The 275935-nt window shown below is 42.2% G+C and overlaps 10 protein-coding genes and 1 long non-coding RNA gene across 19 annotated transcripts; 6 read left to right on the forward strand and 5 right to left on the reverse strand.

Moving 5' to 3' along the window:
• Positions 1-25021: 25021 nt before the first annotated feature.
• On the reverse strand, positions 25022-55611 carry fa2h (fatty acid 2-hydroxylase). Its single transcript, XM_064930167.1, has 7 exons — positions 55169-55611; positions 31420-31509; positions 28837-28979; positions 28515-28615; positions 28188-28360; positions 27669-27921; positions 25022-27279 (listed from the first exon to the last, which is right to left on the reverse strand). The coding sequence occupies exons 1-7, from the start codon at positions 55448-55450 to the stop codon at positions 27212-27214; spliced, it is 1110 nt and encodes a 369-aa protein (XP_064786239.1). The 5' UTR covers positions 55451-55611; the 3' UTR covers positions 25022-27211.
• Positions 55612-70633: 15022 nt separating this feature from the next.
• On the forward strand, positions 70634-72424 carry LOC135508728 (uncharacterized). The gene is made up of 3 exons (XR_010450848.1): positions 70634-70746; positions 71356-71568; positions 71864-72424. It is a non-coding gene; the product is annotated as an uncharacterized LOC135508728 (long non-coding RNA).
• Positions 72425-75293: 2869 nt separating this feature from the next.
• Positions 75294-87753, reverse strand: csnk2a2b (casein kinase 2, alpha prime polypeptide b). 4 transcript variants are annotated; one of them, XM_064930170.1, is made up of 12 exons: positions 86822-87753; positions 84461-84566; positions 83254-83355; positions 80681-80731; positions 80311-80370; positions 80091-80174; positions 79604-79714; positions 79367-79468; positions 78721-78821; positions 76384-76532; positions 76185-76267; positions 75294-75775 (listed from the first exon to the last, which is right to left on the reverse strand). In XM_064930170.1, the coding sequence occupies exons 1-11, from the start codon at positions 86923-86925 to the stop codon at positions 76191-76193; spliced, it is 1047 nt and encodes a 348-aa protein (XP_064786242.1). In that variant the 5' UTR covers positions 86926-87753; the 3' UTR covers positions 75294-75775; positions 76185-76190. The 4 variants fall into 4 exon arrangements, with proteins under 4 accessions (XP_064786242.1, XP_064786240.1, XP_064786243.1 ...); XM_064930168.1 differs by having other exon boundaries at positions 80681-80773; XM_064930171.1 differs by lacking the exon at positions 80681-80731.
• Positions 87754-98070: 10317 nt separating this feature from the next.
• Positions 98071-106959, reverse strand: LOC135509477 (zinc finger protein 319-like). 2 transcript variants are annotated; one of them, XM_064930175.1, is made up of 3 exons: positions 106594-106959; positions 102173-103796; positions 98071-102007 (listed from the first exon to the last, which is right to left on the reverse strand). In XM_064930175.1, the coding sequence occupies exons 2-3, from the start codon at positions 103506-103508 to the stop codon at positions 101688-101690; spliced, it is 1656 nt and encodes a 551-aa protein (XP_064786247.1). In that variant the 5' UTR covers positions 103509-103796; positions 106594-106959; the 3' UTR covers positions 98071-101687. The 2 variants fall into 2 exon arrangements, with proteins under 2 accessions (XP_064786247.1, XP_064786245.1); XM_064930173.1 differs by having other exon boundaries at positions 98071-103796; positions 106594-106958.
• Positions 106960-107179: 220 nt separating this feature from the next.
• Positions 107180-116084, forward strand: usb1 (U6 snRNA biogenesis 1). Of its 2 annotated transcripts, none has more exons than XM_064930177.1 (7): positions 107180-107659; positions 107799-107980; positions 108095-108278; positions 108466-108519; positions 108644-108749; positions 108995-109078; positions 113784-116084. In XM_064930177.1, the coding sequence occupies exons 1-7, from the start codon at positions 107511-107513 to the stop codon at positions 113886-113888; spliced, it is 864 nt and encodes a 287-aa protein (XP_064786249.1). In that variant the 5' UTR covers positions 107180-107510; the 3' UTR covers positions 113889-116084. The 2 variants fall into 2 exon arrangements, with proteins under 2 accessions (XP_064786249.1, XP_064786250.1); XM_064930178.1 differs by having other exon boundaries at positions 107814-107980.
• On the reverse strand, positions 114708-121756 carry LOC135509478 (phospholipase A2 group XV-like). The gene is made up of 6 exons (XM_064930176.1): positions 121380-121756; positions 120006-120162; positions 119032-119150; positions 118809-118907; positions 115714-115938; positions 114708-115563 (listed from the first exon to the last, which is right to left on the reverse strand). The coding sequence occupies exons 1-6, from the start codon at positions 121528-121530 to the stop codon at positions 115052-115054; spliced, it is 1263 nt and encodes a 420-aa protein (XP_064786248.1). The 5' UTR covers positions 121531-121756; the 3' UTR covers positions 114708-115051.
• Positions 121757-131852: 10096 nt separating this feature from the next.
• Positions 131853-153049, reverse strand: lcat (lecithin-cholesterol acyltransferase). 2 transcript variants are annotated; one of them, XM_064930181.1, is made up of 8 exons: positions 152962-153049; positions 148175-148275; positions 147666-147886; positions 134086-134242; positions 133720-133835; positions 133536-133631; positions 133183-133407; positions 131853-132907 (listed from the first exon to the last, which is right to left on the reverse strand). In XM_064930181.1, the coding sequence occupies exons 3-8, from the start codon at positions 147814-147816 to the stop codon at positions 132285-132287; spliced, it is 1368 nt and encodes a 455-aa protein (XP_064786253.1). In that variant the 5' UTR covers positions 147817-147886; positions 148175-148275; positions 152962-153049; the 3' UTR covers positions 131853-132284. The 2 variants fall into 2 exon arrangements, with proteins under 2 accessions (XP_064786253.1, XP_064786252.1); XM_064930180.1 differs by lacking the exons at positions 148175-148275; positions 152962-153049 and having other exon boundaries at positions 147666-148070.
• Positions 153050-153143: 94 nt separating this feature from the next.
• Positions 153144-159707, forward strand: ccdc135 (coiled-coil domain containing 135). The gene is made up of 18 exons (XM_064930179.1): positions 153144-153287; positions 154027-154172; positions 154408-154582; positions 154742-154867; positions 154984-155178; positions 155355-155513; positions 155625-155843; positions 155974-156096; positions 156284-156356; positions 156883-157011; positions 157248-157376; positions 157600-157829; positions 158003-158218; positions 158377-158487; positions 158622-158732; positions 158817-159011; positions 159218-159357; positions 159496-159707. Exons 2-18 carry the CDS (start codon positions 154027-154029, stop codon positions 159578-159580), a joined length of 2562 nt encoding a protein of 853 aa, XP_064786251.1. The 5' UTR covers positions 153144-153287; the 3' UTR covers positions 159581-159707.
• A 4428-nt stretch (positions 159708-164135) lies between these two features.
• On the forward strand, positions 164136-176290 carry LOC135509483 (SUMO-activating enzyme subunit 2-like). The gene is made up of 17 exons (XM_064930182.1): positions 164136-164354; positions 166281-166364; positions 166869-166939; positions 167066-167130; positions 167915-168015; positions 168183-168304; positions 168483-168550; positions 168683-168804; positions 168960-169059; positions 169245-169393; positions 169568-169661; positions 169827-169939; positions 172076-172231; positions 172972-173068; positions 175356-175461; positions 175541-175677; positions 175890-176290. Exons 1-17 carry the CDS (start codon positions 164208-164210, stop codon positions 176087-176089), a joined length of 1932 nt encoding a protein of 643 aa, XP_064786254.1. The 5' UTR covers positions 164136-164207; the 3' UTR covers positions 176090-176290.
• Positions 176291-187550: 11260 nt separating this feature from the next.
• On the forward strand, positions 187551-212593 carry LOC135509484 (carbonic anhydrase 5B, mitochondrial-like). Of its 3 annotated transcripts, none has more exons than XM_064930184.1 (7): positions 187551-188378; positions 204840-205037; positions 205466-205584; positions 206558-206653; positions 206859-206921; positions 207413-207571; positions 207707-212593. In XM_064930184.1, exons 1-7 carry the CDS (start codon positions 188237-188239, stop codon positions 207875-207877), a joined length of 948 nt encoding a protein of 315 aa, XP_064786256.1. In that variant the 5' UTR covers positions 187551-188236; the 3' UTR covers positions 207878-212593. The 3 variants fall into 3 exon arrangements, with proteins under 3 accessions (XP_064786256.1, XP_064786257.1, XP_064786258.1); XM_064930185.1 differs by lacking the exon at positions 187551-188378 and adding an exon at positions 204521-204599; XM_064930186.1 differs by lacking the exon at positions 187551-188378 and adding an exon at positions 204524-204688.
• A 20504-nt stretch (positions 212594-233097) lies between these two features.
• Positions 233098-263186, forward strand: slc7a5 (solute carrier family 7 member 5). Its single transcript, XM_064930187.1, has 10 exons — positions 233098-234012; positions 245525-245650; positions 256550-256655; positions 257727-257771; positions 258008-258131; positions 258301-258404; positions 258518-258614; positions 258829-258978; positions 260003-260180; positions 260295-263186. The coding sequence occupies exons 1-10, from the start codon at positions 233433-233435 to the stop codon at positions 260348-260350; spliced, it is 1566 nt and encodes a 521-aa protein (XP_064786259.1). The 5' UTR covers positions 233098-233432; the 3' UTR covers positions 260351-263186.
• Positions 263187-275935: the final 12749 nt, after the last annotated feature.

Here is a 275935-nt window from a genome sequence, read left to right on the forward strand (position 1 = left end):
TACTTTAGCTTAGCTTCAACCTCTGTGTTAATCAGGGTTAATTGGGGAGGCAGCGAATCTTCACTATGGGGATAACATCTGCTTGTAAACAAGTGTTTACTTGTAACCAGGAAGCAGGAGTATGGAGTCATGATCTGATTTGACCAATGGCGGACGAGGGAGGGTATTGTATGCTTACTTATGGGTAGAGTAACAGTAGTCTAGGACTCTATCCCCCTAGTGGCGATGGGACGTGTTGATGGAAGATGTGTCTTAATGATGCAGAATCAAAATCGGCAGCGACAAGGAAGACAGCTTCAGGTGTAGGTTTTCCTGCTTGTTTATGGCTTCCTACAGTTCGTTAAGTGCCAGCTTGTTAAATTCCTTACCTGGGGTGGAATGTATACAACAGTCACAATAACAGCTGAACGCTTCCTTGGGAGGTAGAATGGTCGGCATTGGACCACTAGGTATTCCAAGACGAGCAAACAATGGGTCGAGGCTATGACTGAGATCGAGTCAGACCATCGTTTGTTGTTGATGAAGAGGCACACCCCTCCCCCTCTCAATTTCCCTGACTCTACTGTCCTGTCCTCTGTGAATGGAGAATGCCTCGAGTTGGATAGCCATAGGGGGTATTTTGTCCTAAAGCTATGTTTCACCAAAAGTGGTGTTCCATTCACCTTCATTTGCTAGGATTCCCCCGCTCTTTCCTCTATAACAGCGGGGTTTTCTCTTGGGTACTCCAAAAATTGGGTCGGAATTAGGGTAAGTAACTGTTGATCTGATGTTCAGAAGTTGTTGGTTATAATAAATGATAGCAGATACATTTTGTGAAATGAAAGTAAAAATAAAAGCCAAAATAATCACAAAATAGCAAAGCTGGGTCAGAACTCACAAAACAGCTTTGGGTCAGAGCTTGCAGTACCACGCCATCTTAGTCTGAGGAAAATGAAAGATGGATAAAGAAGGAGGAAGGGATTATATGCTGAGGTTTAGGTCAATAGGCGTACGTGGGTGTCTGGCCCACACCCCCTCCGATGGGACGTTTTAACACACACACTAACATACATACACTGTGGTCCTGAGATCAAGGTGGGGCCTGGTCAGGTGTCCTGAACACAGACCTAAACACACACAACAAATATGTCCTTGCAAAAGGGTGAGAATTATTTGCAGGACAGGAATGCAGTGAAACTTCTACCTCCCTGCAGGGTGTGGAGCTCTGTCTGTTTTATTTTTCCTCCCTGACAAGCGCCTCCCAGCTCCGCCTGCTGTTCAGTAACTTACTACTTTGCTCATCATTGACTCTGCTAGTAGCAGAAGCGCCGCAGGCGAATAGGCGGTGCTTGGATTGTATTGCCAGCTATTTGCTATGAGGGAGAACTGCCACAGCATACATTTTAAGAGCACAAAGTAAATAAGCTGTCCTCGGGCGCTTAAATGTGCGCTCAGTCAGAACTTACGCCAGATGGTCTACTTCCGCACATGAGACTAGATCTGCTCTATCAAGTAAAGATGGTGCTAAAGCAAAAATCACATTGTAATTAACTAAATACATATCATAACAGTCATGGAAGCTTGGTACCTGATAAACCAGACATCTACATCCAACAAGAGTTGAAGGACAGAGGGATATACTAGCTAGAGGGATAAACTAGCTAGAACCTTCTTATCGTGGATCTGGTAGGACAAAAAAGCATGACTATGGCTGGGCAATCGTATTGTTTCCTGCGGTGTTCATAATGTTGTACTGTAGGTGACAGGGCAACATGCTATGGGGACTAATACAGTATAACACCTGGTGTATCACAAAGCATGATCAAATGAATTTGCCAAGTACAGTAATTTTGAGAAACATTGAGAAATTGTTAGGTCATTTTGTTTGTCAAATGAATGTCTTAATCGAAATTACGGATTGCTCTTATCCGCATGTCGTCCCCTTATGCTATAATTTGTACATCTCATTTGTCAGTAGAAACCACATTGTTTAAACAAGTCAGCCATATCAGAAATGTTTTTTTAAAGGCAGATAATTCAGCAATGAGGTTGAATGAACTGTTCCGCGGCCAGACAAGTCTCCACTGATAGCCAGGTGTAGTGGTGGTAAGGAGTCACTCCATGGTGCTGAAAATAAAGCTCTGCTGTTGAGACAGATGTATGTAGGCCCTAACAGTTTGTGGGCACCGTTTGTCACCTTTATAGTGCAATTAATGTATTGTTTAGTGTTGTGCTGTGTTGTGTAGTAGTGGCTTTGCTGGCATGCATCTAAAGAATATATGTTGAGTTTTCCCCACCAAGATTGACATGCTAAAATCACCACTGTTTGGCTGTGTTTATGAAGGTTTTAGGTAGGCCTACAATTAGAATACGAAATAAAATGTTATTTTGTTTATGTTATTGTAGGCTATATGTAAAAACTAAAAAACACAAAACACCACAATTCAAGTGTTATATACCTTCACAAATAAATACATTATTATTTTGAAAAGGCAGGTCTTTAGAAACATTTAAAACATATGTACATTTTATTTAAAAGAAACAGAATATCATACTTTAACTTTATTATGTTAGACTACTAGTCTGAGTTTAAACCTCTTGGAACTCCCCATCCCGGATCCGGGATCGTGACTAAAGCCTCAGGCTCATTAGCATAACGCAACGTTAACGATTTCTGAAAATCGCAAATAAAATGAAAATAATGCATCTGCTCTCAAGCTTAGCCTTTTCTTAACAACACTGTCATCTCAGATTTTCAAAATATGCTTTTGAACCATAGAAATTGACTAATTTGTGTAAGAGTATGCAAAGCTAGCATAGCATTTTGAGTAGCATTTAGCACGCAACATTTTCACAAAAACCAGATAACCAAATAAATAAAATCATTTACCTTTGAAGAGCTTCGGATGTTTTCAATGAGGAGACTCTCAGTTACATACCAAATGCGCAGTTTTTCCTGAAAGCGTCTGTGTGTAGGAGAAATCGTTCCGTTTTCTACATTGCATCTGGCTACCGAAACGAACCGAAAATTCAGTCACCTACAACGTCAAACTTTTTCCGAATTAACTACATAATATCGACTGAAACATGGCAAACGTTGTTTGGAATCAATCCTCAAGGTGTTTTTTCACATATCTCTTCATTGATATATCGTTCGTGGAAGCTTGCTTTCCTCTCTGAATCCCATGGAAAAATACTGGCAGCTGACTTTTGCGCACCAATTTCGGCGCAGGACACCGGGCGGACACCTGGTAAATGTGGTCTCTTATGGTCAATCTTCCAATGATCTGCCTACAAATACGTCACAATGCTGCAGACACCTTGGGGAAACGACAGAAAGGGTTGACTCACTCCTCTCGCATTCACAGCCATATAAGGAGACAATGGAAAACAGAGCCTCAAAAATCCTGCTCATTTCCTGGATGCCGTCTCATCTTGGTTTTGCCTGAAGCTCACGTTCTAGGGCACGCACAGAAAATATCTTGGTAGTTCTGGACACGTCAGAGTGTTTTCTTTCGAAAGCTTTCAATTATATGCATAGTCGAGCATCTTTTTGTGACAAAATATCTTGTTTAAAACGGGAACGTTTTTCATCCAAAAATGAAATAGCGCCCCCATAGCATCAAGAGGTTAACGGTCTATGTCTATGCTGCCGCAAGTGTATAACATGTAGAACGCATTGAATAGAGGCTGTAATATTCCTAGGGTGGTAGTGGTTGGAGTTGTCAACAAAGCAGCATGACAGAAATATGATTCCAAGTTTTCGAAATACCAGTAGTTACTTGGAGAAGATACAGTGCCTTGCGAAAGTATTCGGCCCCCTTGAACTTTGCAACCTTTTGCCACATTTCAGGCTTCAAACATAAAGATATAAAACTGTATTTTTTTGTGAAGAATCAACAACAAGTGGGACACAATCATGAAGTGGAACGACATTTATTGGATATTTCAAACTTTTTTAACAAATCAAAAACTGAAAAATTGGGCGTGCTAAATTATTCAGCCCCCTTAAGTTAATACTTTGTAGCGCCACCTTTTGCTGCGATTACAGCTGTAAGTCGCTTGGGGTATGTCTCTATCAGTTTTGCACATCGAGAGACTGAATTTTTTTCCCATTCCTCCTTGCAAAACAGCTCGAGCTCAGTGAGGTTGGATGGAGAGCATTTGTGAACAGCAGTTTTCAGTTCTTTCCACAGATTCTCGATTGGATTCAGGTCTGGACTTTGACTTGGCCATTCTAACACCTGGATATGTTTATTTTTGAACCATTCCATTGTAGATTTTGCTTTATGTTTTGGATCATTGTCTTGTTGGAAGACAAATCTCCGTCCCAGTATCAGGTCTTTTGCAGACTCCATCAGGTTTTCTTCCAGAATGGTCCTGTATTTGGCTCCATCCATCTTCCCATCAATTTTAACCATCTTCCCTGTCCCTGCTGAAGAAAAGCAGGCCCAAACCATGATGCTGCCACCACCATGTTTGAAGGTGGGGATGGTGTGTTCAGGGTTATGAGCTGTGTTGCTTTTATGCCAAACATAACGTTTTGCATTGTTGCCAAAAAGTTCAATTTTGGTTTCATCTGACCAGAGCACCTTCTTCCACATGTTTGGTGTGTCTCCCAGGTGGCTTGTGGCAAACTTTAAACAACACTTTTTATGGATATCTTTAAGAAATGTCTTTCTTCTTGCCACTCTTCCATAAAGGCCAGATTTGTGCAATATACGACTGATTGTTGTCCTATGGACAGAGTCTCCCACCTCAGCTGTAGAACTCTGCAGTTCATCCAGAGTGATCATGGGCCTCTTGGCTGCATCTCTGATCAGTCTTCTCCTTCTTTGAGCTGAAAGTTTAGAGGGACGGCCAGGTCTTGGTAGATTTGCAGTGGTCTGATACTCCTTCCATTTCAATATTATCGCTTGCACAGTGCTCCTTGGAATGTTTAAAGCTTGGGAAATCTTTTTGTATCAAAATCTGGCTTTAGATCTTCTTCACAACAGTATCTCGGACCTGCCTGGTGTGTTCCTTGTTCTTCATGATGCTCTCTGCGCTTTTAACGGACCTCTGAGACTATCACAGTGCAGGTGCATTTATACGGAGATTTGATTACACACAGGTGGATTGTATTTATCATCATTAGTCATTTAGGTCAACATTGGATCATTCAGAGATCCTCACTGAACTTCTGGAGAGAGTTTGCTGCACTGAAAGTAAAAGGGGCTGAATAATTTTGCACGCCCAATTTTTCAATTTTTGATTTGTTAAAAAAGTTTGAAATATCCAGTAAATGTCGTTCCACTTCATGATTGTGTCCCACTTGTTGTTGATTCTTCACAAAAAATACAGTTTCATATTTTTATGTTTGAAGCCTGAAATGTGGCAAAAGGTCGCAAAGTTCAAGGGGGCCGAATACTTTCGCAAGGCACTGTATATAAAGTGATCTGTGCATTTGAACAAGAGCATAAATACACCTATTTCACTTTTGCATTTAAACCCAGAATGATCACTGCTGCACATTCTGCCACTGTTTTGAACAGATTAGATGATACTATTTAGAAGGAGCAGACAGCTCACAGACGAGTGCACCAAGGGGAACGCAACAACCATGCAGAGGCAATGAGTAAAAATACATTCTCTAAGTAGGGATAGCTAACACATAATGTCACAAAGCATGATGCGCTAGCCAGTTAAACAAATATTCCAGTTAATGTTCAACTGGTTAATGAGCGAGCTAAGACGGACATAGTCAATATAACTATTTGTTATCGACAGAATTCAGAACATGGGTCGTTCTTACAGTATTCTCCCTGTACAGCAAGTCAGAACCGTATGATAAATAAAGGTGGCATATAAGCAGACAATGAAAGCTCTTACAATATTCGATGATGACATTTCTCTAAAACAGGCTATAGGCTACATGTGCACCACTAAATCAGAACAGTAGGCTAAATTATGAGGGGGAAAGGGACCAACTTATTAGGGTGAGGCACAGCTTACTATACAACTTACACTTAGTATTACTTTCTTAGCTACAATATACACATCTCCCCGGCATAATACATAATTTATGGACTCACCTTGTTGTGCTGTGCTCTCTTGAACAGGAAGGTGGTGAGGCAGTCCTTCTTGTGGGCAAATTATGTCATTAAACTTTGTCATCAAAGGCTGGCATTCTCATGATTTATGCTGTTTTCAAGGCAACTGGGAACTAGGGAAAAGAAACAGGGTTCATGATGTCAGTGATCTTCAGCTCAGAGCTCTAGAAAGAGGCCAGAGTTCCCGACATGGAATTCCGAGTTGGATGACCGTTCAAAATGTATTTTCCCAGTCGGAGCTCTTTTTTCAGTTCCCAGTGGTCTTGAACTCACTGAAGTCTGAGATTTCCCAGTTCCAAGTTTCGAGTTGTTCTGAATGCGGCAGAAGTCATGCTGGATTGACAGCATGGACAATTTATTCAAACATTTCTAGCCCATGGAATGTTTATCCTTTTAAACTTGGAAAAGAGACCCTTAAACCCAGACTTGGACCACACACCATCTCCACTGAAGAGCAGGCTAGTGATTGCTTTGCAACTCTTGCAGTTAGCCACTGATTCATTAGAAAAATAACTCATTGTTGAATTTACGATTTCCAACTTGTTGTGTAATGTTTACAGTGCATTCAGAAAGTATTCAGACCCCTTGACTTTTTTCACATTTTGTTGTTACAGCCTTATTCTAAAATTGATTAAATAAAAAATTGTCCTCATCAATCTACACACAATACCCCATATTGGCAAAGTGAAAACAGGTTTAAAGAAATGTTTGCAAATGTATAAAAAAAAGCTGAAATACCTTATTTACATACGTATTCAGACACTTTGCTATGAGACTCGAAATTGAGCTCACGTGTGTCTTGTTTCAATTGATTATCCTTGAGATGTTTCTACCACTTGATTGGAGTCCACCTGTGGTAAACTCTATTGATTGGACATGATTTGGAAAGGCACACACCTGTCTATATAAAGCCCCACAGTTGACAGTGCATGTCAGAGCAAAAACCAAGCTATAAGGTCGACGGAATTGTCCGTAGAGCTCAGAGACAGGATTGTGTCGAGGCACAGGGAAGGGTAACAAAAAAAAGACTCTTCCTAGAGCTGGCAACCCCGCCAAACTGAGCAATCGGGGGAGAAGGGCCTTAGCCAGGGAGGTGACCAAGAACCCGATAAAGACACATGACAGCCTACTTGGAGTTTACCAAATGGCACCTAAAGAACTCTCTTGACCATGAGAAACAAGATTCTCTGGTCTGATAAAACCAAGATTGAACTCTTTGGCCTGAATACCAAGTGTCACATCTGGAGGAAACCTGGCACCATCCCTACGGTGAAGCATGCTGGTGGCAGCATCATGCTGTGGGGATGTTTTTCAGCTGCAGTGACTGGGAGACAAGTCAGGACCGAGGGAAAGAATAACGGAGCAAAGTAGAGAGAGATCCTTGATTAAAACCCCCTCCGGGGCGCTCAGGACCTCAGACATGGGGTGAAGGTTCACCTTCTAACAGGATAACGGCCCTAGACAACCAAGACAATGCAGGAGTGACTTCGGGACAAGTCTCTGAATGTCCCTGAGTGGCCCAGCCAGAGCCTGGACTTGAACACAAATGGAAATAACAGGAGCTGAGTCCACACATTCAATGCACAACAGCACACCATACAATACAAGTAAAATGATACAGAACATAATTCGGACAAAATAAAAGACATCAGCCCGCCAGGATGCTCTCGATTGTGCATCTGTAGAAGTTTGTGAGTGCTTTTGGTGACAAGCCACATTTCTTCAGCCTCCTGAGGTTGAAGAGGCGCTGCTGCGCCTTCTTCACGATGCTGTCTGTGTGAGTGGACCAATTCAGTTTGTCTGTGATGTGTATGCCGAGGAACTTAAAACTTACTACCCTCTCCACTACTGTTCCATCGATGTGGATAGGGGGGTGTTTCCTCTGCTGTTTCCTGAAGTCCACAATCATCTCCTTAGTTTTGTTGATGTTGAGTGTGAGGTTATTTTCCTGACACCACACTCCGAGGGCCCTCACCTCCTCCCTGTAGGCCGTCTCGTCGTTGTTGGTAATCAAGCCTACCACTGTTGTGTCGTCCGCAAACTTGATGATTGAGTTGGAGGCGTGCATGGCCACGCAGTCGTGGGTGAACAGGGAGTACAGGAGAGGGCTCAGAACGCACCCTTGTGGGGCCCCAGTGTTGAGGATCAGCGGGGTGGAGATGTTGTTGCCTACCCTCACCACCTGGGGGCGGCCCGTCAGGAAGTCCAGTACCCAGTTGCACAGGGCGGAGTCGAGACCCAGGGTCTCGAGCTTGATGACGAGCTTGGAGGGTACTATGGTGTTAAATGCCGAGCTGTAGTCGATGAACAGCATTCTCACATAGGTATTCCTCTTGTCCAGATGGGTTAGGGCAGTGTGGTTGAGATTGCATCATCTGTGGACCTATTTGGGCGGTAAGCAAATTGGAGTGGGTCTAGGGTGTCAGGTAGGGAGGGTGGAGGTGATATGGTCCTTTACTAGTCTCTCAAAGCACTTCATGAGGACGGAAGTGAGTGCTATGGGGCGGTAGTCGTTTAGCTCAGTTACCTTAGCTTTCTTGGGAACAGGAACAATGGTGGCCCTCTTGAAGCATGTGGGAACAGTAGACTGAGATAGGGATTGATTGAATATGTCCGTAAACACACCAGCCAGCTGGTCTGCGCATGCTCTGAGGGCGTGGCTGGGGATGCCGTCTGGGCCTGCAGCCTTGCGAGGGTTAACACGTTTAAATGTTTTACTCATCTCGGCTGCAGTGAAGGAGAGTCCGCATGTTTTCGTTGCAGGCCGTGTCAGTGGCACTGTATTGTCCTCAAAGCGGGCAAAAAAAGTTATTTAGTCTGCCTGGGAGCAAGACATCCTGGTCCGTGACTGGGCTGGTTTTCTTTTTGTAATCCGTGATTGACTGTAGACCCTGCCTCATACCTCTTGTGTCTGAGCCATTGAATTGAGATTCTACTTTGTCTCTATACTGACGCTTAGCTTGTTTGATTGCCTTGCGGAGGGAATAGCTGCACTGTTTGTATTTGGTCATGTTTCCGGTCACCTTGCCCTGATTAAAAGCAGTGGTTCGCGCTTTCAGTTTCACGCGAATGCTGCCATCAATCCACGGTTTCTCGTTTGGGAATGTTTTAATCGTTGCTATGGGAACGACATCTTCAACACACAGAATCAGCGTAATTGTCAATGTAGTTGTCTTACGCAATACGAAACATATCCCAGTCCACGTGATGGAAGCAGTCTTGGAGTGTGGAATCAGATTGGTTGGACCAGCGTTGGACAGACCTCAGTGTGGGAGCTTCTTGTTTTAGTTTCTGTCTGTAGGCAGGGATCAACAAAATGGAGTCGTGGTCAGCTTTTCCGAAAGGAGGGCGGGGTAGGGCCTTATATGCGTCGCGGAAGTTAGAATAGCAATGATCCAAGGTTTTGCCAGCCCTGGTTGCGCAATCGATATGCTGATACAATTTAGGAAGTCTTGTTTTCCGATTAGCCTTGTTAAAATCCCCAGCTACAATTAATGCAGCCTCAGGATGTATGGATTCCAGTTTGCAAAGAGTCAAATAAAGTTTGTTCAGAGCCATCGATGTGTCTGCTTGGGGGGGAATATATACGGCTGTGATTATAATCGAAGAGAATTCTCTTGGTAGATAATGCGGTCGACATTTGATTGTGAGGAATTCTAAATCAGGTGAACAGAAGGATTTAAATTCCTTTATGTTTTTGTGATCACACTACGTCTCGTTAGCCATAAGGCATACGCCACCGCCCCTCTTCTTACCAGAAAGATGTTTGTTTCTGTCGGCGCGATGCGTGGAGAAACCAGCTGGCTGCACCGACTCCGATAGCATCTCTCCAGTGAGCCATGTTTCCGTGAAGCAAAGAACGTTACAGTCTCTGATGTCCCTCTAGAATGCTACCCTTGCTCGGATTTCATCAACCTTGTTGTCAAGAGACTGGACATTTGCGAGAAGAATGCTAGGGAGTGGTGCACGATCTGCCCGTCTCCGGAGTCTGACCAGAAGACCGCCTCGTCTCCCTCTTTTTTTGGGTCGCCGGCTGGGATCCATTCCGTTGTCCTGGGTGAAAGGCAGAACACAGGATCCGCTTCGCGAAAGTCATATTCTTGGTCGTACTGATGGTGAGTTGACGCTGCTCTTATATTCAGTAGTTCTTCTCGACTGTATGTAATGAAACCTAAGATGACCTGGAGTACTAATGTAAGAAATAACACGTAAAAAAAAAACTGCATAGTTTCCTAGGAACGCGAAGCGAGGCGGCCATCTCTGTCGACGCCGGAAGGTCAAACTGGTTCTTTGCATTCCTCAGGGGGTTTCTATGTGAGTCTTATCTTATCCATTGGGGAGCAACTGTTTCACCCTAAAAATATATCTCTATTAATTTCTGCAATGGTAGATTCTATGTCCCCTTACACTAACAATTGTGGTCTGTCAGACTGTATGCCTACCTGATGCAACATCAGAGAAGACATACCATGGCTGCAGACACTACCACACACATCCCCCAAGGCCAAAGGAGGGCGTCACTGGCGCACAGACATTGTGGAGACAAGTAATTGGTTCCCCATTAATCACGCCATCCCTTCACATGGTTTAAGAATGGGTAAAGACACATTCACATATGAATACTATGTTCCCCCCTGTCCTCTTCCCTATCTGATATTCTGCATAGCAACAGGGACATGTGAAAGACAAGCCTGACCTCTCCCCTCTCTGAGCCCCAGTTGACTGAGCCCCAGCTGAGGGAAGATGTGCAACTGCCAACAACAGAGTCCCGAAGGGATACATTCTAATAACAAGTGTATCACATAAGCATATTATGCAGATAAAACATCTTAACTATCTATGTTACCCAACTAATTCTGATTCATCCGCCACACTAGTTAAACTTTACAGGGAATACAATTCTCTCAAAATGAAAGGTTTACATCACATTACATCCTTTCACAAATAGTTTCATCTCTACTCATTCATTTCATACAAGAATTAGATGCAAACACCATAATTAAGAAATGTACACATTCAGAGATATAGTTATGTGTGTTTCCTGTCCTTCATGAGGTACCCAAATGAAACACACTCAACACAACTGTCATTTAAGTGTCCACGAACCATTCCCACATTCTCACAAGTGGACAGATTGTTTCATTTTGGGGATTTAGGAGTTCGGCCATGTGAAATCCTTTGTTCACTCTGCGGTCTCTCTCTCTGCATGAAAAGACAGAGAGTCTCCACCAGGAATTTACAACCTGAGATAACAGAACCTGGGTGTAGGAGAGAGTGAGAGAGGGGGAAGCCACGATCTACACCCAGAATGGGCCATGTCATGACAGTAGATATAACGTGATGTGACATAATATTATCTGTGGCCAATTACCTTGAGCCTTCTTGGATGGGCAATTCTAATGTACATCTATAGAAGCACCCAAGGGACTTGAATTGTCAATCTCTCCCTGTAGATTTTGTGGTGATGTAGTGTTTCCATGAATGACAGAACACTGAGCCAATCACGGCGCAACTAAAGAACATTACCTACCCCTACGCTCTGTATTTTCTGCTGGCTGCCCCACCACCACCAAATGCACTGAGCTAGGCTGAAACGCCTGCATTTGGATCTTCCTTACTTAAGAAAACAAAAACAATGGCTAAACAGGCAGGTGGGGCTCAAAACAGGTGTTGCTCTGCCCTGAATGACGGGTCGCCACTTCAACCTAATGATATTATTTGCAATAGTATTTATTAGACAGTTAGAATGCTCAGAATGGGTTCGCCTCATTCACATTACCCATAAGCACTCCGTTATGATGTCATTAATTTGAATGGGGACCATCCACAACAGAGTGGAAATGCAACGCCCCCTTGCGATTGAAAGCTCTGTTGCAAGACGGACACTGCATACTTTACATTTTTCCTGAAAATTGAGACCTGCCATATCATTCCTTCCGCAACCATGGAGCTAGTGTTATAGCTTTGTTCCACCATCTGATCTATAGGCTATTCATCAAAGTAGCCTATTTTGTATTAATAACCAAATATAATCTCAGCAACTGTTCAAACAGTAAACCAAACAACAAGAATACACCCAAAAATATATTCTGATTAGAAGTTATGATTACTAGTGATTCCAGGCTATTGTGAAATGGTAGAAATTGCTGTAGGCAACTAATGTAGCTAGCCATGTGCTTTCATCTCTGTGAACAAAACATGATGATGATTTTATTTTTAGCTGATATGGGAATGAATACACAAGCAGCATATGAAACTGGGAAAATAATTTAGCTTTGTGATTTACATGTTATACTTGTGCTTTTCTAATAACTAATTTCTGTGTTCTATTCATGTGCTGTTCTAATAACCAATTACTGTGTTCATGCAAGTGACAAGTGAACAAATCCTCACTTATCAGTATGTGCAATTTGGCAGTATGCCCAGACCTTGTTTTAAGAACGAAAGATATCTTAGTTTCAAGGTCTCAGCTTAGAGAGAAGAAGCCTCATGAGGTATTGGTCTGTTACATGAATGAAGCAAACGTTATTTAATTATGAATGATGAATAAGCTAAATCATGCAAATATGATTTGTCTGCAGTACATAAGGAAACTAACGGGACTGCCCCGTTAGTGCTCCTAACACACGTTCAGTATGGTGCATTGAGTTTGTTGCAAACTCTCCAGCGCGCTGACAATAAACAATGATTCATTTAAGATAGACTTTGAGTGTCCCTAGTGGTAATTTCCATGACATGGTGTAGAATGTCCACGACAGCTTACCCCGGCAAATATACAAAAACTGGGGGGGATTAACAACTCACGTCCTGTTGTAAATCAAGGAAGAAGATCCAGGCTCTCCCTCTCCAAATTCACCAAAGGAATGTGCTTTCTCAACAGACTTTTCCCACTGAAACTCTTACACGTTCAAAAGTGAATACTGGAACAATATTTCTAACATAGAATGTGGGGAATGGTCAGAGGCGATATATAGAACACTAATGTAATTTTGATTGTTATTTTGTGATGTCATTAAAAATGTTATAAAGGAAATATTCTAACTTGGAAAGTATACCCACCACATGTATAAAGTTTCCATACTATGCTTTGTGCATGTAACATGAAAAAGTGATTTGAAAAGCTATAAGAGATAATTGTTTTTTATAACTTTGCACAGTGAGTAATCACCGCCCCTGAGTGAGGTCAGGGAGCGTGTCAGCCTGACGGAACCGCCCCTTTCCTGCAAACTGTATGAATGATGACGAGCAGAGTCCCTGACAATCACTGTCCCTGACAATCACTGGTGCGGTTGATTAGCTTGCCTAAGTAAAGTATCTGCGAAAGCGAATTTAAGTAGGATCATTCTGTTACTCTGCTCAAACTATCGATACGGCTGGCTAGCCTATCTTCAAAGAAGCCTCTTCAAGAGAAAATTGAAGGAAAGTCAACTCTCTAGTTCTGTTCAGGACGACACAACAAGTCACCGGATACTGACCAACTACAGAGAAGAACAACAGTAGAATACTTGTTGGAACCATTTTGGACAATCAGAGCCTTACAAGCGTGCCGCGAAAAGGCCCAACTCCCTTTGCAAGGCGTCCCTGTCCACCAAGAGATCGAGCAAACCCAGGCATTTCATGGTTTCTTACTCAACACGGGTGGCGGTTTGTGTATAAAGTATTTGGTTACTGTAGGTGAGATTAGTTTCTGAATGTACCAATGTTCAGTGTCTCTGTCCCTCTCTCTCTCCCTCTCCATCTCTTCTTTAGTAAGCAGCCATGTTGTTGTCATTCCGCTAGGGACCTGTTTTCAGCGTATTAAGTCTCCAGTCAATAACTTGTGCAAAGTGTGTACGTTTATCCTGTGTGTTCCCTTTTAATTAGCTAGTAAATAAATAATTACGCCAATTTGTGTAGTACTGAATCATAAGTAAGGCTCTGGTTTTTGCAGATGCAAGGAGGTTACAACTGTTCAGAATGATTATATAATACGAGGTTATGATTAATAGGTTGACTGTTTATAGATGTGACAGGTAAAGACCTTTTAGAGTTTAATTTGGGAGATGATAACTCTTTAAAGAACCGCTCTCGTGGAGCCCCAGATCCTAATGAGTTAATTGTTACATGATGAATTGAATCGGGTAACAATTAAACATAGTTAGTTAATTAGATAAATAACAGTCTTAAGATTAATGTTAAAGTCCAGTCACAATGTAAGGAACATTTACAGGATGTAATTTCAGGCTGTATATACCAATTAATTGTGACTCCTTTCAGGAAACTAAGCTTATTTCTCATGTCACTATTTCACAGAAGCGGCAACAATTTTTTTTTAGCAGAAATTCCTTCTGGAACATGTGAACTTTCATGTTTCTTAATAACATAAATATGAATGAAAGTGTTAATTTCGGGCCTAGTTGGTTTAGTCACAGAAACAGAAGCTATGATTGGCTGAGATATCGAATGGGTTGGACCTACTGGGAGATGAGTTAGGATTGGTCTCCCATGTAGCACAAATTTGTTTATAACGTGAGCTGCTCAGTATGTGTTGCTAGGATGTTTTTGAAAGATATAATGTTAGCCATCGAGAACTACAAAACTTTTGCTACTTTTCTCAACAACATTGATGCCCTGAATTTAGCAGACACTATCAAAAGATCAGTTGGAAAAAGTGATGGGCTACTTTCTGCACATGCCACTGTCAGTGTGAACCGGAGTGACTTGACACAGCGCTGACCAACAATATGTACCGTTAGCTACAAACAAAACAGAGTTAAATGGTTCCAGTCCTCCGTGAAGCGTTCATCCATGTATATCAGTAAGAGTCAAGCTACATTTTCAGACGTTTCTTATTTTGTCAGAAAGTCTTTTTTATTGCAAGTTAAAGCGTAATGTTACTTAGCTAGCAAACGTTAGCTAATATAATTTGAATCATAAATCTGTTTTCAAAGCTAGTTATAGCCTAATGTTTGCTAGCTAACATTGGACCTAGTTTGTTAGCTTTAGCTACCTGCAGATTCATACTAAAGCTATGACAATGTTTGTATTGGTAGTAGTATGAGTTTAGATTATTCCGGTTCATTGTTTAGCAAACTAGCTATGTCTAAACAAAAGACTCTTCTTCGGCCGGATTAGTACATGACCCATCAAATTAGCCAGGTGGGTCTGGGGGTGATTACGGCCATCTATTCACATCAAATCAAATATATTCATTAAGCCCTTCTTACATCAACTGATATCTCAAAGTGCTGTACAGAAACCCAGCCTAAAACCCGAAACAGCAAGCAATGCAGGTGTATAAGCACATAACACCCTAGAAAGGCCAGAACCTAGGAAGAAACCTAGAGAGGAACCAGGCTGTGAGGGGTGTGCCAGGTGGAGATTATAACAGAACATGGCCAAGATGTTCAAATGTTCATAGATGACCAGCAGGGTCAAATAATAATAATCACAGTGGTTGTCGAGGGTGCAACAGGTCAGCACCTCAGGAGTAAATGTCAGTTGGCTTTTCATAGCCGATCATTCAGAGTATCTCTACTACTCCTGCTGTCTCTAGAGAGTTGAAAACAGCAGGTCTGGGACAGGTAGCACATCCGGTGAACAGGTCAGGGTTCCATAGCCGCAGGCAGAACAGTTGAAACTGGGGCAGCAGCACGGCCAGGTGGACTGGGGACAGCAATGAGTCATCATGCCAGGTAGGTATGGTCCTAGGGCTCAGGTCCTCCGAGAGAGAGAGAGAGAGAGAGAGAGAGAGAGAGAAAGAAAGAAAGAAAGGAGAGTATACTTAAATTCACACAGGACACCGGATAAGACAGGAGAAATACTCCAGATATAGCAGACTGATCCTAGCCCCCCGGCACATAAACTTCTGCAGCATAAATACTGGAGGCTGAGACAGGAGGGGTCGGGAGCCACTGCAGCCCCATCCGACGATACTCCCGGACAGGGCCAAACAGGTAGGATATAACCCCACCCACTTTGCCAAAGCACAGCCCCCTCACCACTAGAGGGATATCTTCAACCACCAACTTACCATCCTGAGACAAGGCCGAGTATAGCCCACAAAGATCTCCGCCACAGCACAACCTAAGGGGGGGGGGGACCAACCCAGACATGGAGATCACGTCAGTGACTCAACCCACTCAAGTGACGCAGCCCTCCTAGGGACGGCATGGAAGAGCACCAGTAAGCCAGTGACTCGGCCCCTGTAATAGGGGTAGAGGCAGAGAATCCCAGTGGAGAGAGGGGAACTATTGTATCTATTGTATTTCATGAACATGTGTACATGTCTAGACGTTAGTGACCCATCCACTAAGTAGATTAATTAAAATTACATTTAGACTGAAAAGAATGGCTTTTAGCACATTTCTTATAGAGGGTATCAGTTTTGCATCAAATAGTGAATTCCACTGTATGCAGAATGCTGCATGCATGTCTGCACAGTGTTATATTTTCATAGCTCACTGTCAGTAAATATTGTACAGTAAATATTTAACTACAAGAGAGTTGCAAGCCTGCAAGGTAGAGTTATTTAAAGCTTTGAATGGGTCGATTGGGTTCTGGAGGTGTGTGGTTACAGCAATTGGGCAGGGTTGGTGTGGCCTGTGGTGATGGGGCCCAATCTGATACAGTTGAAGTTGGAAGTTTACATACACTTAGGTTGGAATCATTAAAACCCGTTTTTTCAACCAAGCCACAAATTTCTTGTTATCAAACTATAGCTTTGTCAAGTCGGTTAGGACATCTACTTTGTGCATGACACAAGTAATTTTTCCAACAATTATTTACTGACAGATGATTTCACTTATAATTCACTGTATCCCAATTCAAGTGGGTCAGAAATGTACATATACTAAGGTGACTGTGCCTTTAAACAGCTTGGAATATTCCAGAAAATTATGTCATGGCTTTAGGAGCTTTTGATTGACATACTTTTAGTCAATTGGAGGTGTACCTGTGGATGTATTTCAAGGCCTACCTTCAAATTCAGTGCCTCTTTGCTTAACATCATGGGAAAATCAAAATAAATCAGCCAAGACCTCAGCAAAACCTCCACAAGTCTGGTTCATCCTTGGAAGCAATTTCCAAATGCCTGAAGGTTCCACGTTCATCTGTACAAACAATAGCACGCAAGTGTAAACACCATGGGACCACGCAGCCGTCATACCGCTCAGGAAGGAGACGCGTTCTGTCTCCTAGAGATGAACGTACTTTGGTGCAAAAAGTGCTGATCAATCCCAGAACAACAGCAAAGGACCTTGTGAAGATGCTGGAGGAAACAGGTACAAAAGTATCTATATCCACCATAAAAGTTATATATTGACATAGCCTGAAAGGCCACTCAGCCAGGAAGAAGCCACTGCTCCAAAACTCCCATGAAAAAGCCAGACTATGGTTTGCAACTGCACATGGGGACAAAGATCATACTTTTTAGAGAAATGTCCTCTGGTCTGATGAAACAAAAATAGCACTGTTTGGCCATAATGACAATCATTGTGTTTGGAGGAAAAAGGGGGATGCTTGCAAGCCGAAGAACATCATCCCAACCGTGAAGCACGGGGGTGGCAGCATCATGTTGTGGGGATGCTTTGCTGCAGGAGGGACAGGTGCACTTCACAAAATAGATGGCTTCATGAGCAAGGAAAATTATGTGGATATATTGAAGCAACATCTCAAGGCATCAGTCAGGAAGTTAAAGCTTGGTCGCAAATGGGTCTTCCAAATGGACAATAACCCCAAGCATACTTCCAAAGTTGTGGCAAAATGGCTTAAGAGCAGCAAAGTCAAGGTATTGGAGTGGCCATCACAAAGCCCTGACCTCAATCCTATAGAAAATTAGTGGGCAGACCTGAAAAAGCTTGTGCGAGCAAGGAGGCCTACAAACCTGACTCAGTTACACCAGCTCTGTCAGGGGGAATGGGCATAAATTCACCCAAGTTATTGTATGAAGCTTGTGGGAGGCTACCCAAAACATTTGACCCAAATTCAACATTTTAAAGGCAATGCTACCAAATACTAATTGAGTGTATGTAAACTTCTGACCCACTGGGAATGTGATGAAAGAAATTAAACCTGAAATAAATCACGCTCTACTTTTATTCTAACATTTCACATTCTTAAAGTAAAATGGTAATCCTACCTGACCTAAGACAGGAAATTGTTACTGGGATTAAATGTCAGGAATTGTGAAAAAAATGAGTTTAAATGTATTTGGCTAAGGTGTATGTAAACTTCCGACTTCAACTGTATCTTTTCATGGGGCCCAAACTCTCTGGCGGTGCCCCTGAGTAGGATACTGAACTTGAAGCAGTGAATGATGATAGTATGTGAATAATGCAACAAAGATAGGCTAAGGCATACAAAACAGAAAGACGATCGTTTCAAAAGATTTTTCTGACCGCCTGCACCTGAACGCAGCATGAAAATGTGACACAATCATTTCTGTCGGGCTGCGGTTTACGTGATTATCTTGCAGGAATGCAGTCCTCTACTCTGTGGGACAGTTGAAGGACCCGGGGCTGCAGACAGACTGAGGCAAGCAGCTAGGAGGTGCCTGTTAGAGAGTAAAAATAAACACACAAAGCTCCACACCCTGAAGGGAAGAAGTTTCACTGCATTCCTGTCCTACAGCTCCGACTCACCCATCTGCAAGGACATATCCGTAGCGTGTGTGTGTGTGTGTGTGTGTGTGTGTATCTGAAAAGTAATAAATAAATACATCGAATTCTCTTCTTTTTTTTTTACATTGTTCCCTTAATGGAAACTGAGTTTAACATAAGACTGAAAATAAAAATATTTAAAATGAAATTATAAAATTATAGTAAAATTAAATCAGACTTTTTCCCAATTTGAGATATTTCGGTCATGAGAAGGGCAAGCGGGGTAAAAGGGGTGTTTGAGAAAAAGAGCCTCATTCTGAAGGCATATCAGAAAACATGACTTAACTTCTACTACTCTTCTAGATGATGCATCACTGGTGAATAAAACTTAGTTAAAAACTGATTGGAGATTTTGCACTAACTCGAATAATTGCTAAGGTAATGAGACACATGTTCACAGGCACTGTGTTTGTATGAAAGAAATATGATAGTTTAATGTAAACTTCAACTAGTATAGTATTTGTATGAGTTATGGAAAATCTACAGCAACATATTTTGTGTTTTATTGAAATACCGTACAGTCCCTCATTCCCTCTTCTTTTTTCCCCTTTCCCCCACTCCTTTCCTCCTTACCTATCCAGCTTTAATTTTCCTCTGCCTTGATGTGACATGTTGTATCTCTGTATACTGTACAGAGGCAAAGCCTCACAATTGTGACCGACCTCCTCGATTCGGTCTTGTGTAGCAAAAGTCTGAAATGGTGTTTTTTACATTAGATAAAAGTAGACTCGGAGCTAGAAAATTGTATATCATCAGTTGACGAACAATGAGAAAGTAATTCTGCTTTGAAAGTTGATAAACCTGTAATCCCACTTTTGAGAAATTGGCATTTTAATATTTTGGTACACCTACTGGAGAGCTCTTTGTCTACAGCCATTCATCATCGTTCACACCCTCTTAATCATTAGCCCCACGTGAGGCCATGTGGTAAACACACGCTAAAATCTAGCAATGGAGGCAATGCCCATGATTTTGGAATGAGATGTTTGTGCAAATTAATTACTTAAAAATCATACAATGTCATTTTCTGGATTTTTTAAAAGTGAACCTATGATAAAAATGACAGACCTCTACATGCTTTGTGAGTAGGAAAACCTGCAAAATCGGCAGTGTATCAAATACTTGTTCTCCGCACTGTATTTGTGAAAACTGGAGAGCTCTCACAAATAAATCGGGATCTGATCAATTGTGAGCTGGGAATTCTGTCTGTTTTATTGAAGACCAGAACTTTACAACCTCTGGGTTTCAGACAGATAAAGATAATTGGAATTGATGAACATTGATTACAAAATTACTTAACAGGACTACAAAGGGAAGCACTGCCACAAGCTGCCCAGTGACTCCAACCTACCAGATGAGCTAAACAACTTCTATGCTCGCTTTGAGGCAAGCAACACTGAAGCATGCATGAGAGCATCAGCTGTTCCAGACAATTTTGTGATCACGCTCTCCGTAGCCGATGTAAGACCTTTAGACAGGTCAACATTCACAAGGCCAGACGGATTACCAGGACGTGTACCCCGAGCATGCGCTGACCAACTGGCAAGTGTCTTCACTGACATTTTCAACCTGTCTCTGACTGAGTCTGTAATACCAACACGTTTCAAGCAGACCACCACAGTCCCTGTGCCCAAGAACACCAAGGTAACCTGCCTAAATGACTACCGACCTGTAGCACTCACGTCTGTAGCCATGAAGTTCTTTGACAGGCTGGTCATGGCTCACATCAACACCATTATCCCTGAAACCTTAGACCCACTCCAATTTGCGTACCACCACAACAGTTTGCTACTGTTATTTTATTGTTGCTACTTAATTATTTGTTATTTTTGTATTTTTCTTCTTTATTTTATTTATTTTTTAATTCAGTTTATTTTATTAAATACTTTCTTAACACTTGTTTTTCTTAAAACTGCATTGTTGGGTAAGGGCTTGTAAGTAAGTATTTCAGTCTGAGGTCTACATCTGTTGTACTTGCGTGACAAATAGCATTTGATTTGATTTAATCCCTGTTAGTGAGCATTTCTCCATTGCTAAAATAACCGATCCAGCTGACAGTTGTGGCATATCAAGAAGCTGATTAAACAGGATGATCACAGGATTAAACAGGATGGTGCACCTTGTGCTGGAGACAATAAGGGCCACTCTAAAATGTGCAGTTCTCTCACACAATATAGTTCTCTCACACAATCTCAAGTTTTGAGGGAGCATGCAATTGACATGCTGACTGCAGGAATGTCCACCAGAGCCGTTCTGAGAGAATGTAATGTTTATTTCTCTACCATAAGCCACCTCCAACATCATTTTAGAGAATTTGGCAGTATGTCCAACCGGCCTCACGACCGCAGACCATGTGTAACAAAGCCAGCCCAGGACCCCCACACCCGGCTTCTTCACCTGTGGGATTGTCTGAGACCAGCCACCCGGACAGCTGAAGAGTATTTATGTCTGTAATAAATCCCACTGTTTCTGATTGGCTGGGCCTGGCTCCCCAGCGGGTGGGCCTATGGCCTCCCAGGCATGTGAACTCCATAGATTAGGGCGTAATGAATTTATTTAAATGGACTGATTTCCTTATATGAAATGTACCTCAGTGAAATTGTTGCATGTTGCATTTATATTTTTGTTCAGCATACATTGCCTTCGGAAAATATTCAGACCCTTTGATTTTTTTCCACATTGTTAGGTTAGTCTTATTATGAAATTGACAAAATAGTTTTTTCCCTCATTCTGCATACAATACCCCATAATGACAAAGCAAAAACAGGCTTTTCTTTTCAGATGACATTTACATAAGTATTCAGACCCTTTACTCAGTACTTTGTTGAAGCACCTTTGGCAGCAATTACAGCCTCGAGTTTTCTTGGGTATGAGCTACAAGATTGGCACACCTGTATTTGCGGAGTTTCTCCCATTCTTCTCTGCAGATCCTCTCAAGCTCTGTCAGGTTGGATGGGGAGTGTCGCTGCACAGCTATTTTCAGGTCTTGGCATTCAGGCCAAAGAGTTGAATCTTGATTTCATCAGATCAGAGAATCTTGCTTCTAATGGTCTGAAAGTTTTTAGGTGCCTTATGGCAAACTGCAAGCGGGTTGTCATGTGCTTTTTACTGAAGAGTGGCTTCCGTCTGGACTCTCTACCATAAAGGCCTGATTGGTGTAGTGCTGCAGAGATGGTTGTCCTTCTGGCAGGTACTCCCATCTCTACAGAGGAACTCTAGATCTCTGTCAGAGTGACCATTGGGCTCTTGGTCACCTCCCTGACCAAGGCTCTTCTCCCCCGATTGCTCAGCTCGAGGAAGAGTCTTGGTGGTTCCAAACTTCTTCCATTTAAGAATGATGGAGGCCACTGTGTTCTTGGGGACCCTCAATGCTGCAGAAATGTTTTGGTACCCTTCCCTCGATCTGTGCCTCGACACAATCCTGTCTCAGAGCTCTATGGACAATTCCTTCGACCTCATGGCTTGGTTTTTGCTCTAACATGCACTGTCAACTGTGGGACCTTATATAGACAGGTGTGTGCCTTTTCAAATAATGTCCAATTATTTTAATTTAACACAGGTGGACTCCAATCAAGTTGTAGAAACATCTCAAAGATGATCAATGGAAAAATGATGCACCTGAGCTCAATTTCGAGTGTCATAAAAAAGGATCTGAATACTTATGTCAATAAGATATCTGTATTTTATTTGTAATACATTTGCAAACATTTCTAAAAACCTGTTTTCACTTTGTCATTATGGGATATTGTGTGTAGATTGCAGCTGAATTTTTTACTTTATTTAATCCATTTTAGAAGGCTGTAACGTAACAAAAATGTGTAAAAGTCAAGGGGTCTGAATACTTTCCGAAAGCACCGTTCAGCAAACACATGGTTTCCAGGGGTTTGATGCCATTCCATTAGCTCTTTTCTGGCCTCCTGTGTTTTAAAACTATGTTTAGCTGATAGGTATAACCCTGCCATGTGAGAGTCTCTGTTAATTTAACTTACGTTATTTTAGCAAATTCTTATATTGCCTATATGGCCCAAAATTGCGTGGACCATGGCTGCCAAGCGAGCTGCATCACATAGCCTACGCCTAAAACAACATTTGTACGACTGCGGTCGGGTTCGGAACCAGTTCTTGTGGTAGCAGGTGAGAGTGGGACTAAAAAAACTTTGGGAGTGAGCGGGTGCGATGGGAAAAGCTGCAGGAGCTGGTGGGAGTGGAATGGAGATATCAGTCCCGTGCAGAACCTTACCACAGAGCTCGCACAGACTCACAGACCACAGCTGCCACACTAATGAACTAATCAGCAGGCGGCATACATACTGCACAGCTATATATTTTTAATGACTATAAAGATATATATTTTACATTACATTGGTGGTAAATTGAGCTTTTAAAAGAGAACTCAACATAGGCTTAAAGAAATTATTCAATATAAATGCAAAAATGTTCTGGAGTTAGTGGAGTTTGTGACAAAGCTCCTTCTGAATTATACAAAATAAATATACTCCTTGATGGATTATACCACTACTAGCTTGCTCTCTTGCTTATGGCGCGGCAATGTGCCAGATGATGGCATACCTTAGTTCTCTGTTGTTTATGACTGAAGGGTCCTCTTTTCTGAGACCAGTGTCTCAGCAGATCCTAGAGGGTATGTACAGTATGCTGTATGACATCAATCCTTCATTACCAGCCATTACTAAAGGCAAAGTATATACACTGCTCAAAAAAATAAAGGGAACACTAAAATAACACATCCTAGATCTGAATGAATGAAATATTCTTATTAAATACTTTTTTATTTTCATAGTTGAATGTGCTCATAACAAAATCACACACAAATTATCAATGGAAATCAAATGTATCAACCCATGGAGGTCTGGTTTTGGAGTCACACTCAAAATTAAAGTGGAGAACCACACTACAGGCTGATCCAACTTTGATGTAATGTCCTTAAAACAAGTCCAAATGAGGCTCAGTAGTGTGTGTGGCCTCCACGTGCCTGTATGACCTCCCTACAACGCCTGGGCATGCTCCTGATGAGGTAGCGGATGGTCTCCTGAGGGATCTCCTCTAAGACCTGGACCAAAGCATCCGCCAACTCCTGGACAGTCTGTGGTGCAACGTGGCGTTGGTGGATGGAGCGAGACATGATGTCCCAGATGTGCTCAATTGGATTCAGGTGTGGGGAACGGGCGGGCCAGTCCATAGCATCAATGCCTTCCTCTTGCAGGAACTGCTGACACACATGAGGTCTAGCATTGTCTTGCATTAGGAGGAACCCAGAGCCAACTGCACCAGCATATGGTCTCACAAGGGGTCTGAGGATCTCATCTCGGTACCTAATGGCAGTCAGGCTACCACTGGCGAGCACATGGAGGGCTGTGCGGCCCCCCAAAGAAATGCCACCCCACACCATGACTGACCCACCGCCAAACCGGTCATGCTGGAGGATGTTGCAGGCAGCAGAATGTTCTCCATGGCGTCTCCAGACTGTCACGTCTGTCATATGTGCTCAGTGTGAACCTGCTTTGATCTGTGAAGAGCACAGGGCGCCAGTGGCGAATTTGCCAATCTTGGTGTTCTCTAGGAAATGCCAAACGTCCTGCACGGTGTTGGGCTGTAAGCACAACCCCCACCTGTGGACGTCGGGCCCTCATACCACCCTCATGGAGTCTGTTTCTGACCGTTTGAGCAGACACATGCACATTTGTGGCCTGCTGGAGGTAATTTTTCAGGGATCTGGCAGTGCTCCTCCTGCTCCTCCTTGCACAAAGGCGGAGGTAGCGGTCCTGCTGCTGGGTTGTTGCCCTCCTATGTTTTCCTCCACATCTCCTGATGTACTGGCCTGTCTCCTGGTAGCGCCTCCAAGCTCTGGACACTACGCTGACAGACACAGCAAACCTTCATGCCACAGCTCGCATTGATGTCCCATCCTGGATGAGCTGCACTACCTGATCCACTTGTGTGGGTTGTAGACTCCGTCTCATACTACCACTAGACTGAAAGCACCGCCAGCATTCAAAAGTGACCAAAACATCAGCCAGGAAACATAGGAACTGAGAAGTGGTCTGTGGTCACCACCTGCAGAACCACTCCTTTATTGAGGGTGTCTTGCTAATTGCCTATAATTTCCACCTGTTGTCTATTCTATTTGCACAACAGCATGTGAAGTTTATTGTCAATCAGTGTTGCTTCCTAAGAGGACAGAAGTGTGATTGACTTGGATTTACATTGGGTTGTTTAAGTGTTCCCTTTATTTTTTTGAGCAGTGTAATATAATAGTAGGTTTAGAAGACAAAAATGGGCTGGCTCAAAAACAAGTGGTCATCAGAAATATACAGGCATTTATTTACAGATATATCTGCATTTGCATAGACAAAGTTAAAATATGTATTGTGGTAAACATATTTGGAAAATTATTTAAATGCATAATTTAGCAGAGATATTTCCACTTGACAGTATTAAAGTTTACAAGTTGTTTATAAATATATATATGTATTATTACTTTAACCCAACCAGAATCTTGAGGGGAGGGCAGGGAAGAGGGGGCATCAACATCATCATTATTATCATTATCAACATCATCCTTATTTTCAGCACTATTATCATTATCAACATTACAACAATTGTTGGTTCTTTATCAAGTCATGTAAAAAGTTTATCATACAAGTCATCATAAGCATGAGCACAAATATTGGTTTGAACATGCATCATCTCAGTACTGTAATGTGAGACCTTGATGCTAATCTGAATATCTTACTGATGCTCTGCTGACCGCTCTCTGTCTGAATACAGTGTGAACACAACCCAACCCCGACCCCTGACCCTGACCTGAGTTCCAAACAGACCACTCCCACCCCCACTGCAATTTTTATACAGTTAAGTACATGCTGGATTTACACACAATATTTTTGCAATGAAGAAGGAGGTGATAGGAGACTGTGGCCCCCAGAAGCCTTCCTTACTGTAGCAATATACTATCACTAACATGACCTAACTAATGGTTCAAATCACTGTCTGAGACCACATGGGCTTCGTCAGGCCCCAGTCCCCTGTCTGTTTCCATGGTCTCCTGAGGAACAGTAGGAGTATTTGGGCTCATCTGTAGTGGCTTCACCTAAGGGTTAATTAAAACTGTAAAGAAAATCAAGAAGGGAATGAACAAAAACACATGGAATGCAGAAGATAGAAACATTAGGATTGAGAACAATTCGTCAGAACAGCTGAGGATCAACCTGTAACTGAACCAAGGGTCTCCTACACTTTAGTCTGACACTAGATCATCACCCTACATGCAGGGAGGAGAACGGGCACCTATAGTGAGGTCCTAATATAAATCGGGCCCCATCCTTTACCTTATCACATTAGCCACGTGCTGCTCCCTACAGCAGGAGACCTGATAGACCGGTCTCATGCCCTCAGCGTTCTGTCTCTGTATCCATAACACCACGTATCCAGCCATCTTTCAATACATCCACCCACACTAAAATCAGCATGTATACATCTGACTCCATCTCTCTCCACCTAGTTCAACATCAACTCATTCTGAAGCTTCATTTGACATGTCAACAACAAACCAGTGTATATGAGAGAGATGGAATGGGATAGATACAGTATCTCTTTGTCTGCACACATATTTCTATATATTTAGTCATACCAGTAATTAATACAAATAGACATTATGTTTAAATATACATTAATATGAACATAGTGAACGAGTAAATCAGCGCCCTTCATACCTTCCCACAGATTTTTTTTATGGAAATGTCCCAGTGAAGGCAAGACACTACAGATGAACCATCTTTGGATTCGGTGAGCACATGCTGTCAAAAGCATTTTTCTGTGGGAAGAGCATTAGTAACGCTTGACCTTTAGAATAGAGGAGGGCATTTTGCAGCATTAACACTCCAGGGATAGAGAAGGGACTTTCCTGAGTTTTCTTAAAGGTATATGTAAATGTATAAACTTGGACAGCTTATATAAGGACAAGTGTAATCTCTTTCACTTTTCACCCTCCTAAACAGCACTCATTCTCCTCTCTTTCCACATGCACACTCCTTCTCTCACTTTCAAATCACTCTCTCTCTACTGTCTCTGGTGGGATGTTGACCGTTAGAACCTGGGACTGCATGTAAGTTCATCCTTACTGCATCATAGTCATATGCAATCTTAATTGTATCCTTTTGTCCATTATAAGCTAAATGAATAAACAATAAAGAAATATAAATATGTTCCCCATCCCGGACCCTGCACCCCCTCCAGTTCTGAAAAGATACCTTCCTGCTTTTACTAGCAGGTGGAACATTATGGAGAAGTGTGTTTTGTTTTGTTCGGAGACGAGAGTAGCACTGTAGCAGTGAATCAGTGAGCCAGACAAACAGACTGGTTTGTAGTAGTTTAGAGGGACATGCTGGAGTCACAGGGTGGGGGTTATTGAAGGGTTAAGTTATCAGGTGTAAGAGGGATGGGGGAAAGTCGCCCCTCTCTGGAGAGTAGATTCAGTTGGGTCTTCTAAAAGGTTTGTTCGGGGATCACCGTGTTGAACGGATGGTCCCACAATGTGGTGCTGATTCCAAACCCTGCAGAAGGAAACCAATGCATGTCATCAGTGAGCGGACCGAGTCATAAGGTATAATAGATATAAGAACCATATGCTGAACTGCAGAGAATTACAGAGAGGTATTTTTATTTTTTTACCTTTATTTTACTAGGCAAGTCAGTTAAGAACAAATTCTTATTTTCAATGACAGCCTAGGAACAGTGGGTTAACTTGTCAGCTCAGGGATTTGAACTTGCAACCTTTTGGTTACTAGTCCAATGCTCTAACCACTAGGCCACCCTGCCGCCCCGATAAATGTGAAGTCTGAGGTCATATACTTCACATTCTATGTCCCTCATTCTCTTCATTAAAAGTTACTATGCCAACAGAAGTATGGTGATGCAAAGAGACTATTCTGGTCCTCCTTACCTGCTCTTTGGTGCTCAAAGTGGTGCTTGACGTGGTATGCCTTGAGGCTGTACAGGTAGGTGTTTCTCTGAGGGGAGCCGTAGTGAAGGTAGTAGTGGGTCATGTCGTACACCACGTACCCAAACAGCCCCCCCACAAACAGGGACACCCCCAGGGTCTCGGGGAAGGCCTTGGTTAGCAGCAGGTAGAAGCTGCCTACTACCACTGAGGCCAGGCCAGGAGGAAAGACCAGGCGGGAGCCATCGTAGGGTGACTGAAGGGAGGAAACAGCAGGATTAAACATGGTGTTAGTTCAGGAGCAGATAGACATTGACTTGTTACTGAAAAAGTTGGTTTTATCAGTTATGCATATGGCTTGGCCTAGATTTGGAGCAAAAATTATATCCTCCTGCAGTTTCCAAATTAATCATAAACCAAAGAGGCATTAAACACATGTAGGTACTTATCCGTTTAAAAAAAAATACATTAACAATTAGTTCCAGAGTATCATTCACTCTTCTGTGTATGTCCGTATCTCACCTTATGATGCTGTCCGTGCAGCAGGAAGTGAATGGTGATGAGGTAATAGTTGTGGGCGGGCGGGCGCATGTGGAAGACGAAGCGATGGATGCAATATTCGATGAAGGTCCACATGACCATGCCCATTATGAATATGAGTGGAAAGCTGTACTTGTGCACCAAGACGGAGTAGTCTGGAGAGGGAGGTGGTGGGACATATACAGGATATAGATATCTACTAGACTGTACATGGGCTGGCTGACACACAGAGAGAGACAGAGAGACAGAGAGACAGAGAGACAGAGAGACAGAGACAGAGAGAGAGAGAGAGATGATTAGGTATGTTACCTGTGCTGGCGAACAGTCTGGTTGTCTCCAGTGCCAAGGTGGTGTAGCAGTACCAGCTGAGATAGAACACCAGTGGCATCCACACAGCAGGGACCATGTACCTACACGCAGACAATCAAATGACTTATTTAAACCCAAGCTTATCTTTCTGGGATAAGTGCATTTCTACACTGAATGGGCCGATTTCTCGGACAGAGATTAAGCCAAGTCTGGGACTAAAAGTATGTTTAAAAGAGACTCCATTGAAATAGCCTCTTAGTTCAGGACTAGGCTTAATCTGTGTCTGGAAAACCGTCCCGAAGTGTATGTTCTTCTCTCTTACCAGGACGTTTTAGTGCTGGCCTCTAGAAACTCGTTCCCGAACAGGCGAATGGGCCGGTCCACAGGCTGGTGCACCCAGGTGTCATATTTCTCTCCAAGGTGGCCCACCTGCCAAGCCAGGGGCTTCCGCCAGTCCACCAGGTCCTGCAGGAATAGCAGGGGAGCCACAGCTCAACTTACAACACAGTACAGTAGCTTAAGGCTTACAGCACACAACACAACAGTACAATACATACATGCAGCATCATACAATACAAGGTGATTAGAACCCCATTAGCACCACTTCTGCCTAAAAGCTTGAATTGTCAAACTACATCTTTTTCATGGAGAATCGAAATCCAATGGAAATTGGACTCAATAACTTATTTCAGTCATAACTTTATGTGACAGTGAGATCACTTTGGCTTGGCCCTGCTGGCTGATGGTGTTCTGTCCAGCAGGTGGCGGTGGAGAGACTGAGACAGATGTCCACGGGAAAGTCTCCACCACACCACACTTCAGACCCAGGAAGTAGAGGTGTTGTGCAACTCCCTGATAAACGCGTGAAGGATCTGCAGATCATATATCTGTCCATACCCTTTACTAAACGTCTCCTTTAACTGTTAACGTGACCTTGGATAGAGACCAGGCAGACTGAGATGGGCTTGTTCTTAGAGTCATGGTCTCCTCTGCACTGTAATAAATTATAGGGTGGGTCAGGTTTATATAGACTGCATAAAATATATATTTACTATACTGCCCTACCAAGCAAAAAGGCAGTAACTGCTCATAGCATGGAACTGAGAAAAATTACTTCATGCAGTTACTGCTAACATGAACCCCACTTTCTCCAAAACACAATACGAGGCAGGATACTTGTCCACCTGATTAAGTATTTAATGTTTCAAAAATGACCAGTTACAAATGAGCAGTTACTTCCTTTTTGCTTGGTAGGGCAGTATAATTGACAAGTTTGGATGAATTTAGAGAAACAGAAATGTAAACAAACCATTCATTGAGGACATCGATTGCCTTGGGGTAGGAGGTTAAAAGTGAGGAATGCACAAGCATCATGCCATCGCACAACGCATCACAATGACAAACACACACAGCTGGCCTTGGCCGCCCCTGTTGCAAAGTAAAGGTGAATCGCTGCTATTCACTAGCTAATCAAAAACATTCCTAAGGCATGAGAAATACCTGTTCTGTTAGTGAGTACAAAGAAATCTCTCCCTGCATACCGTACCCTGTCTATCTATACTGAACACAGATAAACCTTCCACATATCTTCATATCTACTACAAACGGTCATAAGCTATGATTATGAATGCCCCGAAGCAGCTCCCCCACGGTCTTCAATAATTCGCTGTGAAAACGGGTGGGCACACAATGTTTAGCAAAGCCGGGTGAATGACTGTGCGTGGTCACGTCTCCATCTTTCCCAACTCTCTCTCTCTATGTGTGCATTCGTAAATTCACTCTGGAGTGCCAGAGTGTGCTCTGGGCATTCGTAAATTTAGAGCGTTTCGCTCTCGTGGGGTTCAGAGCCCACACTGGACTCTCTGGCCAAGGAGTAGGGTTGATCCAAGTGTTCTGACCTCATAACGGCAGTCAAGCACCAAGCTAACTGGCTAAAGTTATCTTGCTAGCTACTTCCAGACATACATGAGAGAACACCTCACTCTGACCATTTTTCTCACCCTAGCAGAGCTGGTTAGGCTGTTTTCATGTTATCCAGAGCATTTTGTGACTATTACTTTGCTGCTGGCAACAATTTAATTAATCTTTTTAGCCCGATGTTTAACTGACACCAGACATATTCACTGGGTGTTGAGCATTCGGAAATTCATCAGTTATTCAGATGAGTGCTCTGAAATCAGAGTAGATAGCCAGAGTGAATTTACGATGTGTCAATGCAGCAGTGTACTGTAGCTTACAGGCCACAGTCAGAGCAGCAAGAGCATTGAACTCAAGGGCCTTGGACCAGACACATTGCTGTTGCACAACCCTGGCTGCCTGCTACACTGCCTATGTAACCGGTGTGAAATGGCTAGTTATCTGGGTGCGCGCTAATAGCGTTTCAATCGGTGACGTCACTCGCTCTGAGACCTTGAAGTAGTTGTTCCCCTTACTCTGCAAGGGCCGCGGCTTTTGTGGAGCGATGGGTAACGATGCTTCGAGGGTGGAGACATAGCTTCACAGTGTTGGGCCAATGACGACCCAGTATGGCTCTGGAATCTGAGCTCAACTCTGACTGTAGTTGAACCCCATAACCAACCCCTGATATGATCACCTGTCACTTCCTGGCTGAAAGCCTGCAGTGGTTGGGTTTTGATGTTCAGCCTGATCAAAGAGGGAAGTCCAGAGGACCCTGCGGGCATCCTCTAGATCAGTGGTTATTAACCAGGGGTACTTGAGAGGACTCATGAGACCATATGCCTACTGGTAAAATGCACGAGGGGGTACTTCAGGGGTACTCTGGCCAGAGCTAAATTCAATTGGTGGTACAGTAACCCAAAAAGGAAACACTGCTCTAGATCTTTCTTATTCTTTTCTTCTCCCAGTTTTCTTTCTGATTCTCTCTCTCCCTTTATTTTTCTCTCACCGTGTCTAGGTCAACTTGACTGCATTTGCTGAGGGGTGAAGGCTCCTCGTCCACAGTGTGCTCCTGGGTCTTCCTCCTCTCCCTCACTGTCTGTGGAACAATGGGAGACAAAGGTTGTGAGCTGCAATTCAAAATGCGAACATGGCAGGATGTCCATTAAGGCACTCACGCACACTGACACTCCCAACACACACGCACAAACACTCACTTCATCATTTGCTCACACACATAATACGCACATACATTTATACAGACTCTATATACACCACGTACACTCACTCACATATAAGGCCAACAGACGGTTAAATAGCTATCACTAGCACCTTATAGGCTGCTTCCCTATATACATAGACTTGAAATCCCTGGCCACTTCAATAATTGGAATAATAGTCACTTTAATAATGTTTACATATTTTGCATTACTCATCTCATATGTACATACTGTATTCTATTCTAGTCTGTGCCTCGCTGACATTGCTCGTCCAAATATTTATATATTCTTAATTCCATTCCTTTATTTTAAATGTGTGTGTATTGTTGTGAAATTGTTAGATATTACTTGTTAGATATTACTGCACTGTTGGAACTAGAAACACAAGCATTTCGCTACACCCGCAATTATATCTGCTAAACATGTGTATGTGACCATTAAAATTTGATTGGATTTGACTTGATCACATACTCTGCTGCTACTCTGTTTATCATATATCCTAATACCTTACCCCAATACATAGCTCTATCACTCGAGTATCCCTGCACATTGTAAATATGGTACTGGAACATACTGACTATATATATATATATATATATATATATATATATACACATACACAGTAGTGCGCTTACTTACTTTCTCGTGTTGTTTTTAATTGCTTTAGTGTTTTTGTTCTACCTTGTGTTATTTTTAGTATTACATTGATTACTGCATTGTTCGGTTTAGAGCTTTCAAGAAAGGCTTTTTACTTTACTTGTACATGTGAAATTAAACCTTGAAACTAAAGCATATGATGCACAATATAATGTTACTATGGGGACATACAATTTGGTTTATTGACTGTATGAGTCAGAGGCATAGAGCATATACGTCTGACTTTGCAATTTTCCCTGAAGAATGGAAAGGACGTAACGTGGACACAGCCCTGATTATATCTTAAAAGCGCATTTCTTTCAGTTCATATTGTTTGGTAAGGCATCCTTTTATGTATGTCTCAGGGCACATTACATCCCTGTCTGGGTGTATGCTCAGGACCAGGTATTCTCAAAGGGTAGCTCTATCAGCTGATCATCAAGATTCAGCCATATCATAGGTTGTCATAAATCTAAGTGGGTGAAAATTATAGGGAGGGGGAGGATAACTAGATCCTTGGATAGCCATGCTGTCAAGCTTGGTGAAATGTAACGTGAGGAGTTTGTACAATTAAAACAAATAGGCAGAGAGGCATGCCTCAGTTTGTAACCCAATGCCCTGCATTGGGTGTTGACTATGGGTGTTGACTATTTACACAAAGCGACAAAGTAACTATTTAACAACGGAACACACCTCCATCCTTAACTTTTCAACAATAACTTTAGATTCCATCATTCATTCTTATAAAAGGGCAGGCGAATATTCCGATATGAATCCCATGCTCATTTCTGAAGGTGAATTTCATAGCTCAAGTTACGAGTGGGGGTAAGAGATGGTTTTATTGACCCTAGTCTAAACCCTCCTGTCACAGAGTTGATCTGTGGTTTCTTGAGCAACAAATTTGACCTAAACTACCTGGTGAAGGTTCGCCTCCCTGTGATCTAGGGTTAGAGTCTGTCATTCAGTGTCATCCCTCCCACCATGTCTGTCCTGTGATAGTCTTCCCATTCCCCTCCTTTCCCAGGGACATCTCCTTTTCTCTCCTGGGCATCCCCTCTCAGCTCTCCCTGGTCGAGTCATTGCCTGGCAACTCCTCTCAGAGTCAGACAGGTGCACTATTAATCAGGTGTAAAGGGGCAGCTCTCTCCATCTCAACTCTCCAGCTACACAAATGATTAACCACAACCCTCCTCTACTCCCGCCCTCTTACTCACGCATCTCCACGGCTACGCAACACCTCATTTGTTCTCTCTAAATCCTAACTACATCTCACTCTCTGCCTCCTCCAACCTTTTCCACCATCTCTCTCGCTCTCTCAATTTGATATAAGGGCTTTATTGGCATGGGAAACATATGTTTACATTGCCAAAGCAAGTGAAATAGATAATGAACAAAAGTGAAACAAACAATTTAAAAAATGAACAGTAAACATTACACTCACAAAAAATTCCAAAATGTTATTATTTCTCTCCCTCTCTGTGTGGCAAATAAATTAACTTTATGTCCTGAATAAAAAGCATTATGTTTGGGGCAAATCCAACACAACGTCACTGAGTACCACCCTTCATAATTTCAAGCATGGTGGTGGCTGCATCATGTTATAGGTATGCTTGTCATTGGGGAAAACTAGGGAGTTATTTAGGATAAAAATAAACATAATAGAGCTAAGCACAAACAACTCCCAGACTGAACCAGGACAACCTGGTTCAGTCTGCTTTCCAACAGACACTGGGAGGCAAATTCACCTTTCCGCAGGACAATAATCAAAAACACAAGGCCAAATATACACTGGAATTGCTTACCAAGAGGACAGTGAATGTTCCGGAGTGGCCTAGTTACAGTTTTGGCTTAAAACGTCTTGAAAATCTATGGCAAGACTTAAATGGCTGTCTAGCAATGATCAATAACCAACTTCACAGAGCTTGAAGAATTGTACAAAGCTCTTAGAGAATTATCCAGAAAGACTTAACTTTGGCAGCGATTACAGGTGTGATTCTGACATGTATTGACTCAGTGGTGTGAATACTTATGTAAATGAGATATTTCTGAATTTCATTTTCAATACATTTCAATAAGATACTTTCTCAAGGCACTATAAATGTGTTCCATGAGCTTTTACTTAAACTATGTTGAATGCAAATACAACACACAAGCAAAAAAAACACATCAACTCACATGATGGAAACTCAATTACAGTTATAAACAGATGCACAAAAAAATACAAAGTTAATGATCACCTCGGCAGGACTTTTATGGCACCAGAGTCAGACACACCGTTCATACGTGAGCTTCAGCATGTTTTAATCTTTGGTTTATGACACACTGATATTTCAATGTATTAGTGCAACTGAACTGATTAGCTGTTTTAACACCCAGTTAATTGTATAGCAAACAATTCACAATTGCCCTTTGAATGTACTACGCTACATTACATTGCAATGTTTCCACATAATACACTTCAATAAAATAGAAAATCAAATTTCCATAATTTCTATCCCATGTGTGATCATTGAAGACATCTTTCACATTCATAGATGCACAAATCCTGTCTTGAGCATTTGGTCATAGGTTCTCATTGACATCGCAGTAAAGCACTTAATGTCCTCATTGTTCATGCACCTTGGAAAAACCTTTTGCCATGGCAATTCCAAGCCTGACATTGGTCTGTATTGATGTAATTGCATGCTCCTGCATAGCAAGTGATTACTGAGCAGCTAGGTAGCCTAGTGGTTAGAGCGTTGGGCCAGTAACTGAAAGGTTGCTAGATCGAATCCACCAAGCTGACAAGGTTGACATCTGACATCTGTCATTCTGCCCCTGAACAAGGCAGTTAACCCACTGTTCCTAGGCTGTCATTGTAAATAAGAATTTGTTCTTAACTGACTCTGAACTGGTCCCAACTGTATATAGCCTTGCTATTGTTATTTTACTGCTGCTCTTGAATAATTTGTTAGTTTTATTTAACACTTATTTTTTCTTAAAAGCCCTCAACCAACAATGCAGTTTTAAGTAAGCATTTAACTGCAAGGTGTATTTGTTGTATTTGTTGTATCTGACAAATAAAATTTGATTTGATTCATCCATTGCCTGAAGGAGGGTGGTACAGCTCATGGCGATGGCAATTTCTTTTAAACAAAAAAATACAAATAATGTTTTATTGTCACATACACTGGATAGGAACCGTGAAATGTGCTGTTTGACAGGGTCAGCCATAGTGGTACGCACTGGAGCAAATTAGGGTTAAGTGCCTTGCTCAAGGGCACATTGACCGATTTTTCACCTTGTCAGTTTGGATAGTCAAAACAGCGACCTTTCGGTTACTGACCCAGCGCTCTGGTAGTCTGTCTGTCGCCCAATCATACACCTTCCACCTGTATTTTAATCATGTATCATGATGTGTAGCGAACATCAAACACTGATTAAGTTTGGAGAAGAATTTACTATGAATTTGTCTGTTGTACCGAGTCAATTGAAAAAGTTTTGAAACCACTACCTTTTTGATGATCTGCTTTGAGTTATGTACTAAGGGTTGTGAAAATGTACCACATACTGTACTTGTGAAAACTGCACCAAAGCAATTGAAGAAAAAAAAGTATTACAACACTAAAAATGCTATTGAATATTACAGCTGGCGTGTTAGCATTTCTGAAGAGGAACAGAACATATTATTTCCCAGAGAAGACTTAAGAGAGTATTGTCATACGACCACTGAGAAAGTGAAGAAGTGTAGAGGCACCTGACCTGATTCTATGTTGTAACCGGAGTTGAGTTCACTGACTTATTGGAAGGCTTGGTTGGAATCAGCAGCAAATTGGAGTCTGGCAATGATTGTTCAGGGCCTAGTTTTTATCACCCTGGGCAATGGCTTTGATTTGAAACCAGCATGTGAGGAAATATGGCCACTCTTAACATGGACCTGAACTTTAGGGTAAGTTATTGTGAACCGAACACAGGCGTCAGAACCAACAAGTGTGGAAATCAACTAGCTTACTGATACTTATAGCAAGTCATAATATCATTTAATTAAAAAATAAAAAGTTATCCATTGAAGTTCTAGACTGTAAGCTGCTCCAGCAGAGCAGTGTCTCGGTGTGTACTGTGTGTGTGTTAGGGCTTAGACTATTCCATGTGAAATGGGAGAGGGCCTGAGGAGAGGAGAGAGCGGAAGGCTTTAATTTGCTCAGCCAGGGTGGGTACGTGAGGGATGGATACTAAAAACCATCTAGATATTATCCTACATTTCATTTTAGAATAACATTTCATTTTCAACAGCAGAGATTTGGATAAACCTTGCTGTCTGTCTCTCTGACATTTGCAACATTGTTTCAATATTCAAATTCGATCTCCAGCTGTCCCATAGTAATGAACGTGTCGGGACGAGACAGACAGGCAGGCAGCGTTTCTCAACCAGTCAAAATCATGAATCAGCTGACATCCTTTTTATGGATATATACAAATAAATGTAAATTCAAAAAAAGTCAAACGAAACAAAGTGCATCTAGTTTGCAGTCTTCCCAGCTTCAGTTTGAAGTGATTGTGTTGTAGTGACTGTGTTGTTGGCCAGTTCCTCTGAACAACAGTGTCTTGACGAGTGAGCACATTCTTCTATGCCAGGCGAAATAGCGCCTCATTGGCTTATTGTTATGGATGTATCCAAATAAATGTCACTAGAAAACAGCTTAAACAAATGTAAATGCAGGTACTTTTCTGTTAATCTGGCTGCAAGCAAAGGATAAGAATGTTGCCAGCCAGGACGGCAATGGAACATTTACAACCAACGACTGGGTCGCGTCCATAGATACAGAACGAAAAGACTGAACGACTGGGTGGCGTCTCTAGCAACCGAACCGATAGAATGAATGGCCAGCTGGCTTGGGTAGAAACCTTCTTGTGGAAGGATGAAATAGTATGAATAAATTCAGAAAAATAACGTTTTTAAAAATATGTCAATCATTATTTGAATATGTTGTTAACAACCCCCCCCGTTGTATAAAAGTGATAATGCCCTCGAAGCTGGCGTTTGGAGGATATATTGGCACGGTTTGCTGGCCCTCAACTTCATCTCTGGCCTAACAACACCCGTGCCAATATATCCTCCAAACACTGGCTTCTCGGGCATTATCGCTAAAATAAACTGGTTACAAACATAGTTATAACAGTAAAAATAAATGTTTAGTCATACATAGGGTCGGATATTCCACGGCTTTCAGCTAATCAGCATTCAGGGCTGGAACCACCTGATTTAGAATTCCTTTTATAAACTGGGTGGTTCGAGCCCAGAATGATGATTGGCTGAAAGCCGTGGTATATGAGACTGTATACCATGTGTGTGGCAAAACATTTATTTTTACTGTTCTAATTACATTTGTAACCAGTTTATAATAGCAAATCAGGCACCTCAGGGGTTTGTGGTATATGGCCAATAGCTGTGGTATATTTGCCATATACCACACCCACTCGTGCCTTATAGCTTTAATATACCACACCTTCCTGTATTCATAGTAGGGAACCAAGTATGGGCATTGACAGTAATGGAAAAATTAGGCCGAGTTTCGCATTGCCAGACATCAAACTATATTCTCATTCAAAAATAAGATGTGACCTTTTCTTGTGACTAAACCTAGAAGATGAATTATAAGAGATATCCTGTACTGCATGTTTCTATACTACTACAGTACTACCCCTATTGCTACTTCTACAGTACGGGTCTGAGTGTTTCAAGGGAATGGGGGTAATTGTCTCTGGTTGCAGCTGGTGTGGAGGCATGCAGGCTGGGAGAACTGAGCAGTTACATTTTAGTCATTTAGTCAGACAATAGAGCTTCTTCATTCCCGGTCCTCTCAGCCCTACACTGAGAGGAGAGGTGGGGGAGCGAACGGTAATAAGGCACTCTGTGTGTCCTCCATCTAATAGGCTGGGAAGGAGAATTAAGGAAAGAATGAGTGACAAAAAACAAAGGGGATGGACAGAGGAGACCCTAGTCCAGGCTGGTACCATCAGAACAGGGGCCATAGTGTGTTGGTGGGGCACTGGGCGGATGGGTGTGGCAGAGGAAGGCGCGGGCCCGTGGTTTGGGAGGGGAATGCTTGGTTTAGGATGGGGAATTGTGAGGTCACAGACAGGCAATATGAATAACTGCCCGCCCAGCTGGCCAGAGCCACAGCACAATCCTGCCTTGTTATTTTATTCTTTGTCAAGACAAAACCAGCAACCACTGGCGCTCACATTACTGGACTGGAAGTAGGCCTACACATAACAGGCTAGTGTTGCTCCTATCCAGAGAGCAGCTCTGATAATGAGTGGGGTGAGTCAATGGCTGAGAAGAGGGAACAGGACACAATCTCAATACATGTTACGTCAAGGCTTTTGTTAGAGATTATGGATGGATAGCTTGTTGTATAAAGGAGTAGTAAGAGAAAGCAGGGAGTTTCTTTTTAACAGTATGAAGCAGATTATTCAAGTGTTTGCCAACAGTTGCTGGGTTGGGCTGTATGGTCATTTCCAATGTGGATACAGGTTCAAAGTTCACAGTCACACTCTTGGAGTCCTTGAGCCCACACTGGAGGCCGAAATGGTGTAGCCAGAGTAGTTGGGTAACAAGAGGAGACACGACAGAAACACAATCAGTATTATTCAAGTAACAGTATCACCGGTCAATATGTCACAGCAGGAGGGTGGTGGATTTTGTGAACATCAGTTAAAAAAGGTGTATCCCAGATGTCATCAATAGTTCCATCCCTGGTCACAGTGAAGAGGTCTTGTGACTCATCCCGGTTAATGGTTAACCATCACTATCATATCTGTGCCGGGGTACACAGTCGGACAGGCTACAGAGTTTAGAGAGATAAGTGTACTTCCCCTTTGCCACACACATGTACATAAGAACCATTTACTGAGTGTCATTGTCAGAACAGTCTCAATCACACATCAGTTGAAATGGCTCTGTTAGAATATGTAAGAGCTCTCTCTCTCTCTCTCTCTCTCTCTCTCTCTCTCTCTCTCTCTCAGCAAGAGGGTAATGAAGTAATTAAAGTTGACTTAAATAAGGCCACTTACAGAACCCAAATTCCATTAAGTCACAACAAAGTGTAAAAACGGTCCCATAAAGGATGTTTTAAATTGTAGAAATATGTCTGCTATATAACGGAACTGCATGATAGATTCCGTTCAGGGAATGTTTTCACAAAACATTTGACTTTTCATTGTGGAAGACATTGTGGAGAGAAACAGTGACAGGGTGTGGAGGTGGGTGACTACCTCACCTCTTCCTCTCCTTACACACACACACACACACTAGCAGGATCACTCAGCTTCTCTTAGTAACAAAGCCAGTCAAACCTGACTGGCAAGAAATGAAGATTACTCTCATTCACACACACGCAATCGTGGATGAGGATGGTACTAAAATCAGAGACAAACTGTAGCTGGAGACGTGTTGGCCCGAGTGTCCTGTTACTACATACACAAAGTATGACAAGAGACTGCCATTATATTACCACAATAAACCAGGAGAACCATGATAGACTTCAAACACGATATGGGCATGATGACCAGTGAGTTTTGACCTAGATTCAGTCTGAGCAGCAGACAACCACAGACAATCTCTTGACATGGAAACTGGGGAGATTCTTCAATACACAGATTCATAACTAGTGGCAGGTAGAAGTTCATAGCTCACAGATTGGGAAAGCCAGGTGCAAAGGTCTATCTACATGTTCATGTGTGCTAACATGCATATCATAAATTACCAGAACAACGCTGATATTAGCATAGGAATAGAAAGATCATTTTATATGTTCTACGTGCTCTTAGCTCAGCATGAGAGAGATTTATCTTCCACTTAATCACTGATATTATTGGTTTACAGGGTGTGTGGATGTGTTTGGGAGGAGAAGTAAGTAATGGAATGATAGACTCCTCTTCATGCTGCCCCAGATGGATGTTCTACTTTGTTAAAGGGAGAGGTAATAACCTCCCACCCAAGATTACAGCTACTCAGCAATTGCTAAACTACTGATCACCATAGCTTGTCAGGATACGCCTAACATGAGCCAAATGCTGGGCCAGGGTGTGCCTTCAGTCATTCACTCCAAACTTGCTCACCGGCCCCCTTTAACGGTTTGTTTTATAAAAACACATTTTTGTTATAGAGCTACTACCATTTAGCCATAGGCAGTTTATAAATACACATGACAGATAATTGGTATTGGGTGGTGCTTGAACAATGAACTTGACTTGGCATTGAGAGTTAGGTCCTTCCTATATAAATAACAACAGACAGGCTCTAGTATAGTGGTCCTCAAGGCCCTGGAGGCTGAGAGAGCCCTGTGTTAGAAATAAACAGAGCTATGGGAGAAATGATCATGAGACCTCTTTTTGTCCTCCTTGCTATACAATCTGACCTGTGCAGTGTCCTATTAACTAAGCATGTTAGCAAAAACCTATTAGCTAAACAGCTACAGTATCATTTGACAGGGTCCACGCGATACGATATTATCATGATACTTAGGTGCCGATATGATACGTATTGTGATTCTCACAATTTCTATATGTTTTGAGATTTGATAGTGCGATTTTATTGTGATTCGATGTTCCAAACATGTTGCTGCTCATGTCTGCTGCAGAGGGACGAGAGAGAGCCGTGAAAAAGTGAGTTTTGATCAGTCATGAAAATACGTGCTAAAAACATGTTGGCTCACTATTTAAAAAGTGGCACAGATACAGCCGACCAGTGCAAAAATTATATAACCATATTGTCAAAAATAATATTGCAATATATTGTCAAAAATAATATAACTGGATTGATGTTTTCCCCCATCACTAATGAGTTGGTCTGCAATCATACAAAATGATGTCTGTGAGCGAGAAAGTGACTATCCCTGGCTCTCCTGATGGGGAGGGGTAAGGAGAATCAGGAGGCTGCAGAGACAAATAAAGCAACAGTGTAGCATGGCATCCCTCACCCCTCAGCACTGCCACAGGCAGCTGTGTCTCTGCCAGCCTTCAGGGCTCCTCATGTGTGGGACTACCCTGCCACACTAGCCAATGAGATCCCGCTGGATCTCTCTATATCCTGGTGACGACAGTCTCACCTCTTCAACTCTGCCCCTGCTGCCTCTCCCAGGGGCCCACGCCACATCTTATTGCAATTACTGTGGCAGAGCAGGCCAGCCATCCTCATACAGGACAGGTGAAACATGCCGGCTGTGTTTGTGCTGCGTCTTAATCAATCGGACCTCACAACCTGTTCTCTCTCGGCCCTCTCCTCCCTGCTTACATCCCCCTATTCCCTCACCACCCTTTGGCTCGAACCAGCAGTTATAGAGCATTACCTGAGGGACCTACATATGAAGATGTGTGCCAATTGAAGGCTTGTGACAACTGTCTCCATTGAAGCAGAAGCTAAACAACACTAGCATTCACAATGATAAACTTAGGCCAACTGCAGCAGATAAAATATACTTTATGAATGAATTCTGCCGTCAAATTACAAAAGGAGATGAGATGGCGGCTACAAACTGAACGTTTGAGGCGCTCTAGTTTCCACCCCCTCAGTAGCCTGCTGCATAATGCTTGGTCATGTCCCTGGGGATGAGTGATGAAATACAATAAGGCCTTTGAGAGAAAAAATGTGATTCCGATCCATAAAGAGGAAACATTCCTTCGGGGCTGAGGCACCACCGACTGCCCTCACAAATTCCTCCCAAAATGTTATCATCAGCCCACTGATAGAGCTTTTTTCTCTGAGGGCCACTCTGTCCTAAAGAGTTGTGGAGGGCCACATCAGGCTAGATGGCCAACATTCACCATTCACAAAAGCCTATGCATACACACACACATAAAAATACAATGCCTTCAGAAAGTATTCACACTACTTGACTTTTTACACATTTTGTTATGTTACAAAGTGGGATTAAAATTGATTTAACTGATGTTTGTTGGTCAACAATCCACACACAATAGTCTATAACAGGGCTGCCCAACCCTCTTCTAGGAGATCTACCATCCTGTGGGTTTAACACACCTGATTCTATTAATTAGCTGCTTAACAAGACCTTAACTAGCTGAATCAGATATGCTAAATTAGGGTTGGACTGAAAACATACAGGACAGTAGATCTCCAGGAAGAGGGTTGGACTGAAAACATACAGGACAGTAGATCTCCAGGAAGAGGGTTGGACTGAAAACATACAGGACAGTAGATCTCCAGGAAGAGGGTTGGACTGAAAACATACAGGACAGTAGATCTCCAGAAAGAGGGTTGGACTGAAAACATACAGGATAGTAGATCTCCAGGAAGAGGGTTGGGCAGCCCTGCTCTATAATGTCAATGTGTTTGAAAAATGCAACTATTTGAAAAAAAATATACAAAAAATAAAACACATATATCTTGATTAGATAAGTATTCAACCCCGAGTCATTACATGTTACATTACATGTTTTTGGGTAAGTCTCTGAAGCCGTGTTCACATTGGCAGTTTGAAGTGACTCAAAAAGTGACTGTTTATTTGCATATCCGATTCAAATCTGTTCTTTTTCCTGCAGTCTGAACAGCCAAAAAGCACATAGAATCGGATATTTCAAGCCACATTTCAAACCATCTTTATAGATGGTCTGAAATCCGATATAAATCTGATAGCTGACCATGTGACATGTCTGAATGGTCAAATCTGATTTATTTTGCCCTCAAGTGTTTTTTAGACTGCTATTTGGAATATCTTGTTGCTTGCTAGCTGCTCTGTTGACAGTTTGACAAGAACATGTGGTAGCTAACTAGCTTGTTAATTGTTTACAAACAAATGAGTGAACGTGCTAGAAAGCTAAACAGCTACCTAGCTAGCTAGTTGACTGCTGTGGCTAGCCAAAAAAGGACTCGTTTTGAAAGTTGGATCATCTTATCCTTTGAGGCTTTAAAAATGTTCTTACCCTAATGATTTTGTAAATGCAAAGCAACTGGTGTACGTCCATGGCCGGCATTGTTGTTACCTTAGCAAACACTAGCACCACCACCAATCAGCCTACACCACTGAACACAAACCCATCATTACTATGACATCTAGTGTAGCCTTGTCCTAAAATAACTGCTGTCTGAACTAGGGTTGCAAAGGGTCGGAAACCTTCTGGTAAATTTCCAGCATTTTTCCATGAGAAGTTAAGCCTGGGAATTTGGGTAATTTTTCTTAAATTCATCAAAAAAGTTAGCTTATCACAGTGAATTTTTTTGTGGGATACACAGAAGGCAATTTTAGGTCTTGTGGCATATTTTGGTTAAACTATCCCCAATTCAATGGAATTTTAACCCTCTACATGCACAATGCACTCTTCCATCACATGTACAGCTGATTCTCAAGATCTTGCACACTAATGAGATGCAATTGAGCCCACACTACTACACTGTCCGGGCCAAGGACTACAAGCTTTCTGGTAAGTTTTAATTACAATACTGGGTGGGGTGAATATATTTTATATGACATCATTTATGTTTTGTTAACTAGTAAATAGTAGCATACAGCAAAATGTGTTTAAATTATTTCTAACTTGTTAACAATTTCTGCTAGTTAGTTTTTGCTACCATGTGGGTTTTAGCTTGCTTGAGCCTGCTAACTGAGGAGTGTTAAATCACCTGTTTCCACACATGTTTCATTTTAAATCATTTATCCTACAAAGGAGTTGTTTAATCTAACTGCTTAACTATTTATCTGTACATGTGTAATGAACACTATGGGAGACAGAGAGATGGTTTCAAGCGCAGGGCGCAGCAGGTGTTGATTTATAAAGGACCACCGGAGGAGGCAGGTAGCTGGGTCCAGGGGCAGGCAGAAGGTCATACACCGGGGGTCCAAAAAGTAAAAAACTATCATACACGGGCAGATTAAATTACAGGGAAAAACAGAGTTCTGAATTGAAGTGTGTCACAAAACAAACAATACCTCACAATGATGAGGTGCAAAGAACTGAACTAAATACTGTGTGATAATGACATACAGGTGTGTGAACCGGTGATCAGAATTCAGGTGATTGCGTTCAGGGGATCTATGTGTTTGAGAGTGTGAGTTTGAAGCAGACGATACAACATGGAATTGTATTTGGGGTTTTTTAAACTTATTTTTACCCTCATCTTTACAGGAAAATGCCATGGGCACTATCTGATGTGTGAAGACATTTCACTGCAGCTAATGTAGAAGGAAAAGCTGTGTGCATTTGCAAATACTGTGCCAAATCATATGTGAAGAATGCAACAAAGATACAGAATCATCTGGCCAAGTCCATAAAGTTCCCTCAGCGCTCACAACAAGCAACCCCTGACAAAAGTCCCTCTACTTCTATTCGAGGTGAAAATGAAAAATCAGACACCTTATCGATAGCAACAGCTTATGGTCTTCCTGGATTCTTCTAGTGGTGTGGGGGCTGTGCTTTGGCAAAGTGGGTGGGGTTATATCCTTCCTGGTTGGCCCTGTCCGGGGGTGTCCTCGGATGGGGCCACAGTGTCTCCTGACCCCTGCTGTCTCAGCCTCCAGTATTTATGCTGCAGTAGTTTATGTGTCGGGGGGCAAGGGTCAGTTTGTTATATCTGGAGTACTTCTCCTGTCCTATTCGGTGTCCTGTGTGAATTTAAGTGTGATTTCTCTAATTTTCTCTTTCTTTCTCTCTCTCGGAGGACCTGAGCCCTAGGACCATGCCCCAGGACTACCTGACATGATGACTCCTTGCTGCTGCTCCAGTTTCAACTGTTCTGCCTTATTATTATTCGACCATGCTGGTCATTTATGAACATTTGAACATCTTGGCCATGTTCTGTTATAATCTCCACCCGGCACAGCCAGAAGAGGACTGGCCACTCCACATAGCCTGGTTCCTCTCTAGATTTCTTCCTAGGTTTTGGCCTTTCTAGGGAGTTTTTGTTCTTAACTGACTTGCCTAGTAAAATAAAGGTAAAATTTAAAAAATTAAATTAAATTAAAAATCAGCTGATATCTCAGGGTGCTGTACAGAAACCCAGCCTAAAACCCCAAACAGCAAGCAATGCAGGTGTAGAAGCCACTGTGCTACACCTTAATTTAATCTTTATTTTACTAGGCAAGTCAGTTAAGAACAAATTCTTATTTTCAATGACGGCCTAGGAACAATGGGTTAACTGCCTGTTCAGGGGCAGAATGACAGATTTGTACCTTGTCAGCTCGGGGTTTCGAACTTGCAACCTTTTGGTTACTAGTCCAACACTCTAACCACTAGGCTACCCTGCCGCCCCTGATGTATGAAGGGCTATATAAATACATTTGATTTGATACATTCTGATGAATGTCTTGCTCGAACTGTGTATGCAACTGGTTCACCTCTGATGCTCACAGGCAATGTGATTTCTGAGTGTTCTTTGCCCAGCATACACCCCTCCAACAAGACCTGCTTTATCTACTCATTTGCTAGATACAGAGTTCAATCGAGTTCAAGTGAAGGTCAAGCAAATCATAGAGAAAGCAGAATGTATTGCAATCATCTCTGGTAGGTGGTCAAATGTTCATGGGGAAGGAATAATTAACTACATCCTGTCCACCACTCAACCGGTATTCTACAAGAGCACAGACACAAGGGACAACAGACACACCGGTCTCTACATTGCAGATTAAATGAAGGCAGTCATCAATGACCTTGGACCATAGAAGGTTGACAGACAATACTGCGAACATGAAGGCTACTTGGTCTACCCTCACATCACATCCATTGGCTATGCTGCTCATGCATTGAATCTGCTCCTCAAGGACATCATGGCACTGAAAACAATGGGTACACTCAACAAGAGAGCCAAGGAAATGGATAGGTATGTGAAGGGTCATCCAATTACAGCAGCAATCTACCTCACCAAGCAAAGTGAGAAGAATAAGAGCACCACATTGAAGCTGCCCAGCAACACCCATTGGGCTGGTGTTGTCATCATGTTTGACAGTCTCCTGGAGGGGAAGGAGTCTTTCCAAGAAATGACCATATCACAGTCTGCCGATATGGACAGCCCCGTCAAGAGGATCCTCCTGGATGATGCATTTGGGAGAGAGTGGTAAGAAGCCTGAAACTCCTGAAACCTATAGCAGTAGCCATTGCACGGATTGAGGGAGACAATGACATCCTGTCTGATGTTCAGACTCTGCTTGCAGATGTAAGAGAAGAAATCCGTACTGCCCTGCCCACTTCAGTGTTGCTCCAACTGTAACAGTTTAACTTTAGTCCGTCCCCTCGCCCATACCGGGCTCCCTCTGCACACAGACAACAGTCACCCACGAAGCATCGTTACCCATCGCTCCACACTACTTCAAGGTCTTGGAGCGAGTGATGTCACCGATTGAAACGCTATTAGCGGGCACCACCGCTAACTAGCTAGCCATTTCACATCGGTTTCACTCACCCCCCTTTTGACCTCCTCCTTTTCTGCAGCAACCAGTGATCCGGGTCAACAGCATCAATGTAACAGTATAACTTTAGTCCGTCCCCTTGCCCATACCCGGGCTAGAACCAGGGACCCTCTGCACACATCAACAACTGACACCCACGAAGCCTCGTTACCCATCGCTCCACAAAGCCGCAGCCCTTGCAGAGCAAGGGGAACAACTACTTCAAGGTCTCAGAGCGAGTGTTGTCACTGATTGAAACGTTATTAGCGCGCACCACCGCTAACTAGCTAGCCATTTCACATCGGTTATACAAGCAGAGGAAACTGCAGTTCTGAAATACATCAAAAAGCATGAAGACTTTGGCCTGAAGCCCAATACACGCCGCAGCATACATGTTGGACCCCAATTATGCTGGCAAGAGCATCCTGTCTGGTGCAGAGATCAACAAGGCCTATGGCGTCATCACTACCGTGTCTCGCCACCTTGGCCTGGATGGGGGAAAGGTTCTTCGCAGTCTGGTGAAGTACACTTCCAAGCGAGGGCTTTGGGATGGTGATGCAATATGGCAGTCGTGCCAACATATCTCTTCAGCCACCTGGTGGAAGGGACCTTGTGGATCCGAGGCTCTTTCCCCTGTTGCCTCCATCATCCTCCAAATCCCACCAACATCAGCCTCCTCAGAGCGCAACTGGTCCTTCCTTAAATGGTATTAATATTAATTTGCATATTTCCGATAATTCCCACGGAAAGTTTCCACCGCTGAATATTCCCCAAAAATGTGCAACCCAGGCCTGAATACACACAAATTAAATTTGGTCACTTGTAGCTTGCTGTTTGGACAGTCAGTAGTCCTAAACAGATTTGAAAACCGAACCTGATTTCAGCATTTAGTTGAAGAAATAGAGTTAAGGAAATATTTACTAAATAAACTAAAGTAAAAAATAAAAGGCTATATACAGGGGGTACTGGTACCAAGTCAATGTGCATGGGGTACAGGTTAGTCGAGGTAATTAGTAAAGTGACTATGCACAGATATTAAACAGTGAGTAGAAGCAGTGTCAAATGAAAGGGGGGGAATCAATGTAAATATTCTGGGTGGCCCATCTTTTTCCTAGAGTACACGATCAACTCTTTTGTCTTGCTCACATTGAGGGAGAGGTTGTTGTCCTGGTACCACACTGCCAGGTCTCTAACCTCCTCCCTATACATTGTCTCATCGTTGTCGGTGATCAGGCCTAGCATTTTTGTGTTGTCAGCAAATTTAAGGATGGTGTTGAAGTCATGCTTGGCCATGCAATCGTTGGTGAACAGGTTGTACAGGAGGGGACTAAACACGCACCCCTGATGGGCCCCAGTGTTGAGGATCAGTGTGGGAGATGTGTTGTTGCCTACCCTTATCACCTGGGGGCGGCCCATCAGGAAGTCCAGGATCCAGTTGCAGTGGGAGGTGTTTAGTCCAAGGGTACTTAGCTTAGTGATGAGCTTTGTGGGCACTAAGGTGTTGACTACGCTGAGCTGTAGTCAATGAACAGCATTCTCACATAGGTGTTCCTTTTGTCCATGTGGGAAAGGAAAGGGAAGTGTCAAATGTGATTGAGATTGCGTCATCTGTGGATCTGTTGAGGCGGTATGCAAATTGGAGTGGGTCTAGGATTTCCGGCATGATGGTGTTGATGTGAGCCATGACCAGCTTTTCAAAGCACATTATGGCTACAGACGTGAGTGCTATGGGCGGTAATCATTCAGGCAGGTTACCTTCGATTTCTTGGACACAGGGACTATAGTGGTCAGTTTGAAACATGTAGGTATTAGACTCGGTCAGGGAGATGTTGAAAATGTCAGTGATGACACTTACCGGTTGCTTCGCGCATGCTTTGAGTACACATCCTGGTTATCTGTCTGGCCCTGCGGCTTTGTGAATGTTGACCTGTTTAAAGGTCCTGCTCACATCAGCTATGGTGAGCGTGATCACACAGTTGTCTGGAACAGCTGGTGCTCTCATGCATGCTTCAGTGTTGCTTGCCTCGAAGCGAGCATAAAAGGCATTTAGCTCGTATGGTAGGCTCGCGTCACTGGGCAACTCATTGCTGGGTTTCCCTTTGTAGTGCGTAATAGTTTTCAAGCCCTGCCACAAGTGTCAGAGCCAGTGTAGTAGGATTCTTTGCCTGTTTGATGGTTCGTCTGAGGGAATAGCAGGATTTCTTTAAGCATCCGGATTAGTGTCCCACTCCTTGAAAGCGGCAGCTCTAGCCTTTATCTCGGTGCAGATGTTGCCTGTAATCCATTGCTTCTGGTTGCGGTATGTACGTACGATCACTGTGGGGACGACGTCTCTAGATGCACTTATTGATGAAGCAGGTGACTGAGGTGGTATACTCCTCAATGCCATTGGAGGAATCCCGGAACATTTTCCAGTCTGTGCTAGCAAAATAGTCCTGTAGCGTAGTATCCGCGTCATCTGACACACTTCAGTATTGAGTGAGTCACTGGTACTTCCTGCTATAGTTTTTGCTTGTAAGCAGGAATCAGTAGGATGGAATTATGGTCAGATTTGCCAAATGGGGGGTGAGGGAGAGCTTTGTATGCGTCTCTGTGTGTGGAGTAGAGGTGGTCTAGAGTTTTTTTGGCTCTGGTTGCACATGTGACATGCTGGTAGAAATTAGGTAAAATGGATTTAAGTTTGTCTGCATTGAAGTCCTCGGCCACTAGGAGCGCCGCTTCTGGATGAGCATTTTCTTGTTTGCTTATGTCCTTATACAGCTCGTACAGTGCAGCCTTAATGCCAGCATTGGTTTGTGGTGGTTAATAGACGGCTACGAATAATATAGATGACAACTCTCTTTATCGATATTGTGCTCTACAGCTTTATTATGAGGTATTCTACCTCAGGCGAGAAATACCTTGAGGCTTCTTTAATATTAGACATTGCACACCAGCAGTTATTGACAAATAGACACACACTCCCGCCCCTCATCTTACTAGACGAAGCTGCTCTGCCCTGCCAATGCACGGAAGCCAGCCAGAAGCCAGATTAGTGTCTTTTCTCATACACACAATATAGGCTACAAAATACTGGAGAGCACAATGCCACTCTGAGTAGCCAAACCCAGAGCAACAAAACAGGGTTGGGGTCAATTCCATCTAAATTCCAGTCAAGTCAGAGAGTAAAACAAATTCCAATTTCTATTCCAAATTTCCCCCATTTATGCCATCCAATTAAGAATTGACATGGATCACCCAATCATCCATTAATGTCTCTCCTATGACACGGCAGCATTACGTTACTCTACCAGTACCTCCATCCTCTGCTACCTCGAAGAGAGACAGAAGATGGGCTAATGGGCGGGTGGGAGGATGTGAAGAGAATTGTCCTCTGGGTTGGACCCTAATGTTTACATAAAGGGACCACTGAATAAGCAAGAGGCGCATCGCCAAAACTCTTGTCTATATTACCAGCACTATAATCAATGCAAATCCCTGACAGCACTGTAAACACAAGCCTGTCAATTGAAACGGAACCCAATGTTTGAATTGACATGTGATAAAATAAGACTTTGACAGAGAGGAGAATGCCATACTTAGGCATAAAGACTTGCATGAGGGAGCAGTAAAGTGTTTAACTGTGGTTAACAGGATCAACACAGTGACCGTGTTTAACTGTAGTAAACAGGATCAAGGCAGTGACAACCACATGCATCCCTTGCCTCCTCTCTGCAACACTCATACTTTATGATGCGGTTGTAGAGGTAGCAACAGTTTCCAAAAGTCAGAGTTGACCAATGAATCTTAGTGTTATAAGTAGTGATGCACCGATATTAAATTTTTGGCCGATACCGGTATCCAATATTTTCCTTGCCAAAAAAGCATGTTCAGCATTCTAGTACAGTTAAATAGTTAACACACACACGGACGCAGAGGTCTAAGGCACTGCATCTCAATGCAAGATGCGTCACTACAGTCCCTGCTTTGAATCCAGGCTGTATCACATCCGGCTGTGATTGGGAGTCCTATAGGGCGGCGCACAATTGGCCCAGCATCGTCCGGGTTTGGCCGGTGTCGGCAGTCATTGAAAATAAGAATTTGTTCTTAACTGACTTGCCTCATTAAATAAAGTTTACACACACACCACACTGACCAAAATGTTATTTTGTTTGCATTTACATATGTAACCATTACCAGTAAAACATCATCAAAACCTATTTCTTTCACTTACTTGCTGTGCTGTTTCATTGTTCATTTGTTCAGTCGTTTCATTCTCAACCAAGATTTCATCATACATGACAAACAGTGAAGTTTCAGCTGTCTGTTTGTCCGTGGCATCTCTTCCTTGGTGCGCACTGTCAATGTGTCTGTTTCCATCTTGTCCAGCTGTGTCTGTAACATTTCACGTAAAACCTGTGTTTTGTCTGCATCAAAGTAGCGGACAGTAATGAGAGAATGCCACCGAATCACTTGTTCACAGCCTGTCTGCAGTATTGTTGAGCAGGCGTTTCAATGCCATGACAGAGGGTATCACGTCTGCTGCAGGCACAGTTGATGAACTTATTTCTCGAGTCAGTTGTTCTAATAGAGCTAGCTAGTGTGTTAATGTTTCAAGTTTCAAACATGTTCTCAAATGACATTGAAATGGCAGCAGGGGTATGACAACCAGCACATTCATGAGCATGAAATATGACTTTCCTCAGTACGAAATCCTCGACGACCCACTGTGCTGTCAGACTCAGCATGCTCATGGGGCTGATATCGCTGGTCCAATTGTCAGTTGTGAAGCCAATAGCAGAAACACTATTACTGTGTAACTCCGGTAGGTCAACATCTGCGCACTTGACCTGCAATTCAACGGCTCAGACATGAGACGCATGTGGCAGGGTCTACAGGCAATCACGGACTACAAAAGGATAACCAGCCACGTCTTGCTCCCAGGCAAACTAAACAACTTATTTTCCCGCTTAATGCACAGCCCACTACCAAGGTCTGTGGGCTCTCCTTCTTTGTGGCCTACGTGAGTAAGACATTTAAACGTGTTAACCCTTGCAAGGCTGCCGGCCCAGACGGCATCCCTAGCAGCATCCTCAGAACATGTGCAGACCAGCTGGCTGGTGTATTTACGGACATATTCAATCTCTCCCAATCCTAGTCTGTTGTCCCCACATGCTTCAAGATGGCCACCATTACATTCTTGGGTACAGGAACAAAGGTAACTGAACTAAATGACTATCGCCCTGTAGCACTGAATTCTTTCATCAAGAAGTGCTTTGAGAGACTGGGATCATATCACCTCCACCTTACCTGTCACCCTAAACCCACTTCAATTTGCTTACCACCCCAATAGGTTCACAGACGATGCATTCGCCATCACACTGCCCTATCCCATCTGGATAAGAGGAATTTCTATGTAAGAATGCTGTTCATTGACTACAGGTCAGAATTCAACAACATAGTACCCTCCAAGCTCATTATTAAGCTTGATGCCCTGGGTCTCAACCCCGCCCAGTGCAATTGGGTCCTGGACATCCTGACGGGGCATCCCCAAGTGGTGAAGGTAGGAAACAACATCTCCACTTCGTTGATCCTCAACACTGGGGCCCCACAAGGGTGCGTGCTCAGCCCCCTATTGTACTTCCTGTTCACCAATGACTGCGTGGCCATGCACGCCTCCAACTCAATCATCAAGTTTGCAGACGACACAACAGTAGTAGGCTTGATTACCAACAACGACGAGAAAGCCTACAGGGAAGAGGTGAGGGATCTGAGTGTGGTGTCAGGAAAATAACCTCACACTCAACGTCAACAAAACAAAGGAGATGATCGTGGATTTCAGGAAACAGCAGAGGGAGCACCCCCATCCAAATCTATGGGACAGCATTGGAGAAGGTGGACAGTTTTAAGTTCCTTGGCGTACACATCACGGACAAACTGAAATGGTCCACCCACACAGACAGCGTGGTGAAGAAGGCACAATAGTGTCTCTTCAACCTGAAGAGGCTGAAGAAATTTGGCTTGTCACCTAAAACCCTCAAACTTTTACAGATGCACAATTGAGAGCATCCTGTCGGGCTGTATCACCACCTGGTACGGCAACTGCACCGCCTACAACCGCAGGGATCTCCAGAGGGTGATCATCAAGGACAACAACCACCCGAGCGACTGTCTGTTCACCCCGCTACCATCCAGAAGGCAAGGTCAGTACAGGTGCATCAAAGCTAGGACCGAGAGACTGAAAAACAGCTTCTATCTCAAGGCCATCAGACTCTTAAACAGCCATCACTAGCACAGAGAGGCTGCTGCCTACACACAGACTTGAAATCATTGGCCACTTTAATAAATGGACCACTAGTCACTTTAATAATGCCACTTTAATAATGTTTACATATCTTGCATTACTCACCTCATATGTATATACTCTATTCTATACTATCTATTGCATGTTAGCCTATGCAGCTCCTTCACTAATCATCCACATACTTATATATTCTTATTCCATTCCTTTAGATTCCATTCCTTTAGATTTGTGTGTATTAGGTATCTGTTGTGGAATTGTTAGATATTACTTGTTAGATACTGCTGCACTGTCGGAAGTAGAAGTACAAGCATTTCGCTACACTCGCAATAACATCTGCTAACCATGTGTTTGTGACCAATAAAATTTGATTTGATTTCAATACAACACCTAGGGGGCTCATGGTTGTCATCCGCTTCCATTCACTTACACAGTAATTATGACAACATCCAGAGGATGTACTCCAACCTATCAGAGCTCTTGCAGCATGAACTGACATGTCCATCCCATCAAAGGATCAGAGAATGAATCTAATACTGAAATGATAAGCTACAGCTAGCTAGCACTGCAGTGCATAAAATGTGGTGATAGATGACTCAGAGAAAGAAAATAGCTTTACAGTTAACAAATTAATTTCTTCAAAAACGATAGAGAAGCAAGAGAGGGAGAGAAGTATATTTTTTCTTGTTTTTCACTTTCACTTCCTTTGCCAGCAAATGCAGCTAGCTAGCTAGTTTAACCTACTCAAACACCCAGATCAATCAAAGGGATGCTATATTAGCTTGCTGGCTATGACTATCCAACACAACACTGGAACTCTTCCAAGTCAAGGTAAGCTTTTGGTCTTACTAATTTATTGCCATCGGGCCCACCGATGTAAGTGCTAAACTGCTTAATGTAATGTACACTAACGTTACTGCATAATTTTAGGGGGTTTATTAACTCTAGTTCTATTATCTATGTTGACTATGACGTTACTTTAGCTAATATGGGGACAATGAGGTAGGCTGTGTAGCGGTTATGATATGGTTTGGCTTGGAAAGGTTTTTTAGCCTGGTCGCATACAGCTGATGTGTTGTGCATTGAAGTCCACAAGCGAAGGGAAAAGGTTTGAGGAGGAGAGTGGGTAGATGCGAGAAGGAATACAACGTGGCTGCTATAAAAGTGAACTGGGTTTATGTCCGATCAGGGGTGCATTCATTTAGCCGATTCTGTTGAAAAGCGTTTCTTAAACAGAAGCAAACGGAATGAAATGGAAATAAACATTTCTGAATTTGTCCAATAGAAACTCTTATTTGCAACTGTTGAACTATAATCAAGTATGCAAGGTGGTATTGAATGTGTCACTGTCTGTCACCTCAAATCTTTCTCTTGACCTGTGTACACCTACGTTGTAAACTTTAATTCATAGGCTAGGTTGTAGCAACCTCATGATGGGGATAGGGAAAATTAGAGTATCATGTAGTAGCCTAAACCTATCAATGTTACATTGAACTGGATGAATGTAATATGAATGACAGTCATCCAATATGCTGTAATAGAAAAGGCCATGCTCATTAAAAAAGAAAATTGCCTGCATTCAACTTAAACAGCACCGACTGCGACTGACTTGCATGTAGCCTACAACCATTAGAGTAATGGAAAGTTTCTCCCAAATCCACTGACTGTGTTAATAGGCATATTGTTGTGCCATCATCATCTCCTATTTGTAAACCACAAGCATGTGGTTTACAAATAGGGGAAATGTGAGATTGTTGTTTGATGCAAATAGTCAATGTGTCTCAAAACCGCCATGTACATCGTCTTAACTTACTGTAGTCTACTTTCCAGCTATAAGACTGCTGAACAACTAATCAAATGGACACCCGGACTATTCCCATTGACACCCTTTGTTTTTACATTGCTGCTACTCGCTGTTTATCATCTATGCAGTCACTATACAAATAACCTCGACTAACCTATACACACATTGACTCGGTCCAGGTACCCCTGTATATAATTAACTCGTCATTGTTATGTACATTTATTGTTTATTTTTGATTGTTTCGATTTTTTTTCACTTTAGTTTATTTAGTAAATATTATATTAACTCTATTGTTTGAACTGCATTGTTGGTTAAAGGGCTTGTAAATACGCATTTGTTGTATGTTGCATGTGACAAATACAATTTGATTTGATTCGATAAGAAACTATGCTTGGGTTACATTTTAGAGTAGGCTATCAGAGCATTATAGCCTGTACCTGAGTTTCATCAGCGTTACTGTCTGTGTCCAGCTCTCCAATGTAGTACTGTTCCATCCACCGCCGTGCGTTCTCGGAATGGCGGTGCGGGGGTCCCTCCATCTCCAGGCTGACATCATTCCCTGACCTGTGTAATATCAGAGCCTCTCCACCCGGATGCATTCGAAGGAATCCCGTCACATCATAAACCTTCGTCCCCAATAATACCCAACATGAGTATTTTGTGCAATGACGGGCTACCTCCATCTCAGAGAAAACCCGAGGGGACACCAATGGAGACATTGCGATGTTGAAGTGTCCACAAAAAAAGCATAAACTAAAGGAGCGCGTAAAGACCCCCTGGCCGACTGACCGCGTACTAACTTCTACTTCATTTCTCAGCCCTGACTGGGCTTACTCGACCAGCTCATTAGCATATCATTAATTATTCATCACTCAAGACTGCTCAAAGCTCAGTCTTTCATCTATCTGCGTTTTGCTCGCTCTGCAACTTCACAGCGCTCTAGCTTATTTTTACCCACAATGTTTACAGCTATGAGATCATTATTGCATTGTTAATTCATGTGTAGATGTGGTTGAGATCAAATAAAAACTCACTTTTAAACTAGTCTAATAGAGAACCTGTTAAACATGCGTGTTATTTCCTCATGGGCGTAGTTCTGTTTGACGTGTGGGCGCCTGTCAATACCAATAACCTATATTAGGGGTCACCAACCGGTCGATCGCGATCGACCATCTAGGTATTCCCTGTCGAACACCAAACATTTCTGTAGAAAAGCCGACGATAAATGCTTGCGGTCCTTTATTACTATTTTTTTTTAAATTCGACTTTGCGATTTTGCCTTTACGTGCACTTGATTCAGAAACCCTGTGCGCCGAAAAGGCAGTGTTCACATTTTGAACTATTTCATTTGTCTGAACTGAAGGGACAAACTCCGCCTACCCGGCCGACCAGGAGAGCTGTGCGTAAATCAAGTGCGCCTACTGCTCTGGACAAATCACCGTGCCGAGTACTCCACAGCAAAGTTTGATACCTGCCTACTTGAGATTTAGTAACTTTTAAAACCATGACCATAGAGAAACCATCAAAGATTACAGCAAAGAGTTGTATTATTAAGTCTTTATTCAGCACTGCAAACACTGTTTTAATAAAACATACTCCTGATTCTCGCGCTGCAGCAGCACTGAATTAGTAGCCACGTGTATCGGAATACCTGCATTTTTATTATTAGCAGTTCGTCATGTCTATTTTAATTTCGATAAATATTTCACTTTCTCTGGTCAAATGAGAAACATGAATGAGCAGCACTCATGCTTATTGTAATTTATTAGGTCTTTCTTAAAAGGGTATTGGGGTTGGTCGAGCATCGTTGAGTGACAAGGGACAGTGTGACGTTAACTTGTATTGTACGTGCGTCTTGCTACTACCGAGGAGAGAAAGTTGGAGGGACCAGCTCTCAAACTATCAAGGAAGATATCGTTACCCTCTTCCGTAGTATGGTACAAATGCACACGACAAGTTGCACAGGATGTAAACGTTTCTCATTTTCAGGGGCCACTTTCTTTCATTTGAGAAGCTAAGAAATTCGTCAAACTGACACACGTGGATCTGACAAACAAATGATGTTTATTGATATGCACACAGTACATTGCCCACCATCATTGGCACTTTGTGTATGTTCTGTTCCAAATCTGTGAGTACTCCCCTTTTCATATTTATACTGCCATTTAAACTTTAAAGTAAATTTTGTGCATTTTCCATGAGCTTTCTCAATCGTCTTGTTTAAAGAGATCAGGGAAAATGTTTCCAGCTTAATCCATATTGGTTTAAATGGGTTTCTGTTTTTTTGCTTCCTTCTGGAAAATCAGCTGTTAATTTAAATACTGAAATGCATTATTTATTTTGCCATTTGTTAGTGTACTTTTACCTTACTTTTATTACTGTATTATGTTGTATAATCACCTTCCGGTGTAAAAACCATGGATATTAAAAACAAAAAACTAAGTGAGAAGTAGGAATTGGTCTGAAGCTGAAAAAGAAAGGAAATTCACCAGCACCACAAGGTGTACCCATTCTCTACCAATGTTTTCCAGCACACAGCTTTATCCTACTACAGTGGTTATGTTGGTCTATTGTACTTCCAACAATAAGTAGGCAGGTTGCTTAGGATTTAAACAGCCTAATTCTGTCACACCCTGATTTGTTTCACCTGTCTTTGTACATGTCTCCACACCCCTTCCAGGTGTCGCTCATCTTCCCCATTATCCCCAGTGTATTTATACCTGTGTTCTCTGTTGCCAGTTTGTTTTGTTTCATCAAGCCTACCAGTGTTTTTCCTGTGCTCCTGTCTTTCTCTAGTCCCTGTTTTCTGGGTTTTTACCATTCGGCCTGCCTGCCGTTCTGTACCTTTCTGACTCTGCTCTGGATTTCTGACCTCTGCCTGCCCTTGACCTGTCGTTTGCGGCCACCCTGTTTTTGATATAAACTTTTACTTCAAAACTGTCTGCATCTGGGTCTTCTCCTGAGCCTTGACAAATTCATACTCTTCAGAGGGATAATGGACTTTACAGTGACCTGCTATTAAAATAATGCATGAATTTAAAATGAATTACATTCAGATTTTGTCACTGATCTACACATCATAGCACAATGTCAAAGTAGAATTTAGTTTGTAGATTTGTTTTTTATTAATAAAAAATTAAAAGCTGGAACATCTTGAGTCAATAATTATTCAACCCCTTTGTTATGGTAAAAAAAGAATAAAAAAATAAGCTTAACAAATCACATTAAGTTGCATGGATTCATTCTGTTCAATATTGGTGGGAAACATGATTTTTGAATAACTACCCCTTCTCTGTTCTCCACACATACAATCTGTAAAGTCCCTCAATCAACCAGTGAATTTCAAGCACAGATTCAACCACAAAGACATGCATCTATTGGTAGATAAAATTGAAAAGCAGACACTAAATATCGATTTGACCATGGTGAAGTTATTAATTAGGCTTTGGGTTGTGTGTCAATACACCCAGTCACTACAAAGATACAAGCGTCCTTCCTAACTGAATTGCCAGAGAGGAAGGAACCTGTTCAGGGATTTCACCATGAGGACAATGGTTATTTTAAAATAGTTAAGAGTTTAATGGTTGTGATATGAGAAAACTGAGGCTGGATCAACAACATTGTAGTTCATCCAAAAATACCAACCTAAATGGCAGAGTGAAAATAAGTAAATCTTTACCATATAAAAGTATTCCAAAGCATGCATCCTGTTAGCAACAAGGCACTTTAGTAATGTGGCAAAAAAATGAACTGTCCTGAATACAAAGCGCTATGTTTGGGGCAAATCCAACACAACATATCACTGAGTACCACTCTTAATATCTTTCAAGCATGGTGGTGGCTGCATCATATTATGGGTATGCTTGTCATTGGCAAGGACTAGAGAGTTTTTTTTTTAGATACAAAGAACGGTACACAGCTTTAAGCACAGGCAAAATCCTAGAGAAAAACCTGGTTTAGTCTGCTTTCCAACTGACACTGGGAGATGAATTCACCTTTCAACAAGACAATAACCTAAAACACAAGGCCAAATCTACACTGGAGTTTTTATTTTTTATTTCACCTTTATTTAACCAGGTAGGCTAGTTGAGAACAAGTTCTCATTTGCAACTGCGACCTGGCCAAGATAAAGCTTAGCAGTGTGAACAGACAACACAGAGTTACACATGGAGTAAACAATTAACAAGTCAATAACACAGTACAAAAAAGGCGAGTCTATATACATTGTGTTGAGTTGCTTACCAAGACAACATTGAATGTTCCTGCGTGGCTTGGCAAAAGTTTTGACTTAAATCGGCTTGAAAATACATGGCAAGACTTGAAATGGTTGTCTAGCACTGATAAACAATCAATCAATAATTTTTAAATGAATAATGAGCAAATGTTCTACAATCCAGATATGCAACGCTCTTAGAGACACCCAAAATGACTCACACCTGTAATCGCCAACAAAAGTGCTTCTACAAAGTATTGACTCAAGGGTGTGAATACTTATGTAAATTTGATATTTCTGTAGTTCAATTTCCAAACATGTGCTAACTTTTCAATATTGTGTGTAGATGTGTGAGATATAAGTCAAGGTGTATGAATACTTTCTGAAGGCACTGTATATACAGTACCAGTCAAAGGTTTGGACACACCTACTCATTCAAGGGTTTTTGTTATTATTTTTACTATTTTCTACATTGTAGAATAATAGTGAAGACATCAACACTATGAAATAACACATGTAGTAACCAAAAAAGTGTTAAACAAATCAGAATATATTTTACATTTGAGATTCTTCAAAGTAGCCATCATTTGCCTTGATGACAGCTTAGCACGCTCTTGGCATTCTCTCAACCAGTTTCACCGGAAATGCTTTCCCAACTGTCTTGAAGGATTTCACACATATGCTCAGCACTTGTTGGCTCCTTTTTCTTCACTCTGCGGTAAAACTCATCCCAAACCATCTCAATTGGGTTGAGGTCATGTGATTGTGGAGGCCAGGTCATCTGATGCAGCACTGCATCACTCTCCTTCTTGGTCAAATAGCCCTTACTAATGTAGTGAATTTTAAGGATGGCCCCAACAGGGACTCAAGCCTGGTTCCAGTGACTGTCAAGCCGTTACACCAAGAGTTACAATCCACTTGACAAGGTCGCTAGGTGTTGGGCTAAGGTCGCTACAGGTTTATTAAGGTATTAAGGTGTATTAAGGTCTGTCGGAGTCCAAAGCGGCCCTAAATAATCCGTCGAACAGTAATCAGACCAGATATTTTGAGTGCCCTTGCTGTCGGACTTGTGGATGTAGCAATTAAGGTTAAGTATAGTTTAAAAGCTGTGGATGTAGCAAGCAATGATGGTTTAGTATGGTTTAAAAGCTGTGGATGTAGCAAGCAATGATGGTTTAGTATGGTTTAAAAGCTGTGGATGTAGCAATTAAGGTTTAGTATAGTTTAAAAGCTGTGGATGTAGCAAGCAATGATGGTTTAGTATGGTTTAAAAGCTGTGGATGTAGCAAGCAATGATGGTTTAGTATGGTTTAAAAGCTGTGGATGTAGCAATGGTGGTTTAGTATGGTTTAAAAGCTGTGGATGTAGCAATGGTGGTTTAGTATGGTTTAAAAGCTGTGGATGTAGCAATGGTGGTTTAGTATGGTTTAAAAGCTGTGGATGTAGCAATGGTGGTTTAGTATGGTTTAAAAGCTGCGGATATAGTCTAGAACCAAAGCAGTCTACAAAGTTAGAATAGGCCTATTTATTCCATACATTAGAGTATACTGAACCCACGGACAGACTGGTCATCATAGGACAATTCTGGCAAATGCCAGATGGACTGGACCGCCTGGTGCATGTTTGTGTACTGAGAAAGATGTAACTTAGTCCTAGAAGAAAGCCACTTTCAATTCCCTTATGTTGGGGGCTTTAAACAAGGTACAGTAATGTTGCCTGGTGTAATGTGACTTCCATGACTGCATTTTAGGTTGTGGTCAGGTCCAATATTGGCTATGCACCCAAGAGGGAAAGAGGTTGGGACATCCTAGAAATGTATGACATTACAAGGTTATAGATGCTTTGTGAAGCCTCAATTTGAATTTTGAATTAGAATTTTTAAAGCCTTTATTAAGCCGTGGTTATGCCACCCTTTAAAAAGCACAGGTTTTTGTCATATTTGACATTGATGTTTATATCACACAGTTAGGCCCCATTTATGAACCCTTTATAGAGCACGACATACAGTTAGAGATGATTTGTGACAAATGTATGTAGCGCTTATGAAGCCTTCATAAGTTGCACTTCATTTAAAGCTGGACCACTTGCACAATCAATGTTTTCCAGGAAGCACAAGTGATCACACGGGTCAGTTTTGCATAGGATTCAAACTTTCTCAAGCAACCATGGAGGCCCAGTCTACTGGAGATCGTGATAGCTGACTACTAATGTTTATTATGCCTTGTGTTTGAACCATGATAATGCAAATAATAGCCCAATGTATTCAACATCTTGATGTTCATCCCTCATTAGCCTAATTACTATAACACACCCTTCACAGTGTTCATTGGTTACCCTAATTGCAATCTTTGTCTACGTAACCTGGTTTAAGCATTCATTATGAACCCTGAGGAAGGAACTGCATTGCCGAAACATTGGTTATTAGGTTTACCCATAATATTTTGGGGAGCAAACAGTGCATTCAGAAAGTATTCAGACCCCTTTACTTTTTCCACATTTTGTTACACTACAGCCTTATTCTAAAATAGATTACATTGTTTTTTCCCTCATCAATCAACACACAATACCCCATAATGACAAAGCAAAAACAGGTTTTTAGACATTTTTGCAAATGTATTAAAAATAAAAAATAAACTGAAATATCACATTTACAAAAATATATTAAGACCCTTTACTCAGTACTTTGTTGAAGCACCTTTGGCAGGGATTACAACCTCGAGTCTTCTTGGGTATGACGCTACAAGCTTGACACACCTGTATGTGTGTTTCTCCCATTCTTCTCTGCAGATCCTCTCAAGCTCTGTCAGGTTGGATGGGGAGCGATGCTGCACAGCTGTTTTCAGGTCTCTTCAGAGATGTTAGATCGGGTTCAAGTATGGGCACTGGTTGAGCCACCCAATGACATTCAGAGACTTGTCCCAAAGCCACTCCTACGTTGTCTTGGCTGTGTGCTTAGGGTTGTTGTCCTATTGAAAGTTGAACCTTTGCCCCAGTCTGAAGTCCTAAGAGGACTGGAACAGGTTTTCATCAAGGATCTATCTATATTTTGCTCCGTTAATCTTTCTCTCGATCCTGACTAGTCTCCAAGTCCTTGCCACTGAAAAACATCCCCACAGCATGATGCTGCCACCACCATGCTTCACCGTAGGGATGGTGCCAGGTTCCAGACGCAATGCTTGGCACTCAGGCTAAAGAGTTCAATCTTGGTTTCATCAGACCAGAAGAATAATTTTGTTTCTCATGGTCTAAGAGTCCTTTAGGTGCCTTTTGGTAAACTCCAAATGGGCTGTCATGTGCCTTTTACTGAGGAGTGGCTTCCGTCTGGCCTCTCTACCATAAAGGCCTGATTGGTGGTCCTGCAGAGATGGTTGTCCTTCTGGAAGGGGAAGCTTCTCCCATCTCCGCAGAGGAATTGTGGAGCTCTGTCAGAATAACCTTCAAGTTCTTGGTCACCTCCCTGACCAAGGCCCTTCTCCCCCGCTTGCTCAGTTGGGCCGGGCAGCCAGCTCTAGGAAGAGTCTTGGTGGTTCAAAACTTCTTCCATTTCAGAATGATGGAGGCCACTGTATTCTTGGGACCTTCAATTATGCAGAACTTTTTAAGTGCCCTTCCCCAGATCTGTGCCACGACACAATTCTGTCTTGGAGCTAAATCTCGAGTCTCATAGCGAAGGGTCTGAATACTTGTAAATGTAAATAAGGTCTTTTTTTATTTATACATTTGCAAAAATGTCTAAAAACCTGTTTTCCCTTTATCATTATGGGGTATTCTATGATTTAATCCATTTTTGAATAAGGCTGTAACAAAATGTGGGAAAAAGGGAAGGGGTCTGAATACTTTCCGAACTGTATATAGAGTGTGACTTTCTTTCTTTTTATGCAAATGCAGACTACCTGTTCTTTAGATATATACGTGAATGAGACCAAGTTTACCATGGCCAAGTTTTCAGGTCCATTTCTGGCGAGGTGTTATTGGCGATCCACCTGGAGCGTGCACTCTTTGTTGGAGAAAGCTGGAGTCAGTGCAGTTCCAGGTAGCCTAGATATTAAAGATATTCTCCAGTACTATATTCCCCAGTACTCTATACTCTTTAGCCAGGAGTTCTGAAAGTAGCGCTCACGAGACAAAAGTGGTCCCTGTAAATTGTATACCATGTCACATATGTGTCGATATGTGCACCACATCATTACTTTCTCTCTGCACTGAACCCTTTGGCCCACCCTGCAATCTCATTGGATAACGTGGGACAGGCCTCTTGCTAGCTTTCACTCAAATGGCAAGATGCTGAACCTCATTGGCTAAACCTCGAATTGCTAGGGGGCCCACATGGTCAAAGCTTGCAGTACTCAAAATGGCATGCACAGCTTCCATAAAACAGTTACTTTCACACATCATTATGCTTGGTGGAACAGTAAGACACATAGTCCAGCTCTACAACACAACACAAAAGACATGTCATGACTATTCAATTATCACAATGATTTTCTTTTTAATTCTAAGAGAAGCTGTGATGATAAACTACAAACATGAACGTTCCATAGCGTTCTAAAAACACTCATCCGTGCTGTAAGTTTTATAACAATTCAAGAGTCTCCCCATAGGTGGCAGAAGAACAGAGGAGAGTATTTTCCTCACCCATAAAGTAACATGCATTAGGATGGAAAAAAAATTCTAGGAGGATTTTTACATTAAATGAGCTTCATATTATAAGACTGGAATCAAATTGGATTCAACTCAGTCATTCAACACCACCTCTGATGGCAAAATGTTCTTACTTTACTTAAACCCTCGGCTCCTACGACAGGAGCATAGGCAATTGACGAATGTCCTCCATCTTACTCGGTTATGGGCATACCAGTTGAGACCGCTCTCAGTCATTTCTGCCTGGACGTCGCCCCTGTTTCTTTTCCCCTGGCAAAATTGTGGCAAAATAAAGTTATTATTAACTGGCCTATATATAATCATGATGAACTGTAAAGAGCAGGGTTTTTTTTTAACCTAAAATGAGGTGTCAAGTCCGTCCGTCCGTCCGTCTGTGTGTGTGTGCGCGCGCTCTGATATATGAATAGTGCTGTGAATGGGATGTAACATACATAATGTAGCTTCTACTGGCAATGATGTGAAGCATAGCATAGATAAGGCATACTTTCATACAGCAGCTCACCTTTATGCTCAATGGAAGTGCTCCTCTGGGTACAGAGTAGTCCTCTCAAGTGGTCTAAGTCAAGCATGAGCACCAGGGGCGCAATTCAAACAATGAAATGATGACACAATGCCAAGCATGTCATCCTATTATTTTCCCTATTCATTCCCAGAACTACACTTATGTTCCCACTAGGGGTTGGAACCGGATCAGTGAACAGATAATGCTGTTCATTGACTACAGCTCAGTGTTCAACACCATAGTGCCCACGAAGCTCATCACTAAGCTAAGGACCCTGGGACTAAACGCCTCCCTCTGCAACTGGATCCTGGAATTCCTGACGGGTCACCCCCAGGTGGTAAGGGTAGGTAACAACACATCTGCCAAGCTGATCCTCAACACTGGGGCCCATTAGGGGTGTGTACTTAGTCCCCTACTGTACTCCCTGTTCACCCACGACTGCGTGGACAAACATGACTCCAACACCATCATTCAGTTTGCTGATGACAACAGTGGTAGGCCTGATCACCGACAACGATGAGACAGCCTATAGGGAGGTGGTCAGAGAACTGGTAGTGCGGTGCCAGGACAACAACCTCTCCCTCAGTGTGAGCGAGACAAAGGAGCTGATCGTGGACTACAGGAAAGGCGGGCCAAATAGGCCCCCATTAACATCGATGGGGCTGTAGTGGAGTGGGTCAAGAGTTTCAAATTCCTTGGTGTTCACATCACCAACGAACTATCATGGTCCAAATATCCCAAGACAGTCGTGAAGTGGGGACTGAAAAGATTTGGCATGGGTCCCCAGATCCTCAAAAAGTGGCCAGTTGTATCTTCCTGGCCAGTTTTATCACCGCCTGGTATGGCAACTGCTCAGCATCTGACCGTAAGGCGCTACAAATCAAATCAAATGTATTTATATAGCCCTTCTTACATTAGCTGATATCTCAAAGTGCTGTGCAGAAACCCAACCTTAAACCCCAGACAGCAAGCAATGCAGGTGTAGAAGCACGGTGGCTGGAAAAAACTCCTGAGAAAGGCCAAAACCTAGGAAGAAACCTAGAGAGGAACCAGGCTATGAAGGGTGGCCAGTCCTCTTCTGGCTGTGCCGGGTGGAGATTATAGCAGAACATGGCCAAGATGTTCAAATGTTCATAAATGACCAGCATGGTCAAATAATAATAATCACAGCAACAAGTCAGCACCTCAGGAGTAAATGTCAGTTGGCTTTTCATAGCCGATCATTAAGAGTATCTCTACTGCTCCTGCTGTCTCTAGAGAGTTGAAAACAGCAGGTCTGGGACAGGTAGCATGTCCAGTGAACAGGTCATGGTTCCATAGCTGCAGACAGAACAGTTGAAACTGGAGCAGCAGCACGGCCAGGTGGACTGGGGACAGCAAGGAGTCATCATGCCAGGTAGTCCTGAGGCATGGTCCTAGGACTCATGTCCTCCGAGAGAGAGAAAGAAAGAAAGAGAGAAAGAGAGAGAGTAGTGCGTACGGCCCAGTACATTACTGGGGCCAAGCTTCCTGCCATCCAGGACCTATGTAATAGGCGGTGTCAGAGGAAAGCCCATAAAATAGTCAGAGACTCCAGTCACCCAAGTAATAGAATGTTTTCTCTGTTACCGGAGCACCAAGTGGTACCGGAGCAGCAAGTCTAGGACCAAAAGGCTCCTTTACAGCTTCTACCTCCAAGCCATAAGACTGCTGAACAATTAATCAAATAGTGACTGGACTATTTATATTACCCCCCACCACACCTCCATTTGTTTTGTACACTGCTAACTACATGTACAAATTACCTCAACTAACCTGTACCCCCGCACACTGACTCGGTACCGGTACCCCTGTGTATAACCTCATTATTGTTATGTTACTGTGTTTCTTTATATTTTTTGCTTAAGTTTATTTGGTAAATATTTTCTTAACTCTTCTTGAACTGCACTGTGGGTTAAGGGCTTGTAAGTAAGCTTTCATGGTAAGGTCTACACTTGTTGTATTCGGGGCATGTGATAAATAAAGTTTGATTTGATTTTAAAAGGGAATGAAAGTGATCTATACTGTTGGGAACCGATTAATAAGATTATTTTACGTACCGGGCATTTTTTTCTGCAGTCTCACAAGAAAACACAACAAAGCGCCTATACAAACCCTCCCTCTGTCAATCAGGAACTTCTTCCAGTGTCTACTGACATTACAAGCATGATTCAGAAGATAGGGAGAGAGATTTTTTATTAGAGAAGAATGAATTTACTTTTTCTATGTTAGTTAGGGATGCAATATTTATCACTTTTAATTCATGTTTTTAATTCTGGTGCCACTCTGCACACACAAGCTTGTTGGCTCGCTTCTCTAGTCCAACGTTAAGCCGATTCTGGCGTGACGTTTTGATAACCGTGTAAATCTCTATCGGACAAAGTACTTACCCCCCCCAAAATGATATGCTAATTATCTGCATACAGAACTACAAATTCCTGTCTCAAGCTTCACGTCCCTCACCAGGGCCATGATGATCTGAAGGATCAACTTGCTTAAATTGAGAATTCTGTGAACTGTCTCGGGCAAGTTAAAAAACACGGACGAAACCTGTTGTCTAGCCATTTAAATGCATGGGAAATTCATGGATTTTTATAAACCAACAGTCTAGCTTGTTAGTTAACTAGCTAGCTAACTTAGATGGTGAAGCTAGGTGTTCTTGATAATGTTTGTTTGTGTCTGTGTGTGAGGGGTAGGTGGGTAGTCTATTTCAAGTAACTACTTGACTTGTAGCTACCCAAGCTAGCTGTATTATTTTGGTCTGGATTGTTGAGAGGTTTCATAGATGGACTGATTAGCATCCTTTCTTGAGTCAACAGTGTGCTTACTGTACTGCAAGAAGACATGAATCAGTTCGTTGTTACCCTCTGAACAGCATATCATTAGTATAGCTAGTAAGCAAGGTTACATAACCTTATTTAGTCCTACCTGCTATGGTGGGTTTTACACATTAATTGGTAATCACACATTTGTTTTTAAGATAGAATGACTGTCATGTTATTGATGCTGTATTTACATACACCTTGTCTATTCCAGAACCAGTGTGTGAGTCTTATCAGATATTCATTTCAATGGTATTGATTCCACGGGTACCTGTTGAAGGAATTCTAAATTCCTCTGTTTTATTTCCCAATCAAAATTAAACACTCTGTCAATGCATTTAAGGGTTTGTAAGACCCTTAATTTATAAGAATGGACAGAGCCCCAGTCTTAAAGGTCAGGTAACAGCGTTTAATTCAAGAGAGTACTGCCTTCATACACATTTTACCACAGGTTATAAACTGAAAATGACGTCAGAACATTTAGAAAATGCTGTCTCTTCTTGACACTGGTAGAGAGGTCCTATAGTTCTCTAGCCTTCCCTCCTCGCCTAAAGCCAAGGTCAGTCCGTGTAGATAAGCATTCTAGACAGTCCGTCCCTGCCATATGGAGATAGTTCATTCATTTGTATCAAGGCATTGTTCTAAACTCCTGACTACATTATATACAATTGGGAAGGGGAGCAAGAGAGACAATTCATACATGTACAGTACATAATAGCATTTGGACTAGTCAGACCTACTCATTCAAACATGAACATCCCACACCTACTCATTCAAGAGTTGTAGTAACCAAAAAAAGTGTTAAAAGGGAAGAAGAGAGGAAGAACAGCTGTGAAAACAACAGCTGGGAAATGAGTCGGAATCACAGTAGCATTTGGATGCATTTTAATAATGTAGACAATGTTAGAGCACAGTGTAGAATTTGCCAAAACAAAATCTCATATAAAGCCGGTTCTACATACAACCTACACCGGCATATGCGAACTGTGCACCCAACTGTGAAGCTAGCTGTAGCAGAGCTTCGAGAAACTAGCGGTGATAGTGATAGTGGTGGAGCCAGCACCTCCACACATGGTCAACTTAGTCAAGTAGGCCTACTCCACGACCCACAGCAACGCAGTCTTCTATGGACCAGTTTATGCCAAAGTCTATGCCTGTAGCAAAACAAGGCCAAATTGATATTGCATTGGCTTAAATGATTGCCACCGATTTCCAGCCATTTTCAATCGTGGAGGACAGAGGTTTTAGAAATTATAGCATTAGTCTAATCCAATGTACACAATTCCAAGCAGGAAAACCCTTTCAAAATCACATATTCCACAACTGTATGAGAGCACACAGGCTTCAGCGCGGGAAATAGTCCGAAAAGCTCCTGCAGTTTGCCTTACCACTGACTGCTGGACATCAAGGGTAACCACTTCTTACATGTCGGTTACATGTCACTTCATAGATTTTTCGAGGTCTTGCTGTCTTCTGGACTGCTTTGAGTTCAGCAACAGACACACCTCAGAGAACTTGGCAGAGGAACTGTTGAGAGTGGCCAGAGAATGGCAAGGAGATGGAAAAGTGGTCAGTTGTAACATAACCAAAGCCATGAAAATGTTTAAATGGACCCATCATCCATGTCTTGCCCACACAATCAACCTGATTGTAAGAGATGCTCTGAAGGTGATGAAGCCCACTGTGGACAAAGTGAAAACAGCTGTGGAATACTTCCACAGGAGCACAGTAGGTTCTGAAAAATGAAAGTCTACACAATGCCAGATGGGGATGCCTGAGCTGAGGCCTAAACAAGACTGCACTACAAGGTGGAATTCAACATGTAATATGTTGAAGCGGTTTCTTGAGTCAAAGGATGCCATCATCTCTCCCCTGGCCATTGTCCATGCACCTGTTGATGCTCTGACCCAAGAGGAATGGGAGGTGGTGGAGGAGGTGTGCAGAGTCCTGGAACCCTTTGAGCAGGTCACTGTGGAGAGAAGTACAGTAAGCAGTTATTACTACATCATTATTTAATCCAGTATTATATATGTAGATGAGCAGTAGATGATAATGTAGTATCAGTAGACAAAACATGAACCTGAACTAATAAGTTACTGTTCTCTCTTTTCAGCTATGTGACAGCCTCAAAAATGATACTCCTGTGTAAGGGTCTGCAGCGAATCACAGCCAGCCGCCAGAGAGAAGCAAATGTAAGCACAGGACACCCTATGTTCATCAATGGACAGAAAGTTCCACAGAATGGAATATAATCATGTGATGCCAGAGTGATTGATGAGGCTCTCCAAAGAATAACCTCAGCAGCAGGAAGGGACAGCCCCAGTAGTCAGTTGGCTCAGGTACCAGGGCAACAGGAAGAAGAGGGAGGGACAGCCCCAGCAGTCAGTTGGCTCAGGTACCAGGGCAACAGGAAGAAGAGGGATCAGATGGAGCAGAAGCACCAGCAGTAGTGCCACAAACTTCTGCTGTTTGGATGCTGTTTGACGAGAGAGCAACTGGGGATGCAGCACGAAGGAATCCCTCAGCAGATGCTATAATGGAGGTCCGATCCTATTTGGAGGAGCCCCACCCTGGAGAGCAGCTCTCCTTTGATCCCCTACCTAGGAAAATCACCTGTTGTTTGGGTATTGTTATGTATATATGCCCTCCTATTGTTGAATTGTTTAAAAAATAAAAAAGATTGTTTCAAACACCCCTGCAGAGACACACACACACACACCTGCAGAGACACACACGCACTTGCAGAGACACACACGCACGCACACACGCACAATACCCCCCGGACATTCCTGCTTCATAGACAGCCCTAAGGTCAATAAAATAGGGGGTGTGGGGCCATCCTCTTTGAAATGTTCAAACACATACCCCTCAGTTCAACGAGGTCCCTACACATCAATCATCATGACAACTTCAAAGGAATAGATGCACTATATGCATAAATTAACACACACTCTAACACATGACAACAGGATGTCCTGACAGGATGCCCCAATATTGGCATAACCACATGATAACTTCCTGCCAGGATGTCCTGACCGGATGCCCATATTAGGGCATGCACACGTCATCCGGACCTAGGGTCATAAATCAAACGTTTGACGTGCGCCGTCTACTTTATTCTCTCTTCTGTGTTTGACCCCTATGTTTTATGGGTATTATGATATGTCCATGGTGGGGCTATATAGTTTGCCCGCTCCATAACAAGCTCCCTAGCAAGCTCTCTATCCTCAGTGCATGATAGGTGAAGTAATTTAATGTTGAGCTAAATGTAAAAAAAATATGATTACAGAGGTTTAAAAAGGAACAGAAAGGAACGATATAAACCAGTACTTTTGGGGTTCGACCTGGTTCAGAACTTTATTTTGCTGGTCGGAACGTATAAAAAAATGGTTCTATTCAGAAAGAAATTATTTGAAAATAATTTTGGTTCCAACCACTGGTTCTCACCCCTCTGCTTCTAAATTTACACATAGGGACAAAAGCCTTCTTAATAATTAAGAGCTTGTTTGTTGTTTTCTGAAACGTGAGACCTCCTCTTTGCTGTTTTCCGTGTGTGTAGTGGAGGTTCATAGGGAGCAGTGAGCTCAGTCGGTGATGTCAGAAGTGGGCAGGTCTGTTTTGTATTGGCTGTAATGTAATTGTCCGTACCCTATTCAGCTTCACTGTCTCAGAAGCTATACGAAGGTGGCATGTCTGCACAGTGGATCAAAGTTACCCTCCCACCTGAACCACAGCACTTTGAACAGATAGAGCGATGAAGAGACTGCTCTATCTCAGTCCATGGCAACTGTAGTGCCTGTGAGTATTTCTGTGTTTGGGTAATAAGAATGGTTTTGGGAAAATGTGGGGAATTGATGGATGTTCCTCAACAGAACTGGATCAGCAGAAGAGTTTTGATGAAATTATGGTTATTAGTTAATGGAGAAATGTGATTACAAGGTGGAGGTAGATGGCGGTAGATGGATGGATCCAGTGATAGATGGAGCCTGTGAGTGTGTGCTGGGCTTGGGTTTCTGATGGAGAGGGTGATTAAGAGGCCAGCGACGGCTCGTATGCAAATTAATTGGGTGTGATCTGATAGTGTTAATGTTCTGTATTTATATCTCTGGTTCACGTGGCCTGTTGTTTCTGAAGTGTTTACTGAAATTCTGGGTAGAGACATAACATTTAGCACTGTGCGAGTACGATGAAATTGTTAAAGCAATGTTCATTGTTAGAAACTAAAATGAACAAAACTTAATAAATAATGCAGTTTTTTTTATTTTTGAAAACAGTAGTTTTCATTGACAAGGGTCCTAATTTGTTATTTTTTGGCACTAAATCAGACATATAGACTTGACATTCTGTGTTGTTTCAGAATACTAGACTACTAAAGACTTTATCGTTCTCTCTAAATGTATCCTCCAGTTTGCGTCCTGTTATGGAAACAGCACTCTCCATCAGCCTCTCCAACTCTTTGGGAAGGGCCATAAGTGTGGCTACATGTTCCTCATCGCCTACCGTAGCCCTCGTAATGTCCCCCGCCCGCATTTGGCATGCAATGCCCCTATATTGACTCTGTCAGATCTGCAGAATGCTGCGTGTGATGCGTTTTGAGGCTGCTGCTGCAGCCAACAACAGGTGAGGCCAAATCCCCATGCTGCACTGCCCTGCAAGATCACTCTAGATGCATTGTGTCATGTCTCTAGATGGATTGTTGTCAGTCTTATTTCTCTTCAAGCCCTGTGTGTGTAGGTAGAATATATATAATCTAGCACTGTCAAAATGTGTTATATTGGGGAAAAGGGATATGGTCTGAAATTGTCAATTAAATACATTTTAAAAATCCCGTTCTGAATATTTTAGAGAATGTAAATTAATACTTCAATATACTGTATATAATCACTGAATGATAGTCAATCTCTTTGGGTTTCAGGAAGCAAGCATCTTCTCCTCCACCACCTAGCTCTCCGGCCAAGTCAAACATGAGATGTCTGCCTTAATGCTTTCGCCACAGACGTAATACTAGTAACATAAAGAGTTTTTCGATGATAATGGATCCCAAGAGCCCACCCCTACCCTTCCAACAATCCTTACCCAGCCGATGGGAGTGAGTTCCCTTCACGTTTCCACACAAACCCTTACAGAGAAGCACAGACTCCATGTCCCCATGCTTCGTTTGTTGGGGGTAGGGAGGGCACTCCTGAGACAAAGAAAACATGTATTTTGTGTACCAGTGACTGACAGACTCAGCTTCAACCACACCGATTTATTTTGTCTTGTGCGTAATTTCAAAAGGTGAGACTCTGCTCACTGCAAAGGTCAGTCAGTAATTAAACCTGTGGAATGTTTCCAGGGGTCAGGAAAGGAGACCAAACTGTTTTGGGGGTTTGGGTGTTGGGTTGTTTTCTTTTTTAGGTGTTTAATTCTGGGTGTACATTGCTAAACGGAAAGTGTAATTGACTGACATTGGCACTGTGAAAACCTGTATTGGATTTCTACTGTGGTTTCTTTATGAAAGTTTTGACTATTTCAATCAACTTAACTCCTCGTCTGTCATATTGGGCTGATGTAATATTACGTGTTTGTTTGTTGTGTAAATGTAATCAAATAGATTACTGTCCATTGAAGTGTAGACTGAGTTACATTGTGGTAACAAAGACAGACCCAGTAGTTACAATGGAACACACATAGTACTTAGCACTTGCATACCTGTTTGTGGCAGACATAATTTCAAGCATTTGCCAGTTAATTCCAAATGGAGATACGTAATCAAAACATTACAGTAATTACTGGCTTGGAGCAAGTTCTACTTACTTAGTTCTTGTCTGTCTCCTTCCACCCCATGCCACATCTTTTGGTATCTGCTGCTAGCTCCCGTCTCCGGGTATTTCGTGGATGCCCTGTTTTCCATTTTCCTTAAGGGTTCCAGCATAGAGCAGGAGGGAAGGAACAAACATAATGATGGAAAAAAACATGATGAATTGTTATGCAGTTGAGGTTCCATTGTTTAATTGAGTAAATGATTCCAAAAGACTCATATGAATGATCCTCTTTCATATAGAGTCAGACAAATTAAAGGCAGAGAGACACAAAGAAAGGGGAAGAATAGGTAACAAAAAAAAACACTGGACACTAAAAACAACACTGGACACAAGAGACCTAAAATAAGCCCTCCCATCAATTCCAAAAGATTCATATGGTTGTTAAATGACATGGAAAATCTCATTCACACCCCTGTAAACACCGACTCCTGTTCTCCTGCTTGCCTAAAGCCATGCAGACCTGACCACAGCTGACCGGACATGGGCGCCTGCTGATCTGTCAAGGCCCCTGTTAAAACTTTGATTGGGAGAGATGTTTTCTGAACATGAGGAGCAGAGGAGTCTGGTTGTAGGACAGGAAGCTCGCTCTCAGGTTTCCTCTTAATAAGGAGAAAGTTGATATTTCAGCCACGCTACCCTGAATTACTCACACGCATTTACAAAAACAAGATGTGATGCAGCTGCACACTCAAAATAAAAAATAAAAGGCCTGATGGTGGCCTCAATAGTGTCTGTTTGGCTCCTGGGCTTCAGCACCATTTACAGTACTTATTTACAATTGGCCGGTTCCTTGGGTGGAGACATACTAATGGCCAATGGATCCCCTATATGGTACATGTCAATGTAGTTCATTACATAAACAAGCCTACCTGGGGGTGAGAGAGACAACTCACTGGAAAAGGTTCCAGGTTGATTTATGTACCCTGAACGTGATATCAGATCGTACTGTACTGGACACAACACACCTTTTCCGTCTCACCAAATGTTTACTCCTGTATTCTGATATCAAGGTCAAACAGTTAAGGAGCCAATTCGTGTGTACAGGTACAATTTCAACACAAGGTGTACTGGTGGTGTCTATAACTCTTACCAAGATTACACGACGATACCATTAGCCCACATGCATAAAGTTTGCCTTATCACTGCAGACGTGCGAAAGAATCAGGGACTCTGATAACTTCCACAAGTGATGTTTAATCAGGTCAATCAGGTGAATTATATATACCGGTCAAATTTTATTTTTTGAAAAAGTATTTTGTTAGATGGGTACCACTTTACAGTCAGTTACTACTTATAAAGGGTATAAAATGGGTTTGTTAAGGAGTTAACTCATAGGTTCAAATTGTGTACTGGTTGTTTTGGTGCTTGTGATACATCTGCCTTGTGCAAATATGTGATAAACCAATGTGTGCCATTGCTGAGCGCCAATAGGTGGACATTTTAGCAGAAGGGAGTGGAGAAGCTGTGTCAGTTCCTGAGGTGATCAGAGAGCAACACCTTACCAGAGATACTGTATATAATGATGAGAGGGTCTTGTCTCTGCACAAACAACGGGAATCGTTGTCCCAAAGGTGGGTGGTCTTCTTATAGCTCTATTCCCGCGTGGAGATTTTGACAGGAGTGAACCCTCTCACTTCACCTTTTCCTCTGACTGTACGACACTATGTCACCTGACATCCCAGTAATTCCATCCACAAGGAATGAATTGTTGCTCCTGTGCAACAGGCTGTACTCAGCTACTCACGGGAACCAGAACGCAGTAAGGCACAGGGGTCAGGCGACACACCACTGGCCGACACCACTGGCCTACACCACTGGCCTACACCACTGGCCGACACCACTGGCCGACACCACTGGCCGACACCACTGGCCGACACCACTGGCCGACACCACTGGCCGACACCACTGGCCTACTTACAGTAAATGTCACAGCATGAATGCCTGTCAATGTGGGTAAAAACACAGTGAGATGGATAAATATACCCAACAACACAACAATCAGAGATTGAAGTCTGTCCAAATATAACCAAGGGAAAAGGATCAAAACACAGATGAATAATAGGTCTTCATGCTGCGATGTGACACCCTCAGAGTGCCCTTCCTAGTAGTCACACTACTGTCCTGAGTGTGGTAGCAAGGTGTGAACCAGACACTCATTTGTCGGAGGTTTTCAGGTATCTCCTCTGGTTTCCTGAAGGCCGTCGTTCAACAGATAAGTGCACAAAGCCGAACAGATTACACTGGTTAGCACTGATGGTTCACAATGGATGGTCTGTCAAAACATTTTGGCCATTTCTAGGTTGTGCACATCTTGATGCCAAGCCCATTAACGGTTGTGGTGGCAACTTCCTCAGCTATTGTCACATTTGTCACCTTCCTCAGCTATCAATGGCATTGATGACAACTGTTCTTTGACCACCAGATACAGGTAGTATTTGTAGTTCTGTATGATGAATTACCCCTTTCAAATATACTGAAAGACAGTATGAATAACAATATGCTATGGCGAAATATGACCAATTCATGACACAAACACATTAATATAAAAAAAGTATTATTTTTATTCATATTATCATTCTACCTAAAGCAGAGAAAAGGTCCACCATAACACTTTGGTACTACAGTGTGTGGAGTCTGAGCATAGGCCTGCCAAGTGGCTGAACACTGAACAGACAGACTGACCAAGGAGGGGGCAGGCTCACGTTCCTTTTCATACTCCATGTTTAGTTAAACGAGGGAGGGGGGCCAAAGGGGGAGGGGGTAATGACAGGGAAGGATACTTTTTTTCTTGTCTTTGAACATTTTCTGTTTACCTCCTGATAGGAGGAGGGGGCAGAGAAGAACAGGGGCAGCAGTGAGACACCAAGCTCATTGGTCTGGCTGCTTGACATGTAACTGGGGCAAGTTAACCTCATACTGACAAAGAGAAGGTGTGTGTCTGGTGTCGCTCTGATCCATTGTCACTGTACACTTGAAGAAGTTTCTGCCACAAAGGGCTAAAAAGTCGAGTAACAAATGTTCTTCTGAAAGATAAAAAGGGAAGAGAAATTATACTGTTTATGCGCATTCATTTTATAGAATATTAAAGTCATTTTATTTTAAAAGTTTTAAATAGAAACTTTAACACAGAGCATTAGGCCCGACAAATGTGATTTACAGTACAACTGATTTGTTTTTGATTCTCATGATTCAATTCACAGTGATTGAACCGAATCCCAAACACTACAATGGTGAAGTGACTCATACGATTTGTCATAAGGAATCGTTGAAATAAATATATTAATGAGAATCAAATTAATTCGCTGTAATTATTATTATTTATTTTTGGAGAAATTGGGCATCTGTTATACAGTAAATCAAATTCGTACGGCCTTAGAACAATTTAAAACAATGGAACAATTTAGAACAAGTGTTTGTGATTCTTTCACTCACCTGCTTTCATCGAGCCGTAGTGGATCCACTGGACACCATATTGCCATCCGCATTAGAGAGAGACTGTTCCTTCAGCACAGGATCTGTGTAGAGGAGTCAACATGTTAAAGATCATGTCACCTTTCATCAATGCACAATAACTGACACTCCACTAACAGCAGAGGTAGTCAGCAGACGTGGTTCAGGTTGAGCTACTCACAGAAGTAGGGGTGCTCCATGGCCTCTGTGGCCGTCAGTCTCTGCTGATGGTCGTAGCGCAGCAGCTTATCCAGCAGGTCCAGAGCCTCAGGGCTAACCAGGTGCTGGTTCTCGGTCTGGACAAATTGCTCCCAGCGTTTCCGCGTCTGTCTGGGGGGGGGGGCGACACAGAGAGCCAGCTTTAATACCTCCAGTCACATACAGGGCCTTCAGAAGATATTCTCACCCCTTTTCTTTTTCCACATTTGTTGTGTTACAGCCCCAATTTAAAATGGATTGAATGGAGATTTTGTGTTACTGATCTACAATACTCCATATTGTCAAAGTGGAATTTGGTTTGTATAACATTTTAGAAATTAATAGAAAATGAAAAGCTGAAATGTCTTGAGTCAATAAGTATTCAACCCCTTAGTTATGGCAAGGAGCCTAAATAAGTGTAGGAGTAAAGAAAGTGCTTAACAAATAGCATTATAAGTTGCATGGACTCATTCCGTGTTCAATAATAGTGGTTAACATGATTTATGAATGATTACCCCATCTCTGTACCCCACACATTAAATTATCTGTAAGGTCCCTCAATCGAGTAATACATTTCAAGCACAAATTTAACCACAAATACCAGGGAGGTTTTTCAATGCCTCAAAGGGCACCGATTGGTAGAAGTGTTAAAAAAAAACAGGGATCTCAACATGAAGCCAATGGTGATTTTAAAACAGTTACAGATTTGAAAACTGAGGATGGATCAACAACATTGTAGTTATTCCACAATACTAACCTAAAGAGTGAAAAGAAGGAAGCCTGTGCATAATACAAATAAAATAATAAAATAACAATGAGGCTTTATACAGGGGGAACCGGTACCGAGTCAATGTGCAGGTGTACAGGTTAGTCTAGGTAATTTGTACATGTAGGTAGGCTATGCATAAATAATAAAAAATAACGAATATTAACATTTGATTTTCTATTTAACTAGGCAAGTCAGTTAAGAACAAATTCTTATTTACAATGGCCAAATCTGGACGACGTGGGCCAATTGTGCGCCGCCCTATGGGACTCCCAATCACAGCCGGTTGTGATACAGCCTGGAATGAAACAAGGGTGTCTGTAGTGACGCCTCACGCACTGAGATGCAGTGACTTAGACCGCTGCGCCACTCGGGAGCCCCTAAACAAACAGTGAGTAGCGGTACTGCGTCAATGAAAATCCTCAATGCATCCTGTTTGTCATGCATCCTGTTTGTCATGCATCCTGTTTGCAACAACTTAATTAATACTGCAAAAAATGTGCCGAAGACATTAACTTTTTGTCCTGAATACAAAGTGATATGTTTGGGGCAAATCCAACACAACTTATTCCACTCTTCATATTTTCAACCATGGTGGTGGCTGCATCGTGTTATGGGTATGCTTGTTATCAGCAAGGACAAGGTTGTTTTTTTAGGATAAAAATAAACGGAATACAGCTTTAAGCACAGGCAAAATCCTAGAGGAAAACATGGTTCAGACGCTGGGATACCAATTCACCTTTCAGCAGGACAATAACCTAACACACAAAGCCAAATCTACACTGAAATTGCTTACCAAGACGACATTGAATGTTCCTGAGTGGTCTAGTTACAGTTTTGCCTTAAATCGGCATGAAGATCTATGGCAAGACTTGGAAATGGCTGTCCAGCAATGATCAACAATCAACTTGACAGAGTTTAAATATTTTTTTTAAGCAAAGGGCAAATATTGTACAATTTAGGTGTGCAAAGCTCTTAAGAGACTTACCCAGAAAGACTCACAGCTGTAATCACCGCCAAAGCTGCTTCTACAAAGTATTGACTCAGGGGTGTAAATACTTATGTAAGAGAGATATGTGTTTCATTTTCAATACATTTGCAAACATTTCAAGAAACATGTTTTCACTCTGTCATTATGGGGTATTGTGTGTAGATGGGTGAGATTTTTATTTTATTCTATCCATTTTGAATTCAGGCTGTAACACAACAAAATGTGGAATAAGTCAAGGGGTATGAACACTTTCTGAAGGCACTGTACAATATTATCGTCACCTGGGAAATTATGTTTCCTTTTCTGGAACTAGTGGGCCACTGTCTAGCAGCTATTAAAGATTGTGTCATGCATAAGAACAGCCCTTAGCTGTGGTATATTGGCCATATACCACGCCACCTTGTGCCTTATTGCTTAAATATATCACTAATAGAATCAATCTTGTAGTGGGGCATGTTGAAATAATTTATATCCTACAACTAATTCAAATGCTTCCTCATTACCAGGTAAATACCAGTAACCCTTATTTCCATGTCTCAACAGCACTCCCTTTTGGTACTCACTGGCCAAGAAGGTCCTTGAAGCGTGGGTCCAGTTCAATGTGGTATTTGCGCAGGTACCCAAAAAGTTCATCTGTCCCCAGGACTTTGGCAATTCGGACTAGCTGAAATGATAACAGTGACAATTTCACACAAGTGTTTGGGTTTGTCTTAGGGAATATTTTTCCATGCACAAGCTAATTTGGTTAGTACATGTTATCATCAGGTAGTGAATGTGTTATCTACTCTAATAGATTGTAGCAGTCAGTTTTTCCCCTAGGATTCTTTTACGGAGCAGTGTCAAAGTTAGTTTCCTGCAATTCTACACGTTGTCGTGGGGATGAGAGAAAATGTATCAATGGGGACCCAATGCCTGTCTAGTTGTTATATCTGGTTTTAAGTTTACACAGAAACGGTTTACCATCCCGAAAAGTCTTTTCTAAAAATGAGAAATAAAATAAAAAATTGGAGTGGCGGCAACGATTTAACAGTAGTGGCCCGCCGTTGCTCAATAAATATAGGGGAAACACTGAGTCAGTGTTGGTTGAGGTTGAGATTACACAAGTTAGTAGTAACATTGGGTTGAATAAGTTCGGTTGTAGTGAGACTAAAGTTTGGTGGTGACAATAGAAGGGGAACATCTGTTGAGTGGTTATAGTTAGTGGGATACCTGGTCATAATTGTCCTGGCCATGGAAGAAGGGCTCTTTCTGAAAGATCATACTGGCAAGCATGCAGCCAAGACTCCACATGTCCAAACTGTAGTCGTACATCTGACAGGAAATCACAGAATGCATCAATACACATACAGTTACCAATAACAATGAAAATCGGTACACAATAACATGGCAAATGTATAGAAATACCAATTGTGTCTGTGTGTTTGCTTGCATGTGCTGGGGATTTACCTGGTAATCCACCAGTAACTCAGGTCCCTTAAAGTAGCGAGATGCTACTCTGACGTTGTATTCCTGTGCAGGATGGTAGAACTCTGCAAGGCCCCAGTCTATTAGACGTAGCTGCAGCACAAATACAAACCGTGGCGCGTCACAATGTAAACCGCGGCGCGTCACAATGTAAACCGTGGCGCGTCACAATGTAAACCGTGGCGCGTCACAATGTAAACCGTGGCGCGTCACAATGTAAACCGTGCGAGGGAAATTGCTAATGGAATTTATGCAATCTTATGCAATCTGATGCCATAAGAATATTGTATTTGATGAAGACTAAAAGAGTTCAAACACCCATTATAATGGTGGAGAAATAGTCACTTTAGACAAATATCTGACACATTTCTGTAAGCGTTGTAGACTTTTCAAACAGAGAATAACATCCAACTCCTAGAGCTTTCTGAGGACCCAACATCTCATAAGAAAGGTGAAGAGCTCCCCCTACCTTCCTCATCTGGTGGTCAATCATGACATTGTGGGGCTTGACATCACGGTGCATTATCCCCATACTGTGGCAGTAGTCCAGAGCCTGAGAACACAAATACCCACATCATGTCAGAGACAGAGACACATTGGCTTGACACCACAAACTAACCCCACAGTTAGGAAGGTGTGAAGGTGGGACTAGGATGTGAAAACACACAGGGTCAAACTGTAAGGCTCACCTTAAGTAGTTCATACATGTAAAAACGGATATCAAAATCTGTTAACTTCTGGTAGAGCTCCTGGGCAGAGAAGAAAATCAAGTTTTAAATTTAATTTGCAGAAAGAAAGTATGTGATGCATGCATCCATGATGAAGAAAACACAATTTACCTAAACACTTTCAACCAACCAAAAAAAAAGAGACAGACAGGACAGACATATTGAGTGGAAAATTCTCTGCACAATGCAATAAGTCATTGCTACCAACATGGTATCTGAAACGGTATAGCCTAATAGGCTATTAAAAAAGCATTATGGGTGAAATGATCAAGATTCCCACTCACTACACCATCCCATACCAGTGAAACCCCATGCCTAGAGATGATTCTACCTTAAAATCTGTGTTATTGATGCATTCAAAGACAAGCGCAGGCGTTCGGGACTGTAGAGAGGTTTGAGAGAGAGGACAAATAGAGGAAAAAATCTGAGAAAGGTGGAAATATTCAAATCACATTAATTGATAAAGCAAACATCAAAAATTACATTATGCTACGAGCCATACAGAGTTGAAGTCGGAAGTTTACATACACCTTAGCCAAATACATTTAAACTTAGGATTGAATGTCAGTAATTGTGAAAAACTAGTAAAAATTCCCTGTCTTAGGACAGTTAGTATCACCACTTTATTTTAAGAATGTGAAATGTCAGAATAAAAGTAGACTGATTTATTTTTATTTATTTCATCACATTCAGAGTGGGTCAGAAGTTAACATACACTCAACTAGTATTTGGTAGCATTGTATTTCAATTGTTTAACTTGGGTCAAACGTTTCAGGTGGCCTTCCACAAGCTTCCCACAATAAGTTGGGTGAATTTTGGCCCATTCCTCCTGACAGAGCTGGTGTAACTGAGTCAGGTTTGTAGGCCTCCTTGCTCACACACACTTTTTCAGTTCTGCCCACTAATTTTCTATAGGATTGAGGTCAGGGCTTTGTGAAGGCCTCTCCAATAGCTCAACTTTGTTGTCCTTAAGCCATTTTGCCACAACTTTGGAAGTATGCTTGGGGTCATTTTCCATTTGGAAGACCCATTTGCGACCAAGCTTTAACATCCTGACTGATGTCTTGAGATGTTGCTTCAATATATCCATATAATTTTCCTTGCTCATGAAGCCATCTATTTTGTGAAGTGCACCAGTCCATCTTGCAACAAATCACCCACACAACAACATGGTGTTCTTCGGCTTGCAAGCATCCCCCTTTTTCCTCCAAACACAACGATGGTCATTATGGCCAAACAGTTATATTTGTTTCATCAGACCAGAGGACATTTCACAAAAAAGTACAATCTTTGTCCCCATGTGCAGTTGCAAACCGTAGTCTGTAATTTTTATGGTGGCTTTGGAGCAGTGGCCTCTTCCTTGCTGAGTGGCCTTTCAGGTTATGTCGATATAGGACTTGTTTTACTGTGGATATAGATACTTTTGTACCTGTTTCCTCCAGCATCTTCACAAGGTCCTTTGCGGTTGTTCTGGGATTGATTTGCACTTTTCGCACCAAAGTATGCTCCTCTCTAGGAGACAGAACACTCCTCCTTCCTGAGCGGTATGACAGCTGCGTGGTCCCATGATGTTTATACTTGCGTACTATTGTTTGTACAGATGAATGTGGTACCTTCAGGTGTTTGGAAATTGCTCCCAAGGATGAACCAGACTTGTGGAGGTCTACAATATTTTCTGAGGTCTTGGTTGATTTCTGTTGATTTTCCCATGATGTCAAGCAAAAAGGCACTGAGTTTGAAGGTAGACCTCGAAATACATCCACAGCTACACCTCCAATTGGCTATAATTATGTAAATTAGCCTATCAGAAGCTTCTAATGCCATGATATCATTTTCTGGAATTTTCAAAGCTGTTTAATAAAGGCACAGTCAACTTAGTGTATATAAACTTCTGACCCACTTGAATTGTGATACAGTGAATTATAAGTGAAATAATCTGTCAGTAAACAATTGTTGCAAAAATTGTGTGTCATGCACAATGTAGATGTCCTAACCGACTTGCCAACACTATAGTTTGTTAACAAGAAATATGTGGAGTGGTTGAAAAATGAGATTTAATGACTCCAGCCTAAGTGTGTGTAAACTTCCGACTTAAAATGTATACTGCGAGGGAAAGGTAGAGCAACAAGTGGCTTAAGACCCACCACACAGCAGAAGCACATCAACATAGATAAAACATAAAAGAATATAATAGCAATCACATCCCAATTTGGTCCCGGTTGCAATTGCAATCATTTTGTAATTAAAGATAAGCCATGTCAATGTTAGCCTCAGTAATTCCCATTATCATAATTCCCATCTCTGTTATTGTAGGCAGCAGCATAGGGAATAGGTGATGAAGAATTGCATGTAAGCAATTATTTGAGGAGGTAATGTTATCGGTTGGGCATCTTCCTTGCATCCATAAACATTATTCTCAAAATAACCCTGACAAAATGTAAAAAAGACTGCGTCCCGTATCCCCACGAACAGTTAATATCAAGGCTGCCATGCAAGAACCAGAGCATCTACCTGCTTTCAAATCGTCTGTCAGTTAATTAGCTTAAGACTTGAGTAAGATGACTAGTTTGCAGAACTTTCAAACAGTTTAAAGTGAACCTCACTGAAAGAATATCAAACGCATTCACAATAAGTATAATGTGCTGATATTAGAAAGGACGTCAACTGTAACTGTAAAAATGTTGATAAGGTGTGGTCTTTCCCCTTCATTAGCCAAACCTTCATTTTGTGAGGATAACATTTGCTATCTTTGCAAGCATAAAAGGTATACTGACAACACCGAAGCTTCAATTCAACAGCCATTATATGTATAGGAACACTGACAAAATTGGTTTACAATGTAAACAAATCTGATCTCAGGTGACTAAGAACTAGAAGCTAGAAGAAAGTAGAGCTGTAACATACCACAGGGTCTTTCACTGTGTCCACCAATCGGATGATGTTGGCTCCACCTCGCAAATTCTCCAGGATCTTGATTTCACGCTTGATTTTCTTCTTCTTGACAGGCTAATTAGGGTGATGATAACAGAGACATCCAATTAAACCAGGATGTAGCCTAAACATTTGATTGTGCAGGATGTGATCTCATTAACAACAGTGGTAATAGTGAAAGCATCAGCAAGAGGTCCACTTTTCCTCCCATGTCACCATATTTCAATCTGTTATCCTGTCTGAATATTAATTGGACAATGTGATGTGGTACAGTGGGGTCCATAATTATTGGCAATCTTGATAAAGATGAGCAAAAAAAGACTATAAAATAAATTAGACAAATACTGAGCTATATTGTATGCTCGAAAAAATCTGAAATTATATTATTTATACTATTGCAATTGCTCAGAGAAATAGATGTTTTTTTTTATTACTTGTTTAACAACATCTAAAGATAGGAGTCAAAATGATTGGCAATCTGATAAAACATTTTAGAAAAAGGCTTAGGGTCTTTATCCTCTCAAGAGGAGAATGCTACATGTATTGAAAACAGGGGTGCTAATAACTGAGCCCTATCTTTCTTTAGAATTTTTTTGTATTACTTGTTAAACAAACTGTCTTTCTCTGAGCAACTGTATTTTTAATATTTTTAAGCACCGCACTTTACTTCCCTCTGCCAAGCTTCCGCACCAAGTGGTAGACTTTCTTCCTGGTTACTAGAGGGAAGCTATTTTGTATGCTAAAATAAAAAGGGAAATTATATACTTTTATACTAATACAGAGAAAGGCATTTTAACAAGTAATATAAAAAAAAAAACTTTAAAAACGATAGGACTCAAAATTATTGGCACCAGTTTTTAATACTGTCGCACTCTCTTTTTGTGAGGATAATGACACAGCCTTTTTCTAAAATGTTTTATGGGATTGCCAATCATTTTGACCTCTATCTTATTTAGATGTTTTTTATTACTTGTTAAACTAAATTATATATATATCTTAATTTTTTGAGCATACAATAACGCTCAGTATTTGTATTATTTATTTTATACAGTATTTTTTGATTATCTTTATCAGGGGTGCAAATCCTTTGGACTCCACTGTACATGTTTAAATAAAACAGACCACTCTTTCATCACTTCTGGAGCATTCAGAAGTGCAAAGCAGGCCTTCAGCAACTTACCTTGAGGATCTTGACAACCACCTTCTCATTGTTGTTGATGGCCTCAAAGACCTCACTGTACTTCCCTCTGCCGAGCTTCCGCACCAACTGGTAGTCTTCCTGGTTACTAGAGGGAAGACGGAGAAGAGATTAGTCAGCACATATCAAAGCTGCAGGCTAAGATTAAATCTAGACTTGGTTTCCTCTATCGTAATCGCTCCTCTTTCACCCCAGCTGCCAAACTAACCCTCATTCAGATGACCATCCTACCCATGCTAGATTATGGAGACTTCATTCATAGATCGGCAGGTAAGGGTGCTCTCGAGTGGCTAGATGTTCTTTACCATTTGGCAGTCAGATTTGCCACCAATGCTCCTTATAGAACACATTACTGCAGTCTATACTCTGCATACCCATCGCAAGACCGACTGGTTGATGCTTATTTCTAAAACTCTCATAAGCCTCACTCCCCCCTATCTGAGATACTTACTGCAGCCCTCATCCTCCACATACAACACCCATTCTGCCAGTCACATTCTGTTAAAGGTCCCCAATGCACACAGATCCCTGGGTCGCTCCTCTTTTCAGTTTGCTGCAGCTAGCAACTGGAACGAACTGCAAAAACAGTCCAGTTTGAGGGTCTATCTCCATCTCTTCATTCAAAAGACTCAATCATGGACACTCTAGGTCCAAATCTAGGTCCAAAAGACTTCTCAACAGCTTCTACCCCCAAGCCATAACACTACTGAACAGCTAATCAAATGGCTACCCAGGTGATTTGCATTGCTCCCCCCCCCCCCCTCTTTTACACTGCTGCTACTCTCTGTTATTATCTATGCATTGTCACTTTAAGTCTACCTACATGTGTATATTATATATTACCTCAAGTAACCGTTGCCCCCGCACATAGACTCACTGTGCCGGTACTCCCTGTATATAGCCTCACTACTGTTACTTTACTGCTGCTCTAATTATTTGTTACTTTTATTCTTATTTTTCACTAAACACTTATTTTTCTCAAAACTGCATTGTTGGTTAAGGGCTTGTAAGTAGGCATTTCACTGTAAGGTCTACTACAACTGTTGTTGTCATGTGTTGCTGCCATGCTGTTGTTGTTATCTTAGGTCTCTCTTTATGTAGTGTTGTGGTGTCTATCTTGCCGTGATATATTTTTATTTATTTTTTAATCCCAGCCCCCATCCCCGCAAGAGGCCTTTACCTTCCGGTAGGCCATCGTTGTAAATAAACATTTGTTCTTAACTGACTTTCCTAGTTAAATAACGGTGAAATAAAAATACATTTTAAAAAATGTAAATGAGAAAACAGATTAGTCAACATTTTATTCCACATCCTTCCTTCCCATCACAACACTCAAGGTATAGAATAGGCCTCGATGGAAAGAGGTTGAATCTTTTAGAAACAAGACTCATTTTCCCAGTCAATGAAAGCCAGAGTGACATTTCAACCACAGAGAGGGGTCATTCCGAGTATCCATCTTTTTGAGGGCCCTTGATTATACTAATGAATAAGACCAGTGGTGCTGTGACAACCCTATTTTGTGCATCGAACTGAATATATTAAACTAGTGGTCTAATGGAAACAGATTCAATTCAAGGTCTAGTCAATCTTCAATAAAGTGCTGCAACTGTACAGACATGTAATTAAGTAATTCAAAGGTTGTGTCTCATTAACAGCTTCTGTAAATGTAACCAAATTGTAACCGAATTAGCTAGAAAAATCTATATATGCCATGTAAAGTATATATGTATATATGCCATGGCTATGTAAAGTTTTATGAAATGTGGGAAACTATGTATCTACTGTTGTATGATTCACAAGCATCATTTGGTGCTGCCTCAGCGTCAGCTGCCAGCAAGGCCTCCTCGATCTCACAGATTGATGATTTTCCCATCCCACGCCAATCTGAATGTGCTTGGCGCAGACTCACTTACTCAAGCCATGAACGTTCCCAACAAAACCTTGTTAATTAACCAAGCTTAATCTCCAAAATACATTATTTTCCAAATATAGTCTTCAAAGTACGTTCGTATTATGCATTAATTATGATAGCTAGCTATCTAGTCTGATATTGCACCCGCCCACACAGAACCAATGCAATGGGACAATATATGGCCACAGATTCGACCATAATGATAATCCATGGTGGTAGTAGAATATTCTGTTTTGGTAGCTACCTGTACATCGTGTTGAGTGGATAGAAAATATGAATAGCCTGCAGCAATAAACTATGAAGGACATAAAACAAAAACAGAAAACATATATGGAGATCATATATTTGATAAAGCATTTGGCAATAAAATACTAAATAATGCATTATGACGTTTAGAAATTCCAGCCAGACAAAAAAATAAAACACTTTACCTCCAGTTAGGCACGTGGGTTTCGTAGTCCCAATATTCCCTGCTCTTCAACGTGTTGACATCGGCATACACCCGAGATTTACTGCCGGCCGCCGGGCCGGGCATGGCGAGCACCGGAGCCCGGTCTGTTTTGAGGATTCGATTGCCACAGAGCTCGTTTGGTACTTGGAAAGGGAACACAGATCACCGTTCTCTTGTCGGAGCCTCTCTTTGTCCGAGTAAGGTGGTTCCTATTATCTTATATTTCCCCCCGCGAGAGATGACCACAGTGCGCTGCGCACCGAGGTTGATGATGGATAAGGGGAGACGAGGGCCGTTAGATACTGCTAGTGTTAAAAGACGTCTGGGAGGAGAATGAAAATGGAGTGTTGAGGTAGAAAGCCAAATTCAAGAACTGCCACTATTTACATAAAATAAAAGGCAAACATTTTTATTAAAAGTGACCAAAACACTGACCGATATGCCAGGCATGGCGGTTTTACGGATCAAATGATTGTGGTTTAAACCCCCAACCCCCTTGTGGGCCTTAAAATCCCGAATCCGAAACTGGGTTCCTACCAGAGTACACTCTTCTTGTTATGGCCCTCCCAATGCAACAATCTTCCAGCGGGGAGGAATTGAACGGAGAAGTTGGGTTTTACAGCTCACCCCTAACTATGGGGTATTGACGAGTCGCTACAGCCGGTTGGAGATGGGTGGAGTATAAATACATTTTGTTGGCTACTATGCTAACTCAGTCAGAATCGCGCCACCGTTGAGCGCGGTGCAATGCACCCACGTGGGCCCGTGGCATATGCAATCGGAGTGAAGACCACCTACAAATTCGCTTGAAAAACCTGTTGGAGTTCGGGTTTTGGGGCTTTCTTTTAGACCCCCCGCCCCCGCCCCCGGTCCTTATTCCGAACCGCAAGAAACCGGATTGCGATAGAAAGTGCACCCGGAAACGAATATCATCTGGATAAACCAAATATAATTTTGAAGAGATGGGAAACTCCATTGGAATCGTATTACCGGCCATTGTGTACGTCGCCAATCACCCGGTGTATTATGGGTTATTCTGGAACAAGGAGAGTTCTCCTTCAACGAATGAATGGGAGTCAATTGGGCGCTAGTGAACAATACGTGTAATATATTGTTGTTTTAGGTCTCTCTTTAAGTAATGTTGTCTCTCGTCGTGATGTGTGTTTTGTCCTATATTTATATAGGAGGCCTTTTGGTAGGCCATCATTGTAAATAAGACATTTTTATTCACTGATTTGCCTAGTTAAATAAAGGTTCAAATAAAACATTACAAATATTTTCCGAGATGTGAGATAATTAATTTGTTCTCTGTAATATCGTGTGGTTGTGGAATCGTGACGTTACATGCTTTCGAGGGAAATAGGCAGGTTTCTCAATTTATGCCGCGTCCACATCGGCTAGTCAGCACTAAAAAACTATATTACTCGGACATGCGAACGCTTGGTAGTTATACTCGTGCCTCGTTCAAGGAATAAGCAAGTAGAAAATGTTCGATTTTCCTAATTCCGACTCGGAGTGCGTTCGTAAATTCAATCTGGTTATCTACTACGATTTCAATGCGCACTCGTCTGGGTGTGCCAGAGCGCAGAATAACTGATTCATTTACGAATGCACAACACCAGTTAAATATGACCAGTGTCATTAAATGGCAACACGTAATTAAATTGTTGCCAACAGCACTTTAACAGTCACCAACTCCATAGATAACATGAAAACATCCTAACCAGCTTTGCTTGGGCAAGTAAAATGGTCAGTGATTTGTGTATGGAAGTTGCTAGCCAACTTTAGCCAGTTATTTTTTATATTTTTTTATATTTGTAATTTATTTTTTATTAACATCAAATCAATACATAAAGCACATGAGTGAACACAAGCATACATAGATTACAAACAATGGACAATCGAGCTAGGGGGTAACTTTAGCCAGTTATCTTGGATGCTTGACTGCCGTTGTGAGGTCAGAATGCTAAAATCAATCCTACTCATTGGCCAGAGCGTCCGGTGTGCGCTCGCAGAGCGAAACGGACAATCTGATCATGCTCTGACCATGCTCCCCCCCCCCCCCCCCCCGTGACGCAGCATGACAACGTGAATCCGATTTGACAACAGTCTGTGGGTGGGGCGTTATACGTTCCTCCATTCTTTTCGCAATGGGATTTCTATCTCCTCTTTTCTCTAATATCTCTGGATAAATTTGTGGAACGGCCACGTGGCTCCAGGTTTAGAAAAGGCTGCAGTGCCGTCTAGTGTGTCAATGCATTGTAAATAATTACTCCCATCATTGATCATTGACAATTTCATGATATCAAACCATTAACATTTGTCTAGAGACTAGGAAGATATACTTATTCATAAATAATGGGAAATGTAATTTAGTTGCGAGAAATATTGCCTTGTTTTTAAAGAAAAATACTATAAAAAAGTGACTATGTTTGTGCTGGAACATGATCATAATGATTATCAAGATTTTAAGTGCTAACAATTTTGTCCTTGTATTTAGACCTATCAAACACATTATCTAGCTGTATATGTATGACAGTCCAATACATATATTTCTTAGAGCTCTATGTATGCCACGCCACAATGGGCAGTGCTAGGAATATTGCACTGGGACCTTAGTGTACTTCAGTGACTGGGACAGGTTTTACATGGAGAATAGCCTCTCATTTTATTATGCGTCCACCTGGGTTCTGTGTAGCTTAGTTATGCTAATATATTTGACCCCAGTGTATTGCAGTTAATTTCGAATTTGACTTAATTAGTCAAATATCTTTGAGTAGTATACAAGAAAAAAAAACATAGAGCCCCAAACAGTTCGCAATAGAACATATCAGAGGTGGGCATCGTTTACTACCTAATTATCGGGATCATCTGGTTACCACCGGTGTTTGGAATACATTGAGCTCGTTAAAAAAACACCATGGGACGACTATTCACACAGGGGGGTGTATTTGTGAAAGGTCCGCCGTGGACCTGTGTAAACTATGTGATCATATTGGAGACAGGTTTATAGCAGTGAATGTCATCTATTAATTTACTGTTTTAGCATTTCTAATTATAAACCATATAACAGCCAGGGAAACAAATTGTCCCCATTTTATTATGAACATTCCGATTTTTTTGCTAATTTGTTAAGATTTTCTTGTGATCTAAACAAAACAACTTATTTTACTCAAATAGAGGTTGAAATAAATGGTGTTTCTTTGAAAAGATGGGCCTGGCTGACATGAAAAATACATTAAGGGGAAAGTATCCCAATTTGTAAGTCGCTCTGGATAAGAGCGTCTGCTAAATGACTTAAATGTAAATGTAATGTATCCACAGACTCAGAGGCTGTATAATTATTGTGCAATTTATATCTAACGGCTTCATGTCATTTTTTTCATTCATTATTTTGGCATTAGTGCATAAACCTGAACTTTAGGGCCTAACCAATAGCCTACATGCAAATTGCCAAATGCTTTTGGGGACAGGCAGAAAAAGATAACGTTGATCCACAGAGGGAAAAAGGAAAATGTCAGAGTTTAATTCAATAAGAGAAAATCTGTTAGATGAAGAGTTGCAAATGAAGGGAGGGCCAGAAAAGTAATGTTTGGCAAAGATTTGGTGAAGTGGTTAAAGTAGACCCAGTGGCATGCATGCCAAGGGAAGCCAGTGGATGTTCTACAGTGCTACAGTGCTACAGTGCTACTTGCAAAATATTCTGTGGACAGATTAATCTAAATTTCAGTTGTTTGGAAGGAACACACAACACTATGTGTGGAGAAAAAAGGCACAGCACACCAACATCAAAACCTCATCCAACTGTAAAGTATAGTGGAGGGAGCATCATGGTTTGGGTCTGCTTTGCTGCCTCAGGGCCTGCACAGCTTGCTATCTTCGACAGAAAAATGAATTCCCAAGTTTATCAATACATTTTGCAGGAGAATGTAAGGCGATCAGGCGGCCAATTGAAGCTCAAAAGAAGCTGGGTGATGCAACAGGGCAACGACCCAAAACACAGAAGTAAATCAACAACAAAATGGCTTCAAGAGAAGGAAATATGACTTCTGGAGACGCCCAGTCAGAGTTCGGACCTCAACCCGATTTGAGAGCGGTTCACACCAGACATCCCAAAAATATTGCTGAACTGAAACAGTTTTGTAAAGCGGAATGGTCCAAAATTCCTCCTGACCGTTGTTCAGGTCTGATCGGCAACTACAGAAAATGTTTGGTTATTGCTTCCAAAGGAGGGTCAACCAGTTACAAAACCCAAGGGTTTACATACTTTCCCACCCTGATCTGTGAATGTTGACATAGTGTGTTAAATAAAGACATTAAAATGTATAATTGTTTGTGTGTTGTTAATTTATGCAGCCTGTGTTTGTCTACTGTTGTGGTGGTGTAGGATAAAATTCAATTTATGCAGAAATCCAGGTAATAGGCACATCAAGGGAACGTTAGCCTACTGTTCAGATGGGTTACAGTGGCTTGTGAAAGTATTCACCCCCTTAGGCATTTTTCCCATTTTGTTGCCTTACAACCTGGAATTAAAATTGATTTATTGGGGGTTTGTATCATTTGATTTACACAACATGCCTACCACTTTAAAGATGCTAAATAATTTTTATTGTGAAACAAACAAGATATAAGACAACAACAAAAAAACAGAAAACTTGAGTGTTTCATAACTATTCACCCCCTCCCCTGAGTCAATACTTTGTTACAGCTGCAAGTCACTTGCGGTGTCTCTATAAGCTTGGCACGTCTAGCCACTGGGACTTTTGCCCATTCTTCAAGACAAAACTGCTGGATTGGATGGGTTCCACTGTCCATTCCACTGGTGTACAACAATCTTTAAGTCATACCACAGATTCTCAATTGGATTGAAATCTGGGCTTTGACTAGACCATTCCAAGACATTTAAATTGTTCCCCTTAAACCACTCGAGTGTTGCTTTAGCAGTATGCTTAGGGTCATTGTCCTGCTGGAAGGTGAACATCCGTCCCAGTCTCAAATCTTTGGAAGATTGAAGCAGGATTCCCTCAAGAATTTCTCTGTATTTAGCGTCATCTATCATTCCTTAAATCCTGACCAGTTTCCCAGTCCCTGCCAATGACAAACATCCCCACAGCATGATGCCACCACCACCATGCTTCACTGTGGGGATGGTGTTTTGGTGTGATGAGGGTGTTGGGTTTGCTCCAGACTTAGCGTTTTCCTTGATGGCCAAAAAGCTTAATTTTAGTCTCATCTGACCAGAGTACCTTCTTCCATATGTTTGGGGAGTCTCCCAGATGCCTTTTGGCGAACACCAAACGGGTTTGCTTATTTTTTTATTTAAGCAATGGCTTTTTTTGTGGCTACTCTTCCGTAAAGCTCAGCTCTGTGGAGTGTACGGCTTAAAGTGGTCCTATGTACAGATACTCCAATCTCCGCTGTGGAGCTTTGCAGCTCCTTTAGGGTTATCTTTGGTCTCTTTGTGGCCTCTCTGATTAATTCCCTCCTTGCCTGGTCTGTAAGTTTTGGTGGGTGGCCCTCTCATAGCAGGTTTGTTGTGGTGCCATATTCTTTCCATTTTTTTAATAATGGATTTAATGGTGCTCCGTGGGATGATCAAAGTTTCTGATATTTTTTTAGAACCCAACCCTGATCTGTACTTCTCCACAACTTTGTCCCTGACCTGTTTGGAGAGCTCCTTGGTCTTCATGGTGACCCTTGCTTGGTGGTGCCCCTTGCTTAGTGGTGTTGCAGACTCTGGGGCCTTTCAGAACAGGTGTATATATACTGAGATCATGTGACAGATCATGTAACACTGAGATTGCACACAGGTGGACTTTATTTAACTAATTATGTGACTGCTGAAGGTAGTTGGTTGCACCAGATCTTATTTAGAAGCTCCAAAGCAAAGGGGATGAATACATATGCACGCACCACTTTTCCGTTTTTAAAAATACATTTCAACAAGTCATTTTTTAAATGTCACTTTACCAATTTGGACTATTTTGTGTATGTCTACATACAATTTAAATAAAAATCCATTTAAATTACAGGTTGTAATGCAACAAAATAGGAAAAACACCAAGGGGGATGAATACTTTTGCAAGGCACTGTTACATCCGTCGTCGGAATGAGATCAAAGCGCAGCGTGGAAAGTGTTCATCGTACCTTATTAGAATGAAGGGAAAAAAGTTCTGCAGGGCTATACAGCTACAGTGCCTTGCGAAAGTATTCGGCCCCCTTGAACTTTGAGACCTTTTGCCACATTTCAGGCTTAAACATAAAGATATAAAACTGTATTTTTTGTGAAGAATCAACAACAAGTTGGACACAATCATGAAGTGGAACGACATTTATTGGATATTTCAAACTTTTTTAACAAATCAAAAACTGAAATATTGGGCGTGCAAAATTATTCAGCCCCTTTACTTTCAGTGCAGCAAACTCTCTCCAGAAGTTCAGTGAGGATCTCTGAATGATCCAATGTTGACCTAAATGACTAATGATGATAAATACAATCCACCTGTGTGTAATCAAGTCTCCGTATAAATGCACCTGCACTGTGATAGTCTCAGAGGTCCGTTAAAAGCGCAGAGAGCATCATGAAGAACAAGGAACACACCAGGCAGGTCCGAGATATTGTTGTGAAGAAGTTTAAAGCCGGATTTGGATACAAAAAGATTTCCCAAGCTTTAAACATCCCAAGGAGCACTGTGCAAGCGATAATATTGAAATGGAAGGAGTATCAGACCACTGCAAATCTACCAAGACCTGGCCGTCCCTCTAAACTTTCAGCTCATACAAGGAGAAGACTGATCAGAGATGCAGCCAAGAGGCCCATGATCACTCTGGATGAACTGCAGAGATCTACAGCTGAGGTGGGAGACTCTGTCCATAGGACAACAATCAGTCATATATTGCACAAATCTGGCCTTTATGGAAGAGTGGCAAGAAGAAAGCCATTTCTTAAAGATATCCATAAAAAGTGTCATTTAAAGTTTGCCACAAGCCACCTGGGAGACACACCAAACATGTGGAAGAAGGTGCTCTGGTCAGATGAAACCAAAATTGAACTTTTTGGCAGCAATCCAAAACGTTATGTTTGGCCTAAAAGCAACACAGCTCATCACCCTGAACACACCATACCTACTGTCAAACATGGTGGTGGCAGCATCATGGTTTGGGCCTGCTTTTCTTCAGCAGGGACAAGAAAGATGGTTAAAATTGATGGGAAGATGGATGGAGCCAAATACAGGACCATTCTGGAAGAAAACCTGATGGAGTCTGCAAAAGACCTGAGACTGGGACGGAGATTTGCCTTCCAACAAGACAATGATCCAAAACATAAAGCAAAATCTACAATGGAATGGTTCAAAAATAAACATATCCAGGTGTTAGAATGGCCAAGTCAAAGTCCAGACCTGAATCCAATCGAGAATCTGTGGAAAGAACTGAAAACTGCTGTTCACAAATGCTCTCTATCCAACCTCACTGAGCTCGAGCTGCTTTGCAAGGAGGAATGGGAAAAAATTTCAGTCTCTCGATGTGCAAAACTGATAGAGACATACCCCAAGCGACTTACAGCTGTAATCGCAGCAAAAGGTGGCGCTACAAAGTATTAACTTAAGGGGGCTGAATAATTTTGCACGCCCAATTTTTCAGTTTTTGATTTGTTAAAAAAGTTTGAAATATCCAATAAATGTCGTTCCACTTCATGATTGTGTCCCACTTGTTGTCGATTCTTCACAAAAAAATACAGTTTTATATCTTTATGTTTGAAACCTGAAATGTGGCAAAAGGTCGCAAAGTTCAAGGGGGCCGAATACTTTCGCAAGGCACTGTACTGTGCAAAAACAACATCCCACAAACTAGGGTGGAAAACAGGCTGCCTAAGTATGATTCCCAATCAGAGGTAACGATAGACAGCTGCCTCTGATTGGGAACCATACCCGGCCAACAAAGAAATAGAAAACTAGAATGCCCACCCAAATCACACCCTGACCTAACCAAATAGAGAAATAAAAAGGCTCCGATACGATTTATCTGTAATTTCTCTTCATTATTTATCTTCATATGACAAGGATTAAAAAGGATTTGCCAGTAGATTCTCGACTTGAGTCATGATGATGACTGCTAGCTAAGATTTTGAAAGTATGATGTTGACATGCTCAGTCCAATCAAAGTTACTGTAGATAATGATATAATGTGATTTGACTTAATTGTATCTATGGCCAATGACCTTGCTTGGGCACTTGTGATGTAACTCTATGGCAGAACCCAAGGGGCTTGAATTTTCGAGATCTACCCTTAAACACGGCAGTGACATACTGTGCCCACGAGTGACAGAACACTGAGCTAATCATGGCGCAACTAGAGAACATTACCAACACCTACCCTCTGTATTTTCCACTGGCTGCCCCACCACCACAGAAATCACTGAGCTCGGCTCAAACACCTGCATTACTCAAGAATGCAAACAAGAGACCATGTTTGTATGTGGGTTTATTAAGTCATTCACATTTTTTACTTTTTTTTTACATTGTTTACACATATTAATGCCAAAATAACATGCAAAACAGGTAAGCCTAAAATATATATATATATATAAAAAATAAAAAAATAAAAAGCTAAAAATGTGGGTCTCAAAACCCTGATTGACGGGTCGCCACTGCGTGTGCTATAACTACTGGTACGTTGGTTATCACATGGAAAAAGCTATTTTAACAGTGTTAACCACTGTTTATGCTAATCTGGTGATGCAGTTTTTATGGACAGTGAGTGACTTTAAAATAGGCAAAAGCAAAGGAAATATATTAGCTACAAAACAATGCAGCATGTCAGTAGTTTCCTCAACATCAGATAGAGAACGGTCTAGAATTGACCAATGTGAACTCTTTCTAGACAAAGCCGTTCAATCAAGAGCGTCCCATTGGCAGAGCGCTTTGACACACCCCCTTCTTTTGACACACCCACTACTCCCGAGACCAGTCCGGGACACAGCTACCTATACCTGTATTCCTTGGGCAGGAGCGAGAAAAGGCAGAGAGCACAAGTGGCCCGTCTGCAATTTCAATTTGATTGGTTGATGGGAAAGAATGGGCGGAGACACAAGGCACCTTTACAGAGAGGAAGAGGGCACACGAGAGAAATAACTCCGGCAGAAATCTGTTTTCGTATGGAGGTCAATGTGAGGGTCGAATTTGGTCAACAAAAAATGTAATGGTTTACCTGCTACGTGAGGTGTATTTGAATAGAAGTTTTGTAATGCTTAAGTTGTTACGAGTGTACTGACATAAGTAGGACACGTGATATCCCGACAACTTTGAGAAAAAAACACTATATCGTTGTTGTCTCGAGATACCTATGCATATTCATGACATGACATGGGGCTCGTAGCATAGCATATATCTCCATTGACGTCAACACCCCTCATCGAATATTCAAAAAAGATTAATGAGATGTATCCACCAATCCAAAGAGAGGAATAGGCAGGAGTTTAACAGCCCACCATTCCGCTGTGTACAACCAATCCAGTTGTTACATGCTGACTAGACCGGGCACGTGCATGCGTCCATCCACACCAGACGCAATCAGGACATGCAGGTTGAAACATCAAAACGAACACTGAACCAACTATATTAATTTGGGGACAGGTCAAAACACATGAAACATTCAAAGACATTTAACTAGCTTGCGGTTGCTAGCTAATTTTTCCTGGGATATACACATTGGCTTGTTATTTTACCTGAAATGTACAAGGTCCTTTTATGTGGATATTTGTAGACTTTTTACCCATTTTGAGACACAAAATCATGTGTTCTCTTCTCCGACAATTAATATACAGATAAAAGGGGAAACCTAGTTCGTTTCCAGTAATCGCACCTCCTTCAGTCTTCTTCTGTGGACTTTTTATGGCAGTTGGCAACCAACTTTAAGATGCATTACCACCACCAACTGGACGGGAGTGTGGACCTCAGTTTATCTTTCAATCCCACACAAGTGGGTATATGCTCCTAAAAACTAATAAGGAGATCTAGTTCTATTTTAGCGCCTGGCCATGCAGATGCTCGTTGATGCCCACGAGCAGTTTGGATAAAAATGATTGAATAACATGCCAATTTATTTTTGCAACACTAGTGCACGCAACGAGTATGGTGTAGTCAGCATGTTAGGGTGGAGACATGAGTATCTCGTCATTATATCCAAATCTCTGACCTTTACCATTTGTGCAGACAGAACCCTAAACAGGAAACTGTGAGGCCAGCTGAAAGACTTCCATGCCTCAGGACTACCTGGCCTGATGACTCCTTGCTGTCCCCAGTCCACCTGGTTGTGCTGCTGCTCCAGTTTCAACTGTTCTGCCTGTGGCTATGGAACCCTGACCAAATCACTGGACGTGCTACCTGTCCCAGACCTGCTGTTTTTAACTCTCTAGAGACAGCAAGAGCAGTAGAGATACTCTGAATGATCGGCTATGAAAAGCCAACTGACATTTATTCCTGTTGCACCCTCTACAACTACTGTGATTATTATTATTTGACCCTGCTGGTCATCTATGAGCATCTGAACATCTTGGCCATGTTCTGTTATGATCTCCACCCGGCACAGCCAGAAGAGGACTGGCCACCCCTCATAGCCTGTATCCTCTAGGTTTCTTCCTAGGTTCTGGCCTTTCTAGGGAGTTTTTCCCAGCCACCCTGCTTCTACACCTGCATTGCTTGCTGTTTGGGGTTTTAGGCTGGGTTTCTGTACAGCACTTTGTGACATCAGCTGATGTAAGAAGGGCTTTATAAATGAATTTGATTGATCATTGAAGAGCGGGACCAGTTTATGCCCGGTGAACCCTCACATGCTTCCTAATACTTTATTCAATAATCCAAAGCAGCCCAAAACCAGCCATAAATATATCACTCTTTTGTAAACTGAGATAAAACCGCATATAAATATAGCTGTTTTTTTGTTTAACTTGCAGTATATGGAACATGTTTATAAAATGGTTGAACAATCATGCATCAAGTCACTATTAACCAGAAAATGTGTTATATTTCTGTCCTACATTATCAAATGGTAAGTGCCGTCTTTCTACCATGTGGCATAAAGGACAGGTCATAACCTGCATTTAAACAAGCATTATAGACCTTATTACAAATGAGAACATTTTGTGATTTTAGTGAATGTACCTAATCTACATACTTCAAAAAGAATTACCGGTCAGTTCCCTCTGCAATTAAACACACATGACACACCCCCTTTATAAATGAAAAAAGTTTATTTGTTAGTGCTGTGTGTATTGAATGCTACATACAGATATCTTAGCATGAATGTACACATACTGTACGTTGTCACGTAATTTTTTTTTTTTTTACGTCATTCACATACTACAATTTGAAAAAAGCGATAAGAGGAATAAGTACTATCTGAAGCACTAATACCCGGGACAGATTACAGGAACTAACACAGCAAGCATGCACAGAACAGAGAAAACAGGGTCAACAGGCAGGGGCTAACTGTTTTGCACTACACTAGATCAAAATTCATGTCAATCACATTCCTAATGACCCTTCCATCAATCAAACAAACACCCCCCCTACATCCCAAAGGCCCTGTTAACTCCTTCCAAGAATATAGATATATATATAGATTTTAAACAATGTTTATATAAATTTGGTATTAATAAACTGAAGAGAAAGACAAAAACGTATACAGTACTTTTACAAAAATAATAAATTCCTAACTGCTCTTTTATGTTGTCTTAATGCCGGATGAAAGACGAACACATTTAAGAAAAGACAGACAAAAGACAAATGACACCAAATGTTAGCCTACATCAGATGCCAATGGAGAAAACAAAACAGAGTAAAAGGAACAGATCAACAACATGGAGGCAGTCAGATCTGGAGTAGAATGGGTTTCTAATTAACCCCGACCCCAGATTAAGGCCAAACAGTCTGAACTGAATCTGATTATAAAAAGAACCTTCCTCAAAATGATCATTACCTTCTCCCATCATAAAACACTGTCAATACTGCACTCAAACCACAAATCCACCACCAAATGGGACAAAACATGACCACTTGAAATGCTTCACTTGCAAAAAATGTTTTAAAAAACACCTGCACACATCAAAAACCCAAATTGAGGTCAATTTGAGCCATTCTGAATTTAACTTAAAAGTCTACTACTTAGACGAGAGGGTAAATCCATAATTGTTGCAATTAAGCTGTAGCAGCCCATTTTGGTAAGGATGCTAGCTTTTATTTATGTTTTTTAAAGGCTATAAAAACCAGAAGTTAGCATGACCTGCACAAATATACTGCAGATAAGTTTCTCTGACATAAATTGGGTTAACTAAAACTACAGACCTGCCTAATTCTACCCCAAATGTATGTATTATACAATCCACTTCACAGCCAGGATTCCATTTTCACAGACATGATTCAACAATCATTCATCATAAAATTTCAAAAGGAGCACGAAGGGGTCAGAATCCTTGTAGGTCTTACAAACAATGTTCTCCTTGGAAACTTGACATACAATCTATCATAACTATGACTTTAATGAAGAAAAAAAACATTTCAGTCCCCATATGATAAAAAAATAGTAACATACAAAACAGCTAATGCCGTTTTAGAAACAGACAGTGGAGCTGGTAAACATACATACTGTACTATATACACACACGTAGTAAGAGGAAGCTCGATCAGGTTTTTACACGTTTTCAGCAGAGTCTACACTGATCTCGGTAGGAATATCAACTGTATATTAGTGTGAAATATAGATTTCTATACAATTTCTATATAGCAGTGAGATGAAACTTCAGCTGGTTAATCTCCACACCTTTGGGATTCTGGTGCAGTACAATGGTGTTTTGATACAAACATATACTTCCAAATACACTCACAAGCATATGTAATATTTCACAATAGCACAATAAACCCTCATGTTTAAAAAAAAAAAACAAACACACTAATAGTTGTGGAGTTGATACTAATACATAAAAAGCTTAAAAATACTAAAGCACAAAGGGTAAAGAGGTGTCTGATTTTAGTGTATATACATACACTGCTACTACAGTGATATGCGGTTGTGGAAAAGTAACCAATACACAATATTCTCGACCCACTACCCACCCAACAAAAACATTTTATATCAGCGTTGATACAGCGTAATTGATTCCTAAATAAAAATCAAAAAAGCAAGAGGCCATCAGCAGACTGTAGCAACTGCTGAAACTTAGCAATAATTCAAGTCTATCCTGGGTAAGAGTATGGAAAATTACTGCATGCAGCAACTCTGTAGATGGGTTCTAGAGTGACAACCACTTTTGGCAAGAGAAGAGTTCTGGGTCATGGTGCAACCCTTAACACTTACAGACCTGTCGAGCAGGTTGAGGGGAACTGGTCCACCTTCCCTTTCCTATACAAGTCTACAAGGTAACTTATGTACAAATACAAAGCTTTTCATAGACAGAAATGTAGGCTAATGTGGTGATGTACATTTCTTTCCTTTTTTCCTTCTTGGGCAGTTGATTCAAGGATAGAGGAGAAGGTAATTGACCTGGGCCCAGTTTCCCCGAAAGCAGTGGAACTTAGGCTTCTGAGTGTTTTAACGATTCATCTTTCCTACAATGGCCGAAGACATAACATGTGTTACGCAAAACACCACAGAGAGAACAGTCGCTAAGTGCATCGTTGGAGCATGTGTCGATACTGATAGGATCGAAACAGAAGTATTTCACAATACTGACTAAGGATGAGTTCCTAGAGAGATATTATTACCTACCGCTGCAAATATTGAGGCGGCTTATTCTAATGCCAATAAAAATGCCCCCTCTCCCCAAAAATATCACTGATTTGGCACATCACTGCACACGTTAGGCTACACATCATGAAATACAGTATACTGAGAGTTGTGTACAGCTAGCAAAATATTTCAATATGGTTGAAATAGGACTATAGCCTACTGTATGTATATTTGAGTGCAGTAATCTCAGTTTTCATTTGAAGCATCTTTTTATACGTTGCTTGTTTGTATCAATTGCAAAGATATTGGCAACTGTGCATTTGTAGTCAACTTTGTTCACAGAGAGGGATAAACCATGTGTTTCTAAGTTTAGTGGAGATCTTGTGTATATAAAGTGACGCAGGAAGACGAAAAAAAGCATTTAACGACGCACTTCGCTGTTCTACGAGTGGTCTGAGGCAGGAGTTAGATTACGAGCGTTTTCAAGTGCACTGCCAATAACGATGGCTTTGGGAAACAGCTCAGAGATTGAACGATGCTCCTACAAAAGGTTCTAACGATTAAATTAGCCTTAAGATGCTTTTCAGAAACTGGGCCCTGGACTAGAACATCCACCCTAGAGTTTGAAGTGAAAGACATATCCTTGATGGTTTCTTCTCCTCTGTCCTTCAGATGGTAGCCCTAAAGCAGTGACACTTGACAGTACAATGACAAGCTGTGACTTCCATTTTATGAGACAATGATAATTTGTATGGGATTTTGGGGGTAGGGGGGACTGATAACAGTTTCAGATGGGAAGTGAGGTTAGGGATTCTATATGCTGGGGGCAAATTAGGGCTAGCCAGGGACATTTGCTATGAACTGGAAAATAAGGGAGGGGCATGACTATATGCAAGTTGGCACAGAGTAACCTACCATCGGGTAACCCCCTCCTTCAGATGTGTGCTGGACTGTGTGCTCCTGCAAGGCTCCCAGGTCTCCAAAGCATTTGAACTGGGCATCTCTGGAAAGCACCAGAGTGTGCACTCCAGAGATGCCCAGTTCAAGTGTGTTAAGCTGGGTGCTGCAAATTAATGGTAGACAGGGACGTTTGCTATGAACTTGTACAGAATGGAGGGGCATAACTATATGCAAGGTGGCACAGGGTAACCCCCTCCTTCAGCTGTGTGCTGGACTGTGTGCTCCTGCAAAGCTCCCAGGTCTCCAAAGCGCTCTCCACACCAAACACACTTGAACTGGGCATCTCTGGAATGCACACTCTGATGCTTGGCCAGGTGCTCCCGTTGCTTGAAGCCTTTGTCACAGCTAGCACACTTGTAGGGCTTCTCCCCAGTGTGGACGCGCCTGTGCCGATTCAGGTCAGACGAGTACTTGAAGCGCTTCTCGCAGTCGGGGCACTTGAGGGGCTTCTCTCGGGACGGGTCGCAGCGGTGCTGCACGAACTCTGAGGATGACAGGAAGCGGCGGTCACATAGGGAGCACTTTAGGGGCTTCTCTTGGCAGTGAGAGTTCTGATGTCGCTGCAGTGTCGAACTCTTTTTGTATCCCTTGCCGCACACGTCACATTTGTAGGGCTTGTCTGTGTCCCTAGATGAAGAGGACGACTCACCGCACTTGTGGCGCAGCAGCTCTCCTGACTGACTGAATTCCTTCTGGCAGGACGCGCACTTGAACAGGTTCTCCATGCCGTGGACGTGCTGGTGGTACAGCAGATGGGATGGCTGCAGGAAGCCTTTGTCGCAAAGGTTGCATTTGAAAGGGCGGTCAGAAGGGTTTTTGTGTGTGCGCCTGTGGCGCACCAGGGCATACTGCTGTTTGAAACTCATCTGGCACTCCTCACAGTGGAAGGGACGCTCCTCAGAGTGAGTGCGCTCATGCTGCCGCAGGTCTGATGGACGCTTGAAGCCCTTTCCACAGGTGGCACAGCGGAAGGGGCGTGCCCCTTGTGGGTGGCATGGATGATGCAGCAGTTCAGAAGACTCCTTGAAGTGCAGTTCACACAGGTTGCACTTGAACAGGTGCTCTCCGGAATGGGCGTACATGTGGCGCACCAGGTGGGAGCGGTGCTTGAAGCTCTTGTCACACACAGCACACTTGTATGGGCGCTCAGAGCTGTGGGTGCGCTGGTGATGGGCCAGGTGAGAGGACTGGCTGAAGCTCTTGTCACACGTGTCACACTTGAAGGGCTTCTCTCCGGTGTGCACACGCTCGTGGCGGGCCAGCTCTGACAGGTGCCTGAAGCCCTTCTGGCAGACAGAGCACTTGTAGGGCCTGTCACGGGCCGATGGAAATGTAATTGAGGAAGAAGATCCCACTGTTGCACTCCCACTGGAAGAGGCTCCATCAGCAGACGGCTGCTGAGGGTTGGTGGCAGAGGAGCTGGGCGTGGTGTTTCCAGAGGAGCCCGGTCGGTAGGTCTTCTCACAAATGGAGCATTTCATGGGGTTGGTGCTGTTGTGTGAGGTGTGGTGCTGTGCCAGCGAGGTGAGGAGGGAGAAGCCCATCTTACACACACCACACACAAAGGGCTTCTGTTCTACCTGCACACACTGGTGCTCCAGCAGATCAGTGGCCTGGTGGAAGATCTTCATGCACTGGGTGCATTGGAAGGAGCGGTCCTGGCTCACCATACACTGGTGTTCATGTGGGTTGGCCAGGTGGGAGATGTCGTGGCCACATGCCCCACACTTGTGGCCGCCCTCGCCCCCTACCTGCAGAGAAGGCTGCTGTACCTGGGCAGGGTGCTGCTGCTGCTGCTGCTGCTGCCCATGCTGCTGGCTGTGCTGCTGGCCATGCTGGTGCTGCTGCTGTGACTGCTGCAGAGCAGGGTCAGGCTGCAGGACAATACCGTAGACAGCACAGCCCAACGCGTTCTCCGCCCCTGGTGGTATGGTGTGCACCACCGGAGGAGGAGCAACAGCGTGCTGCTGCCACGCCTCGGACATCCTGGCTCTCGTGTAGGGATTCAGTTTTATATTGTACTGGGTCTTTTTATGAAGAAAAATCAAAGGTACATTGATCGGTGGACGGGGTGGAAAATCTCAGTAACTTAGACTGTCATGTCAGTGACGAACATAAGCACGTAGAAAATATGACAAAGGGCTTGTTTCTAGGATGCAATAGATTGTGTCTGAAAATAATGTGCAGAGGAATAACACCTGCTGCAAAGACATTTAAATTTAGAAAAAAGAAAATACACCGTCTCCACCCGTCTTCAAGTCCTCTTCTGATAACTGCAGAAAAAGGAAACAATTATTATTCAACTATTCATTACTACAGTGTGTGTTATGGCTTCCTAGAAGATGTGCAAAATCTCAGTTTCACAGAGACTTCCCCTTAGACAACAGAATAATTATCAGAGCCCAAAAGTATGGACTTCAGAGGAAGCAGGTCAGAAGACAACAATGCTACGACTACATGGGCAATTCCACGTAACAGAGAGGCTGGCACTCACTTTTTCACTTTAAAATGTATGCCAAGCTAAAAAAAACTGTATTGCAAAGTTGAACAAACAGACTCCCGAGTGATGGTCTAAGAAAGTGCATCGCAGTGCTAGAGACGTCACTACAGACCCGGGTTCGATCCTGGGCTGTATCATAACCGACCGTGATCATGAGTCCCATAGGGCGGTGCACAATTGGCCCAGCATCGTCCAAGTTAGGGGAGAGTTTGGCAGTAAATGTAAATAAGAATTTGTTCTTAACTGACTTGCTTCGTTAAATATGTAGTCTACTTTTAACAATTGCCACTGAAAATGTTACTAAAACACATTTATTTGAGGAACAGTGCACAAAATACCCCATAATGACAAAGTGAAAACATTTTTTTTGCAAAAAAACAAAAATACCTTATTTAAGTATTTAAGTATTCAGACATTTTGCTAATAAAATAAAATATTGAGCTCTGATGCATCTTGTTTCCATTGATCATCCTTGAGATGTTTCTACAACTTGATTGGTGTCCATCTGAGGTAAATTCAATTGATTGGACTTGTCTATAGAAGGTCCCAGGGTTGACGGTGCATGTCAGAGCAAAAACCAAGCCATGAGGTTGAAGGAATTGTCTGTACAGCTACGAGACAGGATTGTGTCGAAGAACAGATCTGGGGAAAGGTACCAAAAAAAAGTGTAGCATTGAAAGTCCAAGAACACACTGGCTTCAATCATTCTAAAATGGAACAAATATGGAACCACCAAGACTCTTCCTAGATCTGGCCACCACTTGCCAAACTGAGCAATCTGGGGAGAAGGGCCTTGGTCAAGGAGGTGACCAAGAACCCGATGGTCACTTTGAAAGAGCTCTAGAGTTCCTCTGTGGAGATGGGAGAACCTTCCAGAAGGGCAACCATCTCTGCAGCACTCCACCAATCAGGCCTGTATGGAGTGGCCAGACAGAAGCCACTCCTCAGTAAAAGGCACATGAACAGAGCAAAGCACAGAGAGATCTTTGATGAAAGCCTGCTCCAGAGTGCTCAGGACCTTAGAATGGTGTGAAGGTTCACCTGCCAACAGGACAAAGACTCTAAGCACACAGTCAAGACAATGTAGGTGTGCCTTTCGGGAACAAGTCTCTGAATGTCTTTGAGTGGCCCAGCCAGAGCCCACACTTGAACCCTCTGGAGAGACCTGAAAATAGCTGTGCAGCGACGCTCCCCATCCAACCTGACAGAATTTGAGAGGATCTGCAGAGAAGAATGGGGGAAAGGCCACAAATACAGTTGTGCCAAGCTAGTACCCAAGAAGACTTGAGGCTGTAATTGCTGTCAAAGGTGTTTCAACATAGTACTGAGTAAAGGGTCTGAATACTTATGTAAATGTGATTTCCCGTTTCAACTTGTAATACATTTGCAAAAATGTCTAAAAAACAGTTTTCGCTTTGTCATTATGGGGTATTGTGTGTAGATTGTTACTTTCCAAATCAATTTTAGAATAAGGCTGTAACGGAAACCAAAATGTGGAAAAAGTCAAGGGGTCTGAATACTATCCGAATGCAACTGTATGTAGGTTTTTGGTAACAGAATGAATAGACACTAGGCAATATTTAAGGTAAATAATTTGTGTCAAACTAAATATTAATTGGCAGTAGCCTTTACTTTAACATTCATGTGTTGTGATGCATTTCTAACCCTTTTTAAGACTTTTTCCTAGTAGATGTTTTTTAAGACCCCTTTTCTATCTGTGTGACCAAAGCTTTTGCTTATTCCTAAATACATTTTTAGGATGGAAAATGGTTGAAAAACGTATCTATGCCTCCATTTCCTCAAAACATACTCGTAGCTTTCGTTTAACACCAAATTTGATATGCACCTATAAACTTCACATGTTGGTGCTCATGTTTTTTTTCACGGAAATGACCCTATCCATCCATCAGATTAAAAGCTTTAGAGGGATAGGCTACATCAGTTCCGTTTACCTGCCTAATGATCCATCACTACAAACACACTAAAATATACCCAAACACATGCCCTCATTTCAGACGTATTATAAGGAGGCAGACAATATCTAAACTGGTGCGTCCGAGTACCAGTCTATTTTTTCAACATTCTATCTGGTCAGCAGAACGCCACTACCCTTTCCATAATGGGTCAATCATATTGGTTTGGTGTGATCAACGAGCTGTCTGTGTTGGCAGGCTTTCGGTGACGACTATTTGACCCATCCGTTTCTCTGCCATCCCATTTGAAGAAATCCTTCACCCCCATCCCCCCATGATTACAGTATTGGTTGTATGCAAATCATCCACAGCGTGAACACAATCAATACGCATCCATTGGGGGTGTTCATGCAGTAACGCAAACTTAGCTAACTACGCCATTTGCCATAAAAGGGAGAAAAGTACACGGCCCATCATTTTTTACAGTGGCGGGCGACAGTCTGTCTCAGATTGCAGCAGCATAAATCTGTATGGTAGCTAGTTAGCATTTGCTAATGCTGGGCTCGGAAAATATTTGGTTATTGACATCGTTAGCTAACTGATCTACAGAAGTAGGATACTTGTGACATATTGAGGACAGTATTACTGGTAACATACCTTTAACGTTTCACTGAAAGTTCTTTGTAGCGTCTGACAATTTTTCCAGAAATGGAAAATTATTCGTAGGCCGTAGAATCTGTTCCTTCATCTCCGCAGCCTCGGCCTGTCGAAGCTGTGGCGCGGCGGGTTTCCACAAGAGCCACTCCGGGTCCGACGAATTCAGAGCTTTTGTGTCGTTCCAAATGACCGCACTACATTTCTAATATTCTATTCAGCCCAGAGGGGTAACTTCCTTAACACCCTGTCAATGTATGATGGCTAGGCCAGGGCCATTCTCCTCCCGTTTAAAAAGGCGAGAGTATTTGGAATAACACGTTAGCTAGCTAACTGGCTAGCCTCAGAGATCCTGCCCAGGCACGGGAACATGAATGATCCAAGTTTTAATTGGCATGCTCACAACATATACCCGGAACCTACAACGAATAGCGTTTATATTTCTTCAATTAGTATAACTATGCATTACAGTAATACACTTGTGAATTTTCACAAATAATGTTATTTGATTTTAAGTAAGGGTGTGTGGCTGCCTTGCTATGCTATCTAGAAGATCATGCTGCTATAAAGGGAGGATGTTTCAAATAATCACTTCTGACAAGACAATCATATTGAATTTGAAATACTCCATATAAGTAGCTAGTTAAATGATACTAACATTAAGTAAATTATGATTAAATATAGGCTACTGTCAAAATTAATTCTGTACGATATGTCACTGAATATGGAACCTTTTTGAACGTTCTTGTTTCAGGGGGACATAAATTACCCACAACAACTGTGTTTTTCTCGGAAGAATATCGCAAGCCATTCGTTAGTCAACGTTTCTGAACTTCACTGCAAATTTAAAAAAAAAATGATTTTAGACACGAATCAAGAAACTTGATATAAGGATTGATGTATGAGCTTTACTTAGAAGAATGTTAGTCAGTTATAGTAGCAGCTCTGAAGAGGAGACAGAACATTTACGATTAGGAGGGAATGTAACAAAAAGGAAGCAAAGTTGGCACAAAGATGACAACTCATTGAGGAAGAAGCACAAATCAGAAGAGCACACCCTCAATACAAGGTGACTTCCTTTCCCAAATATTGTTTCAACTGTTCTCTATCGTCAGCTAGATAGCCTATGACATCTACCAAACGAGTATGTCTCATTGTTCTAAGTTGATTTGTTCCTTGATTGATATCTTTAATCACATCTCAGTAAGTGTATCTGTGAATAGGGAGGAAGATGACTCCAAGTCGAGACTGCCTGTTCCTGGCAGTGTGCTGGACATGTTCACGGAGGAAGATGAGGACCCACTGACTGACGACAGCATGCAACATGGTGGACGGATTCGCTCCTTCAAACACGAGAGGGGAAACTGGGCCACTTACGTGTACTTTCCATGTAAATGCCTTATCTTCAGAGCTGCATACACTCACATACACAATGTTTTTGTCTTGAAGGATTGCTTGCTGTCGGTTTTAACATCCTGCCACTTCTTCTTATTTCCTTCCTTAGACATCCCAGAGGAAGGGTTCTTGGAGCTGCTTGATGAGATGACTGAAGTAGCAGCATCCCACAGCTTCTCCCTCACTCATACAGATGAGTTTCACCTCAGTTTATCTAAGACAGTGGTTCTGAGGCATCACTGGATCCAGCCTTTCATACAGTCCCTCAGAACAGGCTTGACACACAGCAGGAGGTCTGCTATTCTTCTCAGTACACCCAGCTATTATGTTTAGTCCCTTTGTTTATGTGGAAGTGGAGTTACTATTCTCTGCTGTTATATGTTGGTTAGAGGATGCATGTCACCAGAAGTATGCAGGCAGCAAACAAATACTATGCTAAATAGTCTGGATGAGGTAAAATTATTATGATCTTGTTTATAGGTTCATTTGTTTGGCTGAGAAGCTGAAGGTCTACTCTAATGATGAGAGAACCAGGTACAGTAGGATCTCGTATCACGATCATTGACAGCATGAATGAAGAAGTACATTCTAAAGTGCTTAGACATATGGTTTATTTTGCAGCTAGTCTTATGGTCTAGTCTTCTGCTCTCCCCGACAGGATGTTCCTGGCTATGGAAGTCTCCACAGGACAGGCTCAGCTACGAGAGCTTGTGAAAGCAGTGGACAGCACTATGGAGGAGTTCAACCTTGACACTTTTTACAAGGTCTGAACACAAAACAATTTAGCGTATTAAAAATACACTATCGATTTCCAACCCATCACTGTTCTATCTCTCTCACAATTCTTCTGACATCTCTCAAATATCTGTTAGGTGCATTGACATAGGATTTGGTCACTGCAGGAGCATGTTTCAGACACTAGTGGCACTGTTGAGCAAGGAATTGATAAACAAATAAACAGTATTGCATAAGATGAAGAGTGAATACTGAACTTTCACTTTTCTTCTAGAATCCTTCCTTCCATATAAGTCTGGCCTGGTGTGTTGGTGACTGCACTGAACACATTCGCAAAAAGTGTCTGCAGGAGTTGCAGGTATGACCTCTTCCTATATGTTTATTCCGTCCATGTATCTGTTTAATTTGGTAATCTCATCAATTAATAACATCTATGGCTGTTTCCTCCACCTGTGGCTTTGAGAGGACTTGATAGATGCAAACCATAGGCTAACTTTGTCTAGTTTCTGCCATGTTGATCTCATCAGCTATCTAATCCTATCAGGGGAATGAAACAGCCCCAGTGTCTCACTCAGAGCCGAAAGCCTTGCCTGCGTTCAGTATAAAAAAATGTAATGCAACATTAAATTAAACTGTGCTGTTCTGAATGACAATTTGAGAAACATAGAGAAGTTGGGTTGTGGGTTCAAAATACACCGCTGCCCTATAAATACAGCTCCAATCCAGATGTGTTGGTCATTACTGAGACGTGATTAAGAAAGAGTGTTTTGAACACTGTTAACCTTTCTGGTTATAAATTTTTTTGGCAAGACTGATCTTGCAAAGGTGGTGGTGTGGCAATTTTCTACCAAGGATCACCTTCAGTGCTCGGTTGTCTCCACCAAGTCTGTCTCCAAACAATTGTGATTTGCTGGTTTTAAGCATTTAACTTTCAAATAGCTCTTTGTTGACTGTTGCTGGGTGTTATCGTCCACCATCAGCACCTGATCAGTAGTCTGAATTTGTTGTGCTAGGTGACCTAAACTGGGACATGCTTAAACCACCTGACCAAGTCCTAAGGCAATGGGACTGCGTAAATCTTTCTCAGATTATTACCAATCCCACAAGGTATGACTCCAAACACCCAGACAATTCTACTCTCCTTGATGTTATCCTCACAAATAATCCTGATAGGAATCAGTCTGGTGTTCTCTGTAATGACCTTAGTGATCACTGTTTTCCAGCCTGTGTTCTTAATGACTGCTCAGTGAAACGACCTGTTCTGATTTGCTAAAAAACTTGAATGAGCAAGGCTTCCTTCATGACCTGGCCTCTAAATTGGTATAGAATCAGCTTGATCCACTCTGTGGAAGACACTTGGACTTTATTTTTTGATAGTTTCAGTGGTATTGTTAACAAACATGCCTCCGTAAAGAAAATGAGAATTAAAAACAGGTTCAGTCCCTCGTTCGACAGTGATCTGGCAGAGTTACTCCACCTCAAGAATTCCATTTGGTGAAAGGCTCGGCACACGCATGCTCAGGCTGACTGGCTCTTGATCAGGCAAATAAGAAATAAGTGCTCTCAGGCTATCCGGAAGGCCAAAGTTAGTTACTTTAAGGAGCAGTTCTCCCTCTATGGGTCTAACCCCAAGATGTTCTGGAAAACGGCCATGCCTCCTTGCCCGTCCAACATTTCCTCATCTCCCAACCCTTCTAATGCGACTAGGCCGATGCTCCTCCCTCTTTTTTCCCCTCTACAAAGTTTCTCCTTGCAGGTGGTCACTGAGTCCAAGGTGCTTAAGGAGCTCCTTAAACTTGACCCCCCCAAAAACATCTGGTTCAGATAGTTTAGACCCTTTCTTCTTCAAGGTTGCTGCCCCTATCATCGCCAAACCTATCTCTGACCTTTCTAACCTGCCTCTCCTCTCTGGGGAGGTTCCTATTGCTTGGAAGGCAGCCACAGTGTGTCCTTTATTTAAAGGGGTAGTTCAAGCTGATCCTAACTGTTATAAGCCAATTTCTATTTAGCCCTGTTTATCAAAAGTGTCAGGAAAAACTTGTCAATAATCAACTGACTGGCTTTATTGATGTCTATAGTATTCACTCTGGTATGTAATCTGGTTTCTACTTAGGTTATGGATGTGTCACTGCAACCTTACAGGTCCTAAATTATGTCACCCTTGATTCTAAGCAATGTTGTGCTGCTATTTTTATTGACTTGGCCAAAGCTTTTGATAAGGTAAACCATTCCATTCTTGTGAGCCAACTAAGGAGTATTGGTGTCTGAGGGGCCTTTGGCCTGGTTTGCTAACTACCTCTCTCAAAGCATGCAGCGTATAAAGACCGAACATCTGCTGTCTCGGCCACTGCCTGTCACCAAGGGAGTACGCCAAGGCTCGATCCTAGGCCCCATGCTCTTCTCAATTTACAACAACAACTGCTCAGGCAGTAGGAAGGTCTCCCATCCATGTACAGTGCCTTGCAAAAGTATTCATCCTCCTTGGCATTTTTCCTATTTTGTTGCATTACAACCTGTAATTTAAATAGATTTTTATTTGGATTTCATATAATGGACATACACAAAATAGTCCAAATTGGAAGTGAAAAAAATTCTGGAGAAAAAAAAATGGAAAAGTGATGCGTACATATGTATTCACCCCCTTTGCTATGAAGCCCCTAAACAAGATATGGTGCAACCAGTTACCTTCAGAAGTCACATAATTAGTTAAAGTCCACCTGTGTGCAGTCTGTGTCACATGATCTCAGTATATATATATATATATATATATATATATATACCTGTTCTGAAAGGCCCCAGAATCTGCAACACCATTAAGCAAGGGGCACCACCAAGCAAGCGGCACCATGAAAAACAAGGGTCACCATGAAGACCAAGGAGCTCTCCAAACAGGTCAGGGACAAAGTTGTGGAGAAGAACAGATCAGGGTTGGGTTATAAAAAAATATCAGAAACTTTGAACATCCCATGGAGCACCATTAAATCCATTATTAAAAAAATGGAATTAATATGGCACCACAACAAACCTGCCAAGATTGGGCCGCCCACCAAATCTCACGGACCAGGCAAGGAGGGCATTAATCAGAGAGGCAAAAAAGAGACCAAAGATAACCCTGAAGGAGCTGCAAAGCTCCACAGCAGAGATTGGAGTATCTGTCCATAGGACCACTTTAAGCCGTACACTCCACAGAGCTGAGCTTTACGGAAAAGTGACTAGAAAAAAGCCATTGCATAAAGAAAAAAACAAGCAAACATGTTTGGTGTTCGCCAGAAGGCGTGTGGGTGACTCCCCAAACATATGGAAGAAGGTACTCTGGTCAGATGAGATGACAATTTTGCTTTTTGGCCATCAAGGAAAATGCTACGTCTGACGCAAACCCAACACCTCTCATCACCCCGATAACAACATCCCCACAGTGAAGCATGGTGGTGGCAGCATCATGCTGTGGGGATGTTTTTCATCCGCAGGGACTGGGAAACTGGTCCAAATTGAAGGAATGATGGATGGCGCTAAATACAGGGAAATTCTTGAGGGAATCCTGTTTGTCTTCCAGCGATTTGACACTGGGACGGATGTTCACTTTCCAGCAGGACAATGACCCTAAGCATACTGCTAAAGCAACACCCAAGTGGTTTAAGGGAAAACATTTAAATGTGTTGGAATGGCCTAGTCAAAGCTCAGACCTCAATCCAATTGAGAATCTGTGGTATGACTTACAGATTGTTGTACACCAGCGGAACCCATCCGACTTGAAGGAGCCAGAGCAGTTTTGCCTAGAAGAATGGGCATAAATCCCAGTGGCTAGATGTGCCAAGCTTATAGAGACACACCAATATATTTGCAGCTGTAATTGCTGCAAAATGTGTCTCTACAAAGTATTGACTTGGAGGGGGTGAATAGTTATGCACGCTCAAGTTTTTTGTTGTTGTCTTGTGAAACAAACAAGAAAAAAGATTTTGCTTCTTCAAAGTGGTAGGCATGTTGTGTAACTCAAATAAAACAAACCCCCAAAACATCTATTTTAATTCCAGGTTGTAATGCAACAAAATAGGAAAAATGCCTAAGGGGGTGAATACTTTTGCAAGCCACTGTATATGCAGATGATAGTCTTATACTCAGCTGGCCCCTCTCCAGATTTTGTGTTAAACGCTCTACAACAAATCTTTCTCAGTGTCCAACAAGCTTTCTCTGTCCATATCCTTGTTCTGAACACCTCTAAAATAAAGGTCATGTGGTTTGGTAAGAAGAATTCCCCTCTCCCCACTGGTGTGATTACTAGATCGGCATGTAAGGGTGCTCTAGAACGGCTAAATGTTCTTTACCATTCGGCCATCAGATTTACCACCAATGCTCCTTTATAGGACACATCACGGCACTATATACCGCTCTGTAAACTGGATCTGTATATCCGTCGCAAGACCCACTTGTTGATGCTTATTTATAAAGCCCTCACTCCCCCCTATCTGAGATATCTACTGCAGCCCTCTTCTTCCACATACAAAACCCGTTCTGCCAGTCACATTCTGTTAAAGGTCCCCAAAGCACACATATACCTGGGTCGCTCCACTTTTCAGTTCGCTACAGCTAGCGACTGGAACAAGCTGCAAAAGACTCAATCATGGACACTTACTGAAAGTTGTTGCTGCTTCGTGTGATGTATTGTTTTTGTGCTGTTGTCTTTGCCCAATGTTTGTACCATCTTTTGTGTTGCTAACATGTGCTGCTGCCATGTGTTACCATGTGTTGCTGCCGTGCTGTTGTCATCTAAGGTCTCTTTATGTAGTGTTGTGGTGTCTCTTGTCGTGATGTTTTGTCCTATTTTAAATCCAAGCCCCCGTAGGCCGTCGTTGTAAGAATTTGTTCTTAACTGACTTGCCTAGTTAAATAATAAATATTAAATACATCACTCATTGCTTCAAGCCACACCCACCAAACGGAGCAAACGTACCTCAGTGTCTGTTTAAGAATGAACGTTTTGGGGAAATGTGTCATTCAGTACAAGCTGTTATACCACGTAAACGCTCAATTTAACTGGATGCACCCCTTGTTCTCTCGCTCATCAGGGTCTGGTCGACTCCCATGAGGATGGACCCTTTCTCTTGAGGCTGGATTGTCAAGAGCTGCGTTGTAAGGCTGGGAACAAGACCTTTTCCATTCCACTACACTGACAAAACCAGTTGTCATTGTCTGTAATGTTGGATACCTCAACAGTAAAATGTGAAAAAAGTATATATTTTTAAATGAGGTTATTTGATTAAATCTAGAAAACGGCAGTGATGCGATATTGATCAAGCAACTTCCTTTGAAGGTTGCGCACATCTTTGTACGTGAGGCTTGTTTTGCTAAAACATGTGTTCAAGCATTTCTGCTACAGTTCCTGTATGACAAGACACTGACCATAGACCTGAGATTATTTCAAATTCTTATTGACCTATGACACGGTTGTCAGCGAAAGCTTTAATCTGTTCCATTAATCTTCACAGCCCTTAATCCATTCTTTAAAAAGAGCTTGACTTGATGTGAACTAGTAGGATAGACCCGTTAAGCTTTTATTTAAGAGATGGAATAATCCAAAAATTATAATCCAGACGATAAAATGCAATGACTAGAATTGATGAATACAGAAACCCTGATTAAGTGTTGCATGTTGATATGATAGATGTGTTAAGACCAAGGGAAAGAGGTAGTTTGTTTTTGCCAGACTCTAGGCGCTCTGCAGGCACTCTCCACAGCAGATGTGAGAAGGGACCAGGGAAGAGGAACCTCGGATGAGGCTAATATTGAGTGTCACCCCTTCTTACTTTAATAACAAAAAGCTCACAGAAGGCTGGCTTAATGCAATGTTTAACATTATATTTTACTTAATCGTCACAACACAGATCATGATAGTTCCAGCAATATATTGTTCAAGTCCAACCATAGCGCAATGGCATAGTTACAATCCAGGTGATCAGACCACGTCTTCCTGTCCTGTAAGCAATCCAGCCTTCACAACAAGACCCTGATTTTATTAATTCATCACAGTTTACTGCTGCTAATTCACCTAGTAATCTGTTACAACCTGGTAATCTGAGTTAAATTGGGAAAGACCTTTACAAATATTATCAATTAACATAGTACAAATTTGGAAAAACAGCAAATGTCTGCTGAGGGGATAATTAAAAATAAAATAGGATAAAACATTCAGTGCCGTCATCAATTCCTCCTCAGGCTCTGAGACCGTCATGTGTCCAAATGCCTATCAGTTCTCTCTTTGTACTATCCCCGTTCTTTATCTTTGAATTTGTCACTTAAGACAGCAAGACGAGGGGAAGTAGTTGGTTAAGGTTGCTCAAGGGCCAAAGAGCACAGTCTTGATGTAGGTTACTGTGGTAAAGTTGCGCAACATGGCCACATGCTCATTCCCCTCCAGTTCAAACATATGGACAGGCTGTGTCTGGTGGCCTATCCAACGCTTGCACTGGGTGGCACTCAGCAGGTTGACCGTCCCATCCCCATCTCCGAGAGTCAGTGTGGGGTCTGTATCAGGAAAGATAGTGTAGAGAAAACCCTCTGCTGTAGGCACTCCGCTGCCATAAAGACAGTGTATGGCCACCCCAGGGGGCTCCAGTGCACTGACCAGTGGCGCAGTGTCTTGACGCATCTCCCAGCCATCTTCAAAGTCGATATCCTTGAAGAAGCGTTGGTAGTCCTTCACTGTGTAGTTGGTGGTGGGTGTTTGGATTAGCACCTTGTCAGCAGGCCAGGAATGTGCGTATGGGAACAGCCATGTGGTTGAGACCGCAGTGCGCTGCTGTGAGCGGATCTCTAGTGAACTGATGACTGGGATACGGTTATTATCACCTGCAAGGAAAGAGACATAATCCAATGCAATAGTGTAGATATAAAATACATGGTTGCTAAACATTAAATAGTATGCAGCTCACAGTAACTTTACTATTGTGGTTCTGACACCTATGTAATTCATGCAGAAAAGCATATGCAAACGCTTACCAGAAGCCACAACTCTCAGGGTTTTAGCCACACCAGCCCAAGGTGCACCCAGGGACACAAAGGCCTTGATGTAGCGATCCTTCCAGGCCTGGGGCTGATGGTTCAGGAAATACAGGGTGTACATGTTCCCCATGCTGTGGGCTATCAGGACAACCGGACCCCTAGCCTTCACGGCCATCTCCTCAATCATATGTTGCAGTCTCAAAAAGTAGGCTTTGTTCTCATCTGTTAAAAATGGGGGAGAACATGCATGAGACTGATCATTCCAAACTACTGCAATTAAATAGTTATTAGAACTAAATATAAAACGCAACGTGTAATGTGTTGGTTCCATGTTTCATGAGCTGAAATAAAATATCACAGAAATGTTGCATATGCACAAGCTTATTTCTCTCATTTGTGCACAAATTTGTTTACATCCCTGTTAGTGAGCATTTATCATTTGCCAAGATAATCCATCCACCTGACAGGTGTGGTATAACAAGAAACTGATTAAACAGCATGATCATTACACAGGTGCACCTTCTGCTGGGGACAATAAAAGGCCACTCAAATGTTGAGGGAGTGTGCAATTGGCATGATGACTGCAGGATTGTCCACCAGAGCTGGTGCCAGAGAATTTCATGTTAATTTCTCTACCATAAGTTGCCTCCAACGTTATTTTAGAGAATTTTGCAATATGTCCAACCGGCCACAGAACCGCAGACCACGAATAACCAAGCCAGCCCAGGACCTCCACATCTGGCTTCTTTACCTGTGGGATCATCTGAGACTAGCCACCTGGACAGCTGATGAAACTGAAGACTGTCTGTCTGTAATAAAGCCCTTTTGTAGGGAAAAATTGGCTGGGCCTGGCTGCCCAGTGGGTAGGCCTTGCTCCGAAAGGGGTGAGCCTATGGCCTCCCAGGCCCGCCCATGGCTGTGCCCCTGCCCAGTCATGTGAAATCCATAGATTAGGGCCTAATTAATTGATTTCAATTGACTAATTTCCTTATATGAACTGTAACTCAGTAAAGTCATGGGAAAATTGTTGCATTTATATGTTTGTTCAGTATATATTCAATACACTAAAAAGGTCTTAACACCAATCTTTCCCTTTCCTTTTAAATGTCGCTCATAATGACTGGACCGAAGTCAGGTAATAAATCTTACAATAGAAGGCTACAAACAACCTGACAACGAAGACTATCAACCTATAGTCGATGTCCGCGCCCCCGCAAAAATCGAAAAATGTCTGTTTTAAGCTACAGATGTCAGCCTCACGCATCTGCAATGGAAGAGCTACAGTGGTGTTTGTCAGACCAGATCCCGCAAAATATCTGTAGTGTCCGAACAGGTTTTGGGTACAAACTAATATGACCACTCTTATGGCAAGATGACTCACGAACATGTACTCTTTTTTGCTCTACAACCCTTACAAGTGCTGTAATGTACCGGGCCAAACCATTTTTATGGAAGTGAATAAGGCATTTCCACATTCCCAAAAATATATACAGTACCAGTGAAAAGTTTGGACACCTACTCATTCAAGGGTTTCTTTATTTGTACAACTTTCTACATTGTAGAATTGTGAAAACTGAAATAACACATATGGAATCATGTAGTAAACCCCCCCACTCCCCCAAAAAGTGTTAAACAAATCTAAATATAATTTATATTCTTCAAAGTAGCCACCCTTTGGCCTTCGACAGCTTTGCACACTATTGGTATTCTCTCAACCAGCTTCATGAGGTAGTCACCTGGAATGCATTTCAATTAACAGGTATGCCTTGTTAAAAAGTTAATTTGTGGAATTTCTTAAAACCTTTAGTGATTCCCCATCCCGCGTGCGGGAGCGTAATCATCGACTGACACTTCACTGCGATAGGTTTGATAAATTCACCTCTGAAGGTGAAATGTGTACTTACATTCTGAAATCTTGCTCTGATTTTTCATCCAAATGGTCCCAGAGATAGCATGAAGTGTCGTTTTGTCAGAAAATAATTTTTCATATCCTTAAAAGGTCCATATAGCATGCACGATCGATTTCGCATTTCCACTTGTTCAATTTGCAAAGAACGGAATCTGTGAAAATCTAACCCTAAACATTGTTTCAACCAGTCAAATCATGTTCGTATTTATTCCTCAGAGATCCTAGAACATAAACCAGACTTCACTATATCATTAGGGGTGTAGTATATCCTATAGGACACCAAATTTGGTCAGAGAGCGACACCTTCATGGCACGCCGATGACTCGAGCGGTCTTCATTTGATCGACTGTAACTTTGTTAAATTAGCACCAATCGGGGTCAAACAAAGCTAACTAGATAGACAATGAGCTTGGCTTTACGGGAGTATCTGGAAACCCTGTGTCTGTGGCATGATGTAGCTGCTAACCTTGTGCGACAGCAAGCCTTTCCTTTTGGACAAAAATTAAGAATATGGAGATTTGTGAAAACTGGGTGTTTTGCAATTGTTGAACTTATAATATGGCTACTAATACTGGAAAAGCACATACACTGCTGCCATCTTATGGACACCATCGGAATTACAACCAGAGAGTGATGGCTAGAACTGTGACCTTTCTGTTGCATTTCAAAGATGGTGGTAGAAAAAAAATGTTTTTTTTCCCTTTGTATTTCCTTCTACCAGATCTGTTGTTATATTATCCTACATTTCCATAAACTTCAAAGTGTTTCCTTTCAAATGGTACCAAGAATATGCATATCCTTGCTTCAGGGCCTGAGCTACAGGCAGTTAGATTTGGGTATGTCATTTTAGGCCAAAATTGAAAAAAGGGGGGCTATCCCCATAACCTACAAGATCCAGAGCCTGCTGATTCTCTGTTCTACCTGATAATTTCACCCACCTGTTGTCCCAGGTCTAAATGAGTCCCTGATTCGAGGGGACCAATGAAAAAAAAGAAGTGGGACTGGCTTCGAGGTCAAGAGTTGAGTTTGAGAGTTCTAGGGGGTGTCAATAACATTGCTAGCTCCTTGCAAGGACATACAATCCATCCAAAGACCAAGCTCTGTTCATCAGAACACAAATGTTTCTTTGACAGACATGCATCTACATTAAAATGTGTGTAAGAGAATGAAGAGACTGATTTACTTGGAGCTTTACGCCAGTCATACGGAGCTCCTCGAACATCGTCATCTCTGGTGTATCCCCACTCCACAAGTGCCTGCACTATGTTGAAGAAATACACACCTGCAACAAAAACAATAGTAGCTCACTTAAACCCACACACAAGCAAAGACTGACATACTCGCACACTATTAGGGAGACTGTTGAATAGATACTTTAGGCACGCTAGGGTGATGGGTCCACTCACCAACATCGCCCTTGCTAGGGTCAAGGTATTCCAGAGGGAAGGTCTGTCCAAAGCCAGGCACTCTGACATCTACCCCTGGAGGTGCTTCTGTCTGCCTTGTTGTACGGTTATAAATCAGTCTAATGCAGACAGACATCCAAGAATATTAGAAAAGTTCAAGATGGACTCGGCGATATGATGTGGATGCAGGAAAAACAGCATAGTGGGTCAATTTCCAAAACTACTAAGAGCGTTGACGCGCAAGGCTGAACTTCTCTTCCGTTTTTAGTCCCGTGGCTAGCGTGCTGTAATAGCATGAAGCAAACCCTTGCACAGGCACAGATACTGTGAGAGTAAAGGGTTGCATCTCACTCAATATCTGCGGTGTTGCTCATGGCAGTCATTTAGCTAAGTCTACCTTTAATTACAATGACATTACAGTTTACAATATAAGTATTGTGAAGATATGGGATAGAATTGGAAACTTTCACTTCTTCCCTTAATTCACGAGCTGTTCCTGGAATAAAGCCACAGCACAATGACATGTAGTTACTTGGTTAGCAACCCATCTGGAAGCACCTGTTTGAATGATTTTTCAGTAGAATTTCTGCATTTCAAGAGGAACTAGTCCTAATCGGGGAGAAAAGAAAGACCTGACTGGTTGTGAATTATGGCTTCACTATTAAATTAACTATACGCTCTGAGACCGACTAATTGTTGAAAACATATTGATTACAAAGGGGATTCAAAGGTCAGAAGATAACCTATTCAACCTAGGCTACAGAAAAACAGATCTCTAGAAAAACAGATCCCTCCCTCTCATGCCTACCCAGCCAGCTACATAATAGTATTACAATTATTCTATTATTAATGTCAAGTTGCCAGTAGAGATGCTGACAGTAGCTTTATACAGAGCTCATACTAAATCAGATACCCCCAACCCCTCCTGGCACCAATCACCCTATTTTCCACCTCACACAACACTAAGCACTGACCTTATGTTGTCAATCCAGCAGTCAATGGCCACCGGCACCATCAGTTCCAGGTTGAGCCATAATGTGAAGTAGGTGTCAGTCTTTTTGTAGCAGATGTAGTGAACCACGCTGGGCTTGTCCAGCTTGGCCTCCAGCTGGTTCCCCAGGTCCCCAGGAACTGTGGGACAAGACAATATGATGAGGATGGCCAATCAAAGACATTATCAATTTAGAGTGTGATAAAGGTGATCAGTTGCCATTTATTAGCCTAGAAAAACCACTGAGTGTACCTCCCATCTTTTCCTACCAGCCCCCCACCCCCCATTAAACCCCATTTCTTGAACTATTTGAAACAAACTCATGGTGGGGGGGGTAAATGTAGAGATTAGTGGTCAATCACTAAAAACCTGCCAGATTAAAATTTCAACATGTGAGTCTGTGATTACATACAACCCTTTGTGACCCTGAGTCAACCACAAGTTAAAAGCTTAAACCAGAAAGGAAACCCTAGGGCAGCATTTCCCAAACTCAGTCCTTGGGACCCCAAGAGGTGCACGTTTTGGTTTATGCCCCATTACAACACAGCCGATTAAAACAATCAAAGCTTGATGATTTGTATCAGCTGTGCAGTGCTAGGGCAAAAACCCGAAACGTGAACAGATTTTGAGAAACACTGACCTAGGGACAACTTTACTGACTGCTATCACATGCATGTAGACTTACAAATTCTGCTAGGGTACCGTTAAATGTTGTAACTTACCAAACTCTAGATATGGCAGTGAGACAACCTTGGTTGAAACATACAAATCATACTACTAATTTCTAGGCTGCTAAAATTATTTTCATGATTAACTGTATAACTGAGTATAATTAAAAAGGTGATAAGACTGATCATTTTCTGTTCTCAATGACAGAAAACAGAATTACTACAATGTGGTTACATTTCTGTTACATAGTAACAGCAGCTAGATAGACCGGTCGCTAGAGACATTGTAGCGCATGGGAAACAAAATGTCCAAGTCAAATTAAGTTCCATGTCAAACAATTGGAGACAGATGCTACATTGTAATGTTGGAGACAACAATGTAGCCTTATTAATCATGCATCGACCAACAACAGTTTAGTTGATTTGTATATTAGCTCTTTTTTAACCCCCTTTATGTAGTGAAATAATACAGGGTTCAACTCGGGATCATCATATATATATATATATATATATATATATATGAGAGAGAGAGAAACATGATGCATGAGTTTCTTTTTTTTGGACGCACGTGTTTATCCTAACTAGCCTTGTTCGCTGTCTGACCATCTGTTTCAAAATAATGAACAGCTGAAAATAGAAGAGCAAGCTAGCTAACGTTATACATCAAGGATAAAACAATGACCACTTACTTAGAACTACTGGAGGCTTTTCCGATCGACATGCATTGCCCGGGAGACATTTCTCAAATGTTCTGCCTGTGATGTATGGTACCAAAATCAACAACAAACACAGCTGGAAGAGCGCTGGGTTAATCAACCCACAGGATACCATTTCTGCCATTCACTCCCCAACCTGGAAAAGTTGGCTTGAGATTCGCTATTCGCCAGACATTCGGACCTCCAAACTTCAATAGCTGGCGAACAATTTGAGCTACACACCTCAGATTGGTCTCTTTTGTGAAGGACAAAGGGTTTACATTGCACAAGTTTTATTTTCCCGATTCTGACCCGAGTTAAGTAATCACATGGCAATTGTGGAGACAGCCTGGCACCCCGTCAATGCAACTAGTTAGGGATCTTCAACAAAGTGCATGATCACAATATTCACATTTCAATAGCTCTTACACCAAGTGACTTAGCAACCTAATATCTTCTTCTTCTATGATATATTACTGTTTGCAACAATTGAACGTGCATTATTATTTTACATTTTTTTTAATTTCACCTTTATTTAACCAGGTAGGCTAGTTGGTGAACAAGTTCTCATTTGCAACTGCGACCTGGCCAAGATAAAGCATAGCAGTGTGAACAGACAACACAGAGTTACACATGGAGTAAACAATTAACAATTCAATAACACAGTAGAAAAAAAGAGAGTCTATATACATTGTGTGCAAAAGGCATGAGGAGGTAGGCGAATAATTAAAATTTTGCAGATTAACACTGGAGTGATAAATGATCAGATGGTCATGTACATGTAGAGATATTGGTGTGCAAAAGAGCAGAAAAGTAAATAAATATAAACAGTATGGGGATGAGGTAGGTAAAATTGGGTGGGCTATTTACCGATAGACTATGTACAGCTGCAGCGATCAGTTAGCTGCTCAGATAGCAGATGTTTGTAGTTGGTGAGGGAGATAAAAGTCTCCAACTTCAGCGATTTTTGCAATTCGTTCCAGTCACACGCAACAGAGAAATGGAACGAAAGGCGGCCAAATGAGGAGTTCGCTTTAGGGATGATCAGTGAGATACACCTGCTGGAGCGCGTGCTACGGGTGGGTGTTGCCATCGTGACCAGTGAACTGAGATAAGGTGGAGCTTTACCTAGCATGGACTTGTAGATGACCTGGAGCCAGTGGGTCTGGCGACGAATATGTAGCGAGGGCCAGCCGACTAGAGCATACAGGTCGCAGTGGTGGGTGGTATAAGGTGCTTTAGTAACAAAACAGATGGCACTGTGATAAACTGCATCCAGTTTGCTGAGTAGAGTATTGGAAGCTATTTTGTAAATGACATCGCCGAAGTCGAGGATCAGTAAGATAGTCAGTTTTACTAGGGTAAGTTTGGCGGCGTGAGTGAAGGGGGCTTTGTTGCGGAATAGAAAGCCGATTCTAGATTTGATTTTAGATTGGAGATGTTTGATATGAGTCTGGAAGGAGAGTTTACAGGCTAGCCAGACACCTAGGTACTTATAGATGTCCACATATTCTAGGTCGGAACCATCCAGGGTGGTGATGCTAGTCGGGCGTGCGGGTGCAGGCAGCGAACGGTTAAAAAGCATGCGTTTGAGTCTTATGGATTATGCCACCTACTGTGCTAGTGGATAATAAGGATCCCAAAAAGGAAATAATGTGGATGCATTTTTTTGAAAATATCATACAAACTATTAAACTATTTTTTTACTAAACAAAATCAACCTGCTTTTCTCTAACAAAAAAATATATATATAATCAGGTCCCTGCACAGGCTCAGAAGACTCCTGTGAGGGCAGGACATTTCCAAGCAACAATTGTCCTTGCAGTGCTTCTGCCATGAAGTCTTGGAGCCCCCAAAACTTCTTGGCTGCAGATATAATGATGTCCAGCGTCTTGGACACTGCTGTACAATTAATCACTGTGGCCAGAAATGCATCCACCTCCATATCTTCTTCAACACTGTGGCCTCTAGCCCCTTCGACTCTCTTCATCTCCTCCACATAGGAGATCTGCTGAACAGCCCTGATCCTTGACACCTCAACCGCTTTCACCCTAACAGGGCAACTCAAGGAACTCTGGAGTAAGATCCCCACTGCAGTTGCAACATTTTCCATTCAAATATTCTTCAATACCATATTTCTCCCATCTCCAAACATTTGACACATGACCATATATTTTACAATTCCCACACTGTAGTGGTTTGGACACAAATACTCTCACAGCATACCTCACATAGCCAAGCTTCACATGTTCACATGTAGAATCTCCCTAAACAACAATAGTAGCGATAGGCTTTTCTCCTTTCTTCCATTTACCATACGGGTCAAGTGACGTGTACTGAACACTTTCTGAAGAAGGTACTCGTCATCTACAGTATATCTAACGAGACTCCAGCTATAACTCCTTTGGCAGGCGCCCTGCTCCGGAGATCAACACAGGTTACTTCTGATGTGGGAATTTAGCCAGATCCAGTGCACGCTTCTTCTATTCTTCATTTATTTTTTATTTCACCTTTATCTAACCAGGTAGGCAAGTTGAGAACAAGTTTTGAGAACAAAATTTACAATTGCGACCTGGCCAAGATAAAGCAAAGAGTTCCACATGGAGTAAAACAAACATACAGTCAATAATACAGTAGAAATATATACGATGTGAGCAAATGTGGTGAGATAAGGGAGGTAAAGGCAAAAAAAGTCCATGGTGGCAAAGTAAATACAATATAACAAGTAAAACACTGGAATGGTAGATTTGCAGTGGAAGAATGTGCAAAGTATAAATAAAAATAATGGGGTGCAAAGGAGCAAAATAAATAAATAAAACTAAATAAATACAGTAAGGAAAGAGGTAGTTGTTTGGGCTAAATTATAGGTTGTGCTACGTACAGGTGCAGTAATCTGTGAGCTGCTCTGACAGCTGGTGCTTTAAGCTAGTGAGGGAGATAAGTGTTTCCTGTTATAGAGATTTTCATTTTCACTGCTCTCTTCACAGCCCTTGATAGTCAAAATGGATTTCCCAATATACCTCCTTGTCCAAAAAAACGCAGTCCAATAACAAATGCATTATTGGACCAGTCCGTCATAGGTACCTCTCCTCCACCTCCTGGAAACCCATTTTCTCTGTCCACCAACCTCATTTCAGCTGTCCACTATCCCTCATACAGAGAGGCATGTTGCATACCCTTTAGTTTTCTCATAAAGTTATTCCTACACCCTCTTTGGTTTTCTGATTTTAATTTATATTTTCCTTTACCTTAATTTATGAATTACATGTTTTACTTAGAATTTCAATAGCTACTTCTTCACATGACCTAGGCACCTTAAACCAACTTTCTATTATTCACAGGCTCCGGAAACACATTGTACACCTTTGGTTGTCCTATAAAGCGCTTACAAGATTTAATAGAAATATAAACAAATTGAGAATTCCATAGCTTTTCAACCATGTGATTTACCAATCTAATTTCAACTGTCCATTTTTCCTTATATAGAGAGGCATGTTGCCCACCCTTTAATTTTCTCATAAAATGATCCCTACATGTTTTAAATATATGTATGTTTACACAAAAAAATACTTCAAATTCAATAGCTCCTTGATCACATGACCTAGACACCTTAAACCAACTTTGGCATGTTCAGAGGGTAGGGACACACTTTGCACACCCTTTGGTTTTTTTGAAGAAAAAAAGTTTTTCCCCTTACCTTCATTTATAAGTAAAATTCTTGATTTAGAATTTCAATAGCTACTAGATCACCTGATCTAGGCACCTTAAACCAACATTGTATTGTTCACAGGGTAGGGATACACATTACACACCATTTGATTTTCCCATAAAGCTCTTACACAATTTTATGTCAATATTTGAAAATGTTCAAATGTAATAGCTCTTCAACCACGTGACAAAGCAATCTCATTTCAACTGTCCATTATTCCTTATATAGAGAGGCAGGTTGCACACCTTTTACTTTTCTCATAAAATGATTCCTATTCTTTTTTTAATGTTTTTTATTTATCAACCACTTTTTGCCAATCCGCTCTGACTTCAAAATATCCAGAGTCGCTCCCCTCCTCAAGAAACCAACACTTGAACCCTCTGACATCAAAAAACTACTGTCCGGTATCCCTTCTTTCTTTTCTTTCCAAAACACTTGAGCGTGCTGTCTGGTCAACTCTCTCGCTATCTCTCTCAGAACGATCTTCTTGACCCTAACCAGTCAAGACGGGTTACTCAACCGAGACTGTTTTCCTTTGTGTCACAGAGACTCTCCGCACTGCCATAGCTGACTCTTTCTCCTCTGTTCTCATTATCCTAGATCTGTCCGCTGCCTTTGACACTGTGAACCATCAGATCCTCCTCTCCACCCTCTTAGGGCTGGGCACCTCAGGCTCTGGGCACTCTTGAATTGCATCCTACCCTGCAGGGCACTCCTACCAGGTGACGTGGAGAGGATCTGTCTGCACCAACTACTCTCACTACTGGTGTCCCCCAGGGCTCTGTTCGAGGCCCTATCCTCTTCTCTCACAGCTCTGTCATATCCACACATGGTCTCTCCTAACATTGCTATGTGGATGACTCTCAACTACTTTTCTCCTTCCCCCCTACTGACATCCAGGTTGGCGACACACATCTCTGCATGCCTGGCTGATATCTCAGCTTGGATGTCGGCCCAACACCTCAAGCTCAACCTCAACAAAACGGAGCTGCTGTTCCTCCTGGGTAAGGCCTGCCAGCTCTCCATCACAGTTGACAAATCCACAGTGTCCCCCTGCCAGAGTGCAAAGAACCTTGGTGTGACCGTGGACAACACAATTTGTAAGTCGCTCTGGATAAGAGCGTCTGCTAAATGACTTAAATGTAATGTAAATGTAATGTTGTAGAGCATGAACTTGCAGGAGCGAGTCACTGCTTTGATGTTTGCATAGAACGACAGGGTGTTACATTTACATTTACATTTAAGTCATTTAGCAGACGCTCTTATCCAGAGCGACTTACAAATTGGTGAATTCACCTTCTGACATCCAGTGGAAACATCCGTAGAGTACGACCCTACCTCATACAGAAAGCAGGGCAGGTCCTAATCCAAGCACTTGTCATCTCCCGTCTGGACTACTGCAACTCGCTGATGGCTGGGCTCCCTGCTTGTGGCATCAAACCCCAGCAACTTATCCAGAAGGCCGCAGCCTGCCTGGTATTCAGTCTTACCAAATTCTCCCATGTCAACCCACTCCCCAATGGTGGTACCAGCGTTCCCCTTAATCTAGGACAGCAGAGACCCTGCCCATCTATTGAAAAAACATCTGAAACCCAACCTCTTCAAAAATTATCTTAAATAATCCCCCCTCCCCGCACCCCCTCCTTTTGTGATCTAGCACACGCAATTGACCCCCCCCCCCTTCGTAACACACACACTTTATCAAAACAGTTATCCATCAATAACTGTTTTGAGAAATCAGGATGTTCATTGGCATAAAAAAATGGGTCTATTCCCGCCAGTTAAATCATGGGACACATTTATCATGACATTAGAAACTTTGAAAAGAAAGAGAAATGTACCACTAGAAACTGGATTTAAATATTCAATTTCATTTAACAAAACATTTGACAAGCTATGACAAATTAAATAATTCAAGCAACAAACACTGAACTCATTACAACACAAGAACTGAATGACAAATGAGTGAATTATTGTTGTACAGTCTTAGGAAAACATGTACTAAGTAGAACATATAGTCTACTTCTGCATGTCCCTACAGGAGAACCACATTTGGGGCTAGGTATAAACCTTTGCAGACAGTTCTACCATGAACGAGAAATGTACAACAATATATAACAATAAAATCACACAGAGAGTGAGAGAGAGAGAGAGAGACACACACACACACACACACACACACACACACACACACACACACACACACACACACACACACACACACACACACACACACACACACACACACACACACACACACACACACACAGGGACATTGAGAGATAGAGGAAGATCAGAGGGAGCATGCCTAAGATCACACAGTATACCAGATAGGACAGACTGATCATATCCCCCAACACATAAGCTATTGCAACATAATCAATGGGGACAGAAACAGGGGGATTGGGCAACACTGTGGCCCCTTCCAAAATTACTCCCGGACAGTGCAAATCAGGCATGATAAGCAACACCCATCTTTGCCAAAGCGCAGCCCCACACCACTCAAGGGAAATCAACAGATCACTAACTAACTACCATGAGACAAGGTTGAGTATAAGCGAGGAAGATCTCCCACACCCCACTACCCCTAGGGGACGCAAAACAGGACAGGAAGATTACGTCAGTGACTCAACCCACCCAAGGTAGTCGAATATAGTTAACAAAGCCTAGCATGATCTGATGCGCCCTCATAGGAATGGCATGGGAGAGCGACAGCAGGCCAGTGACTCAGCCTCCATAATAGGATCAGAGGCAGAGAATCCCAGGAGGGAGCGGGGAGACGGCCAGGCAGAGACAGAAAGGGTGGTTCCTCTTGCAAGTGCCATGTCATTCACCTTCACACCCCTGAGCCACTCAATCATAGGACCTACTGAAGAGATACATCTTCAGTAAAGACTTAAAGGTTGAGACCGAGTCTGCTTCTCTCACATGGATCGGCACACCATTCCATAAAATAGGAGCTCTATAGGAGAAAGCCCTGCCTCCAGCTGTTTCCTTTGCAACTATAGGCACAAAAAGGATGCCTGCGTCTTGTGATCATAGCGTACGTGTAGGTACATTATGTACCATAGGACCAAATCAAAGAGATAAGAAGGTGAAAGTCCATGTACTGCTTTGTAGGTAAACAGTAAAACCTTGAAATCAGCCCTAGCCTTAACAGAAGGCCAGTGTAGTGAGGCTAGCACTGGAGTAATATGCTCAAAAACCTCTAACAAGAAGTGTGAGACTGGGGTCTGAGTGGATGGTAACACACAGTGCCTTCAGAAAGTACCCCTTGACTTAATCCACATTGTTGCATTACAGCCTGAATTCAAAATGGATTCAATATTTTTTGTTCTCACCCATCTACACATAATACCCCATAATGACAAACTGAAAAAATGTTTTTAGAAACGTTTGCAAATGTATTGAAAACAGAAATATGTAATTTACATACAGTACCAGTCAAAATGTTGGGTTTTTCTTTATTTGTACTATTTTCCACATTGTAGAATAATAGTGAAGACATCAAACTATGAAATAACACATATGGAATCATGTGTAACCAAAAAAGTTTAAAACAAATCAAAATATATTTTTGATTCCTCAAAGTAGCCACCATTTGCCTTGATGACAGCTTTACACACTCTTGGTATTCTCTCAACCAGCTTCATGACCTTGTCACCTGGATTGCATTTCAATTAATTATTAAAAGTTCATGCGTTTGAGCCAATTAGTTGTGTTGTGACAAGGTTCGCGAGTTATTGAAGTTTGAAGGTCCAGATGTCTGGCGAATATCGAATCTCAAACCAACTTTATCATGGTCTGTGATATGTTACCCCTGATGAGAAAATTGAGACATTTATCTACACAAAGAAATCCCTTTGCTGGCACGTTTCACAGCATGAAAACATAACTGGTCAAAACAACACTCCGCAGGGATGCAACAGATAATAATCATCAAACCAAAAGAATATCCCCCAGATCAAATTTAGAGTAGCGACGTGTGAAGTGTCGAAACTCGATGGGAGTGGCCGACAAACAGCTGTCGTCTGAAATAACTTTAATTCAGAAAACATTTAATCTCAAAACATACAAGATGAAGCTGCCCAGCCAGAGCTACCTGCAGCAGAAAGATCAGATTTCTCCATTCATTTCTGTAGCTACTGTAGCTTAGCTAGATCTTTTGTCAGCTGATGGTGTTTATTGACTGAGTAATAATGAACATCAGTTACACTAAATGGTTACCTACCTGGCTCTTTGAATAGCTGACTTAGCTAGTACTTACACATACAACAATATTCAATTGAGCTATTCTGTGTGTGTGTGTGCCTGTGAGTTTTGAATGTTCCCACAGGAGAAAAGCACAGCATGGCATCTTAGCTGATCATCATGAACTCCATGTAGTTACATCAGTCAATACAGTAACTTAAAATGAGCATTTTTATTGGTATGGGTATACTTCACCAACATCATTTCTTGCTTACTGAAAGGCAGACGTAGGCTATACTCTTCAGTTGTGAACACCACTATTGCTGTGACAATTGACCTACTTCTCTGAATATTCAAGGTATAAAAAGGCATCTAAAGTTTTGTAATTTTATTACAATCTACACAATAATTCATATTTCCTGTTGCAGCAGGATTATTTTCCTGCTGTGAGAAAGTAATCTTCCTTTCCTCTCATCTCATCTCTCTCTCTCACACACACACACACACACACACACACACACACACACACACACACACACACACACACACACACACACACACACACACACACACACACACACACACACACACACACACACACACACACACACCTCAGATCTCCTCATCTGCATAGTGCATAGAGTCTAGGGTGATCCTGACCAACATTTAACATTAAAAAGCTGTTTTCGTAGAGGGCCACTAGACTAATTGATCAATGTAAAAACGTTAGCTGACATGGGCTAATTAAGTGTGTCAGTGACTGACATAACGAGAGAAAGTGCTGATGCGCAACCAGCTTGTGAAATTGCACCTTGTCTATTCTACTGTTCGACCTCTCAACAGTAAATTGTGACCCTGACTGAATACAAATAAAATGTATTTTATTCCAATGAGCCAGTGCTTGAGTATTTAACATATATCTGTGGTGTCTTTATTTTATAGCAGAGAGAACTAATGGGAATATTTGTCAGATGTAAGAATATTGGAGACCTTATTGTACATCTAGTACCAACACATACATAAGCATGATAATACAGCCTGTCACATTTTTGACATTTCATCCAAAGTGCTTGACCTTAAAATTAAACAGAGCTAAAACAGAAAATGCTATCTGAAGTGGATGGGGACTGCATTTGGCAAGTAGGGAATCGATGTGTAAAGACAATGCAATATGAAATCTCATTTTGTCTTCAATTTTATTAGATTTTGGTTCACAGGTAAAATGCAGCAATTACGTTTACTTTTATTACTCATCAAGAGAAGGAGGGGATGTAAGGGGAGAGGGAGTTTCTTAAAAATGAACATGTATCCACTCTCTCCCGCCACCCACACTCCTCCATACAAGTGCCATCTGTCAACTTTTAGTAAAAAAACACACTTGAAGCAAATTTAAACATTGAAATAAACCGATATAATCAAAAGGCAGTTTAATAAGAGTGGGCAAAGTTTAGTATTCGGGGATAAAGTAGTTGATCTGGCATCATGGGATTGGTGTCTACAGCAAAACAACTTGAGAATTAACAAAAAAAGCAAACTATAATGCTATTTGGCCTTAACAGAGAGGACACAGTGGCAGAATACCTGACCGCTGTGACTGACCTAAACTTAAGGAAAGCTTTGACTATGTACAGACTCAGTGAGCATAGCCTTGCTATTGAGAAAGGCCACCGTAGTCTGACCTGGCACTCAAGATCAGACAGACTATGTGCACACTGCCCACAAAATGAGGTGGAAACTGAGCTGCACTTCCTAACCTCCTGCCAAATGCATGACCATATTAGAGACACATATTTCCCTCAGATTACACACATCCAATTTTGATAAACTCCCATATCTACTGGGTGAAGTACAACAGTGTGCCATCACAGCAGCAAGATTTGTGACCTGTAGCCACAAGAAAAGGGCAATCCGTGAAGAACAAACACCATTGTAAATACAACCCATATTTATGTTTATTTTCCCTTTAGAACTTTAACTATTTGCCCATTTAGCAATAGCTATGCAACGTGCCAGATAAGGTATCCATTTACAGTAACTGCTGTTCATCATCACTTAGTGTTTGACTATTAGCCAACAGAAGAGCTAGCTAAGTATTGGAGGAGTCTGACATTTCTGCAGCAGTTAGAGCTAACTGGGCAGCTTCATCTTGTTGCAAGTGAAGGGACCAACTTACTTCCACGAGCTACTACTATCTAGCATGACTATATCCAGTAACCAGGTAGGGCTAGTGCTAGCTAGCCAGCTAATCCAAGCCAACTTTGTTCAGTTGTTATTAAGTTGCTAACATTATTTTATCTTTTTCAGTCTAATCCTTTCTTTTAGCTGCCAACATAGGCTGTTAAACCCCACCCCCTCCCCAACCCTGTGAATACTCTATGAGGGGGTGTGTACTTGTGTATGAAAAAAATACAATTTGTTGTTATTTGTCTGCCATTATTCCATGTCCAATTTTGACACAATAGATGGGAAAACAAGTCGATTTATGATTATTTATTTTTTAATTAAAATGTTTTTAGCCATTTGTTTTTCCACTGTTTTGACTCAAATCAAAATAAGGAAACGTACACTGACCAAATACATATTTATTTTTTGATTTCCTATCATGCTAAGAGGAAAAAATAAGCATAATGAAACAAGAGGCATATGCATACTATATCACATCTCATTAGTAATACTAGTTAGGATGTGTGTACATATACACTGAGTATACCAAACATTAGGAACACCTAATATTGAGTTGCACACATACACAATCCATGTCTCAAGGCTTAAATCCTTTAATAAACCCTCACCTTCATCTACACTGATTGAAGTGGATTTAATAAGTGACATCAATAAGGGATCATAGCTTTCACCTGGATTCCCCTGTTCAGTCTACGTCATGAAAAGAGCAGCCGTTCTTAATGTTTTGTACACTCAGTGTGTAAGTCCAACTCAGTAGCTACTACATCAGTAATCGTATGTACATTGGGAGAGTGAATTATTTTCTCCCCAAAAGCTTACAGTGTAGATTTGGGAGCCTTGTCCGGCTGGACTTGATCTTGCATGACTGCAGAGTCAATGGGACGTTCATCAGTCTCATGGAATGTAGAATCCTCTTCTCCATATCTTCCTTCCAGGATACTCTGGACCACGTTGAGCACCTTGCTATTGAAAACTATTTCCAAGTGGGGCATGGCCCTGAACTCCTTGATATAGACAGGCTGTGCTTGCTTTCCTATCCAACGCTTACATAAACTCATGCTAAGACTGTCCACTGTATCATCCCCATCAGCATACACATAGTCTATAGGGTCTACATTTGGGAACTGGTCATCATAAATATAGGTAACCGGTGTGGGCAGCCCCACACCATAGAAGCAGTATACCTCAACACCAGGAGGGGGCAGACCTGCTGTCAGGTTTCTGGTGTCTTCCCACATGAACCAGCCATCCTCAAAGTCGATGTCTTTGAAGAAGCGCTGGTAGTCCTGGTGGGTATAGTTGAATGAGGGTGTGGAGATGAAGGTGTGGTCTGCAGGCCATGCCTCTTCAAATGGAAGCATCCAGGGGTTTGTTGTGGTCATGCGTTGCTCCTCCCGGATCTTGATGTTGGATACCATTGGGATGCCATCATTTTCACCTGCAGAAACAATTGTTATCATAAATGATTTTCTCTTGGCAATCTTTCATCAATGTGTGACTCGCCAAAGTAATCCAGACAAACCAGTCCTACCACCCTTTCAGGAAAATGAAGATGTGGGCATCATCACTAGTAAAATTATTTTGCAATATGTACCGATTACTGTCAATGTGATTTACAGGACAGTAAAAACTACTTCCACACGGTTATCAGGTTATGTTTCCACTATAGGTAAGGTTGTTTCAATCTGTCCACCAGACTTTGACATATAGTACCTGATGCTAGCACTCGAATAGGCTTGACTGCCCCACCCCAGGGTGCTCCAAGTGAAATAAAGCCTTTGATGTATTGGTCTTTCCAAGTCTGGGTCTGCTGATATAAGAAGTAGAGGACATAATTGCTTCCCATGCTGTGTCCCAAGAGGTAAAGTGGTTGTTGATACTGCTCGTACATATCCTCAATCAGCTTCTTCAGTCGTGCAAAGTATTCCTCCTGCTCGTCTGACAAGGAGAGACAAATAGGCCACATGATGAGAAAGCATGTATGTAAACAATGAATGAGTTGTACTTTGGTTTTACAGGAATGTTATTGTCAGTTGGATGGTGTGTGTGTCCATGATGTCACTTACTTGGAGCTACCCTCCAGTCGTATGGTGCTGCTCGGACAGTCTCATTACGGACATATCCCATGTTGACCAAATGTGTAACCATAGTGTGAAAATATCCTGGAAAAGGACAGGTTTCATTTAATGAAATCATAATCAAAAAGAAAACAATTATAAGAACAGATGTCCTCATTATGGTTGTTCTCACCTGACAACTTGTTTGTGTCCAAGAACTCAACAGAATAGGTCTGTCCAAAACCAGGCACTCTCACCGTCACCCCTGCAGAATTGGATGTCTTGCGAGTTGTCCTATTGTATACAATTCTGTAGCAGGAAGTATTCAGTATGTACAGGATGTTATTGCATAAGGAAATGATCCCAACCACTAAAATGCCTCGCACTCAAAATCAAACTTGTGAAGATAGAGTTGCAGTTGTATGCTTCTCTCTTCTATTACAGTACATTATTTATTAATACAGCAAAGAACAATTAGCAAATTTGCTAATTGAAATGATTGAATTTACAAGATAAACAGAATTATTTTGACATAGATCAGATTCATTCACCCCCTCACCTTATATTATCGATCCAACAGTCAAGCCCAATTGGCATGAACATATTCAGATCAATCCAAAGTGTGAAAAAGTCATCTGTCTTTTTGTAGCACATCCAATGCACAAGGCTTGGCTTGTCAATCTTGGCCTCAAGCTGGTTTCCTAGGTTCCCAGGTACTGGTCAAAAGTGGAAAAATGTTAGAACTTAGAAGCCAGATGAGCAAGGAGGCAAGTTTAGAACAATGTAGAGACAATCATCACAGGTTACAATAAAGTAGTTTAAAAAGAGGATACAACAAGGGTAGATGAAGAAAAGAATGACAAGACAAAGTCAACGTAGAGATGTGTTTTCCCTTGTTTCACAACTGTCAATGTGATTTGTCCCATCAAACAGACATAAGACATTGACCAATAAAAATAATGGTTACACTTCATTTAAGGCTAATTAATTGTAATAATAGTAACATTAACAACAACATGTGGTAATTGGAGTCTAATTACAGGGCTGTAACAACAAATACTTGATTCTGTTTGTTACAAATGTTAAAGTTTCCAATAGCATCCCAACGCACCATATTTCAGCCTGCACAAACCACGTGATAAGTGTAAACCAATTGAACACTGACCAATTCATTGACACAATTTTGCAATAAAGAGCTGGAGTCTGATGCCCTGGCCCAATTGTCACGTTCATCGTATAGAGGAGACCAAGGCGCAGCGTGATATGAATACATTCTTCTTTAAATAAAGCAAGATACCTAAACAACCGTGACGCTATATCGACCGAGTGCTGACAATAACCCACAAAAAGAAAATGGCAACCTAAATAGGATCCCCAATCAGAGACAATGATAAACAGCTGCCTCTGATTGGGAACCAATTCAGGCCACCATAGACCTACATTACCTAGACATACATAAAACCCATAGATATACAAAAACCCTAGACAGGACAAAAACACACATACCCACCCTCGTCACACCCTGACCTGACCAAAATAATACATGAAACATAGATAACTAAGGTCAGGGCGTGACACCAATGACAAAAACAGGTTTACAAACAGTTCACATAAAATAAAAAGGAGTTGGCAGGACGGGTGCGGGGTCCATTTCTACATTTCTACATTGGAGAATAATAGTGAAGATATCAAAACTATGAAATAACACATATGGAATCATGTAGTAAGAAAAAACAATAATTAAAAAAATCTAAATATATTTCAGATTTCAGATTCTTCAAAGTAGCCACCCTTTGCCTTGATGACAGCTTTGCACACTTGGCATTCTCTCAACCAGCTGCACCTGGAATGCTTTTCCAAAAGTCTTGAAGGAGTCCCCACATATGCTGAGCTTTTCCTTCATTCTGCATTCCAACTCATCCCAAACCATCTCAATTGGGTTGAGGTTGGGTGATTTTGAAGGCCAGTTCATCTAATGCAGCGCAAACCAGATGGGATGGTGTATTGCCGCAGAATGCTGTGGTAGCCATGCTCGTTAAGTGTGCCTTGTTTTCTAAATAAATCACAGACAGTGTCACCAGCAAAGCACCATCACACCTCCATGCTTCACGGTGGGAACCACACATGCGTAGATCATCTGTTCAAGAACAGCTCAAATAAGCAAAGAGAAACAACAGTCCAAGACATAAAGCTCAGTCAATATGGAAAATTTCAAGTTGCAAAAACCATCAAGTGCAATGATGAAACTGGCTCTCATGAGGATCGCTAGAGGAAAAGGAAGGCGTAAAGTTACCTCTGCTGCAGAGGATAAGTTCTTGCCATAATATCCTATTGTTTTTTAGTAGCTACTATCTTGTCTCATCGCTACAACTCCCGTACGGGCTCGGGAGAGACGAAGGTTGAAAGTCATGCGTCCTCCGATACACAACCCAACCAAGCCGCACTGCTCCTTAACACAGCGCGCATCCAACCCGGAAGCCAGCCGCACCAATGTGTCAGAGGAAACACTGTGCACCTGGCAACCTTGGTTAGCGTACACTGCGCCCGGCCCCCCACAGGAGTCACTGGTGCGCGATGAGACAAGGACATCCCTATCGGTCGCGGCCGGTTACGACAGAGCCTGGGTGCGAACCCAGATTCTCTGATGGCAGAACTGGCGCTGCAATACAGCGCCCTTAACCACTGCACCACCCGGGAGGCCTAATAATAATATGGACTTGGTCTTTTACCAAATAGGGCTATCTTCTGCATACCACCCCTGACTTGTAACAACACAACTGATTGGCTCAAACGCATTAAGAAGATAAGAAATTCCACAAATGAACTTTTAACAAGGCATACCTGTTAATGTAAATGCATTCCAGGTGACTACTTCATGGAGCTGGTTGAGAGAATGCCTAAGAGTGTGCAAAGCTGTCATCAATGGAAAGGGTGGCTACTTTGAAACATTTCAAATATAAAATATATTTTGATTTGTTTAACACTTTTTTGGTTACTACATGATTCTAAATGTGCTATTCCACAGTTTTGATGTCTTCACTATTATTCTACATTGTAGAACATAGTAAAAATAAAGAAAAACCCGAGAATGAGTAGGTGTGTCCAAACTTTTGACTGGTACTGTATATCTTTAAGGCACTCAGTCCAGCTTTCAACTTACTCTTGAAAGTTGTAATAGTAGAATGCACAAGGTGCATTTTCGAAATTGGTCAATGCATTTGGGGCGGCAGGGTAGCCTAGTGGTTGGACTAGTAACTGGAAGGTTGCTAGATCAACTCCTCAAACTGACTAGGTAAAAATCTGTTGTTCTGGCCCTAAACAAGGCAGTTAATCCACTGTTCCTAGGCTGCCATTGATAATAAGAATTTGTTCTAGTTAAATAAAGGTTAAATTTATGTTAGAGAGCTATTTATAAATTGTCAGCTAAAGTTTTTTACCTAGATTTTTTTGCCCAAATGCTGGAAGGGGGGCCTGAGTGGAAAGGTTTGTCAACCCCTGGAGTCCACGCTCAGTGTGCAAAATCCAGATATTAAAGATTTCAGTGAACGAAACAAAGTGTTGTAGGCCAAAATTGTCAACACAGGAAAGAGAACGTAAGTTTCCCATACAATTTTTGGATACATTAATTCTGCGGGACAATTTAGCATAGGCAGTTAGCTAGCGTTTTTAAAATTAGCTAGCACTTTAGCTAGCTAGCTAGTTTTCTAACCTTGACTAGCTAACTAGCTACCTAAAGCAAAAAGTGTACTATGGTTGCTACTCACTAGCTAACGTTAGCTAGGCTCAATGGTCTTATCTTCCCTGAACCTTGTCTTCCCTGAACCTTGTTCTCAAGATATCCGTACCCCAAGGGTACAGTCCTTTCATAAAGTATTCAGACCACTTGACCTTTTCCACATTTTGTTACGTTACAGCCTTATTCTAAAATGGATGAAATAATGACCTCATAATGACAAACCAACAAAAAAAATGAATTTTTGCAAATGTATATAACAAACTGAAATATCACATTTAGATAAGTATTCAGACCCTTTACTCAGTACTTTGTTGAAGCACCTTTGGCAGCGATTACAGCCTCAAGTCTTCTTGGGTATGACGCTACAAGCTTGGCACACCTGTATTTGGGGAGTTTCTCCCATTTTTCTCTGCTGAACCTCAAGCTCTGTCAGGTTGGATGGGGAGCGTCACTGCACAGCTATTTTCAGGTCTCTCTAGAGATGTTCAACAGGGTTCAAGTCCGGGCTATGACTGGGCCACTCAAGGACATTCAGAGACTTTTCTCGAAGCCACGCAGGTTGTCATGTGCCCTTTACTAAGGAGTGGATTCTGTCTGGCCTCTCTACAATAAAGGCCTGATTGGTGGAATGCTGCATAGATGGTTGTCCTTCTGGAAGTTTCTCCCATCTTAAAAAGAGGAACTCTGGAGGTCTGTCAGAGTGACCATCGTGTTCTTGGTCACCTCCCTGACCAAGGCCCTTCTCCCCTGATTGCTCAGTTTGGCTGGGCGGCGAGCCCTATGATGTGTATTGGGGGTTCCAAACTTCTTCCATTTCAGAATGATGGAGGCCACTGTGTTCTTGAGGACCTTCAATGCTGCAGAAATGTTTTGGTACCCTTCCCCAAATCTGTGCCTCAACACATACTGTTACGGAGTCTAGTTGATAGGTATTCGACTCGCCGGACTGTTCCCCGGACTCCATGTGTAGGGATTTGTACAATGCACAAACAAGGCTATTGAACCTGACATTGGTGTCTGTCTTTATTCCTTTATCCAACATATCATACTGAAACATGGTATCAGAAGTGGCTCGGAAAACACACGTTTGAAGTACAGTATAGGCGTATATAAGTACAGTATAGGCGCAGTTACGTTCCATATGCGAACACACGCCGTTTCCTACTCACAACACTGATCACCTCGTTGTTAGCTGGCTAGCTAGCATCACTACCTACTTCGATGACTGAAGGCAAAGAAATCTCATATTCCATTGCTATGGCAGCGAACATTCTTCCACCAAATCCCATGGTTCTCACAGGGGACTGGAATACTAATTGGGACAACTTCAGGGATGAATTTGAGGACTATGCGCTGGCGACCGGTCTACATGAGAAACCCAACGAGGTACAAGCTGCAACTCTGAGGAGTTTAATGGGCAGCGAATGCAGGCATATCTACCGGCACAATCTCACCCTCACAGCACGACAACAGGGTGATGCAAAGGCTATATTGGATGCATTGGAGAATTACTTCAAACCCGCCAGAAACGTCATTTACAAGCGATTCGTTTTCGGAAGCTGCAAACAGGAAGAGGGTGAGTCAGTACACAACTTTGTAACCCGTTTGAGAGAGAAATCCGCCACTTGTGAATACGGGGGATTGAAAGATGAATTGATTTGTGACAAAATAGTGCTGGGAATTGCAAATGAGGATACATGCCGGCGTCTACTGAGAGAGAGAGGCTTAACATTAGTAACTGCCATCGAAATGTGTCGCACTGCTGAAGTCACTGACATGAGAATGAGAGCAGTGGAAATCGAAATCCCACGCTCCGACGTTGATACTGTTCACGCTGTTGCTAGGCAGACATTCAGACTAAACCAATCGAGGCAGAGCAATTCACCACGAACGGTGAACACAGAGAGCCCCGTAGCATGTATATACTGTGGGAATACACACACACGTGGCAAAGAGCACTGCCCTGCCTACGGAAAAACATGCAGAGCTTGTGGAACTAATAATCATTTTGCAAAAGTGTCTCAAAAGCAAAAGAAGGGTGAATGAAGGCAAGATTCACTGTGTTGATGATATCACTCAATGTTCAGAGCTGAACAGTGAAAGTGACATTTACATGCATGAATCCATTGGGGCTGTACACTCAAGAGGGAAGAAATGGTTTGTGACACTACGATTACACAACAAGCAACAACAATGTCAACTGGATTCCGGTGCTACATGCAACGTAATGAGCTACAAAGACAAAATCAACCTGGCACCTGACACACATCTATTGCCCAGCGATACTAGACTAAAGCTGTACTCAGGAGAGCTAATGAGCTCTATGGGCACCTTTGAGACCGAATGTGTTATTCGGGGACGCAAACACCAGCTGGAGTTTGAGATTGTAAAAACCAGTCAACATCCTCTCCTCTCAGGCTCTATATGTGAACGCCTGGGACTGATGCAGTTCACTGTACCAAATGACCTGCACATTGTGGATCATGTCCAGCATGGACCCCTGTCCAAAGAACAACTACTCAGCAGATATGACGATGTATTCAACATGCCTGTTGAATCTGTGCCTGGGGAGGTACACTTTGAAGTGGATGAGAGCATCACTCCAGTCCAGTGTGCTCCTCGCAATGTGCCCATTGCAATGAAAGTGGCTGTGAAGGCCCAGCTGGACAAGTATGAGGCCGATGGCCACATGACATCTGTGACTGAACCAACTGACTGGATCAGCAATATGGTCATAGTGAAAAAAACAGAGAAGCTGAGGGTCTGCATCGACCCAAAGCATCTGAACCAAGCACTGAAACGATCCCACTACATCATGCCGACACTAGAGGATGTCCTCTATAAGCTTCCCAAGGCCAGGATTTTCACCTTGGTGGATGCCCGAGATGCATTCCTTCAATGCTAGCTGGATGAAGAAAGCAGCTTCATGACTACCTTCTGGACCCCCTGGGGTCAGAAACACTGGCTCAAGCTCCAGTTTGGTGTCTCAGTGGCGCCTGAGATATACCAACGCAAGCAGCACGAGTTACTGTCTGGGCTCAAGGGCATTGAACCCATCGCCGATGATGTCCTGATCGTAGGTTGTGGTGACACAGACGAAGAAGCAGAATGGGACCACGATGTGAAGCTCCTGGCACTGATGGAGCGCTGCCGATCAGTTAAGCTTCGCCTTGGCCTGAAGAAGCTGCAGTTCAAGGTGAAAGACGTCCACTTCCATGGCCACATTCTCTCGGCAAAAGGCCTGAAGCCGGACCCAGACAAGGTCAGAGCGATCCTCGACATGCCAAACCCGTCTGATGCAAAAGGAGTACAGCGTCTCATCGGCTTTGCAAACTATCTTGCAAAGTTCATGCCACACCTATCAGCAGTCTGTGAGCTTCTGCGCCGGTTGCTGGACAACGACACACCATGGCACTGGCTACCCAAGCACGAGGCCGCAGTGCAAGAGATGAAATCTCTGGCTTCATCCATGCCAGTGTTGCGCTACTACAACGTCGTGAAGCCTGTCACAATCCAGAGCGACTCCAGCCAAAGGGGACTTGGATGCTGCCTTATGCAGGAAGGCCATCCCGTTGCGTTTGCCTCGAGAGCGCTCACCCCCACCGAACAAAACTATGCACAAATTGAGAAAGAGTGCCTCAGCATCGTCTTTTCCTGCCAGTGATTCCATCACCACTGAAACTGACCACAAACCACTCATTGCCATATTCAGTAAACCTCTCCTCAACGCGCCCAAGAGGCTTCAAAGCATGCTCCTGACTCTGCAAAACTACAGCCTGAAGGTCATTTACAAGCCAGGACCAGAGATGTACATCAGCGACACACTGAGCAGGGCAACAACACAATGTACAGGCAGAGGCACTGTCTATCAGCGGCAGGCCATCTGTTCGCTACAGCAGGAACAACAAGATGTTCAACAGATCAATCAGGTAGACTACTTAAACGTAACAGATCACCGCCTAGCCCAGATAAGGCAACACACTGACAAGGACAAACACCTACAGTCACTGAAGTCCATGGCTCTCGCAGGTTGGCCATACCTGAAAGAGGAGACTCCTTTCACAGTGAGAGAATACTGGACCTTTCGAGATGAGATCAGCGTGCAAAATGGCATCTTGTTCAGAGGTCAGAAGGTCATTATTCCCAAATCACTACGTCCAGAGATGCTTACCCGCATACACTCCAGTCACGTTGGAGGTGACGCATGCTACCGCCAGGCTCGTGAAACATTATACTGGCCAAACATGCAAGCAGAAATTAAAGACTTTGTCAGCAACTGTACCACATGCAACGAGTACACTCATGAACAGCAAAAGGAAACCATGATGACACACAAACTGCCCACAGGGACCTGGCAAATCGTCAGCATGGACTTATTCAGCCACAGACAAAAGGACTATCTTCTCATCGTTGATCACTACTCTGACTTTTGGGAAATTGAACTGCTCCCTGACTTGTCTGCAGAGACGGTCATAAAGCGCTGCAAGGCGCAGTTGGCAAGGCAAGGTCAGCCTGACAAGGTAATCACAGACAATGGCCCACAATTCACTGCACAGTTCAAACGTTTCGACTCAGAATGGGAGTTTGACCACGTGACCTCCTCTCCAAGACACCCAAAAGCAAATGGCAAGGCAGAATCTGCTGTCAAGATTGTAAAAAACCTGTTAAGCAGGGCCTTGCACGACAGCAATGACCCATGGAAAGCGATCTTACACTGGAGGAACACACCCACCGAAAACATGGACAGCAGCCCAGCACAACGCCTTCTGTCCAGACGTCTGAAGACTACCATCCCCGTAGCTAACAAGCTACTTGAGCCCTGCGTCATGGTTGGCATCACGGACAAACTGCGTCACAGAAAGCAGCTCGCTAAGTGCTTCTACGACCGGACTGCTCGAGATCTACCAGAGCTGGAGGTGGGTGAAACGATAAGGATGAAACCGCTGCCGGGAGACCACACAGGACTTTGGAGGCTGGGCACATGCCTGCAGAGAGTTGCACCACGTTCTTACCTGGTGGATGTTGGTGGCTCCCTCTCGTCGCAATCGGGTTTAGCTGCGCATAGCAGAGCAGACAAACCAGAACACGCCATACACTCACCTAGATGAGCTGGATCACCGTCCAGGCCTAAGGGTAAGGGGAGCAGAATTGAGACATGGGCCAACTGAAGGTGAGGCTTCTACCCCACCAAACTCTCCAGCTCGTGCCCCTAATCCTACCCCTGTCAGAGCCAATACTTACTCACGGGTGGGTCGGCTGTGCAAGCCACCGGACAGGCTTACTCTGTAAGCAAGGGACTGTTAACTTGCCCTCGGTTAATTAAAATAGATATTTTTTTCTTAAATAATAAAAAATAATAAAAAGGAAGATGACAACTGAAGTAAAAATAAAATGTCATGCTTTTTCTATTGTTATGACCTGACTGTTAAGAACTTAATGTTATACCTTTATGTTTGCACTTTCTATTGAAATGGATGATGTTACGGAGTCTAGTTGATAGGTATTTGACTAGCCGGACTGTTCCCCGGACTCCATGTGTAGGGATTTGTACAATGCACAAACAAGGCTATTGAACCTGACATTGGTGTCTGTCTTTATTCCTTTATCCAACATATCATACTGAAACACATACAGTGCCTTGCAAAGTATTCGGCCCCCTTGAACTTTGCGACCTTTTGCCACATTTCAGGCTTCAAACATAAAGATATAAAACTGTATTTTTTTGTGAAGAATCAACAACAAGTGGGACACAATCATGAAGTGGAACGACATTTATTGGATATTTCAAACTTTTTTAACAAATCAAAAACTGAAAAATTTGGCGTGCAAAATTATTCAGCCCCTTTACTTTCAGTGCAGCAAACTCTCTCCAGAAGTTCAGTGAGGATATCTGAATGTTGACCTAAATGACTAATGATGATAAATACAATCCACCTGTGTGTAATCAAGTCTCCGTATAAATGCACCTGCACTGTGATAGTCTCAGAGGTCCGTTTAAAGCGCAGAGAGCATCATGAAGAACAAGGAACACACCAGACAGGTCCGAGATACTGTTGTGAAGAAGTTTAAAGCCGGATTTGGATACAAAAAGATTTCCAAAGCTTTAAACATCCCAAGGAGCACTGTGCAAGCGATAACATTGAAATGGAAGGAGTATCAGACCACTGCAAATCTACCAAGACCTGGCCGTCCCTCTAAACTTTCAGCTCATACAAGGAGAAGACTGATCAGAGATGCAGCCAAGAGGCCCATGATCACTCTGGATGAACTGCAGAGATCTACAGCTGAGGTGGGAGACTCTGTCCATAGGACAACAATCAGTCGTATATTGCACAAATCTGGCCTTTATGGAAGTGGCAAGAAGAAAGACATTTCTTAAAGATATCCATAAAAAGTGTCATTTAAAGTTTGCCACAAGCCACCTGGGAGACACACCAAACATGTGGAAGAAGGTGCTCTGGTCAGATGAAACCAAAATTGAACTTTTTGGCAACAATGCAAAACGTTATGTTTGGCGTAAAAGCAACACAGCTCATCACAATGAACACACCATCCCCACTGTCAAACATGGTGGTGGCAGCATCATGGTTTGGGCCTGCTTTTCTTCAGCAGGGACAGGGAAGGTGGTTAAAATTGATGGGAAGATGGATGGAGCCAAATACAGGACCATTCTGGAAGAAAACCTGATGGAGTCTGCAAAAGACCTGAGACTGGGACGGAGATTTGTCTTCCAACAAGACAATGATCCAAAACATAAAGCAAGATCTACAATGGAATGGTTCAAAAATAAACATATCCAGGTGTTAGAATGGCCAAGTCAAAGTCCAGACCTGAATCCAATCGAGAATCTGTGGAAAGAACTGAAAACTGCTGTTCAACAATGTTCTCCATCCAACCTCACTGAGCTCGAGCTGTTTTGCAAGGAGGAATGGGAAAAGAAATTCAGTCTCTCGATGTGCAAAACTGATAGAGAGATACCCCAAGCGACTTACAGCTGTAATCGCAGCAAAAGGTGGCGCTACAAAGTATTAACTTAAGGGGGCTGAATAATTTTGCACGCCCAATTTTTCAGTTTTTGATTTGTTAAAAAAGTTTGAAATATCCAATAAATGTCGTTCCACTTCATGATTGTGTCCCACTTGTTGTTGATTCTTCACAAAAAAATACAGTTTTATATCTTTATGTTTGAAGCCTGACATATGGCAAAAGGTCGCAAAGTTCAAGGGGGCCGAATACTTTCGCAAGGCACTGTACCTGTCTTGGAGCTCTATGGACAATTCATGCACTGTCAACTGTGGGACCTTATATAGACAGGTGTGTGCCTCTACAAATCATGTCCAATCAATTGAATTTACCACAGGTGGACTACCATAGGCGGTGAGGAAAATGTTTTATTTAACCCATTTTAGAATAGGACTGTAACGTAACAAAATGTGGAAAAAGTCAAGGGGTCTGAATACTTTCCGAATGCACTGTAATACGTGAGACACCCAGCATGTTAACATTATCTAGCTAGTTAGCTACTTGTGTCAACACAAGCACTATTATTGCTAGCTGGATAACACAACAACTAGCTAAGCTTAGCTGGCTACATGCCTAGAAATCATGATGATGAGAAATAGGGGTAATATATAGTGCCTATGCTAAGTTGTTATACATTATTCTTACCTACCACTGATTCCCACAAGATCTTAGACTCCAGGATCGGAAAATGTTGACAAGAAATAAACGGATGAAGACAGAGTCAGAGACAGAGTTGTCAATTTGCATTGTTACTTGTAATGTTAAAAAGGGTATAAAAAGACCATCCCATTTTTGTATTAGCTAGCTTTCTAGGTTACTCACCATTATATAGGCTACAGATTTGAGTCACCACTAGAATAGTTATTTTTATGTTATTGAGTAGGTCTGTATATCTTAGATTAATAATTTGACTAATTAGATTAAACAAACAATACAACACGTTATTATTTGTATGAAATGTAATGACTTTTTGCACTAAAGTTGACTAAAGTAGAAGCTCATCTTTTGTTTGTAGGCATTTTCATTTGGTAATGACTAATAAGTAATTATATAGAAATTGCTCATGGGTAACTATAAAGTTACAATTCACTTCCCTTACGAAAATAGATTGCAGTTAGAGTGCAGTATAACTCCAGTATTCTGCAAATACTGCATCCCCCCCAAAAATGTTTTTGTACTGCAGTAATTTTCCAGTGTAACTAGCGACAACCGTGTCCTTATGCAGCTATTACAGATACTCTGTTTAGTACTAGTGTGTTTATTTTCTCACGTGTATGGAGCTTTCAGAAGCTGACAATTAGATTGTCAAATTGGGTAACTAGCTTTGTAGGTATACAATAATTACAAGGTAGTGCCCCTCAAGATACACTTCATTTTAACTAGCTAACACCTAGTAATTACATTGTACTTGTGTAACGGATGTGAAACGGCTAGCTTAGTTAGCGGTGCGCACTAAATAGCGTTTCAATCAGTGACGTCACCTGCTCTGAGACCTTGAAGTAGTAGTTCCCCTTGCTCTGCAAGGGCCGTGGTTTTTGTGGAGCGATGGGTAATGATGCTTCGTGGGTGACTGTTGTTGATGTGTGCAGAGGGTCCCTGGTTCGCGCCCGGGTATGGGCGAGGGGACGGTTTAAAGTTATACTGTTACATTAGTGCCGTGACCCGGATCACTGGTTGCTGCGGAAAAGGAGGAGGTCAAAAGGGGGCGTGAGTGTAACGGATGTGAAGCGCTAGCTTAGTTAGCGGTGGTGCGCGCTAAATAGCGTTTCAATCGGTGACGTCACTTGCTCTGAGACCTTGAAGTAGTAGTTCCCCTTGCTCGACAAGGGCCGCGGCTTTAGTGGAGCGATGGGTAACGATGCTTCGTGGGTGACTGTTGTTGATGTGTGCAGAGGGTCCCTGGTTCGCGCCCGGGTATGGGCAAGGGGACGGTCTGAAGTTATACTGTTACACTTGTGTAGATACTACATGTACTCTGTTGTGTACTAGTGTGTTTAACCTCCCACTTGGATGGTGCTTCCAGAAGCCTTGAAATAAGGGCCAGCTTGTCAGGATAAGTAATTTACTATAAAAGAGTACACATTCATTACAAGTAAGTAACCCTCAAGAAGTTACACTTCATTTTAACTATCTATATACTGTATTACACCTAGTAATTACATTTTACTTATGCAAATATTACATGTACTCTGTGGGTACTAGTGTGTTTAACCTCGCACTTGGATGGCGCTCTCAGAAGCCTTAAAATAAGGGCCAGATTGTCAGGATAAGTAATTTACTATATAAGTACACAATAATTACAAGTAAGTACCCCTCAAGATACACAAACTATATCCTGTGTAACACCTAGTAATTACATTGTACTTATGCAGATATTACATGTACTCTGTGGTGTACATATAGGTTTATCCTCTCACCTGGGTGGCAAGGAGGTTCAGGTTGTCATCATCGATAACGTGCACATACATTACAAGTTATTTTTGTATTATAATGTGGAATGACACCTGTATGGTAGACTCCAGTCAGTGAGGCTGGCCTATATCTGATCTGTTATTGTAAAGTAAATCAAGTTAACCCAGATGTTACACTTATTGGGGGTAAGTGCTAGCAGCAACAACATTGAGTGGAAATTTTGAAGAGTGCGCATTCACAGGAGGTAATTAGAGCCTATTGAGCCTCCAACCTTTGTAATCTCGGACACCCATTTGTCCACGAGAGACTACAACCTTGTGACAGTTATTACTGAATCAGATGCAACTCAGAAGAAACTAAACACTACATTTGGTGAATTTAGTGGAAACTTGCCCATTAGTAACAAGCATTTGTTGTTACACCTCTGTAATTACAGACTGCAATTCCCGCCAGTTACATTTTGTTATTACAGTGTAACTATGAGTTATTACAATTAACTACAAGACTTGTTACAGTGTAATTACACATATATTTACACTGTAATAATGACTCCTTAAAATTAAGTATTACCAGAACTATTCCTGAACCCCAAGGCCCCAAATGATTTCCTCTCTAGACAGATATAGGCTGGCTGTCCTCCCATTATGCTGAATTGGGGTATGCTTCTTCACCCAAGTCCAAACCCCAGCCAATGCCATTAGGAATCAAATATATATATCCCTGGCCTAGGACCATAGGATTCACTTAGCATTCATACCAACACCTGCAGATACCATAGAAAACGGCCTGGAGCTGGCTTCAAGTTCCAGACAGAAAATCGACCTGTCTTGTGAAATACATTTTGGACTTTCAAGTATGCAAGAAAGCCAACTGATATTACAATCACATAAAACATACATCGAATTCCATGAAAAATAACACGGTGCAATCACATCACAGCAAACGGATCAAGAAATAAAAACGCTTACCTATAAGAACCGGCGGAGTGCTATTGTTCGCCACTTTGTTTTGCGGTTTGGCACTTGGTGGGAATACCACATCGAAGAGCCAAAATCCAGCAGATTGCTGTAGCGCAATGAATACTATAAGGAGCACGGTACAGCAGTGCGCATATCCCATTCTGTCCAAATCTTGACAGTGTTGTCTTGTCTCTCACGAGGTCAGGAGGAGGAGAACTGGCCTATTAATGCTGTGTGTGAAAGAGGTGGGGCGAGAAATCAGAGGGAAAATGTGAGGTCAGTTACTCGACCATCGTTGGACCGCACTTTCAAAGCGCATCTCACATCAGGTAACGTTATAAACAACATCAACATGATGCGCATCTTTCCTTCTATAAGAGCAGCTGTGTGCTTCTACCGTGTAGTAAACGGAAAAAGGCCGACGGGTTATAGTTTAACTGAATTTATATGGAAATGTAAGCACACACACACACGCACACACAGAGAAGGACAAACACAACGTGTAGCCTACCACATACCCATTGCCCTATTGATTGTTGTACAAGTCCCATTCCGTCAAGGCTGTTTGCGCTATGGTCCCAAGGTAAATTATTCATTACAGTCCGGCATTTAGAGATTTCTATTGATTATACAAAACAAAACATTTAAAAGAAAAAAATGTTAGCTGGTTTGCTGAATATCATATTTTGATTATCATGCAATACATGTTTTGGCTTTTTACAATGTTATATCAAATATAGGCCTGTTGATATAGCCAATGCATTTTTATAGAGGCTACGTCTACAATTAGCCCTTATTATAACCTACACACAGAGGTTAAATTGGGACGGGTCCCCCTGGGTCCGAGACCCGGTACCTATATGACCCAAATGATAGCCATGTAGGCTGAGCTGAGATCCGGAATCTGCTTTGATTGTTTGAATTATCTAATGAAAAATTATTGTCCACATAACATTTTTCCACAGTAAAAAAAACGAGTAAACAACATTACAATTAGACAACTCCATGGTGGAATAGTTTAACTATTCAATTGTTCCGCCTGTCGCATTCAATCCGAGAAAATAATATTAATCTCGAGGCGCATTCAAATTGTGAGTGCCGCACAGGACGAGAAATATGCATACCCAGTCATCATTGTACATTCTTAATGCAGTCGCAGGAAAACACACTTTTCAAAACAGTTTTGAATGCCACTGTTAAAAGAGGAGGATCACTGAGCTTTCTTGTGTTACTAGGCTACACTTATTTCTTAAATCCAATAAATTAGTTGGCTAAAATGCACAATTTTAGAGCCTGAGTTTTCAGTAGCAGCATGGTTTATTCGCTCGCCAATGGCGTTGAATGCATATAGAAGACCAGGGCTAAATGTAACAAGGGTCCTCTGTAACAGGCCTAAAATATATTCACAGTACGTGATCCTTGGTTGGCTGATGGCCAGTGGAACGTTATTTTTGGAGGACATTCAAGTAATCAATATGTTGCTAACTAGCAACAAGATAGCATAAGGTTTAGACTTCAGAGTTCTTATCTAGCTAATGATTAGCCTAATAGGGTAAATGCAGATGGGAAACGCTCAAGCCTATTTATTTCTAACCACGACGCTTAATCAATTGACAATGAGTATTGTTACATAGCACACCTGCCTGGTAATATGGAACAATATGTTAATGGCCTCATTTCTGGCTGGGAAATTACATTTTAGATTCCAGCATCATTTTGATTTTTTATTCATTTTGGAAAAAAATTGGACCCCCCAGAAAAAATGTAGTAAGGCTATGCCCTTTCTTCTGGTTTGGTTACTTATTATTTTACTTTTGAAATTGTTGGCAATTTCTTTTGTTACATGTACATTCTACACACATTTTTACATACATTGCATTTTTTTCACAGTAGTTCCTTAGCAAGAATATAGTTATTTAATGTACATTACATCTGGATAGATAGTACTTAAACACATTGGGTAACTTGTGGGAAAACGCCACCCTCTTAAGGTAATTGTCTATTTTCTGACAGAAAAAAAGCAACATTTGGTAAGATTTACAGTGCATTCGGAATGTATTCAGAGCCCTTGACTTTTTCCAAATTTTGTTATGTTACAGCCTTATTCTAAAATTGATTAAATAACTTTTTTCCCTCATCAATCTACACACAATACACCATCATTCAGACCCTGTTTCTATTGATCATCCTTGAGATGTTTCTGCAACTTGATTGGAGTCCACCAGTGGTACATTCAATTGATTGGACATGATTTGTATTTATGCTGCAGTAGTTTATGTGTCGGGGGGCTGGGGTCAGTTTGTTATATCTGGAGTACTTCTCCTGTCCAATTCGGTGTCCTGTGTGAATCTAAGTGTGCGTTCTCTAATTCTCTCCTTCTCTCTCTCGGAGGACCTGAGCCCTAGGACCATGCCCCAGGACTACCTGACATGATGACTCCTTGCTGTCCCCAGTCCACCTGGCCGTGCTGCTGCTCCAGTTTCAACTGAACCGCGGCCCTAGGACCATGCCCCAGGACTACTTGACATGATGACTCCTTGCTGTCCCCAGTCCACCTGGCCGTGCTGCTGCTCCAGTTTCAACTGTTCTGCCTTATTATTATTCGACCATGCTGGTCATTTATGAACATTTGAACATCTTGGCCATGTTCTGTTATAATCTCTACCCGGCACAGCCAGAAGAGGACTGGCCACCCCACATAGCCTGGTTCCTCTCTAGGTTTCTTCCTAGGTTTTGGCTTTTCTAGGGAGTTTTTCCTAGCCACCGTGCTTCTACACCTGCATTGCTTGCCGTTTGGGGTTTTAGGCTGGGTTTCTGTACAGCACTTTGAGATATCAGCTGATGTACGAAGGGCTATATAAATACATTTGATTTGATTTTGATTTGATTTGGAAAGGCACACACCTGTCTATATAAGGTTCCACAGTTGACCGAGCATGTCAGAGCAAAAACCAAGCCATGAGGTCAAAGAAATTGTTTGTAGAGCTCCGAGATAGGATCGTGTCAAGGCACAGATCTGGGGAAAGGTACCAAAAAATATATGCAGCATTGTAGTTCCACAAGAACACAGTGGCCTCCATCATTTTTAAATGGAAGAAGTTTGGAACAACCAAGACTCCCCCTAGAGCTGGCCACCCAGCCAAACTGAGCAAATGGGGGAGAAGGGCCTTCATCAGGGAGGTGACCAAGAACCCGATGGTCACTCTGACAGAGCTCCAGTGTTCCTCTTTGGAGATGGGGCAACCTTCCAGACGGACAACCATCTCTGCAGCACTCCACCAATTAGGCATTTTGTTAGAGTGGCCAGACGGAACCACTCTTCAGTAAAAGGCATGTCAGTCCGTTTGGAGTTTGCCAAAAGGCACCTAAAGGACTCAGACCATGAGAAATAGGATTCTCTGGTCTGACAAAACCAAGATTGAACTCTTTGGCCTGAATGCCAAGCACCATGTTTTGAGGAAACCTGGCACCATCCCTACGGTAAAGCATGGTGGTGGCAGCATCATGCTGTGGGGATGTTTTTCAGTGGCAGGGACTGGGAGATTAGATTAGTCAGGATCGAGGGAAAGATGAACGGAACAAAGTACTGAGGAGATCCTTGATGAAAACCTAATCCAGAGGGCTCAGGACCTCAGACTGGGGCGAAGGTTGACCTTTCAACAGGACAACGCAGGAGTGGCTTCGGGACAAGTCTCAATGTCCTTGAGTGGCCCAGCAAGAGCCTGAACTTGAACCCAATCAAACATCTCTGGAGAGACCTGAAAATAGCTGTGCAGTGACGCTCCCCACCCAACCTGACAGAGCTTGAAGGATCTGCAGAGAAGAATGGGATGAACTCCCCAAATACAGGTGCACCAAGCTTGAAGCGTCATACCCAAGAAGCCTCAAGGCCGTAATCACTGCCAAAGGTGTGTCAAGTCTACTCATGCTCCTCCCCTCCGGTGTTTAACGTCGCCGGTTTACTTACCACCCGTCCTGGCATTCATCATTACGCGCACCTGTGCTTCATCATTAGGCACACCTGAACTCCATCACTTCACTGATTACCTTCCCTATATCTGTCACTCCCTTCAGTTCCATTCCCCAGGCAGGATTGACTCTGTGTTTCATGTCTGTACGCTTCTCGTGTGTCTTGGTTTGGTTCATGGTCCGTTTATTATTAAACTCACCACCTGTACTTGGTTCCGACTCCCAGCGTCTATGTTACAAGATTCTTCAACAAAGTACTGGGTTAAATGGTCTGAATACTTATGTAAATATAATATTTCCGTTTTATTTGTTTTACATTTTCAAACATTTCTAGAAACCTGTTTTTGCATTGACATTATGGGGTATTGTGTGTAGATTGATGCGGGGGAAAACAGTTTGATACATTTTAGAATAAGGCTGTAAGAGGCAGTTTGGAACTCGTTAGTGAGTGTTACAACTTAGGACAGACAATTTTTACGCGCCACACGCCACGTGCTTCAGCACTTGTTCTGTGAGCTTGTGTGGCCTACCACTTCATGGCTGTGCCATTGTTGCTCCTAGACGTTTCCACTTCACAATAACAGCACTTACAGTTGACCGGGGAAGCTCTAGCAGGGCAGAAATTTGACAAACTGACTTGTTGGAAAGGTGGCATCCTATGACAGTGCCACCTTGAAAGTCACAGAGCTCTTCAGTAAGGCCATTCTACTAACAATGTTTGTCTATGGTGATTGCATGGCTGTGTGCTCGATTGTATACACCTGTTAGCAACGGGTGTGGCTGAAATAGCCAGATACACTAATTTGAAGGGGTGTCCACATACTTTTGTATATATAGTGTAACATTCTGTTGGTGGCAATTTGTTATAATAAATCATTAAAAAAAATACGTTTTAAATCAAGCGTTGTTTTGCGTATCTGCAACCGATACATGAGCAGCACCTGTTGAATGTGACCGGTGTCAGAAGGTAAACATTGGCAACAAAAATGTTTTATTAAATTGTTGCCAGCAGCACAGTTACAGTCACACATTTTTTTATTGAAACTTTATTTAACTAGGCAAGTCAATTAAGAACAAATTCGTATGTACAATGACAGCCTACCAAGAGGCAAAAGGCCTCCTGCGGAGACAGGGGATTGGGATTCATTCCCGAGCCAACTAGGTGAAAAAATCTGTCATTGCCCTCCTGTAAATCGCTCTAGATCAATGACGTAGGTATAAATATACATTTATAAACCATATAACTGATAGGCTATATTTTTCTATTTATGACGATTTTTATTAATTTGTTTACCCAATTTTGGTATTTAATAAAGAGCAGACAAACATTTCCTACCTTCTCCCTTTCCACTTTTCTCCTCCATTTTTGCAGTAGTCTAATGCTTAAATCAGTTGGTTTAATTTTGGATAGAGCACACATTTCCATATATTTTTGTTAGCTGCACATGTGACATAACTCCACATTTCCTATTAATAATATCATTAACAAATATAATTCATTAAATGTTTGGCTACTTTATTTAATCGACCGGGAATTACATCTCTAGCTGCGCGAAATCGTGGGTAGGAATCCAGAATTGAACACGTAAAACAATTTCCGTTACTATGGAGATAGACGGTAAACGAAAGGCAGACGACAACAAACATCTTGTCTAATCCAAGGTAACCGGCATAAAGAAACGTTTATCGTTCTCAATAAACTGTTTAATCTTGTAATAGTTGCTATGTACAATATTTCTATATAGAAGTTTGGAAATGTGTTATTCTCTGGATTGCGGATGTCTGTCACCTGTTTGGTAGCTAAAGTTAAACGCTGCTAGTTTTGCAAGCTAGCTCTCGTTAGCTCACATGGATGTTGACGTCAACTAAGCGTCAAAATAGGGTGCGCTCGTAAATTGCCTCCAGTGTGTCAGAGAGTGCTCTGGGCCGTTCGTAAATATTGAGCGTTTTCAGATTGTCCGTTTATAAATTTCCCCCAGTGTGTCAGAGTGTGCTCTGGGCCGTTCGTGAATTGCCTCCATTGTGTCAGAGTCCGCTCTGGGCCGTTCGTATATTCAGAGCGTTTCGCTCTCGGAGCGCACACCGGACCGAGGAGTAGGGTTGATCCGAGCGTTCATAACTCCCTGACGTTTTATTTTTAATGTTATCTAGAGCGTTAGTGACTGTAACTGCTGCTAGCAACAATTTAATTAATTGTTTTTGCAAACCTTTACGGACACCTGTCATATTCTCGTAAATTCATCAGTTATTCTGCGCCCCGGCACACTCAAACGAGTGCTCTGAAATCGGATTAGATAGCCAAAATTAATTTACGAACGCACCCATAAATAACCCACTATATTTGTTATGCGAAAATGTGAATGTTAGTTATTGATATGCCTAAATAAATAGCTGTTTCTAGATGGAGGTATTACCTAAAGTCGAGTCTGACAAAGAGGTTGCCATTGATGAAGCTGAAGAGGATCGACAGGATGAGTTTAACGAGGATCTGCTTAAACTAGAGGAGACCCTCTGCAACATACAAATCACCCCAACACCGTGTTCCCTGTGAGGTTACTTTTGTTACACTTTTAGTCATGTTTAACTAGGGCACATGGTTATTGATTCATATGGCTTTCTACCAAAAAGTATAAACATACAGGATGTTTATGTTCAATGTCATGATTACTTGCACAATGACGTAGAGTGCTCTCGCATACATACATAATCTTATTGTATTCACATCCCTACTACATGCTTAGACAGCTGCATCAACACTCATGCTCAAATCCAATCCTAACAGGCGAGAACGGGCACAGGAGGTTGACCTGTCCCAATACCCAACCTCTTATAAAGAAAACTCACCACAGGAAAAGCTGCTGCTTGCCATCGCCGACAACTTCTGCTGCCAGTATGCGCACCTTTACCCTGACCGAAAACCCCTTCTGCTGAGCCCACTCAATGAGTGTGGAGTCCAGGTAAACTCCACAGCATTCACTATTACACTCACCTTTGACTTTGTTTTCTCTGTAACATGTTTGTTGTGCACACTGACACCCATACTTCCTATGTTCCTTCAACATCCCATCTTTGAATAGGCATTTTTGTCACTCTTATCTTCCTAATGGCCAAAATAGAAATTTGTCAGTACAACCTTGAGGCCCACCTTGCTCTCATACCCGGAGCTGTATAGCTGGGAGGGATGTGCAAGCTTTGTGTCAGAGTTCTTGTCTTTAGAGCCACTGGATCCTCCCATTGACCCGGTAAGGGAGAGAGACATCTTTTCGCTTGTCCTAAAAGTGATATAATACTAATAGAAGATTTGGTGCATTTACTTTTGTATATAAGAGACACAAGGAGTAATGTTCTTTATCTCTAGCCAAGACACCTCTACTCTCCAACCTGGTTGATGCAGACTCAGCGAGGCTCCTGCTTTGATTTCTCTACTCTGCTGTGTAGCCTGTTGTTGGGTGCAGGCTACAATGCTTACTGTGTTAGTGGATACGCTGTGAAGGAAATGTGTCTCCTCAACCAGTCCCTCCAGGAATGTCCCCTACTGGTTACACATGTTAAGGTGAGTGACCGATAGCAACCTGGCTACACGGCCTGTACATTGCCCTCCAGTACCACTGAACTGGTATATCTGCTTTCATTTCATGTTCAAATTACAGTATGTAATTTCACTGCATCCATCCCTTATAGCACAATTGTATCACTCTTGTGGTTTTCCTGCGGGTTTGTGTGTTTCAGGGAAAGGCTACTGAGCAGAAGCGGCAGGTGAAGAAGTACTCAGTGAAACCACCACGGGACCTTCGCAGTGGCTTTGAGCAGCGTCAGGAGGAACGCAGACAGGCTGATGCACAGGCTATCCTCCTGAAGAAACAGCAGGAGGCAGAGAGACTTCAAGAGGTATGGAGGCAACTCCAGAAACACTCTGAGAAACAAATGAATTGTCAATGTATTGTCCTTTTTTGAGCACAGTGTATATGTCTGTGACTGTCCCTCTGTTATGTGCCTAAGGAGCGAGAGCGCCTACCCCCAGATCCCCTGTTGGGCCTGCGGGTCCACTGCTGGGTTCTCATTCTGTCTGGCAACCGGGAGGTTCCAGAGAACTTCTTCATTAACCCACTCACAGGGAAGAGTTTATCCACCACCAACAAATGCTTCCTGGGCATAGAGAGCATCTGGAACCATCAGAACTACTGGGTCAACATGCAGGACTGCCGGTTTGGCTGTGCGGTTAGTAATGCCCTTTTGTCTGTGACAATGTGATTTGTACTGTATGCATGTACTACATGTATTATATCTTGCTCACAGAGTTAGTGACAAGGTGTTATTGAAATTGGGGAATGACTGGATGTTTTTGCAGGAGATGAATTTCGACCTGGGGGATGCGGTGAAGTGGGAGTATCTGCTCTATGGCACAACTGGCCAATCTCTGCTTCTCATCCCTGATATGAAAAAACAGCAGGAGGCAGAGGATGATGAAGAGGTGCAATCCCAATCTCGCACTCCCTCGCTCACTCTCTTGCTCAACTCTGCTCTGGTGCACTTTACCCTTGATTCTGCACACCCTCTATGGCATTGACCGTGTGGGAATAAATAGTGAAGTTCATGCATGGGTGTATATTTGTGCTATGATTCACTATGAGAACGTGTACTTTGTTGTTTTTCTGAAGGAAGAAGTGGATGAGCCCAAGGTGTTTGAAATGCCTCCATCCTGGGTGAATCAAATCAACATCTCACAACAAGGTAAGTCATTCATTGCTTTATTTTAATTTTATTTTTTGATCTGTTATTTTACCAGGTAAATTGACTGAGAAGACGTTCTCATTTGCAGCAACGACCTGGGGAATAGTTACAGGGGAGAGGAGGGGGATTAATGAGCCAATTGTAAACTGGGAATTATTAGGTGACCGTGATGGTTTGAGGGCCAGATTGGGAATTTTATAACACCCATACTCTTATGATAAGTGCCATGGGATCTTTAATGACCTCCGAGAGTCAGGACACCCATTTAACATCCCATCCGAAAGACGGCACCCTACACAGGGCAGTGTCCCCAATCACTGCCCTGGGGCATTGGGATATTTTTTTAGACCAGAGGAAAGAGTGCCACCTACTGGCCCTCCGCTTTACTCAGCCTCATAATCTTACATAACTAACTGGACCTTCTGGCATGGATTAACCAGCCTAACCCAGTCTCATGTCTCCTATCCTTATCAAATGTTACATGCTCCATCTGTCTGGCCTGAGTGACCTTTGTGACTTTGTCCAGACATGGAGACACGCTGCCCTGGGGGCATGAAAGTAATCCAGTATCGGAAGGCCAAGCTGGAAAAGTTTGCACCCTACCTCCTCCCGGATGGTCTTGTGACACGCTTGACCTCATACACAGACCTCGACTGTGAGTTGCATATTATTGACATATTGAGTCATGGTGCTGTGATTGCCTAATATGTGTTACAGTAAAAGTCCTAAATGTGGACTGATAAAAGCCAGCACACTGATAAATGATCAGCAATAATGTCTCCTCTCTCTGGTATCTGAACTCTGACTTGAGTCTGTCTCTGATTTAATCTATCTCCTACCTCAGACACTGACTCCCGTTCCCTCCTGTCCCCCTCTGGTGAGTTTCTGTAGGTACCCAGCCCAGCACTGTGAAGGAGTGGTACCAACACAGGCATGACCACCTAGAGGAACGGGAACTGAAGAAGACTAGCAATGTCACTATTGAGCATTTCAGACCTGGACGGAGCTACGCTTTAAAATGTAACTGTTAGAAAATTGGACAAAGTGGAAAAACAGTAACTGTAACTTGAACCCACTCCCATAAGGGCTACATGACTCTGCCAAAATCATGACATAACAGCTAGTGTCAGCTTATGACAGCTGCCTTAACCGTGTTACAACATTTACATCAGATAATGTATCTAAACATAAAGACAAACGTGACAAGAGTGCATACATGACAAATGTGTGTTTTGCTGTCAAGCCCACAGGTATATTACTATGACTCCGGAGACGGAGCGTCAGATGGACTTCTACAGCCATGCCCGAGCAGACGGGCTGGCCAGACGGGTCGAGATGCCCTTTGAGATGACAGAGACCTTTGAGGATCGGCCAGACTTTATGTACCATCGTCATGTCGTTTTTGGCAAACGTATCAAAGTGTTCGGCCCCAGTAATACTGAGGCACCTGACCAGGGGCAACGCCCTTTACAGGTAATACTGCTTACATTACATGATAATAATTGGTTGCACTACCATTCAAACATAACTCCATTTGGGTAAACTTAACACCACCATAATGTGTCATACACATGTCTGCATCACTGGAAAATATATGGTTAAACATTTGAACATCTTTGACGATATCTCCGATGGTCTATGAGAAGAAGGTGGTGGAACGATTCAATCGAGACCGGTCCAAGCCAGCCGGGGAGGACGTAGCAGAGCGTATCTTTCTAGTGTCTGAGGACAGGATCCAAGTGACATACCACCGGGAGGATGACCGGATTATTCCTGCTTGGAGAAACTTCATAAAGCCCAGAGATTCAGGCGATTCCCAGAACCCACACTCCTTCACCCCTCAAATGGCCTCCACTTTCCAGGTCAGACATCACCAAGGACAATAAACAGTACCTAAACAACAACCAATTCACATTCATTTACAACTGGCGCCACCATCAATTTGAGGTAACATATTCTTCTGTTAATTGGTTTGTGAACTAGGGTGTTTTTCCAATTGTTTTTATGTATGCGCTTTCAGGTAGATCCATTTGAGAAGCCCAGTAAGAATCTCTTTCTGTATGAAATGCTAGTCCATATGATGAAGGAGGAGGAGCGCGTTGCTCTCAGAGTCAAGGAGTCTGAAAAAGAGGTATGTATGTGTTGTGTGGGTATTCTGGCATGAATTGATATACCTTTTCCAGTATGTCTTAAAAAGAGAGAATTCGAAAAGTAATACAAGGTATGTAGTTGGTAGTGCTAATATGCATTTGTATTTTTGCTTAGGTGAGGGTGATACTGGGTGTTAGGGAACAAGAAGAGAGCAGTATTGAGCTCCACATCTCCATCTACAACACAGCGAGAAATGAGAGAGCACGCTGCCACCGAGAGGCATTGGTGAGCATCACACTCTCTTATCATAGAAGACTGACTGACCCTCAGGAACCTCCTTAACCTAATTCCTCTCTACCTTATTTTCAGGAGCGGACGGCCAAAGAGGAGCGTCTCCGACAGGAGGAGAAGGAGCTGGACTTCTTAGCACCTCTTCTGGCCCAGCTGGGTGACCCAGAGAACCTGACCAGACAGGCTGCTCTACAGCTGAGGAATGACTGCCTGGCTGACCTGAAGCAGCGGCTCATTGATAAGGCCAACCTCATACAGGCTCGTTTTGAGAGGGTATGTCAAAGCACAGGATAAGTGGAATCAAAAGAACAAACAGTTTTGTGAATATCTGTACAGTAATGTTAAAATAAACATAACAAGCAAAGGTTCAAGGTTTGGGAATACTCCTGGTAGAAAAATAATGGTTTAATCTTGATGGGTATCTCTATATTTTGTAATGTTTCTCTATTCATGTATTGTAATGCATACTGTATGTTTAGGAGACCCAGGAGCTTCAGCAGAAACAGCAGTGGTACCAGAAGAACCAGCTCACTATGACCAAGGAGGATGAAGATGAATACCTTGCCTACTGCTCTGATGCCATGTTCAGGATCCATATTCTCAAACTGCGTCTGAGCAGGTAAGCACTGAAAAGTTTCCGTTTCGAAGCCTTGATTTACGATCGGTATAGAAATTAGTTCACATGACTGGGCTTTAGTATAGACGTTTACATACTTCAATAGTTATTTTGTGAAGGATGACTTGGGTTGTGTTTCAGGCATAAGGACAAAGCCCCCCAGAAATACCTGGCTCTGGATGAAAGACTGAGACGAGACCCCAGACTGGCCAATCACCTGTGGTGATAAACATGGTCACGTACAGCTCCCTAATCACATCCTTCCCCCACTCCATAATCTGACACTCCTCAATTTCTCTGTTTTGATTTGGTATACCACTACTCAAAGCAATAAACTAGTTTTATATTCGTTATATTCTGGCTCTTATTCATTTTCATCATGACTATTCGTTTGAGCTTGACAACGCGATTGACTGGTGTTTTTGTTAATCTGGATTGAGTTAATTTGCCATGACTCTATCTTGAACATTTAAATAAAAAATGGTATCCAACAATATCTTCCCACCCACATAGTGAAAAAGCCAACCCAAGGCTGTTTTGGTCATGGTTTTGATGTGAACTTGTGAACTGCACTATCGGAGAAGTAAACTAAACCTCGCCTCTCCAGCAGGCGGCACTAGTTGGATCACACTGTGTGCTTTTGGCAGAACACCCCCTATTGGAGTGAGGAGGTGGTGCCTGCTACCAGCTAGCTTGTATCAACAACAGAGAGGAAGAAGAAGAGCGAGGCCCAACAGGTGGCGTCTTTTTGTTGTTTCGCCCACAAAGCAAGGACTTTTTTGAATGGAGGTCAATGAGTGTCAAATTTCAGTCTACAACAAAAATGTATGGCTTATTTGCTATGTGAGATTTATTTGATTGAATAGAAGTTTCGTAATGTTTAAGTTGTTACGGGTGTACTGATATAAGTAGGACACGTGACATCCCGGTAACTTTGAGAAAAGAACACTATATTTTGAGATGGCTATGCATAATCATGACATGATGCTAGTAGCATAGCATCTCTTTCCATTGAATACAGGTGGTTGACGTCCTCAACCCTTATTATAAAACATAATTTGAATAATGAAATGTATCCACCAATCCAAAGAAAGGATAGGCGGGAGCTATTCAGCCAGCCGGGCCGCTATATGGACAACGACTCCCATTGTTAGGGTTGAGAGACATGTACCTTGTCAGTATAGCCATAATCTTTGGTCACTGCTACTCTCTCAAGGGTTTAGGTTCCTGTGGGTCTGGTTTGACATGAATGACATGGGTGGAGCATATTAACAGAGTAGTTGTCAAAGGAAAGAAAATATTGAATGTGATGCGTTGCTTGTCAGGAATGGAGCGGGGGACAGATAGAATGGCGTTGAAAATGATATACATAGCGGTATTAAGGTCATCAATGGATTATGGAAGTATAGCATATGTATCAGCAGCTCAGACATCTTTAAAAAAGCTAGATGTTTTCACGCCCAAGCCCTAAGAATATGTTGTGGAGCACTAAGATGGCAGCAATGCAGGTAGAGATGCCGTTAAATATAAAATAGAAAAATAGAAAAAGACAACAGCTAGCCATGACATTGGGTAAATCTACAAGGAAATAAGGTTACACATCCTACAAAAAAGGTGCTCCTTGAGTGTTGGGAACATGAACAAAATCTGAATACAACCTTTGGGTGGTTTGTGGATGGTGAGAGAGATGGGGTGGTTTTGGAGGGAGTTTAGCCCCTCTGTGGTTCTTTCTGCTATCCCACCTTGGTTTTTCCCTCAACCAGTGATAGATCTAGGGTTGCTTGAGAGGGCAAGAGATGTTGAGGAAGGAGTAGATTCAGTTGAAAGTGAACATTTTAAGAACAAAATACTATACTTGAATATATTCACAGATGAATCCAAGGACCCTAAAACAGGGAGGACAGGAGCAGCTTTTAGTGTTCCTGAGTTTAAGGTGGCAGTGACAAAAAGAGCAACAAATAATTGATCTGTTTACACAATGGAGTTGTTGGCCGTAATGTTGGCTGCAGAGTGGGTGGAGGAGGTGAGGCCAGACAAGGTAGTCATCTGCTCTGACTCCTGTGCTACACTGATTCAAGTGTAAATTCAAGTGTGTCTCAAAGCAGACAGGATGTATTGTTTGAGGTCAAATCAAATCAAATTTTATTTGTCACAAACACATGGTTAGCAGATGTTAATGCGAGTGTAGCGAAATGCTTGTGCTTCTAATTCCGACAATGCAGTAATAACCAACAAGTAATCTAACTAACAATTCCAAAACTGTCTTATACACAAGTGTAAGGGGATAAAGAATATGTACATAAAGATATGAATGAGTGATGGTACAGAGCAGCATAGGCAAGATACAGTAGATGGTATTGAGTACAGTATATACATATGAGATGAGTATGTAAACAAAGTGGCATAGTTAAAGTGGCTAGTGATACATGTATTACATAAAGATGCAGTAGATGATAGAGTACAGTATATACGTATACATATGAGATGAATAATGTAGGGTATGTTAACATTATATTAGGTAGCATTGTTTAAAGTGGCTAGTGATATATTTTACATCATTTCCCATCAATTCCCATTATTAAAGTGGCTGGAGTTGAGTCAGTGTGTTGGCAGCAGCCACTCAATGTTAGTGGTTGCTGTTTAACAGTCTGATGGCCTTGAGATAGAAGCTGTTTTTCAGTCTCTCGGTCCCAGCTTTGATGCACCTGTACTGACCTCGCCTTCTGGATGATAGCGGGGTGAACAGGCAGTGGCTCGGGTGGTTGTTGTCCTTGATGATCTTTATGGCCTTCCTGTAACATCGGGTGGTGTAGGTGTCCTGGAGGGCAGGTAGTTTGCGTCCGCGGATTCGTTGTGCAGACCTCACTACCCTCTGGAGAGGCTTACGGTTGTGGGCGGAGCAGTTGCCGTACCAGGCGGTGATACAGCCCGCCAGGATGCTCTCGATTGTGCATCTGTAGAAGTTTGTGAGTGCTTTTGGTGACAAGCCGAATTTCTTCAGCCTCCTGAGGTTGAAGAGGCGCTGCTGCGCCTTCTTCACGATGCTGTGGACCAATTCAGTTTGTGATGTGTATGCCGAGGAACTTAACTTACTACCCTCTCCACTACTGTTCCATCGATGTGGATAGGGGGGTGTTCCCTCTGCTGTTTCCTGAAGTCCACAATCATCTCCTTAGTTTTGTTGACGTTGAGTGTGAGCTTATTTTCCTGACACCACACTCCGAGGGCCTTCACCTCCTCCCTGTAGGCCGTCTCGTCGTTGTTGGTAATCGAGCCTACCACTGTTGTGTTGTCCGCAAACTTGATGATTGAGTTGGAGGCGTGCGTGGCCCCGCAGTCGTGGGTGAACAGGGAGTACAGGAGAGGGCTCAGAACGCACCCTTGTGGGGCCCCAGTGTTGAGGATCAGCGGGGTGGAGATGTTGTTGCCTACCCTCACCACCTGGGGGCGGCCCGTCAGGAAGTCCAGTACCCAGTTGCACAGGGCGAGGTCGAGACCCAGGGTCTCGAACTTGATGACGAGCTTGGAGGGTACTATGGTGTTAAATGCCGAGCTGTAGTCGATGAACAGCATTCTCACATAGGTATTCCTCTTGTCCAGATGAGTTAGGGCAGTGTGCAGTGCGGTTGAGATTGCATCGTCTGTGGACCTATTTGGGCGGTAAGCAAATTGGAGTGGGTCTAGGGTGTCAGGTAGGGTGGAGGTGATATGGTCCTTGACTAATCTCTCAAAGCACTTCATGATGACGGAGGTGAGTGCTACGGGGCGGTAGTCGTTTAGCTCAGTGACCTTAGCTTTCTTGGGAACAGGAACAATGGTGGCCCTCTTGAAGCATGTGGGAACAGCAGACTGGTATAGGGATTGATTGAATATGTCCGTAAACACACCAGCCAGCTGGTCTGCACATGCTCTGAGGGCGCGGCTGGGGATGCCGTCTGGGCCTGCAGCCTTGCGAGGGTTAACACGTTTAAATGTTTTACTCACCTCGGCTGCAGTGAAGGAGAGTCCGCATGTTTTTGTTGCAGGCCGTGTCAGTGGCACTGTATTGTCCTCAAAGCGGGCAAAAGAGTAATTTAGTCTGCCTGGGAGCAAGACATCCTGGTCCGTGACTGGGCTGGTTTTCTTTTTGTAGTCTGTGATTGACTATAGACCCTGCCACATACCTCTTGTGTCTGAGCCGTTGAATTGAGATTCTACTTTGTCTCTATACTGACGCTTAGCTTGTTTGATAGCCTTGCGGAGGGAATAGCTGCACTGTTTGTATTTGGTCATGTTTCCAGTCACCTTGCCCTGATTAAAAGCAGTGGTTCGCAGTTTCAGTGTTTGAATAGGGTGGAGTAAGTAAGCATTTCACGGTAAGGTCTTATACACCTGTTGTATTTGGAGCATGTGACAAATACAATTTAATTTGAAATAGATGGGGGTATGTGATGTTCCTCTGGGTACCAGCTCATGCGTCTGCTAAATGTCTTAAATGTAAATGTAATGTGGGAGAAAAGTGGATATTATTGCTAAGCAGGCTCTTAAACATCCTAATGTTGAGATGGAATTGTCAATCAGTAAAGCAGAAGCCAATGGATTAATAAGAACACTCCTTAAAAATAATTGGCAAGAGTTGTGGAATAGGGAGAGTAAGGGAAGACACCTGTATAAAATCCAGGACAAGGTGGGGGCAGGGAGTTCCTCAGGTTGATATTGGATAGGATTTAGACCTTGACTGTCTCTGGTCCACACTCCTGTCCAGTTGGTGGCGGTAATGTACCCTAAAGTTGGTTGCCAACCGCCATATAAAATCCACAAAAGAAGAAGCTACTATCTCGTCCTCTACAGTTTCTGTCTTGAAGCGGTCAACAATGGTAACGTTACAACTAGTGGGGTCTCTCCGAAAAGAGCTCGCTGACTCCTTATCCACTTGCCGGGTGCTGGTGGTCGGAGCTGGAGGAATTGGCTGTGAGCTCTTGAAAAATGTTGTTCTCACCGGTTTCAAAAATATAGAAGTGGTAAGTCGTGCAGGGGGCGGACACTTGCCGGGTGATATAAAAGGCCTAGCTAGCTAAATTTAGCTAATCTGAAAATAATTGTATTCTAACATGTCTATATTTAAGTGGTGACGTTCTCTTTAGATATAGTCATGAATGAACATAACTACCTAGTTAACAGTTGTCACTTCATCTAAATTGTGCGCCATGTTCTGACTTTGTGGTCTGTAACGTTATACAATACTAAGGAGTCTCATCTTTCCAGGTGTTGTGCCGAAAATCTCCTCCCCTTCGTGTTCTTCATTGCTGCGATTTGCTTGATAGTTGAGATTTCTGCTCTTCAATCCGTTGTCAGTTTAGCCTAAATTTCACTGTTCTTAGTAGCAGTAAGCATGTTTGTCTGCTGTTTTCGGTTTGGCTATTTGTTTCAATATGGCGCCCTGGGCATACCCCCCTCGGCGCCCGGTTCCGCCCCGGTAAAATGCCACCCATGTCGCCCGTACCTAAATTCAAACTGGAGTGGCAGAGTGCCCTTGGGGCGTTTGTAAATTCAGAGCGTTACGCTCTCTTAGCGTTCAGAGCGCACACTGGACTCTGGCTTCGGAGTAGGTTTGATCTGGGTGTTCTGGCTGAGTGTGCCAGAGCGCAGAATAACTGATGAATTTATCAACACAAAACATCCGTTGAATATGACCGGTGACAAACGTCAGCAAAAATGTTAAATGAAATTGTTTTCAACAGCACAGTTAATCACTAACGACCTAGATAACACGAAAACAGCCTAACCAGCTCTACTAGGGCAAATCAAAATGTATTTGTAACGTCCTGAATACAACAGGTGTAGCGTGAAATGCTTACTTACAAGCACTTAACCAACAATGCAGTTCAAGAAATAGAGTTAAGAAAATATTTAGTAAATAAAGTTTTAAAAAATCAAACAAAAAGCAACACAATAAAATTACGTAAAAATAACGAGGCTATATGCAGGGGGTACCCTTACCGAGTCTAGGTGCGGGAGTACAGGTTATTTGAGTTAATTTGCACATTTCGATAGGGGTAAAGTTACTACGCATAGATAATCAGCAGCTGTGTAAAAACAGCCATTTGATTCTTTCTTCAGCAGTCTTATAGCTTGGGGGTATAAACTGTTAAGGAGCCTTTTGTACCGAGACTTGGCGCTCCAGTACAGCTTTCCGTGCAGTAGCAGAGAACACTCTACGATTTGGGTGACTGGAGTCTGACAATTTTGTAATTTTCTTCCACTGTAAAAATGGTCAGAGTGAAGTGTTCTCTCAATTGTGCCTGGAAGCAGTTGTCTAGCTAGCTAACTCGAGACAGTTAGCTTGGGTGCTTGACTAGTTGTGAGGCCAGAACACCCAGATCAACCGTCTCAGAAGAGAGCGCTCTGATGTCTGAGTAGAGCGCCAGAGAGTATTTTACGAATGCACTTTTAGAGCCGGTGTGAGATATGGGTCTGAAAATGTACCTCAATGCAGGGATGGAATATACCACTGCACTCCAAATGTTATCTTTATCGACACTGCTCCATCGAAGATTGAGATACTGTTGCTTGTTCCTGGAAAACTGCCCTTTTCGTCCTCATGCTAGCTGGCAGTAGCCACAACGGCCAATATGGAATGGCATGTCGCGTTGAACAAATGAGCTGATTGGCCTACACTGCCATTCCAAAATGTGTGGCTCAGTGTAAATAAGCTTAGCTGCAGGGTTGGTCAGTCATTGATCTTGCTTTGTACTCTACCCCTCAGGTGTTTAATGTGCATTTCTGTTAGGTAGCTAGATACATTGCTGCTTGTAAGCAAATTCTTTCATACATTCACACTTTTAGTGAACCTGACAAAATGTACATTTTTTGTTGTTGCAGCTATTAGTAATTGTCTTGTTAACTTGGATTTGGATTTTAATTGGCTGTATCTGTGTTCCTTATAGATTGATCTGGACATTATTGATGTGAGCAACCTGAACAGACAGTTCCTGTTCCAGAAGAAACATGTGGGAAAGTCCAAGGCTCAGGTAGGGGACCCAATATTTATTTTCACAAACATGCATCACTACTTGATCCTTTTGGTCCATTCTCACTTTTGCTGTAGGCTATGTAGCTATACAACCAAAATACTATGTCAGGCGTAGGCAACTAGATTCAACCGCAGGCTGATTAAAAAAAAAAAAAAAAAAAACATTCCCCCCCAGAGCAGATAGTCACGATGCTGGAAAATAAATATAACAATTTGCACATTGCAAATTACCACAATTTAAGCCCCAAAATAGATTGTATTTGAACATTTCATTCCTTGATTACATTGAGACACAATCACCTCTCTTTTTATTTGTGGGAATACTTGGGAGCAGATTTCCTAAATCAAAATAGTTTTAAGCTGAACAACTGGTGATTTCTAGTCTTTTTGACCCAAAGCTACGTTTATTTTATTTATTATATATTTTTTATTTTGTTACTCAACTCTTGGGGGCTGCCTGTTGCCAACCCCTACTATAAATGAACTTGTGGCTGTCTTGCAGGTGGCCAAAGAGAGTGTGCTGCAATTCTGTCCTACTGCCAATATCACGGCCTACCATGACAGCATCATGAAGTAAGTCAACTAACTACTGTAGTTATGTGCATGATTGTTCATTGTGCATATGATATTGTGTGTGTTTGTCACCATGAGTTGCCGATGGGAAAACTGAGATGTCCTTGGTCTGTTTGTCCTTCCCAGTCCAGATTACAATGTGGAATTCTTCAGGAACTTCATGCTTGTAATGAATGCCTTGGACAATCGAGGTATAGTGGAATCTCAATGCCTTCCTAATGAAACCCTCAATACTGATCCCTAGTCAATTTGTCTGTTTGTAGAGTATATGTGTTATCTTTTCCCAATTATTATGGTCCTTGTCTTACCGCCAGCCAATGTTCCCTCTAAGCTGCGTGCAGTAGCCCGAGACTGCCGTTCAGCTCCCGTGGACTGCCACACAGAAGAAATATAAGCCCATGGAGAGAAGCACGAGATTGAACTTCACAACTTACTAGAGTTTTCCCTGTTAACACTCAACGTTTCCCATTACTCTGGCAATTGTGATTGAATCAACGCAATATTAGCCCCTTTCAATGCAACATATTGAAACAAAACAAACTATGCAAGACTAAGTATCCAAGAGATTTGTTGTATGCAGAACGCATCGGAGTAGGATTCTATTGAATTGACACACACTACTCAGACCGTACTCTACACAGACCGGTGCGGCATAACCAATCAGAGCTGCAGTAGGCCTATATGCAAATGGATCAATGCGATATATGGATCTGTGGCACTTTGAACTGAACTGTTGACAGCATGAGCGGTCCTGAGTAGCTGCGCTTGTTTTGAGATCAAAGCAAGAGCTGCATGTAGCCACGTGTGTACATTTTGTTCATATCTTTTTTTTTTGCTAGTTAGTGAGTTATTAGCCCAGTTATAGAGCATTTGTAGTCAGCAATAGGGGTGATTGCTTCCTACAAGAGCATAAAACATGTTTTTAAAAACATTTTGTGGAACATTGCTGACAGCTGAATCTTTTCTTCCTTGCAGCGGCTCGTAACCATGTGAACAGGATGTGTCTTGCAGCTGACATTCCCCTTATTGAGAGTGGCACAGCTGGCTACCTTGGGCAGGTGACCGTTATTAAGAAGGTAAGAAACAGATTAAAACATCTAAGGATGAGTTTAAAATTTGATTGTGAATCACATGTGTGTAGTTGTCAACCACAACCTGTGAGTACCATTCATCCAATTGTTAATGTTGAGCACCAATGTAACACATAACAACCACTCCCTCTTCTTGTTTTTACACACTACAGGGTCTTACTGAGTGCTATGAGTGCCAGCCCAAACCCACACAGAAAACGTTCCCTGGCTGCACCATTCGCAACACCCCATCTGAGCCCATACATTGCATTGTGTGGGCCAAGTACCTTTTCAAGTAAGTTTAGTAAAAGTGCTTGTATCTCTCTCGTAGTAAACAATTGCGAAGTAGATGACTTTTCATTTTACCCAATAGGGGGTTAATGATGGGATTCCTGGTGTAGATCTGTTATTGCGATCAGGTTGGTTGAGCTGTCGTCCATGGTATTGACAATCCAGTTCTATCTTCACCTCAGCCAGCTTTTTGGAGAGGAAGATGCAGATCAAGAGGTGTCCCCTGACACAGCTGACCCAGAGCTTTCATGTGAGTATAACAAAACCCTTGAACATTCTCCAACTGCCACTCTCCCTGGTCTCCATGCGACTGAGTCGTGTGTACTCTGGGCTTCATTGGGATAATAATATATGCCATTGGATATTTGTTGCCTATTCCCAGGGAACCCTGCAGACACTGAAGCCCGAGCCACAGCATCTGACCAGGATGGAGACATCAAACGTGTGTCCACTAAGGACTGGGCACGTTCTACTGGCTACGACCCAGTCAAACTCTTCAACAAGGTACTGTAGGCTTAAGGGTGAGCAAGCATTTACTCGAGGACTGCTTGAATGTGGCCCCATGTCTTGTTGTCAAGCAGCTTATTACCCTAAGCTATGGGTATTAAAATGTATAGAAATAGCTACTAGTCCAGAACTATATTTGTGTGGTCCTCCAGCTTTTTAAAGATGACATCCAGTACCTCCTGACCATGGACAAGCTGTGGAAGAAGAGGAAAGCCCCACTGCCTCTGGATTGGCTTGAGCATCAGAAACTTAGTAAGATATTAGCATCCTATATTATATTGCTCCAATTTGAATTAGTTTTTTATTTTAATTTTTTTCAAAGAAATTGAATTAGAAAATATTCTAATACAAATTGAATTTGAATATTTTCTGATTCATTTTCTGGTCTTGTTACAGAAGCTTTGAGGTTTCGGTTTGTGATTCTCTCTGTGTGATAGCGTGTCCCCAGGGGGTGACTGGGACGGGATTGAAGGACCAGCAGGTGTTGTGTGTGGCAGGCTACTGCCAGCTCTTCTCCCGCAGTGTGGAAACCCTGCACTCCATGCTGGCTGACAAAGGGGATGGAGCAGAGCTTGTGTGGGACAAGGTGAGGACACACAGGGAATGGATTTGGATGGGTAACTGTGCAGGGTCTAAACTGGAACACAATATATTATCAAGGTACAACAGAACGGTGAAGCTGACGCGCTCATAGTTTAAGCTTAAAGTTGCATTGCAAGTTCTTTGGCAGTCCATTTGATTGTCTTCCTCTTGTTGCTAGGATGACCCTCCAGCGATGGACTTTGTGACAGCAGCTGCCAACCTGCGCATGTATATTTTCAGCATGAATATGAAGAGCCGTTTTGACATCAAGTGTGGGTATTTTGAGTGAAAGCTGTCTAACATTTTTATTTTTTATTTTTTTACAAATGCATGTGTCATTTTGATTTAATATAAATAAGTGATTTTACTTTTGATAAAATTTGCAAGGTCTGTTTCCTAGTAAGCTGTTTTGATGTGTTGTAAATTGTTCCTTGCAGCCATGGCAGGGAACATCATTCCAGCGATTGCCACGACCAATGCAGTCATTGCTGGCCTCATAGTGCTGGAGGCACTGAAGATTCTTTCAGGAGATGTGGAGCAGTGTCGCACGGTGAGAAATCAGGAGTGATCCTTTCTGCTAAGGGTGGTTCTAAGCCTTCAAACATTTTGTCATTTTAACTAGGAACCAAACAGGACGAACCTGAGCTTGTCCAATACAAACTCTTGTTTTCGTTGCATACCATTTTCCATTTGGATCTAACCGCTTCCGTTGCTAAATGTTTTGCTGTGGTGTGCAACTAATGAATACACCCCAGGGGAAGTTTGACAGTAGGAATGGGGAACTATTTTCAAAACTCATATAATTTTAAGTACATAACACAGCATTTATTTCAAAATACATTTGGTGACGGAACGGTTTTGTTGTAGCCCTCTTACCTGCCTGTCATTTTGTATCATTCTCTGTAATAGTAGCTGTGATGGTTGCCGTGTAACTGGGGGCCCCTAAAGTCAAGGGCGCGGCAGGCCAGTCAACTTCTTCCACACCGATCTCGCCAAACCATTTCTGTATGAACCTTGCTTTGTACATGGGCAATTTCATGAAACAGGATAGGGCCTTCCCCAAACTGTTGCCACAGTTGGAAGCACAGAATTGTCTAGAATGTAATTGAATGCAGTAGGGTTACGATTTCCCTTCGCTGGAACTAAGAGGCCTAGTCCGAACCATGAAAAACGGCCCCAGACCATTATTCCTCCTCCACCAAACTTTACAGTTGGCAATGTGCATTCGGGCAGGTACCGTTCTCCTGACATCCACCAAACAGAATCGTCTGTTGGGCTGCCGGATGGCTGAGTGTGAACCACCACTCCCAGAGGATGCATTCCCACTGCTCCAGAGTCCAATGGCGGTGAACTTTACACCAATCCAGCCGACACTTGGCATAGATAATTTCTCTTGTTACTATTTTTATAATGTAACTGCATTGTTTGAAAGAGATCGTAAGCAAGCATTTCACTGTAAATTCTATACCTGTTGTATTTGGCGCATGTGACCATAACATTTGATTTGAGTTATGTAGCATATAGGCATGGCCTATGCCAATGTGCACAAACAATGCCGGCAAGTTAATCTCTCTAAAGAGCCAAAAATAAAAGTGATTATTCTGGATCCTGCTTTGACATACTGCACATAAATATCCTTCATGTGTTCCCTGAACATGTTAGTTGAAATATCTGACTTTTGCCAGGTCTTACTTGGCACCGGGAAAAAGTAAGTCTAGAGCTCTCCTGCATAGTTACTTTGCTTCAAAGTATAGCCATTTTATACCTGTTTTAAGGAATTTATTAGACTTTTTGGTTGTAGGCTAATGTTATAGCATAATACCTCAGAGCGAGCTATTGAGTGTGTAGACTTTTTGTCCAGCTCTACTCTAGCACACTGCTCAACAGGACGTTGTTAATCTGACTCCTATGTGGCCTAGCTCTCCAGATGGAGAGTAACAGTGCTGTATATTTGACTTTAATGCATTTTTTTCAGTGGTATCATTATGATATTGAGTGTCATTATCCTAGGCTGGTTTTGGTATTGAACCCAAAATTCTGAACACTTAGTTTGTGATCTAGCTAATGAAAGGGCTCCCGAGTGGAGCAGTGGTCGAAGACACTGCATCTCAGTGCTAGAGGTGTCACTACAGACCCTGGTTCGATTCCCTGCTGTATCACAACCAGCTGTGATTGGGAGTCGCATAGGGCGGCACACAATTGACCCAGTGTCATTAGGGTTTGGCCAGGGTAGGCCGTCATTGTAAATAAGAATTTGTTCTTAACTGACTTGCCTAGTTAAATAAAGGTTATAAAAATGATTAGCCCATCGAGGTAACCTAAACAAATGCAGATGGGCAACCCCATGCTTTACCCATCTATAACCTAGCCACTATGCTACATCAGTAAGCCTAAAATGGCACACCTGCCTGATAATATAAGCTATAGCCTTCTGATGAAAGTCAGCCCAAAAACTTTTTGCCAATATGTGCTCATTTCTGGAGAGGAATATTGGCGTGTGTGTGGTGCGTGCAGACATCAAGTTGGTATTAATTTGCATTCCATGTGCCATTAAAAATGTAGCGTCATTGAACCTGCAGATACCCTGTGGTTGTGAATAATTTAATGGCAACTCGGGGCTGTTTTAGTGTATCGCTAGTGTGATCTGAAACTTATTCCAATGTTCATTCCTGTATTGTCTTCCTAGATCTTCCTGAACAAACAGCCCAACCCCAGGAAAAAGTTGCTGGTTCCGTGTGCTTTGGACCCACCCAGTGCCAACTGTTATGTGTGCGCCAGCAAGCCAGAAGTCACAGTCAAACTGAATGTGCACAAAACTCTTGTGCTGGCCCTACAAGACAAGGTAATGTATGGCTTTCTGGCTCCTTTTTCATGTAACCATGCTTACAATCATACTGATAAAGCCAGACAAATGCACAGACTGAGACATTTTTGACCAGGGAGGAAGAGATAAAGCCATGTAGATATTGACTAGTGGGTTGCATGTAAAATCTAAACAAAACAAGATTTGTTTTGTTGCAAGCATGACAGTGAAATGTGATCAGCATATATATTTAACCTTTTTTTTAATACTGTTATTTAACTAGGCAAGTCGGTTAAGAACAAATTCTTATTTTCAATGACGGCCTAGGAACAGTGGGTTAACTGCCTTGTTCAGGGGTATTGTAAATAAGAATTTGTTCTTAACTGACTTGTCTAGTTAAATAAAGGTTATAAAAATGATTAGCCCATCGAGGTAACCTAAACAAATGCAGATGGGCAACCCCATGCTTTGTGTCACTACAGACCCTGGTTCGATTCCCTGCTGTATCACAACCAGCTGTGATTGGGAGTCGCATAGGGCGGCACACAATTGACCCAGTGTCGTTAGGGTTTGGCCAGGGTAGGCCGTCATTGTAAATAAGAATTTGTTCTTAACTGACTTGCCTAGTTAAATAAAGGTTATGTGAACAACATATTTTTACCTTGTCGACTTGGGGATTCGATCTTGCGACCTTTCTGTTACTAGTCCAATGCTCTAACCACTAGGCTACCTGCCACTCCATAACCATGTGTTCAGCTAAAGACTTGTTTCTTTGTTAGATATTAAAGGAGAAGTTTGGGATGGTGGCGCCAGATGTGCAGATCGAGGATGGGAAAGGGACAATCCTTATCTCCTCTGAGGAGGGTGAAACAGAAGGTATGAGACAATCACAGAATATTATCAGACTGTCCCAAAGGAGACCAGTAGAGGACTGCATATTGCACTCAACAGTTAAGGGTTTGCATTTGAAATATTTGTACTGTTCGAATAATATCATGACATTCTTTCGGATAGTCGAAATGCATGTTTTTTGTGAGACAGCTCTTGTTTGCTGCGTGACTCGGGAGAGCTGCAGTAGAGTGGGGGAAGGGCAGGGGCCGGTATATGTGAGAGATGGGATGGATAGACAGAGTGAAAGTAGCCATAGTCATGCTCGTTTGACAAACTTGCTGCTATAGGTTATCTATCATACCATCTGGTAGTGCCTGTTTTAACTACAGTGGCAAGAAAAAGTATGTGAACCCTTTGGAATTACCTGGACTACTGCATAAATTGGTCATAAAATTTGATCGGATCTTTATCTAAGTCACAACAATAGACAAACACAGTCTGCTTAAACTAACACTATGTTTTCATGTCTTTATTGAACACCGTGTAAACATTCACAGATCAGGGTGGGGAAAGTATGTGAACCCTTGGTTTTAATAACTGGTTGACCCTACTTTGGCAGCAATAACCTCAAGCAAATGTTTTCTGTGGTTGTGGCTCAGACCTGCACAACGGTCAGGAGGAATTTTTGACCAGTCCTCTTTACAAAACCGTTTCAGTTCAGCAAAATTCTTGGGATGTCTGGTGTGAAGCGCTCTCATGAGGTCATGCCACAGCATCTCAATCTGATTGAGGTCAGGACTCTGACCGGGCCACTCCAGAAGGTGTATTTTCTTCTGTTGAAGCCATTCTGATGTTGATTTACTTCTGTGTTTGGGTGATTGTCCTGTTGCATCACCCAACTTCTGTTTAGCTTCAATTGGTGGACAGATAGCCTTCCATATTCTACTGCGATATGTCTTGATAAACTTGGGAATTCATTTTTCTGTCAATGATAGCAAGGTGTCCAGGCCCTGAGGCAGCACCAAACCATGATGCTCCCTCCACCATACTTTACAGTTGGGATGTTTTTTCTTCCACAGTGTTGTGTGTTCCTGCCAAACAACTCAACTTTAGACAATTTGTGTTACTGTGGACTGAACATCAAGGCTTTTAGAGATATTTTGTAACCCTTTCCAGCTTTATGCAAGTCAGTGAATCAGAAGATTCAATATTAAGAAATCTCTTTTGTTCAAGGCATGGTTCACATCATGCAATGCTTCATGTGAATAGCAAACTCATAATTTTGTGTGTTTTTATAGGGCAAGGCAGCTCTAACCAATCTCCAATCTGGTCTCAATGATTGTACTCCAGGTTAGCTGACTCCTGATTCCAATTAGCTTTTAGAGAAGTTATTAGGCTAGGGGTTCACATACTTTTTCCAACCTACACTGTGAATGGTTAAATGATATATTCAGTATAGACAAGAGAAATACAATGATTTGTGATTTAGTTTAAGCAGACTGTGATTTTGATGAAGATCAGATCAAATTTTGTACCAATTTATGCAGAAATCCAGATAATACCAAAGCGTTCACATACTTTTTCTTGACACTGTACGTCAAATCGACAAAGTAGCTAGCTAGCTAGCTAGCTAGCTAGCTAGCTAGTTAATTGAGGCACTCTCCGAACTGCTTACCCCTCCAAGAGGGAGGCAAGCTTACATGAGATGAGATTCTTAGCTCTACTCCCTTAAAGCATTAACACAATCAAGAACCTATTCTTACCAGTTTTCACAGCCTACATGTGTCTTAAAATAGGTGAGTGATATGATCTTTAGAGCCTAAACAGACTGAACAACAAGGAGACAGGTTAAATAGTAATTTTTTTAAAGCCTTGAAACAATTGAGACATGGATTGTGTATGTGTGCCATTCAGAGGGTGAATGGGCAAGACCAAATATTTAAGTGCCTTTTGAACAGGGTATGGTAGTAGGTGCAAGCCCGGGCGCACTGGTTTGTGTCAAGAAATGCAACACTGCTGGGTTTTTCAAGCTCAATAGTTTCCCGTGTGTATCAAGGATGGTCAACCACCCAAAGGACATCCAGCCAACTTGACACAACTGTGGGAAGTATTGGGAGTCAACATGCCAGCATCCCTGTGGAAAGTTTTCCACACCTTGTAGAGGGTTATTGCAGCAGGCCACACCTGGTTGCACTTCTTCTAAATACTCTTGCAAATAATCCGATACTAACGTCTGTTGGGATATTTGATTAACTGTGCCCACCCCTAAACAGAATACGCTCTTATTATCATCAGTATACAAATCTTTTCATGCACCATTCTCTTCTCATAGCAAACAACTGCAAGTTCCTGTCTGACTTCGCGATTCGAAATGGCAGCCGTCTGCAAGTGGATGACTTTCTGCAGGATTACACACTCCTGGTTAATGTGATTCACTGGTAAGCAAAGGATGTATTTCTCTGTGTGCTGTATTCGCCTTTGTATTTCCCTAATGTAAATGTATTTCTGCTGAAAAAGTGAAAACTTGGAGAAGGATGTGGAATTTGAGGTGGTGGGTGATGCACCTGACAAGGCCCCAACCATGTCACATGAAGAGGGAAAGAACGTTGCCAATGGCAACAAAGAATCTTCAGAACCGTCCACCTCTTCCGAAGGTCAGCAAAACTGACATTGTCTACAGAAATTAACTATTTTAGACTACATCTGATAATTCAAATCCTGGTCATAAGTAATCAGTCCAGTCCTTAAACCATTTGTTTATAGTGCTGAGAATGAGGCAATGTTTCTTCTGTAGTTGAATGTGAACTCTAAAGGGGTACAGGTACATCTGACTTTTTTTTCCTCTTGCTTTCCTTTCACCTCTTAGCTCCTGCTAAACAGAATGACATTCTGATAGTTGATTCAGACGAGGAGGCGCCGTCCTCCAGCACTATGGCTGTCAGCATGGAGTCAGGAGGCCACAAGAGGAAGCTCCATGATGCTGAGACAGGCGAGGCCTCAGCTAAGCGCCAACACCTGAGTCAACCCTCAGCTGATGATGATAATGACATCATTGCGCTGGACTAGCATGTCTCTCAACACCCCCCCCCCACATAGAAGAAGGGAACTATTTTCATGCGCCATTCCTCTTTCCAAACATTTGTAAATAATGTACAAAACTTACATTTTCTGGTTATTTGGGGTCAACAGAGTACTGTTTACAGTGGACATTTTGATACATTGCATCTATTTGTGATAAAATATTTTAAGATTTAAAAAAAAAAAAAAAAAAAAAAAAATAATGTAATTGTTTTGTCATAAATTGGGGGTGTTTTTTTGGGGAGATTGAAAGAAACATTTAAAAAGGTGCTACAGCTAGAATTTCTCCTCTATGTGGAAGCAGGTGAATTGCAACTGCAATAGGCATTCAAAGAAAATCTGCCCCTCCCATTCATCCCATTTCCCTGTAGAATTAGTAACGTGCTTTTTATTTTTTTCACCTTTATTTAACCAGTTAGGCTAGTTGAGGACAAGTTCTCATTTACAACTGCAACCTGGCCAAGATAAAGCAAAGCAATTTGACACATACAACAACAGTTACACATGGAATCAACAAACATACAAGTCTATACACAGTGTTGTGCAAGTAAGGGATGTAAGGCAATAAATAGGCCATGGTGGCGAAGTAATTGCAATATAGCAATTAAACACTGGAGTGATAGATGTGCAAGTAGAGATACTGTTGTATATTTTTCTTCAGTTCTATAAAAAAAAAAAATATTTTTGGATGGTACAATGCTTCCCAACACTATTTTCTCACATAAACTGAAATTGAGCCAACCATGTAGAATTTTTGCAACTAGGAAAAGTGATTTCTACATTGGCCAATTGACCCATCATAGATAACACAGCCACAAAGTCAAATTAGCTTGCCCATTCTGACAACAGATACTGCTCTGGTGGGAGAAATCAATAGGTGAATATCACTGCCAATAACAACACTGGTAAGTAATACTGTGAAACACTATCATTCCACTATTACTGCAGGTAGTTAGTCGGAAGTTTACATACACTTAGGTTGGAGTCATTAACTTGTTTTTCAACCACCACAAATTTCTTATAAAATATTGTTTTGGCATGTCGGTTCGGACATTACTTTGTGCATGACGCAAGTCGTTTTCCAACAATTGTTTAGACATTACACTTATAATTCACTATCACAATTCCAGTGGGTCAGAAGTTTACATACACTAAGTTGACAGTGCCTTTAAACAGCTTGGAAAATTCCAGAAAATGATGTCATGGCTTTAGAAGCTTCTGATAGGCTAATTGACATTTCAGTCAGTTGGATGTGTACCTGTAGATGTATTTCAAGGCCTACCTTCAAACTCAGTGTCTCTTTGCTTGACATCATGGCAAAATCCAAAGAAATCAGCCAATACCTCAGAACAATTGTAGACCTTCACAAGTCTGGTTCATCCCTGGGAGCAATTTCCAAAATGCCTGAAGGTACCAATGTCATCTGTACAAACAATAGTATGCAAGTATAAACACCATGGGACCACGCAGCTGTCATACCGCTCAGGAAGGAGATGCGTTCTGTCTCCTAGCGATGAATGTACTTGGTGCGAAAAGTGCAAATCAATCCTAGAACAACAGCAAAGGACCTTGTGAAAATATTGGCGGAAACAGGTACAAAAGTATCTATATCCACAGAAAAACGAGTCCTATATTGATATACTTGAAAGGCCGCTCAGCAAGGAAGAATGCCACTGCTCCAAAACCGCCATAAAAAAGCCAGACTACGATTTGCAACTGCACATGGGGACAAAGATCGTACTTTTTGGAGAAATGTCCTGGTCTGATGAAACAAAAATAGAACTGTTCGGCCATATTGGCCATCGTTATGTTTGGAGGAAAAAGGGGGAGGCTTGCAAGCCGAAAAACACCATCCCAACCGTGAAGCACGGGGGTGGAAGCATCATGTTGTGTGGGTGCTTTGCTACAAGAGGGACTGGTGCACTTCACAAAATAGATAGCATCATGGGGTAGGAAAATTATGTGGATATATTGAAGCAACGTCTCAAGACATCAGTCAGGAAGTTAAAGCTTGGTCGCAAATGGGTCTTCCAAATGGACAATGACCCTAAGCATACTTCCAAAGTTGACCTCAATCCTATAGAAAATTTGTGGGCAGAACTGAACAATTTTATGCGAGCAAGGACGCCTCCAAACCTAACTCAGTTACACCAGCTCTGTCAGGAGGAATGGGCTAAAATTCACCCAACTTATTGTGGAAGGCTGCCCAAAACGTTTGACCCAAGTTAAACAATTTAAAGGCAATGCTACCAAATACTAATTGAGTGTATGTTAACTTCTGACCCACTGGGAATGTGATGAAATAAATAAATGCTGAAATAAATCACTCTCCTATTATTCTGACATTTCACATTCTTCAAATAAAGTGGTGATCCTAACTGACCTAAAACAGGGAATTTTTACTAGGATTAAATGTCAGGAATTGTGAAAAACTGAGTTTAAATGTATTTGGCTAAGGTGTATGTACACTTCCGACTTCAACTGTATATTTTGGACATTTTCTGAAATTACAATGCTAACATTCTTTTCCCCCTAAGTCCTGTGTAGCACCTTTAATACCAAATGTTTTCAGGGTATTTCCTCCAGATCATTGTAAAAAAAAAATACCCAATTATTTCTTTGGGTCTAGCATTGACTGAATTTTCTTTGTAATTGTTGACCATTGACCAATTGCAAGGTGAGTTGCTTTGTCACAGCTGGCTAAAAAATGTATTGTTATTGGTGATTGTTACTTTATTTATACATTCGTTTTTCATGTGGTTTATAGTTTGATCCATCATAGCTGGGCCTTGACCTTTGGACCAAGTAGGTAACAACAGAATAAACACTTACAGATCTAATGACCCAAAACTTGTTTTCTTAAGCTTTAGCATACACAGTATTACTAGCATACATAATATATCAGAATTGCGCTGCCTGTGTCAACCACTAATGGCCAGTACAGTGTACAATTGTGGCCAAAAGCTTTGAGAATGACACAAATATTAATTTTCAAAGTCTGCTGCCTCAGTTTGTATGATGGCAATTTGCATATACTCCAGAATGTTATGAAGAGTGATCAGATGAATTGCAATTAATTGCAAAGTCCCTCATTGCCATGCAAATGAACTGAATCCCCCCCCCCCCCCAAAAAAAAATCCACTGCATTTCAGCCCTGCCACAAAAGGACCAGCTGACATCATGTCAGTGAATCTCTCATTAACACAGGTGTGAGGGTTGACGAGGACAAGGCTGGAGATCACTCTATCATGCTAATTGAGTTCGAGTAACAGACTGGAAGCTTCAAAAGGAGGGTGGTGCTTGGAATCATTGTTCTTCCTCTGTCAACCAAGGTTACCTGCAAGGAAACGCGTGCTGTCATCATTGCTTTGCACAAAAAGGGCTTCACAGGAAAGGATATTGCTGCCAGTAAGATTGCACCTAAATCAACCATTTATCGGAACTTCAAGGAGAGCGGTTCAATGGTTGTGAAGAAGGCTTCAGGGAGCCCAAGAAAGTCCAGCAAGTGCCAGGACTGTCTCTTAAAGTTGATTCTACTGTGGGATCGGGGCACCACAAGTACAGAGCTTGCTCAGGATTGGCAGCAGGCAAGTGTGAGTGTATCTGCATGCACAGTGAGGCAAGGACTTTTGGAGGATGGCCTGGTGTCAAGAAGGGCAGCAAAGAAGCCACTTCTCTCCAGGAAAAACATCAGGGACAAACTGATATTCTGCAAAAGGTACAGGGAATGGACTGCTGAGGACTGGGGTAAAGTCATTTTCTCTGATGAATCCTCTTTCCGATTGTTTGGGGCATTCGGGAAAAAGCTTGTCCGGAGAAGACAAGGTGAGCGCTGTGTCATGCCAGCAATAAAGCATCTCGAGACCATTTATGTGTGGGGTTGCTTCTCAGCCAAGGGAGTGGACTCACTCACAATTCTTAAGAACACAGCCATGAATAAAGAATGGTACCAACACATCCTCCGAGAGCAACTTCTCCCAGCCATCCAGGAATAGTTTGGTGATGAACAATGCCTTTTCCAGCATGATGGAGCACCTTGCCATAAGGCAAAAGTGATAACTAAGTGGCTCGGGGAACAAAATATCGATATTTTGGGTCCATGGCCAGGAAACTCCCCAGACCTTAATCCCATTGAGAACGTGTGGTCAATCCTCAAAAGGCGGGTGGACAAACAAAAAAACACATTCTGACAAGCATTGGTTATTCAAGAATGGGCTGCCATCCGTCAGGATGTTGCCCAGAAGTTAATTCACAGCATGCTAAGGCGGATTGCAGAGGTCTTAAAAAAGAAGGGTCAACACTGCAAACATGGACTCTTTGCATCAACTTTATGTAATTGTCAATAAAAGCCTTTGACACTGCTTGTAATTATACTTCAGTATTCCATAGTAACATCTGATAAAAAATATCTAAAAAAGACACGGAAGCAGCAAACTTTGTGGAAATTAATATTTGTGTCATTCTCAAAACTTTTGGCCACGATGAACATACAGTGCCTTGAAGTATTCATACCCATGGCTTATTCCACAATTTTGTTGTATTACAGCCTGAATATGTTTTTAGAAATTTGTGCAGATTTATTGAAAATGAAATAGATTTATGTCAAAACTGTAACTTGTCCACATTCACTGTCTTGCTTTATTTGATCCCATATTTTACAAGGTAAGTTGACTGAGAACACATTATTTACATTAACAACCTGGGGAATTATTACAGGCGAGAGGGGGGTGAATGAGCCATTTGGAAGCTGGGGATGATTAGGTGGCCATGATGGTATGAGGGCCAGATTGAGAATTTAGTTAGGACACAATGGGATATTTAGTGGCAACAGAGTCAAGACACCTATTTAACATCCCATTCAAAAGAGCATACCCTAACTGGGAAAAATCCCCCAATCACTGCCGCATAGGGATATTATTATTTATTTTTTTAGACCAGAGGAAAAAGTGCCTGCTACTGGCCCTCCAATACCACTTCCAGCCACATCTGGTCTCCCATCCAGGGATCAAACATAACCAACCCTGCTTGGCTTCAGAGGAAGCCAGCAGTGGTATGCTGCAGTCACTACAAAGATATGGGTGTCCTGCCTAACTCAAATGGTAAACAAATCCATTGTAGATTTGACTTTGTGTTTTATATTATTGTCCTGCTGAAAGGTGAATTTATCTCCCATTGTCTGGTGGAAAGCAGACTGAACAAGGGTTTCCTCTAGGATTTTGCTATGCTTAGCTCAACTTGTGGAGTATCTATCAGTTTTCCACAATTACAGCTGTTTTAAAGTCACCATTAACCTCATTGTGAAATCCCAGAGCGGTTTCCTTCCTCTCCGGAAACTGAGTTAGGAAGGACGCCTGTACGTGGGTGTGACTGGGTGTATTGATACACCCTCCAAAGTGTAATCAATAAGTTCACCATGCTCAAAGGGATATTTTTTTCTTGTCTGCTTTTATTTATTTTTACCCATCAATGGGTGATTATTTTGTATTTTTTTTTGAGCATTGGAAAACCTCCCTGGTCTTTGTGGTTGAATCTGTGTTTGAAATTCACTGCTCAACTGAGGGACCATACAGATTATTGTATGTGTTGGGTACAGAGATGATGTAGTCGATCAGAAATCATGTTAAACACTAATATTGCACACAATGTCCATGCAACTTATTCTGTGCAAGGCAACTAGGCAACATTTTAGTCCTGAACTTATTTAGGCTTGAGATAACAAAGGGGTTGAATAGTGAGTGACTCAAAATATTTCAGCTTTTTATTTTTATATAGATTTTTATATATTTTTTTTACAGTAAATACATAATTCCACTTTGTGCAGGCCAGTGACCAAAAAAATCTTAGATGAATCCATTTTAAATTCAGTGGGACAAAATGTGTAAAAAGTTAGTGGGTGTGAATACTTTCAGAAGGTATATGTTTGGAATTTCCGTACTTTGCAGTTGTTTTTACTGGATACAACACGTGTGTTACTGTGAAACCCTTTCATTGCTTGGTTTTGGTTTGATAATAAGTGATGTCTTGTTTTTGCCACAGTTCTTTATAAATGGTTCAGATGGAGAAAACACCTCATTATATAGCATTTACAACTGGATACTTTTACAGCCATGATTTCCAGAACAGCAAGTATGTTTCATAATGTCCTTCTCACCTTGAGATAGTATTTTGTGTGTTCCACTTCCAGCGTGGTGTCCCAGGACTCAAGGAATATTTTGTAATTGAAGGTGTGTGGGTGAGTGTGTAGGGATTAAAGTCCAAAAGAGTAATCACAGTCCTGTCAGTGACACTCCTAAATGGGGTACAAAATTGCAAAGCCATTAGCAAGTTTACAATAATGCCATTCCTAAGGAGCTGTAGCTAAACATATTCTCAGTCAAGTACTAGTACAACGTTTGCATAACATTTGCAAGACCTCTGTTAGTCAAAATTACCTCATCCAATTATTTACATTAAACCAGAAAATAACACTTGGGCTGTTTGTATTTGTGCATTTGTGTGCTCAACCACAATTGGAAACTACTATTTTTATTATAGACACAAAGCACTGTACATTTTACCATACAGGTGAAGACGGAAGTTTACATACACCTTAGCCAAATACATTTAAACTCAGTTTTTCACAATTCCTGACATATAATCCGAGTAAAATTCCCTGTCTTAGGTCAGTTAGGATCACCACTTTATTGGAAGAATGTGAAATGGCAGATTTTTTAAATTTTTTTTTTTTACCTTTACTAGGCAAGTCAGTTAAGAACAAATTCTTATTTTCAATGACGGCCTAGTGGGTTAACTGCCTGTTCAGGGGCAGAACGACAGATGTGTACCTTGTCAGCTCGGGGATTCGAACTTGCAACCTTTCGGTTACTAGTCCAACGCTCTAACTACTAGGCTACCCTGCCGCCCCAGAATAATAGAAGAGAGAATGATTTATTTCAGCTTTTATTTCTTTCATCACTTTCCCAGTGGGTCAGAAGTTTACATACACTCAATTAGTGTTTGGTAGCATTGTCTTTAAATTGTTTAACTTGGGTCAAACTTTTCAGGCAGCCTTCCACAAACTTCCCACAATAAGTTGGGTGAATTCCTCCTGACAGAGCTGGTGTGACTGAGTCAGGTTTGTAGGCCTCCTTGCACGCACACGTTTTTTCAGTTCTGCCCACAAATTTTCTATAGGATTGAGGTCAGGGCTTTGTTATGGCCACTCCAATACCTTGACTTTGTTGTTCTTATGCCATTTTGCCACAACTTTAGAAGTATGCTTGGGGTCATTGTCCATTTGGAAGACCCATTTGCAACCAAGCTTTAACTTCCTGACTGATGTCTTGAGACGTTGCTTCAATATATCCACATAATTTTCCTTGCTCATGATGCCATCTATTTTGTGAAGTGTACCAGTCCCTCCTGCAGCAAAGCACCCCCACAACATGATGCTGCCACCCCTGTGCTTCACGGTTGGGATGGTGTTCTTCGGCTTGCAAGCATCCCCTTTTTCCTCAAAACATAATGGTTTTTGTTTCATCAGACCAGAGGACATTTCTCAAAAGTACCATCTTTGACCCCATGTGCAGTTGCAAACTGTAGTCTGGCTTTTTTAATGGTGGTTTTGGAGCAGTGGCTTCTCCCTTGCTGAGCGGACTTTTCAGGTTGTCGATGTAGGACTCGTTTTACTGTGGATATAGATACTTTTGTACCCATTTTCTCCAGCATCTTCAAAAGGTCCTTTGCTGCTGTTCTGGGATTGATTTGCACTTTTCGCACCAAAGTACTTTCATCTCTAGGAGACAGAATGCGTCTCCTTCTTGAGCGGTATGATGGCTGCGTGGTCACATGGTATTTATACTTGCGTACTATTGTTTGTACAGATGAATGTGGTACCTTCAGGCGTTTGGAAATTGCTCCCAAGGATAAACCAGACTTGTGGAGGTCTACAATTTTTTTCTGAGGTCTTGGCTGATTTCTGTTGATTTTCTCATGATGTCAAGCAAAGAAGCACTGAGTTTGAAGGAAGGCCTTGAAATACATCCACAGGTACACCTCCAGTTGACTCAAATGATGTTAATTAGCCTATCAGAAGCTTCTAAAGCCATGACATAATTTTCTGGAATTTTCCAAGCTGATAAAAGGCACAGTCAATTTCGTGTATGTAAACGTCTGACCCACTGGAATTGTGATACAGTGAATTATAACTGAAATAATCTGTAAACCATTTTTGGAAAAACTACTTTTGTCATGCGCAAAGTAGATGTCCTAACTCACTTGCCAAAATTATAGTTTGTTAACAAGAAATTTGTGGAGTGGTTGATAAACGAGTTTTATTGACTTCAACCAAAGTGTATGTAAACTTCTGACTTCAACTCTATGTGCTGCATCTATTGTAGCGCATGAAACTGTCAGATGTATTGTGCTGTTATACGCTTTGCAAGTCCCGCCTAATTTCTGGATCATGCCCAATACTGTTTTATTTGGGATTCTCGATTGTGCCGGTTTTGGTAAAAAAGCTTAAGGGGATGGGGATGAAGAAATGTAACCACTCAAATTCATGGAGAGAGCTATGGATGCAAAGACTGATCATCCATGATATTAAAATGTACATTTTGAGGCTATATAGTGTTTGTTTACATTTACTTTGTTTACAGACATTAGCTATATTTTGGGTTCTGATGAGGTATGACAGTTGAACTAAGTTCACCATGAGGCATTTATAAGTTATATTCTTCAATGATCAATGGGTACATATTTATAAGTCCAAACATTTAAATGTTTACTAAAGATTGCCCCTTTTTTCTTTCAGAAGGTATTCAGACCCGTTGACCTTTTCCACATTTGTTATGTTACAGCCTTATTCTAAATTCCCCTCATGAATCTACACACAATACCACATAATGACAAATCAAAAACTGTTTTTCAGAAATGTTTGCTAATTTAAAAATGTAAAATCTAATTCACGTAAGTATTCAGACCCTTTACTCAGTAATTTGCTGCAGCACCTTTGGCATTGATTACAGCGTCGAGTCTTCTTGGGTATTACGCTACAAGCTCGGCACACCTGTATTTTATTTGGAGAGTTTCTCCCATTCTTCTATGCAGATCCTCTCAAGCTCTGTCAGGTTGGAAGTTAACGTTGCTGCACAGCCATTTTCAGCTCTCCAGAGATGTTTAGATCGAGTTGAAGTCCGGGCTCTGGCTGGGCCACTCAAGAACATTCAGAGACTTGTCCTGTTGTAAGGTGAACCTGCTCCCCAGTCTGGGGTCCTAACCTGCTCCAGAGCGCTCATCATCAAGGATCTCTCAGTACTTTGCTCTGTTCATCTTTGCCTTGATCTTAACTAGTCTCCCAGTCCGTGCTGCTGAAAAACATCCCCAGAGCATGATGCAACCACCACCATGCTTCACCGTAGGGATGGTGCCAGGTTTACTCCAGATGTGACGCTTTGCATTCAGGCTGAAGAGTTCAATCTCTGGTCACTCTTCCATAAAGGCCTGATTGGTGGAGTGCTGCCGAGATTGTTGTCCTTCTGTAAGATTCTCCCATCTCCACAGAGGAACTCTGGAGCTCAGTCAGAGTGATCATCGTGTTCTTGGTCACCTCCCTGACCAAGGCCCTTCTCCCCCAATTGCTCAGTTTGGCTAGGCGGCTAGCTTTAGGAAGAGTCTTGGTGGTTCCAAACATTTTCCATTTAAGAATGATGGAGGCCACTGTGTTCTTGGGTGTGCTGCAGAAATGTTTTGGTACCCTTTCCCAGATTTGTGCCTCGACACAATCGACACTAAAACTTTAGTGATTGGGAGTCCCATAGGGTGGAGCACAATTGGCCCAGCGTCGTCTGGGTTTGGCCAGGGTAGGCCATCAGTGTAAATAAGAATTTGTTCTGAACTGACTTGCCTAGTTAAATGAAGGTTAGAGAATCCTGTCTCGAAGCTCTATGGACAATTATTTTGACCTCATGGCTTGGTTTTTGTTCTGCCATGCACTGACAACTATGGGACCTTTATAAATAATTTCCAATCAATTGAATTTAGTGGACTCCAAGTTGTAGAAACATCCCAAGGATGATCAATGGAAACATTTCTATAAACCGGTTTTCGCTTTGTCATTATGGGGTATTGTGTGCAGATTGCTGAGGATTCTTTTTGTTTTATATCCATTTTAAAATAAGGCTAGCATAACAAAATATGGAAAAAGTCGAGGAATAGAATGTTTTATATATATATATCCATAAAAATGATACCAACTGATTCATGAATTCAACTTGCTGAGAAAAGCTGCCTGCCTGCCTGTCTCGTCCCAACACATTTATTACTATGGGACAGCTGGAGATTGCAACATTGTTTCAATATTGATATTCAAATGTCAGACAGACCACAAGGTTTATATTAATCTCCACTGTTAAATCAAATGCTAGTCTAAAAGAAATCGGAGATAACATCTAGATGCTTTTTTTAATGGAGATCAAGTTTATAAATTGCCTGGCTGGGCTGATGAGACAGTGGATTGCGCAGTGAGATGGAACAGAGTAAATAGGCATTTTAACGTCATATCTTTAGCCGGTGGTAACTTGTGGAATAGACACCAGTTGGAATACGGTTTTAACCAATCAGAATCCAGGATTAGACCACCCTGTTGTTACAATAAGCAATAAGGCTCGAGGAGGTGTGGTATATGGCCAATATACTAAGGGCTGTTCTTAAGCATGACAACAGAGTGCCTGGACACAGCCCGTAGCTGTGGTATATTGGCCATATACCACAAACCCCGAGGTGCCTTATTGCTATTATAAACTGTTAACCAACTTATTTAGAGCAGTAAAAATAAGTGTTTTGTCATACCCATGGTATAACACAGTGTTCAGCCAATCAGCATTCTTGGCTCAAACACCCAGTTTATGATGTCTGATATACCACGTTTTCAGCCAATCAGCATTCAGGTCTCAAACCACCCGGTTTATAATATCGTATGAAGATATGCTAAAACACTTGTAGTCAATGCCATGGCGACGTTGGCTAGCTAAACTTATGTGTAGATCCGATGACGCGTTTCTAACGGTCGTCTCGCGCAAAACTGCGCATCTGCAGGTCAAAGCTAATCCTTCGATAAAGTTGTTTTTGACGAAAATGAAAACGTGTCAGTTTGTCACTTTCACGAGGTTGGACCAATAACATGTTGGACTACCAAAAACATTGTCTCGAATCGAGGTTGTGCCTTTAGATTTAGAGAAAATTAACAACTAAGGAAGAACTTTTCACTTCTCTCATTGACTTCTCAAACCCCAAACCCTGGCCTGGTCTGTTTCGTTTGTTTTGCAAGCGTTCCCAGAAGTCTCGCAATGTTGTGCCTCTGTTTAGAAACTGTGTGCGACAGCGTTCCAACTGGTCGTTCAGTTCAGCACCATTTCCGTTAAATTGAACGTGCCAGAACGTAAAAACATACCCGAACGCAGCCATGTTGTTTGCATGTGACAAATACAATTTGATTAGGTGTATGGAAGAAGTCGGAGCTCAAGAGTGTAGACGAGTTTCCCTCAAGTAATTAAGAGTTGGAGAGGCGTTCAAGTGGATTTTCCAGTCATATGCTTGTATTTACAAGATGCTATGAACGCAGCATCGTCTCGCGCATGTGGATTGAAACGTCCCTCTAGACGATAAAGCTGATAGGTCGAGATGGGAATTTTGCGACCCCCCACTCAGCAAACTCTTTGTAATGACATTGCTTTGTAAACACATTTACAATCTGTTATTTTCGTTGATGCGGCGCGTGAAATATCTGTAGGAAGCTAAATTAGATGGGTGCGGTGTTCAAGTAAGAGCACGCATCAACAGGACTAGTGAAAAGCTGTAAAACCGGATGGACTTTACTGTCAGTTCGTGAATGTTGTAATCGTGTGAAAGCCTGCCCATTTCGTTGCTACCAGTCAAGCGAGAGGTAGCGAGAGAGACCAGCCATCCAGCCGACAATGTGGAAGACGAGGGTCCCTAAAAAGCAAATCCCGTTAGGTGGAAACAGCTATGAAACCAACCCGTAACACCTGGGGACAAGATGAGCAGTTGACTTGACGTTTTGCCTTCCCTGAAACGATAAATAACAGTTAACTTTGACTCTCGCAACCCTCGAGAAGCGTATTCGAAGAATCCGAGATAATGGTGGCTCTCTCATCGGTTTTAACGCCACTTGCTCGGCAGCTGCACAGACATCTCATCAAGCAAACGAAAGGTCAACGTTTGATACCTGTGAGAAGATGCAACCTCACCGCATGTTCAAGCAAATATGTGCTTTCTGCCTGTAAGTGTCGAAACCTTTTACATATCTTGTATCATTATATTAAGTACAGTTGCTAGTTGTAGGCAATATATTTAAGACTAGAACAGTCAGTGCTATGATCACCACTAGTCACTCAGTCTAGCTGGCAGCGAAGCTGCCACATTCCACACACATGATAAATAACTGTTAAATCTCTCAAGCAGCGGTAACGTTTTAATCAACGTCACTATGGCTACCAATTATGTATATAAATCCTTGGTTGCTACATTACTAAAGGGATAATGACATTGTGCACGCATTGCGATGAAAACAAAGAATACATGGAAACCAGGGAGTGGATTTCTGCATGAGTGAATCTGGTTCATTATGCCAGCAGCATACCATCCGGCATCTCACTGCTGGAATGCCTCTGAAGGGTTGGTCCTGGTTAGTCCCTGGACCATTTGCAGCTGTAAGTGGTGTTGGAGGGCCAGTAGTAGGCACTCTTCCCTAAGGTCTAAAAAATGATCACAAGGCAGTGATTGGAGCCACTGCCCTGTCTTTCGACAGGGTCGTTAAACTAATGTAATGTGTTGTACGCCAACTACGACTCGGCAAAGCATGCAGTTTATTATGCTAGAGATTAAAGAAATTATGAACTTCACAGGGTGGTGAAAGTGCTCAGCCTTTAGCTTGATGCTCCATTCCAATGAATATCAAGGGTCTTATTCTGGTGACATGATGATTGATGCTTGACTGCTGTTTGAGAAATAAAAATATTCTTGCTATTTTGTCCATAATAATCTAATGTAGACTATACCTGCACTGTATCTGCAAGCTGTTTTCTGGTGAGAAAATGAAAATGCTAATTTTTAATACAGATTTTAGAATATTTCCATGAGAATCTCTCATCAATTGGCCAGATTTTTATGCTAATATAATAAAATTTCCATTTAAAAAAAAAAAAAATGAACATTTTCTCACCTGTGGTGTAATTCCAACAAATGGACTTGTTGCCAATGAAAGGCTGTGAGTGATGACGTAGTGCACATAAAAATAACTTTTACAGTTAAATTCCCATGTACCGAAATAAAAAAAAATACAAGTTTAGTCATTCGGGTTAGGGCACATATGTCAGAGTCAAGGCCCGCGGGCCACATCCGGCCCGCGAGAAGGTTTTTTACGGCCCCTGGGATGATCTTGATTTATTATTAGAACCGGCCCGCAGACCGCAGCAAGCCGGCAGCCCGCAGATCTTTTACACGCACCAATACTACATTTCCCACAATGCAACGGTGACGCACCGAGCAGTAGGCTGCTTCATTTCAATATTTATTGGCACAGCAGTCGTCAGCATCACAGTAAAATTAACTTTCAGATACCCATCAAAAATGGCAAAACGGAAGGTGGACACTGAGAACCGGGGTTTCAAACAAGGTGGGAGTCGGAGTATATGTTCACGGAGGTAGCTGGAAAACCTGTGTGTCTTCTGTGTGGAGAAAGTGTGGCGGTACTGAAAGAGTATAATCTGAGACGACATTATGAAACGAAACACGCGGACAAAAACAAGAATATGGACATGGAACAAAGGCTACAAAAGGCAGAGGAATTAAAACGAGGCCTCAAATCTCGACAGGCTCTGTTCAAAAAAGCCAAATCACAAGGCCAGGCTGCTGTCAAGGCCAGTTTTATTTTGGCAGAAGAGATCGCTAAATCAGCCCGGCCATTTACGGAGGGGGATTTCATCAAAAACTGCATGATTAAAGTTTGTGACGAAGTTTGCCCAGAAAAAAGGCAACTCTTTTTAAATGTGAGTCTGAGCAGAAACACCATTGCCGAGAGAGTAGACCAGTTGTCCATCAATCTAAAAGAGCAGCTTGTGAAAAAGGGAAAAGATTTCATTGCATATTCCTTGGCTGTGGATGAGAGCACCGACATTTCTGACATTGCCCAGTTGTCAATTTTCATCCGCGGAGTGGACTCCAGCCTAAGCGTGACAGAGGAGTTTTTGGCTTTACGTCCTATGCATGGCACAACTACGGGGCATGATTTGTATGAAGAGGTGTCAAGATGTGTAAATGAGATGGAGCTGCCTTGGGAAAAACTCGTGGGTTTGACAACCGACGGAGCACCTGCGATGTGTGGACACAGGAGCGGACTGGTGGCGAAGATACGGGAAAAGATGCAAGAGGAAAACGCGACAGGTGAGCTGACAGCTTATCATTGTATCATACACCAGGAAGCGTTGTGCGGTAAAGCCTTGAAAATGGAGCATGTAATGAGCATCATCACGCGCACAGTTAACTTTATCAGAGCCAAAGGTTTGAATCACCGCCAGTTCAAGGCATTTCTGACGGAGTTAGAAACGGAGCATGGTGATTTGCCTTATCACACAGAGGTGCGATGGCTAAGCCAGGGAAAGGTGCTTCAAAGATGTTTCGAGCTTCGTGAGGAGATTTGTCTGTTCTTGGACAGCAAAGGGAAAGACACAACACAACTCCGAGACGAAATGTTTCTGTGTGAAATGGCTTTTCTGTGTGACATTACGAGTCATCTGAATGCAATGAACTTGCAGCTGCAGGGTCGGGATCATGTCATCTCTGATATGTACAGTACAGTGAAGGCATTTAAAACCAAACTGACTCTGTGGGAGACGCAGATGCGGAAAGAAAATTTGAGCCACTTTCCCAGCTGCCAGACCATGAAAGAGAAGCTCTCTACCAGTGCGTTCCCGAGCGCACAGTTGGCTGATAAAATAGGTATGCTTGCCGCTGACTTTCGACGCCGATTTGCTGACTTTGAAGCACAAAAAAGCAGGTTGGAACTGCTCGGTAACCCATTTGCTGTTGACGTGGAAAGCTCACCACCAAACCTCCAAATGGAGTTGATTGACCTCCAATGCAATGATGCACTGAGGGCAAAATATGCGGCAGTGGGTGCTGCGGAGTTCGCCCGTTTCCTCCCCGACACAATGCCCCAGCTGCGCATCCAGGCTGCTCAAACGTTGTCTATGTTTGGCAGCACATACCTGTGTGAACAACTTTTTCTTTGATGAACCTGAACAAAACATCACACAGAAGTCGACTTACTGCTGAACACCTCCACTCAATTCTGAGGATTTCCTCAGCTCAGAGCCTTACCCCGAACATTGATGAACTTGTGGAAAAGATGGGACACCACCAAGTATCACCCTCAACCTCAAACAAGTGAACATTACTGTGCAATCACATATTTAGAGTTTTTACTCAGTTCAAGTTTAAAAGTTAAAGTTTAATATTTGTTTTCACTGCATGTTACTTCTCCTTAAACAAAGTGTTGTTTTTGATTAATAGATTTTTGCACTTTATTTTATTGTATTTCAATCCAATTATATTTTAAAAATATTTCAGTTGAGTGGATGATAGAAAATTGCTATTATTGTTTTTTTCTTTGAAGTAAATTTAGCCCACTTTTGCTAAAATAGAAAATATAGGCTACTGATGGTGCCTTGAATACCGGTTTCTTTCATTTAATGTTCATGTTATGGGGATTTTTATATAAAGGAAATTTGTCTTTTGTGTCTGTTGAAAATTAAAGATTACTGACAGAGCCATAAGAAAATATTGCTTTATTTATCTGATCATATTGGAATATATTTGTTAGGTTTTCAGTAGGTTCAATTAGGTTCACTAGACTATATGCGTCATTTAAAAATTTTTCAATGAACATTCGAACAGTCCGGCCCTCGGCTTGTAGCTAAATTTTTTATTTGGCCCTCCGTCCATTTGACTTTGACACCCCTGGGTTAGGGGGTGCTTTACAAGTAGGCCGTCATTGTAAATAAGAATTTGTTCTTAACTGACTTGCCTAGATTAAAGGTTAAATAAATTTGCGGCAGCGCATTTTCAACTCTACTGAGGGTTTTGTCACAAATGCAACGTTATATAGGTAATGTGCCGACTCAGGTATTGGCACGTGCGTTTTAGCCAACAGCTTGCAGATAGTGTGGGTATAGCCTACGTGATGAGATTATTATGGACAAAAGAGCAAGATAAAAAATATATATTTGTTAAATAGCAGCTAAGTATCGACCATCATGTCACCAGAATAAGACCCTCAATATTTATTGGCATGAAGCATCGCGCTAAAACCGTGCTCTTTCACCACCCTGTGAAGTTAATCATCATTTATTTAATCTGTTTCCTAATAAACTGCATTGTTTCCCAAGTTATAGTGGGAGGACCACACACCATATCATTGCGTGGCTCCAAGGTTACTTCAGTATAATGGTTATTGTATAAATATTTGCGCATAAAGCTGTTTCCGCCACCATTTTTCTCATAATACAGACACAAAAAGATACCACCATGTCGAACAAACCAATAATGTCGCCATTTATAAAATTATACCAAAATAACCTGTTTCCATCACAGCTGTTTTTTTAATATGGTATGACCTTACACTCTAACTGGATGGAAACTGTTACTGATAAACAAACATAGTAATAAAAAAAAATCTTAAATGTATACTCCGGGATTTTGGCAATATATCCCATAATGTACTTCCAGAGTCAGATTAACTCGTGGATACCATTTTTATATCTGTGTCAAATAAGGTTAAGGTAGTTTCACGAGCCAATGCTAACTAGCGTTAGCACAATGACAAAGTCTGTGCTAGCAGATAGCAATGACTGGAAGTCTATGGGTAACGCTAGTTAGTAACTTCCTTCAAAATACATGCAGAGGTGTAAAAATGGTATCTACGAGTTCTTCTGACTCTGGGGAAGTAGATGAAAGGCCTCATTGCCTTTAAATTCTGTCCAGTGTGTCCAGATTACTATTAAATATGACATTTAATTACAATATGTGTGAAATAGTTTGTTTAAAAAGCAGCTTTTTTTCAGCTCCAGGGATACAATCTTGCAACCTTAGTTAACTAGTCCAACGCAATAACGACCTGCCTCTCTCTCATTGCACTCCACAAGGAGACTGCCTGTTACGCGAATGCAGTAAGCCAAGGTAAGTTGCTAGCTAGCATTAAACTTATCTTAAAAATCAATCAATCATAATCACTAGTTAATTACACATGGTTGATATTACTTGATATTATCTAGCGTGTCCTGCGTTGCATATAATCTGACTGAGCATACAAGTATTTAAGTGTCTGACTGAGCGGTGGTAGGCAGAAGCAGGCGCGTAAACATCAAATCAAATTTATTTATATAGCCCTTCGTACATCAGCTGATATCTCAAAGTGCTGTACAGAAACCCAGCCTAAAACCCCAAACAGCAAGCAATGCAGGTGTAGAAGCACGGTGGTTAGGAAAAACTCCCTAGAAAGGCCAAAACCTAGGAAGAAACCTAGAGAGGAACCAGGCTATGTGGGGTGGCCAGTCCTCTTCTGGCTGTGCCGGGAGAGATTATAACAGAACATGGCCAAGATGTTCAAATGTCCATAAATGACCAGCATGGTCGAATAATAATAATAATAATAATGCAGAACAGTTAAAACTGGAGCAGCAGCACGGCCAGGTGGACTGGGGACAGCAAGGAGTCATCATGTCAGGTAGTCCTGGGGCATGGTCCTAGGGCTCAGGTCCCCCGAGAGAGAGAAAGAAAGAGAATTAGAGAGAGCATATGTGGGGTGGCCAGTCCTCTTCCGGCTGTGCCGGGTGGAGATTATAACAGAACATGGCCAAGATGTTCAAATGTTCATAAATGACCAGCATGGTCGAATAATAATAAGGCAGAACAGTTGAAACTGAAGCAGCAGCACGTCCAGGTGGACTGGGGACAGCAAGGAGTCATCATGTCAGGTAGTCCTGGGGCATGGTCCTAGGGCTCAGGTCCTCCGAGAGAGAGAAAGATAGAGAGAAGGAGAGAATTAGAGAACGCACACTTAGATTCACACAGGACACCGAATTGGACAGGAGAAGTACTCCAGATATAACAAACTGACCCCAGCCCCCCGACACATAAACTACTGCAGCATAAATACTGGAGGCTGAGACAGGAGGGGTTAGGAGACACTGTGGCCCCATCCGAGGACACCCCCGGACAGGGCCAAACAGGAAGGATATAACCCCACCCACTTTGAAGAGATGAGTCTTCAGTAAAGACTTAAAGGTTGAGACCGAGTTTGCGTCTCTGACATGGGTAGGCAGACCGTTCCATAAAAATGGAGCTCTATAGGAGAAAGCCCTGCCTCCAGCTGTTTGCTTAGAAATTCTAGGGACAATTAGGAGGCCTGCGTCTTGTGACCGTAGCGTACGTGTAGGTATGTATGGCAGGACCAAATCAGAGAGATAGGTAGGAGCAAGCCCATGTAATGCTTTGTAGGTTAGCAGTAAAACCAGTAAAGCAGCAAACATTCATTCAAACAGCTCTTCGTTGTGCGTCAAGCATTGCGCTGTTTATGATTTCAAGCCGAGTGGAGCGCAACAAGATTTGATCAGACAGATGTGGTTACTTTTGGCAGGTCAAGCACAACTCGTGGAAGAACATATCATTTATCGAGCTCGATAAATGATATGTTCTTCCACGAGAACTACCTTTTCAATTATGAAGGTAAGTTTACCATCAGCTATATTTACCATCACCAGCTAGCTAGCTGTAGCTAACTCTGTAACGTTAGCTACCAACTCAAGCTACAACATAGGGGGGCGGCAGGGTAGCCTAGTGGTTAGAGCGTTGGACTAGCAACCGGAAGGTTGTGAGCTCAAACCCCTGAGCTGACAAGGTACAAATCTGTCGTTCTGCCCCTGAACAGGCAGTTAACCCACTGTTCCTAGGCCGTCATTGAAAATAAGAATTAGTTCTTAACTGACTTGCCTAGTAAAATAAAGGTAAAATAAAAAAACGTAATGGCATTGTTTAACCTGTGACTAAAGATAACACATTGCTAGCTATAACAAGTAATTCAGTTCAAGTGCTACCAAATTGATTACGTGAGTCCTTCCTTGATTTGACAACTAATGATTTAATTTTTTAAAATGTTTTTTTTGTTTTTCTGTAAATGTTCAGTATTGAGCAAGGGAACGGGGAGTTTCATTGAGAGCTAGGTGCTACAGGTCAATGAGCAAGAACGAGGAGCCCCATTCACTGCAGGTTACCCATAGATAAGATTAGGAAAAGTTCAGATTTGACCAAGTTCATTGCTTTTGTTTTACTGTGGTTGCAGATTTCCTTTAACTCTACAATATAACTCTCATAAAGACCATACTCTTTGTTTATCTACTGTAGCACTGCCTAACCCTTTCAATTAGGTTTGGCAGCTGTGCATTACATTTTTTGCTTTGTCTTCTATAGAAACAGATTTATAAATCATACTGCCACTGATATTGGTACTGTAGTTCACTTTGTACACAGACATGAAGCCTTCTGTCCTGTGTGCAACCACCTGGTTGCCTTGCTTTTCCAAACAATACAATGACAGCACGATGAGCATGAAGACTGTGCCACCATTTGTACCATGCACAAGTTTCCTGCAGACATGGCACAGGCCAAGGACTGTGGTAATACACTTTGTAGAGCTAGGGCTAGATGTTGTTTCTGTAATCATTTTGGAATGGTAAATGGAATCTCTGCACAAGTGTTCTTGTTTTCAGGGGATCCGCCCAGAACCAACGACGTCTGGAAGAAGTGGCTTAAAATCTACACTTTAACAAGCATACATCAATTTTCTGTGATGAGAGAAAAATATATATTTTCAGTCACGCTCTTAATAACATTTTTTTTGCAAGGAATACAAATACTTTCTCAACCACGTCACAATAGTTTTATTTATCACTTTCTTCAACTTAAATGCATTGTTTTTGTTTAAGGGCCCCTTCTTGACCCGGCAGTGCATTCTGCTGGAGAGGCTTTGAGGAGCATTACACCCCCATTTCCTGATTTCCTCTGTCCTGCACAACATACAGTGCCTTGCGAAAGTATTCGGCCCCTTTGAACTTTGCGACCTTTTGCCACATTTCAGGCTTCAAAACATAAAGATATAAAACTGTATTTTTTTGTGAAGAATCAACAACAAGTGGGACACAATCATGAAGTGGAACGACATTTATTGGATATTTCAAACTTTTTTTAACAAATCAAAAACTGAAAAATTGGGCGTGCAAAATTATTCAGCCCCTTTACTTTCAGTGCAGCAAACTCTCTCCAGAAGTTCAGTGAGGATCTCTGAATGATCCAATGTTGACCTAAATGACTAATGATGATAAATACAATCCACCTGTGTGTAATCAAGTCTCCGTATAAATGCACCTGCACTGTGATAGTCTCAGAGGTCCGTTAAAAGCGCAGAGAGCATCATGAAGAACAAGGAACACACCAGGCAAGTCCGAGATACCGTTGTGAAGAAGTTTAAAGCCGGATTTGGATACAAAAAGATTTCCCAAGCTTTAAACATCCCAAGGAGCACTGTGCAAGCGATAATATTGAAATGGAAGGAGTATCAGACCACTGCAAATCTACCAAGACCTGGCATTCCCTCTAAACTTTCAGCTCATACAAGGAGAAGACTGATCAGAGATGCAGCCAAGAGGCCCATGATCACTTTGGATGAACTGCAGAGATCTACAGCTGAGGTGGGAGACTCTGTCCATAGGACAACAATCAGTCGTATATTGCACAAATCTGGCCTTTATGGAAGAGTGGCAAGAAGAAAGCCATTTCTTAAAGATATCCATAAAAAGTGTTGTTTAAAGTTTGCCACAAGCCACCTGGGAGACGCACCAAACATGTGGAAGAAGGTGCTCTGGTCAGATGAAACCAAAATTGAACTTTTTGGCAACAATGCAAAACGTTATGTTTGGCGTAAAAGCAACACAGCTCATCACCCTGAACACACCATACCCACTGTCAAACATGGTGGTGGCAGCATCATGGTTTGGGCCTGCTTTTCTTCAGCAGGGACAGGGAAGATGGTTAAAATTGATGGGAAGATGGATGGAGCCAAATACAGGACCATTCTGGAAGAAAACCTGATGGAGTCTGCAAAAGACCTGAGACTGGGACAGATATTTGTCTTCCAACAAGACAATGATCCAAAACTTAAAGCAAAATCTACAATGGAATGGTTCAAAAATAAATATATCCAGGTGTTAGAATGGCCAAGTCAAAGTCCAGACCTGAATCCAATCGAGAATCTGTGGAAAGAACTGAAAACTGCTGTTCAAATGCTCTCCATCCAACCTCACTGAGCTCGAGCTGCTTTGCAAGGAGGAATGGGAAAAAAATTCAGTCTCTCGATGTGCAAAACTGATAGAGACATACCCCAAGCGACTTACAGCTGTAATCGCAGCAAAAGGTGGCGCTACAAAGTATTAACTTAAGGGGGCTGAATAATTTTGCACGCCCAATTTTTCAGTTTTTGATTTGTTAAAAAAGTTTGAAATATCCAATAAATGTCGTTCCACTTCATGATTGTGTCCCACTTGTTGTTGATTCTTCACAAAAAAAATACAATTTTATATCTTTATGTTTTGAAGCCTGAAATGTGGCAAAAGGTCGCAAAGTTCAAGGGGGCCGAATACTTTCGCAAGGCACTGTAGTTGAACTGTCTCTATTTGATTCCAGTTTTGGATCTCTGCCCCGTGGTTCTGTGCTGTCTCAAATGTCCCCCTGTTATGACAAGAAAGCTTGACAAACACCCAGATAATCCAGTCTTTCCCTAACTCCATATAGATGGGAAGTTGGAGCAAATTACACTTCCCAAACTGCCACCAGTTCTACCATTTTAGAGAGCTTAATGGTCACGAGTTGTCAGCTGTGATCGAGGAAGGTACTGAAGGGCAATCGAGTCCCCACTATGGAGCCAAATGCGTTGGCCAAGAGTAACAGCCAGAATGTTCCGTGGAGTATGTCACATGACAGTGGAGTCCTCTGGTCAGGCACTGGCAAGCCCTACTGGGTAAAACAAACCAGTCAAATGAAAAGGGTCTTGGCTCTAGAGCCAGATGTGTTAAAACTACTCTGAAATGTGTACTTTTCTCCAGACCAGATGGTGTGACTGATCTTTAGCCACCAAGCACTTGGATGAGAACAGCAGCTTTACACTTACTGCTGGAACTGTGTGTCCAAGACACCTTGTTCTAGTATAAAAAAAATCAACAAAAGTGGTGTGTGTGTGTGTGTAATATTTTATACATACATGCATGCATACATACATACATACATACAGTGGGGCAAAAAACTATTTAGTCAGCCAACAATTGTGCAAGTTATATCACGTAAAAAGGTGAGAGGCCTGTAATTTTCATCATAGGTACACTTCAACTATGACAGACAAAATGAGGGGGGGGAAATCCAGAAAATCACATTGTAGGATCTTTAATTAATTTGCAAATTTATGGTGGAAAATAAGTATTTGGTCAATAACAAAAGTTTCTCAATACTTTGTCATTGCCAACAAAGGGTATATAACAGAGGTCAAATGTTTTCTGTAAGTCTTCACAAGGTTTTCACACACTGTTACTGGTATTTTGGCCCATTCCTCCATGCAGATCTCCTCTAGAGCAGTGATGTTTTGGGGCTGTTGCTAGGCAACACAGACTTTCAACTCCCTCCAAAGATTTTCTATGGGGTTGGGATCTGGAGACTGGCTTGGCCACTCCAGGACTTTAATGCTTCTTATGAAGCCACTCCTTCGTTGCCCGGGCGGTGTGTTTGGGATCATTGTCATGCTGAAAGACCCAGCCACGTTTAATCTTCAATGCCCTTGCTGATGGAATGAGGTTTTCACTCAAAATCTCACGATACGTGGCCCCATTCATTCTTTCCTTTACACGGATCAGTCGTCCTGGTCCCTTTGCAGAAAAACAGCCCCAAAGCATGATGTTTTCACTCCCATGCTTCACAGTAGGTATGGTGTTCTTTGGATGCAACTCAGCATTCTTTGTCCTCCAAACACGACGAGTTGAGTTTTTACCAAAAAGTTCTATTTTGGTTTCATCTGACCATATGACATTCTCCCAATCTTCTTTTGGATCATCCAAATTTCAGACGGGCCTGGAGATATACTGGCTTAAGCAGGGGGACACGTCTGGCACTGCAGGATTTGAGTCCCTGGCGGCGTAGTGTGTTACTGATGGTAGACTTTGTTACTTTGGTCCCAGCCCTCTGCAGGTCATTCACTAGGTCCCCCCCGTGTGTTTCTGGGATTTTTGCCCACCGTTCTTGTGATCATTTTGACCCAACGGGGTTAGATCTTGCGTAGAGCCCCAGATCGAGGGAGATTATCAGTGGTCTTGTATGTCTTCCATTTCTTAATAATTGCTCCCACAGTTGATTTCTTCAAACCAAGCTGCGTACCTATTGCAGATTCAGGTTTCCCAGCCTGGTGCAGGTCTACAATTTTGTTTCTGGTGTCCTTTGACAGCTTTGATCTTGGCCATAGTGGAGTTTGGAGTGTGACTGTTTGAGGTTGTGGACAGGTGTCTTTTATACTGATAACAAGTTCAAACAGGTGCCATTAATACAGGTAACGAGTGGAGGACAGAGGAGCCTCTTAAAGAAGAAGTTACAGGTCTGTGAGAGCCAGACATTTTGCTTGTTTGTAGGTGACCAAATACTTGTTTTCCACCATAATTTGCAAATAAATTCATTAAAAATCCTACAATGTGATTTTCTGGATTTTTTTTCTCATTTTGTCTGTCATAGTTGAAGTGTACCTATGATGAAAATTACAGGCCTCATCTTTTTAAGTCGGACAACTTGCACAATTGGTGGCTGACTAAATAACTTTTAATATACAGTGGGGCAAAAAAGTTTCTCTTCATTATTTTAAAGTATTCAGCTAAACCTTGTCCCAGTAGTGTAGTTTGTTTGGTTGAGATGTAGGCTCCATTCCAAGCTGCTACTGCAGAGTATTTTAAACGTAGAGCCTTCAACTCTTTTCACAGCATGGAAAGTACGGCTGCTTTTGCTTGTTATTACTACAGAGATTTACGCTACAAAAACACTGACTTTGCTTCTGCCACTTGGTAAGCAAGAAAAGGACCGGAACTTATCATCCAACAAACTACACTTCCAAAAATAATTGAGAGAGTTCTATTTTTGATTCATCAGACCAGAGGACATTTCTCAAAAGTACCATCTTTGACCCCATGTGCAGTTGCAAACCGTAGTCTGGCTTTTTTATGGCGGTTTTTGAGCAGTGGCTTCTCCCTTGCTGAGCGGACTTTTCAGGTTATGTCGATGTAGGACTCGTTTTACTGTGGATATAGATACTTTTGTACCCGCTTCCTCCAGCATCCTCACAAGGTCCTTTGCTGCTGTTCTGGGATTGATTTGCACTTTTCGCACCAAAGTACGTTCATCTCTAGGAGACCGAATGCATCTCCTTCTTGAGCGGTATGACGGCTGCGTGGTCCCATGACATTTATACTTGAGTACTATTGTTTGTACAGATGAACATGGTACCTACCTTCAGGCGTTTTGGAAATTGCTCCCAAGGATGAAACAGACTTGTGGAGGTGTACATGTTTTTTTCTGAGGTATTGGCTGATTTTCCCATGCTGTCAAGCAAAGAGGCACTGAGTTTGAAGGTAGGCCTTGAAATACATCCACAGCTACACTTCCAATTGACTCAAATGAAGTCAATTAGCCTATCCGAAGCTTCTAAAGCCATGACATCATTTTCTGAAATTTTCCAAGTTGTTGAAAGGCACAGGCAACTTGGTGTATGTAAACTTCTGACCCACTGGAATTGTGATACAGTGAAATAACCTGTTAATAATTACTGGAAAAATTACTTGTCATGCATAAAGTAGATTTGCCAAAACTATAGTTTGTTAACAAGAAATTTGTGAAGTGGTTGAAAAGTAAGTTTTAATGACTCCAACCTAGGTGTATGTAAACTTACGACTTCAACTGTAAAATGATGTTTGTCAAGAACTACTGCCCCACTGAGTTGCATTTTATGGTTTAATTTCTTCAGTCCCAGGGAAACCCATACATTCTTTTGGGGTACATCCATTGGGAAAATAAAGTGGAAGTAAAAACGTTTTCCTTCCAGGGAAGCTATGCTTGGGCTCTCAAAGGTGGGATTCCTCACCAAACCAGGCCAAAGATACACCATGATTTAGGGCATTTTGACCACCATTTAATCCATACAGTGGTCCTTTTTGGAGGAAGGATTGTTAACTATTTGACATTTGTATCTAAAAGCATTATTCATTGTGAAATAAGGAATCAAAGTTGGCATATTTATTACATTTCGGCCTCACTCAGTCCTTTAAAGACTCCATAATGTTTCATATGTAGGTGCTACAAAGCAAAAATCAGTGTCATATGAAGCTTTACCGGTTGTTCTGAAATATGAGTGGTTTTTTGATTTTGATTATGATTTTCTTACATTCATTGAATATAGAAAAATATTAAAATGAAAATATAGAAAATGTTTATATTCATATTTTTATATGTTGTTGAACCATTATATACTCTACTATGGGCATAACAAAGTTCCAGAGTGGAGTCTCTGGTAGTTCTAAAGTGATGGCCCATTTCGTAGTGAAATTGGTATAGTAGGCAATGTAACCATTCACCATTCACAGCCCCTGTTTTACTTGTGTAATTGGACATCCTGCAAATCACCTTCAGAGGGAAATCCTTTTTTATCCATTTTCACATTCACTCTGTTGGTCGTGCATTCAAATATGATCATAACTCCTAAAAGTAGCAAATATCCCTCTCTTGAACTTTGATATGGCCATAGAGCAAGTTTCCCTCACTGGGAATTTGTCCTTCAGGTGATTTAAAAAACTTTTTTTTACATTTAAAAAAAAAATGTATTTGCCCCTCCTTGTGTAAATGTAAACAACTGTAAAATGGCAGCAAACTGGCTCCAAGTGATAGAACATTATTATACTTGGGGGAAAAAATCTGTTCCAACTATTCCCAAACATAATAGAAAGGTGATCATATAAAAAATGTAAGCATGCTTTTAAATTGTTTTAGTCAAATATTATATCTGTTTGAGCTTCTTGCGGTCAATTTTGCATTCTACAAATGATTTGTAATTATGTTCCTGACCATCTGCTCAAGAAATAAAATGTCCCACGGCTGAATCTACTAGATGATCCCTGCCGTAGAGGATATTATCAACAATGTATTGAAACATTTGCTTAATCAAAAATGTTATTTTCTATATTCATATTTTATACTTCTCAATCTTCATAAATTAATGTAAGAGCTGTTACTGAAGAATACTACTCATATTACAGAGCAAGTGGTAAAGCTTAATTTGACATCAAAGTTTGCTTTGTAGCACCTACAGATCAAACATTATGCAGGCCTTAAGACTCCAGAAGGCCAAAATGTCCTCAATATGCCAACTTTCATTAATTGATTACCTCAGGGTGCACATTGTGGTTTTTGCCCTAGCACTACACAGCTGATTCACGATGACCCAGGACCGAGTTTGGGAAACCTTGCTCTAAAGGACCATTCTATGGATTAAATAGTAAAAAGAGCAAATTAGTCAGTTTAGGGCACAGAAAAAGCAGTCATGTTTCTGAGAAACACATGGAGGTCCTGTAATCGGCATTATGCCTCAAATCCTGTTGAAGATAATGAACATGGTTGATTTTTATGGTGAGAACCACAATGTTAATATCTGCTATAAGATTCCTACTGGTGTTCAACCTATTTTTACTACCCATGACCCTGCATACCTCACTGAGAAACCTTTGGCAGATGTATCTCCCTGCGATCCACTGGGCCACAGAATTAGAACACATTGTCTATACATGAGCTATAGAGGATTATGAAGAGTGCATTATACAAAAATCCATAGCTCATTGCAGTACAGGAAGTAAACTTTAAAAGAAAATCAGACATTTTTATTATCTTCATTGTCACAATTTATATTACACATGATGGGAAACTAGGCTGCATTGAAAAAAAAATGGTAGTAAGAATAGGCTTTTTTATTTTAATCCGGTACAGGCCAGGCTCTAAATGTAAATGCATTGTTAGCACTGGTGCTCACAACTGTAAAAAGTTAGGAGCACAACATAGCATTTATTGAGATATAGCAGCCCTATATGAATTCTAGCTAAATCTGGAACATGTTATGCCCTAGAAAAATGTATATACTGGTAATGTTACCAGGTTGTTAGCTAGCTAGTTAGTCGAGTGACAAACATGACTAAACAAGGTTTAAAACTAATGGTTAACGGCCGGTGACCGTTTTTAGGAATGTAAAATACGGCTTCCAATCCTCGACAGGAAGAAAAAGAAACGTTGCCCTGGTTAATGAGTCCGATCTTTTGAACTGTGTGCTAGAAGGAAACAACCGTGTTCGCTGTAGTAAGGGTGCAAGCATGAAGCTAACGAATCTGCGCTCGGGAAACAACGGTACAGCGAAGCCTTGTTACAACAATTATAATAAAAATACATTTTTGTTGTCGCATTGGTGTTCCCAATTTTAAAACTGCAGGTTACACAGCAGCGACACATTTTCGTCGCACATTAGAGCCATGGCTACAGTAGCAAAAAGGTTCATTTAAAAATAATTGTTCCCATTGAAAATACCTTTTCCAATGGACCATTGTACAGATATAGGAGGTCCTAGTAGATTTATTGTAATGCCAGAAAATGCAGATTTAATAAACCTTGCGTTCAGAACTGAACGACTCCTGTCTCTCCTTCTGTGGAGAAGACCTGTTGGGTCATTCCGTGAGTCCGTTTCTGTAACCTACCCACATTTGACTTATTCTGCAATTTCCTTTGAGTACGAGTAAGAGGAAGGAAGTGGGTGATTCCTCACGAAACCAGGACCCCCCCTATATTGAAAAATGTGCCAAGTCTTAACTGGTATATTTTCTATATTCATGTTTAGATTTTTCAATATGTAAGACTTTTATTGAAATCAAAATACTACTGCTATTACTATTACTGAGCAAGTGGGGAAAACAATCATATGATACCAGTGTTTGCTTTGTAGCACCTACAGATAAATTATGGAGTCTTAAAGGAGGCCTGGGTAAGGACAAAATGTTATAAATATGCACATTTTCATTAATTATTTCTCAATTGTACTTTGTTACAAATGTTAAATAAATGTCAACAAACCTTCCTCCAAAGGACTGTTCTGTATATTAAATGTTGTGAAAATCTGCCAAATCATGGTCTCTTTTTTTTTTTTTTTTTTTTTTTTTGTGCTAGTTTCATGAGGAATAACCCAAGTGTCTCATTCCTCCTCTGCTTTACTCATTTCTTTAAATGGGATGTAGGGAGGAGGCTTACTGGTCTAACTCGAAGTCTGTTGAATTGCTGGTCTACTGTAAGACATTTTAATCGTATTTTATGTTTGGCATTTTGACTATAATAGCTAAATAATAATGCAGGAAGCTGGAGAGTACACAATGAAAAGTAAGTGTCAGCATTTGTCTTTGTTTTAGTGGGCTAAGCAATAGGACCAAAATGTGATTTACACGTGCCCTGTATTTCCTGGTTGGGCTTTATTCATCACAAATGTTACTGTCAGCCTAGATTGAAATCCTCTCTCATTCTTTGACTCCAGTGCATCCAATGTGGCAGGGGCCGCTCGTTGCTCCAGGGGGTAACAGACAATCTCCTATCGATATTCGGGTGCGTAAGAGCGTTTTTGATCCGCACCTTAAGCCACTGACCCCGGATTACGACCCCGGGACGTGCTCACAGATCTGGAACAACGGGTACTCATTCCTGGTTGAGTACGACGACACCACCGACAAATCCAGTAAGGACTCTGCTCTGCAATGTGCCTCATTAAAAGCAGAATGCCCATCACGTGGAATGTGACTTTGATTAGCTTTTTAAGCATCCCTGCCCTAGTCTTATTTCTCAACATCACTCTGTCTTGAAATGTATTGTTTAGATATTTCTCATTTTCAATTGAATGTTATTTCAAAATGTATATTTTGTTTCACTGCTTTAATAATATACTTTCTACATATTTTCATTTCAATTATTCAATAGGCTTATTGTGTAAAAAAAAAAATAAGTGTGTGTGAAGAGAGGATACTTGTTATGTTTTAGCATGTGTTTATATAATCATGTTTTTAACCCCCACTCAGCTGTTATTTATGTACTAGCTACTGTTTCCCATTCTTGGCTCTCTAATCTAACACCGAATGATCTATTTATTCTTCTCCATCCCTCACTCAGTACTTAAAGGGGGTCCTCTGGAAGATAACTTCCGGCTGTGTCAGTTCCACTTCCATTGGGGGGAGAGCAACGCGTGGGGTTCCGAGCATACCGTGGACCGCCGCCTCTTCCCTGCTGAGGTAGCTACCGCACATCCTCTTCCTTGAGAGTTAGTGTGTTGTATTTTAAATGTCAATTTTGTTGAATGCCTCTATGCAATTTGAAAAACCTCCTAACATGTCAAGTCTAATAGAGCTGTTGTCTTCAGGAGACTATGGAATGGTGGAAGGACTGCTTTTAGACATCAGGGCATAGTGCTGTCCCAGCCAATCCATGACTATATTGGCATGGAATTTTCATGACAGAGGAGTATTGTGCTGTTGGAAACCTCTACATATAGAAGCAGAATGCTCTGCGTGAACTGCGTTCTGGTCAATCCTCATGACCCACCTTTTTATCTATTTTCATATTATTCCACTCACCTAAAGCACACTTACACAATAGAGGGAGTACTACTGTACTACTGTCTGTCTGGGGAAGGGTGCCATGCCAAGCTGTCGTTAATGCCTGTGAGAATCTGACCATGTCAGGGTTCTCAACATTCCCCAGGTGTAGAGGCTGAAGTTACGATTACAACACAACTCCCTCTGTGGGCCTAATAGGAGCACACCACAGTCTGAGTATTTATTGGTTTGTAACTCCTTTATGTTAACCTCCCCTCATCCCAGTGTGACTGTGGGCCGTTGTTGGGAACTGAAATAGAGTGAAACAAAGAGGAGCTATATGTGACCTCGGGGTCAGACAATGCTCAGTTTGGTTTAATAGATACTGATTCCTGTCAGTTAAGGATGGGTATTTTGGGGTGTATTTTGAAGTTCAGAATATGATCCCAAATTCGTTTTACTTCTGCTTTTTGGTTGTTGTTTATCTTGAGAATGATATTGAACATGAATTAGGTTAATCATTATTCAGCAACAGATATAATTTGTGACACATTGCATTTGAATGCAATCAGTATATCATGACATATGTCAACAAAAGTCTACAACCTGACTCTGGGTGTGTGGATAAGCACACTTTGATTTACATATCCTCTGTCTTTTCTGTTCCTAGCTCCACATGGTCCACTGGAACTCTAATAAGTACAGGCGGTTTGAGGAAGCTGTGATGGAGGAGAATGGACTGGCTGTCATCGGAGTCTTCCTCAAGGTCATTTATTGCTCTTTGTTAACATAGCTATTGATGCATCCCTTCAATATGCAACCCACCACCACTACTGTCATATACACACTTGACCATACATATATACATACACACACACACACACACACACACACACACACACACACACACACACACCCCCATGCCTGACAGATGGACTCAGTGCTCAGACACAGATTATTTTACTCCCCAGATAGGGAAGAGACACGAGGGACTGCAGAAATTAGTGGATGCCCTACCTGCTGTCAGACACAAGGTGAGTTCAATGATTGGCCACTTAAATCATGAAGTTGATTTTTTTCCTTTTTTTAAAACCAAGGTTTCAAAGAGCACATTTCAAGCAGGTGGTATATGCCTCTGAGTTTCTGAGAAGGCCGCCCAGGCGTAAGAACAAAAATAGTCCATGTACTGTTGGGCAATCTGGACAAGTCTCAGGTGGAGCACACGTGACATTTGTATGGCAATAGTATGTGAGGAGGAGAGTGACGACAGTGTAGGAGCTACACAGGAGTGTAAAGGGTAGAACACCATTTGTTACCTCCCACAGAATTATTACACAAAAGAACAATTCTGAAATATGATCAGAGATGGGAAGATGGTCAACTAACTGCCATCTAGTGGCCATGAGTCAAATTACATGCCACTACTTTCAGGTTATTATGGATGGGGAATGCCAATGATAATTGTTATTATTACATGGTTGGCAGCACCATGTAACCCTTTCCTCTTTCCGTTTTCACTCCCTAGGACAGTGTTGTTGAGTTCACTAGGTTTGACCCAGCCTGCCTACTGCCTGCTAACATTGACGATTACTGGACGTATGCAGGGTCACTTACCACTCCTCCTCTGACTGAGGCAGTGACCTGGATTATCATGAAGCAGCACATCGAAGTCAGCCATGACCAGGTTAGTGTGGATTTGTATGTGTTTGTTTGCTAGTGGAGAACAGGGAGGGAACATCAATGGCATTACCAGCGGTTTACACCTTGGTGTTTTAACTCTGTAGTTTCAGGTCTGCGTAACACATTGTCCCTTTCTCAGCTGGCAGTGTTCCGGAGCCTTCTCTTCACCTCGGCAGAGGAGGAGGTACAGAAGAGCATGGTCAACAACTTCCGCGTGCAGCAGCCCCTGAGGGGCCGCACTGTGCGGTCCTCGTTCACCCCCTTCCTGCAGCAGGAGCCACCTGCAAAAGGTCCACAGACAGGCCACTGACCGGTACACACTAACTCACTTGGACCCTTCAAACCAAAATTATGCAATTATCCTAGGAAGCCTTTTTTTTTTTTTTTTTTTTTTTTTTAACTCTACAGAAGTCATACTGCTGACATCTTCTTTACAAATGCCTTATGCATTCAGAAAGCACCCAATGATTTTGCTTAAATGACAGGGATTTTAGCATTCCAATGTCACCATCTAAAGCTGTGGTATTCAGAGTCAGGGTTGTGACCTCTAGTTAGTTGGATTGTGTGGGAACTGCCTCCCCCCCCCCCCCCAATATTAAAAGTAAGCAAATTGAGAGTACAGATCATTTTATTTGACATTATACAAATGTTTTTGAGAAAGAATTTGAAAAATACTATTTTGAGTAAATGTATTTTAATGGTTTAATAAGAGAAACTTAAATTCATTACATTTTTATTTGTTGATGTAACAATCGAAATGTTTCAGTTTTAAGGTTGTCATTAGCTCTGGGGTTGGGGGGGGGGGGGGTCTCGAGAAAGGATTACGAAAGAAAAGAAAGGGTTGGCCCCCCCCTGAACAAGTTAGAATACCAATGATCTATAGGCTTTTAAAAATAATTTTTTACATCTGTCTCACTGTCTGCTGTCCTGTCAGTAATTGAGTCATCAACACATGGCAGGTTTATTGCTGTAGTCGACGCAAACACATTATTTTCAAAAATATGTCTTAGTTGAATCTGGTTGGAGATTTTTATGAATCCTCTTAATGTTTATAAGTTGTAAACCTTATTTATTCACTCCTTATTAACAGTCAAACTTTACATGCTTCCAGAAACAAATGATTGATGCTGCTGGAATAATCTGAAGTACTATCAACACTTACTATGTAAACTAAAGATTATGAATATCCCCCTCTTGTGGAAAGAGTACTTTTACAGTAATTTTTTCTTCCTTGGCAAAGTATTTGAGGTGAAAGGGCATCATATGAATGGGGGTTTATTTTGAAGGTTTAAGCTCTAAATTTGTTTACAGCATATAAGCGAAGAGATTTAGTTCATTGTATTTAGGCCTAGCTAAGGCTCCAAACTGCACACATGATTGTTGCTCAATATGTTTTTAGGTGATTTGATGGATTTTAATACATAGTCTTGAGTAGACTAGAATGTACATCTCAGTATCTTTAACTTGAATGTAAAAGTAATATGTGTAGGATGTACAGCTTCATTATGCCTTATAAGCACAGGGAAACCAGGGCATTTGTTACAACTAATATGTTGAATTCTATAGCAAACATTGACCTTTTTTAACATGAGTGTCTAAGATTATTTTCCTCTTGTAATCAAATTCTTCTGTTGTACTAAAAAGGACTCTACCATAGTGCCTTCCATGTTATGCATAATACTCACACACACGGTCACCTTTGTTTTCATAGGTCAATAGCTCACTGCAGTGTCTGTTCTGTTGGAGCCTGCTGGTTTAATTAATATTGGCAATATTATGCCCCTCGCAGGTTTTAAACAGGCAGTCGGTAGATTGTTTGCCAATTTCTGATCAAGGAGCTGTGGGAGAGTTTAGAGAGGGTGTCACATGTACATCATTAGCATGTTGGTTCTGTATTTATTTATTGGTGGAGGTCAGAAGGATTTGACTTTTAGAAGCACTAGCAGCACACCGACAGGAATCATTCTCCTGATAGTTGTATGTCATTTCTTGAGACTGTTTAGCTTCGACTGCACTCTGAAAACTGCTATTTGTTCAGACCTTGTTATTGCAATAATTTGGAGATGATTATAAAGTTTACAGCGGAACCATCCATAAATGCAAAATATCTAGGTAGCTGGACAGGGACTACAGTGGGACCAACTACATGTATCAACTTGAAAACATACCTGAACTTAATGTTATGCTTTAATAGCATTCCAAAAGGTTGTTTACGGTAAAATAAGCATTGCTATTCCCTGTGTTGACACACAACCATGATAAGTAAATAGCACATTTTATAGCAATTGTAATACATACTTTTAGTCATATAGTGTATGTGGACACCTGCTTGTCGAAAATCTCATTCCAAACTCATGGGCATTGATATGGAGTTAGTCCCCCCTTTGCTGCAACAGCAGCCTCCACTCTTCTGGGAAGGCTTTCCACTAGATGTTGGGGCATAGCTGTGGGGAATTGAGCAGCAAGAGAATTAGTTAGGCCTGGCTCGCAGTCGGCGTTCCAATTCATCCCAAAGGATGTTCGATGGGGTTGAGGTCAGGGCTCTGTGCAGGCCAGTCAAATTCTTACACACTGAAACAGGAAAGGGCCTTCCCCAAACTTTTGCCACAAAGTTCGAACCACAGAATCGTCTAGAAGGTCATTGTATACTGTAGCGTTAAGATTTCCCATCACTAGAACTAAGAGGCCGAACCATGAAAAACAGCCCCAGACCATTATTCCTCCTCCACCAAACTTAAGTTGGCACTATGCAGTCAGGCAGGTAGCGTTCTCCTGGCGTCCACCAAACCCAGATTCGTCCGTAGGCCTGCCAGATGGTGAAGCTTGATTCATCACTCCAGAGAACGCGTTTCCACTGCTCCAGAGTCCAATGGCGGCGAGCTGTAGACCACTCCAGCCGACGCTTGGCATGGTGATCTTACGCTTGTGTGTCTACCACTTCACGACTTAGCCGTTGTTGCTCCTAGACGTTTTCACTTCACAATAACAGCACTTACATTTGACCGGGACAGCTCTAGCAGGGCAGACATTTGATGAACCGCGCAGCGGTGTAAGGCACTGTTTCTCAGTGCTAGAGGCGTCACTACAGACCCTAGTTCGATTCCAGGTTGTATCACAACCGTCGTGATTGGGAGTCCCATAGGGTGGCGCAAAATTTGGGAAGGACTTGCCTAGTTAAATAAATAAAAAATGTTGGAGAGTTGGCATCCAATGTCGATGCCCTGTTGAAAGTTACTGAGCTCTTCAGTAAGGCCATTCTTCTGCCAATGTTTGCCTATGGAGTTTGCATGGCTGTGTGCTCGATTTTCTTTCATACACCTGCCAGCAACAGGTGTGGCTGTAATAGCCAAATTCACTAATTGAAGGGGTACCCACATACTTACATACACACACGTGTATCGTGCTGCCTATTTTCCATTGGCCTACTTCTCGTTGCAGTATGATGGGTGTGCCTTGCAGTGCTTCACTGTTTTCTTCAAAGATCTTAAATAAGACATCTTGGTTAGAGAGTGACTGGGAGGAATAGAGGGGGGTCTTATGTACTGTGAGCTCAAAGTATTGGGACAGTGACACACTTTTGTTGTTTTGGCTCTGTACTTCAGTTACAGATGCACATATCATACCCTGTTATTGTAATGGTGAGTTTAGCATGTCTTGGGTATGATATTTGTGGGTCTGTAACTTTCTCGCTCATCATTATTCACGATTCATTCAGTATTTATACATAATTGTGGTAGCATCCACATGAATGTAGAAGTGTTTAGAAACATATTCTATTTTTATTTACAATAAGTGACTCCAAAATGACAAATTACCATTTATTTCTAATGGGCACAAAATCTGAAACAACCAAAACAAACAGCAAATGCATCCAACAAATGTGTAGTCGCAAGCTTGATGTATTCATTGCGTGCTATGACTATGGGACCAATTACTAGTTTAGTACACATGTGAATTTGTCCCAATACTTTGTCGCCTAAAATTGGGGGGGTATACAAAAAGTGCTGTCATTTCTAAACCGTTCACCAGATATGGATGACAATACTATCAAATTAAAGGTAACCTCATAGTCATTGTATCATTTCAAATCCAAAGTGCTGGAGTACAGAGCCAAAAACAACAAAAATGGTCACTGTCCCAATAGTTTTGGAGCTCACTGTATGTGCAATGTTCAGAGAAAGTGAAGAGCTTTGACGTGGGTGCTAAAAGATTGGAGGAGAAAATGATTGATTGGTTTGTTCTATGAACAGGGAATGAAAGGGAGAGCAGGCAGAGGGAGCTTTGGTATTGTTCTATAAAGCATTAAGTGAGAGGACGGTTGTCTTTTGTGTGTGTGTATATATATATATATAACAATGTCCCTGTACACACTGTTCTCTGTACGGCCTGGTCCTCTCCCCAATAGGTCAATTGCAGAGAAGTAGCTTGACAATAACATGTTCTGAAAAGCACTGTCCAAGACTCCAGCCCTCCATACCTACTTGACACTTATGCCTGTTTCACTGCGTTACCTATGAAATTGAAGGTGACCTCTTTTCACACCACGGGTTAGGGGAACAATGTTGGGGTACAGGGAGGATTTGAATGGGGTTACGAAACAGTTGTGCATTTTAGGTGTTGGTTTGATGTGGGCATTTTTATGGGTAAATGATGGTAGGACAGAGATTCACTTTTTTTTTTGCTGTAACTTTGGTAAGGGACCTATTTTCTGCCTCCTATTTGTCCTGATCTGTTTAGTTATGTTCTGCCTTTTTAATCTCCAGTGGGATGTTTCCTTTCACTTAACTGTATTTTTGTTTTCAAATTATAAATACTAAATGGTAACTGGAATGTGATTTAACTGTAATGACTGTACTTTAATCAAGACTAATGATCATGATTTAATCTGTCATCAATGGTGAACTGCTGTATTTTCAGTGACTGTTTTAAACGTGTCAAACTTAGTATGCACAATGATCCAGATCGATGTACATGTTTTACATAAATGGGACTTATGCGGAACTTCCACTTAACTTGCCCTACACCATTGTGTTGCCAGTGTTTTTATGTTGATGTAAGCTCTAGTATCATTGTTTCCATCAGGAGTGTGACACTAATGACTTTGGGTGAGCAGGATCAATAACCTCTGCATCAAGACAGTTTCTTTGTGAGGTGTTCACAGTTAGCCATTGTTGTGTGCTGAACAAAAATCTAAACTCAACATTTTCAACAATTTTACTGAGTTACAGTTCATATAAGGAAATAGGTCAATTGACGTAACAGACCGAAATACTCCTCAGCACCCCCCCAGATGCTCCCACAGGTGAAGAAGCCGGATGTGGAGGTCCTGGTTACATGTGGTTGTGAGGCCGGTTGGGCATACTGCCAAATTTTAAAAAATTATGTTTGAGGTGGCTCATGGTAGAGAAATTAACATTCAATTCTCTGGTAACAGCGCTGGTGGACATTCCTGCAGTCAGTATGCCAATTGCACGCTCCCCAAAAACTTGAGACATCTGTGGCATTGTGTTGTGTGACAAAACTGCACATTTTAGTGACCTTTTATTTTCCCCAGCACAAGGTGCACCTTTGTAAAGATCATGCTATTTAATCAGCTTCTTGATATGCCACACCTGTCAGGTGGATGGATTATTTTGGCAAATGAGAAATGCTCACGAACAGGAATATAAACAAATTTGTGCTCAAAATATGCTTTTTGTGCATATGGAACATTTCTGGGATCTTTTATTTCAGCTCATGAAACTAACACTTTATATGTTCAAATCAAATCAAATCAAATTTATTTATATAGCCCTTCGTACATCAGCTGATATCTCAAAGTGCTGTACAGAAACCCAGCCTAAAACCCCAAACAGCAAGCAATGCAGGTGTAGAAGCACGGTGGCTAGGAAAAACTCCCTAGAAAAGCCAAAACCTAGGAAGAAACCTAGAGAGGAACCAGGCTATGTGGGGTGGCCAGTCCTCTTCTTATGTTGTGTTTATATTTTTGTTCGGTATAAATGCCAGCTTCCTGTGGCCTGGTATTAAGTCAGAGCAGGTCCGCTGGAGCCATGGCCTACAATTCTGAGCCTTTTGGCTAAAACACCTCAGATGGAAACTTGACAGTGCTTTGTTTGCTACGTAGCAGGTGTTTTCCTGGAGCTAGAGGAGTGTTCTACGTTTGTTGTGCTGTAGTAAATGTTTTATTTATTTTATCAATGGGTGGCCACATTCCTGCCCCATGGACCGGAAGGAAAACTGCTATTGAGGGTCTGTGGTTCAAGGGCTAGATTGGGGCCCCTCTCCCAACAGGCCTGTTGTACCAGGTGCTTGATTGGCCCAGTCCAGCCGTACAACCAGGAAGCCACTGCTGACAAATGTTTATATAGAAGATTTTAAAGATGAATATATTAAAGAAATTAGTACACTATGCCTGTGTTTTAGTATTTTGACTGGCTGGTGGTATTAAAATGCTTATATGGAATGGGGTGTTCATCTGGGGAAAGTGATGTAGTTAAGCCTGTTATGGGACATGCTGGTCTCTACTTGAGTAATGCTCAGCAGCCAGAACCCAGTAAAATCTGCAGTAGCAACAACCATGATGTCACAATGATCTGGGTTGTTAGAAAGGTCCCCTATAAATGACTGGTTGTGCTGTGCATTGTTCCCCATTCGTCAGGAGCCTGGGCAGGCAATAAGGACCTGGTTCCCGGACCCATAACCCCACACCAGACCTAGTTGGCACCTTTTTGAAGACAAAACAGAGAATGGAGCCAGGGTGTGGATGTTTAGATATGTTAGGAAACATGGTTTGAGTTTTGTCTCAACCTGATTCAAACAGACCCTCATATCTGTTTATTATGGTTGGCCATGGGATATAAAAATGGGATGAGAGTTGTCTCCCAAAAGGCTGCAGGTTTCCCATTGTGTGGGAGAGTTTGAGTACCTGCTCTTTGAACTGTGTATAACACATGGGTGAATTAAATGAACATTCGATTAGAGTCTGAATATTTTCGTGACCACATAGCTATCAACTCTGCATTCAGAGCATGAGAATCCACCCACTGAAGCTAGGACAGCAGAGTCCGTTCCCATCTTCCGAAAACAACTGAAACCGTACCTCGTCAAAGAGCATCTTAAAGACATCTCAGTTTTATCCACCTAAATGCGGAAGATACATTTCAATTGAATAGATATAGTTGGACATCTGACTAGGTATCCCCCCTTTCCCTTTAAAAGGCGTACACTTATCTTTTCCTATTAGCACTGAATCTGCTCTATAACTTCTGTATTGAGGAACAATGTACTGTGACTGTGATGTGGTTGTCTCACCTAGCTATCTTCAGTTTAATGCACTTACTCTAAATCGCTTTTGATAAAGGTGTCTACTAAATTACTAAAATGTCAATGTAAAATGCCATTCTTATGAAGGCCTGTGGACCTCTTTCACTTCAAGATGAAGTGGTGGTTAGAAAATGAAAGGAAAAGGTCTAATTAAAGATAATTTCTTCTTCTCTTGGTTTTGTTTGTTGTTTTAACAGTATATTTTTTAGACCAAAAGACAAAAAAGACCCGATGCTGAAAGTGTAACAGGAACCTGCAGCTTGAGGACGTTCTCTCAGAACTCTCATCCAGCTGCTCTTCCTCCCCCTCAATTCTTTTTATGTTTGGTTTATTAGATATTTCAATCAGCTTCTCATAGATGGGGATTTAGAACTAGGAAGTCCTCTCTGTGACGTGAATGGAAGACCTTGACTTCAGTAATTAGCTCCTTGAAACACGAAATTAGGATAGTCCTGGCTCTTTGTTATGAGTCTGGTTGGCAGTATATTGGGCACTCCTTATGCCAGTATGTTTTGTTCATAGGATATTCACACATTGTTTTGAACTGAAGAAAATAACTTGTTTGTTCAATGTTTTCAGTCGATCTGAAAGTGAAATGGCATTAACGTAATTTCGCTCAATACGAAACTGGTCAGATGACGCGGATGCTACACTACAGGACTGTTTTGCTAGCACAGACTGGAATATGTTCTGGGATTCATCCAGTGGCATTGAGGAAAACACCACCTCAGTCACTGGCTTCATAAATAAATGCATAGATGACTTCGTCCCCACAGTGACTGTACGTACACATCTCAACCAGAAGCCATGGATTACAGGCAACATCCACATCAAACTAAAGGCTTGAGCTGCCGATTTTCAAGGAGCGGGAGACTAATCCGGACGCTTATAAGAAATCCCACTATGCCCTCAGATGAACCATCAAACAAGAAAAGTGTCAATACAGGATTAAGATTGAATCCTACTACACCGGCTCTGATGCTCGTCGGATGTGGCAGGGCTTGAAAACTATTACGGACTACAAAGGGAAACCCAGACGAGAGCTGCACAGTGACGCGAGCCTACCAGACGAGCTAAATGCCTTATATGCTCGCCTCGAGGCAAGCAACACTGAAGCATGCACACAAGCACCAGCTGTTCTGGATGACTGTGTGATAACGCTCTCGGTAGCCGATGTGAGCAAGACCTTTAAACAGGTCAACATTCACAAAACCGCTGGGCCAGATGGATTTGCAGGACGTGTACTCAAAGCATGCGCAGACCAACTGTCAAGTGTCTTCACTGACATTCTCAACCTCTCCCTGACGGAGTCTGTAATACCTACATGTTTCAAGCAGACCATCATAGTCCCTGTGCCCAAGGAAGTGAAGGTAACCTGGCTAAATGATTACCGCCCTGTAGCACTCGCGTCGGTAGCCATGAAGTGCTTTGAAAGGCTGGACGTGGCTCACATCAACAGCATCTTCCCTGATACTATAGACCCACTCCAATTTGCGAACCGCCCAATTCGCATACTTAGTCCCCTCCTGTATTCCCTGTTCACCCACGACTGCGTGGCCAAACACGACTCCAACACCATCATTACCTTTGCTGACGACATAACAGTGGTAGGCCCAATCACCGACAACGATGAGACGGCCAATAGGGAGGAGATCAGAGAACTGGCAGTGTGGTGCCAGGACGACAACCTCTCCCTCAATGTGAACAAGACAAAGTAGCTGATCGTGGACTACAGGAAAAGGTGGGCCAAACAGCCCTCCATTAACATCGACTGGGCTGTAGTGGAGCGGGTCGAGAATTTCAAGTTCCTTGGTGTCCACATCACCAATGAACTATCATGGTCCAAACATACCAAGACAGTCGTGAAGAGGGCACGACAAAACCTTTTTCCCCCTCAGGAGACTGAAAAGATTTGGCATGGGCCCCCAGATCCTCAAAGTTCTACAGCTGCACCATCGAGAGCATCCTGACCGGTTGCATCACCGCCTGGTATGGTAACTGCTCGGCATGTGACCGTAAGGCGCTACAGAGGGTAGGGCGAATGGCCCTGTACATCACTGGGGCCAAGCTTCCTGCCATCCAGGACCTATATACTAGGCGGTGTCAAAGGAAAGCCCATAAAATTGTTAGAGACTCCAGTCAGCCAAGTTATAGACTGTTTTCTCTGCTACCGCACGGTCAAGCATACCGGAGCGCCAAGTCTAGTGCCAAAAGGCTCCTTAACAGCTTCTACCCCCAAGCCATTAGACTGCTGAACAATTCATAAAAATCGCCACCTGACAATTTACATTGACACCCCCCCCCCCCCCCCCTCTTGTACACTGCTGCTACTCGCTGTTTGTTTGTTACCTTTGCATAGTCACTTCACCCCCACATACATGTACAGATTACCTCAGCTAGCCTGTACCCCTTCACATTGACTCGGTACCGGTGCCCCCAGTATATAGCCTCGTTATTGTTATTCTTATTGTGTTACTTTTTATTATTTATTTTTATTTTAGCCTACTTGGTATATATTTTCTTCTTCTTGAACTGCACTGTTTGTTAATGGCTTGTAAGTAAGCATTACACGGTAAAATCTACACTTGCTGTATTCGGCGCATGTGACAAATTAAGTTTGATATGATTGGATTTTGATTGGATTATTGATTTATCAGTCAAATTCACATTACACACAGAGACATTAGGAATGGGGACTGTCGTTCTCTTGATTTTTCAATATACTTGCTGAAATGTTCAAGTACTGCATGCAGTGAATGTTAGGCTACTTCCAGGTAACTTTGCCTTCATCTCCGATAATGTGAGCTTCCAACACAGTAGAGCTTGTATAACATTCATTCAGTTGTGTAATTGTTTTCACTTATCCTCACTGCTTTGAGGATTACTGTTTATGGGACTCCTTATCCTAATAACCACACTCTTATCAAACAAGTGTTCCATGCCTCAGATCCTCTCTGTGCCCCCGCTGACAGGCCTACTATGGGCTCCATTCAGAGGACGGAATGATGATTTTCTCTTCCTGATGTTGACCAGCCCTGAAATTGAGGTCAGTCCCACCCTTAGATCACCTGCCAGGAGAAAAAGCAGAACCTCCACATCTGGAGGCAGCAGCACATTCATCAAAGAATCCTGACGTGACGCTGTCGTTCTCCGCAAACATCAAAATAGTGACTCGTTCATGCAGGAAGGGATTTTTTTTAGCAATAATGACTAATTATGTATACATTTCAATCAGGACTGACTAATCAGAATACTTTTATGTTACTGTATATGTATGAATTTTCTTTTTATCCTAGTACTGAATATAATGTGTGTAATTATAATCAAGAAGTAGAACAATGACTGTCTACTCCTTGGTAGAAATTAATGAATTTATCATCAGACTGGCTAGAATGCTTATCTACACAGGCAGACCTTGGCTCGGGTCATAAATTATCTAAGTTTGGGAAAGACGATGTGGGAAGTCTTGAGAACTATACAGCCATTGTACTGGGGTGGAGATGAGACGGGATAGTACGAAAACTAATGACGTCATTTTCAATTTATAACCTGTGGTAAACTGTATCATGTTCAGCACTCTCGAGAATAAACGCTGCTGGTTGATTTTGAGACTGGTCTCTGTCCATTTTATGCAAATAAGAGTCTTACAAATTCTTAGGAATTGACCATGTTTAATTTTAATTGGGTATTAAAACATATAGGAATTTAATTCCTGTAACAGCCTCAAAGCCAGTTCCACTGCTTTTTAAAATGGTTCCCCTTTTAATCAGGGACTGATTAATTATCAGGTAGAACTGGTACAATTTAATTATCAGGTAGAACAGAAAACCAGCATGCTCTGGACCTTGTAGGAAGACCTCTACAACATCCGTAGAGTACGACCTTTCCTCACACAGGAAGTGGCGCAGGTCCTAATCTGGGCACTTGTCATATCCCATCTGGACTACTGTAACTCTCTGTGGGCTGGACTCACCGCTTGTGCCATCAAACTCAACCTGCAACCTATCCAGAACGCTGCAGCCCGTCTGGTGTTCAACCTTCCCAAGTTCTCCCATGTCACCCGCTCCTCCATACACTCCACCGGCTTCCAGTCGAAGCTCGCGTCCACAACAAGACCATGGTGCTTGCCCACAGAGCAACAAGGGGAACTGCGCCTCCCTACCTTCAGGCAATGCTCAAACCCTACATCCCAACCTGAGCACTCCGTTCTGCCATCTCTGATCTTTTGGCTGTCCCACCGCTATGGGAGATCAGCTTCAGCCCAGTCAAAACTCTTCTCTGTCCTGGCACCCCAAAGGTGGAACCAGCTTCCCCCTGATACTAGAACAGAAGAGTCCCTGCAAAAACGTCTGAAGCCCTACATCTTCAAAGAGTATGTTAAATAAGACGTAACAGCCCCCCCCCCCCAAAAAAAAACCCCAACAACAACCTTGCACTTGTCTTTTTCTACTGGCACTGACTTTGCTGGTAACTTCTTTATTGAGGAAAAATGTACTTACAATGACTGTGATGTGGTGGTCTCACCTAGCTATTGTCATGTTTGGAGATTTGCTGGTCTTGTCCACTTTAGTGTAGATAGGCTCTTCAGTCTCCAGATGACCATTAGCTAACAGTTAGAAAGCAGAACTAACTATCGTTACAGTACTGTAGCTGCCTATTCTCTTGTATCTACACAGACCTTATGTGTGGACGGTGTGGGAAGGTCTACGACAGGGATCATCAACTAGATTCAGCCGTGGGCAGATATTTTGTTGAGCAGATGTTTGGGGGGCTGGAACATAATTACAAACAATTTGTAGACTGCAAATTGACCGCAAGAAGCCCAAACAGAATGTTTGACTAAAACATAATCATATCAAACCTTGCTTACATTTGTATATTATCACGTGTCTCTCTATTATACTTGAGAACAGATTTCTTAAATTAAAATCACTGATTTCCTGTTGTTTTTAGTCTTTTATGTCCAACAATGAAAACAAAAATATATACTTTTTTGCTCAGAAAACATGGAGGGTCAAATAAAACCGCGGGCCGGCAGTTGGGGAACCCTGGTCTATGACAACCTTATGTCTTGTTTTAGGATGTTAATTGCAGTCAAATTTCACATTTAGTTACAGTTGAGCTTCAGCACAGATCACACAGCACAGTGTCCATACTGGGGCCATACAACAAAACTGAAGGCAAACTGTCAGTTACAAAGCATGGCAATGTGGGGCTGACAGATGATTGGCCAACACCACTGCCAATCAATCCACCCAGTGGGCGGGGCATAAAAGAGCAGAACTGCATTCACAACACTATCCCCTCCAGAGGGCTCGACGCATATGTGCTCCTAAGTCAAATAAATTAGTAGCACACAAAGACATTTTGGAGCACAATGAAAGTATTTGAGGAAGAGTGTTTTTTATGATAAATGACTAAAAGTGAATTAAAAGGTTTTGGAGTGTTCCATTCTCAATAAAGTGAACTTAGGTGACACAACAATGTTCAGCTGCCCCTTTAAGGGGCTGGCTGTTACCATGGTAATGGTGGGCCTCAGATGTCTGTCTTTGAGAGATGACCAGCTTGTCTTCCTAAAACCCGGAAATGAGTTACCGCTGGTTCGTTCAGCCATTCCTATGAGGGAAATTAATGGGGGAAAGAATAGTTTTTTGGGATAAATGCCGAAAATAAGGTCTGGGGTTAACACAGGCTTAGGATATCTTATATGTTTTGTTCTATGACATAATATCAGTCAGTTAACATGACCTTAATCAATTATGAAGCCTTGTGCTTTTTTTGCCTTTTCTTTTACATAAATGCTTCAAAATTCACAACAAATGAAAGCTGATGCAGAATATCTCATAGAACAAAGCGTATAAGATCTCCTATGCCTGTTTACCAGAGCACTTATTTTCGGCATTTATCTTAAAACGCAACAAAAAACCCATAGGCTTTGTCCAATGAACCATGGCGTAGTTAGTGCCTACAAAAAGACAGCGTTACTATTGCTCTCTTTTCTCCGACATACAGTACCTTCTTTGCTAGCAGTTGAGCAAAGCTTAGCTAACATTGAAAAACAACATAGTGTGTGAACAAAACTGTAAATAGCCCAAAAACTCGAGGACTAAGTCACACTTTAGTACACTTTCGGGTAAGTACTATGCCTGTGTACTTATAAAAATTAATCTTTCAGCACATTTTTTACATTTTAGTCATTTAGCAGACGCTCTTATCCAGAGTAACTTACAGTAGTGAGTGCATACATTCTCATACTTTTTATTGTACTGGTCTCCCGGTGGGCACAGCACCCCAATCACTCATGAGACTGTGAGATGTATAGGACTCTGTAGTTTCTTTGTGTGATTAGCAACCAGCTATGAAACAAAATGGCAAAATCACAACTCGCACGTGCTCATACTTGATTTTTTTTTTCAAATATCTATTTTTAGGCGCATATGCAAGTAAATCGGTCGCACTGTAGCCCTGCTCCAGCAGTGCCGAAAAAGGCAGGAACAAATAAAACATGTTCTGAAAACACTTTGTGGAGTAAACGGTTAAAGCTATAAGAACAATAGGTAAGTAAACATTACAAATCAAATCAATTTGTATTTGTCACATACACATGGTTAGCAGATGTTAATGCGAGTGTAGCGAAATGCTTGTGCTTCTAGTTCCGACAATGCAGTAATAACCAACAAGTAATCTAACTAACAATTCCAAAACTAATTTCTTATACACAGTGTAAGGGGATAAAGAATATGTACATAAAGATATGAATGAGTGATGGTGCAGAGCAGCATAGGCAAGATACAGTAGATGGTATCGAGTACAGTATATACATATGAGATGAGTATGTAAACAAAGTGGCATAGTTAAAGTGGCTAGTGATACATGTATTACATAAGGATGCAGTAGATGATATAGAGTACAGTATATACGTATACATATGAGATGAATAATGTAGGGTATGTAAACATTATATTAGGTAGCATTGTTTAAAGTGGCTACTGATATATTTTACATAATTTCCCATCAATTCCCATTGTTAAAGTGGCTGGAGTTGAGTCAGTGTGTTGGCAGCAGCCACTCAAAGTTAGTAGTTGCTGTTTAACAGTCTGATGGCCTTGAGATAGAAGCTGTTTTTCAGTCTCTCGGTCCCAGCTTTGATGCACCTGTACTGACCTCGCCTTCTGGATGATAGCGGGGTGAACAGGCAGTGGCTCGGGTGGGTGTTGTCCTTGATGATCTTTATGGCCTTCCTGTAACATCGGGTGGTGTAGGTGTCCTGGAGGGCAGGTAGTTTGCCCCCGGTGATGCGTTGTGCAGACCTCACTACCCTCTGGAGAGCCTTACGGTTGTGGGCGGAGCAGTTGCCGTACCAGGCGGTGATACAGCCCGCCAGGATGCTCTTGATTGTGCATCTGTAGAAGTTTGTGTGTGCTTTTGGTGACAAGCCAAATTTCTTCAGCCTCCTGAGGTTGAAGAGGCGCTGCTGCGCCTTCTTCACGATGCTCTCTGTGTGGGTGGACCAATTCAGTTTGTCTGTGATGTGTATGCCAAGGAACTTAACTTACTACCCTCTCCACTACTGTTCCATCGATGTGGATAGGGGGGTGGCCCGTCAGGAAGTCCAGTACCCAGTTGCACAGGGTGGGGTCGAGACCCAGGGTCTCGAGCTTGATGACGAGCTTGGAGGGTACTATGGTGTTAAATGCCGAGCTGTAGTCAATGAACAGCATTCTCACATTGGTATTCCTCTTGTCCAGATGGGTTAGGGCAGTGTGGTTGAGATTGTGTCGTCTGTGGACCTATTTGGGCAGTAAGCAAATTGGAGTGGGTCTAGGGTGTCAGGTAGGGTGGAGGTGATATGGTCCTTGACTAGTCTCTCAAAGCACTTCATGATGACGGAAGTGAGTGCTACGGGGCGGTAGTCGTTTAGCTCAGTTACCTTAGCTTTCTTGGGAACAGGAACAATGGTGGCCCTCTTGAAGCATGTGGGAACAGCAGACTGGTATAGGGATTGATTGAATATGTCCGTAAACACACCAGCCAGCTGGTCTGCGCATGCTCTGAGGGCGCGGCTGGGGATGCCATCTGGGCCTGTAGCCTTGCGAGGGTTAACACGTTTAAATGTTTTACTCACCTCGGCTGCAGTGAAGGAGAGACCGCATGTTTTCGTTGCAGGCCGTGTCAGTGGCACTGTATTGTCCTCAAAGCGGGCAAAAAAGTTATTTAGTCTGCCTGGGAGCAAGACATCCTGGTCCGTGACTGGGCTGGTTTTCTTCTTGTAGTCGGTGATTGACTGTAGACCCTGCCACATACCTCTTGTGTCTGAGCCGTTGAATTGAGATTCTACTTTGTCTCTGTACTGACGCTTAGCTTGTTTGATAGCCTTGCGGAGGGAATAGCTGCACTGTTTGTAATTCGGTCATGTTACCAGTCACCTTGCCCTGATTAAAAGCAGTGGTTCGCGCTTTCAGTTTCACGCGAATGCTGCCATCAATCCACAGTTTCTGGTTAGGGAATGTTTTAATTGTTGCTATGGGAACGACATCTTCAACGCACGTTCTAATGAACTCCGACAGAGATGGCCGCCTCGCTTCGCGTTCCTAGGAAACTGTGCAGTTTTTTTTTTTTACGTGTTATTTCTTACATTGGTACCCCAGGTAATCTTAGGTTTCATTACATACAGTCGAGAAGAACTACTGAATATAAGATCAGCGTCAACTCACCATCAGTACGACCAAGAATATGACTTTCGCGAAGCGGATCCTGTGTTCTGCCTTTCAACCAGGACAATGGAATGGATCCCAGCCGGCGACCCAAAAAAACGACTTCGTAAAAGAGGGAAACATATGCAAGGCAACAATACAACAGTTCTTAGATAAGTGAACTCAGGACCCAAAACTGTCTTCTTTCATGTCCAGTCATTTATTTAAAATATCCTTTCAGCCCAGCTGAGCTGAAAAGGGCATGACAAAACCACTTTAAGTTTGGTGGGTGGGGTGTGTCATGGAATTCTTTGTCAGGATGCAGCCGGTATCTGGTTGGCTCTTTCCTGACACTATGGACTGGGGTTTCTCCACTGTAGTGCCTGAGATGTCAGGAAGAATGTTCAGGAACACACAAGGTTCAGTGAGGGCACACTACTTCTTCTCTTCACCTTGGGCTGGCTGAAGCACAGGTCTGTGGTGCCTGTGTCGAGGCCCTTGGTACCAGAAGAGGAGTGGCGCCTCTGACCGGTGTTGAGGGTGAGGCCCTTGGCACTGGCAGCAGGGTGGTGGCCTTGCCCTGTATCGAGACCCACGCTGCTGGGCTCACCGCCGCTAGGGTCACTGCCACTGGGGTCACTGCCACTGGGGTCATCGCTGTTGGGGACACCGTTGCTGGGGTCACCGTCTCTGTGGACACCGCCACTGGGGTCACCATTGTTGGGCTGGTCACCGCCACTGGGATCACCGCCGCTGTGGTCACCGCCGCTGTGGTCACCATTGTTGGGGTCACTGCTACTGGGTTCACAGTCGCTGGGCTGGTCACCGTTGCTGGAGGGCTCACCGTTGCCGGGGCGCACTTTTGCTAGGAAGCTCACCGTCGCTGGGGACACCGTTTCTTCCCTCTCTCCTCTGGTTTTGGTGCTGGGACTGGGAAGCTGCTAGAAAAGCAGTACTGCACCTTCCTCAGGACTCAACCTTGTCCTCTTGTCTAGGAAAAGTCCCCAAAAATGATAATCAGACAAGAAGAATATACATTTAAGTTAAAAAGAAAATCACACAAAAATCACAATATCAAACAATTACTCGGATCAGAGGCCAACATTGGAATAATATTCAAATCTATTTTTCATAAATGTACATAAATAAAAAAGCCTAGGCTACATGACAAAGTGTAGGTGATATGCATATGTCACGTCCTGACCTTAGTTCCTTTTTTATGTCTCCATTTTAGTTTGGTTGGGGTGGGCATTCTATGTTTTGTGTTCTATGTTTTCTATTTTTATGTGTTTGTCCTGGTATGGTTCCCAATCAGAGGCAGCTGGCAATCGTTGTCTCTGATTGAGAACCATACTTAGGCAGCCTGTTTTCCCACTATGGGTTGTGGGTAGTTATTTTCTGTTTAGTGTTTTTGTTGCACCTTACAGAACTGTTCGTTTGTCGGTTTGTTGTTTTTGTTCAGTATTCATCTTTATTAAAAGTGTTATGAATTACGTGCCACGCTGCACTTTGGTCCCCTTCTCCTTCTCCCGACGACAATCGTTACAGCATAGGCCTATTGGCTACAGCCTCATGTCCGTCCAAACCGATGCTGAAAAGTTAGCCAAATTTTGATGAGTTTTTAATTACATAAATATAGGCTAAATGCCTAACATGTTTTACAAATATAATGAATGATGATTAGCATTAATGTCTAAAGGCTTAATATGCCATTGAAACCAGCATTTTTGTCATGTTCTATTGGTTTTCAAATCAAGGTTATTTTATTGTCCAGCAGCCAAAGGCATAATCCTAGTGAAATTAGTTAGCACAGCTAGCACAGTGGATCTGGGCCGATTCCGGCTGAGAGTCGAGGCCCTCCGCTGAAAGTCAGACTCGGCCAAAGTCATGTGGCCCCCAGTCTGGGGCCGCCTTCGGCAGTATTACTTATGGCTAGGCTGCGGGGATTGAGCTCGGGCAGATTCCGGTGTGAGTTACCTGGCCCAAAAGTATTACTTGGGGCTCAGGCCGACTGGGGCTACACTTTGGCAGATGATTATACGGGCTGCTTTATATAATAAACATTTCATTATTTATTTTTCCATATTTTCTAATTGTTTCTGTGATCAAAAAATACAATGAACATTGAAATAAAATTCTTTAAGAGTCCTGTGTAGTATTTTAGTATTTTATACTTTGTGCAAGGCAATTGATAAGTATTAAAAACTTGTGGTGCAGCGGTCCAAGACACTGCATGGCAGTGCAAACTGTGTTGATACAGATGCTGGTTTGAGACCCGTGCCGGCTGTGACCGGGAGACCCATGAGGTGACGCACAATTTGCCCAGTGTCGTCTGAGTTAATTCTCATTTACAGTGACGGCCCAACCCTACCCCGGATGACGCTGGGCAAATTGCCCTATGGGACTCCCAATCACAGCCGGTTGTGATACAGCCTAGAATTGAACCAGAGTGTGTAGTGATGCCTCTATGCCCCCTATGTGTAGCACCTTTAACGAATAGAGATTGTCTGTAAAAACATGACCAAAAGAACTCGGACCAGATTTCTGTCCTGACTATTTCATTTGATGGAAGAATTGAATTGTATGCGTTTACTTATCAAAATAAAGATAATGAAAATGTGTCATTCATTGTTGTTATAATACTGTATGTTGGTAACAGCTTTATAAAAGCAATAAGGCACGCGAGGCAGTGCTGTATCCTGAATACAGTCACAGGTAAATGGGTTGACTTGCCCTCAAGCATCGGGCCGAAAAAAGCCATTTAGGCCTACATGTGTATTCACGACACAGCACACCTCTTGTGCCTTATTGCTTAATTAAGATGCTACATCTGTATTAAAAAAGCAGTTGGCGAGGACGTTTGCTCTGTATTAAAAAAGCAGTTGGCGAGGACGTTTGCTAGCTTTGTTAGATCAATGTGCATGATATCTAACAAAGCGGAGTGAGGAAAGAAAATAGAAAAGTGACTTTTTCAAATCAGAGTTTCATCCAGGTCATTTTTGCTTTTTTATCTGTGCATGATCAGACAGAGCAGATTTTAAGGTTTCTAAAGCACATACAAGTACCTACAAAATCTCAAAATATCACTTTTGTTTTAAATGACAGCGGTTCCACACATTCCTGTGACATTCAAGTTGCGTTGTGGGTGTTGACTTTGATCAGGGCAGGGGAATGTAAGTGTGTCTTGTCTGTTGAATTTCATTTGCATGGTGCTGCCATGTAGCTCTATGCTAGTAACATAACTAAACTCAAAATAAATGTGATTAAATATATCCCATTTAGCAGACGCTTTTGTCCAAAGCGACTTACAAGTCGGCTGGGGCCACTACTTTTACATATGGGTGGCCCCAGCAGGAATCGAACCCACGACGCTTGGCGTTGCAAGCGCCATGCTCTACCGACTGAGCCACACAGGACCCATTAGTCGTATAAGGTTTCTTAGGACCTGCCTAAACAAATGAATAATTAATTTATTTGTGATGGTGTACGGTGCATTCGGGAACTATTCAGACCCCTTCACTTTTTCCACATTTTGTAACATTACAGCCTTATTCTAAAATTGATTAAATATTTGTTTTCCCTCATCAATCTACACATAATACCCCATAATGACAAAGAGAAAACACGTATAGACATTTTTGCAAACGTATTAAAAATAAAAAACAGAAATACCTTATATACATAAGTATTCAGACCCTTTGCTATGAGATGCAAAATTGAGCTCAGGTGCATCCTTTTTCCATTGATCATCCTTGAGATGTTTCTACAACTTGATTAGAGTCCACCTGTGGTAAAGTCAATTGATTGGACATGATTTGGAAAGGTACACACCTGTCTATATAAGGTCCCACAGTTGACAGTGCGTGTCAGATCAAAAACCAAACCATGAGGTCGAAGGAATTGTCCGTAGAGCTCCGAGACAGGATCGTGTCGAGGCACAGATCTGGGGAAGGGTACCAAAACATTTCTGAAGCATTGGAGGTCCCTAAGAACACAGTGGCCTCCATCAATCTTAAATGGAAGAATTTTGGAACCACCAAGACTCTTGCTAGAGCTGGCCGTCTGGGAGAGAAGGGCCTTGGTCAGGAAGGTGACCAAGAACCCAATGGTTACCAATGGTCATTCTGACAGAACTCCAAAGTTTCTCTGTGGCGATGGGATAACCTTCCAGAAGGACAAGAATCTCTGCCAGGCGGAAGTCACTCCTCAGTAAAAGGCACACGACAGGCCGTTTGGAGTTTGCCAAAAGGCACCCAAAGGAATCTCAGACCATGAGAAACAAGATTCTCTAGTCTGATTAAACCAAGATTCAACTCATCACGTCTGGAGGAAACCAGGTAAAGATCATCACCTGGCCAATACCATCCCTACGGTGAAGCATGGTGGTGGAAGCATCATGCTGTGGGGATGTTTTTCAGTGGCAGGGACTGGGAGACTAGTCAGGACAGAGGAAAAGATGAACGAAGCAAAGTACAGAGATCCTTGATGAAAACCTGCTCCAGAGCATTCAGGACTGGGGCGAAGGTTCACCTTCCAACAGGACAACAACCCTAAACACACAGCCAAGACAAGGCAGGAGCGGCTTCAGGGACAAGTTTCTGAATGTCCTTGAGTGGCCCAGCCAGAGCCCGGACTTGAAGACAATCAAACATCTCTGGAGAGTGAGGAAAATAGCTGTGCAGCGACGTTCCCCATCCAAGCTGACATAGCTTGAGGATCTGCAGAGAAGAATGGAAGCAACTTCCCAAATACAGGTATGCCAAGCTTGTAGCGTCATACCCAATGATACTCGAGGCTGTAATCGCTGAAAAGGTTCTGGATACTTATGTAAATGTGATATTTCAGTTTTTATTTTTAATACATTTGGAGAAAAAAAATTACAACTGTTTTGGCTTTGTCATTATGGGGTTTTGTGTGTAGATTGATAAGGGTAAAGAAAAAACATTTAATCCATTTTAGAATAAAGCCGAAACGTTATAAAATGTGGAAAATGTGAAAGGTACTCAATAGTTTCCAAATGCATTCAATGGATTTAATTAAAATAGACTCCTACTAACAACGGAACACCCGGCACCGCTACTCCCACTAACAACGGAACACCAGACACCGCTACTCCCACTAACAACGGAACACCCAGCACCGCTACTCCCACTAACAACGGAACACCCGGCACCGCTACTCCCACTAACAACGGAACACCAGACACCGCTACTCCCACTAACAACGGAACACCCGGCACCGCTACTCCCACTAACAACGGAACACCCGGCACCGCTACTCCCACTAACAACGGAACACCCGACACCGCCACTCCCACTAACAACGGAACACCCGGCACCGCTACTCCCACTAACAACGGAACACCCGGCACCGCTACTCCCACAAACAACGGAACACCCGACACCGCCACTCCCACTCGCCAACAGTGCTGGCATGCGCACGGATATAGAAAAGGCTTATGCAGGAAGGAATGTGATAAAAAAATGGGACAGTTTGAAAGGGGGTCATATAAAAAATTGCCTTTTTCTACAGGCAACATACCGTAATTCCTGGGTGAATTAGGTGGGAATTAAAAAAACTGGACATCATGATAGCACAAAAAGAGAAGCGGGCAAGAAATTTGGACAAATGAGTCTTCCCAAGTGCGTTAATATCTGTGTTCTTGTGACTGACTGAACTCAAAGAATGTGGAATGTCATATTGTGCAATAGGAGATCATAGGTCCTGCCTCTAAAAAAATATTATCTGCAATTACACAAGTAGAGGGCAAACATTAGACTCCAATGTATTTCTTCAACTCTCTGCAGTGACCTGAAATGGTATTTAGGATAGAAGAAACTACTCAGACTATATATGAAACGCTAAGCCTGCATCTGTCTGTCTTTTTGCTGTGTTAAATGAGGAGCCAATAACTTGAAGACCTTAGGGGTAAATCTGGCCACTATTATTTAACTATGTACTCCTCTTCTGAGGACACAACAGGAAATTGTCTGAGTGGGGCAATATTTGTCTGTCTGAGCTCCAGATGCAATTATGGCAAGGGTCTGTCTGTGGGTCTGTGTGTCTGGGTGAGGGAACTCCAGGGCACATCTCTGCAAAGGCCTCATAGTGGGGCTTGTTTCATCTCATTTTCTTAACCCTTCCTGTTCATTGGTAGGCCGTCGTTGTAAATAAGAATTTATTATTTTCTGACTTGCCTAGTTAAATAAAGGTTAAATATTTTTTTTATTAACCCCAATGGGGTAGCGTGGTCGGACACAGAGATATCAATATGAAAGTATTTCTAGGTAATAAGTAAGTATCTTACCATAGGCGGTCCGTGAGTTTCAAGTATGGGGAAGTTAATTTTCTCCATAAAAAAATGCACCTTTATAATAAAGCATTCCATGCATCATTGTATTTGCAGACTTATGTATGAAAGCCTACGATTCCTAATGTAATGAGTAGATTGAATAGTAAGAATGTAGGCTAATAATATACAGTAACTCAATCACTGTTCACAAAAAAAGACTGTTCAATGCATGGCTGAGCGAGTAGAGTAGGCCTAGGCTATAGGCTGCAGTCGCTCTACTGAACTGAGCTGCGGGACAGGAAGGAAACTGCTTAGGGATGTCACCATGAGGCCATTGGTGATTTTAAAACAGCTACAGAGTTCAATGGCTGTGATGGGAGTAAACTGTGGACGGCCAAAACAACATTGTAGGGACTCCACAATAATGAGCTAAATGACAAGAGTGAAAAGAAGAATACAAATATACATAATATGCTTATGTATGCAACAAGGCACTGAAGTAATACTGGGAAAAAAGGGCAAAGGAATACACTTTTTGGCCTAAATGCAAAGCCTTATATTTGGAGCAAATCCAACACAACACATCACTGAGTAACTGCCTCATTTTCAAGTGGCTGAAATCAAATCAAACTAACCAACAGTACAGTTCAAGAAAGAATTAAGAAAATATTTACCAAATAAACTAAAGTAAAAATTATAAAAAGTAACACAATAAAAGAACAATAATGAGGCTGCATACAGATGGTACCGGTACTGAGTAAATTTGCTGGGGTACAGCTTAGTCGAGGGTACATTTGTACATGTAGGTAGGGGTGAAGTGACTATGCATAGACAATAAACAGCAAGTAACAGCAGTGTAAAAAACAAATGGGGGGGTTGCCAATGTAAATAATCTTGTGGCCATTTGATAAATTGTTCAGCAGTCTTATGGTTTGGGGGTAGAAGCTGTTAAGACGCCTTTGCCGCTCCGGTACCTCTTGCCGTGTGGTAGCAGAGAAAACAGTTTATGACTTGGATGACTGGAGTCTGACAATTTTTTGGACCTTCCTCTGACACTGCCTAGTATATATGTGCTGGATGGCAGGAAGCTTGGCCCCAGTGACGTACTGGGCAGTACACACTACCCTCTGTAGTGCCTTATGGTCAGATGCCGAGCAGTTACCATACCAGGCGGTGATGCAACCGGTCAGGATGCTCTCGATGGTGTAGCTGTAGAACTTTTTGAGGATCTGAGGACCCATGCCAAATATTTTCAGTCTCTTGAGAGGGGGAATAGGCATTGTCGTACCCTCTTCAAGACTGTCTTGGTATGTTTGGGCCAGGATAGTCGTTGGTGATGTGGACACCAAGGAACTTGAAACTCTCACCCAGCTCCACTACAGCCCTGTCGATGTTAATGGAGGCCTGTTTGGCCCACCTTTTCCTGTAGTCCACGATCAGCTCCTTGTCTTGCTCACATTGAGGGAGAGATTGTTGTCTTAGCACCACACTGCCAGGTCTCTGATCTCCTTCCTATAGGCTGTCTCATCATTAGGTGATCAAGCCTACCACTGTTGTGTCGTCAACAAACTTAATGATGGTGTTGGAGTTGTGTTTGGCAACTCAGTCATGGGTGAACAGAGAGTACAGGAGGGGACTAAGCACACACCCCTGAGGGACCCCAGTGTTGAAGATCAGTGTAGCAGACGTGTTGTTGCCTACACTTACCACCTGGGAGCGGCTCGTCAGGAAGTCCAGGATCCAGTTGCAGAGGGAGGTGTTTAGTTCCAGGGTCCTTAGTTTAGTGATGAGCTTTGTGGGCCCTATGGTGTTGAACGCTGAGCTATAGTCAATGAACAGTATTCTCACATAGGTGTTCATTTTGTCCAGGTGGGAAGTGGGAAAGGGCAGTGTGGAGTGTGATTGCTTCATCTGTGGATCTGTTGGGGCGGTATGCGAATTGGAGTGGGTCTAGGATATCCGGGAGGATGCTGTTGATGTGAGCCATGACCAACCTTTAAAGGAAATTCATGGCTACCGACGTGTGTGCTATGGGGCGGTAATCATTTAGACAGGCTATCTTCCTTCGCCTCTTTGGGCACAGGGACTATGATGGTCTGCTTGAATCATGTAGATATTACAGACTCGGTCAGGGAGTGGTTGAAAATGTCAGTGAAGACACTTGCCAGTTGGTCCGTGCATGCTTTGAGTACACGTCCTGGTAAAGTCTGGCCCCGCAGCTTTGTGAATGTTGACCTGTTTAAAGGTCTTGCTCACATCGGCTACCGAGAGCGTTATCACACAGTCGTCCAGAACAGCTGGTCCTCTCATGCATGCTTCAGTGTTGCTTGCCTCAAAGTGAGCATAAATGGCATTTAGCTCGTCGAGTAGGCTCACGTCACTGGGCAGCTCACGGCTGGGTTTCCCTTTATAGTCCATAATAGTTTTCAAGCCCTGCCACATCCGACGAGCTTCAGAGCCGGTGTAGTAGGATACAAGCTTAATCCTGTATTGACGCTTTGCTTGTTTGATGGTTTGTACGAGGGCATAGTGGGATTTCTTATAAGCGTCCGGATTAGTCTCCCGCTCCTTGAAAGCGGCAGCTCTAGCCTAGGTACTTTCATGTGCGCCCGTTCACACATAATGCATAGGCCTACATGAAGCGCTCCAGACAACAGGCAATTAAGAAATTGACATAAAACATGTAAATGGAATTTAATGAACCAAAACGAATTCCACATAAGTGTAGGCAGCGCAGTTTGTGAGCTCTTCAAGCTACATGTCCACTTGTAGAATGAAAGTGATAGGCTAAATTAATGTATACCCCAATAATATATTGAGTAAACTAACAAGAATTACCATTAAAACACATTCTAGATTATTTGAAATGTCAAGGATTAAAGTTAAATGGACTACTTGTGATATATTTAATGTGGCACTGATAAACACAGGCCAACATGTCACATAATGAAAGGAATGCGTATGGATTGGCAACTAGTGCGTCTTTACCACAATGGCCATTTTGTATTTTGTAATTTCCTTAAAATTATCTCAATTTTCACTCTTCAACTGCCTAGCAGAGAATGCCAACAAAAGCATTTCAGCTTGTCTGGCAGTTTGGTCCCTTAAACGGTTTGTCTCAGCGAAAACATCACTAGAGGGCGTAAAAGCTTCGGTCTCACATTTAGCAACTCAGCAGCATCATTTGGTGTGGATTTGTGACGCTGTCATGACAGGGAAAAAAAGGAGACTGGCCCATATGACAATTTCAAATGTTTCGTCGTCGCGTCCTCAAAAACAATTTGAATGAGAAAGCCAGAGGTCCCGCCCCTCTGACCTTTTCCAATGGGAGGGAGGTAAGGAGAGAGGACGCAACAGGGCACTTGAGATTCTTCCCGAGTCCTTTATACAGAGTTGCGTTGACACAACACAGAGCAAGCACGTTTTTCCGTGTCAGCATCGTGTATTTGTGCTACAGGAGCGACTCAGACAGAATCATAGACATTGAATAGAAAAAAAACAACGCAAGGAGAGACACAGACAACAAGCTAAAAGCTGTGTCCCCACAGAATCGAGCAATGTCTAGTTTAAAGAAAAGAAATTCGAATTCGTCAGTTGACCGGGATGTGGAAAACAAGGAGGTTACGGAGAAGATGCTCTCTCCGGCCGGAGGGGAGAATGGAAACTCGAGCCGAACGGGAGGCGCACCGGGAAGCCCGGACAAGGTATCTGTACCCGGCGAAGATAAGGTTGTCCTAGAGAGAACCATTACCCTGGTGAATGGCGTCGCTATCATTGTGGGTACCATTATCGGCTCGGGTATATTTGTGACCCCGACTGGAGTGGTAAAGGAAGCCGGGTCAGTCGGACTGTCCCTTATTGTTTGGGCAGTGTGTGGAGTGTTCTCAACCATAGGTGCCCTGTGCTATGCTGAGCTGGGCACCACTATTTCCAAATCAGGTGGAGACTATGCTTACATCCTTGAAGTGTATGGTTCCCTGCCGGCTTTCCTGAAATTGTGGATAGAGTTGCTCATCATCCGGCCATCATCGCAGTACATTGTCGCGTACGTCTTCGCTACCTACCTCCTCAAGCCCATTTTCCCTGACTGCCCAGTCCCCGAGAATGGGGCGAAGCTGATAGCCTGTCTTTGCATCTGTAAGTATCCAAGCCGATGTAATTCACTATTACCACACTAAGCACGATGAGAAGTTGGAACTGTTGTTAGCCTACACGTTGCATCCCACTGGGCACACACAGGTTGAATACACGTTTGTTTAAATAAAATTAAATGACGTTGAACCAACGCGGAATTGACGTTGAAATGACGTTTGTGTCCAGTGTGATTGCGCCACATAAGGATATCGTTGTATGCACTGTTCTCTTGGCAGCCGCACGAGACTCACCCAAACGGAAACACTGGGTGTACTAGGCTACTGTTGTAAAACTACAGCGTTATTTCATCATCTTTGGTTAGTAGGTCTATAGAGCCAGCGTCACCCACGCGCCATAATGTCTCATCAAGCTCAAATGGAACTTGTATCTATCTTTTAGATAAGATAATTCATTATTAATGATGACAATAATAAGAATTTTAAAAAAAATCTACAATAGATTGCAAATTCAATTAATTCAGCCGTTTGTCTCATGCACATTGCATTACACTATTGCACGTGCAATACACAGGTCATTTCCTTGTAAAAGGACCCATGAGCACCAACATTTGAAGTTCTTAGCAGTATGATAAATTGGGTGTCAAATGAAAGCTAAGTCTATATTTTTGGGAAATTAAACCATACGTTTTTCAACAATTTTCCATCATAAAAATTATGAATAGGTAATGGCTTTGATTTCTGGTCAAGCAGATGGAAAAGGGGTCTTAGAAAACATCTAGACTACCAGAAAAAGTATTTCTGTCAACAATCGTGTTGAAGTAAAGACACCTGCCATCTCATATCAACACTTGAAATTACTTGCCTTCTGTAAGTTTAAGAAACATTGCCTTGTGCCTTTTAATGCCATTAACAAAAACCCACATTCTAATTTCTCTCCAATAATGAAAGTTTGCAGAAGTAACAAGTAAAGGGTAGACCTATCAATTAGTTATAGTGTTTTTACTTATACCATTGTTGTTGCCAAATTGGTAACAGAATTACAGAAAAATCACCAATGGAATTACTGCAATTGAATTGGTTACAATGACAAATCACAGTAGTCACAAACCACAGGGTCACCTTCTACTGCGTTCCCTTCCACTGGCATACTGTTATGTTTAGCTCATAACTGTTTTCTTTCTGTGTCTTGTGGTCAAAGCAAGAGTGTGGAGCAGTCTGGACAACCCCTCCCTCTTTCTCTCTTTCTGTCTCTCTCTTCTTTCTCTCTCTAGTTAAAGATGCAGTCTGGGATCTTAAGCGCAACAAGTTAATAACATATTGTATGAATTGAATTCGTAACATAGCATACGAATTGCACCCGGAAAAAAAGGACGTAACATATCATACGAAATGGATGATGCAATACACAATTGCAGTGGTCAAACTTGGGAGAGTTAGCTAGCTAGCACTACAACCAAGAAATCTCAGTTGCTTGTGCTTTAGCTGTTACCTTGATAAATTGGCAACAATGGCAAGCTAGCTGTGAGAAGCATCCAGCAGTGATTATGAGCGCTGAGGGCGCCTGGTCTGCGAACCTCAAAGCGCATAAGCGTGCATCTTAGATGGTATTTTGCATCTCAAATGGTACTCTACGTGCGCATGCAACCTGTAGATGTTTGTTGGTTGTGTACAATGCTTGAGGCAGTAGCTTTGTTCCAGGGCGTCAAATGAAATCACATTTTAATGGTTGCATACACATTTAGCAGATGTTATTGCGGGTTTAGCGAAATGCTTGTGTTCCTAGCTCCGACAGTGCAGTAATATCTAACACACAACAATACACACATCTAAAAAGTAAAAGAATGGAATTAAGAAATATAGAAATATTAGGATGAGCAGTGTCAGATTCCAGAGTATAAATATACACCATAGTGCTAACTGTACATTTTGGTGGAGAAGGAATAATGGTCTGGGGCTGTTTTTCATGGTACGGCTAGGCCCCATAGTTCCAGTGAAGGGAAATCTTAAAGCTACAGCATACAATGACATTCTAGACAATTCTGTTCTTCAAACTTTATAGCAACAGTTTGGGGAAGGCCCTTACCCAACATCAGTGCCCGACCTCACTAATGCTCTTGTGGCTGAATGGAAGCAAGTCCCCACAGCAATGTTTCAACATCTAGTGGAAGGCCTTACCAAAAGAGTGGAGGCTGTTACTGCAGCAAAAGGGAGACCGACTCCATATTAATGTTTAACAATGAAGTGTCCATATACTTTTGGTCATATTGTATGTGTATATAGTGCCAGTCAAAAGTTTGGACACCTACTCATTCCAGAGTTTCTCTTTTATTTTTTACTATTTTCTACATTGTAGGATAATAGTGAAGACATCAACACTATGAAATAACACATGGAATCATGTAGTAACCAGACAATTGTTAAACAAATTCTTCAAAGTAGCTACCCTTTGCCTTGATGACAGCTTTGCACACTCTTGGCATAGAGTGTAGTCACCTAGAATGCATTTCAATTAACAGGTGTGCTTTGTTAAACGTTCATTTGTGAAATTTCTTTCCTTCTTAATGCATTTGAGACAATCAGTTGTGTTGTGACAAGTTAGGGGTGGTATACAGAAGATGGGTAGGGGTGGTATTCAGAAGATGCCTAGAATGCCTGCTTCTCGGAGTCGCCTCTTCACTGTTGACGTTAAGACTGGTGTTTTGCAGTTACTATTTAATGAAGCTGCCAGTTGAGGACTTGTGAGGCATCTGTTTTTCAAACAAGACACTCTAATGTACTTGTCCTCTTGCTCAGTTGTGCACCGGGGCCTCCCACTCCTCTTTCGATTCTGGTTAGAGCCAGTTTGCTCTGTTCTGTGAAGGGAGTACTACACAGCGTTGTATGAGATCTTCAGTTTCTTGGCAATTCCTCGCATGGAATAGCCTTAATTTCTCAGAACAAGAACACACTGACGAGTTTCAGAAGAAAGGTCTTTGTTTCTGGCCATTTTGAGCCTGTAATCAAACCCACAAATGCTGATGCTCCAGATACTCAACTAGTCAAAAGAAGGCCAGTTTTATTGCTTCTTTAACCAGAACAACAGTTTTCAGCTGTGCTAACATAATTGCACAAGGGTTTTCTAATGATCAATTAGCCTTTCAAAATGATAAACTTGGATTAGCTAACACAACGTGCCATTGGAGCACAGGAGTGATGGTTGCTGATAATGGGCCTCTGTACGCCTATTTAGATATTCCATAAAAATCTGCATAATTTACAACATTAACAATATCTACACTGTATTTCTGATAAATTTGATGTTATTTTAATGGCCAAAAAATGTGCTTTTCTTTCAAAATCAAGGACATTTCTAAGTGACCCCAAACTATTGAATGGTAGTGTACATAAATGTTAAACTCGGCCTCGTGAATGGCGCAGTGGTCTAAGGCCACTAAAGATTCTGGGTTCGAGTCCAGGCACTGTCGCAGCCAGCCGCGCTCGGGAGACCCATGGGGTGGCGCACAATTGGCCCAGCATTTTCCGAGTTAGGGGAGAGTTTGGCCGGCAGGGATGTCCTTGTCCCATTACTGACTCCTGACACGGTCGCCAGGTGTACGGTGTTTCCTCCGACACATTGGTGCGGCTGGATTCCGGGTTAAGTGGGCATTGTGTCAAGAAGCAGTGCGGCTTGTTTGGGTTGCGTTTCGGAGGACGCATGGCTCTCAACCTTCGCCTCTCCCGAGTCCGTATTGGAGTTGCAGCGATGAGACAAGACTGTAAATACCAATTGGAAATCACGAAATTTGGCTGAAAAAAGGGGTAAAAAAAATGATATATTTATTTGTTTTTTATTTTCACCCCTCCCCCACTACATGGCAAAAAGGTAGGCCTCACTTGAAGCTTGACCTAATGTTTCGGTCCTTTTGAGTGACATCGGTAGAACGGTTGAGGCTAGAAACACATTTCATGTATGGGATTGTTCAGCACGTGCTCAGCCACAAGCTCTGGGCATGCAGCTTTTTTCATTTCCTTTATCAATCTTATTTTCATTTGGCCTATTCTGTTGTATTTATTTAGCCTACCCCACCACTAATGCACAGATATTCTATATGAGTCGTCGAAGAAATAGGTCACACAGCCTGTGTAATTGATAGCAAGACAACGAATGAGCCCATGCAGCAGCACTGGAGACGTTTAGATGTATGCTATTGTTAAAAAAGACAAATCGAAGTTTGTAGACAACTTTACCACTGCTATCACCTGTAAAATGTGAGCGCAACAGAGCCAGTTATGGCTGAAGTATCTGATCATCAATAGATTAGAGAAAAAGCTATTTGTTTTTTTAACACAGCGGCTGCACATCATCTGGAAAGTCCTTGTATAATAGCCTACGACATGTTGTTGAAATGTTGAAGCTTCTTATGACAGCCTACTTCAAAACCAAATGGTACATAGTCACAAAAGTAGATGAGGTGTTAGCTAAATTATAGGTTTACAACAAAAAATGAATGGGGCAAATTTAGATTTGAAAAGTCTGTTTGAGATGTGAAACTGTTTTGGATTTTGTTGGCACTTATGCGTCTGTCTATGATGGCTATCTCTATGAATCAATTTTGTTGCACTAATTTTCCCCCTATTGAATGAAATGTATTCACTTAGGCATCATGTCTTTGATGTGTATCTCTTGGCGTCAATATATTGACACTAATCTTCCCCCAATTCAATGCAATGTACTGTATACACATTAGCGTCATGTTTCTTTTAGCATTAACATACCAGATTGAAGCTTTTTAATTATATGATATTGGAGTATTCACCATCATTGTAAACCCTAGGTATTTTGTTGCTTTGACAAAGTAATTTCTGAATATTATTTAATGAATGTTAAGGTTAAAAACGAACAACCGACTGTCCCTCATTTTAAGGTCAACCCAGTTATGTGAACTGAACTGTCGTTTTAATATGGTGAAATTATTCCCCTTTTTTAATCTTTTTTTTTTTTTACATTGACCAGCTAATAGTCGAATCATAGTGTAAAAATAGGTGAGCTGGTTCTACTCTTTTTGGCCATTTTCTGGTGTTTTGTGGTGGAAAACTGAGTGTAACATGTCATCCCTGTTACCCATAGATAGCCATGCTATCAACCCTGTTACTTTATTTGGCACTAAATAGGCAGTTACTATAGGATTTGTTATTTATTTAACCCCTTGAGATGGGAGAAAGTGTTTTTTATTAAGTTGAACATGAACATAATGATGATAATTATGACATAATGTAATTTTAAATTTAAAAAAATCTTCCCCCAAACAAGTTACACTACTCAAAAGGCAGCTAATTGGTGGTATTACCCAGTACAGATCAGGGACCCATGATGTATTTCCGTTACCAGAATTCTGTTACCTTAATTAACGGATGTAAATCCACCTACTGTAGTTCAATAACCAAAAGAGATTGTTTCAAACTCAAGGTGTCATTATATGGCTGACACCCCATTTCTTCTGCAGACATCTTTGAATCCTCAATTTGGAGTCGATATCTACCAAAGTTTTTGAAGAACGTGGTCGCATAAAAAACTGAGGGAGATTTGACCGTAATTCTGTTTCCAAACTTTGCATCTGCACAGTTCTTCCAATATATTTGCCTTTATTATTCCCCGCAAACCATACCACTCCTCCCCCAAATGGGGTAAACTAATAAACAATAACACTTAGGTTTCTACTTCCAGTTTGTATAAACTATACACATTTTACAGACACAGTCTATTTTACAATGGTTATATTTTGTTTGTTTTTAGTCCTGGCCTTCCTCTATTTCTGATGTCCATCTGATTTCTATTTGTAACTGTGCTATTTCACAAAAGTTCTGAACCCATATACATTTTACAAACCCTGTATGTTTTACGTTGGTTATCTTGTTATTAGTCCCACCCTTCAGCTCCATTCAGCCCCTCCCATCTATCTCTTAACACCATCCATTTTGGATTTCTATTTGCCATATATTTTTCAACTGTGCTGTAATGCTTCACAAAAGTTACGGAATGTCCTATTCTCATAGTTTCTACAGATGGTAAATTAAAGAAACATTTTTATACTATTGATCGATTGACTATGACTTTTTAAATCACCCAGTATTGCTACAGTATCTGCAGTGTTAGCTCTAGGTAAATGTTGCAATTCTTCAGCCATTCCTGGACTTGTGACCAAAATAAATGATCTAATGACTCTGCCTCCTCGCAGCAAAATCTGCAGATCTGGGAAGATTGTACCCCCCATATATATAACATTCTATTCAAACACTGCCATGAGTCTCTTTCTGCGTCCAGCCCACTGAGGGTTTTGGACATTGTGTGATCAGTGTTCATTACCACTTCCCAGTGGATGCTGAATACCAGACCTAACAGTACCATCTGTCAATACATTTTGCAATGAGAAATGTGTGGGCAGCGGAAGCGGCAGCGGCAATCATTGTAGGGCTGTGGTACTGTAGAGATTGAATTCAAGCCAGGCTCATGGCTGCTCCTGCCTGGTGGAAAAAGCTCTCGCAGACTCTGTGTGTGTGTGAATGTTGTACGGTTCAGTACTTGCGCTAGTCTCTAATCCCTATTCTAAGTGTGTAATCGCCAGTGACCACATGATAGAAACTGAGATAAGGCCGCAGCCAGGCCAGGGCGAAAGTATAGATAAAGAGAGAGAATTGAAGCCATGATGTTGTTAGTCCAGTCTGCTTATTCTGGTCTTGGTGGTTGACGGGGTCAGTCTAGATAGCCAAGCCACTATTATCCACATTTGCTGATCTATTGAGTTGTTGTGCTAGGCTACAGGATTTGTCTGACCGACTTTGAGTTATTGTTCCAGTGACCTATTTATTTAGTGTTTTGCAGTTATTAGGTCACTGTGCTTTTAGTTTAGTGCATACTGTAGGTCCCAGTAGTGAGGTTTTATAGTGACCCCCTGGCTGACTCTGTATGGCTTCTTTAGTGGGTTGTGGGGAAACCTGTCTCAGTCCATGTGGTGTGTTTAGGAGGCTGAGACTCTGGAGCCTGTCTGCCCTGATCCTACAGGCAACAGGACTGCTCTGCACTCTCATTCTCACCCTCAGCGGGAGTGTGCGTTTTTGTGTTTGTGCCATTCTTCCCAGTCTATACTGTACTCTCCCACACAGGCCCTCATTGTGCTGTGAGTCCACACAGAGGCTGTTGGGTTCCCTACTGTTACCCGGGCTGATTTACGGCTTATGGTGCTTTGAAGTGTTTGTTAGTATCATTTTTAATGATGGGGAGTCCGGGGGACAGGGAGGGGAGGCTGGTGGACAGGGAGGGGAGGCTGGTGGACAGGGAGGGGAGGCTGGTGGACAGGGAGGGGAGGCTGGTGGACAGGGAGGGGAGGCTGGTGGACAGGGAGGGGAGGCTGAGGGACAGGGAGGGGAGACTGGCTGTGGGGGGCTTGATTTTATTCCCTCAAGAATATGTTTACTAGGTCTCTGAACGATTCCCCCCTCTGTGCCACATGACACACCACACAGCAGTTTGTCACACTTATCACATACACATTGTCCTGTGTGTGCTGAATGGAATCTATACAAATATTTAGTACGTTTAGGAAGATTAATTGAGTTGACAAAAAGAGGGAGAACGATTATTTTTTGAGACTCATTCATGTAGGCCAGGTATTCCCAAACTGGGGTAGGCACAATGCCGTCTGAGGTATGCCAAATTGTTATTCACATTTTTGTTTTTTAAACAGTACATTTACATTTTCCAACGGGGCTATATATTTGGGTGAGGTTTTTTTTCTCGTCTGAGTAGCCTCGTTTCACTGCCAAAAATAAAATGTAACCAGCTAGTGTTCAGCGAAATAACAACACAATGTCAAATACAGGTAGCCTAGTCAAATAATTAACATCCAATCACATTAACCATTACTCTCTCACGGGAAACCTTCACTCTTGCGCAGACATTTAGAAACAAAACATGATCATTTGAAAAAGAAGCCACAGGAGTTCTTTGAGTGAGAATAAAGACGACTTTTGAGTAGCAAGACATGACCAGTTGAAGTCGGAAGTTTATATACACCTTAGCCAAATACATTTAAACTCAGTTTCTCACAATTCCTGACATTTAATCCTAGTAAGAATTCCCTGTCTTAGGTCAGTTAGGATCACCATTTTATTTTAAGAATGAATAGTAGAGAGAAGAATAATAGTAGAGAACGATTTATTTAAGCTTTTATTTCTTTCATCACATTCCCAGTGGGTCAGAAGTTTACATACACTCAATTAGTATTTGGAAGCATTGCCTTTAAATTGTTTAACTTGGGTGAAACGTTTCAGGTAGCCTTCCACAAGCTTCCCACAATAAGTTGGGTGAATTTTGGCCCATTCCTCCTGCCAGAGCTGGTGTAACTGAGTCAGGTTTGTAGGCCTCCTTGCTCGCACAAGCTTTTTCAGTTCTGCCCACAAATTTTCTATGGGTTTGAGGTTAGGGCTTTGTCATGGCCACTCCAATACCTTGACTTTGTTGTCCTTAAGCCATTTTGCCACAACTTTGAAAGTATGCTTGGGGTCATTGTTCATTTGGAAGACACATTTACGACCAAGCTTTAGCTTCCTGACTGATGTCTTGAGATGTTGCTTCAATATATCCACATAATATTCCTTCCTCATGAAGCCATCTAGTTTGTTAAATACACCATCCCTCCTGCAGCAAAGCACCCCCACAACATGATGCTGCCACCCCCGTGCTTCACGGTTGGGATGGTATTCTTCGGGCTTGCAAGCCTCCCCTTTTTTCCTCCAAACATAACAATGGTCATTATGGCCAAACAGTTCTATTTTTGTTTCATCAGACCAGAGGAAAGTACGATCTTTGTCCCCATGTGCAGTTGCAAACCGTAGTCTGGCTTTTTTTATGGCTGTTTTGGCGCAGTGGCCTTGCTGAGCTTTCTTTCAGGTTGTGTTTCCTCCAGCATCTTCACAGGGTCCTTTACTGTTGTTCTGGGATTGATTTGCACTTTTTGCACCAAAGTACGTTCATCTCTAGGAGACAGCGTGGTCCCATGGTGTTTATGCTTGCATACTATTGTTTGTACAGATGACCGTGGTACCTTCAGGTGTTTGGAAATTGCTCCCAAGGATGAACCAGACTTGTGGAGGTCTACCAATTTTTTTATGAGGTCTTGGCTGATTTCTTAAGATTTTGCCATGATGTCAAGCAAAGAGACACTGAGTTTGAAGGTAGGGCCTTGAAATATATCTACAGGTACACCTTCAATTGACTCACATGATGTCAATTAGCCTTATTATCAGAAGCTTCTAAAGCCATGACATCATTTTCTGGAATTTTCCAAGCTGTTTTAAAGGCACAGTCAACTTAGTGTATGTAAACTTCTGACCCACTGGAATTGTGATACAGTGAAATAATCTGTCTGTAAACAATTGTTGGAAAAATTACTTGACATGCACAAAGTAGATGTCCTAACCGACTTGCCAAAACTATAGTTTGTTATCAAGACATTTGTGGAGTGGTTGAAAAACAAGTTTTAATAACTAAGTGTATGTAAACTTTCGACTTCAACTGTATAAACGCAACAGATACCATTAATAAGAAGGGTCTAGAAGCATCTATATGGTGAGCTACCAATTGGCTAGGACAGGCAAGCCCCATACTACTGTGGAGGACTTAATTCTTCCTGCTGCCGCGGATATGGCTGGGACAATGCTGGGGGAAAAGGCAAAAAAAAACTATACAGACAATGACTTCATCAAACAACACTGTTTCACGATGCATCAGTGACTTGGCAGGAGATGTTTTGAAACAATTACTGCTTCACATACAAGCCAGTGAATTCTATGCGTTACAGCAGGATGAGTCAACAGACGTGGCGGGCCTGGCACAGCTCCTGGTATATGTCCGTTACGTTTATGGGGGGTCAATTAAGGAAGACATCCTCTTCTGAAGACCACTGGAAACCAGGACAACATGAGAAGATATTTTTAAAGTACTGGACAGCTTTGTGACATCAAATGGACTTTGGTGGTCCAAGCTGTGTTGGTATCTGTACTGATGGCGCAAAAGCCAGGACAGGGAAACATAGTGGAGTGGTAACGCCCATGCAAACAGTTGCTCCCGACGACACTTGGGTACACTGCAGCATCCACCGAGAGGCTCTTGCTGCCAAGGGAATGCCTGACAGCTTGACCTTTTGGACACAACAGTGAAAATGGTTAACTTTGTTAAAGCAAGGCCCCTGAACTCTCGTTTATTTTCTGCATAATGCAATGATATTCGCAGCGACCATGTAACACTTTTACAACATACAGAAGTGTGCTGGTTATCAAGGGGCAAAGTATTGGCACTTTTTTTAAATTGAGAGACGAGCTTAAAGTTCTTTACTGACCATCATTTTCACTTGTCTGACCGCTTGCATGATGACAAGTTTCTCACACGACTGGCCTGTTTTTTTTCTTGCCGGAATGTTTACAGGGACTCTCCGCAACTATATTCAATGTGCGGGACAAAATTGAGGCTATGATTAAGAAGTTGGAGCTCTTTTCTGTCTGCATTAACAAGGACCACACTAAGGTCTTTCCATCATTGTATTATTTTTGTGAGTAAATGAAATCAAGCTTACGGACAATGTCAAATGTGATATAGTGAAGCACCTGAGTGAACATCTTTGGAGGGAGCTGAAAGTCCGTATTGCCCAGCGACAGCCCCGAAATCTGAAGGATCTGGAGGAGTGGGCCAAAATCCCTGCTGCAGTGTGTACAAACCTGGTCAAGAACTACAGGATACGTATGATCTCTGTAATTGCAAACAAAGGTTCCTGTACCATATTAAGTTCTGCTTTTCTGATGTATCAAATACTTTTGTCATGCAAATAAAATTAAATACTTAAAAATCATACAATGTGATTTTCTGGATTTTGCTGTTTTAGATTCCGTCTCTCGCAGTTGAAGTGTACCTATGATAAAAATTACAGACCTCTACATGCTTTGTAAGTAGGAAACACGGCCGATTTTACAGGTTATCAAATACTTGTTCTCACCACTGTATGTGAGAGTGGATTCTCGCCCCTCAGTAGTATGGAAACTAAATACAGGCACAGACTGTGTGTGAAAAATGATTTAAGACAGACTCTCACCAATACAACCCAACATTGCAGAGTTATGTGCCTCCTTTCAAGCACACCCTTCTCATTAACCTGTGGTGAGTTATTCACAATTTTTAATGAACAAATAAGGTTTTATATGTAAGATGACAAAATAAAGAGCAAAATTATTGATTATTATTATATTATTATTTGTGCCCTGGTCCTGTAAGAACTCTTTGTGTCACAACCCGGCTCGTGGGAAGTGACAAACTCACTTACATTTATTAAACATATCGTATAGTGTGTGTGACAGGCTTACAATGATGGCAAAAAAACAACATTTGAGAGTGTGCTGAAGGTTGAATGTTTGAAGGGGTATGGGACTATAAAGAGTTTGGGAACCACTGATGTAGACCGTAGTCAAAAATCGAAAGGAATAACTCACACACTCTGTTTCTCTCTTCCTCTGTCTCTCTCTTTGCCCAGTGCTGTTGACTGCTATAAACTGTTACAGTGTGAAGGCAGCCACGCGGGTCCAGGATGCCTTCGCTGCTGCCAAGCTCCTTGCCTTGGGCCTCATCATTATTGTGGGCTTTGTGGAGATTGGGAAAGGTAAGATACGGCCATACATAATCACTTACACTACCACACTCTACAAAATGCCCTTTACAGGAGGAGGTGCACAGTGCAAACCAAACAGACAAGACATAAAGTGCAATGGGACAGGAAAGGAATTCAGGGCCGATAACGATGTAGTCTGAGTCACGTGATCAGGAACAGGAAGTGGCGGCACCTCTTGGCTTTCATGGCCAATAAGCTGTTTCCCCACAGAGGGGAAACCGCTTTATTTTTATGATGTCATCTTTTGGTGAAAGATTCAGAAAAACATTTGTTTAATTTAGGAAATCTGTTCCCAAGTATTCCCTCAAATAAAAAAAGGGTTGTGACCGTTTCTCAATGTAATCAAGGTATGACATTTTTGTTTTACTCTAGTAGTATCTCTTTTTGGGCTTAATTGCGGTCAATTTGCAGTGTACAAATGTTAGAGGAATTTATTTTCTATATGTTCAATTAAAAAACACTGTCCGTTTCTAAGAATTTGTAAGATACTTATTTGCATAAAATGGACAGAGACCAGTCTCATAATTAATCCGTAGCATTTATTTTCGAGAGCTCTGGTCATAATATCATGTACATTGATTTATATACCTCACATTTCGTCATAAATGTCTCTCCTTCTCTAAGATACCATGGCAATATAGTTCACAAGCCTTCCCACATTGTCTGCCACCTGTTAAACGATCTACTACAAGCCCAAGGTCTCTCCCCTCCCTGGGTATGGACAGAATGTCCTGTAAGGAACACAGTATTGCAGCTGGTCTGACAATAACTTCATTAATTTCTAACAAGGAACAGAAAGTCCTTGTTATAATTCTTGACTAAAACTACACACATTATATTCAGTATTATGATTATAATAAGATTCATACATTCATACAGTAACAGAGTAGTATTCTGTTTAGTTATAGTTCTAAGTTAAATGTATACATTCTAAGTTAAATGTATACATTGTATACATCCAAAACATAAAGCAAAATCTACAATGGAATGGTTCAAAAATAAACATATCCAGGTGTTAGAATGGCCAAGTCAAAGTCCAGACCTGAATCCAATCGAGAATCTGTGGAAAGAACTGAAAACTGCTGTTCACAAATGCTCTCCATCCAACCTCACTGAGCTTGAGCTGTTTTGCAAGGAGGAATGGGAAAAAAATTCAGTCTCTCAATGTGCAAAACTGATAGAGACATACCGCAAGCGACTTACAGCTGTAATCGCAGCAAAAGGTGGCTTCACTTCATGATTGTGTCCCACTCGTTGTTGATTCTTCACAAAAAAATACAGTTTTATATCTTTATGTTTGAAGCCTGAAATGTGGCAAAAGGTCGCAAAGTTCAAGGGGGCCGAATACTTTCGCAAGGCACTGTAATTTAGTCATTATTCATAAAAATCCCATAACAACTAATTATTATAACTACCATTTGCTCCACTAAAAATCTGCCTTTTGGCCGAATCTAGTTGCCTACTCCTGCCCGAGAGAGTGATCCCACTGGGCACAGACATCAGTTCAACGTATAGTTTTGATTTGGTTGAGTTGTCAGCTAATGTGAATTCAACGTGAAATCAACAAAACATTTCACCATGTCATTGGATTTAAGTTAAAAGTTGGGTGAAAAAAAGACAAAATTCGCTTACATTGATGACTTTTTACAAATCCAAGCAATTTTGAACATTATTTATTTTTTATAGGCGGAGTTGAAATATTTGAGGTGTGTCCTTAAAAACATGATCCAAAGTGCAAGTTTCATGCAACACTGATAGGAATATTGTTGGTTATGGTATGAATTTTGACAGTGGAAACGTAGCCTTTCCAGCCGTGAAGCACAGTACCCATATCTTGAAGAATCATGTGCACAAAATACAAAACAAAATTACACACTGGATAAGAGCGTCTGCTAAATGACTTAAATGTAATGTAAATGTACACACAATAAAACATATTCATGGTAAGTACAGCTACCATTTTGTAACATTATACAAACAATACCTTTCTTCTTCTCCACCAGAAGGGGCTTATGGGCCACCTTGAAGTCCCCCAGTCAGACTGATTTTAATGTTGTGTATAAGTAATTATGTTAGAATTTAAGGTATCGTTGAAGTGCAACGAATTGCACTTCTTCAGACCTCTGTCCCGGAGACGACTGAGATTTTGTAACCTGATGTTATACTGTAGCAACTGAGAATTTCTTTACAGAAGTGTGTGGTCAGTGCATGGGTAAAAATGTGTGATTCAAGCTACTAAATAGCTTACTGAGAGATGCCACCCTCCTTCAGTGTACCAAGACTGCAATGTGTAAGGTACATCAATTTGCACCGCTGCTTATCGAATCATTTCTGAGACTGCTCACCTTTCCCAGGTAACCCTGTGCCCTAAGGGGCCAGATCCCCTCTGCTAGGTGAATATGTGTAGTCATGGCCAGCTGTGTAGCCATTGCTGGTCCTGGATCCTTCTTGTTGACCTGCTTGTTATCACAGCTCTTCCCCCTCTCCTTGTTGCCCCCAGTATTTGCCATGTCGATGGCCTCTCCCATGTGACCTGGGCCATAGAGTGTGACTCTAGTTAAGCTGCAGCTGGCCCAGAACAGAGCGGCACGTTTTGCTCTTAATTGTAATCAGAGGGCTGATATAAATACTATGCTGCCAGGCTCTCTTGGAGAGAGACTGACTGCATCACTTCTTTTTATAAGAAACAAATGTGTTGAAAATCCCAAATAGTTTGCATAGTCAACTTACACACAGCTCTGACACACACACGTATCCCACCAGATATGTCACCAGGGGTCTTTTCATAGTCCCCAAATCCAGAACAAATTTAAGAAAACCTACAGTATTATATAGAGCCCTTATTGCATGGAACTTCCTTCCATCTCATATTGCTCAAATAAACAGCAAACCTGGTTTCAAAAAAACGATAAAGCAACAACTCGCGGCACAACGCCTCTCCCCTATTTGACCTAGATAGTTTGTGTGTATGCATTGATATGTAGGCTACTTGTACCTTTTATGTATGTAGTTCTGTCCTTGAGCTGTTCTTGTCTTACGATGTTCTGTATTATGTCATTCTGTATTATGTTTCATGTTTTGTGTGGACCCCAGGAAGAGTAGCTGCTGCTTTTGCAACAGCTAATGGGGATCCTAATAAAATACCAAATACATATTGAATTTGGGCTGGCTGGGGCTGAAGCTATGGCCTGGTGGATGCGATTGGCCAGGTTGGCTCAGGCTGAACTGTTCCGCAGTCAGAACTGCTGACTGTGGTGTGGCGTGCCCAGAACACTGCCCGGGATTGTTCTCCATTCAGAGCTGGAGCACATACAAAGGGAGAGATGGAGAGACTATGAAAAGAGAGAGAGTGAGCAGGAGGGAGAACGAGACACCAAGATTTGCATTAACTCCTGGCAGGCTTTACTGGCGGACATTGGAGTGAACCAGACCAGCAACGGCCATTCTTCTGGAAGAGACAGTGACCTAGTGAAGCGTAAGCTTGCCTGAATGAATCAGTCAGCCGATGGAGGTTGCCCCCAGAGTCACTCAGGGCATAATGTAGACAATCTGATGATATTAATTGTTAAGTGAGGCATTGAGAGCTTTGAGTCAATGTTTGTAGAATATGATTGTGTCTGATTTGGGTGCTTTACCATCATGTGTTTTCGGTGGAGTACATCTAATTACTATGTTTGAAGTAGTAGTAAGGAGTATATTTGGATACATCTTAAGTCGAGCTGGCACATGAGAGTTTTGAAGCACCAGACTAGAGTCAATATACCATAACATATTTTTGTTAAACATTCTAAGATGGCGGATTTAAGACTCGCAATAATTCAGAGATAAATACAATATATAACTCTGTATTCCTGTCTTCAATACAGCAGCCCCACTCTCCTCCCCTCCATCCACATGGTTCATCCAGTGGTCAGACTGTATTCCTGTCTTCAATACAGCAGCCGTACTCTCCTCCCCTCCATCCACATGGTTCATCCAGTGGTCAGACTGTATTCCTGTCTTCAATACAGCAGCCGTACTCTCCTCCCCTCCATCCACATGGTTCATCCAGTGGTCAGACTCTCCTCCCCTCCATCCACATGGTTCATCCAGTGGTCAGACTCTCCTCCCCTACATCCACATGGTTCATCCAGTGGTCAGACTGTATTCCTGTCTTCAATACAGCAGCCGTACTCTCCTCCCCTCCATCCACATGGTTCATCCAGTGGTCAGACTCTCCTCCCCTCCATCCACATGGTTCATCCAGTGGTCAGACTCTCCTCCCCTACATCCACATGGTTCATCCAGTGGTCAGACTGTATTCCTGTCTTCAATACAGCAGCCGTACTCTCCTCCCCTCCATCCACATGGTTCATCCAGTGGTCAGACTCTCCTCCCCTCCATCCACATGGTTCATCCAGTGGTCAGACTGTATTCCTGTCTTCAATACAGCAGCCCCACTCTCCTCCCCTCCATCCACATGGTTCATCCAGTGGTCACATACAGACGGACGGTAGGTTCTGTGAGGGGGGGGGGATACATTTTAATAAAGAAGAGCTGTGTCTGCAAGATCGATATGGTATTGTGCGTTTTCTATCGATGGATTTGTCAATTAATCTCTTGCATGCCCCAATGAGCATGGGACGACACTGCTTACTGTCAGCCAAGTTCACACAAAAATATAATATTGTACTTTTTTTTTCTAGGACAGATCTTTCAGATAGAGGCTCATTTTTATGAAGGTTGGTCATGGTAGTGGTTGTCTTTAGTTGAATGCTCAAATTGTAAGTCACTCTGTGTAAAGCATCTCCTAAATGATTTAAGTGTTTGTCTGTCTATATCTGTCTGTGGGTGATAGTAGTTTTATTGCCCTGTGACTGACTCAGTGTTGTGAAATATCCCTATGTTGAGTTATTAGAGTCCTCCTGCTGCCAGTTCAGGACAGTTGTATGGAGGAGGGTCTTCCAGAGCTGGTCTGGTCCGGTCTGGTCCGGTTGGGACTCCACTGGGTGGGAGAGAGAAATCTAACCACAGAGATCAAATGAATGCTCCACTTGTCTTTGTCTTCTCTTCTTGACTGAGAGACATCCTCACTTCAGTGCATTTTAGAATGCCTGTTATCTACACCAGGCCGTCTTCTAGGGTTAACGGATGAAGTGTACGATTCTGGGTCATTCCTTCATTTGGTAATAGGCTCTACCAGGTTAATGACAACAGGATTGTTACAAAAATAATCTCATTAGGCTACTCCAATGATCCAGTTCCTTTTCAATCAAAAGCATTTTTGTTTGTCTTTGGGAGCCAGTCCTGAGTCCTCTGTAGGGACATTCCTTGTCTGCGTGTCTCTCGTGTGTGTCGGGTGTACATCTCTGTCTCTGTTTGAAAACAAGTTTCTCCCCTTGGCTCCTTATGAAAGAGGCAGCCCAGCCTTGGTTTCGCCATCACATGTTATCTGCTTGTTCATTTGAAGGTAGTCAGTAGTGTAACGGGATCTCTCAATGGTTTATTTACAACCTGACCCAGCTGCTCACTGAGCTGCTGTGACTGACTTTAACCCATCCCCAAACACAACACAGCCGCCCCCAGGTGGCTAATCATATAAGGCTTACCAGTTTCTACCTTTCAAGCACTTGATTTAAAGGTTAGACCAGATATGTGCCATGCAGTCCACCGGTTGCTGATTATACACGGATATTGTATTAAGAAGTTCTAAACTACTGGGCCATTGTTTTGTTATCTTGACCAAATAAGGAAGTTGGTCCAAACTAGGAGAACTTAGAGCTGGAGACTGCTTGCTTGTAGGCCAAGCCAGTATCTCTTGACAAAGAAACGGGAAGAGGTGAATTCAGAGCTTAGCCTTACCTGAGGGGCGGCTGTTAATGTAAATGCTCTAGTGATAAAGATGGGGGTAAATGGTAAAATGTCAATGATTCTTCCCATGCAGCCCTCGTGTCAAATAGACAGCTACTGTCCCTATTTCTTTATGCAAATCAAAATTAAACTGAAGTGTCAAATGAGGGTTGACAGATAGCTGTTTATATTCCAGATAGATTAGCAGAGAACAGAGCGACGAGGGCCATTGCTCAGTGACCAGGGAGTGATTTAATCTATGCGACATGACAGGATGACGTGGCAGCCCTGTTTGTATTTGTTTAACCGTACAACTCAGAAATACAGGTTAGGCAGTAGGTACGCACCGACCTTCACTATAGCAGAACAGCCCCGTGTCTCCCCTTGGCTGGCGTGACAGGATATTTAACACCTTCAGAAAGTATTCTCACCCCTTGACTTTTTCCACATTTTGTCTTACAGCCTGAATTTAAAATAGATTACATTGAGATGTTGTGTCACTGGCCTACACACATTACCTCATAATGTCAAAGTGGAATTATGATTTTAGAAGTTTTTGACAAATTAAATCAAAATCAAAAAACTGAAATGTCTTGCATCAATAAGTATTCAATCCCTTTGTTATGGCGAGCCTAAATACGTTTCAGGAGTGAAAATGTCCCATACTACGTTGCATGGATCACTCTGTGTGCAATAATAGTGTTTAACATGATTTTTGAAAGGCTACCTCATCTCAATTATCTGTAAGGTCCCTCAGTCGAGCAGTCAATTTCGAACACGAAGACCAGGGAGGTTTTCAAATGCCTCGCAAAGAAGTGTACCTATTGGTAGATGGGTAAGAATAAAAATATGGAATATCCGTTTGAGCGAAGTTATTAATTACACTGTGGATGGTGTATCAAGACACCCAGTCACTACAAAAATACATGCGTCCATCCTAACTCCGTTGCCAGAGAGGAAGGAAACCACTCAGGGATTTCACCATGAGGCCAATGGTAACTTTAAAACAGTTAGAGTTTAATGGCTGTGATAGGAGAACTGAGGATGAACGTTATTTAACATTGTAGTTACTCCACAATACTAATCCAATTGACAGAGTGAAAAAAAGGAAGCCTGTACAGATATAAATATGACAAAACATGCATCCTATTTGCAACAAGGCGCTAAAGAAATATTGCAAAAAATGTGGCGAATCAATTCACTTTTTGTCCTGAATACAAAGTGTTATGTTTGGGGCAAATCCAAAACAACACATACTGAGTACCACTAAATATCTTCAAGCGTAGTGGTGGCTGCATCATGTTATGAGTATGCTTGTAATCGTTAAGGACTGGTTCGTGTTTCAGGATAAAAAAGAAATGGAGCTAAGCACAGACAAAATCCTAGAGGAAAACCTGGTTCAGTCTGATCAATTCACCTTTCAGCTGGACAATAACCTAAAACACAAGGCCAAATCTACACCGAAGTTATTTACCAAGAAGACATACATTTACATTTAAGTCATTTAGCAGACGCTCTTATCCAGAGCGACTTACAAATTGGTGAATTCACCTTCTGACATCCAGTGGAACAGCCACTTACAATAGTGCATCTAAATCATTTAAGGGGGGGTGAGAAGGATTACTTATCCTATCCTAGGTATTCCTTGAAGAGGTGGGGTTTCAGGTGTCTCCGGAAGGTGGTGATTGACTCTGCTGTCCTGGCGTCGTGAGGGAGTTTGTTCCACCATTGGGGGGCCAGAGCAGCGAACAGTTTTGACTGGGCTGAGCGGGAACTGTACTTCCTCAGTGGTAGGGAGGCGAGCAGGCCAGAGGTGGATGAACGCGGTGCCCTTGTTTGGGTGTACAATGTTCCTCAGTGGCCTAGTTACAGTTTTGTCTTAAACTGGCTATGGCAAGACTTGAAAATGGCAGTCTAGCAATGATCAATAACCAATTTTAAGAATTTTTGAAAATAATAAAATGCAAATATTGTACAATCCAGGTGTGAAGAGCTCTTAGAGGCTTACCCAGAAAGACTCACAGCTGTAATCGCTGCCAAAGGTGACTCTAACTTGTATTGACTCAGGGGTGTGAATACTTATGTAAATTAGATATTTATGTATTTCATTTTCAATACATTTGTTGTTTTCACCTTGTCATTATGGGGTAGATGGGTGAGAAACATATATTTAATACATTTTTTAATTCAGACTGCAACACAACAAAATGTGGAATAAGTCAAGGGGTATGAATACTTTCTGAAGGCGCTGTATGTACACACTACTGGCCATCAGTGGTTGTGTTGAAACAGGCAGCCCAATTCTGATATTTTTTTTTTCATGAATTGTCTTTGGACCAATCAGATCAGCTCTGAAAAATAGCTGATGTGATTTGGTCAGATTGGTGTAAAAAAGATTAGAATTGGCCTGCTGTTGTAATCTCAGCTCGTGTAATTTTACTTGTACTATTCCACAGTCATCTACTACTCAGTAGGAGTCCCTGAAAATATTAGGTTTGGGAGAGCTCTTTTAGGATCATCTAATGTTTCACTGGTATGAATTAATGAACCTTTATTCATCAAACAAGGATAGACTGGTTTGAGGTAGTGATGTGTTCACCTGAAATTGCTCAAGAAACTTGAGATAGATGACACACACACATATATCACCGAGGGACCAACAACACCACTATTGTGAATAGGGGGCAACAGCGTCTCTACTTCCTAAGGCGGCTGAAGAAATTCAGCATGCCGCCCGGGGTCCTCTACAAATAGTACCGCTGCACCATCGAGAGCGTCCAGACCGGTTGCATCACGGCCTGGTGCGGCAAGGTCCAGTACATCACTGGGACAGTGCACACCCATCCAGGGCATCTACTCGAAACGGTGCCTGAGGAAGGCCTGCAGCATCATCAAGGACCCCACATACCTCAGCCACGAGCTGTTCACTCCCTTACCATCAGGCAGACGGTATCGGAGCATGAGGTCTGATACCAACAGACTCAGAGATAGAAACTATCTACCAGCCATCAGACTGCTGAACACTTGACCTGGACTGACCATCTGCTGATTCTCTGCAACTTAGCTCACATGCACTCACTCACACACACCTACACAGACATTTATATGTACACACACACACCCACCAACCGATCACATCACAACTGCTGCTACCAGACTCTTATTATGATTGCTAAATACTGCACAATTTAAACACTTGTCCCCCAATGCCCCGTTCCCCAAAACACGTGTAAATATTGGACTATAAATTAGACTCATGCTAAAAAATTATTTGATTCTAATGAGCCATTTACTTGATTCTCCTATTCTTATCTTTTATTATTTCTTATTGTTATTGCGTTATCGAGAAGGAAGCTGCAAGTAAGCATTTCACTGGACGGTGTACACCATGTGTATCCTGTACATATGACTAATACAACTTGAAAGGTACAGATCACCCATACTTTACATACTGTACACTGTGTGTCTGAAAGATGTGGTGTGTTCACAGTGGTAGCTCCCATTCAGACAAACTGCCTCGAGGCTCTGACACTTATCTGCATTCTGCAGAGTCATGTCTGAACTGGTAATACTCACTGGGGCCCGTCTGGCCCATTGTCTGCCTGCCCGCTTTTCTGCCATGCATGACCCTAAGGCCACTGCATCCCTCCCTCTGCCTGGTACTGCAGTCATGTGAATAACTGATGGCAAGCTCCTGAGGCCTGTCCCGGGCGGGCGGTGGGTCACATGAGCTGAGGCCAAAATGGCCTCTCATGACTCTTTTCAGTCAGTCATCTACCCAGACACACGCTCACTCACTGCCTCTCACCTTTCCATCACCACCAATATCAAGGCATTCAGAAACCTGTGTGTGTGTGTGTGTGTGTATATGTTGTGTGTATGGAGAGCAGCCAATACGCTGTTGGGATGTTCGATGCTTGACAAAGCAGTTAAATCCACTTCAATCAGTGTAGATTAAGGGGAGGAGACAGGTTAAGGAAGGTTTTTGAAGCCTTGAGACAATTGAGACATGGATTGTGTATGAGTGGCATTCAGAGGTTGAATGCGCAAGGCAAAATATTTAAGAGCCTTTGAATGGGGTATGGTAGTAGGTGCCAGGTTTGTTTCAAGAACCACAATGCTGCTGGGTTTTTCACGCTCAACAGTTTCCTGTGTTTATCAAGAATGGTCCACCACCCAAAGGACATCCAGCCAAATTGACACAACTGTGGGAAGCATTAGAGTCAACATGGCCCAGCATCCCAGTGGAATGCTTTTAACACTGTAGATTCCATGTCCCGACGAATTGAGGCTGTTCTGAGAGCAAAGGGGGGTGCAACTCAATATTAGGAAGATGTTCCTAGTGTTTTGTACACTCCGTGTATATAGGACTGTGGTTACTATGTATTTGTGTCATATAGTTTCAGTGTACTAGCTGATGTTGCACAACCCTGGAAAGACCCTTTCCATGTTGGGGTGTCATGCAGGCTTTAGGGTTGGAGTTGGGGGACAATAAAGGTGGAAGGTCATGGTCCTACATGAAGAGGGACACGGCCCAGTGCTGGTCCTGGTTAAGCATGGGCCTCTGTCTGAAACAACTCTCTGGGAGTTGTTTGTTCTGAGGATGTCTGGCTCTTTTGGCCAGCTGGTACTCCTGGAATGTCCATCCTTTGTGTCCCCCCTCAGGCGTATACGTTCCACATATTTGTCTTGTTTTTCATTTAATAAAACAGGTAGCCCCATCGCCATTCTACCCCCCCTGAGTGGTGGATTTAGTGAAACCCCCATAACTGTTTATTATAGGGGATTTAGGTTGAACCCAAGCACTGCTCACAGCCTTTTAATCTAGCTCTGGTATTAACACTGGTATTTTGTCTGGGTATATTTGTCTGGTCTTCCACTATTTTAAAACTTTCTCATGTTGATCTTAGTTTTCATGGTGCATTTATGTGATCTTGTTACGCCATTCCAGGGCCCTGCTCGGACACAATTCACAGGGCTGTTAATTCTGTCCACTTTGTGGTCAATAATTCAGTGTCAACTTTGGACTTACCTTTCCAACTCTTTCTTCCCTTCTTCCAGGTGACACAGTCAACCTCCTACCAGAAAATTCTTTCAAGAATTCAAATTACGATTTTGGGAACATTGGCCTGGCCCTATACAGTGGTCTGTTTGCCTATGGGGGCTGGTAAGTACAGAGAACTAGAACTTGACTGACACATCCAGGAGTATTTAAAACGAGAGTAGCATTTTGTCCTCCATATAATCCCATTGTAAACCCCCTTTTAGGAGGGCTGACCAATTAAGAACTACTAAGTGAATTGAAAACTCTGCTCAGACTAATCCTCCCAATGCATGGTGCTCAGGTTTCAACCTAAAACAGTCCCTCTCCCCCTTGGTCTTTTTAGCACTGTTTTGTTGCTCTATGGGACATGAACATTACTGTATGATTGAATACTTTATCCTCACTCACACTCAATGAAATCACAGCCTGTCTACAATAGATTTGCACACGGTTGTCTGGTCTGTCTGTCTACACGTTTCCATAGTTTTTATGCGAGCAAAATCAAGACAGCTGTGATGGAAACAGGAAGTTTTGGTATAATTTTAGAAATGCTGACAGATCATTTGTTTGTTCGACGTGGTGGGATGTTTTTGTGTCTGTAAAATGTGTTAATAACCATTGTATCAAAGTAAACTTGGAGTCGCACGATGATATGGTGTGTGGTCCTCCCACCTCGACTCGGGGAAACCACACAATTTATTAGGTTACAAATGAAATACGTTATGATGAACTTCACAGGATCTAGATGCTCCTTTTTTCAATAAATATCAAGAGTCTTAGTTTGGTGGCATGATGATCGATGCTTGACTGCTGTTTTTGACTAATACAAATATTCTCGCTCTTATCCATAATAATCTCATAATGTAGACTAGCCTACCCGCACTGTATCTGTGAGCTGCTGGCTAGAGCGCACATGCCATGCCCAGTGTAGGCGCGTTTGCTATTTAACACAACCGTTTTTGTCACAAAACTATCGGTAGAGTTTAACATGCGATGGAAACAAATTGAACTTTAGATTTTATTCAGTACATTAATTTCTTTTAGCAGCAATAAGTCCATTTGGTGGAACCCCACCAATGGTGGAAAAATGTACATATTTTCTTTATGCGGATTCTAAAATGAAAATTAAAATCTGTCGCCAATTGGATGGAAACTTAGCTAGTGTCTCTAAACCATGTCATCCTCATCTTGCAGGAATTACTTGAACTTTGTTACAGAAGAAATGATTGAACCTTACAAGTGAGTGTCAACTCTATTCTGTGTTCCCTGTAACTTGCTATATGTCAAGAATGACTTCCTGTGAATTTAGAAGAATTACTGGTACATGCATGTTTTATGTTGGCACGATCCCTTTCTCAGTCCGTATTAAACGTAGAATTACATGGATTTTCTTCAGATGTAGGTAAACATAGGAAGTATAATGTCACAGCTGAAGAGTTTAACTGCGTAACCCTCACTGCCCCCCTCTCCCACAGGAACCTGCCGCGTGCAATCATCATCTCCCTTCCCATCGTCACTGTGGTGTACGTACTAACTAACCTGGCCTACTTCACTACTCTGAGCCCAGATGAGATGCTCAGCTCTGAGGCAGTGGCTGTGGTGAGTTCTCCCCCATACCACACCATGCAGCCTGCACATACTGTACTCTCTATGTTCCCTTAAGCACACACGATCTCTGGCTATAAATACATCGCTCTATGTCCCTGTACACACAGCCCCAGTGACTGGTAGATGGACAGTTTGCTGAAATTGTTTGTCTGTCTTTCAGGACTTTGGAAACTACCACCTGGGCCCCATGGCTTGGATCATCCCAGTGTTTGTGGGACTGTCCTGTTTCGGCTCCGTCAATGGCTCTCTCTTTACATCATCCAGGTAACACACACACATGCTTTGATTCACACACACACCAACGACGAGTATGTTCCTTCATGGACTACTTTGGTTTGTGTGTATGTAGAATTACTGTAACCCCTGTCCTCTGTCAGGTTGTTCTTTGTGGGCTCAAGAGAGGGCCACCTCCCCAGTCTGCTGTCCATGATCCACCCCAACCTGCTGACTCCTCTGCCGTCACTCATCTTCACAGTACGTACACAAACTTCCATCTAACCAGGGGCTTCTCAAAACCACCAACACCAAGGGCTCTCATCATTCAACGAGTCAAACATTAATCCTGAGAATTGAGGCTCAGTATTATTGTCATATTAGCTTTTTTCCATGGCTGTCGTTGATAGTCACTGCTGTCTGCTGCAATTCCAAACCTCCCTCTCTCTCACACACTTCCCTCTCTCCTTCACAGTGCCTGATGACGCTGCTGTACGCCTTCTCCAACGACATCTTCTCCGTCATCAACTTCTTCAGTTTCTTCAACTGGCTCTGTATTGCCATGGCGATCATTGGCATGATGTGGCTGCGCTACAAGAAACCTGAGCTGGAACGACCAATCAAGGTGAGAATATGTGTAATGCCTCTAACCTGTTATCAACTGATCAGGCACCAGAGAGGGAGAAGGGCAAGGGAGAAAAAGAGAATGATAAAAGGAACTGGAACTGGTTACTTGGAAGCGTAGGCTGCAGTGTGACCTGCCATGGGCATGAGCTGCTGGCTAGTGAAGGTGGAACAGCATGTGCACTGATACAGTCGCCCTAGGACTGTTGGGCACACAGAGCCCCTTTGTGCAACTGTGGGTCCTCTGCCTGCCCTCAAAATGGACCCCTAATTCCTGGTTGACATAGCGACGTGTTAATGAGGGGAGTGGCCGAGAACGGCAGTGAAGTGAAAGAGGCCATCGCTGCACAGTGCTGGTGGTTCAGATGGATCTATCTTATCTATTGACCACATAAATATGTCCTGTGTGTTTGGGACAGAGGACCATACAGTGGCCTGGTCTGTGCCACCACAGAGGAGGGGGTGGAGTTTTTTCCCCAACACTGTTCATTCAATTGCCGGCCTTTGAATATCTCTCTCTCATATACACACTCGCTGGTACTCATTAAGTTTGTGTGGATTAACATCACACACAGCCTTTGTCAGCCTCTGAAAAGATGACAGTTGATTACTGGTCTTATGCTCCACATTCTGCAGGATGTGAGTTAGTGTTCTGATCACTGTGTGACCAAGAGCACCAACACTCTGTCTGGTCCTCTGGATGAATGCCATTTGGTTAGTCAGAATTTCACCTTTAACCCTCGTCAGAACTTTAACCTTAGGCATGTACCTCAGTAAAGCTGAGGAAAAGGAGTATTTTCTGATGAAAGTATTCCTTATTTTCAAAATATTGGATTTAAAATATTATATTTAGTATATAAATATGCTTTGCCAATTACGGTCACACAATTTGACATTATTTTCCTATTTCAATTTCCTTGATGAGTTTAGTTTGAATCCAGTCATTCTCTGTGTATTTTGTTAGAGGGAGTTTCAATGTGTTTGTTTGTAATGTATTCAGTATCCCATTGAACTGTTTCCCCCAGGTGAATATCCTGCTGCCTATCAGCTTCGTCCTGGCTTGTATGTTCCTTATCGTGGTGTCCATCTGGAAAACACCTGTGGAGTGTGCCATCGGCTTTGGCATCATTGCCACTGGAGTGCCAGTCTACTTTATTGGCGTTTGGTGGCAAAACAAGCCCAAATGGCTCCTTCAATTAATCTGTAAGTTTTACTTATGAATTGCTTCCCTGTACTCTTGATCTGTCTTCATAATGTAGTCTGTTTCTGATTATACAGTGGTTATAATTGATGGTGTGTATTTGTCTCTCTCCCCAGTCTCTTCCACGGCACTATGCCAGAAGATGATGGAGGTGGTACCACAGGAGTCCTAAAGAGGAGATAAATCGATGAAGCCCCTCGTCACGGGAAACCCAGTAACTGCTCATTTACCCTACCCCCTGCACCCAGTGTACACCCTAACTCAGCCCCTATCGATGTGTTCTTCAAGCACACTCCAATCATTCCCCCTGATCTGCTAGTGCTGTAGTGAAGGAGAGCCATGCTGCAGACTGGTTTACATGTCAGAGCCCCTCCTTCATTCCTCCGCACCAGGCAGGGGCACGGCCACCCCCACGCCACTCATAGGCCGTTTGATAAGTGCTGGGATATATTCAGACAGGTTTTCACTGCATAGTATCCGTTTAAAAGGGCCAGTACAGTCAAAAACATGGTGATCCTGTGTTTTATATTTCCATACTACGAGGTTGGAATAATACTGTGAAAATGATCATAGTGCCCTTTTCGTGAAGAGCTATTTGAAAAGACTACCTGAAATGTCTGCTTGTTTGGTGGGATGAAGCTTTGGCCTGGCTAGTGACATCACCAGGCGGTAATTTAGTTAAAAGACCAATAAGAAAGAGAGTTCCAAAAATCTCTGCCAACAGCTAGTTTTCAGTTTTCCCCTCTCCACTCTGAACATTCCCAGAACAGTCAGTCCTAGCAAAAGTCTTGCTTGAGAAATTGTTCTTTGCTAAGAATCATTTTTTTTTTTTTTTTTTTTACCATTTTCATTGAAAACAATCACAGTAAGGTACTTAATTGTTACCCAGAAATGATTTTCTATTGAGATAAAAACTGCTGCATTGGACCTTTTAACATTTTTGTTGATTTGTATTTTTGAATATCTTTGTACTCTTATCCCACCATGACCCACAAGTGTTGTTTTTATAAGAAAGATGTTACTTTTATTTTTCATATTTGGGTTGCAGAGAGATGTCCTCTCGTTCAAACTATTATTTCACTGAGGGTTTAGCATCCGTGTGTTCATGTAATTACAATCTGTGCTTTCATGGAGTTGTGATGGACACTTGTGGCCTGGCTTTTTGCCAATTCCTTGTAGGCTAAAGCTAGATCTTTTGTTCAGATTTTCATGGTAGACTCACTGTTTCTCAGTAGTTCTGCCATTACCTAGTCAGGCAGTCAACTGCTTCCCAGTAGGGTATCATCTCTGTGTTGCCATGGCTTCTATTTAAAGTTCAGCACCTTACAGGCTGTATAATGCAGCCATTATGTGTTGTCATCTGGGTGTGTATCTAAATATCTGTGTATATGTGTTTTCTGTATGCTTTTATGTTTTCAGCTTTTGGGTGGGTATTTGTAAAGAATAGCCAAACAACATGAAGGACCCACAAATAACATTTGCTTAAACTAGTGCCTCTGATGAAGCCAAAGGTTATTCAGTTCCCCGACTACAGACACAGTACAACTCATCTGACCCCAGAGAAGCTGAAGACAGAGGTAGACAGGTAAATGCACGTGTAACAGCGATTGGAGGAGTGTCAGTGGTATACTTCTTATGTGATGGCACTCCTCCCCTCGGCATCTATGGCAGACCAGACTGGTTCACTGCGCCTAGACTGTACACGTTGGAAATCCCAGCTTGGGCAGTTCTTTTTTAAATTCTTTGTAGATATGAATTTCTACTTGAATTCATTTATTTTTATAGGTAGATGCAGTGGAGCTTTTTTTAATGCTGTCAATTAACAATTTTGTAAATCCAGGTAATTCGTAAATTCCTATGAGATTTCTGGTTCACAATTATACCAATACAGGTGACATTTTAATTATAGTTATTATTACAACTATTTCTCATATACAAGTTGCTTGTGTCCTGTGAAGGTCACAACGTCATGGTTTTTTAATACTGGCATTAAGAGCCAGCGTATGAACATAATAGTTGCCTGCTTGAGGACTTCATTTGTTCTTAGATCACGGTTATCTTGTGGGTATCATCTGATGCACATTGCTACTTACTACTGTTAAGTTAGTGTTTTTATAACAGAGCAGGTCGTAACAAAGGCCCCCGATAGGAGCACTGACGTCACAGCCACTGTTTTTACCTACGACGGCAAGGGTGGCTAATAACCTTAGATATTGGGTTAGAATGGGCCGTTGTGCGTGAGGTCTATGTGTCTAAGAATAGGTTCATAGCTGTGAATATTCTTTGTGTTTTAGTGTTTCTGTGCTTATGTGTGTCTTGGTATCCTACATTAGAAAAGGTATATTGTATGTTGTCACTACTGTCAGCGCACAACTTCATAGAAGGATTTCATTATTTTAGGGTGATAATGATATTTGTGCTGTAAAAGGTTTGATGAGGTATGGACCATGGTAGTGGAAGATGGGTAGTTGCCCAGTCAAAAGGGGGAGGCATGCAGGGCATTCAGAGTAGAGGTTAAAACCACATAGTTTTTGGATACAGATGCCTCGGGGTGGGACAGTGGAGACATAGGACAGGAGGTGGAAAGGGGGTTGGGAAGGTTGACAAGATTAATTCATTGTTATTCTTATTATTTTTGCTGAAAGGACCTGTGTTGTGTACTGTATTAACTGAACTCATCCTCCAGAAGCTTGTCCAGACCAGTGTTCCTCCACGCTGTATCGTGACCGTGGTAAAGCATATGTTGTGCTATAGACCACATGGTTGCTATGGTAACGTATAATTCATGAGTCTGGTCTCCCATCAGTTTCTCAGAGGATCTGTCATTGTATTTAGAACAGCTGCATAGCAAGCTAACACTCCAGCCATCAGAAGTAATTTAAATAGTTCCGTAGGTTTATTTATTTATTGTAGGAACTGTTAGCGTTCTCATTTTTTGGGGGTCCTTTTTTTTTTTTTACAGGGCATTTGTGAAAGTGCTTTATGAATAAATCTTACATTTTATTCCATACGTGTATTGTCCATTTTTGTTTTTCAGTGTTATGTGTAAAATCTTTCAATACAATCCTCTCTGTAACAGATGTGTTATGTTGATTGTACATAGCCCATATGCTATACCGGGTGATTTGCTGAAGGGATGACGCAGAAGACGATAAGCCTACACCAATGACTTGGTCCATCCTTTCAACTTTGATCCTTGACCTCCCAGGATACATTACACACATCTTTATGCACTACAGGCTGGTTTCCCAGACATAGATTAAGCATAGTCCTGGACTGAGAAGTACAGTCAATGAAGAATCTTTATTGAAATAGCTTGGTAGACACAGGACTAAGATTGTTTTGTGTCTGGGAAACCACCCCTATATATTATACAGTTATTCGTGCTGATTATCATTAAGTTGCTCAAGCCTGTATGTGTAATTACAAACCTGCTACTCAGCGGATAACAGGTTTCCTGATTCTGCCTTGAGGGCAGAAGCTAGGATGGAGTGGAATACTGTTCTCTCAGCAAGGTGGGTCCTGACACACTTCTAAATCTGGCTGTAGTACACTTTATTCCATACACATGCTTCATATCAAATTGTATTTGTCACATGTTTAGCAGGTGTAGAAAATCAAATCAAATTGATTTATATAGCCCTTCGTACATCAGCTGATATCTCAAAGTGCTGTACAGAAACCCAACCTAAAACCACAATCAGCAAGCAATGCAGGTGTAGAAGCACGGTGGCTAGGAAAAACTCCCTAGAAAGAAACCTAGAGAGGAACCAGGCTATGTGGGTTGGAGATTATAACAGAACATGGCCAAGATGTTCAAATGTTCATAAATTACCAGCATGGTCCAATAATAATAAGGCAGAACAGTTGAAACTGGAGCAGCAGCACGGCCAGGTGGACTGGGGACAGCAAGGAGTCGTCATATCAGGTAGTCCTGAGGCATTGTTCTAGGGCTCAGGTCCTCAGAGAGAAAGAGAGAATTAGAGAGAGCACACAAATTCACACAGGACACCGAATAGGACAGGAGAAGTACTCCAGATATAACAAACTGACCCTAGCCCCCCGACACATAAACTACTGCAGCATAAATACTGGAGGCTGAGACAGGAGGGGTCAGGAGACACTGTGGCCTCATCCGAGGACACCCCCGAACAGGGCCAAACAGGAAGGATATAACCCCACCCACTTTGCCAAAGCACAGCCCCCACACCACTAGAGGGATATCTTCAACCACCAACTTACCAATCTGAGACAAGGCCGAGTATAGCCCACAAAGATCGCCGCCATGGCGCAACCCACGGGGGGGGATCTTTGTGGGCTATACTCAGAGTTTGAGGTTCCGCAAAGAAAAGATGGTAATAACGCTCATTGACATTGTTGCAAATTTCGGATGATTGTAATGGAGACACAGGGAGTAGGTGAGTTTAATAGGCACAAACATTGCATGAATAGATAAACAGGAAACAATACTACCTAATGGGTGATACAACGGAGCGCTAGATAAAGGGGAAGTCATGATGGGGCGCAGGTGTGCGTAATGATGGTTGCCAGAACCGGTGGTTAGTAGACCAGCTATGTCAAGCGCTGGAATGGGATAGCAGGAGTAGACTAGACAATTATAAACTGGGTGGTTCGAGCCCTGAATGCTGATTGGCTGACAGCCATGGTATATCAGACTGTATACCACCGGTATGACAAAACATTTATTTGTACTGCTCTAATTACATTGGTAACAAGTTTATATAAGAAATAAGGCACCTCTGGATTTGTGGCGTGGCCAATATACCACAGCTAAGGGCTGTATCCAGGCACTCTGCATGACTAAGAACAGCCCTTAGCCTTGGTATATATATATACAGGCATATAAATATATATATTTATCTTTATTTAACTAGGCAAACCAGTTAAGAACAAATTCTTATATACCACACGCCCTCCTGCTTTATTACTTAAATAACCAATCCGACTAGTCCTTGCCATCTGTCAACAAGCATTGCTTCAGAAAAGCATGGTGAATCAAATGTGACTGTACTTCAAATGTTGCAATGGTACAACTTTGATCAATTCAGCTTGACACGATCACTTTCCCTAATATGCATAACCTTTAAAAAAGAAATACAATTCTAATGGTTATTAAATTCGTAATTTTGACAATAATTACCATTATATCAACACACTCGTCATTCCCGTTTAACAACTCTTATCACATCAACTTGCCAATAATGATTAATACAACGTTGCATACAACGTTTGAAAGGTCTATCATTTTCATCGAACAAAATCAAAGTTAACCTATGCCCTAGAAGCCTTCATTTTCCCAATTTATAGGCAAGCCCAATTAAGAAATGTTTTTGAACAACGTGTTGCACTCCAAATGTTGAAAGAAACATGTTTATGAGTGTTTTAACGATGCATCTTTCCTACAATGACGTTTTCCAAAACATGACGCAGAAAGAACTGAAGCATTGGAGCATGTGTCGATACTGATGCGGCGTTCAAAAGAACTGGGAACTCGGGAAAAATAACCATTGAAGTGACAATGAGCATGATGCTAAACCTCCAGGACAGAAAATAGCCAAAAATATGAGGTTGTGCACGTATATTCCATTCAAGTAAGTGGCATAGGAGTGAATGTAATATTGCGAAGCATTCACGTGACATCGGATCAATGTGTTTGCATACCTGGTAGTTCTAGAACATTTGGTAAACAGGATTAAATATGTTGCAGTTAATTATGACGTGCCTGTCACACAGTTCAATGAAACTGAGCAAAGAAGACAGGGCAAAAAGGTAAAAACATGGAGGCATTTCCCATTAGAGTGTTCAGAGTGAATTTACTATAGTGCATTAGAGGTTATTCCATGTGTCCTCACTGATAGTGCCTCATTTTTTGTTTAAACTGATAGTTTGTAGATACCCTCTTTCAGAGTTTACATGCAGAGTGGGCAGGTGTTCATTGCTAACCACATTAGTTGATTGGATTGTCTTCTCGATAACCCACCACAAAGACAGAGACAGAGTTGGGAAGGGGGAAACAAGTGCAGGATCAAGCTCCTTCCCACACTGTGAGCCTGCTGGTGAAACGTCGCCTGCTGTATGTGAGGGGGACATGAGATAGGCCTCAACAACAGGAACCCGATATTGATTCTGCAGGAAGTCACAGGTGTGAGGGGCAGACAATGTTACCCTGATTTACACTTCCCTGTGTCAACACAAACGGAGGGGTGCTCAAACACTGTCTGTTTACTGTGCTTGTTACATACAGTCTGTTGTTGAGCTGGTTTGTTGGGGAGGTAGAGGAGGATGCCAGTCACAATGCACCGGGAGGCTTCCTGAAGTCTGGGTTGGAACTGGAAGTTACTGATGTATGTTTATATACTGTTCTTTACTCACTGTGTATGAATATACTGTATTCCCAACGTAGTTCATCCTGGTATACCTACTACTGTATCAGATGGGGTGAGAGGGGGGGTCTAAGCTGAATTATTCACCTAATGTTCTATGATTAAATTATTTTCATTGTATTCACAGGAATGTCCCTGTATTGATGTGCCATTTTCTTTATTGCAACAATAATAACATTTAAAAAAAATAAAAAAAACGAAAAATAAATTACGTCTCAAAATTACAAAAATTATAAAAAAATAAAAAAAGAGATAATAATAAAGCTCAGGAAATATATATTTTTTACACATATTGAACCCCTTTTTTGGGTAGGTACGGAGACTCCATCATGTTTGTGAGAGTCTCCCGTTTCCATAGAGTGGTCATAATTGTTTTGTAGGTCAAACCGTTTGGATGCTAAAGATGTTTTCGTGAGAAGATCGATTTTTTCAGGATGTCTCATGGTCTGACAAACACAACTCTAGCTCTGCCACCTTTCACTGCAGACAAGGAAAGGCAACTTCGGCGGATTCGGTGGCTTGAGACGCATCCTATTATGTACTTAGATTGAAACACTTGTGCTTCAATGGACTCGAGGGGATTATAAAACCTGCAAATCAGTGTGTGCAACCAATACATTTTATTTATATGGTTACCTCCAGTACAACATTTCCCAACATGTCACTGAGGAACTGAGGAACACCCCGTGGGCAGAATTGGCAGGTGCTACGGCCTGGTATCATCACCATGGAGATGACTTCACTTTATATCCCACGTCTACTCTCCCTCAACCAGTCTTACTCATCATACAAGGACAGGGCAATCTGGACGCAATTAATGTCCACCATTAGATTTGAAAGCGGTGGCTGTCATCGTAAACTGAGTGTGTGTGCGCTTGTCTGTGGGAGAGAGAGAAAGGGATATTGTTTAGATGAGTAATTGAGCGTGACCACGGCTTGCATTGTCTCTGGGCAACAAGGAAATAGCAGGTTATTTCTCCTGTGTGTATGGGTCTATATGCGATAACATTCATATTTAAGAAATGGAACACCTATCAAGTCAGATAACACTATTACTCCTGATCTCCCCTCTTTCCTGCAGCCCCATTCATCACAGGCAGATAGATGAGCCTTTCAGCTCTGAGAGGACAGATACCAGGGACCTGCACCTAGCTAGAATCATTTGGTGGGTGCTTACATTTGTCCTATTTCACACATGTACACGTGTGTATTAATACACGTGTGAATTGGAAATGTGTTTCATTGCATATCCCAACTCCTCATGAGAGTGGATTCACGGCCAGGATCTGCCATTATCAACAGCTACCCTGGAGAAATGAGGATTAAGTGCCTTGCTCAAGGGCAAATCAACATATTTTTCACCTTGTCGGCTCGTGGATTCAAACTAGCATCCTTTCAGTTACTGGCCCTGTGCTCTAACTGCTATGTTATTATTGACACAGGTTGTACTGATTCACATGTGCGTGTGAGCACACACACTTTAAACGATTCTCAACCATCGTCACTTTTGCTCCTCGCAAACAAACAATCAGAGGCAACAAGCTCTCTAAATTTGAAACAATAAGTTAAAGGAAGCACTCATAGTTTGCAAAGCAGATTTCTGTCCATCTTCATTAGAGGGAACAGGGGAGGCATGGAGGAGAGTGTGTGTGTGTGTGTGTGTGTGTCCCAGGGCACTCACAGGGCAGTGTAAGTGGAGCTTGTGATAAAGTCTGTGTCTACCCTCTGAGCTACCAACATCCACGCTCGAGCACAAACACGCTCTCACACAAATCTCACAATGCCGCCTTCACAGAAAAAGGTTAGTAGTCAGTCAGGGGGTAGGAGTAGAAGGCATGGAGCAGTCATGTGGTCTATGGGGCAGGAAAGGGGAAAGAACATGCACTTTCCTTTTTGTAATATTACAATACGCCTACCCTTGAAAAAGGGGTTCACAAGTTCTTGGAAATACAATAAAGGAGAAGTGTGAATGTGTGTACATTTTTTCCTCCATAAATCATGATTTACAGCATGTCTTCAAATCAATTCATTGAATGATTTCAAACAATTACTGTGCAAAAGTGCTCTACCTACCGAACCCTGACTATCATTGCAGTCAGATTCTCATTCCCCTACCATTCATAGTTTCATTATTAGTGCTGCCACATTGTGCCAGTTTAGTGTATTTCATCATATATGACAGGCTAACACAGGTAGTGTGATGATATCACATAACATTATCATACAGATATCACCACTTCCTTATCACATAACATTTTATTTATATGGTTACCTCCAGTACAACATTTCCCAACATGTCACTGAGGAACACCCAGTGGGCAGAATTGGCAGGTGCTACGGCCTGGTATCATCACCATGGAGATGACTTAACTTTATATCCCACATCTACTCTCCCTCAACCAGTCTTACTCATCATACAAGGACAGGGCAATCTGGACGCAATTAATGTCCACCATTAGATTTGAAAGCGGTGGCTGTCATTGTAAAATGAGTGTGTGTGCTTGTCTGTGGGAGAGAGAGAAAGGGATATTGTTTAGATGAGTAATTGAGCGTGACCACGGCTTGCATTGTCTCTGGGCAACAAGGAAATAGCAGGTTATTTCTCCTGTGTGTGTATGGGTCTATATGCGATAACATTCATATTTAAGAAATGGAACACCTATCAAGTCAGATAACACTATTACTCCTGATCTCCCATCTTTCCTGCAGCCTCATTCATCACGGGCAGATAGAGACTTGAGAGAGAGGAAGAATCTATGTCTCCCTGCCCCCAGGACAGGGGAGCTGCTCTTCCCAACTTTAAGTTTGGGCTCTTCAGTGTTTAAAAGTGAGCCGCGGCCAGACTCTGCATCGGGTGGCCGGCTCCCTTGGTGGGTGTCAAGATTTCGTAAGGGACCTGTACGATGGGAAATGACTCCCATCCCGTATGGCCATTGTTCAACAACTGCGTCCCACTGTCCCAGCTTTCCTCAGGGCACGTGAGAAAAGTTCCTTACTAGGCGCTCCCTTAGCCTGGACATGCAAAATATGGAGGAATCCGGGTTTTGCAACCCCACACGGTGGAGCCATCACTGTCTGACCACCTCCACCCCACGCGTTGTGTTACTAACAACACCAGTACCTGCCTCCATGGAAAGATGGAATGCTTTTCTGCCTCCATTTTTCAGAAGATGTACAAATCCTCAGCCCAGGTAATTCAGAGCACTCAACATGACCTCTTTATTGATGGCTTAGTTAGATTGTTAGGTTACTTGTTAGATATTACTGCATTGTCGGGACTAGAAGCACAAACATTTCACCACACTCGCATTAACACCTGCTAACCATGTGTATGTGACCAATACAATTTGATTTGAGTTACTGGAGGAGGTGGGGAATCACCTGGATTCAGACACCCTGATTCCAGATGCTTGGGATGAGCTCTGTATAATTACAGACCTAAACCTCAGCACCTCTCGTAATGCCATCCAAGGCTGTGGTGGTACCATGAGCCTGGCTGTGGTAGGAGAGCGGGCACTTCGATTAAGCTTGTCCAGGTTGACAGACAAAGAAAAAGTGGACCTCCTGGAGGAAATGTTTGGGCCCAATGTCACTGCCGTATGGCAGTAGTGTTTTCCCCCCACATTTTGTTAGGTTACAGCCCTATTTCTGAAATTGATTAAATAAAACATTTTCCTCAATCTACACACCCCATAATGACAAAGCGAAAACAGATTTTTTTTCTTCATTTTAGCAAATTTATAAAAGATAAATAAGGTATTTTGTTTTTATTTCAGTATTCAGACCATTTGCTATGAGACTTGAAATTGAGCTCAGGTGCATCCTGTTTCCATTGATCATCCTTGAGATGTTTCTACAACTTGATTGGAGTCCACCTGTGTTAAATTCAATTGATTAGACATGATTTGGAAAGGCACATACCTGTCTATATAAGGCCCCACAGTTGACAGTGCATGTCAGAGCAAAAACCAAGCCATGAAGTCGAAGGAATTGTCCGTAGAGCTCAGAGACAGGATCCTGTCGAGGCACAGATTTGGGGATGGTACCAAAACATTTCTGCAGCATTGAAGATCCCCAAGAACACAGTGCCCTCCATCATTCTTAAATGGAAGAAGTTTGGAACCACCAAAACTCTTTCTAGAGCTGGCCGGCCGGCCAAACTGAGCAATCGGGGGAGAAGGGCCTTGATCAGGGAGGTGACCAAGAACCCGATGGTCGCTCTAGAGTTCCTCTGTTGAGATGGGAGAACCTTCCAGAAGGGCAACCATCTCTACAGCACTCCAACAATCAGGCCTTTATGGTAGAGTGGCCAGATGGAAGACACTCCTCAATAAAATTCATATGACTGCCCCCATGGAGTTTGCTGAAAGGCATCTAAAGTACTCTCAGACCTTGAAAAACAAGATTATCTGGTCTAATGACGGCGGAAACCTGGCACAATCCCTATGGTGAAATCATGCTGGTGACAGAATCATGCTGTGGGGTTGTTTTTCAGCGGCAGGGACTGGGAGACTAGTCAGGATTGAGGGAAAGATGAACGATGCAAAGTACAGAGAGATCCTTGATGAAAACCTGCTCCAGAGCGCTCAGGACCTCAGACTGGGGCGAAGGTTCACTTGCCAACAGGACAACAACCCTAAGCACACAGCCATGACAACGCAGTAGTTGCTTCAGGACAAGTCTCTGAATATCCTTGAGTGGCTCAGCCAGAGCCTGCACATTAACCTGAGTGAACATCTCTGGAGAGAGCTAGCTATGCAGAAATAGCTGTGCAGCCATACCCAAGAAGACACGAGGCTGTAATCACTGCCAAAGGTGCTTTAACAAAGTACTGAGTAAATGGTCTGAATACTTATATAAATGTTAGATTTCCTTTTTTTTTCTTTTGCAACAATTTCTATTTCAATTTCAACAATTTCAATTGCCTGTATTGTAAGGCTGATTTCTACACCAAACTTAGTGATGTAAAAAAACACATGGAAACTCTAAAACACACTCAAAAGCCTTATAACAGTTCCACCCAAAACAAGCTGCTATTTATGGTTTAAAAAGGCTGAGGCCATCATGGCATTAGCTATCGCTGAACACTGTTCCATGCTGGCATGTGATCACATTGGAGAGGCATGTAGAGCTGCTTTCTCAGACCCCACTGATGCTACCCACTTCCAAATGCACAGGATAAAGTGCACAGAAATGATTAATGCTGTTCTAGCACCATACTTTCTGAAAAGGTTGGTCGCAGATGTGGGTGAGCAGTGTTTCAGCCTCCTCCTCGATGAGTCTACGGATGTAAGTGTTTCTAAGTACCTGGGGGTTGTGATAAGGTACTTTAGTGACACCAAGCAGACAATTGTATCAACATTTCTGGTGCTTGTTGAGTTGGTGGGAGTAGATGCCAAATCTATAGCCCGTGCTGTTGTGGCTTTCCTCGAGAAGTGTTGTCTTAAAGAGAAACTCCTGGGGATGGGGACTGACAATGCCTCTGTTATGACTGGGATTAACAATGGGGTCCATAAAGTGCTGGAGGAGGAGTATGGCCTCATATCTGGTTCTTATTCGCTGTGTGTGCCACTCTCTGCAGCTTGCTGTAAGTCATGCTTCCAATGACACCATCCCCGTTGTGTGGAGTACTTGGTACTGATTTTCAGTGTCTCCAAAGCGCAGGGAGGCCTACAAAAGGCCATATATGAGACCATCAACTGTGTGGAGAAACCTTTACAGATAACCAAGGTGTGTTCCACACATTGGCTCTCCATTGAACCTGCTGTTTCACGCATTTTGGACTAGTGGGAGGAGCTTAGGCTGCATTTCGCAGTCACCAAGTCCAGTGAACACTGCTACATGGCTGAGGTTTTACACTCCATGTACAGTGATCCTCAAAACATATTGTATCTGACTTTTTTGAAGTCAGTGCTGGGTGAGGTACAGTTGGCCATCAAGGCTTTTGAGGGAGAGCAAGTAGATCCTATTAAGCTACTTGACAGTTTGGTTAGCCTGATCAAGTCTGTGAGCAGCAGGGTGATGAATCCACTGGCAAATGTTGATGTACTCAAAGGGCCAATAGATGGATACATCAGTCCCAAACTGTACCTTGGTTACCTTTTTAAGTCATAGGCAGCTGAGCTCCACCTTGCGCCTGATGTCCAATGTCCAGAAGCGGCGAGTAGCCTTCACCATCTCCCTCACTAATGAGTTGAGGGTGAGACTGCCGGACAACATCGAAGCATTGCAGTACATGTCAGTTTTCAATGTGGAGGAAACTCTGAAGCACAATAAGAGCCCTGGAGAAAAAGAAAAATAGCCAAACTCCTTGGCTACTCCTCTGCAGAGATAGACAAGATTGTCCAACAATGGCGTGCCATCCATCTTAGTAAATGGAATGAGACAAAAACCACACTGGGCTTCTGGAGTGAGATTTGGAAGTTCAGGGATGCAGCTGATATCAACCTGTTTCAAGAACTTGCATTGGCCACTTGCCATGGCTGCTGTGTCTGTGTTGTCCTTGCCACACTCGAATGCTGAAGTCGAGAGTCTTCAGCCAGATGAGTGTGGTAAAAAAGCAAAATAGAAAACAAATGTCCTTGCAGACTCTTAACTCCATCCTGTACATTCGATATGGACTGAAGCTGTCTGGTGAGGCTTGCTATGAGCACCAGCTGCCTGATAATGTTTTTCAGCTTTTTGGCACATCAGCTGCTTACTCATGTAAGTCAGCTCCCTCAGTTGCTGAACCTGCCATAGAGAGCCTTGACCAAAATGATGATGACCCACTCTTTCTGAGAGCCAGCACACCCTTTGTGTGTGGAGGAGGGTCTGGAAAAACAAAACAATTAACCTGATTTAGGGCCAGACTAGTTACCATAATTGTCTCACATTGTTTTTTTCTATTTTCTATTTTTGTTCCATTTAGATTGTTAATGTCAATTGTACAAAAATAAAATAAAATGTTATGGTTAAAAATGTTCATGTTTTACTGTGACTTGTTGTAGGCTCCTAAGTGGACCATAAGGTTACAAATCAAACTAAGAAAACTAAACTTAAAAATAAAAATAATACAATTAAATAGAAAACTAAGTAACTCTGTTAGAGTGTCTCTTTTGGGTCACTTTTGGCGGTCCCAAGCCCGGATAAAGGAGGAAGGTTGGAATTGTGACATTAAAAAACCCAAAGAAGAAACAGAAGAAAGTTCATTTGTAGTTCTAAACATATTTAGGGTGTTTTTTTACTCACTTTTTGTCTCTTGCATGATGTTATTCCTCTCTCCTACTGCATCCATCACAATTACATGCACATGGCCAATTATGCAAATTCGGCGATGGCGTCATTTAATTAGCCAATTCTAGCGACTTTTAGGACAGCCAATAGCTACTTTCCTTACTGAGGATTTGGCAACACTGGAGGGAACAACAAACTGCCTTTGGGATGATGGCACTTGGGGATAAAGTGTAGCTCCTCCGTTTTTCCATGTGAGCAATTCCATGAAAGTGAGCTGCACAGGTGCTACACTGTACACAAACGGGGCAGATGGAAGTCGGTTTGCGTCGCTCTTTACATATTTCTACGTACGTTTGTGTGGCTGAATTTTTGGACCGCGATGCAAACGGACCTCCGTCGGCTCCGTTTGCTAAGACTGTGTTGCCCTCTTTAGACTCAGCATGTCCGCTCTCCTAGGACGCAGCACTGGCAGCGGAGGAAGATAGCGCGCAACGCCTACCTGCCTTACACTCTCTCTTAGGTTTAACGTGAGCCATTTCTCCACCTCTCCGCCTGAAAAGGCAGTGGGGAGGCACAGTGCACTTTTTTTATATCACTGTGCAGCTCACTTTCGTGGCCTTTCTCACATGAGAAAATGGAGGAGCTGCACTTTACTCCCAAGTGCCATCGTCCCTTAATTTACACAGTTTTAACATTTACACAGCAAATGGAGCAATGGAGGTTTGTTTGCATCGTTCTCGGCGTATTTCTACATACATTTGTGCAGCTGAATTTTTGGAATGCAACACAAAGGGACTCCGTCGGCTCCCTTTGCTTAGCCTGTGTAGAGCCCTTTAGACTCTACCCTCAGAGCCTTGCCAGGTTTCAGCCAGGGGCGATCCGCATTCCCTCTGATCTTATCGGTTGCCATCACTCTAGGTGAACAAGGCATGTAAATGTAACCTGATCAACACTTCCCCATTCACTCTGTGGCTTCCTGTCACTCATTAGCTCAGTTTCAATGTATTTAACAGGGGAACAGGCTTTTGTTGGCTCACCCATGGAACTTCCTTACAGGTGTAGGATCTAAATTTGATCACATTTGCAGGAGAACTTTCCTGCTGTAGCAAACTGGCTCAAATTAAGATCCTGCATCTGCAGCCCACTTAGTTTTGGGGATTTTTTGACAAGCCAATGGAAACTCGGCTCTATTGGCGGAGAACCCTGTCTATTGAGCTCAGTACTATCAGTACAGCTACTTGTACTTTCTGGTTAAAAAGAGAGGGTGTCTGAGCCCCAGACAGCTATCGGTTATTTGCGAGTCTACAACGCTCAGGTCTTTTCCTCCTCCTGTTTTTACACTTGCGCTTGGTACGTGCAGTCAAGGCACACTCTACTTCCACAATATTTTAGAGCCAAGACAGACCAGACACATACTGTAGCTGCTCTACTGCTTAGGATTAGGACATCTGGGAAACCAGTATGTTTCCTTCTTTCTTTTAGCTACACTGTCTGACGTCTTACGTCATTCCATTATTACTAGCACACCCTTGCCAAGGATAACGCCTTACGCTTTTTCCCACTCTATGCCTAATAGTCCCCACTCCAGTAAACAGAGTGAGGGAACAGGGCTTATCCCTAATCTTCGAGACCCCTTCGATGACCAGGGAAGCTTTGGTTGGCAGAGATCACTCTCCTGCTTTACAACCAGCCCAGGCAGCTATCTTTAAGCAGGGATCTTTTGACCCAAGTGAATGAGGAGATTTGCCATCCTCACCAAGAAGCCATGACCCTCTGGCCCTGGCCTGTGAGAGGCTGAATCTGAGTGTGACAGACTTGCCACTCAAGGCCATTGAGTATCCAATGCCTGAGCCCCTTCTACACGCTCAATGTATGGAAAAACAAGTGGTGTGTCCTAAAAAAGACAGTTCCTTACCAATGCTCTGTGTCCAAGATTTTATTAGGAGTGACCGTGTGTGTGAGTGTGTAGGGCCCTGTGAGAGGGCATAGAGACCATGCAAATATTGGAATAAAAGGTCAGTAAAGATACAAGGTAAACTCCGTCCATGTAGCTATTTTGTTAGTTATTTATCACTCGTATTGCTTGGTGATAGAAGCTGTTGATGTCAGACTGGATGCACCGGTACTACTTGCCTAAT

Source organism: Oncorhynchus masou, chromosome 22, assembly GCF_036934945.1.
Source record: "Oncorhynchus masou masou isolate Uvic2021 chromosome 22, UVic_Omas_1.1, whole genome shotgun sequence".
NCBI classification, from domain to species: domain Eukaryota; kingdom Metazoa; phylum Chordata; class Actinopteri; order Salmoniformes; family Salmonidae; genus Oncorhynchus; species Oncorhynchus masou.

Excerpts from the sequence above, each read along its gene's own strand:
- LOC135509483 (XM_064930182.1), top strand. The coding sequence starts at position 164,208 with ATGGTAACGTTACAACTAGTGGGGTCTCTCCGAAAAGAGCTCGCTGAC. Across the intron at positions 168,016-168,182 it reads AGGTGACCGTTATTAAGAAG|GGTCTTACTGAGTGCTATGA; the intron begins GTAAGAAACAGA and ends TACACACTACAG. Across the intron at positions 169,940-172,075 it reads ATGTGGAGCAGTGTCGCACG|ATCTTCCTGAACAAACAGCC; the intron begins GTGAGAAATCAG and ends TTGTCTTCCTAG.
- LOC135509484 (XM_064930184.1), top strand. The coding sequence starts at position 188,237 with ATGGTGGCTCTCTCATCGGTTTTAACGCCACTTGCTCGGCAGCTGCAC. Across the intron at positions 206,654-206,858 it reads TCATCGGAGTCTTCCTCAAG|ATAGGGAAGAGACACGAGGG; the intron begins GTCATTTATTGC and ends TTTACTCCCCAG. Across the intron at positions 207,572-207,706 it reads TCGAAGTCAGCCATGACCAG|CTGGCAGTGTTCCGGAGCCT; the intron begins GTTAGTGTGGAT and ends TCCCTTTCTCAG.
- LOC135509478 (XM_064930176.1), bottom strand. The coding sequence starts at position 121,530 with ATGGCAGAAATGGTATCCTGTGGGTTGATTAACCCAGCGCTCTTCCAG. Across the intron at positions 118,908-119,031 it reads CCCTAGCAAGGGCGATGTTG|GTGTGTATTTCTTCAACATA; the intron begins GTGAGTGGACCC and ends TTTTTGTTGCAG. Across the intron at positions 115,939-118,808 it reads TGACTGGCGTAAAGCTCCAA|ATGAGAACAAAGCCTACTTT; the intron begins GTAAATCAGTCT and ends CATTTTTAACAG.
- lcat (XM_064930181.1), bottom strand. The coding sequence starts at position 147,816 with ATGGGATATGCGCACTGCTGTACCGTGCTCCTTATAGTATTCATTGCG. Across the intron at positions 133,836-134,085 it reads TGTTGGATCGATAATATAAG|AATTGTATACAATAGGACAA; the intron begins GTGAGGGGGTGA and ends TTCCTGCTACAG. Across the intron at positions 133,632-133,719 it reads GGACACAAACAAGTTGTCAG|GATATTTTCACACTATGGTT; the intron begins GTGAGAACAACC and ends GTCCTTTTCCAG.
- LOC135509477 (XM_064930173.1), bottom strand. The coding sequence starts at position 103,508 with ATGTCCGAGGCGTGGCAGCAGCACGCTGTTGCTCCTCCTCCGGTGGTG.
- ccdc135 (XM_064930179.1), top strand. The coding sequence starts at position 154,027 with ATGGAGGTATTACCTAAAGTCGAGTCTGACAAAGAGGTTGCCATTGAT. Across the intron at positions 158,733-158,816 it reads GCTGCCACCGAGAGGCATTG|GAGCGGACGGCCAAAGAGGA; the intron begins GTGAGCATCACA and ends CCTTATTTTCAG. Across the intron at positions 159,012-159,217 it reads TACAGGCTCGTTTTGAGAGG|GAGACCCAGGAGCTTCAGCA; the intron begins GTATGTCAAAGC and ends CTGTATGTTTAG.
- csnk2a2b (XM_064930168.1), bottom strand. The coding sequence starts at position 86,925 with ATGCCCGGCCCGGCGGCCGGCAGTAAATCTCGGGTGTATGCCGATGTC. Across the intron at positions 84,567-86,821 it reads ACCCACGTGCCTAACTGGAG|TAACCAGGAAGACTACCAGT; the intron begins GTAAAGTGTTTT and ends TCTTCCCTCTAG. Across the intron at positions 83,356-84,460 it reads TGGTTGTCAAGATCCTCAAG|CCTGTCAAGAAGAAGAAAAT; the intron begins GTAAGTTGCTGA and ends CACCCTAATTAG.
- fa2h (XM_064930167.1), bottom strand. The coding sequence starts at position 55,450 with ATGTCTCCATTGGTGTCCCCTCGGGTTTTCTCTGAGATGGAGGTAGCC. Across the intron at positions 31,510-55,168 it reads GTAACGCTGATGAAACTCAG|ACAGTGAGGGAGAGGAGGAA; the intron begins GTACAGGCTATA and ends ATTGTTCCACAG. Across the intron at positions 27,922-28,187 it reads TGCACGGACAGCATCATAAG|TCACCCTACGATGGCTCCCG; the intron begins GTGAGATACGGA and ends TCCTCCCTTCAG.
- usb1 (XM_064930177.1), top strand. The coding sequence starts at position 107,511 with ATGTTAGTCAGTTATAGTAGCAGCTCTGAAGAGGAGACAGAACATTTA. Across the intron at positions 107,660-107,798 it reads GAGCACACCCTCAATACAAG|TGTATCTGTGAATAGGGAGG; the intron begins GTGACTTCCTTT and ends CATCTCAGTAAG. Across the intron at positions 108,750-108,994 it reads ACCTTGACACTTTTTACAAG|AATCCTTCCTTCCATATAAG; the intron begins GTCTGAACACAA and ends CTTTTCTTCTAG.
- slc7a5 (XM_064930187.1), top strand. The coding sequence starts at position 233,433 with ATGTCTAGTTTAAAGAAAAGAAATTCGAATTCGTCAGTTGACCGGGAT. Across the intron at positions 258,615-258,828 it reads TGCCGTCACTCATCTTCACA|TGCCTGATGACGCTGCTGTA; the intron begins GTACGTACACAA and ends TCTCCTTCACAG. Across the intron at positions 260,181-260,294 it reads ATGGCTCCTTCAATTAATCT|TCTCTTCCACGGCACTATGC; the intron begins GTAAGTTTTACT and ends CTCTCTCCCCAG.